The following is a 281,530-nucleotide window of genomic DNA, read 5'->3' on the forward strand; positions in this document are numbered from 1 at the left end:
GCTACAGCAATTTAAACAGGCCCTGGCAAAAAAAAAAATGTGCATGGCAAGCGTGGAGAATACCTACCGTGGTCCTTTCTCTTCCCCTCCACCTCCTTTGCTTTGCCTGCCAACGGTGCTGCTCCTTCCCATCACCTGCACCCCATCCAGCACTGTTCAGGAGTCAGATCCGCCCATACTTTTCTGCCGTTAGCGTCCTCCTGCTCCCCGCTCCGACTGGTGCCTCCTTTTATTTATTCTGAAGTTTTTCAATGTAAAACAAGAATGCCATCTTCCTCAAATTGCTCCCCTCCACTGAAGTAACATTTACAGGAAGCAATATTCTCCAAAGCTATGAAGCATGCATTGCCATAAATTACATTGCAGTGCCTGCTCAGCGCTCACACATTTTTGAATACGAAAGCTCCCAGGGATTCTCGTTTCCATACTGAGAGAGTATTTGCTGCTTGAAAACATTTTTAACCCAGACACCAAAGTGCCAGCCTTGTCGACCTCATGCTAATCCTAGGCTGGGTGGTTGTTCTTGAGGGAAAGCATGCAAAAAATTGTAACAGAGCATCAACTCTGACCCTTTTCTCTTAATACATGAGACTCCTAAATTCCAGAGGGAATGGGTGAACTCTGACCTGTTTAAAATTAGCTTTGTTTAATGCCTGGTGTGGTGACTCAACAAGACAGATTTCTTTTCTCTCTTCATTTAAAAAACAGAGAGAGACTGACTTTCTCTCCATGTTCCCCAAACTCCTCCATTTCAGAAAACAATGCAACGCAACAGCCGTAAAGAAGCAAAAAAGGACCAGGTTGGATCAGGCAAAGCTGGGTTCCGTGAAGGCTTTTCAACACCCTCAGCTTAGAATCCTCCTTTAGATCTTCGTGTTCAATCTACAGAAGAACAAGGCACTTTTCTTCTTCCTTTTTTTTTTTTTCATTTTCCCCCCACACACGACCAACTGGGCACAATCAAGGAGTGCCAGTTTTGGAAATCCCCCTACAACAGCCCCATGCTGGCTAGAAATTCTGAGAGCTGCTATCCCAACATAACCCCCATGAGTCTTTTGGGAATGTGGCAATATAGAAATGGAGTCAATCAATCAACCGATAATTCTCCAGGGTGCCAAGTTGGAGGAAACTGCTGTTAGATGCTTGCTGTTCCACAGGGACAGCCCTACCATTACCTCAGGCCGCAGAACGGGCAGGAGAGCAGACCGTAGCTATGCCTCCATCTATTGTCCTTTAGATTTACTGCCAAGTATGCCAGCCCCCCGCCCCCACCCCATGCTCTGAGAGCTTCCAGGATCAGGCAATGAGGCAGCCAACCTCTCCAAAGTACTGTGCTAACTCAATGCCACTCACAAAGAACAACCAAGTGCCAAGTTCCAAGTGACTTGTTCCCAGACAGAGATGGGCAACTTGCAGCCTCCCCAACTGTTCTTTGTTGTTCCCACAGCCCTCTCTGGCCACAGTTGCCAACAACTGTGAGTTTCAATAGAAGAGAATTATCTGTAGCTCAGGGTTGAACGATGGAGTCCTTGGTACTCTCTGAGCTTGCAGATGTTTTGTTGCCTGACTAGGCAACATCTTCAGTTTGCTAGCATTGAAGATGTTGCCTAGTCAGGCAACGAAACATCTGCAAGCCAACAACCAAGCTCAGAGGACACCAAGGACTCCACAAATGCAAATTTAGTGTCCTGAAGATCTGCAGCAAGAAACATATAAAAGCTAGAGAGAGAGAGTACTGAATGGGGCTCAACATATTTTAAAAGCAAAGTGTTCCCTCTAAAATCCAGAGAGGAAAACCAAATCATCCAGGCTCACCCAGATGCATGACATGCTCCTGCCCATTTTGCATCATCACTTCTCTCCCTGTAGCCATTGCCTTCCCCAAAATATGAAGGGCTGTTCCCTCCTATCAAAATATTGCCAGTGTTTGCTCTCATGAACTTCCAGGTGAGAACATCAAATCCCTGTGAGTTTCGACTACATCTGTTGTATTTCAGCCATTATTTTTATTTAATGTTGGGTTCTTCCAGACTCTATGTGTAGGTGTCACTGCACTATGAGTATTCTCAGAGAAAGGACTGTAGGGAAGATGATCTCACTAGCTGACCATGTTGTGGCTGCAGCCATATCACAATATCTTATTCTGAGGAATCAACCCCTCCAAGACCACCAAGGAGATGGACAACAGCAATACCAAAGGGTCACAGTGATCCCCCCATCTTAGAAGTTCCAAGGTCCTCTTGGACTGTTCCAGCTTTGGCCATAAAATGTAATTTAAAAGCTATCAGCTAGATAAGAATACGCCGAATTTTTGGCCTAGTCTTCTTATCTAAATAATGGAACTGTCCTTGCAAGGTAGCTGGAGAATCTAGATAGTTCCAGATGGAGCCCATTATGGATAATATCTAGCTACAATCCCAGAAGGGCTGACAGTAAGAAATGTCAAACCAGTCTAGAAGGGATTTAGCACAGCAATATGCTGATTACGAAATTCAGCAGTTAAGAAATGTTTGTACATCGAGATAAAAAGTTCATGATAAGCTGCATTCTTGCAGAGGAAAAAAAATGCTGTTAACCAGAAAAAGAGATCATTCTCAAACCAAGACTGGTCTCAGCATATCTATGACACTGGGAATAAATGCATACTTTAATCTATTTTAGACATGAGGATCCCAAAATGATTTACCACCGCTAAAAACACAGCCTCAGATATCTAGATCGGCACATTGCTAGAGGACACATGGCCATGTTCACAGAGCACACCAGACTAGCCTGACATTATTTGGATAGTCTGTGGTTCAGTATGTAATGGGAATCTCAGTCTTTGCATGTTGTGTGAACCAGGCCATCTTACCAAGCCAATATTCTCAGGCTTCACACCTGGGCTACATCATAGCTCTCCCGACTCTGAACCCTAAATTCACTTCTGGACTAGGCTTGGCAGAAGACTCCTAGGCATGACTCAGCTAGATCCAACATTTACCTGCTGGCAAGAATAAAACCTCAAACACCACAGTGATTGATTGATTGATTGATTATTTATTTGATTTATATGGCTGCCCATCTTAAGCAACTCCGGGTGGCTCACAGCAATAAAACCAATAACTATAAAACAATCATAAAAGAGTAAAGCAATCAAACGATCAAACAAAAACCCTGTGATGTGCTTATGAAAAGGCTCTCTCTAGCCTGGGAAGTGCTGGTTCCCATCTTGCCAACCAGCCTCAGCCTTTACAGGACTCCTTCTCCACGTTCTCCTTCTCCTTCCTCTCTGAGCCTGGATGTGTCTCTCCCTTCCCCCATTCATCTCCATTTTCTTTGATGAAGCTCACGAGATCTCCTCACTTTCAGGCCTCTCTGCCTCTCCTTCCTTTTGACTTGGGGCAGCAGGAAAAGGGGTATTTTCTATGTCTTCTTCGTCAGGAACTTCCACCCATTCCAGTACTTCCTCTATCATCTTTAGGTGGGGCAAGCACTGACTCCCTCTCATTATACAATTGCCCCCTCCCTATCAGACTTAGAACTTCAGGTGAGTTCAGAAACTTGTTTGCATGGCCAATCAGGTAGCCTGGTACAGCAAACGAAAGTGTTGAAGCTGACGTGGTACATGAATGTGATGGTCACCTCTTAAAAACCATCAGTGTCTGAGTAGTCTTTAAAATCAGTAAAATCTGCCTTTTCTACACCAAGGGTCCAAAATAGGTTCCACCTTGAATTCTTCCTCCTCTCCACCAATACTGAGGAAACATATAAGTATGCCAGGGGCAAGGGAGGAAGGGTTCTAGAACCAGGAGGGAATGGTGGAAAACTGTATGTATTTTCAGTGTGATGGAAGCTGCAAGTCAAAGGCCACAGGATTGATAGGTGCTCTCATGTCCTTCTTGACAAAAAAGGCAGAAGAACTAAGAGGGAGAAGAGGAAAATAAAACTTCTCTATAAGTTCTAACTAATTAACTCCTTCAGACAGGCTATCTTTGCACATGACATTAGATAACTGTGTTTTGCAGGAATCTAGGCATAAGATTGATTGTGCAATCACCTCAATGGAGGGCAGGGTCTGTTTCCCACTTTCCAAACACATCGGCATAGTCCACATACATGTCAGGTAAAAGGCTAAACTTAATAAGGGGTACTGAGGCCCCACAACCTTTGAGGAAACAAAGATGAAGTATTCCTGGTCCTAATGAATATGAGGATCGTGAGTTTATAGCAAGTCCATTCCGAACACTTTTGGGAAATGTACTGTACTTACGACCGGTCCTCAAAGTTCCAGCCGTCGCAGCAACCCCACGGTCACATGATCGCAATTTGGGCACTTCGCAACCAGCTCGCACTTACGATAGTTGCAGCTTCCCATGGTCACATGATCACCATTTGCAGCCTTCCCTGCTGGCTTCTGACAAGCAAAGTCAGTGGGGGATCCAGCAGGGAAGGTTGCAAGTCACTCACATAAGTCACTCCCACTCCTGCCAGGTCTTAGCAGGAGACTCATGTGCTAAGCAGGCAGGTTCTCCACAATATAGACGTAGGCCTTATGGGCCTCAGCACAACTTTTCTTGAGTATATGGCCCAGTTCTGTTAACTTCCAGCTGCACAGATTTGACTTATACAGTCTGGGATGTGGGGCAGGATGGGGTAGGATGGAAAGAAAGAGAATAATTGTGCTTTCCTTTCCAAACTGTATTCTCCCATAATTCCTTCATATTCCATCAATGTCTAAGCAGAGCTGAATTAACATTGTCAAAGTCTCTGAGGTACCTTGATGAATATTTCCCCAGATAATTCCTCTTTGGACTGGTCAGTTAGGCCTCTAAATGCTTAGCCTGTCATAGGAATAGATTTCACAGTTGGTAGTCACTTGCTTGACAAGATTCTCAAAGTTAGCTCTCGGGCATGCCACAAAATTTGCATAGTTGTCTAAATCTGGGCAGTTCTGAATCAGAAGTGGGGGGGGAATTCCCATTTTCCAGCTCCCTAAATCATCAAACCGATTATAGATCCCCTGTGGGTTGGGTTGGTGGACGTCATCTTGTATCAAGGAAATGTCTAATTCACACTGAGCAGTGAAAGCCATAAATTTGCTTGGATTCTCATCATTTTGGCCAGGCAAGGAGGCAAGTACTTGGTAGCAAAAAGCTATAGCTTATACCAATAGCTCCAGAGTCTTGGGCTAGGACTAGCATAAGCAACACCAGGTGCAGTAAGCTTGTACCATGTGCTGGGCTAACTGGTTCAACAAACTGGTCTGTCTGGGTCACCACTTGATCTAGATACTGAAATAAAGCACTGGTGACTTGATCAAAGACTAGTGGGGTTGCAAGAGAATCTCCTCCCATACTTCAATCCTAGGCAATGGTTGTTACCCCACTAGCAATGGGAGCTACAATCACACCTGAATTTGGCAGTCAATTATAGATTTCCAGACACTTACTCTCCCAGCTAAATTTGGCAGGAGACGCCAATATACCTAGGCTAGATTAAAATTTTAATCACAGACAAAAATGAAGCCTCCAGCACAAAGTTGATTGCCTACTGCAATGCAAAGAAATCAGAGACTTTGTATATCTATGCTTCTTCCTCCTGCTCTCCTGAATTAATGGATACTTGGTGGGTTGTTGATAGCCTTGGAAATTGCAGAAATATAATGGCTCCGTCTAGCCTGGGAACCACAGATTCCTGTCTCGCCATCATCCTCAGCTGTTAAAATAACAGGGATTATTATCTCATGTTAAATGGACACTGCAGTTGTGTTTCATTTAATGTCAAGCATCTCGTGCAAACTAAACCACCATGAATTTTATCATTTCCCCCAAGTGGCTCCTAAGATCATTCCTACATATTGAAATGTATTAGGACAGATAAAATAGTCTACTTTGAGTTGAGCTCCACTTCCGATGATTTCATGGAATTGCCATTAGTTTTCTTTCTTTCTTTCTTTCTTTCTTTCTTTCTTTCTTTCTTTCTTTCTTTCTTTCTTTCTTTCTTTCTCTCTCTCTCTCTCTCTCTCTCTCTCTTTCTTTCTTTCTTTCTTTCTTTCTTTTTCAAATTTCTATTACCACCCATCTCCCCCAAGAGAGGGGAACTCTGGGCGGTTTACAATAAAATCAGAGTTAAAATCATAAAATATAAATTACAATATATGAACCAATAAGTAAGAATAAAATAGATACCAAACCCAAGGGGCAAAGCTCTTACTCGGTGGGGAGAGATCTATGGTGCTACCCACCCCCAAGAAGAACTGGTGCCCCTCCCACCCCACTCTGTGAGGCAACAGAACCAGGTTTTCAACTTCTTCCAGAAGGCCGGGAGTGAAGGGGCCTGCCTCACCTCTGGGGCCACAATGTTCCAGAGGGCGGGTGCCACTGCAGAGAAGGCCCGCCTCCTGGACCCTGCCAGGTAGAATTTCCTTACCAGCAGGGTTTGCAGCATGCCCTCTCTGCATGACCGGGTGGGACTGGTAGCAATACAGAAGGAGATTGCCACAGTCTTCTTCCAGGAAGTTTCTTCAACATCCCACATCTAGATCAAAGCCCTGGTATTCCCTGAGGATCTTTCATCCAATCAGTAACAAGGCTTAGCTTCCAAGACCAGACAAGGGCATCATGGAGCAACATGGGATTCTCTGACCACCAGCAGATCCAACAGGCATTATTTCACACCTATCCATAAGTTTTAATGGCATTCAGCAGGGGAGCAGAACCTGAGTCCTTGTAGGTAGCTGCTCAAAGACTTTAGGCTACACACTTATTTTAGATCCATGGAGCAAGGAGCAAAAATTCTTGCCTCTTAGGTAGAGTTGGGTAGAAGCAGTACAGATGATCATGCATGGGAAGCAAAGTGGCAACTGATAAGATTCCTTCTCCCATGCAGACATCAGGCATCCCAGTTTTTCATTTGTGTCAACTCTATTTGTTAATGAACAGAAGAGAGAGAGAATAGAGCAGAAAACATGAATCTCAATTAACATTTTGGTTTACTCTTTATATATATTATTGGCAGAGCCAAAAGTTTCACTGCTGGAACTTTGGGTTCATGGACCTGAGGGTGAGGAAGCAGTACTAATGATGGCACTGTTTTCTATGTGCAGAACAAGGAACCTTTTTGCTTCCTAGGGAACTGGTGAATATTTGCATATTTTCCCAGAAGACTTCAAGTGCTACAACATCTCAGAACAGATGAGCAAAGTGAAAGCCTGAACTGGCCAATGGTGGTTTGCTTTTTCAAGGGTGCCCTGAAAACTAATTGTATCTCAGGAGGGTTCATGAAATGTGTCCGTGTCAGCATCTCCCATATTTTTCCCCTCAAATCTCAAATACTATTATTGAATCAGCTCTCCTTCTGTTTAGTTAAAGGAATAACATCCTGTCCTATTCATGCTAACCAAGTTCAGCACGTACTGTAAGTACTGTATTCTCTATCGGGAGAGGACCATATTAGACTTCTCTGCTATATAGCTGTTAAAAGTTGAGGTGCCACATAAAAAAAAATTGACAACTTAGTACTACAAACCTGGTTGAACGCGCAGAGATTTAAATCCAGAGTTCAAAAAGATATGTCAACATGGCATTCCTGATGGACACAGGAATCTTTCAGTTTCACTTTCTCCAAAGTCCAGTATTTCATGAAATTATTTCCTAACATTTGGATTGCTTCTTATTTTTTGGATCATTTCTGAAATCAACTACTGGTGATTTCATGGATGCATTTATATCATGATAGTGCATTTATATACTGATGATGTTACCTAGTTGGGTAATGAAACATCTGCAAGCAAACAGCCAAGCTCAGAGAGCACCAAGGACTCTGCGTTTTCATGATATCACTACCAAAGTAGTTGGCCAACTGCCTTGTTCTGGGATGATTCTGGAATCCCCAGTATAATCTACCACTTTGGGATTGCTTGATAGCCTCCCATTCAACTACTATCAAAGGCTGCCCTTCCACGCCTAGAGAAGATCCATCAGGTGCCAACATCTACTGAAAACAACCACTGGCACTCCAAAATCCAGGGCAATTGTTATGCCTTGGCTTCAGTTTCCTGTCTGTAAAATGGAAGTGGTATGTCACTAATGCTTCCATTTTACAGACGAAACATTGAGACTAGAAGTACAGAAACCTCCCTGGTTTTCTGGCTCCCATCCTTGCTGGTTTAGTTACAGAGGTCTGAAAACACACCCACAGACACATACACATACCACATTCTTTTGACCAGTGTGACTCACAAAACTCTTTTGGCTGAGTAGTCCAGACAGAGTCATTAGCTGCTCTCCATCTGGGTGCAGTAAACACCTGAGCTCCTTTTGTGAACAGCAGTGAGCCAAGATAGACAGGGAAAGGCAGCTGTCATTTTTGGCTTAATATCTGCAACAATATTTAACAACCTACTTGTTATTATTCCAGTGATAAGAGTCTTTAAATGTATAGAATTCCCAGAGTCCAGTAGTTTTTTGTTCTTGGTTTTTTTAATGTAACTAGTCCCACAAATTTAATTTTTTAAAGACAATGGTGTTGCTAAATGGAAGACTGAATTGGGTATTGATCAGCATTCTATGGCACAGTGTTTTAAAAATGTGAAAAAATGTAGTCTGAGAGCCATATAAGCTTCCTAACATTCCCAACATTATTTTTCTCTTAAATCAAATTTCTGGACCTTCTAGTTGCAGAAACTAATTCAGCTAATGCTTGCCAAAGATATCGGAAGGCAGAAGGGTAGAAGTGGATAATATTTTCAGCACTTTGTGAAGCCTAGCAGAGACCACAGCACCCAGGTTGCTAGGATTTTTCCCCGTTGACCTCATTTGCAGAAGTTGCCAATATGCAAGATGTTTGAAAAATAATGTTCATTTGATTCTTGAATTTGGCATGCAAATTTGTGCTTAATGACAACAGGCTTAGAACCGTTCCACAGATTTCTGCAGAAATTCTTTTTTACTCAACGACTACGGTAGTGAGTGTAGAAAACCCAAATCTATCTGTTTCCAAACATTTGGGGAAATGTGATCAGATTATTTGGGTCAAGCTGCTTAGCTCTGCCCAGGAATCTCATTTAACACTTTAAATGCTGGGCCATCAAAGGTATCAGCGGGAGTCCCCTGCTTTCATCACAGGCATCACAATGCAAGTTTTGCCTCTTTGGGGTGAGCATGTGACATCATGCATAGGAAAGGAGCTGAGCTTCTGCTATGACGTCACAACTTAGTTTTTATCAGTCTGACCTCCCCTTACCCTACCTTTATGGCTGCCACTGCATGTTATGATCAGAACCAGTGGCACCACATGGAAAACTCAACTGCGGTATGAAATGAGAAGTACTTAATATCACTGTTTCTTTCTCCAGGAAAAATACACACTATGAAAGAGCCACCACATCATCAAATATGGAATGATAAAGGTGTCAAAGAAATGAACTGGAGTTTTCTGTGGGAATGGATTTGGAAGAAACATACAAACACAGGAGGCATCTAAAATCCATCTTTCTCTAATGGAAATTGGTTGATTGATTGATTGATTGAGTCCCATCAAGTTTTTTTTTCACTCCTAGCAACCACATAAATAGACAGATAATCAAAAACCCAGATGAAAAATGCATACCTCCATAAACCACCCCCCAAATGTATGTTTTTTAAAATTGTACATTAAAGGAAGTAATTCTATTGAAAAAGACCCCAGGGCAGAGGAAATTTACATAACAAAAAGGACATCAAGGAAACATGCTTAAAAAAGAATCTCAGCCAAATTCACATTACAATAGGAGAAAATGTGTAGAAAAGTTCTCTGTGTCAGAGAAAGGTGCAAACAAGAATGCATGTGATTTTATATTACAGATTTTGGGGGTTACAGAAAATCTATCAAACAAAATTTATAATCCAGCATATTTTTGCACTAATGTGAACAGTAAAATTGGTTACAGTGTAACTGATGCACAGATCCCTATGAAATACGCCAGGAAAACAAATTCTAATATTTAGATTGGCTTCTAGCTGAGTCAATTCAAGACACGGTGACTATATTCGCACAATATAGTGTGAATGTTGGTTATTTTTAACCCTGGTTACTTTGTTGCGGCCCAGTGTGTTACTTGAACCCAACCAGAATTTTGCCAAAACATACAGCCTCTGTCGGGGCCCAGCTTCAGAAAGGCTGGCCAAGAAAATCTTGATAAGGATCATTGGTTATGTTCACACATCATCATGCTAGGCTAGGCTTAAATTGGAAAAAGCACAACAGATTGTGGGAAATCCAGCCATTTCACAGCCTGTGGTGCAGACCCAGCCTTCCCTTTTAAGCCCTGAACTGGATTCTTTATTTGAGCATAGCATGTGCTATGAACATAATAAAATTTGTTGCATTGACCCGGGTTCAGAGTGTTGTGTGAAAATAGCCAAGGGACTGCTATAACAGAAGGGAAAGGTCCCTTGAAATTCCTGGAGAATGGCTGACATGGACTAAAAGGGCTTCCTCTGTTCTTGTGATCTGGCCAAGTTGCAAAAATCAACAGGTGAGGCCTTTGATGCCATGGCACCAAGAAGTATCATCTGCTAATCGCTGCCAGGCACACTGCTGCCTAAGCAGAGCTGGAGAGCTGGTTGAAACTTGGCAAAGCTATTAATGGGCATCTCTTCCCCCTGAAACCAGTGTCTGGCAGCATCTGGAGGGAACCAGGTGGTCTAGCTCAGAACTAGAAGGTCTTTTTGAACAGAAAACTAACAGAGAATACAGACAGACAAGTTACAGGGGCCTTTGCCCAGCTGAATATCAACTTTTGAAATGGACTTTTAATGCAACGAGATCTACAGCTACTATGTGGTGATCTTTACAGAGAGGCTTCACCTATTGGGTGAACGCAGTAAGAGAAAAAGGACAGGAATATGTCAGGCTCTGTGTGAATCTGTTTTTCCAAACTGGCTAGGCTAATGGAGGAAGAAAATACCCTTTTAAAAGTCCAGGAAAATCCACAAAGGGACGCATACAACTCCTTCCCAACAAAACCCTGGATTCCCAGTCTCCCCGCTGCCCCGCTGCCAAACTGCAAAATTGTTCAGTACATGAGGGATAATCATAACAAGGGTCATTAATTAATGTAAATAAGGTTAAAAGTTAATAAAATCAAATTTAGGTTTCATCCTAGCTCAGGCTCCTTTTTTGAGATGTGGTCTGCGGCAGCAATGTCTGCAGGGGTGGTCAAAAAAGTCAAAATGGTGGCTACCACCATGCAATCAAAGCCTAAGCACCCCCCCCTCCTCCTCCTCCTCCTCCTCCTCCTCCTCATCTTATCTCACCTTTGTTATATATAACTGGAAGTGGCAAACATATCTAATACTCCCTTCTCCTATTTTTCCCACAACAACAACCCTGTGGGGTGGGGTGGGCTGAGAGAGAGTGACTGGCCCAAGGCCACCCAGCTGGCTTTTTATATGCATTTTTAGATGCACTGCCTCACCATCTTGACTTTTTTGACCATTCCCGCTGGATGCTTCTGGCCTGAGCTGTTCCAGAAAGGAGTTACAAAATCACCAGCGCCTTGCTGCTTATCAAATCCAGCACCAGGGATGTTTCCCAAAGTTGCCAATCTTTCGTCTAAGCAAATGTATTTCTCTGCCTGGAGAAAGACTGCTCTCTTTCTACCCTGAGCCCTGCATCTCAAAGTAAGGCTGTCTATTACCTTTCCATCAATAATTAAAAAGCAACTTTACAAAAGTAGGCCATGGAAAAGGTGTTAAGAGTCAGATTTGAATATGTACAAATATATCCAGGTAGTCCTCGACGTATGACCAAAATTGGGACTGGAACCTCCATCGCTCAGCGATGTGGTCGTTAAGTGAGTCACACCTGATTTTATGACCCTTTTTGCCATGTCCTTAAGCAAATCACCATGGTTGTTAACCAAATGATGAGGTTGTTAAGCAAATCTGGCTTCTCCTGTTGACTCTGATTGTCAGAAGCCCCCTGGGAAGGTCACAAATGGGGATCATGTGACCGCGGGATACTACAACTGTTGTAAATACATGCCGGCTGCCAAGGGCCCAAATTTTGATCATGTGACTGTGGGGACACTGTGATGCTCGTAGGTGTGAGGACTGGTCACAAGTCACTTTTTCAGCACCTTTGTAACTCTGAACAGTCGTTAAACGAATGATCGTAAGTTGAGGACTACCTGTACAGTCCTGGGGGTTGTGATGGCAAAACACTCACTCCTCCCTTTAGGACCTTGTGTGATGATCCCAGATGCGTCAGAGATGGATTCCATCTTCCCACGTTCTTACCTATCCAGAAATACCTCCAAATGCACGGATGTCTGCAGGAGGATGCTGGTGACAATGTGTGAGTCATGATGCAAATGACACAATTTGCAGACTTGGGTCAGGCGTGACTGTGTCAGTACACAATGGCGCCATTTGCAGGACAAAACCATGACACTCACATTACCCTTGGACGCCACCAATGGTTTCCTAAAGAGGCCTGCATTGAAGAGATGGGTCCTCTCACTCTCTCAAGAGATGGGCCACTGGAGCGATTTTGCCTGAAGATCGGCTTCCAAATTCAGCTCCAACTGAGCTCAAAACAGAACACAGAAGGGGGATAAAGAAAACTAGGATAGCCTTGGAAATGGAGGAGGAGGAGCCGGAGAAAAAAAAAGCTAGAGTGGCCATATTAGGGTCAACTCCAGATTGCTGTTTAGGCTGGAGGGGGCTCTTCCAAGATGCTTTTACCCACCTCTTGGCTGGAAAATGAAACTGCAGAACAGTGGCTGAGGGGGACGCAGGGGGCCTCAGGAAGCTGCGGATCAGCACCGGCAGGAGTCCAGGGCATCTCGCCCAGGCACCGTCCCTGACCATGGGGTGGTTCTTCCCCAACTCTCACCTGACCAAAGGCCCCTCAAAGGTCTGGGAACATCAACCAAGCCATTTTATGGCAGTTCTTAGCCACCATGGCTTCCTCTTCAGTTTGTATGCCAGTGTTGTATGCCAGTGTTTCTCAACCTTGGCAACATTTGGATGTGTGGACTTCAACTCCCAGAATTCCCCAGCCATTGAAGTCCCCAGCCTTGCTGGCTGGGGAATTCTGGGAGTTGAAGTCCACACATCCAAATGTTGCCAAGGTTGAGAAACACTGCTGTATGCCTTTCCCCAAGTAATTCTGCCTTTCCTCTGGGTTAGTTCTCCTGGTCAAATCTTAGAGTCATGGAGGCCTGTAACACCAGAAGACCTGTGGTACCATCAAGAGCATCTTTGCCAACATTATTAACGTCGATAAAATAAACTAAATCACCCTAACGGCATTCAGATAGTCCAAATATTACAAATGCCAAATGTCCTGCTCTCTTGGTCTTGCACAAGATTTCAGCATGTTTTCTGGAGGGCGTTGCGGTATAGAGCTTAAGTCCGGTCTAAGACACGGAAAGTCCTTGGGTGATTTTGAGCCAGTCGCTTCCTCTCTGCCCAGCCTACCTCACCAGATGGTTGTTGTGGGGGGGAAAGTAGCATGTGTGGCCTTGAGCCCCTGTACAAGAGGCAGGGTATAAATCTAGCAAATAAATAAATAAAGAGTGAAGCTGAGAAAATGTCACCATGTGGTGTGATCTCAAGCTTTGCTTTCTTTCTGCCACCTCACCAGCGCACACAACAGCTCAGCTCCAAGCATCAAAAAAAGAGTGCTCTTTTAAAAAGAGTGCTCTTTTTAGCCTCTGTGGTGAGCCTCACAAAGCACATGACCATCACCTTCTGGTTCATTAAGTGTTGCGCACACCACTAACCCACACAAGCAACAACCATGCCGTTCCCTTTGATTCCATGAACATGCCTGCAAAGCTCAACGTTTCCCTCTAATTTTGCTTTCGGTACAATGGTGCAGCGCTTTTATATTCTGCGTGCAGGTAGAGCATAGTGTGCATCTTTTCAATTATTTAAACTGTGAGAAACCTGCCCTGCTGGATTTTGAACCCCTCCTTCTCATTCTGAATGAAGACAAGGAACATCAAGGCTATGCACATTTCAAAAATTATTTGGAAGAGATTCGTGCACAAGCACATGAATACAGCATTTCTTTAAGGCAGCTGTGTCTTTTTTTCCCCAGGCTTCTGTGCAAGCTTTAAAACAATGCAGCTGCTTTAATGTGCTGCCCCTGCACAGTTCAAAGTGTTTTTTCTAAATCTTTGTTGAAACATGCACAGTTCAATTCCAAGTCCCAATAAAGTAGTCGTTTTAAAGCCTCCGCATCTCTTTTCAGGTTTGCACTGAAGCCTGACAAAAGATATTACTGCTTTAAAGAGGTGCGGCACTCACACACCTGTGCATCCTGAACCATTACTTCTGAGTCATTTTTAAAATATGCAAAAGCCAACTTCCCACTTTCCCTTTCTGCTCATATTATCACAGATCTGTACAGTTAAATGGGTGCTTTGAAAGTAATCACAAACCACCTCCCTGCCTGGTTCAAGAAATCCATCTCCAATGGTTAAGGCAGGGTTTCTCAACCAGGGTTCCATGGAACCCCTGGGTTCCAAGAGAGGTCACTAGGGGTTTCCTGGGAGTCACAACTTGTTTAAAAAATTATTTCAAATTCAGGCAACTTCACAATAAAGAGGTAAGTTTCATTTTTTATTTTTAGATTAAGAACACTGTTAATGCATATATGCAGGCCTACCCATGAAACAAATATAATAATGTTGTAACTTCTGGCCTAGATTTGAGCCTGAATGTGCAGGGGTTCCCCAAGCCCTGAAAAATATTCCAAGGGTTCCTCCAGGGTCAAAAGGTTGAGAAAGGCTGGGTTAAGGTGTTGGACAGGAAGATCCACATTCAAGTCAATCATCAGCCACGAAAACTCACTGGGTGACTTTTGGCCAATCACCCTCTCTCAGCCCAGCCTACCTCACAGGATTGTTGTGGCAAAAAATAGGAGATAGCCACCTTGGTCTCCTGAACAACAGGTGGGGCATAAATCTATGAAAGAAGCAAACGAACTGGTATTTAGAGACTAGATTACCTTGAAATACATGGTGCTACTGCCAATCTCCTCTAATTCTTTAATAATTGCTCCTAAATATTCAACTAAATTCTACTCTCCTGTAACTGAAGGAGATCCCAGGTTTGCCTCTTCTATTATCCACTTATCTGCCTATTAGCGGGATAATGACAAAGGTCATAGTTGTTAGTGTTGTTATTACTACTATTGAAATATTTTTATTTCCATTTATATCCTGCCTTTTAAGCAACTTGCCTTGGGGTCTCCCTTAATTTTACCTCCAGAACACCACCCTGGTGAGGTAGGCTGGGCTGAGAGAAAGTGACTTGCCCAAAATCACCCCTTGAGCTCTGTGGCCAGTTGGCGAATTGGATTCCTAAGTTCTAATCAGAAACCTTTACCTCTACATCAGACTGGCTGCGTAACAGAATAATATGTAACAGAGTACTATAACTACCCCCCGCCCCAAAGTAGACAGCAGGAATTTTATGGATTCTGAAACCATCCCAGAGTTTCATATTCTGGACTTCATGGTTTTAGCAAATGAAGGGGAAAGGGTGTTGTCTGGATGGCAATGTGTCTTACTCCACTTGCCCCTAAATGCCATGTCAGCACTACTGCATCCAGGTTTTTTTCTGCTCATGATGTTTGTTTTACTTAACGACTGTTTCTTTGGAAACAGAGAGGTGCTCACTTCATTTTGTCTCCACAATTGCCCAGTGAACTCTTCGGTTATCAGGGACTTGGATGATGGTCCTCCAGGTTACGCCCAGCTCTTCAATTCCTCAACTACTGAACCATGCTATAATGAGTGAAGCCATGAACTTCTGCTCTGAAGTCCATCCCTGATGGGCACTATTGTTGCAAGGTATAACTCATGCCTGTATATCAGCTGCACCAGCCATTAAAATACACTTACTTGTTTCCTTGATGGAAGAACATGATCAGATCCACAGGCCATCCTCTCCTGACTTAAAGTTGCAAAAGGCAAGTTCACAGCTCTTGATCAACACACACACACACACACACAGCACCTGATGGAGGAAGCAGGATCCTGCTCTCCTCCCATCGTCCGGCCTTTTGTGTTTTAGACTAAGCTTCAAACAAGCACTTACTGCAAGCTTTGTTAACATCTGAGCTTCCATTCATAAGGAATTTCAAATCTGCTTGCAAAATACTACTATTTCATATTGTCACCAGATAAGAATAGGATATCTAAAAATTCTGTGTTACAGCAGCCTGAGAGTCATAAACGTAGCAGCAACCTTTTCCCATTTCTTATTTACACTATATCTCTGATTATCACTGACCCAGGGGAAAGGCTAACTTAAAAAAAAAGCCTAATTCAGACTTCTTCGATTTAGCATCTTCTACACTCAATGGACTTCATTTCCCAGAATTTCCCAGCCGGCATAGCTGTAGTAGCTGAGAATCCTGGGAAAAAATGCTGAATATGTCCAGCTGCAACAAGCTGCTCTAAATGGACCAAATATCAGAACACATCAGGAACTGCAGCTCAGGATCAGAAACATTCAAGGTCCAGTCTGAACAAGAATCACCCTATGGAGATTTTCAATTTCCATAAAAAATTTAAACAGCACTGTGTGGAACACTGTGCTCCTACATGTTGTCCTTCTCACCCAGTTGGATGGATGAGATTTTGCTTTTGACATTTCTTTCAGAAGAGAGGAGAGTTTCAATGAGGGAGTGTAGTCTTCTTGTTCTTCAGCATCAAGGTGGTCGAGATATCCCACAAACATTCTTTCCGTGTACAATCACCCCTTTGTTGCCTGCAGCCTCCATGGGTTCTTACAATTCCATTAAATTCCAAAGTTAGACCTCAGGATTCCTCCCATCAGATTTGTTCAGGCTGGGAAATTAAGCAACCAGAGATGCTCCTGAGTGATGGGAAGAAGGGAACCAGAACACAACAGTTGCATCTGCCACCAACAATAAAGGAAGCTCAAAGACACCATCAAGAGGAATTGGAAAGAAATTCTCAAACACCTTCAGATTTTTTTTTTCAACAGAAGGGGAAGACTACTTTGGAGAAATGATAGGCAGATGTCAGCACAGCTTTAGCTTTGAAACATAGAGGTTGTTAAACAACAACAAAAAGCACTAGGTCTCTAACTGGATGGAGGTTCTCCAAGACCTATAGGCAGGATTGGCCCCACAGATTCCTAAGAAAAAACATCTGTGAGAGGGGCCTAACCTTGATGGTACTAATTTGAAGCTTCCACCGTCATTACCGCCTCTGAGTCACACAAAGGTGTGCAATCATTTTGGAGCCAGACATAACATTTCACCAACCTTTTGCATATGGAAGAAAGCGTCAAAGATGGAATTAGGGTCCTGCCCTAGGTCCTGCCCTATCTGGTGAGCTATAGGAACTGTAACTTGGCATCTCTTGCTGGCAGTGAAGTAGCCTCAGGTTCTGGACTAGCACTAGCCACTCACATGGACTACAACATCTGCCTGCGCCAGGACTATCAAAGGCTTCTGGTTAGAACGAAGATCTTGGTTAGGTTGCCCTGCTCCTGGCTCACATCTGGCCGCTTCCCACATCACAAACTGGAGCATTTAAGATTGACCCTATAGAGTGTCATACAAATATATTAACTGTTGTTTCCCATGTAATACATTTTAAAGAGTTCCAGAAAGTTCTGTTTGACTCTCAGTATTCTTTTTCAAATAGCTCCTGTTGTAAGGAAGATAATTTTAGAAAACACATTGCCCACTCCAGGGAAAGCTTCAGCTGGGCAGCTTGAGAAGAGCAGTATGCATGTCAAACTGTAGAGGAATAAAGAGATGGCCTTGAAGAAAATATGCAGCAATTATTACTAAAACATGAGCTTAGCCCAGGAAAACAGGACTGCATGAGAAAGAAACTCAAGGCTACCCTGCCTTGACTTTCTTTGGTATAAGAGAGATGGAAGGGGAAATATTTTCAAGATTTTGTTATTACAGCCAATATCCATAAAGTGCTCATATTACTTGTGGTGTTTGTTTCCTGAGCTGCCCTACTTTGAAGACTGAGATAAACTGTAACACAAATGTCCTAAGACAAGTTCAGAGAGGACAGAAGTCCTCCTATAGGGGAGAAGACATAATGCACCTAGAAGGTTTAGGAAAACATTTATGATCAAGGACCTAATATCCAAAAAGCTGTTATTCAGTTGCAGTTGAGTAACAATAGAAATAGGACCAACAGTGGCATGGAGAAGAAACGTGATATAGCTGCACATACACATTTTGGTAATATGGGAAGAGAATTGACTAACACTTCCTGTGCCAGTTACATCCCGTTCTGAGTACCCAGAAAGCCTTCTAGCATCAGAATAAAGGCACAACCTAGTATATCCCACAAAATTGCCACAGGAGGAGTTTGTCTGTTGACGGTTATGGTGGACGTGGTCAGACACATGGAATCTTTCCCCATAAAGAGGAGGCTGAAAACACAGACAGTTGCCTAAGAACCAGAGTTGAAGAAAAGGTGGAAATGAATTTCACTCATTGAAATAGAGCAGGTTGCTCCAAAACCCATTTTAGAGAAGGGAAATTTGAGAGACACCAAGTCATCCTCGGAAATAAATCTGACACTGGCACTTTTCAGCATTCCAGTTTGGTGTTTTTCAGGGTCCCAGTTTGCTCATTTGGGTTTATTAAAAATGAATGAGGAAAAGCAGGAAGTTTGACAGGTGCTTGTGAGTAAGCACGACGTTGGGGATCCCAACTTTATATTGTCCTGTTTTATGACCCCATACAGCACTCCTTCTCACGCCACACAACTCCTGGAATAGAACTGTGACTTATGCAAAGGCATCTGTGCAGGGCAGGGAGAGGGCTGAGGGGGGCAAATGACAAAAGCAACTTCACACTGTCATGATGCCAGTTCTGCCCCTTTTTGCACATGGATCATGGTATCACCCGTATGTACGAAACAAGCAAAGCTTGTGTTGCAACATCCCAACACCTCTTTGGTCCTTTTGACAAAAACATCGGACCCTGCAGATGCCTCTCGCCATAATAACTTCTGACACACACCTATACCAAGACACTTGCCGTGATAAATTTAAATAAATAAAATAATAATAATAATTTTAAATAGATTTAAATTTGCCCTTCTGAATTTGAAAGAACAAAGAGGGAAAAGGCGAAGCATGGGAAGAAAGCATTCAATAATAATAATAATATAATCCCAACTAGACAATAGCCCACTATCACTTAGTTGACTGATGGTTATGTGACTCATTTCAACCAGCCAGTGTGTTCTGGAGTGCTCAGATTTGATTTCTTAGCCATGCTGGGGTTTAGATTTAGGAGCAATAAGCAAAGGGAATTCTTTATTTGATACAGAGAACTAAAATGGCATTCTCACCATCTCCAGCCTCCTGCACAGATGGAAAAAAAACAGTGAGGGATTAGTAAGGAAGAAAGTAATTGTCCTTGAGTTCCTGAAAATAGCCAATATTAATGGATGCTATTGTGAATTACCTGGGCTTCCATCTACCCTTTCAGACCAATATAAAAATAGGAGAAGAGGAAAAGAGGCAAGAGAGGAAATGCTGCAGGAAATAGTAGAGAAGGACTTCTTCAGACTGTCAAACAGCAGATGTTGTCTGCAGGCTGAGAAATGAAAAAGCATGCCTGCATTTTGGAAAGCATTCAAGAAGACCACATTGGTAGGGTAGAGAGCTGATGTAGTAGATTTGGACAATGTTCTCCATCTCCAACGTTGGCAAAGCAGTCCGCATCACAGGGTCCCAAGATGATCTGTCATCACTCTAATTCAGGAATGGGCAACTTGTGTTCCACCAGATGTTGACGCATTACAACTCCCCGCATCCCACATTATTAGCCTTATTGGCTGGGACTGAAGGGGGTTGTAATGCAGCAGCATCTGGTACTCTACTAATTCTGCATTCTTGCTGTAATTCTTCTAAGTCAGCTTGTGTAATGTCCTGACATTATAATGTGCTCTTCCCCACTTCCACCAACATCCATCCCAGTTCAGTCTAATCTTGTTTCCTAAGATTAGTTTGAAATCTATCTGCCAGTGTAACAGCCAGTGAAGTGCATATCTTAAATAATTTTGAGGTGGACCTGTACAAGGGTTATACCTCCATCAAGGGGGGTTACTTCACTCATGTTATACACAATCTCTGGCCCTACCTGACACTATTCTCCTTCCACAACCCTTTTCCCCTCCCCACTACTTTTATGAGCATTGTTTTAGGCAATCACAACGTGGGTGCACTGCTGGCTACGTGGTGCTTCAAAGCTGCAGAATTATCAGTTTTACACATGGAATGCAGGTACACACAAGGACATGCTACTTCTATACGTAGGAAAGATCAAGCTGGAAAATCTTCTATAGGCATTGTGAAATAAACTAGAAGGAAGTAACTTCAGCTTGGCTGATAAGATTGGCTTGTAAATTTGAACAAATGTGGCAATACCCCAAGAGGAAGAATGGGATGTCCGTATTTCTGCATTCCCCAAGGGATTGATGATTTTTTTTTAAAAATGAGCAATGAAATAACAAATGCCACATGCATAACCCCTGTACAGAAATAGGATTCATGGTACCTGCATATCTATATCTATCTGCCTATGTAGTAAATTATCCAACCACCAAGTTCTGGTGGTGATTATGAAGGTGCCATTGAGTATCAGCAACCTATGGCATCTCAAGCAGGGTCCAGCTTCAAAAACTCTGAATCTGGGATGGTGGGGTTCATTGGTAGGAATTGTGAGAGCTAAAGGTCTAACATACGTGGAGAATATAGGGAAAGCTCTCCTAGGGTTTGACTCCAGTGAAGGGACCTGCCAGACCATTCTTGGCCAAAAGCGCCCCTGAATACTGGAACTGCGCCTCCAGTCATGCCTAGAAAAGGCTGAAGCAAAGGTGGTTGAGTTTAAAGGCTACAAAGCAGATGGACATATAACATCTATGGAGCCTATGACTCCATGGCTCTTTTCCTGCAAGCCAAATAGAGAAATGAAACTTCCACGTTTAATGGGCCATCACCTTCAAAATCTAGAAAGCATCCATTTTTATGGTGCTGCCATTCTAATATTCTAACTGGACTAAAATCTCAGCTGCTCACATATGATTAGTGGTTAAATTGGACATTATCTCACAGTGCCTTAAAATAAATAATTGTTCATAACTTTCAGGCAAAAGTCACCCTACAAGACTAAGGAAGAATATAACTTAGGCACTGGCTGGTATTGCCACTTGTCCTTGCATCTATCAGCTGCTGTTTAGGCTGCTTTGGAGCACAGGTTTAGTGGTCTTTTAGAGCAGCACCAAACCCCTGTCCAAAAGGAGCCTGATGATTTGTTGACAGCAGGCCCCCCTTTGAAAAAAATCCACCCCAAACAACTCTTGACCACATTCTTTGAGAATGCTGGGAGCTGCAATCATAATACAAGTGAAGGTATCAGCTTGGAGAAAACTGAGCTAAACCTAAATGTTGATGGAAAAGAGACAAAGTAGGGAAAGTCTTCGGAGCATGGATTGTCATTCTTTTCAACCCCTGTACCAGCAGTGTCCACATTTGTGTGCATGTGTGTACAGGGAAGCACAGGCAGGCTGTGTATGCACCTCTCTGATTCACATGACCAGGAGGGAGCCTTACTTTAGAGGACTCTGTAGTATTCTGTAATGTTGTGTGGGAATGACCATGGGAGACAGGAGGAAGAGCTGCAGCCTAGACAACCATCATGCAAAAAGTATCTCAGCCCAAAGAAGGAAAACGGGCGTGGGAAGCATCTCAGAAAGGACCCTCCCTAGTTGTCTGGAAAGTACAGGTAGTCCTCGATTTACAACCACAATTGGGACCAGAACTTCTATCACTAAGTGAGGTGGTCATTAAGTGAGTCATGCCCAATTTTATGACCCTTTTTGCCATGGTCATTAAGTGAATCACTTGGTCATTAAGCAAATCCAGCTTCTCCACTGACTTTGCTTGTTGGAAGCTGGCTGGGAAGGTTGCAAATGGCGATCATGTGACCCCAAGACACTGCAACTGCCGTAAATACATGCCGGTTGCCAAGCGCCTGAATTTTGATCATGTGACCACAGGGACACTACAATGGTCATAAGTGCAAGGACTGGTCATAAGTCACTTTTTCCAATGCCATTGTAACTTTGAACGGTCGCTAAACAAATGGTTGTAAATCGAGGCCTACCTGTAAAAGTAAAGGAGGGGAGAAATGTTTTATATTTGCAAGATCTGTTGCTGTAACATTACAGTAAAGGTGGTGTTAGTACTCAAGGTTTGTGCCTCTTCTGTGGACTACCTTGAAGGGCTGACATATTCCGAACAGAAAGATTGTGAGAAAGCTGAAAGCAGGAGGGGAAGAATGTTAAAAATAATCAACAGATAAGAGAGAAGTTTGTTAATAATTTATCTAATAAACAACAGCTCAGTCCAAGCTACAAAAAGCCCAGGAAGCAGGGATTCAAAAATTTAAAGAGACTCTGCCTTGATGACCTTACTAATAACTGAAAGCTGAAAGTTCCTACCGTCGTTTCCAAGGTTCTATATTTTCCCCCTAATCCTTGCTTGAAAAACACCTCGTTGAAGTCCATGTAACTTTTGCTTCCTTGACTGTGCACTGCTGCGAAGGGCTTGAAACCAACTAACTCCCTCTCTTATATGGATGCACTGAGGAATTTTTACCGGAATGTTTTCCATCTCAGCCTCTGGTTTGATCCAGCCCCTTTTTAACTAAAGCTTCTTTGGTTGGCTTCCCCCAGACACCAAATTGGGCCCAGTTATGTTCAATTTTTGGAGAATTATCCTGCTTGGACAGACAGAGTTCCAACCCCCATTACCTAATTTCTTTCCAACATCCCACTGGGTTGGACAGAATAAAAAGGAAATGGGAATTTCCTGCAGCCTTCTCCAACCTTCTAGCTATACTGAGCTAAACTTTCTATCACGGTGCTGCCTGGAGATGAGATGTAGCTGGGCAGATCTAAGGAGCACAGCTAGAACAGAGGTACATTATAACAGCAGAGGCCCCCGTTTTTCAAGTTTAACACAAGCACATCGCTAGGAAACCATGACCCACATCTTTCCTTGCAACACTCACCAAAGGAAGATACAATTTTATTTGAAAGCATTTGCTCACATGTTGGAACAGGTTTAAGATTACTAACGTAATTAGGTTTTTTTTTTTCAAAATGCAGATAAACTATGAACCCTTGAGAGCATTTCAACACCCATAACAACAAAAGCATCAGTGAAGCCAGCTTTTTCAAGCAGAATGCTCATTTTCCCTTTGTCACTACTCCATTACTTTTCACCAGTAGACCTTAAACTCCAGAGTGCTGCAGCCATGAAGAGTGAAAATTACAGGATGTTATGTGATGGTGTCATTCTGATTGCTCAAAATAGAGTCAGGCAGAGAAATTGCCGTGCATTTTTTTCCCTATCAATTCTCCTTTAATTGGATGAAAGAGGATTTGTTTCAGAAACTCTTTTGAAGAAGAGAGTTTCAGTGATATCCTCATGGATCTAATGTGATGTTCTTCTGTTTATTTAGGAACAAGGTGGCCAATAATGTGGGTGAACATCCAGCATCCCTCAAATGGCTGACAGACTCCCTAGATTTCCATGCTTCTGTTAAATCCCAGGAGATGCATGAGAACAAAACACCACCCATTGGCCTTTTTCAATAATGCTGCTTCTATCACCTGTTCATGAGAAATCATGGGAAAGTTACTCTTTTGTCCTGCTTTGTTTCAGAGAAACCAGCTACCCAGCTTCTCTGCCCACAAATTTGGCAGTGAATTTCAGAACTCTACTGCCCGATTCTCACTGAAATGCTGCGTTGCACGCTGGCGTGAAAAACTCAAGATTGGCTTACAGAGCTACGAGCAATGATAATTCGAAATACAATAAAACCTCAATTAAATTTTAGTGGACTTCAAGCGCAACTGACAGCATTTTTGCTTGGACATCCCCCCTGTAAGGACAGGATGAAATTTACATGATTAGGCAACTGAAATAAATCGATAAACTGACTTAAGTCCCATCATTTGTGCAAATCGTGCAAACTGAGGCATATCACGTATTTTGCTTCATTTGTGTAACGATGTCATCGCTCAGTGATGTAAATCACTGCAAAAGACAAAACCTTTTGGATTTAACAGATATCCAGAGGTAACAAAGTAACACGCCGTCCTTCCAAGTAGTTAAACTGAAGTTTTACAATACAGTTTGAAGGAAAAAGCCTTCTCCCTGATTATTGTGAGACAAAGATCAAGGGGAGCATTTATCTCTCCCCAGGGACTGTTCCCCTTAACTGCCTTTTCTATCAAGGAATAACCACAGCGCTACCTACCATGCCTTCCAATGTCTAAACCAGTGGTTCTCAAGCTTGGCCACTTTAAGATGTCTGGACTTCAGCTTGCGGAATTCCCCAGCCAGCATTGTGGGAATTCTGGGAGTTGAAGTCCAGACATCTTAAAGTGGCCAAGCTTGAGAACCACTGGTCTAACCAACAAGGCAATGACATTTGCAAGTTCTGGCTGCTTTGGTCAAAACCATTAAAGCCGTGTTGCAACATCACACCACAAGCTCTGCCCTCTTTGTACATGCATGCAACATCCCAACACACGTATGAAAAGGGCAGGGCTTACAGTTTTGGTAATTTGGACCTACCCCCATTCCCCTGCCCAACAGTACTGCCAATAATGCAAAGGTATCTGAATGAATGACAACCATTAGGCACTTCCTCCATTTACAGATATAGATTTTATTCAATGCCTTAATAATACATATCCTCCAATGCTCTTCTTTCCTTACATCCCTGTAAGCAAGCAACCACAAACTAATTCCAAATTGTTGCCATGAAATCTACATGGGAGTCATCCATGAAGTCACCCACGAAGGCTGCTGAACTTAAATAGAAATGGCCAGGAGTATTCCAACAGTACTAAGCACAGCAAAGCACAAAAGCAGAAATAAAATTAAGCCTTGATTCATTCAGGCTGCTGTTCTTGAGCCTTTGAGAAGAATTTCAGGGAGTAGGGGATTGGGCGGGGGGGGAGGTCTTCTCCTCCAACATGGGAAGAAGCCCATTGCTGCACAAAGTCTGCACTGGGTGCTCTTTTAACAGGCTATAGACACCTGAAACCCAAAGTCCGCCCAGATGTCCTTTCAGCAACGATCTAACCAGGATGGCCTTGCAACAGCAATAGTGTTTGTTGTTCTTTGCAAGCGACGGGAGGGGGGAGGCCCATCCTTCCGCCATCCTAGCCTCAGTTACAAGGTCTTGAAAAAGGCCATCCTTCTGCCTTAGTTTCTCAGTTTCCCCCTCCATATGGCTGCTTTGGAAATGTATTTATAGCTTGCTCTCTCCTACTCATAGAAGTTCGCAGGGAGGCTGATGTCAATAAAAATGCTGCACAATAATCACCCAGAACAGTTCAAACAGCAAGTAAAAAGAATCAGCTGAAAGCCAGGCACAGAACGACAGGCTCATAAGACAGCTGAATTCCTTTTTTATCAGTCTAATTATTCTGTCTGGGGAAGCAAGAGGAAAACAGTCCAATAAGCAAAGCTATTCCAAACTGCGGGGCCACCACTAAAAATGCCACAGGAGTCATGGATGGGCTTGGATGGGGATCTTCAAGGCCCTGAATGGAAACACAACATGGGAGGCCTGTTAAGGGCAACCTTGAAGCCCAGCAGACATGTATTGTGTTCTGCGCAAAACGGGCTGTGTTCACACAACATATTTAATCAATCAATTAAGATGTTGCAGCTGCCTTTATCCAACAGGCAATTCTTATGGTTTTCATATGGGTACTATGAGATAGAGCCTTGTGTGGCACAGAGTGGTAGGTGGCAGTATTGCAACCGAAACTCTCCCCACAACCCGAGTTTGATCCCAGTGGAAGCTGGATTCTCGGGTAGCCGGCTCAGGTCGACTCAGCCCTCCATCCTTCCCAGGTCGGTAAAATGAGCACCCAGCTTGCTGGGGAAGGTGACGACCGGGGAAGGCAATGGCAAACCACCCCGCTATTGTCTGCCAAGGAAACGTCACAAAAGCAGTGTCCCTCCAAAGGGTCAGACATGACTCAGTGCTTGCACAGGGGACCTTTCACCTTTCATCACTACGGGATACAGTATTGAGCAAAGCAAGCTTGTTTCGTTCGTGTTTTTATTCAAAAGAAATAGGGTTAATATAGTAACCAGGCTAAGTGTGCTGTGTGAATGCAATCTAGAATATTCCTTACCACCACCATGAGCTCGAAATGTCTTGCTTACAGAACCTGAAGTCTCCTCTACTATAAAAGTCCTTTTTTCCTACATTCTCTCAAAGGCCATAATACAGGACGTTTTGCTAAGCCCACCAGAACAGGGGTTTGCAAACTACAACCCCCCCATCCCACACCACTTGCTAAAAAATTCCCTCCAAAGTTGCTATTGAATTGTAGCTTACAATAGAACAGAAGAGGAAAATTATTACATACTTCTGGAGGAATGATGATTAATTGCAATTAATTAATTGTATTAATGTTATTAAGGAGAATTAGCTGCAGCTAATTTAAATAATTTTACCAGAAGTGCTGCAGTTAATATATTTCATTTTCAAATGGAATCAGATTGGATCTCTGTCCTGGCCCGCCTACTGTACTTCTTTCTCCAGCTTCACATAGGAACTCAAATTGGGCCTTTGCATTTCAGACATTTTGAATCCCACTGTTTACAATATTATTTTTCTTGACAGTCATGTTTATATAGATATAGATAGCCAAAATTCAGTCTGTGAACATTTATGCTATAAGAAGACTAACTACCATTAAGGTACCATATAAGTTCTGGTTCTTGCACCAGTCATAAAAAAAAATGTGAACAATTGACCAGTCAATTTATAGTCCAATATTTGTAAATTATTGCTGTTCTGAGAACAATAAAATAATTTAACATGTTCAGATCCGATATTTATGCCCGTTATAAAAATAAACCAACTAACTGCAACTGTGAAGCATTTAGAGTAAAACAAATGGAATGATCATGTTTGATGCTAGACAGGTTTTCCATAAATATGAACAAATCACAACACAGATCTTAATGGGTAAAACCACAATCAGCTTCATTAAAGTAAGTAAGTATACATGAAATCAAAGGCAAACAATCCAAGCAGCAACTCCTGCAGCCCCAAATCCATTTTAATAATATATTTCTGGCAAATGGGCAAACAGAACAATTCTTCAAGCATCTGAACTTCTTGATGTAGTTGTTCACAGTAAAGAAGCAATGCTTTAGCAAAATTTGGTTGCAATTCATAGCATCACAAGACACACAGGTACAGTTTCAAAAAATTACCAGTCTGCTGCCACAAATTAGCAACCTTCAGATGTTTAGCTTCCACCATCCAGATCCAGCTCAGACCAAGTCAGGAGAGATTATGCTGAATTGCAGTCCAATAAAATTAAGGCAGGAGGACAAAGAAGGCTGTCTTGAGAACTGAACCCAGTCTGGGAGTAAACAGATGTAAAATTTTAAAATACAGCCCCACCCACTTAAAATTATGGGATCATGCAACCAATACAATGAGAATCCAAATGAACAGCAAACAAGATCTGTGAGTGCATTAAAACAAAAGACAAACTTCACATTGGGGAGTGTGCTGGACAGAATATGGTGCAACTCAAACAATGGAGGAATGCAAAGAAGCGAGCAGTCATCCTGGAGATCAACAGACAAGACTCAATTCAGTGTCTTTCGGATTATTGGCCACTTGGGGCCAGGCCTCAGGTGCTGAAGGCAGAGGACAGACCAATCAACGTGATCCCTCACAACCACATTTAAAAGAATCCCTATTTTTCTCCTCAAACAACTGTTGGTAGGAAATGTGAACAACTACCCAAAGGGGTGACATTACAAACACGCTCTGTGGTTGAGTTCATACAATTTACCCAAGTTTAGTTAAAGACCAAGCAGCTACATTCATGCTGGCTAAGCTTGGTTCCTTTCAACCATTGCTGGGTCTTCTGATGTGATGGTATGTGGGAAAGGCCTTGGGAGACAGGGCAAAGAGACACTGCCTAGGGAATGGTCAGATAAGAGGGGGCATAGCCCACAGCTGGATAGTGGGTGGGGCAAGAGGCTCAAAAGGGACCCTCTCTAGATTCTTGGGCTGTAAAGGAGACAGCAGGAGAACTGTACCTGCAGACTTGCAAGATTCTGTTAATGTAGCCTTACAAGAAAGTAGAATTAGCTTATCTGGTGTGTTTCCTGTCTGGTCTACCTGGTAAGGCTGACAGCAGTATGCTGGAGTAGTTTAATGTCTGGTGCAAACTCAACCTTTTGAGTTCATTTATGATGAATTCAGCAATAAAGTGATGACCATTGTGGGAATCCAAATTATATATCCCCGATGCCAGACCCAAAGGCCAAGAAGAAATCAGGAGATGGATGAAAGATGGAAGAGGTTTACTTAGACTAGTATTTCTTAAACGTTTTTCTCTCATGAACCCTTCCCACTTTAAAAAATTATAGAGGACCCCAAAAGAGCTTTTGTTTCTTTGGGTTATATTTATTGATAGTTACTATATTAAAAATTAAAATTGACCCATTCTCTGCCACTACTACTTCTCATGATTGTTTGATGGGATTTTAACGTATTATTTTCCAACATAGGCTGGCAAATAATTTTGATTTCATGGACCTGAGAGGGCCTTGGGGGACCCCTGGGGTCCTTGGACCACACTTTATGAAACACTAACTTAGTCTATGGGTCTTTGCAAAAAAACAACAACAACAACATTCAATTCTGCGAAGAGATAATAAGAAATATGGCAGGGGACAACTCTCTCTTAAACCACACTAGGGGAGTTTCAAAACCACATCGCAAACCCAAGTGAGTGAATTTGAAAGTGCAGATATCACTCGTATCATAAAGGGTCAAATTTTCAACAGGTATGTGGCAGACAACAGAATTAGCCTGCCTTTTGCCCCAAAGTATAAATGAGAGTTTGCTAATGCACAACCCCCAAGGGAGCTCAGTGTACCAATTTTGTAGGATTGTAATTATCAGAAACTGGCCAATTAATGGCTTTTCTTAACAAAGAACAGGCCACTTCCTTGCAACTTTGCTGAATGCTATCCAAAATATCATTGGCATCTTTTCCCCCTTACAATGCTAACTCAACAGTAGCAAACATACTCTGCATAATTATGCAGTTTTTATTTTACTTTTTATATTAACAAATCCTGCATGGCTGTAGAAGAAAACAAGAGCTTTTATATAGAAAATCTGGAATGCAAGAATCTCAAGCATCCTTTTCTTCTTTGTTTTTTAACCAAGTGAAGATACTGGTTAAGGATGACGATTTCATGTTTTCACAGAATCTTAATTATAAAAAGACCAGAGGAAAAGGGATTTTAAATATTTTTTGGAGACTTGAGTTAGGTTTCAGAATAGGTTTCAGTCAGCTGGAAGGAGAACTATAAAACTTTTGTTCAACAGATTTATCAACACTCAGAAGAAGCCCCTGAAAGCTAAACAGTGTTTAATGTAACGTTCTTAAGAAAAGCTAGATCAATTCAGAGGTCAGTTCATTCCAAAATTGTGTCCAAAATGGTAAATATGCCTTTAAGGATGTTCACAAGGATGGCATTTACACAACAGCCCTGATCAATCATTTCACCCTAACATTCACTACTCAAAGAACATTTCATTTAACAGTTCTAGCTCATTGTTGTTGTTGTTGTTTATTCGTTTAGTCACTTCCGACCCTTCGTGACTTCAGGACCAGCCCACGCCAGAGCTTCCTGTCGGTCGTCAACACCCCCAGCTCCCCCAGGGACGAGTCCGTCACCTCTAGAATATCATCAATCCATCTTGCCCTTGGTCGGCCCCTCTTTCTTTTGCCCTCCACTCTCCCTAGCATCAGCATCTTCTCCAGGGTGTCCTGTCTTCTCATTATGTGGCCAAAGTATTAACTACTGATAATCCAGCCCTAAAAATTTTTTGGAAGAATGCTTAATATCTTTGTATTCAATATCTATATAAAACGCTTCAGATTTGGGGTTTGTTTTTGCTTCTTCGTTTTTCTGAAAAAGAACTCAGATTCTAACTTTTTAAGACCTTCAAAAACAAAACAAAAAGAGAAAAATTTCCTCTTGCAGAAGTCTCTAAAAGACGCCATTCCTAACAGCCTTTGCACCCAGAATGAGTTAAAACGTATCATAATAATTATTATGATGAAGTTGATGATGATGGTGGTGATGGTTTATTTATTTATTTATTATTTAAATTTATATCACCGCCCATCTCCCCCAACGGGGGACTCTAATTAAATTTGTATGCTGCCCGATTCCCAACAGCTCTGATAATAATATCACAACTCTGCTATGGCTGATAGAAGCTTATTCTAGGGAAGCAAAAAATAAAAATAAAAATCCTGGGAGATTCTAAGGATGGCGTATTTCTGAACAGCCAAAGAAGACGTTGCTCTCTTCAATTTCCCACACTCTAATCCCACAGACTGCAGTCGGTTCTGCCCTTGGCAGGAGCGCAGATTTGAAGCAGAAATCCCAGGGGGAATATCTGTTGACGTTCTTCTCCCGACAAACAAGCCCAGCGGTTATTCTAGGCTCCATATCCTAAGTTAGAAGAAAGTTCTTAAAAGTTCCTTTCGCAAAGGCAACTTTCACGGCCGGCTCTCTTCATTCGGGCATCGGCTTGGAGGGTTTAGACGCTCCGCGTTCAACAGCTCTTCTGCTCGGGAGATTTGGGGAAGCTTCTTAAGTTTGGGACAATTCCACCCCCCCCCGCCTTTTCCATTGAGGGGAGGAGAAGAACAGCTGCAAAAAGACTGTCTGGGAGAATCCTTCCTCGGCAAGCCAGCGCGTTTTTAAGGAGGAACGAGGGCATTACATTATCATCATCACCATCATCATCATCGCGAGCAAACTCGGAACGGAAGGTCATCCCAGGCTGGAAAAACACGTAAACAATGCTTTTTTTTTTTTTACGGCGGCTTTCCTTCGAATACATCCGCGGATCAATAAAACAGCAGTTCAGATATAGAATACTGTAAAACACTTTTTCTCCAAACCCTGAATATACTTTTCATCGGCCAAGGTGTAATGGGGTGGGGAGGAAGGGGGGTGTCGATGCAAGGAGACGTATCCGATTGTCCCCCGCGGACTCACACAAAACCGAGACAATTAAAATAAGCCAACGGAAGGGTGCAAGTTCGTGGGGGGGGGGCGGTTCACGCGCAACCGCTCCCCTTTCCAGCCCCCCGCCCCCCACAGTCCCACTTGTCCGCGATGCAGAGAAAACCACGTGTAGACAAGTCGCTGTCTGCAACAAGCCCACAATCCGGAGAAGCCACCTCCCGTTTCCACCAAATAACGTCGGGAAACGGCGTGGGAGGAGGGGAGCAAAGAGCGAGGAGGCGACGCTTCCCTGCCGCCGCCCTCGCTCTTTCGCCCCAGACACGTGCAGCGAATCTGGGTTTGTACCGAGGCGGGGAGGCGGGACGAGCGGGGAGGCGAAGTTTTTGAAGCGCCCTACCAAGGATCCCATTGGCGCGCCGGGCTCGCCTCTCGGGGCCGGGCGCACACCGCTCTCCGGGGCGGCGGGGCTGCCCGCGCTGCACCTGGCCTCGCTGTCGCTCCCCGCTCCCGCCTACCCCCTCCCGGGCAGGAACGCGCCGGGTCTCAGCATCCCCCGCCGCCAGCCTTTCCCTCGGGGACAAGCGGCCGCCTTCCAGCAGAGGCAGCGCAGCGCAGCCCGGCGAGGGGCGAGCTCGCCACAACCACCCCCCACGAGTCGGCGGGCCGAGCCCCGAAAGTTGTTTGCCCCACCGGCCGCTCCGCTTTTGCAGCGCCACCTACCCGGCTGGCGTGGTTCTCCGCGGGACCGGGGAGGGGTCGCGCCCCGCTCGCCCGCCAAGGGAGGCGCAGACGCCGCGAAAGACGCCGGTGGCCCCCGGGTGGGTTTCCCACGCGCTCACTCGCTCGCTCGCCCGCTCTCTTCCCGCGGCGCGACCGGGTGCCTTCGCTTCTCTCTCTCTCTCTCTCAAGGACGTGGTGAAATCTCTTCGCCGGTCGCGAAGCGGCTGGAGAGACAAACAAGCTCGCCAGGCGAAGGGCCAAAAGCGCCCCCGGAGGTGGGGAGACGGGACAGGAGAGAGCTCCGAGCAGGAAAAGCGGAGGATGACAATGCCAGAAGGGAGCCTGGAAGAAAGGCTCGGCGGGCAGTACGTTTAGCGAATGCGCGCGCGTTTGTGTGTGTGTGTGTGTATACACACGTAGATGACTTATAGTCTGCGCTTAATATAGGGGAGGGGGGGCTTGATAGGCTCCTAAAGATACGGGGGGGTGGGATTGAGTCGCCTTCCTTGGGCACCTCCGCTGCTTTTCCTTAAGGCATCATCTTTCGCCTCCTCGCACTCGTTCCCCCCTCCGGACAATTTCTCTCCCCCCCCCCCGGGCGAAACCCAGTCCGTGCTGAGTCCGGAGGCGGCGCCGGGCTTCGTTCCCTCCCCCCGCCCGCCTCCATCCCTCTTCCCCGCCCTGCTTTCCAACGTGCGGCGGTCGGGACTGTAAACAACGGCGCGCTGGCGATTCCCACGGCTCGAGCTGGAAAGAGCAACGTCGAAAGCCGCGAAGGACGAGCTGGTTGATCGCCGGGTCTCTTTCGGTCGCTTTCGCGCCTCTCCCCGCCCCTCCCGCCCCGTTTCTCTCGGGTCCAGCGCTGGCCGGAGAGAAACGAGCGCAAGCGTTGCGCGTCCGTGCGCCCGCTTCGAAACTGCGCGACTAGAGGGGCAGTCCCAGGGGTTCAGTTCAGGGGGGTTTCGTCCCAAATCAGCGCTCCACTGGACGCGCAACCTCACTCCCGGATCCTCCCGGATCGGGGCTGGGACTTGGAAACGCTGAGGTGTGGGTCCCGGTGAAATCGGCAGGATTTCCTTCTGAGTAAGCAGAGGACTCTTGTTTTCCCTTCAGTCGTTTGGGGGTTTCGGAGGCTTCTCGACGTTTGTTCCCCTGTGGTAAAAATTAAATGGAAAGTCCTGGGGGCAGAAGCCTGTTTTGCTCTCCTGAACACTATGAAGGTTATTATTACTAATAATATCCACTGCTCTTTCAAATTATTGATAGGTAAGCACACCACATTTCAATTCTTCTGTAGTCTCACACACTGAACCTATTTTACCATAAAGCAAGGACTTCTTCCAAGTAAAGACTAGTGGAGTACTCTCTGCTTTCTCAAAATAAATGTAAGTAAGATCCATGTGCCTTTCTCCCTGGTCACCCTTCTTCAAGTAAGGCACCAATATTCTACCCAGTTGTGAGCAAGAGCCTTTTCTCACTTGGATCTAACACAACTGTGGCCCAGACATGCCTCAGCAACCTCTTTTTCTGCTGTGTCAGTTGGAAGAGACTTCATCTCATCCCCAGTCCATGCATGAGGCAGGCTGAAGTCATCCTTGGCTGCGCCAGGCTAGAGTAGACACTGTAGGCTAGCGTGGACACACCCCTTTCCTTCTAGACCCTGGGCACTGTCTTCCACAGCATTTCTGCCTTGGGCAGCAGGACAGCCTGCTTCCCTTCAAACTGGGCTTTCCCCTTTTTCTGTAAGGTCTCCAAGCCAATTTCAGCTCACAAACCAAGATAGCCCTAAGCAGCAACTGACCCATGACAGGGCGTTAGGGTGCTGCATAATGAAATGTGAGAGAGAAGGAAATCTCTCTCCCTCTGCTCTTTCATGGCAGAACTCTTTCCACATCCGTCAGCTGTTACTTGGGCTGGATTTGAACATGGGTTTAGCACTCTTCTGGAATGGCGCTAAACCCGTGTCTAAAAGCAATTTGACCTGCTTATCTAGCCACCTATCCAAACTTCTCTTCTTCTCCAGCCCCACGTTAAGAAGAATGGCTTATGGAGGTTTCCTTGCCAGCTGGTGACACATTGGGGAGGGGGAGGAAATAAATCAAGGGAATCTACCTATCCCTATCCATAATGTGCTCTGTATGATATAAATAAGAACAACATGCTTGGGTCAAGAAAGGTATCCCTGGGTGGGGGGGGGGGACACCAGATTTTTACCAGTGTAGTTTTCTGCTTGCTTAAGGACTCAGCCACACAGAAGTCTTTCTGAAATCAATTCCTGACATGATTACTAAAAAGGCATTTGGAAAAATTGTCTTTGTGAAAACCCTGAAAACAATATAGGGAGAAATTAGAAAAATTACACATGGTTGGGTTTTGTTTTAGGGCTTTCTTCCTTTGTTGTTCTATGACTCCCTTCACTTTAATTGCAATCTTTAATTTTCTGACATGATTAAAAGTACTATTCTATTTATATATTGCTTGGAGCATGTAGCAAACTTGCTCTGGAATTCTTTCATTAAGCTTCTGTAGAAGCAAAAACGACTGGAGTGTGTAGTTGCCTCCCAAAACCTAACACCCTTTAGATCAGTGTTTCTCAACCTTAGCAACTTTAAGACGTGTGGACTTCATCTCCCAGAATTCCCCAACCAGCCATGCTTATGGAGGTTTCCTTGCCAGCTGGTCACACAAGATAATGATGAGAGTTAGTAGTCCGGTGGATCAGCGTGCTAAATTGGAGAAGGCTGTTTCAGGAAATTGCTTTACTGAACTATCTCCTATTTTCAAAACACTTTCAGACAAGTGAAAGGAATACAAGGAAGAGGGTTTCACAAATGTATGGCTTTGCTTCCTAGTAATATTTTAATCTTCCCATCCAAAGGGCAGCAATCCACATATTCCCTTCTCTTCTTTTCTGCCAAATCTGGGAGACAAAGTTATATCGTTCTGCAGGAAGTGTCCCCTTATGTTTACGGTGACTGTATTTTCCTGGAAAAAATAAAGAGCAAACCTGAAAAAGGGGCAGATCTGAAAGAGGTTCAGAAGGATTAAAAAAAAATGAATTATTTATGTTTATAACTTTGCTTTACCAAGAGAAATCCAAGAGCAAAGCCTAGAAAAACTTTACAGAAATGCATATTCTGATAAAATTATCTAAAATCGAACAGTATATTTATTGCAAATTTATTTCAAAGAGACAATTCAATTTCCAGATTTTTCCATATTTGTGAAAGACTGTGCATTAAGCGGTACCATTTGTGCGGTTAAAAAAATGACCAAAATAAAAGGATAAAAGTGCATTTTTTGAAAAATAAAACTAAAGGACAGCTTTCTGCAATAATGTCCTTTGTAATAAGGGATGTATGGTCACTGCACCAATGTTAATTCACACTGTAGAAATGAACTAACTTCAACCTGACAGGCTTGAAATACAACCCTCATTGCTCACTACAATCTCAACCTGCTTGTTTCTTCACACAGCCTTGTGCACAGGCATTGTCCACAAGCACGATGACCAGAAAATGATGGAACGTGTGTTCTGACATAAAATGATGGAACATGTGTTCTGACATCACAGTGCCAACCCCACCCTCTGCTACTGGAACCCCAATGTCAGATGCAAGTCAGTAAATGTAGGTTTCATCACTTGCCTTCCTGAAGGTGCCTATGGGTCTGTGTTTGCCCAACTTTCTGAAGGAATTCACACACATGTGTCAGTGCCACACTTCTTTTGTCTCATGCTACTCTAAAGAGACATGTATGAATTTCACCTCCCTGCTTTGCGCGGGGGGGGGGGAACTGCTGAAAGTTAGACAGGAAAGTGAGATTTGTTGGGAGTGTTTTCTGGGGGGGGCGGTTGGAAGAGGGGTGTGAAGACACTGAGCCTGACTTTCTCTCATGAGGCTCTGGGCAGCAGATTTTGGATGCCGTGAATGGTAAGTAACTTATTTATTCCTCAATTTGTTAGGGTTCTGTTGATCCTGTCAAGGAAGTGGGGGGAATGCTGGTGGAATCTCCTGTTCTGGAGCCAAAATAATTTGGCTGGTCTAGACATGATGGTCTTGGGTAGAGTTTCTCAAACTCAGCAACTTTAAGATGTGTGGACTTCAACTCCCAGAATTCCCCAGCCAGCCTTTCTTGGGAGAGGGTAATGTCACTCCTCTGCTCTGGGGAGCAAAATATCTTGGACCATACCTAGGAGAGACAGGGGCTGACAAACATCCCATTTTGGATGAGCTCAGCTTTAATCAGATGTGACATGGCATTCTGCTCCTCCTCTTCCTTATATCTCCAGATCTTTCCAGCTGGGCTGCAAAGAAAGCCCTTAAAATTTGCCCACTCTCCCTGCTGAACCCCTATAAGTTGCATTCACACAACATACTTAACCAGGCTACTGAATTGACCCATTTTCTGGGGTTGTACCATGCAACGCACCCTGAACTGCCATATCTACGCAGAATAAGAAGACCTCCCACCCCATAGCTCAAGTCTACAGGAAAAAATACATAATCACAGGTGAACTCTTAGAAAGCCCTTAGCTCCCCTGTCATTTCAACATAGAGTTGCCATCAGATCCACACAAATCACCATCACCATCACCATTGTCATCATTATCATCGTTGTCAAATTAATATCTATTGATTGAAGTTAATCGTGTATAAAATAAGGTACCTCATTTATACAATTAGTTTTACCCTGTGTGCATTCTGTCTCTCTATTCTCTCCCTCATTCAGAAATATCCAAATACATAAACACATCCCCCTCCCTCTTTCCAGTAAAAACAGGAAAAATGGAGAGGAAAAGCAGGATGGAGATGGGGAAGGGGTGAAAGGACAGGGAAAGAAGGAAGAACCCCTGCTTAGCAGGTACAGAAAGGGTTAAATTCAGCAGGCAAGCAGCCCTCCCTAACCACTCCTTACTCGTCAAAGACCTCCATAGTGTTCAGCAGCAGTTCTACAGCAACTTTCACTTCCTGTTTAGTGCTACCAGAATTAGGCTGTGAAACTGCAGATGTGGACTTTTATGAATCTTGTTGATGCCCTGTAGCAATAATCTGGAACTAATAGCTCAAGTCTTGCTTGTTGCATTATTCTTTATTATTTGTTAGATTCATATCCTGCCTTTCTTCCAGTATATGTGTAGCCCTTCCTCCTATTTCCCCCAACAACAACCTTGTGAGGTAGGATAGTCTGAGAGAGTAATTCACTCAATGGGCTTCCAAGGCTCAGGTACACTTGAACCTTAGACCTTCCAGCCCTGGTCCAACACCCTCACTGTAACACCATACTGGCTGTATCCATCCTTCTTCCTACAGATAAAATACAATAATTGGATGAGCTGACTTTTTACCTGCTAGGTGACAAAACCACTAACCAGGATCAAAACCAAGCATAGCAGGTTAACCAAGCATAGTTGGTTATACTAATATAGACACTAGAACATTACAATTGTTCTAGCTAAGCATATTGTGCAAATGTAGCCATAGAATTCCCATAATATACCAGCAGGAATTAGGAGCAACTAAGGTTGTCAGGAAATTTATAGAGAGCCAACTTGGTCTAGTGGTTAAGGTGCTGGGATAGAAACCAGGAGTCTGTGAGTTCTAGTCCCGCCTTAGACATGAAAGCCGGCTGGGTGGCCTTGGGCCAGTCCCTCTCTCAGCCCAAGAGCCAATCAGGCGTAGTAGGAGAGTTCTAGTCCCGCCTTAGACATGAAAGCTGGCTGGGTGGCCTTGGGCCAGTCCCTCTCTCAGCCCAAGAGCCAATCAGGTGTAGTAGGAGAGTTCTAGTCCCGCCTTAGACATGAAAGCCGGCTGGGTGATCTTGGGCCAGTCCCTCTCTCAGCCCAAGAGCCAATCAGGCGTAGTAGGAGAGTTCTAGTCCCGCCTTAGACATGAAAGCCGGCTGGGTGGCCTTGGGCCAGTCCCTCTCTCAGCCCAAGAGCCAATCAGGCATAGTAGGAGAGTTCTAGTCCCGTCTTAGACATGAAAGCCAGCTGGGTGGCCTTGGGCCAGTCCCTCTCTCAGCCCAAGAGCCAATCAGGTGTAGTAGGAGAGTTCTAGTCCCGCCTTAGACATGAAAGCCGGCTGGGTGGCCTTGGGCCAGTCCCTCTCTCAGCCCAAGAGCCAATCAGGCGTAGTAGGAGAGTTCTAGTCCCGCCTTAGGCCTGAAAGCCAGCTGGGTGACCTTGGGCCAGTCCCTCTCTCTCAGCCCAATTCACCCCACAGGGTTGTTGTTGTGGGGAAAACAGGAGGAGGAAGGAGTGTTAGGTCTATTGGCTGCCTCGAGTTATTTATAAAAATAATAAAGGCAGGATACAAATCAAATAAATAAATAAATAAATTTGGGGTGGATTCCTATGGGATTTGCAAATTCCATCAGCATGGACTTTATCCATGGCAATGAGAGCAGCACTGAATGAGTCCTTCTTCAATCACACAACACATATATTTATTGGGTATATTTAGGATCTGCTTTCCTTCAAGGAGCCCAAGGGGGTGTAAATAACAGTCTTTTCTACCATTTTTCCTCAGACCAACAACCCCTGTAAGGTAGGTTGGCTGAGAGAGACCAGCAGGTTCCAAGCCCTCCAAGTGAGTTTCCACCAGTGAGGGCAGGAATTGAATCTGCTTCTTTCCAGATCCTGGAAAGCCTCGGATCCTGCCCCGCTCCACCCTGCAAGCCATGGATTTGTGGGAGTGCGTTAGGCTGCACACACCTGATGATGACAGAACTCCAAAAAGCAACTTTCACATTCAAGCAAATAAAGTTTGCCTGCTGCTTTGTTTTATTTTATCTTTTGAAATTATAGTTCGTAATTACCTGTTGGTTAAGAGCTCTTTTATATGGGTATGTGTTTGTGTTTCCAATTTTTTTTTTTTTTAATATTATATGATATATAGGCTGAGGGTAGACCTAATAGGTTTTATAACCAATAAGTATTTTAGGTTAGCTAGATGTAATAGAAGGTGTAAATACATTTAGATTTGGTCTGGTATGTATGCAGATGTTGAATATTAGGAGTAATTTCAGGAGTATATTCATGGGGTTTTGTTATATAGTATCATGTAATGTAGCGTGTTAAAATTTGCATTGTAAATCTTATCCGATCTCTGTGTGTATTTGTGCTAACCAAGCACCTGAAGAAAAGTCCTTGTTTGAAAACCATTGGGCTTCACAGTAAAAAAAAAAAAAAAAGTGTACTTTTCTTGTAATATTCTATATTACTATATATATAGAAAGGCCCTATAATACCTTTCTGGGGGCTGAGTTGAAGGACATGTTCCCCCATGATTTTATGTACTAAAACTGAATTTATGTGCAAAAGTTTGAAGCTGGACTTTTATTCTATGGTGATGGAATAGCATCATCTGTTGAACCAAACAGATGTAAAAGTTGACCTGTGTGTGTACTGTAGATGTGCACATGTATGTGCAATAAATATAAATATTTATAAATACAGTAGCAGAAAAACCAGCAAGAAGCCGTCCAAAATTAGTCAGAATGACACTCTTAAAGCACATTCACATTGCAACTGTATTGTAAGGCTAGTCCAACCATTAGACAGAATATACATATTTGGAAGCAAAGAGGGAATTCAGAACTGCAGGTCCTAAGAAGCCTAGTGATATATACAGTGTGTGTGTGTTTGTGTGTGTAGCATTTTTATAGACCATTCTTAGCCCATTTAGTAGAAATTTTAACTGAAAGCACAAAAGAAATGATAATTTCAATGACATTCTCATAAGTGAAGTTTTGGATATTTGCAGTTAACAAATCGTAGAATGATAGATTGCGAGGAGTCCTAAGGACCATCTGTGGCCATCACCCCTGCTTTAGATCCCAAAGCTAGAGAACATGTCTTTGAGAATGGGAGAGGTTCCAGTTTAGGATCAGGTGACCTGAAGGATGACCTTCTCCATGTAATGCTGCCTGAGATCTTCTACAGAGGTTCTATTCTGTGTCCCTCCAGATCAGCCTTCCTCAACCTTTTGACCCTGGAGGAACCCTTGAAATACTTTTCAGGTCTCGGGGAACCTCTGCACATTCAGCTTCAAATATAGGCCAGAAGTTACAAAATTATTACATTTGTTTCATGTATATATATGCACTAACAATGTTCTTCAACTAAAAATAAAGAATGAAACTTACCTCTTTAATGTGAAGTTGCCCAAATTTGAAATAATTTTTAAAATAGATCATGATCTCCCAGGGAACCCCTAGTGACCTCTTGCGGAGCCCTAGGGATCCACAGAACCCTGGCTGAGAAACCCTGCTTCAGATATTCATAAGATGGCATGCACAAGAGGCAGGGGGGATTTTCTCCAGCTGTCCCCAAGCCCTAGAAGATACAAGCAGAGGGAGCTGGAACTTCAGTTTCAGAGCTGGGCCTAGAAAGTTTGCTACCTACAGCAAACCAAACTTGGGAGGAGGTCAAAATGTCAAGAGGGCAGCCACAACTCTGAGATTGAAGCCCTCTTCATTTTATGTGCATTGGAACAAACATAACAAAGGGAGGGGCTTTGATTTCATGCCTGTGTCCATCATCTTGACTCTTTTGACCCACTCTCTGAAGACAGTCCTGAAAAGTTGGCACCCTGCTCCTATTCCGTATATAATAGTTGAGCAGCTCTTCCTTAGCACTTCTGCCCATAATTACTTGGCCCCTGCTGTAAATCTTTCTGTTTTTTAAACAGGAGGATCTGGAATAAAACTCTTGTGTCATTCTGTTTTAGCTCTCCATGCTATTGTCTATACAGCAACATCCCCAGTCCAGAGTCATTGTTTCCTCCCTTTCAAAAGAATTTACCGTTTATCTCCTGGGATGCTCGATTCTCAGAGGAAATATCCATAATTATAAAATCACTTTCAAGCAGTGAAATATTGGCCAAGGAGGAGACAAAAAAGAACATTCTCTCTGTGTGTGCATGCATAGATTGGACAGTTTTGAATATCCACCCTCCATCAGTAGATCTCAGGATGGACTCAATTACCAAAATTACTGCAAGTATAAAAAATAGCTTGCTAAAAGTATCTAAAATCAGGGAAGGAGCACTGTAGCTTATCATGGTTTGGAAGGAGAAATATTGCTACTAAAAACACTACAGCAGTGTTTCTCAACCTTGGCAACTTTAAGATTATGGACTTCAACTCCCGGAATTCCCCAGCCCTGTGGCTGCCTGGGGAATTCTGGGAGTTGAAGTCCACACATCTTAAAAGTTGCCAAGGTTGAGAAACACTGCCCTTGACAGCTGTTCCTGGATAGTGAAACTTTGCTGGTGTGAAAGATCTGGCTTAAAATAAGCCTTTCTTTGCAAAACTCTTCTACTAATTTTCATGCATTCAGCTTCCATTGGGAATAAGTACATAAGATGAGTCAGCAATGGATGTCATCTCACCTGCAATGCCTCAAGGTAGCATCTGCCAAACCTCTCCCTCCCAAATAAAAATTATTTTAAAAATGCCAGGAATCTCAGGAGATTTTAGTGTCCTCGATGTAGAGGTACACCATGGCACCCCAGATCCCTCCAAAAATTCTGAGATCCAGATGAATAGAAAGAATGTTAAATCAGGATGCTTCAGGGTGAACTAGCACTCCAAATACATGGACTAGCTCAAAAACAATCAGTTATATATTATGAGTTGGAGTTTTGCCCAGATAGGGTTGTTTTTACCTTTGCTTAGACCCTTTGAATTCTACACTGGAATGTCCTCTTTGAGTCATTATTTCTCTTTCTTTTGTTTTTAAATCTACTCCAGGATATCCCAAGCATTTTTTTAAAAATCAGCAGTGCCTCTGCTGTGATGGCCTCGCCCTTATAGAAATCTTGCCATCTTGAGTGTTTGAGGCCCTGTGTCTGCCTTTCTTTAAGACAGTCCCAAAGATTAGTGGATAAACTCAAGACTTTCCTCTGAGCATGTCTTAATGCTCTTCTCCTAGTTGAAATAGCTGGATTGTAGTATTTAGCAAAGGGGTTTTAACTTTTTATGATATGCTCATTTGAAACTGATATTATTTTGATTATATATCTAAGCTGGCTTTAGCAGCCTCTTGACCATCAAAGTGGCCTGGAAATATTTGAAATGAAAGACCAAAAGGTAGAATAACATTGCTTTTATTGCTATGAAATAATTGAGAGTCAGAAATCTGTACCAGCTACTACAAATCATCCAAGATGAACAACAAGATCCATCTTCAGTCCATGTCTGTGTTGCCTGGCAGCCTTCAAATATTTGAGGATAGATATCATGTTTTCCCTTAATCTTATTGTTTGATAAGTCCATTGATACAGTAGATTTGGGGCACCTGTATTCAAAGAAACATTGATGCAGATAGGTTTGCTTAGAAACAGCAGAGGATCTAGCCCAACATGGTGTTAATTACATGATTAGAGTGAAATGTGTCTTGCTTTTAAATTGTAATATTTAAAATCCAGCCACTGGGGAGAGAGGGAGAATTAGAATGAGAAGTATGGTGTCTAAAGTGGAGGGATTATCTCTTTCCTGGGGCTATAGATTGGAGGGAAAAAAACCTTCTGAAGTTACTCATCACCCAGGAATATGGGTATAAGAAGGGGGGGGGGAATCCATCATAGTTTTTAATGGGAATATGCTTGTGAGACTAACCAGAATGAATTCTGCAATCCCCTTGAATGGAGTCGGTGTAATGGGCGTTGTTCTCTTCAGTTGAAAATCTGCACCCCAGATAATTTGCATGCAACAGATGGGTCTTGAAAAGATCTTGCATCTTGGATGGTTTCCTACAAATAAGTGTATAGTGGGGTGTCTGTAGTTTCTAAAAGACCTTGAAATGTGTTATCAGTGTAGGAAAGAAAAAGTCTCCCTCAAGTTGAGCTCAAATCCTGATGTGACTTTGTGGCTATATTGTTGGGAATTTGAATTCAGCAGGGGCCCTTCTCAGAGGATCTGCCCCTGAACCTAAGCAGCATGCCAAAGGACACAGCAATTAAGAAGCAGGAGGTCCCATTAAAAAGAAAAAAATATTCATTATTTAGCTCAGCAATCTGTGAATGCTCACAGACATTGTTGTATTTGAAGTGAATGGTAGTTTTATTAAGAAATACATGAACCTTCATTTCTAGCTAAAGGACAACTTGAAGAGAGAGAAGGGACAGGAAGTTGCCTTTGTCTTTTCAACCCAAAGACTTTTTTCACTAACAACAGGCCAGGTGAAATTCAGACACAGAGACAGCCTGTGAAGTCCCCTCTCATCCACCACTCCTGTTTGCTATTAGTCAAATGGGCACATGTACAAAAATCCACCTTCAAAACCTATCCATGCCAGGTCTTGTGGCAGCAACAGAGAAGTCATTTGCCACAAATATCTTCTAAGAAGTTTTTCAATTTCCCAGTCAAGCAATGGTCCTGGGATTTTCTGAGGCCTCCCATCCGAGTACTAGCCACATCCAGTCCTGCTTAGCTTTAGGAGTTCAATCAAGGATAGGGAGGTTTATTTAAAAAAACAAACCAACAAACTGACTCTCATTTGGAAAATGTTCATTCCAAGGGATTGCTCTGAGCAATCTGTTTATTAAACAGGGCTTAGGGTTTGGAGAACTTGAAGGCCCTTAACTTTGCCTGAATCAAGTCCTACTTTAATCAGTTCTGGACAGCTGCTTACATTCTGTTTTTTTTCTGGATTGGACGCACACAGCCAAGTTCTTGTTCATGGTCAATGGGATGGCAGATTAATGGCAAGCTTTTTGATTCACAAGAAAAGGATGGTTACCTTCTCCCTCAAGTGCGCCACTGCATTTCTGCATCTACAGGATTTTTTTTTTCTGGTACATTTTTACAGTACATGACTTTACTATATTAAGTTAACCATGCCACACATGAAAAAGAGATCTTTCTTTTTCCTTGAAATGATTATCTTGTTTGCTTGAGCAAGGAAGAGTTTTCCATCTCCCTCTAGTGGAGAAAGCCAAGAACTGCAATGCTCACTTCTGGCTTCAGTTGGAGGTCCCCTCCACCATCCATCCCCTGTCCCATCATCTTTAAGCAGTGGATTAATTAAACCCACTCATGCATCCATCACCTCAAGCATGTGGTATCAGTAAAAAGTGCAGGAGCACTCATAAGCCTTTCTTCCTGGATGTAGAGAAACATCTGCAGCTGAATGGAGTGAAATAAAAGAAAGTTGACATAGCACAGGCAGCTGGTCAACACATACTTAGCATGGGGAATCCCCAGGAAAGCAACATTGAAATTACTTGTGAATAATGGATATTATCCCAATGATACTGCCTTATTGTCAAGGACAGAGCAGATAATTTTCCAAACTGATAATCATATTGAATCATTTGGATGACAGCAGGGCACAGCTAGATAATAAAAGGCAGTTATGAGTAGCAACTGGAGTTCTTGTTCAGTGAAAAAAAAATGCTTTAGAAATTGTTTTGAAAGTGGCAGTTTTGACCTATTTACTTAAAAGGTGACTAAAATTACATTCATGCATGTGAATGAGACAAAGAGAGAGAGAGAGAAGGAAGGAAGGAAGGAAGGAAGGAAGGAAGGAAGGAAGGAAGGAAGGAAGGAAGGAAGGAAGGAAGGAAGGAAGAATATCTGATACTATTAGTAAATAAACATGCGAAGGAAAAGCTAATACTTGCTCCAAACTATCCTTAAATGCTATTAGAACATCAACCAGTTTGGTGCATTAAGAATACGTTCCAGGTATGTGTGAACTATGAAACAGCTAAGATCATGTTTATTCATTAATTGTACATTCTAGCCCTCCTTCAGACAGCTCAAAAGAACTCATGCTATTTCACATGCAAGCCTATGAAGTGATGGTGATGATCCAGAGTCATCTAAGGATCTTCATAGCCAAGTGAGGATTTGAACCCAGGTCATTCCTATCCAGTCAAAAATGCTCATCACTGCGTCATTATACCATCCCTTCATCTTCACAGGTTGTAGTTTGCATATATAAACCAACATTTTACCATAATCAGTTTTGGCATTTATACAGTTGGCTTGAAGACACAGATGGCTCTATCTCTCTGTTTCTAGAGCATGCTACTCTCCACCCCACTTCTACATTAACATGTGAATTTTTTAAAAAGGCCACAATAAGTTTCCATTTTAATTGGTATTTCAATAAATACTTGTGAATGTATTTTCTTCTCTCAAAGTATTTCTTTCTAATGGCATTTTCTCTTTAAAAGGCTGTTGTTGTTGTAATTATCATTATTATTATTTTACTGATTTTTAAAAACTGTCAAGAAGCATATTGCAACATGCAGGGAAGGGCAACATTTGAACAATAGCCAAATTCTATTCCATGTGTTAGCTTGCGACAGGAACCCAAAACTGTGTAAAAGTTAAAGTGTTAGGCTACTTAATCTTGTAAGCTGCCCAGAGTCACTGTGTGAGTTGGCAACCATATAAATTTGTTAAATAAATAAATAAAGAGAAGGGAGATCCAGGTTCAAATCCCCACTCAAATGGGAACTTTCTCACTAAGAAAATGTTGTCCAATCACTGTCTCTATCTCAACCTACATATATCACAGGATTGTTGCAAGGATAAAATGAGGATAAGGGAGGCTACCATGGATCTCATGTTCAGTTCAGAAGGCAGAATAAAAATGTAATCGGGGTATCTGCAGGGTATGGTCAAAAAAGTTAAGATAATGGCCACAATGACACGAATGAAGCTCTGCCTTTTACCTGTAGGCATCCCAGAGCTTCCATTGCACCTTCATAAATGCCATCTTGACTGTACCCTGCAGACACCTCTGAAGTAAACTCCTTGATCTTGCTACATCAAAAGCAACTGACTTGTCCCATTATTTTTGCATTCTCCTCTCTTTGCAACCTCCCCAATTTCACTTGCTCTTTCAAGGCCACCACTTCAAAACAAGCAGTTGTGTCCCCCCACCTCACGTTCTCAAAACGAGCTCCCATTTTTGCCATGCAAATTCATAACGTATAAGTCACAAGTCGTGTCCACCAACACCATGTAAATCTCTTAACTGGTGAAGTCCCTTGCATACAAAGATACCCAGTACCTAAAAAAGCCTCAGCAGAGATAGGGACCTGTTGATGTTCCAAGTAACTTGAGGCAAAGAAGGGGGTGCCTTTCCATTTGGGGGAGGGGGGGGAGTGAGAGAGAGAGAGAGAGAGAATGAGGCAACTTTCCCACCAATTTTTTTTCTTCCTTCTCTTTCTGTCTCCCCCCCCCCACCATTTTAGTCTTGATACTTAGTTTGCCTCAGTTAAAAAAAAAGCCATGTTAAGGAAGAAGCATCTCTGTTCTGCAGACAAATTTTGATTCCTGAAATAGAAGCTAAGACAGCTCAGATTTAAATGCTTCTCTTTTTCCTGTCTTTAATGCTAAGTAGGGCTGGTCCCAACCTGATTGCAGCTCTGAATTCCAATACAGCCTGCTTTTTCCCAGAGGCATGCTAGTTTTCACCATCATTCACCAGGGCCCTGATACGGGGAGAACAATTCCCTCCCTGGGCATGTACCGTTTTGCCCATTTGCTAACAGCAGAGAGAAAATTGAGATCAGTGCTCACAGCTTGCAATGTCTGGTGCTCTTTCCCCTCATGCGCTCTTTTCTAGAGTGAGCACACAATGCATGCTGCTGGCATTGTCTGAGGAGCCGGTGAAAGAGCTGCAAAGTGGGACAATTTGCAACAGCAGGAGGAGATTGTAACACCTCTGAGCAAAGTGGAGGAGACATTGCCTATCTCAGCAGCCTCTGCAGGCAGCCATCTCTATATATTAGGCTGTTGGGTGTTTGACACTGTGGGAACATTAGGAGCATTATCATGGCTTATTCTATGCTTGCTTGTTTCCAAACACTGCACATATTTATTAAGGCCACGCATACTTCAAAAATTATTCAGAAGAAGTGCTTCAGACCCTTTGTGAGCATTGCACCTCTCTGTTCTACAGTGGTCTGGAGAAAAGATTTTGTTAAAAGGTGTAAGCTTTAGCAAGTTGCAGCTCACTTCATCTGATCCATCTCTTCCATAACTGGCCAGAGAGTTTCACCTAGACAACAGAAACTAAGTTGATTTGGGATAACAAACTATTAGGCTGACCATATTCCCTTGAGATAAAAACGGGACATTGGGATGGCAAAACGGGGCAGGGCTGGGTGATGGGCTGGATCAGCAGGCAGAAACTTCTCCAGTTTTCTCGGGCTGGGGATCTTTGGATTCCTTCATTTGCGAGAGTCAAGGCCGGGCTGGAGAGTCTAGTGAACGGTTGTCCCCGACAAGCCGCTCCTCCTCTGGCTGTGCTTTTACGTTCTTTTCTTTCTGCTGTTTCAAGGCAGGAGCCAATCGGCTCGCCCTTTGATCACTGCCTATCAGCTGATCCTGCTTTTTTCTTTTTAGGTTTCCCACGGGTTGAGCTCTGCGGCTTTTTTCCCGCCATTTCTGCTGAGCTCCCCCTCCTTCCGCTCAAAGTCAGGCTGCATTCTGACAGGTTCACGGGAACTTTCACATTTTAAAGTAAGGTTTTTAAGAAAACGGGACAAAATGGGCATTTATATTAAAATGACGGGACAGTCTGGGAATGTTAAAAAAACGGGACTGTCCCATTCAAAACGGGACATCGTATGGTCAGCCTACAAACTATATAAACTGCTTATAGTCAACTTTTCCAAGTAAAATGCATCATGTTCCATCTAACTCCTGTTCACTTCGTTCTTCCTTGCTGTATTGAATTTGTTCTTCTTCTTGCCATCGTTTTCAACAATAAAGTAAGCTTTAAAAATTCAAGAGGATCTGCTCTCTGAGGAAGAAATCTTGCAAATATCAAGGTAGGTTTCAAACTCAGTATCATCGAAACTGATTGGTAAGATTCTGAGGTAGGACTCCTTCTCAGTCTTAACTGAAGATGTCTAGGATTGAATCTGGCAACTTTTGGGTATGGCTGGTCCTTCTCACTTCTTGCTTATCTCAGTGGGAAAGTTGATGAGCAAATGGAATCTTTGGGAACTTGTGCTCCAAGAGGCATCAGACATCAAGATATTCCATTTGTTTAGAGCAGGTTTTCTCAGCCAGGGTTCTGTGGATCCCTAGGTCTCCGCAAGAGGTCACTAGGGGTTCCCTGGGAGATCACGATCTAGTTAAAAAATTATTTCAAATTCGGGCAACTTCACATTCGAGAGGTAAGTTTCATTCTTTATTTTTAGCTTAAGAACACTGTTAATGCATAGATACAGGCCTACCCATGAAACGAATATAGTAATTTTGTAACGCCTGGCCTATCTTTGAGCCTGAATGTGCAGGGGTTCCCTGAGGCCTGAAAAACATTTTAAGGGTTCCTCCAGGGTCAAAAGGTTGAGAAAGGCTGGTTTAGAGGCTGGGTCACTGGGTCAGAGTGAAGTGAAAGTTGACATTTTGTAGGCTGGCTCACTTTGTTTTGCTCTGTCTTTAAGAGGAGGAGGAGGAGGACTTTGACTTAAACAATATCCTCTCCAGCAAAGATGGCAGCCCCTTTCCACCAAACCCTGGATTGTCTTTGAACATCTTTAATTATTCCATGATTATACACTTGAGTCTATTCTGATGTTCATCTCTCTCAAAGTACCTGGCTTCTGCATGAAATCTTGAGCCTCAACTTTGCTCAGTCCTGTGATCCATCCCAGAGCAATTACAAGCAGCTTCTTTTTTTTCTGTCTTACAACCACCTAGAGGCAAAAGATGCCATTACCCCTTGTCAAGTGCTATCCTTCAAAAAGGCAGTGACACAAATCTGTTACAACCAACTGGGGTGCTTCTGCATCTGCAAATTGAAGTTGGCTAGTTAAAAATACACATACATGGGCACCATAAGTCTCCACTTGACAAATGCTCGGGTTCAAGCAACAGCCATTGGCTGGTAAGACATGACAAGCAAGCAATAATGGAAACTATGCAGAAAAATTGCTGGTTCTGCTTTACATTTAGTTCAGGAGCAGAAAAAGTGTGACCTTCTGTAGTTTTCAGAATATCTCTCCATGAATGGAGCCAAAAATATAATACCTGACTGTTTCACTTGAGTGGACTTCAGAAGCAAAACAGGCACCTTGAAACTTGCAGATGCTCAATAGACCCGTTTCACAGCTTAAAATCTCCTAAACCGTCTCCCAAAATGCCCAGTTTTGGAATGGGGTTCTCAAAATACCTTGCAGGGAATAGTAAAGCTTTGAGTTGATGGAATTGGCACCTTGTTGGGCTAGCCAAATCTTTTGATCCACCTACCCCTTGGTTATTTGAGAGAATGCTTATTTCCACATGCTGATGGAGATCATTCATGGAGGATTAACTATAACTATAACTTCTGAGCAAGACTTGTGTTCTTCTGAAAAGTTAAGCAGAAGTCAATGTAGGGAGGCTATCAAATTGCAGATATATAATATATAAGTACCACGGCCAGCAGCCAAGTCTTCAGCACCAAGGATAGTTCCTCAAAATCATAAATCAGCTTGCTGGCCCCCAAACTCCACCCAGCTTTTATATTTCACTGCAGAACCAGTAACAGACTGAGGTCCACCCTTGAACTGAAACTGAGGAATCTAAAGGGGCAATGTGCTGTGTTGAAGCCATATGTTGCTTTTCAACAACTTCCTTAATTCAGGATTGTAGACACTGGATAACCAGTTTATGATGGACTACATCTCCTTCAAGCAAAAGCCACTTTGGCATAGTGGTTAAGGCGCCAAGCTAGAAACCAGGAGACTGTGCATTCTAGTCCCACCTTAGGCACAAAGCCAGCTGAGTGACTTTGGGTCAATCACTCTCCCTTAGCTCTAAGAAGAAGGCAATGGCAAACTATTTCCGAAATCTTGCCAATAAAACTTCAGGGACTAGTCCAGGCATAGTCAACGCAGGATTCAACAATGGCTTGAAGACACACAGACACAGACCCTCACCATTCTAGCTGGGGCTGCTGAACATGTTTGTCATTAATATTTGGAGCACCAAAGTTTCCACCCCTGGCTTAAGTAAAGATACAGGTCTTCACAGAATATCAACACACATACAGCCTATGTCAATACCAGCTGGGCATTCTGGAAGGAGGGCATTCCATAATGAAGAACTCACCAAGTTGTAATTAATGCAAAAGTCTTTTTATCCAGCTTTAGAAGGATGAGAAATATAGGAATCCTCAGAGGCTAAGGAAGGTTCCTTAGGAGTAACAGTTCTACCTGCTTCTGAATCACATCTTTGACCACACAAAGAAATGCGAAGCCAGTGCTAACCACATTTGAATCAGTCATGCTATTCTATTGTTACATCTCGTTTGCTCAGATCTTGACCTGGATTTCCACAGTATTATTTAGTAACCACAGCCTGGCATTGACCCTGTGAATGTGCTTCTTAAACACATTTACTATCTCTTGTTGCCTCTCCTTCTCTCAGTCTGCGACTGATTACTCCTTGTTTTCACTTACGTAAGCAATTCCTAGGACAAGACCAAAGCTTTCTGGGCTTCTGCTTTGCAATGGTGACAGCTATTTTCTCTTAACTGCTGGCTGCGGGGCCTTTTCTGCTGTGGTGCCCACTTTATGGAATATCCTTCCCCCTGAAGTGAGGCTGTCTTCATCCCTTTTGACTTTCTGGAAGTCCCTCAAAACCTGGTTGTGCCATCAGGCCTGGGGACCCCAGGGGACTGGTGAAATAGCGAGGTGGCTCCATTGCCACTGACATCTCCTCTTGCCCAATATTTTTTCTCTTTTAGCTTTGTCCTTTTTTATAGTTCTGAAGGATTCTTTTCAATAATAATAATAGCAATTGTTTATATAGAATTATTGTTTTTTAGCTCTGTTGTATGCTGCTCAGAGTCATTTGTTTGTGAGATGGGTGGCCATATAATGTTGACAAATAAAATAGATAAAATAAAAATAAATTATAAAGATATAGTTAGAAAATTTAAAGGAATAGAGATATTCTATTGGTTTCTCCTTGCAGGTTCTCTGGCAACTTCTCAGGCCCTTCATGCCTGGCTGTGTAGATGGGGCCATTGGTGGGGCCTTCTTCCAATGACAATCAAGCCTTCTGCTGAAGATAATGTTGGGTGGGGAGAGAACCAACAACTGAAGAACACACTAAGAAAAGAATGCCAGGCAAAAATACTTAGATTTTTATGCTTGCTGTGATACACTAGCTGTCCACCTCCTTTTCCTCTTCCCAGTAAAATTGATCACCTGGCCTTATCACACTGCCTGCTCAAGTAATCATTATAACCGTTATAAACAGGCAGAGAAGATCATCCAGCAGCACAGGCTGGTATCATCACTCTGCTGATGATATTTAGTTGTACATCTCCACTCTGATGCTGCTGGGGTTCTTTCCCAGTGTCTGGAAGCCGTATGAGTCTGGATAGGGAAGAACAGGCTGCAGTTCAGCTCTGGAAAGACTGAATGGTTATGAGTTCCAAGGCCTCCTGGAACTGGAGATTTTCCATCTTTATTTCTAAATGGGGTAGCAGCCCCCAAGACATAGTATGAAATCTGGTGTCCTCTTGGACTCATAGCTCCTGTTCAAGGACCAAGTGCCAGCTGTGGCTAGGAAGGCCTTTACACAAATTCATCATGTGCTAGGAATGGGCATGTACTAATTGTGCCCATTCCTAGATCAAAGTACCCTACTCACAGTCACTCATGCCTTAGACACCTTCTGGCTGGACTATTGCAATGTGCTGTACCTAGGGTGACCCTTGAGCATTGAGAAGCTGCAACTAGTCTAGAATGTAAGGGTGTGGGCAGTTTGGGATACTCCATAGTATTCCTATATAACACATCTACTCCAAAAACTCCACTGGTTCCTAACGGTCTCCTGGGTGCAGTTCAAGGTGCTGGTTGTCACTTATGAAACCCTACAAGAATAGGATTAGATTATTTTTGGAACTTCTATCTCCAATTGTTTCTGCTCATCCCACCAGAACTGACAGGGTGGAGATCCCTTCCTTGAAGCAGTATCTTCTAGTGGGACCCAGAGACATGGCTTCTCTGTTGCAGCACCTTCCCTATGGAACCCCATTCCCCCCAAGTTTCAGTTGCCCTGACCCTGTTGGTACTCTGAAAAAATAATTATGTCATGATACTGCAAACATGAGCTGAGAGAGAGAGAGAGAGAGAGAGAGAGAGAGAGAGCGTGCAAATGCACTGGTAATTGATGAGCATTTTTTTCTAAAAGTGCCCCACATCTGGATTTGTCTTGCCTCAGATGGATTTTATAGCTCACTGTTATGGCAGGATATTCAAGCATACCCAAAGCTCTCATATACAGATTATATTATGTCACGTGGTTCCTTATTCACCACCCATTACCCTTTAGTAAATGCTGTAGCACTGTTAGCCTCGTTCTGCTATCCAGCTGCAAATGTCAACTATTTTAACAAGACCCTTTTATTGAGCTGCACATCAAACCATGATCAGATTTTCCCTAGTGCCTGAACTGACAGTCGGAGCTATAGTTCAAGAGGAATAATGTCTGACTTGATCTGAACATCACACCTAGCAATTTAGACAGCAATTTTTGTTGGAGCCGAGGATAATTCTAGAGAGCAACATTACAATATTGTTTGCATTTGCTGCTCACCACTAGCATCGTACAGCTTGCTACAAGGTGATCGGCCATCAAGACCAACCCCCTGTTTGTGCAGAATTACAAATTAAAGCAAAGGCCGTCCACCCTCAGTCTGAACTCTTCTTGTGAGAGAGAGCCCACTCCCTGCCAAGGTAATCGGTTCTGCTATTGAACTTCTCTTACCGTTAGAATCTCTTTTCTAACAATCCCCCAGGATCTGATTTCCTGTTACTAAAATCTATTGTTCCATATCCTGGCCTCTGGAGTAATAAAGAATTGTTCTTGACCTTCTCCTCTATGCATTTCCCATTTATGTAGATTGTCTTTTTGTCACAATAAGCTTGGATTTGTGCTCGTATAGATTAGCATTATGTTTCTGCAATAATACACACGGCATATAGCATTGCCAAAGATCTGGTTTTATGGAGGCTGCCCCAACTTTGTTATTTCTCTGTGGCCAGTCAGGTTGACAGGGAAGAGATCTATTCAGCCCCATCACTTTATTTTCACTTACATCACACTTGTCTTTCTTGCCACCTCACCAAACTTGCATTTTTTCAAATATGTTGGATTTCAGGTTCCAGAATTGTGAGAGAGCATGGCTTCCCAGCTAGGAATTCTGGGAAATGAAGTCTAACAAGCAAGGGTTAAGAAAGACAGGTGTGTGGCTACACAAGTGTATTTCACAGGGATTTTTTTTTTAATCATATGGCATAGCAGTTTGGTATTCACGCTGCTTTTTTCTTGCTGGGAAATCCTTGTGAGCTCCAGCAGCCAGATGTGTAGACTATTTAGCCGTGACAAGTCACGTTGCCCGGGGTGCACCATGAGGAGGCTAGTCTAGCTTGGGCCGAGTTGGGCTGAGAGGGAGGGACTGGCCCAAAGTCGCCCAGCCGGCTTTCATGGCTAAGGCGGGACTAGAGCTCACAGGCTCCTGGTTTCTAGCCCATTGCCTTAACCACTAGACCAAACTGGCTCTCTTCACAGGGGTAATGGCTAACTACTTATTACCCCTTATTATTATTTTTCACAGGGGTAATAAGTAGTTAGCCACACAGTTCTCTCAATCAGTGTAGAAATGAGGCATGCAGAAAGTGAAGTAAACTTTTAAAGGAATCCAAATGTGATACGTGTTCAGAACATCTCAGTCAGGAGTGAAAATAGAGAGCCAGCTGGTGCAGTGGTTAAAGGCACCAGGCTAGAAATCTGGAAACTGCAAGTTCTGGTCCTCCCTCAGGCATGAAAGCTGGCTGGCCGACTTTGAGTCAGTTGCACTTTCTCAGCCCAACCCACCTCACAGGGTTGTTGTTATGGGGGAAATAGGAGGCAGGAGCATGAAGTATGCTGCCTAGAGTTGTACAAAAAAGGCAGGATATAAATCTTATAATAGATACAATAAACAAAATTGCTCAGTGGTATCCAGACCCAATGAAATGCTCTCTGTCAGTTGGAAAGCAAGATAGAAATGAAACTAGCCATGCTAGCTGGGGATGCTGCTTATCTGCTGAAACAGGCAGTCCATGTCCCTTCCGATACACCAGCCTTCCCCGATCAGCTGTTATTTAGATGTGCTGAATTGCAACTCCTATCGTCCCCAATGCTCTAACAGATCTTGTCTTCCAACAGTCTTGATCTGCTACCAGGAACTTTCCCCCAGGTTTGCCCAGATGTAAATCACAGCCTTGTGGGATAAGATAGGCCATGTTGGGAGAATCTGAAGAGGCAGGCTCACTTGGGTGAGCATCTGGAAAATAGGCATAACCTCTTGCCAGAGAAACCCACTTACATGCCAGCAAACATTTAATTTCCGAAAGCGGGGGAAACCTGTTTTGCAGCTAGAGGATGACGGCTTTTTTGTTTGAATTAGAATCACAGAAAAGGTGGCTAACTTCATGATGTCCCCAAAGGACTTTTTTTCTTTTTTTGCTTTTTGGGGATTTAGGGCTTTTTAAAAGGAAAGGATGTGTGTTAATGTTATGGGAGGATTAAGTTCCTTGTCTTGCTTTATACTTTGTTCCTTTTTAAAGCAAGGAAGGTGTCATGAGTGCCGTTGAGCTGAAGACATCAGCACAATGGCACACATGACAATAACAAGGAAACAGGGGAAGGGGCTCAAGATAAGTAGCCATCAACTTACAAAGACTGAAGGACAAGAGACAATGGCTAAACGGATCGCGAGGCACACCCAAGCTGTTAGCGCTAACGCAACGGAGATCGCCCAGCTGACAGCAATCACCGGAGGAATAGGGAAACCGATGATGGGTGATCCCGGAACGCCAGCGGGGCCTCGCAACCCCTCACCTACCGGCAGGACAGCGTGTTGGACAAAGGGGGGTGACGTAACCGCGAGTGAGGGGGCGCTGACCGGCGCGGGGTATTTAAACCCCGCACCGGTGCGCTCCTGTCACTCTCAGCTTTTTTCCTATACTGCATCTACACTGCGAATAAACCAGAGCCTGTTTCACGGAATCAGCGTCTGTGTATTACTCGGAGGTAGGCAGCGCATGACATAAAGCTGAGAGTCATAAACTCAGCCTCGCCGAGCCCCACCGGACGACAACGAGCCGCGGGAGGAGTAGACGGCGAGAAGACCAGGAAGATGAGGCCGGCGCGACGCGGACAAGGGGGGCGAGCCGCACGGCAAGAAGCAGAGGAGGACCGATCGAGGCCAGAGGCACCGCGGACTCCCGGAGCCATGGACGCCCACCCGACCCAACCCGAGCCTCAGCTCCAACCCCAAGGGGAGATGGCGATGGAGGCAACCCGACCACGGGAGGGAGCAACATACCTCCCGAGACCAGCGGAGAACCCCGCGCCCCTCATCGCACCCCAGCAACGGGCGTGGAGCGGCAGCCCAACGGCGGTAAGCACGGGGGAGGACGATGAAGCAACCCAGCAGACGGCGGAGGAAGCGGACCAACGGCCGAGAGAGACTGAACCCCACCGGCAACCCACCCCCGCCGACACACCGATGGAACCGGCCCCAGCGGCGGCGCGGATCGCGGACGAGGACGCACAAGCTAGACTCGCGGCCATGGAGACCCAACTGAAGGAACTCCGGACCATGCTTCAGTCGCTCATGCCCCCCGCGCCGCCCAACGACGTCCCCGCACAGGTCCACACCCCGAGCGAAGCGCCGAACCCCCACGGGCCAAATGAAGGTCAACAGATGGCCCAGGTGGACGACACCACAGGCCGGGAAGCGAGAGGAAGGGGCGCACAAAACGCCCGGGCCCCAAAGGACTTCCCCATCTTCTTTGATGGGAACCCCGCGAAACTGTTGTTCTTTATCACGAACGCCAGGGAGTTCATGGGGAGGCACGGACACTCCTACGACTCCGAAGCGGACAAGATCGCTGCCGTGGCGATCAAACTACAAGACCGGGCGGTGAACTGGTACGTCCAACTGTACGAGTCCAGCTCCCCCGCCCTCGCCAACTTCCCCGCCTTCATCAATGAGATGAAAAGCTACTTCGAGGACCCACTAGCCAAAGTGAGGGCGAAAAGCGCACTCCAAAGACTTAAACAGGGCACACGCACTGTCCCAGACTACGCCCTCGAGTTCAAAGCCCTCGCGGGGAAGGTCAACGACTGGTCCGAGACCACCCTGCTGGAAATGTTCAAAAGGGGGCTCAACCGCGACGTACGTCAATGGGCCCTCTACCGCGACGACCCAGAAACTCTACACGGGTGGATCCACCTTGCGGGGAAAGCAGAACACGCGCACCGCACCTTCCTCATGACAACTACGGAAGACACGAACAACACCTGCAAAAAGGTACCCGCATCACACGTGGGGACGGCTGGCCCCACATACCCAAAGAAGAAATTTAATCGGGGGCCCTGCGGGAGGTGTGGAAAACTAGGGCACAAGACAGCAGATTGCTTCGCCAACCGACCGCCGACCAGTGCACCTAAACCCACCCCGAAAACTAGCCCCAAACCACCTAACCCGCCGCCGCCCCCTCACCGCCAAATGACCGGAGCCACAGCGACACCAGAGGAAGGCTGGGACGCCTACTGGGGGGAAGAGGACGACGTAGACCCAGACCAGCCAGCAGGAAACGCTCCCCGCCTGCCCTGAAACGCGTTGCGAGGCAGGCGGTGGGAAAGCAGCGCGGACCACCTCGACGGAACGGCGAAAGCTCCGTGATAATGGCGGCAATCAAACTCTCTGCCGGCAACGGAGCCACCACGGCCGCGGCACTAGTGGACTCGGGGTGCTCAAAAAACCTCATCCACCCCGACTTAGTCGCCAAACTCGACCTCCGCTGCTTCCCCCTCCCCACGCCGTTGGCATTCCACCAGCTGGACGGCTCTACAGTGGGAGGGAAACCAGCCACGATGCAAATCGAGCTGGTCACCCTGCAAATGGGCACTCACACCGAATGCACATCGTTCATCGTCACCCACATCGGACGACCCATTGCAGTCCTGGGAATGCCATGGCTCGCGACAAACAACCCGCGCATCGACTGGGAGACCCGCACCTTCACATTTGGCGACGGCGAGTATCGGGCACCAGTTCCGGCGGGCAGAACCAACCCCACTGTGGGACGAGCAGAGGCGACTACACAGGACAACGCCGCTACCACAGCAGACCTACTGGAACAATACGCCGACTTCTCCGAGGTCTTCGGAGAGGCGGAAGCTGACCAACTACCCCCCCACCGCAAGACGGACTGCCGGATCGACCTGCTGCCCGATGTCCCCTTACCTAGACCGAAGATCTACTCGATGACCCCGAAGGAGATGGCAACCCTCCGGGAGTTCATCGATAAAAACCTAGAGAGGGGATTCATAGAGCCAGCATGCTCACCGGTCGGAGCCCCCGTCTTATTCCGGGAGAAGAAAGACGGCACCCTACGGCTCTGCACCGACTACCGGGGCCTAAACGCGGCTTCCCTGTCCAACAAATACCCCTTACCCCTGGTGAAAGACATGCTCGCCCACCTGTCCACGGGCAAAGTCTTCTCCAAACTGGACCTTCGCGAGGCGTACTACCGCATCCGAATCAGGGAGGGGGATGAATGGAAGACTCCGTTCAACTGCCCCCTAGGCGCCTTCCAGTACAAAGTGCTGCCGTTCGGACTCGCGGGGGCCCCCGGGGTGTTTATGCAGCTCATCAATGAGGTCCTGCATGAACACCTGTTCAAAGGGGTCCTTGTCTACATAGACGACGTCCTTATCTACACTAAAACGCACAAGGAACATGTGACCCTAGTCAGGCAAGTCCTCGACAAACTCAGAAGGGCGCAGCTCTATGCCAAACCCACAAAGTGCGAATTTCATAAAGCGCGCCTAGACTACCTGGGGTACCGAATCTCCGGAGACGGCATAGAAATGGACCCCGCAAAAGTCGAGGCGGTGCTGAACTGGGAATGCCCCCGCAACAGACGCCAACTCCAGAGCTTCCTCGGCTTCGCGAATTTTTACAGGTCATTCGCCCAGGGGTTTGCAGAGATAGCCCTCCCCCTAACGGACCTCCTCAAAACCAAAGGGGTGGGGGACACCCGACGCGCCAAGAACATGGGCACAGTATTGAATTGGACTCCCGCGTGCCAGACCGCATTCAACAAGCTGAAAGCGCTGTTCACCACGGAGCCAATCCTCGCGCACCCGGACCCAGAACGGCTGTTCGTGGTCCAAGCCGATGCCTCAGACTTCTCCCTGGGGGCCATCCTACTCCAAAAGGACCCCACAGGACTCCTGAAACCATGCGCCTACCTGTCGAGGAAATTTTCCGAGACAGAAAGGCGATGGCACGTCTGGGAGAAAGAAGCCTTCGCGGTAAAATTGGCGCTAGAAACATGGCGACACCTACTCGAGGGAGCCACCCAACCATTCGAGGTCTGGACCGACCACCGGAACCTCGAGGCCCTCCAAACGCCCAGACGCCTCAGCCCAAAACAGGTCCGATGGGCCCAATTCTTCAGCCGCTTCAATTTCCAGCTGAAGTTCATGCCGGGTAAAAAGAACTTCCTGGCCGACGCCCTTTCCCGACTGCCCCAAGACGAAGAGCCCGCCCCAGACACCATTGGGACGGTCCTATCCGCCTCGCAACTGGGGATGGCCGTGACCACCCGAAGCGGCGCTCGGAGGCAGCTCAACTCTACGGCGCAACCGACGGCGGGACAACCTGTGACCAGACGACGCCAACCGCAACTACCAGGGGGGATACGCACGGACCTCGCCGCCACCCTCAAAACCGACCCTGGTTCCTGGCAAACCCCGACAAGGTAATGATGGCACAGGACCTGGCATGGGGGGAAGGCAGAATCTATGTCCCGGATTCGCAACGCCAAGCGATCTTGCATAGATCACACGACGCCAAGCAAGCGGGACACTTTGGGTTCCTTAAGACCCTACACCTAACAAGGCGTCAATTCTGGTGGCCCGCGCTAAGACGAGACGTGAAAGCATACGTAGCGTCCTGCCCAACGTGCGCTAGGGCCAAACGGGCACCAGGCAAACCCGCGGGGCTTTTACAACAGGTGGCAGAACCCTCCCGCCCATGGGAGGAAATCTCCATGGATTTTATAGTGGACCTCCCACCCAGCCAGAAGAAAACGGCCATTTGGGTGGTGAAGGATTATTTCTCGAAACAGGCCCACTTCATCCCCTGCACGTCGGTCCCGTCCGCACAACAACTAGCCAAACTCTTCCTCATCCACGTGTACAGGTTACATGGATGTCCTGCACGTGTGGTGACCGACAGGGGCACACAGTTCACTTCTAAATTCTGGCGGGCCTTCCTAAAGCTGACGGGGACCCAACAGGCCCTATCCACTGCCTGGCACCCCCAGACGGACGGAGCCACAGAGGTCCTCAATGCCACCCTAGAGAAATTCATACGCTCATATACCAACTATCATCAAGACGACTGGGCCGAACTGCTCCCGTTCGCCGAAGTCGCATACAACAACGCCGTCCACACGAGCACGGGGAAAACTCCGTTCGAGGTAGTCTCGGGGCACGACTTCATCCCCATACCGGAGCTACCACAAACCCCGGAAACCCAGGTGGACGCTAGCGACTGGGGACGGAAGATTGCGGAATCGTGGCCAATAATCACGGCAGCGCTGAAGGATGCACAGGCGGTCTACAAAGAGCAGGCCGACAAGCACCGGCACCAACAACCGACGTTCCAGGCGGGGGATATGGTCTACCTATCCACCAAATTCCTAAAGTCACCCCAACCCTCGAAAAAACTGGGGCCTAAGTACATCGGGCCGTTCCGAGTCACGCAGATAGTGAACCCGGTGGCAATACGCTTGGACCTGCCACACAACCTACGGAGACTCCACCCGGTGTTCCACACCAGCCTCCTGAAACCGGCAACCACCTCTCGATGGCACCCAAGCACGCCACTGCCCTCACCGGTGATGATCGACGGGCAACATCACTTTGACGTAAGGGACATACTCGACTCTCGCAGGCAACGGGGAACTTTACACTATTTGGTCAGGTGGAAACACTTCCCCCACCCAGAATGGGTGGCGGCGCACAACGTTAACGCGCCTGACCTGACCCGGGCTTTTCACGGGGCATACCCCGACAAGCCAAAACCAAGACTAGCAAACCGTCACCTGCATAACCCCTCCCCCGCGGCCCCCCCCGCCTACCGTGCCCCAAGGGAAAGGGCCCCCCCAAGCCCGTGACTTGGGTGGACCTCCCCCCCCCGGGACTCACCCCCCCCGCCCCGGGCCCACGAGGCAGTAACAAGCGGTCGCCAGCACCCTCCCCCCACCCCGGGCCCACGGGGGAGTGGCAAGCAAGTCAACAGTGCATCCTGGGGGCAACGCCCAGGAGCACACATAACAAAGGCGACGCACTTAGAATAAAAAAGAAGGGCCCTACCTGGAGCTGATAAGCACCCGACCAGCCACGCCTCTCTCCTCGTCGAACTGAGCCAAACAAACAGGATGTGGCCGGAGCATGCGCACGCCCAGGGTGTGACCTGGGCATGCGCACTAAGAACACACCCTAGAGAGGCACGTGGTAGAGGGCGGAACAAAGGGAGGGGCGAAAAATACTCCGGCGGGAAATTCAAAAAAAACAAAAAAAAACCATTTTGACAGCTCTCCTGGTAAAAAACCAGAAAACCGGGGGGGGGCACTATTCGGACAGGGGGCAGTATGTCATGAGTGCCGTTGAGCTGAAGACATCAGCACAATGGCACACATGACAATAACAAGGAAACAGGGGAAGGGGCTCAAGATAAGTAGCCATCAACTTACAAAGACTGAAGGACAAGAGACAATGGCTAAACGGATCGCGAGGCACACCCAAGCTGTTAGCGCTAACGCAACGGAGATCGCCCAGCTGACAGCAATCACCGGAGGAATAGGGAAACCGATGATGGGTGATCCCGGAACGCCAGCGGGGCCTCGCAACCCCTCACCTACCGGCAGGACAGCGTGTTGGACAAAGGGGGGTGACGTAACCGCGAGTGAGGGGGCGCTGACCGGCACAGGGTATTTAAACCCCGCACCGGCGCGCTCCTGTCACTCTCAGCTTTTTTCCTATACTGCATCTACACTGCAAATAAACCAGAGCCTGTTTCACGGAATCAGCGTCTGTGTATTACTCGGAGGTAGGCAGCGCATGACAGAAGGCGAAACCTGCAGAGCTGGGCTTCAGAAATTCTTTCCAGTCCCTTAATAGCAGCTAAATCGATGTTTCTCAAACTTGGCAACTTTAAGATGTATGGACTTCAATGGCTGGGGGATTCTGGGAGTGGAAGTCCACACATCTCAAAGTTGCCAAGTTTGAGAACTGAGCTAAACTCTCAGTCATGTGACCAGGAAGGAGGCGGGCTTAGAATGGGGCATTGGCAGCAGCATTTTGAGCCAATATCTTAACTGCCTCTCTCTAGGCGTTCCTTGGGGAAACCTTTCTGGATTTTTTTCTCTGCAGCCCTCAGTCTGATCCAGCCCATTTTTGAACTCAGTCTTTCTTTTGCTGCTTTCTCATGCCACACACAAATTGGTCCCATTCTGTTCTGTTTTCAGAAAATTATTCTGCTGGTGAATAGACAGACAGCCAGACGGAGCCCTGAGCCTGTTTCCATAATTTCTTTCCAACATTTCATTGCATTGGAAAGCATCAAAGAGACTGTAGTGGTGTTTCCTACAAGTGGACAGACAGAATCCTGGGTCCCTCTACACAACTTCTCTCCAACATTCCCTTGGGTTGAAGAGAATTTGTTTTGTTTTGTTTATTCGTTCAGTCGCTTCCAACTCTTCGTGACTTCATGGACCAGCCCACGCCAGAGCTTCCTGTCGGTCGTCAACACCCCCAGCTCCCCCAGAGATGAGTCCGTCACCTCTAGAATATCATCCATCCATCTTGCCCTTGGTCGGCCCCTCTTCCTTTTGCCTTCCACTCTCCCTAGAATCAGCATCTTCTCCAGGGTGTCCTGTCTTCTCATGATGTGGCCAAAGTATTTCAGTTTTGCCTTTAATATCATTCCCTCAGGTGAGCAGTCAGGCTTTATTTCCTGGAGGATGGACTGGTTGGATCTTCTTGCAGTCCAAGGCACTCTCAGAATTTTCCTCCAACACCACAGTTCCAAAGCATCGATCTTCCTTCTCTCAGCCTTCCTTATGGTCCAGCTCTCACAGCCATATGTTACTACTAGGAATACCATTGCTTTAACTATGCGGACCTTTGTTGTCAGTGTGATGTCTCTGCTCTTAACTATTTTATCGAGATTTGTCATTGCTCTTCTTCCAAGGATTAAGTGTCTTCTGATTTCCTGACTGCAGTCAGCATCTGCAGTAATCTTCGCACCTAGAAATACAAAGTCTTTCACTGCTTCTACATTTTCTCCCTCTATTTGCCAGTTATCAATCAAGCTGGTTGCCATAATCTTGGTTTTTTTGAGGTTTAGCTGCAAGCCAGCTTTTGCACTTTCTTCTTTCACCTTCATCATAAGGCTCCTCAGTTCCTCTTCGCTTTCAGCCATCAAAGTGGTATCATCTGCATATCTGAGATTGTTAATGTTTCTTCCAGCGATTTTAACTCCAGCCTTGGATTCCTCAAGCCCAGCATGTTGCATGAAGTGTTCTGCATACAAGCTGAATAGGTAGGGTGAGAGTATACAGCCCTGCCATACTCCTTTCCCAATCTTAAACCAGTCCGTTGTTCCATGGTCTGTTCTTACTGTCGCTACTTGGTCGTTATACAGATTCTTCAGGAGGCATACAAGATGACTTGGTGTCCCCATACCACTAAGAACTTGCCACAATTTTGAAGAGAATAAAAAGACAAATTCTGCTACCAAGGCTAGTATTTTTTTGCCAAATTTCAACTGCATGACTTGGGAGGGCTAAAGGAATCCATTGCAATTCAAGGTGCTGGTTATCACCTATAAATCTGGACATAACACAGGACCTGGATATTTATAGGACCACCTGTCTCCAGTTATGCCCATCCTATATAATCCAACAGTTTGCTTGATAGGAGCTGATGGTTCCAGGTTCCATCAATTAAACAGTGTTAGTTGCTTTCTTTGTTACAATGCCTGCTTTATGGAACATTCTCCCTCTGAAATTTGGTTGGCTCTGATCCTGCCAGTCTTGATAAAGACCCTGAAGAACTGTTTCTTCCACCAGGCACTGGGACAGGATGTTATATGAGCCTGTTATAATTATATGAGGTCCATGTTTTGTTCCTGGTGCAGTGTGTTTTATTATTTTATTGTCTTATTTTCCTATTTTGATATTTTTAACCCTTGTTAGCTACCCACAGTCACTGGCAAGATGGCAGCAATATAAATTAATTGACTGAATAATTATATGAACTACAGCTCAGTGTTCTCCCATCCTTACCCGCCTTTGCCCTTCCCTAAAGCTTGGAAAAAGGCCAAAGAATAACTTTAGCAACCAGAACCACAAATCCCAGAATCTTCAGTACAAAACATGTTTCAAGGATTTTATTTATTTATTTATTTGTCAAATTTGTCACCATCCAGCTCCTCCCACTGGAGGGACTCGAGGATCACTTTTCAACTGAAGACTTTAAGAAACCTTTCTTCCTCCTAAATCAAACATTTGAAAATCTTCAACTTTGAGATGAGCAGGATGATGATCCCTGGGAGAAGATTAAGGAAATCAGATGGCATTCAGATGTTGTTTGCTTTCTTGCTGGAATGAAAAGAGATGAAATAATAATTTTCTACAAGAATATCAAGAGAAGCCTGGCAAGATATCATGTGAGTCCAATTCCTTTATCCACAAGGAAACTTGAAACAGTATTTTCTGCATCTGGTCACTGTTGTTCGTTTTACGATACACAAAAGTAGCTTGATAGAGAGATTGACCTTTCTTAAAAGGCAGAGAAAAATTCAATACCTGACATTCATTAACAGTAGGTGGCTGATGTTGATTCTTGAGCCAGGCAGTAACACCCACTGCAAAAGAAGGCATGATGGGGGACGGGTGGAGACACCAACCCAACAGCACCAGCATACTAGGCCATCTTGCAACAATCGAGCAGGCTCAGAAACGGTTTAACATGAGTTCATGCTGTCATACCCATCATGCTATTCCTTTTCAGGGTAAGCAACATTAGGTAGAAGACATAGTAAGCCAATGAAATTAAAGACATGAAATAAAAAAAGACAAAGGAGACATTACTAAGACTAGGACACATGACCACTATTTGGTATCCCTCTCCACATCTTTCTACCTTTGCAAACTACATTTGCTTCCATGACATCCTTATGCCTCTTCATGCATCCTCTAAACTTCTCACTTCTCTCTTTCTGAGGAACTCCTCAGCTCCATCCAGTTACAGCTTTCTTGGTTTCCCTGTTCCTTTCAATCCATTCATTCTTCCATTATACATTAGTCCTGTGATTTGGTCTCCATTTATGGCCAAACTACCTCCATGTACTTCTTTCAGACTAGTCACTCACTTTTGTATTCAGCATCCATTCATTCTTGGCCCTTTCTCTCCTTGTTTGACAATACACACATCTTAAGTACCTATTAAGGAATGCAGACCAGGTCCTGGGAAGGAGGAAGGAATGAGTGAACTGTTAAAGGGAACTTTCAGAAAAGTTCACTCAGTTCTGACAGGCCAAATATTTTTCAGGGAATGTTAGACAGATTCAATGATGCAACGATGAGTACAGCTTTGAAAATCAATGTATCTAAGATCAAGACAGTTGTGCTTGAATGAGAAAACAGAGTGAATAATTGCAAGATACAAACGAATAGTGAAAAACTACAGCAAGAAGATGAATTTGTGTTCCTTTGTAGAATGAGTACTAACAATAGGAAAAGGGATGGATTCCTCTGAAGATATGAAAAGGCTGGTGGAAAGGTAGTGGGTTCTGGGTAAAGAGTAAAATGTCAGAAACTCAAAATAACCCCGCCCTGACTTTTTTGGTATAAGATGGGGCAGAGAGAAACTCTGAAAAGCTTTTGAGATTCTGTATTCAACCCCACAACCATAAGGAACATTCTTGGAATCCCTGCTATGCCAGTTTCTTGATCTGGCCTACCTCAAAGGCTGGCAGTACCATATTCCCACTGCATTCAAGTTACTCTTATGTTCCTCCTGACACACTCAGCATTCATTTCCGTATAAAAAGTGGTAGACTTCATTATTACACCCCCTCATATGCAGACATGTTCACTTGTTTTGACATTTACTTCCTGCAACCAACTATACAGCAAAGGTCAGCAGTCCTTACAGATGCCCAGTGTGATTTGGGTTCACGTTGCAAGTGAGCCAAACTTTTAAGAACAATAATAAATAGTAGAAATCTCATGTGAGCATCAACTCTTGAGAGTTTTCAGTAGTCTCAGTGCCAGGCTGCATGAAGTCTGTGGGGGAAAACTGCCCCAGTTTTGATGCTTTAAGGCACTGTTAAATCTTAAATTTTCTTGAAACATAATACTTTGGGGAAATCTGTGGATGCTACATAGGGCCTTGCAAATGACTTGGTTTCTGCAGGACACACGTTGCTGGCCTTAATCCTAAAATATAATTTTGACCCTTATCTATAGCTCTCTTTGTAATAGATCTATGGCATACATTTTAACTTTGCTGAAGAATGCAAGATCAACTTTTAAGAGAAGGAGGAGTTTTCCCACTTTATTATTTAAAACTTTTTGCTTCAATAACTTGTTGATTACAATGCTTTTGAAACAAGTCCCTCTTTCCAGACAGCAAATCCATTTCTTTTTCCCTCCTTTCTTCTTTCAGGATAGGACAGGAACTTTGAGAATGGTCTCTGCTCATTTTACATCAGAAAAGATTCCCAATTCATATACTCGAAGCAGATTCTTTCTGAAGCTTTTCTTTCTATTTTTTTCCTAAAAGCATCTTTGAATTGATCTAATTTCTCCCTTTGTTGGAGAAGAGGCTGTCAATATCAATGTACATGATATTGTATGCCTTTTGCAGAAAGCCTATTGTTCCCTTTGATTCTTTTGGCTAATAGCCAAGATGCTTACTTAGTGTCAGTTATATTACCATTCCATTTCTGAGGTTTGTCCTTGCCCAGATTTATCAATTTGCGTGTTTCCTTAAGTAGTGAACAGCTTCATTTTGACATTGTGGAATTTTAGCCTGAAGTTATACCACAGTAACTTTTCTGATTTGTTCAGCACAAGATCACAGTACTATCCAACAGTCGCAAAGAGTCCAGAAAGACAACACTATTGGGTCAAGGTGGTCAGCTATGAACCTCCATGGACTCACTTTTCTGTATCCCAAAGCCAATCCTGCAAATAAATGTTCTATATAATGGATCCTTCACTTAAAATTGCAAGAAAAACAATTTCCTGAAGATTCTTGCAGAATAAAACATCTTACCTTGGCATGGCTTGTCTCATTTAGCAGTAGGGTGCTTCCTCTGCACCTCAGCAGGTGGAAGATCTTGTCTGAGCTTGAAAATTAAGCAGAGTTAGGTCTTACTTTGGCCACCTAATTTGAAGAGAGGACTCACTGGAGAAGACCCTGATGCTGGGAAAGACTGAAGGCAAAAGGAGAAGGGGGTGGCAGAGGATGAGATGGTTAGATAGCATCACCGATGCAATGAACATGAATCTGAGTAAACTTCGGGAGACAGTGGAGGACAGGAAGGCCTGGCGTGCTGTGGTCCATGGGGTCATGGAGGGTCGGACACGACTTGATGACTGAATAACAACAACAAAGGTCTTATTGGAGTTTGGATGAGAGACCACCAGAGAATACCGGGTCTGAAAACTAAACTGGGAAGTCAAAAAACATCCTGAAGAAGAGAGTGGTAAAGTATTTCATTATTGTTGCTAAGAAAACTACATAGATACATTTAATGGCCCTCAGGTTCATGCATGGACTTCAAGATTAACTTCTATAGTGAAGATCAGAAAATGGAGATCAGGGAAAGATTAAGTGTTTCAACCTTCTGCTTTGTCTCTGTCTTGAACAGTTTAGGCCCTACTACAGGGCACTGAATTTATGTCTCATGAAAAGGCTCATTCTGGGTTGACAGAACAGTGTTAACAGTTTCAAACTAGCTTCCCTTGGATAGTTGCAGAACCACAAGGATAGATGTTTCTCTGTTAATCAAGTCCTCCAGAATCTCCAGTGGGATGGGGGAAAGAGCTTAAAATCCAAATATTTCAACAGATCTAAATTACAGATTGGAGTTCTGGTTAGGTTACTTGTGAGGACATTTGATTATTAAGCATTTCTTTATACTTAGTAGTACATTGCTTTTGTAGGAGTTCCAATTTGATCAGCTTCTATGGGCTTTAATGAGTAATTTTTCAACTCTAAGTTAAAATTGATGGGAGAATCAATATAGGCATTTTGATAATTGAAAACAGTGGGTGATTATTCTGTACTGAAAACAAGTTCATAGAAACAGAAGAAAGATAAAACACCATCCAGAGGAAAGAAGAAAAGATTACAGAAGCAATCTCAATTAAATGTCAATGATTAGGAACACTGCATCAATACTTTTTTTTTCTCTCTTTCCAATACCATGTCTTGCTCTCCTCACTTTTCCATCAAATGTTATTTAGGATTATGGTATCTGAACTTTTTGAAAAGAGAATATTGGAGAGGAGATTGATTTGGCTAATCTGTCCTCCATCCCAGAAAAATCAGTTAATTTACATTGGTCTCCTATTGTTTCTCTGTGACCACAAGGTGGCTGTTTTGTGGGCTTGGGTGGTACCACCACAGGGACACCAATAGTGGTGCTGATTCTGCTCAGAGACTGGTCTGTTTGTTTTTTATTCGTTCAGTCGCTTCCGACTCTTTGTGACTTCATGGACCAGCCCACGCCAGAGCTTCCTGTTGGTCGTCAACACCCCCAGCTCCCCCAGGGACGAGTCCGTCACCTCTAGAATATCATCCATCCACCTTGCCCTTGGTCAGCCCCTCTTCCTTTTGCCTTCCACTCTCCCTAGCATCAGCACCTTCTCCAGGGTGTCCTGTCTTCTCATTATGTGGCCAAAGTAGTTCAGTTTTGCCTTTAATATCATTCGCTCAAGTGAACAGTCTGGCTTTATTTCCTGGAGGATGGACTGGTTTGATCTTCTTGCAGTCCAAGGCACTCTCAGAATTTTCCTCCAGCACCACAGTTCAAAAGCATCAATCTTCCTTCGCTCAGCCTTCACTCTATCAAAATGTTTGTTCTGGAGATGTCTTTCTTATTCAGCTTAACAGTAGGACTAGTCCTGCAGGTTGGCCAATTTTATATCTAACTGCATCCTAGGATTCTTATGGACACAAACCCTTGCTAATTTAGGACCCTGCACTGCACGATTTGATCCTATGTTCCATTATGTAAACTTCAAGAATCTTAAGATCTACAACCAATCTCTTCATACTGTAAGATCAGAAGGCAAGTTTTTTCTTGACCCTCGGATCCCACCCATTTTTCTGTATCTGCTACAGAACTCATTACTGGTATGGTTAGCTTGGCAGACAAAACATTCTGAAAATAGAAGTATTTTAAGTAAAATACTTAAATTAAGCCTGACTCTCAGTGACTCCATCCCTCCATCCATTTTTCCTGGAAGTGCTCTAGAAGTGATGTGCTCTTCCTGCTGAGCTTTGTGTGTGTGTGTGTGTGTGTGTGTGTGTGAGTTTACTTCCCAGTCTATCCAACAGTCCTAAAATTCCTTGGTGGGCTCTCAACCAAGAGAGGAATCCTTAAAGCTAACATTCCTTTTTGCAATTGGCAGCTTTTCCAACCAGTGCCAAAATTGTTCAAATGCCTAATTATCCTAAAAAGTGGATCCTCCTCATCCTGGCTTTTCTTTACATCCCACCGTTGACCTTGCAGTATTTATTATTTTACATGATGAATTTAAATGTAAAAGGTGATACTGTGCAGCACATTCTTGAAGCAGTCCATTTTTAAATGTGAAGCAAACAATGACCAAGGCTATTTATGGAGTTATTTCTTATTTGGCATTTTTCCCCCTCAGGCAAAAAAATGAAAATAAAAATAAACATCAGTCCAATTATAAGCAGACCAAAGTTTTTATTATGGGTTTAATTTTGAAATGCTAATGGACCATTGTGAAATTGCATGTTGAAATTATAATTTGTACTTTTTATTTGTGTCAGTGGATTAGCAAACTGTCCTGCACTGAAATTAATTATAGAGAGGGAGAGAGACATAAAAACAGCTACAAGATAACAATATGCTTGAACATGCCAAAATTACTCAGAGGGTCTTCTCTGAAAATTTCCTTTTGACCTATCCATCATAGTGGCTGTAAATAAATGCTTGCCACCTGCCCCAATCTGCAACAAATCTCTTCCATGGGACAACATAAAGAGCATTTGATGAGAGCCTTAATATTGTACCCACTGCAGAAAGAAGAGAATTAGTAGAGTTTAGAGAATGAACTGAAAAGAATTTTATGTTGACAGATCTTGCAGTTAAAACTCTTCCTGGACATGAAAAGACACAAAGCGTGGCATTCAATAGTGTATATTCAGACATTGGTTGCCCACAAGGACTATGATGATCACTCCCAAAGAACTTTTATATTCTTTATGAATCTATGCATTCTATGATTAGAATATATTTCCCTCTTAAAGGAAACTGTCAATATATGAACCTCTCTGGCACTGATCCCTTGCAATATTGAGTATATAAATGCACATATCGTTCAACTTCAAGGAATCCATCAGAATTCTTTTGGAGGGGATCTTCCATACTTCGAAGAAATTTTTCCATGAGACAAAGGTTCATGGAAGGCAATGAGTCCATTGAACAATTTATCCTCAGGAGAGCTGCTTTTCATGGCCTCAGTAAGATATTTATAAGTGAAGACATGTGAAGATGAACTGAAGTTTATTTGCACTCATAATCAACTTCAACCTCATCCACCAGGAAAACCTTTCCAGCACATTTCTGCCCACAGGTAGAAGAAACTGGGTTCAGAATAACAACCCAATGGCTGCATGTGAAGGCTACAATTTTGTTAGAGACTGTTTTATAGAATCAAGTGATCATGGCAAAGATCTGCTTTCTCCTAACCTGTTTGTTGTCACAATGGCTGGACATGTGTCATATCTCAACAATTCCCAGTCTGGAGACCACTGTGGGTATAAAAGGGACTTCTTGTCTAATCAGAAGCCTAATTAAGTAACAGTGATAATAGGTGATGATCAATAATAGCAAGACTCAAGGCAGAACTCTTAGATGTCTGTTTATACATATCTGCTCAGTATTTAAGAAGGCATTGTGGACCAAGCAACCTAAAATTATTTATTAGGAGGAAATCCAGCTAGGTCAGCTCTGCTTGGACATAAGGAATAGCACTTTCACTGAGCAACTAAGCACCAAAGGCACAGACCTCTTCATTTTCATTGGCACTTGTTGGCAAAATTGCTGAAGTTCACTTTCCCAAGTCAGGGGCAGTATGGATTTCTGGTGGTCTCTTCTGGCTGGGAATTCTGGGAACTGAAGTGTCAGCACCTGATCGTTCAAGCATTCACACATACACAGTCAAGAAGCTGGATCTCTTTGAACTGTTTTAATGAAGTGTAATGAACGGTACAGAAGGCAAGCTGTGAATAAAGATTTCCTGCTCAAACCTAATTTAAAACTACATCCCCTTAGTTAGTCCCCTTTCCCATGAAGCATGTCACTCCCTCTCCCATCCAGATGGTGTTCCTGGTGTATCTCAACCACACGTCCTTGATGTGCTCCATAGCCATAATAAACCACTTTACACTCCAACTTCACACCCCCTCCCATCTAGCAACATGAGAGAATGAAATGATGGGAGATGCCCTGATAAGGGTTTCTGTGAAACCTTTGATAGGTGGATCTGACATGAAGGATTCTTGAATTGGAGAAATCATGGGAATCCAGCAAGATGGAAGTGGGAACTGAACAAGCAACTTGGGAACAGGCAAAGAGAGAGTGGGAATGGATCAGGATGATAGCATTTCATTTGCTAGCTGAGAGCCTGTTACTCAGGGGTTGAGTGTGGAGAAATAATTGATCTGGTCAGCATTTCACATATCATCATCATCATCATCTTCATCTTCATCTTTATCATCATATTTTATTCACAAAGGGCCTGAAACTGCTAGATGATGCACAATCCATTTTTTTAAAAAAAGACCATTCTCACTGCCCACATGTGACTGACGCAACAGCTAAAATGTGGCAAAGAACAGGATCTTGTTGCCAACTTTATTGGCACAAAATTTAAAAAATGCTTTTTTGATGAAAGGAAAAGTCCTCTTCTAAATTGAGCTGCATCATTAAATTATTATGGTTGGTCACACAGTCAGCTGGATGTTTAGGCTGGATTTGGCATCTTTGTCCACCTATCTAGTCCTTCCCAAGGACCTGGAATAGGCAGATGTTGTTGCTTAATAATACTAAAGGTATTATTGCAGGATGTAAGCTGTGCCAAATAAGCTGCCTTTTGCAATTGACTGATGGTGATTTTGTCAGTGCTGATGGTGTTAAAGTGGTGCTCCAGATGTTTGGGGATTGCACCCAAGGCACCTATTACTATTGGTACTACCTTTGCTTTCTTTTGCCACAGTCATTCTACTTCTATTTTCAGATCTTTGTATTTTGTGATTTTCTCCAGTTCTTTCTCTTCTCTTCTGCTGTCTCCAGGTATTGCAGTTATTATTGTTGTTGTTATTTTTATTATTCTCCATTTCCTTTGTTCTTTCTTCAAATGTTTTCCATTCCTTTGTCTGGTTCCTTTTGCAGTTGCCCTTCAGACAAATATTCTTAAACCTACAACAGGGGTTTTGTTAGAGGGCCCACGTTAGAAACGTATTCTCCAGCGAGCATAAATAAATTCTGACAACTGATATGACTCTTCCCAATGGCAAGAGACTAACTGAACTGTTGGGATTATCTTTGCAAATGTCCACAGGAATGGGCACTAATCTGCTTCCCAGGTAAATTAGAATTGCCTTGGATTGCAATGTTAAAGACTAAATAGAAATTTCAACTTAAGAATTTAGTTTGTTTCCTCCTCCTCCTCCTCCTCCTCTTTCTCCTCCTCCTTCTCCTTCTCCTTCTCCTTCTTGGATTTGAGAGCTATGTGGCTGATAGAACTCTCACAAGATTAGTTTGAAAGAAGACAAGATTAGAATATGCTGATGCCAAACTGAGCCTTTGATCTTACACTCAGACAAAAGAAGCCCCTTCATGCATTTGCTTGAGGACAAAAAAATGGAAGGAATGAAAAATCCTGACCTTCATGGACATATTAATGGGTTTAGAGCAAGTTATTCTTGTGCTTTTGAGGAAGCCTGCATTCACTTTTTTCAAAAAATCAGATTTAAAAGAAAAAAGACACCAACCTTGTTGCACTACATACAGCATGTCATTTTTATGACTGTGGATTAATGTGATTCCAAATCTACCTTCAGAGGAGGACACAAATGTTCACCTAATGTTCACTAGCTGGGTTTGATACCTCATTACATTTGGCATTTGACAGCATTGGATGGCCGACAATGGCTGATTAGGAGATTCGACTGGGTTGGTGGCTGATTGGGTTATAGGAACTAAGTTATTTAATAATAAATAAATAATAGATTTTTGTGCGCGTGTCCTGCCTTTCCTTGTGCAATCTTCATTTCTCTGAAATAAAAACATCAGGGGGGAAGGAGTCCCATGCATTGTTCACAAAAGCAGTACTGCTGTCCCTATTAAGGGAAAGTGCTATCCTTGAGAAATCTTTTGAACACTGCTTCTTCCCTTTGGAAAGATTCTGATAAACTATCCAGCCAATATGTCTGCTCACAAATCTGTTGAAGAACTTCTAAAGGCCAGTTCATTTTTGTTGGGTTATTTACTAGATCTACATCTTAACTATCCTCAGGGAATTCAAGGTGACACGCACAGTACTCCCTCCTCCAATTTCACCCCACAACAACATCCCTATGAGATAGGTTGGTCCAAGAGACAGGTATGGCTCAAATGTACCCCATGAGCATTTGTGACCATTCTAGGTTTTTTTTTTTTTAAGAAAGTTGTTTAAAATGAAAACGCAGAAATGCAAGGCAGAAGCTGACTCAGACATTAACTTATCAAATTCCTGGATTTTTGCCAGAAACTTTCCTAATCTAATTCACTTTTATGAGTGTATTGTTATTCCTGAAGATCTAAGACCTCAATACCACTTGATAATTGAGTTAGGATGCTTCTTGAAAATAAATGTTATACTAGGAATTAAAGATCTAAAGTTCTGCAGTTTGAAGCTTGGGAAGTATACAACAGTGGTAAATATTAATCAAGAAAGATGCACATTTCCCCAACGCTGTGGTTTTTTGACTTATAGATCATCCCCGAACTTAAATTCAGTAAAATTCATACAATGTCGCCAAAGAAAACCCCTGCAAAAATGAGAGGCCAAAATAACATTTGAATTTCCAATTTGCTGGGAAATACTTATTTCTTGTTGTTGTTTATTCGTTTAGTCGCTTCCGACTCTTTGTGACTTCATGGACCAGCCCACGCCAGAGTTTTCTGTCGGTCGTCAACACCCCCAGCTCCCCCAGGGACGAGTTCGTCACCTCTAGAATAATACTTATTTCTTACTGGACTTGAAATCCTCCCTGCTCCCCTAAAGTCACAGAATTGCCCCCAAATGTTAGATCCTCTAGGACAGTGTTTCTCAACCTTGGCAACTTTAAGATGTGTGGACTTCATCACCCAGAATTCCCCAGCCAGGAAGATGAAGTGGGGGAATGCGATGCAAGTCTCGCCTGTTTCACACATGAGCGTAATCCCAATGTGTGCACAAAAGCTGTGGTACAGGTAGTCCTCGCTTCATAAGAGTCGCTTGTGAGATGGACAGTGCAGAAATGTGATAAATAAATAAATAGACAAACCACAATTGGGACCAGAATTTCAGTTGCTAAGCAAAACGGTCATTAAGCAATTCTGACCCAATTTTATGACCTTTTTTGCAGCATGGTGATTCACTTCACCATGGGCGTTAAGTGAACCATGTGGTCATTAAGCAAATCACACAGTTCTTCATCGATTTCGCTTGCCAGAAGTCAGCTGGGAAGGTCAAAAATGGCGATCACATGACTGCTGGGATGCTGCCACAGTCATAACCATGAAGAGCGGTCACAACCCGTTTTTTTTTAACACCGTCGTAAGTCCAAACCATCACTAAACAAATGGTTGTAAAGTGAGGACTACCTGTATCTCAATGCCCCTTTATCCTTGCCTTTTATATATATAATATTTATTAAATTTATTCATTCATTCATTCATTTATAAATAAATAATATTTATTGAAACCGTTTAAAAAGAGGATAAAAACTAATACAAACTAAAATAAGAAAAGAGAAAAAGCAAGCAAGCAAAGAGAAAGCAAAAAGTGCAAGAAAAGAAAAATGGAAAAGAAAAATGGAAAAGAAAGAAAAAAGATGCAAAGCAGCAACTTCCGATATTCTTCACAGCAGTTACAGTAAAAGTACAATTAGATTTTAACCTCCCTGTCTAAAATTACCCTCACCCTTGCCTTTTGACTCCCCCGTTGAGGCTGCTGTTGCTCCCTGCCCTTATTTCTCCCCACAATGCAAATTCTTCTTTGCTGGATTTATTGGTAATGATTGCATTGTTGAGGTTTTTTGTTTTCTTTTATTTTGTACTGCCCTTTAGTAAAGATGTGTAATAAATATTATCATCATCATTAATAATAATAATTATTATTATATGTGTAATAAATATTATCGTCATCATTAATAATAATAATAGTAATAATAATTTAGAGAACAGACTCAGTAAAAAAAAAAAAGGATGTTTCACACTTGATGAACCCGCAATACATTTTGTGTGTATGTGTGCCTTAAAGTCAGTACAGGTAGTCCTTGCTTATCTAACCACAATTGGGACTGGCAACTCTGTTGCTAAGCGCAGCGGTTGCTATGTGAAAAAATCATGTGACCATGCCAGACTTATGCTATTACTTCCACTTCCTTCGTTAAACAAATCACCATGGTTGTTAAGTGAGACATCACATGACCATGACTTGTGATCTCACTTCCACCTTCTCCATTAATTCTGCTAGTTGGAAGCCAGTTGTGAAGCTTATGAATAGTGATCACATGACCATGGGACACTGCGAAGGTTGTAAATGCGTGCCAGTTGCAAAGCGCCTGAATGGTGATCATGTGACCGCAGGACACTGCGACAGCTGTAAATGCGAGGACTGGATGCAAAGCTGTTTCTTTCAACTGTTGTAACTTTGAATGGTCACTAAATAAGGCAGTCAGTAAGCAACTACTTGTATTGACTCCTTGTGACTGCTTAGACTAGTCCCTACAGTTTTCTTGGGAAGATTACTGGAAGTGGTTTGCCCTTGCTTTCTTCTTCTTCCTAGGGGTGAGAGAGTGGGACTGGCCCAAGGTCACCCAGCTGGCTTTGTGCCTAAGGTGTGACTAGAATTCACCATCACCCAGTTTCTAGCCCAGTACCTTAACCACTACACCAAATTAGCTCTCTACATTTTACAGAAAAGTATTTTCTACTCGTAACTGGCCTTAAACTTTTCTATTGGGACATAAATCCCCAATATCCATTTAATTCATAACAGTAAGAATCTACCAGTCTTCATTTCCTCCTACTTTTTTTCTGTTCCCAATTTGGAGTGAGAAGATCACTGAATTAGGAAGAAAGAAAGATGGCCATTCTGTATATTACTGTTGTACAATTTGAGGCCTCCAGAACACCGGTGCTCCCCGAAAACTCTGATGTGGATCTCAGAACTTCTCCTAAAGTTGCTGATGAATTGCAGTTTTTAAGGTGACACAAAGAATGGGCAATTTTTAAGCACAGGGACACCTAGCTGACTATGTCATCCTGGTCCACACCCTACCCCCAAAAGCTGTGCAACTGGATATGTCAATAAATCTGCTGACGTAATATTATAAAATAATATTATAACCTTCATTGTAAGTTGGTATCTTGAAGTTGGAAGCCCTTTCAAAACAATATAGAATATTTAGGATGCAGTTTAGTTTCAAAATCCAGCTTGACCACCACCCTCATGTTTGCAGGAAGCAGAAAAAAGAATACGAGATGGACAGAATGAGGGTAAACTGCTAGACCAGTGTTTCTCAACATGCTGGCTGGGGAATTCTGGGAGTTGAAGTCCACACATCTTCAAGTTGCCAAGGTTGAGAAACACTGCACTGGACACATGGTAGCAACCAAATCGGGGTGGGGGGTTTTCAGGTGCAGCCTAACTATGGTATTGGAGAGGAAGATGGGGCTCCAAATGTCAGAATATTTATTATTTATTTATTTATTAATCAAATTTATCACCACCCATCTCCCTCCGAGGAGGTACTCTGGGCAGTTTACAATAAAATGCAATTAAAACAATGCAATATAAAACTGTAGAATGAATATAGTACATAATAAAATATAAATATGATGGAAACCACATAGCTAAAAATTCTCTATAAACCCGCAAATAAAACAGGGCCAATATGTTCAACCTTTACTTAAAGCTGTAATAAAAAGATGGTGCTTGATATATGGGAAGGGAAAAGGGAAACAAAAGGAAAGGATCAAATTATTTTAAAAGTGCTCATCTTCTTTAGCTTTGTATAAATTGGCCATAACTGTATATTTCCTCAATAATTTCCCCTGTGTGGTCGTGATAATAATGATATTTATTAAATAAATATTAAATATTAAAAATAATATGCTTGGGGGGAAGGGGCTTCTCCCACCCTGAGACAGTCTGTCAAATGAGCTTTGAAATCATTCTAAAGTTTAATGAATACGTGACACCTCCATTTTTCTATTAGGATTTCAAAACCCTTCTCATCGCCAAACAGAATCATTCACGCACAGACCAGACCAATGGGAAACTGCTTCACCAGGCAGGATCCCTGAAAGCTGTCAAATTTGGAGAAAATGGTACTGCTGTTAAGCTGATGCTCAGAAAGGTGTTTCACATTACAGTATTTCCATTCAATGAGTAAGACCACAATGAGAGAGGAGGGGAGGGGAGATTGCTTTTGCATAAATTCCCAACTTTCAAAAAACTTTCTGCTGTGATTCAGAAATTATCTTGCTCGGTGTAAAAACAACTCACGTGTACACTAAAACTTAGAAGTGACATCAGCGAAGCTCCCAACTTATCTATGCCAAGCTGAGATAAAAGGATTCACTCTAAAAAACTTTATATATTTATAGATACACGATTTTTCAGAACTTGAATGCTGGAAGTTGCTGGTGTCAGCAATGGATGTGTGGGTGTGATAGCGGGGAACAGGGATTATATTCACATGAGCAAGAATGAGTCCTCTGAGCTTCTTCCTGAAATAAGACAGAAGGAAGAAGCTTTAGCAGAAAGCTTAGCTTTTCACACCTCCCAAGCACAACTGGATCTCATACCAGCACAGAGTTTGGGAATGTGGACAGGGGTATCTGGTGCAGGGGGTGGAATCCAGAGAACAAGATGGGGGTCATAATCATGCAGTGGAAACTCTGCCCCTTTTTACATGTGGCCCAAAGGGGTGGGGCTTTAATCACACAGTTGCAGCCACCATCTTGACTTTTTAAACCTGTTGTGGAGACTTCTCAATGTGGAACTACAAATAATTGTGCCGTGATGTTCTTTATCCTTAATCATTGAAAGGTGAAAGGTCCCCTGTGCAAGCACCGAGTCATGTCTGACCCTTTGGGGGGACACTGCTTTCACCACGTTTTCTTGGCATACTGTAGAGCGGGGTGGTTTGCCATTGCCTTCCCCAGTCATCACCTTCCCCAGCAAGCTGGTACTCATTTTACCGACCTTGGAAGGATGGAAGGCTAAGTTGACCTGAGCTGGCTACCTGAGAATCCAGCTTCCGCTGGGATTGAACTTGGGTCGTTACTATGCTATTAGATTCAGTTAGTAATCAGTCTTACCATCTTACCATCTTATTAGACATTTCTTGATTTACTTCTAAAAGATCCTCTAGAGCAGGGTTTCTCAACCGTGGCAACTTGAAGATGCGTGGACTCAACTCCCAGCATGGTGGCTGTTGAGTTCTGGGAGATGAAGTCCACCCATCTTCAAGTTGCCACGGTTGAGAAACCCTGCTCTAGATGACCTTCTGACCACTCCTTTAGTTGCTGTTAGACATTTTCCCCCACAGCAGCTAAAAGTCTGAGTCCCTGTCTTTCAAGATGGTTGCATTGTGTTACATCAAGCTAACAAATGTGATGAAGATTAGTTTGGTCATATATATGATCTGTGGAATAAGAAATTGGAATATCCCATCCTGAAAAATTCATGGGCCCAAGTTTTAAGAAATATTAAATACCCTTCTTACGACTTGTAGATGAAAGAAATTTTTCAGAAAATGTTGTTTCACGTCTGTTGAACTCCCCAAAGAATATTTTTTAAAAGGTGGATACTGAATTTTTATATTGCCATTGCAAGAAATTTGAGGGCTCCTTGACACATGATTTGGTTTCTTTATTGTCCTTTTGGGGGGGGGGTGTCACGTGTTATTTATTTATTTATTTATCTATCTATCTATCTAATTTATATAGCTGCCCATACAAGCAACTTTTACAAGCAACTCTGGGCAGCTTACACACATTATCTTTCATGTTGACACAATTTTGGGGAAAACTGTTATACCAACTGTTATAGTTGTTACAGATGTAAATGTGATGTTGAACTATATTCCAGAAATATGGAATGTGGTACTTTATGAAGAACCCTGGCTCTCTGGAGCCTGAGGATCAGCTAAAAGAATCAACTGAGCTTGCTGAGGGAATAGAATCTGTTGAGCCCCTTTAACTCCAGATGTTTAAGAGTGTATCCATAACATGTGCTCCTTGTCAATTTTGGAAATGTTTCTATATTGTAGAAATGAGAAGATGAAGACCACATTTCTATGTGCTCTAGAGTCAATACCATATTGAACGGCTGAGTTACCTGTATATCATTATTGTATGGATGTTTCCCCTCATTTTGTTTCTTTTTATTTCTGTTGTACCGTTTCTACTCTTTTTATTTGTGTTGTTAAGTACAATAATAACATCTAACATTTAAAAAAAAATATCTACATTTGGTGTTCTGTTCCTGCATCAGATATTGCAAGATTTCAGGCAAGAAATCCAAGCACTATCTGATCCCCCTTAGCTTTTGGGAATCAGCCAAGGTCAGTTAGGCACCACCACCTCACTAAGCCCTTAAAAACCACCCCAAATTGTATAAATAGGTACACTAAAAGGGCAGCAGGCTTTGGTTGTGTTTTTTTTAATATGTTTCTTATAGTTCTGCTTTTTTTCCTTTTCCCGAAGAAAATGTTACCATTCTGAAATGCAGAAGCCATGACCAGACTTATATGCATACAGATATGCACAATTAGCATTCAGTATTCAGGGATCCCTCTGCTTCCAAACAACCCTTTCTTTAGCAAATAAAAAGGGCCTTGTTTCCAGTGAAATCAATCCCTGTCAGCACCTCTTTTGGAAACAGGCCGTTTGAGTTTCTTTTGGCATTTTGCACACTTGCAAAAGCCAGCTAGGAGGGAACACCGAACGTGGGGTGCTCCTGTGGTGCATCCACGCGTACGTGTGTATTTTTAAATGATAGTGCTGGCAGCTCACCGCTAGTTCCTCTGGCTGATAAACAGGCTATTGAAGTCTGATTGTTTATGCTTTGGTGGCCAGAAAAGTACAGCTCGAACAAATAGGGAAGTTTCTTCTGGGTGTGGGGAACAAGGCAATGGTTGTCTTAATGGAAGGCCAAGGTGACCACTGAACTTCTAAGAGGGTGCCCCTGGCAGAGCCTCAGCAGCGAAGGGATGGGCGGCCCCTTTTCAGACAATAGCATCATTGGGACCATAGAAATTCCCTGGAATGTCCTCAAGAGGGTGTGGGATAGCTCAGGGGGTTGCCATGGTGCATTAATGGCAAATGAAACCGGGAAAGCCAGAAGCCCTTCTAAGATCTTTGGTCCAGTCACCCCCATGGGACCATTGCTTTTGCGGCTGTTAAGAGAGACATGATCGAAATTTTGTAACTTTTCACCATATGGTCAGGAGCATCTGTTTCCAAAAGGGCTCTCTCATACTCCCTAAACAATCAGGCACTTCCAGAGCAAAGAAAGTTGGAGCCTTGTTTTGTGGTTTAATTCACACATCCTGCTAAATCATGGCTTGTCTCTAAATACATAAGCTTGGCTGGTTTCACGCTAGGGACATTGGGGAGTGGGGGAGTAAAAAAATAAAGATGGTGGTCGCAACACAACCAAAGGCCCACCTCTCTTTATGTGCATTTCACATGCAAAGAAGGGGCTTCTATCACACACATCCAGAGGAGATCAAACTAGTCAAGGTGTGGGATCCCACTATTCACTCCCAACTGGTGCAGGATCACAGGAGAATTCCTGTCAGTTGTACAGTCTCTCTCTGTAACTGTTCTGATTGATCTTTACTCCTTCTGGAACAGAGATTCATTCAGATAATAGGAAATGAGCATATTTACACATGTATAAAGGGTCAGGGCTTCAATCATGCATTCATGACCAGCATCATAACTTTTTTTACCTCCCTGCAGATGCCCCTCAGTAGGACAGTAGGTGATGACTTTAGGGGTGACATCTTGAACTTCTCCATATGATGGGCCACATATTCCATAATTCCTAGCTTCCATGGCCACCTCTAGAGGATGTTTGAGGGGGAAAGTAGCTCTTTGTAGCTGCCTAAATTCTTCTTAGGGTAGGTTCACTTTTCAAAAGCTATATTTGTAGGAAAGCAGGAAACAATCCCATGGATCCCCCTATCCTTTTCTTCTCCCTTCCCCTCCTTTCATACTTAACATTCTGCTTAAGTTCCTACTTATCACCAACTGTCATTTAGTGCTAAATGACCTGTGTAAACCAGCAGAAGAATCTCAAGTTCTCCTCTAACGACATCTTGGTTTGCCTCTTGGGACATTAAAACTGCAGTCCTTCACAGGACCGACTTCTGAATAGAGATACAAAAGATGCTGATACAGAAACGTTCAAACAGCTGCCAAGTGGTGGTTCCTAAGGACAAAACTTTTTGGTTGCCTACAATTTATCGTAACAGCTAAGAGGGGAAAAAGTGGGTTACCTCAATCTACTGCACAGGGTATAAATTAAATTAGGTCTATCTGATTTGAACTGTAAATATTCAGGTGTCCACCAGATGGCAGTAGAGATAAGGCTTTCTGCATCTGTTGGCTGCTGTCTGGTGATCATATGGATTTTTACAGCTCAGATACGGTGTTGTTGTTGTTGTTTTTAATCCACTCAATCGTGTCCGATTCTTGGAGACTGCCTGGACAAGTCCTTGCAATTTTCTTGGCAGGTTTTTCAGAAGTGGTTTGCCACTGCATTCTTCCTAGGGCTGAGAGAGAAGGACTGGCCCAAGGTCACCCAGCTGGCTTTGTGCCTAAGGCAGAACTAGGACTCTCCGTCTCCCGGTTTCTAGCCTGGGGCCTTCACCACTACACCAAACTAGTTCTCCAGATATGGTAGACCCACTCCGAAAGACTCCAGTAGTCAAAATGCCACCAGTTCATTTAGGAAACAACTTTATTTTTCAGTCTGCCTGCTTTCACATTCTGGTTATTCTGTGTACCTTTGAAGAGGAAAAAGCTCGCTGAACTTTTTTTTTCTTTGAAAAGTGTTTTGCGACCATGCCATTTTGGGATACAAAGGACCACAGAGCGCAGCCCGCCAGCACTCAAAGAAGCCTTTGTCTCCCCTCCTGTTTGGACGGGAAATGGTTGCTTTCAAGACCTCCAAGTGGGAATACAAAACTATTCCACCTCGTCAGACAGAATGGCAAAGGTGCTCGTTCATATGAAAAGTTTCAGAGCTCAATACACACCCAGGGGGAGGAAGGGAGTATGCCCAATTTGGAGAGCATTTTGCCTCAAAGCCATCATTCTATAGCCTCCATAAATACTGTGACCTCAGGTTTCCCAAACTTCAAACAGCTAAAGCGCCTTTCTTTCCCTCCCTCTCCTGCATTAAATTCAGAGTCATGGTTTACTCTTATGTTCAAAGGAGTTTACTTAAAGTGTGTAACACTTTATGCCTCAGTGCAATGAATGAACTCAGCCACTGTGGGTTATCAACGATGATTTGTGCCTTGTGCCAGTGTCTCCATCCTGCCCACTGAGGCCTGTTCGACAAAACCTAACTAAAACAAACCCCCATGTTTGAACCCAGGCACTGGGTTCCCCACTCTTGTGGGCTTATTTCCTATGTTGCTGCATGAATCTCTGTTCTGGAAAACAGAACAGACACTTATGGAGAGAGGCAACAGGCAAGAACTCCCCTGTGATCCTGCACTGTGTGAGTGGTAGAACCACACAGTGCAAATGAAATTTACATTAGGGTAGCTTTAAGAAGGCTAAGCAATGCAAGCATAGGAAGGGGCTGAGTAAAGAATAAAACTATGGTTAGTTAATACTGTATTAGTACTTTTACAACCTACACTAACTTGCAATATTATAGGAGAGCCATGTTAATCTTCTGCAGTGTTTCTCAACCTCAACAACTTCAAGATGGGTGGACTTCAACTCCCAGAATTCCCCAACCAGCATGCAGAATTCTGGGAGTTGAAGTCCACCTATCTTAAAGTTGCTGAGGTTGAGAAACACTGGTCTATGGTGGCAAAAAATCAGGAATCTGGTAGCACCTTTCCCAACTAAGCAATTTTATTAAAAAGCATAAGCTTTCGTCAGCTGCATGATTGAATAAAATTGCTTAGTTGGAAAAGGTGCTACCAGACTCCCGGTAAGTTGCAATTGTTTTCCTGGCCACACTCAGTGATTTTATTTACTCAAGCAAGGGGAAGCATTTGGGGAGGTGATGCCAGGAAATGTGCAAGCGAAGAAGAAGCCCTTGGCTTCACTACTGCCAGTTTGTTACCTGAAAGAAAACCAGTTCTTCAGTCAGCGGTGGAAAAAAACACCCCACCAAAATGGGACCTCTTTCCCCAGAGCACACCAAGTGTCATCTCTTCATTTTTATTAGCAAATTGAAGAAACACAGCAGAAAAAAAGCCACATATTGGCTGAGTTGACCCACCGAGCAAAGCCCACAGCTATGTCCATACCTGATGTTAATCCATGGTTTCCTTAAACATAGGTTAGTCAGTAAATCCATTTTTCTGGGGTCACATACTGGACTGAATCATGAACTAACCACACCAGCTGCATTCAGACAAACTACCTGAGCTGCAAACCAGCCAACCTCATGGGAACCCTGAATGGTTGACAAACCCAGCCAATATGGGGGTTGTTTGCTGAAAAACAGTGGTTATTTATGGGTGAGGAAGATGGGTGAAACCAGTCATGGTGGTTTGTAAACCATAATCAGGGTTTACGGTGCTGTGAGAGCTGAGCCAATTGTAACTTTTTCAATAAACTATGACTTAGCCCAAGGGCAGGCTGCTTTCATGAGCAAAAAGGCCACCATTTGAGAAGCTCCAGGCTGAGCCAGGAAGAATGGTATGGAGAAACTGTGCAGGTCAAGTAAATGGAATCAAAAACACACAACTCACCAGTCACAACAAAAACATGTTTCGAGGTCTTATAAATTGCAGCAATACAACAGACAGATTTGGCTGCTCTTTACACTTGCCCAGGTTGTTACTGCAAAAAAAAAAAAAAAAAGGAAAACTGAAAATGCATCTTCCTTTGGATGATTGGAATGGAGGAGTGGGGGAAATTGCCAAACACCGAACAACACCAGACTTCGAAGAGCCTCAAAGATGTTAAAAATATTATTCAGATTGTGTCACCTTTTGTTAGCTCTGTGTCTGCTGGGCCTTACTCATATGCAATCTCCAAACGTGCTGGAGAACAAATGAGGTGCCTGAAACCTTGACGCTGATGTTGCCTGCAGGTGTCAAGTTTGTTCTTCCAAGCACTCCTAAGCACCACTTAGACATCACGGCAACCCTCTGCTCTGCGCTAACATTAAGTTTTCTCTAATAGGTTATCTTGCCTGTACAAATGTCATTCCAGGTAGTTACGTCGAAAACGGATATTTGAAATGTTTATATTTCTCCTGAAGAGCATGTATTTCTCTCTCACTGTCTTTCTCGCCCTCTTTTTCTCTTCTCCCCATTTCTATGTTTTCCATTGCTAACACTGTTGCCCTTTAATTCTCTGGTTTAATTCTTATCTTTTTTCCCCCTTGTTTGTTGAATAAGAAAGCAAAACAGAAAAATAAAACAAAAATGCCCTTTGCCGAGATAATCTAAGGGAGAGGGAAAGAAGAAGAGATTATGCTATTCCAAAAATAAAAAGAGTTTTTGAAAAGGGCCTGCCAACAATGCCTGTGTTCTAGAAGCAACTCAGCGCAAGGCACAAGCCCTCCTAAATTGGCTTATCGGTAATTTTCTGTATATATAATGTTTATTAAAGAAGTTTTTTTCCACAGAATATAAACAATGCGAAGTTTAAGTTAAAGGTAAGAGAAACAGAGAAAAGTAAAAGAAAAGTGAAAAAGAAATGAAGAGAAAGAGATAGAAAGAAGGAAAAAGAAAAAAAGAAAGAATAAAACAGAAGTGGCTTCCAATCTTCTTAACAGCAGTTTTAAGTACATTTATATTTTACCCTCTCTCTCTAAGATTACATCAAAGTTTCCTTCTTTCCAAAATCTACCCAGCATATTCGTAATTTTCCTTCCATCTTTCAGGCACCGCAAAGGCACCATTTAAAAACGGCCTCTCTCGTTATGTGAACGAGAGGTAATCTTCATCAGGTTACCTTGAACAAGTTCACTTAGCACTTCAGAACAAAAGAAAGAGACAGAAAGAACTTCATGAGAAAAAGGTATAGACAGTCCTCGCTTAATGACCACAATTGGGACCAGAATTTTGGTTGCAAAGCAAAGCAGTCATTAAGCAAATCTGACCGTTTACAACTTTTTTTTTTTGCAACGGTCGTTAAGAGAATCGCCACAGGCATTAAGTGAGCCACATAGTCGTTAAACAAATCACATCATTTCCCGTTGATTTTGCTTGCCAGAAGCCAGCCAGAAAAGTAGAAAATGGCAATCACGTGACCACAGGAAGTTGTGATGGTCATAAATGTAAACTGGTTGCCAATTGCCCAAATTGTGATCATGTGATCTCAGGGACGCTGCAATGGTCATAAGTGTGAGAACAGGCCATAAATCAGTTTTTTCAGCACCATCCTAAGTCCAAACCATCAGTAAACAAATGGTTGTTAAGTTAGGACACACACACACACATATATATACACTTGTCCCTTAAACCTCTAGCACAATAGCTCTTCAAAAGTAGAAGTGAAAACACGCCTTCTCCTATTTGACTAGAATGGAAATAGAAGATGGATAATGGTTAGATATCTCTTTCCACTTCCTACAACAATGCTTGGCCTTGTAACTGAAGCCAGCAAATGATCCACTCTTTTATCATGTAATGTTAAGCACCACCCAGCCTTCTCACTTCCACCATGCAAAACAAGTTCCTCTAATCTCTGGCTTTGTTTTGTTTATTTGTTTGGAAAGTCATAGTCTATAAAAGGTTATACAGCCTTTCCGTGCGGGGTAGTTTCATGATTCAACAGCACTTGTTGAGATGAGCACAAACCAAGCAAACTTCAAGTGCCACCATTTGAAAACCACTTATTCATTAAACATCAGCAAAAATCAAAAGCATTTCACTGGCAAAACGGGACAAAAGGAGTGAAAAGCAGGGAGAGGAAGAGATGAAGAACAAGCAAGAGACAAAAGGGGTTGAAAACAACAATCTACATTCTCTATTTATCTATCAAAAGAGAACTTTTCTAACTACCGGAAATAATCCTAGAGGTCATTAGCATAAACCAGTGTTTCTCAGCCTTGGCAGCTTTAAGGCCTGCTGGCTGGGGAATTCTGGGAGTTGAAGTCCACACACCTTAAGGTTGAGAAACACTGGCATAGACAGTTCTGAAGGGAGGGGCTTTTGATTATTCTAGCTTTAACACTTTTATGTACATAATAGTAGCAGAATCTCTTTAGGCACATCATCAGGAAAGACTGATTGCTTGAAAAGGACATCTTGTTTGGTAAAGTCGAGGGCCAGCAGAAAAGAGGAAGACTTCCCATGCGATGGATTGATAGAATTACCGCAACAATGGATGCAAACATTGGAACAGTCAGGCATATGGCACAAGACCGTTCTGCATTTCGTTCTGTTATACATAGGGTCGCCCTGAGTCATAAACAACTCAACGGCAACTAACAACAAGAACAAGTAGCAGAATGGAGATGGCAAGTAGGACAATAGGTGATCCCTCCTCTATTCTGCACCAGGGAGGAAACAATTTGGTGGATGGGGATGATGTAGTCAACATTTCCACGCAATTTAAGAACATTCTTTCTCAATCTCTCTCAATTTCTCAAGGGGGTTCCATGTTTTCTTTTGCTTCTGCGGCTCACAGAAAAGATAAAGTGTTCTGCTGTGTTTTGTTGATTCGTGAACAGCAGAGTAAAGATCTGAAAACAGAGTATCAGATTAATCAACCCACCCCAGATGGAGGCCACTTGACAATCAGCTAGGGTTAAAAGCCCAGTGGAATAAGATTGGTAGTCCATTTCGGTGGGTTGTTTAATCATCTTATGGAACACCAAGATTGGGGGCGGGGGGGAATTGCATGGTCCTTTGGGGGAAGAGATTTCCAAACCACAGGGGGACAGCAGAAGAGGCCAACCATCTAGTCTTCATCACTCTAACTTCACGCAGATCTCAGTTAAGAGCTCCTGTTGCAAAGAAGCTGGTGCCACAAGCAAAGCTGAGAAAGTATTAGCTGAAGTCCCCTCCAAATGTTTGGTGCCAATATGAAATCACACAATCATGAACTGATGATTGTGTGATGAGGATGAGTTCACACAAGTTCACACAAGTTAAAGCATGATGGGCTAGCTTGTCATTCAGTGAGTTGCAAGAACAGAACCATCAGATGCAAATCATCTTCCTGCTTGGGAAGAAGAGACATCTTCTGATACTTCAGGAATGGTGGCATAGGAAAGAGTTGTGATATGGATCCTCAGGTCACTAGTGGGGTTTTTTGCCATATTGATGATGGATTAGAGATCACTGTTGCTTCGTGGCTCTGATTGATTGATTGGTCTGGTTGACTGGTCCAGGCCCTGAGGCCAGTTAGAAACAAGTTAATAAATAAATAACTCCACATTATTATATATGATCTATCAAACCTATCTAGAAGGTATCACACTGTGTATAACAGAACATAACATGAAAAGTGCAGAACATGGAGTAGAAACATGAAGATCTTCCCAGCATTATATAAGATTAGGGTTAGTACATAAAATATGTTCCTTTCATGGGCTAAATTTAAAGATTCATTGTTCATGCGAGTATCACATGTAACACTGGTAGAAATAGTGACTTGCTCTGTTGAATCAGTCTTTAGAGAAATGTATTTTAACTCTATAGCTTGTGTACATATATATATATATATATATATATATATATATATATATATATATATATATATAATATACAAATACATTTTAAAAATTCCCTTCTCACCCCTATGGGTGGTATCCTCAACCTCAGGTCCTCAACCAGAGGCCTGGGAGTTTGAGGGTTCTGTGCAGTATCTTAGCTGTTCCTAGCATTGCCCTCTTCTGGACAGAGAGCTCTGATGTTGTTCCTGGGATCTGTTGGAGCCACTCTCCCAGCTTAGGAGTCCCAGCCCTGAGTGCCCCTACCAACCCTGGGACCACTTTGGCCTTCACTTTCCATGTCCTCTCTAGTTCCTCCTTCAGGCCCTGGTACTTCCAGCTTCTCATACTCCTTCTTCCTGAGATTGCTGTCACTTGGCACTGCTACATCTATCACCACTGCTTTCCCCTGGTCCTTGTCTACTACCACAATGCCTGGTTGATTGGCCAGTAACCAATATATATACTGAAATGTCTCCAGAGGAAGGAGAAATGCCCTTAGAATTTCTCAAAGGTAGGAATCCATTTTGATGATAACAGTAGCTTTGCTTACTGATTAAAATCATACGACATGACTTCTCCTTGACATCTTCCCGTGGGTTGTAATGAAAGTAGCAGAAGCCAGGGAAGCCACAGGCTGCTGATGGATGATTGCATAAAAAAAGACAAGAGATCCACACACATATCTGGCTGCCTCATAAATAAATATGTGCAAGAGTGCCATTGTTCACCAATATGAATTTCTCTGAAATTATCTTCTCTGTTGAAATAATTTCTAAAGCAAATCCTCTTTCATCACATGTGCTCTGGTGGGCAATAGCAAGAGAGCTTCTCTGCCCAACAATGTTAGTAATACATGGTTACACTTTTGGGTTACTGCAAGTTCAGGGTACTGTCTGGCTAAATTTGTTCTAGATGCCACAAATCCTTTTATTACCCGGGTGGATCTCAAGTCATTTCCAAGGCTCAAACACAACTGACTTTGAAGCTGAGGTTCAAATGTGATGTTGGGAAGTCCAGTGGGAGAAGAATGTCCAAATTCCCTCTCAAAGAATCTGTGACAGAATTCTCTTTTAACTCTCTAATTCCTGGCATAACATCCTCTATGGCTGCGTAACTGTAATTTCCAATGCTTTTTGCCCCTGACCTGCCAGTTCGTAAGTAGAATGAGACTTGAGGAGCAGTTTCCTCCCCAGTAAATGCCTGGGATTTACTGGGGATGGGAAGGGAGTAGCTGAAAAGATGCCAGATTTCTCTGTGATGCCCTAAATGAGAGGAAGTTGCCAGATGCATTATAAAACCCAGCAGTATCTTGGGTGAAAAAACAGAAAATTCATAACCAACCATGACTTCTATGGTTGACAGTCCAAGAAAACTGCTCTTTTCCTGCAGAATAAGCATCTGAGGATTTAAAGAGGGACTGTTTGTTCTAAGGACTGCCTCTCTGTGCATTGCCATCATCCTCATATGTTTCAAATTTTTGAAAACACACTCTACAGCAGAAATCTGGCTCAAAGAAGGCCCTGAAATGGCCCAAGAACTCTCTTTGAACCAATGTTTCTCAACCTTGGCTACTTTAAGATGTGTGGACTTCACCTCCCAGCATGCTGGCTGGGGAATTCTGGGAGTTGAAGTCCATACATCTTAAAGTTGCTAAGGTTGAGAAACACTGCTCTGAACTGTGTGATGCGCAAACCCCCCGTCTAGGCTGTTGATGAAGCTGCCCTAATAGCTTCACTATCTACAATTGTCTGGTCTCCAGCCACATCCCTAAAGCAGATATAATTAGGGATCTTCAGAGCCAAGCTGTGCATGGTCTTAATTACAGAACCAACATGGGATACTTATGCATTCCAACCGTTTAAAAGAGGCAGAAAGAAAGGAGAGGGGGGGGAAATGGGGAGGCACATCTAATTGAACTGAAAAGTTATTTTTACCGTTGCTTTGACTCAGAGAGAGCACAGCTGGTAAGCTACTCTGAATGCAGGGTGGGTTCTGCGACTGGGCTAGACAATTGTATGGTTTGCTTTCTAAAATGAAGAGGAGTATCTGACATTGATAAACCTGAGTTAGAAGTGAGACTTGAAACAAAATGCCACTTAGAATGCTTCTGTTCTGGTGCCAACTAGCCAATGTTCCCTGCCTTCAAAATATGCCACTATAGCTCTTCTGCCTCTGATATCTGCTTCCTCCTTTGAAGTGCCAGTCAACATAATGTTGCCACTGAGATTACTCAATTTTCTGTTTTGGGGAAAAGGTATGTCCCTTTACAATTTTTTTTATATGCTGTTTTCTAGGCGTTTGGCAAATACTAGGTTTTTCTTTAGTACCGTGGTTCTTAAACAGGGGCAAATTTGGGCATATCCTGGGGGTAATGAAGCAATTTGTAATTGCTTGTTTCTGAGTCAAGGATCCAGTTTGGGACCGCAGCCAAGACTCTTGTGTAAAACCAGAGTCTGGTTTTTTATTTATTTATTTATTGTAGGGTTAATGGTATTATTCAAGACTGGGAAAAGGGGTAATTGGGTCAAACAGTTTAAGAACCACTACCTTAGCATGTGCTGCTGATTGCTCTTGTGCTGCTAAGAGGATGGGTGTGTGATTGGAGCATATCTTGCTGGTGACCTAGTTGAGGCAGCTTCAGGGGACATGTAAGGAAGCCATCTCACTAGAGAGCAAGCAAACAGGAAAAGCAAAAAGTTTTGCAAACAGGAAAGGGAAAAGGAAGAAGAGAGAGGATGAAGATGAGAGAGGAAGAGTAAACGAAGGGGAGAAATTATTGAGTGATTTCTGCTTCTGGCTGTTTCCTGAGTGCTGATGATTGCACATTGAGCTGCTGATTGCCACTGTGTTGACCAGAGCATGGTTTGCTATCGACCTAGCTGAGACAGCTTCAGGGGACATATAAGGAAGCCAGGTCCCAGAATGTGAGTTAACTGAGCAAGCCAACAGGAAGAGGAAACAGGAGTTCAATAGGGGAGGACAAAGGGGAGGCACATTATTGTTCAGAATTTTTGTTTGTCAGAAGAACTTGGAGATGGAGATGAGTTTGATTTTTTTTTCCCCTCTCTGAAGGACATGTGCTGCAGAAGTGCAGGCTGATCACACTTTTGGAAGAGAAGGTGAAGGAGCTAGGGACAAAACTGTACACCACCCAGCTTATCAGGGAAGTTAGGAAGTTCTCAGATGCTGGAAGTACCTGCAAAGGATGACCACACTGAGAAGCTTCCCAGAAGATTGAAGAGAGCCAAGCAGAGGAACCAGAGATATGGAGAAATATGATGCAAAGGTCCAAGCCTGTCAAAAAGAGCTCTTATACTCTGGAACTTCAGAATAGGCCTCACCGTTAATGATATTTTGGGACCCCTGGATGAAGACCACTGCTACAAGCCTCAGGGACTGAAGAAGAGGACTCTGCCCTTAAGAGAAGGAAGCAGTGGCTGGTGGTTATTGGAAATCCCTATCAAGAAGGACAGAAGCATCCATCTGTCTGCTGGAAAGTCCATCAAAATAAGCTGCCTTCCTGGGGCACACATTTGGGATGTGATGGAAAGACTCTCAAAATTCCTTAAGCCTACTGAGAAATAGCCCCTTCTGCTAATCAACCTGGGGACAAGAGTGATGGAACTGGGAATAGAGGTGGTGTTTGCTTCACTCCTTCCTATTGAAGGATGTGGTGCAGGGATGCAGAGAAGAATGCTGGAAGTGAACAACTGGCTACCCAAATGGTGCCAATGGAGATTCTTTGACAATGGGAGAGCTTTTCAAGATGCAGAGCCCTGGTGGAAGAAGGACCGCATCTCACTCCATCTCACTAAGACTGGAAATAATGTGTTTGGAAGATGCCTTACAAATCTGATTCAGAGGGCTTTAAATTGAAAGCCTTGTGATGCTAGGGCTGGGGGCTAGAGTGGGACTAGGACTGGGACTGTGAGGGGTATGCAGGATGTGGAGGCACCCAATAATGAGCGTATACATACAGGAAGGGACTGGCTCAGTTTGAAACTAGGAACTAGGTATGTTTAGCTTAACAAAGAGAAGACTGAGGGGAGACATGATAGCAGTCTTCCAATACTTGAAGGGCTGCCACAGGGAAGAGAGCGTTGATTTATTCTCCATGGCACCTGAGCGTAGGACAAGAAGCAATGGGTGGAAGCTCATCAGAGGGAGCTCCAACCGGGAAATAAGGAGGAATTTCCTGACAGTGAGAACTATTAAGCAGTGGAATGACTAGCCTCCCGGAGTGGTGGGCGCTCCATTGCTGGAGGTTTCCAAGAAGAGATTGGACAACCATTTGTCCGAGCTGGTATGAGGATTCCTGCCTTGGGCAGGGGGTTGGACTAGAAGACCTCCAAGTTCCCTTCCAGTCCTCTGATCCTCTGATCCTCTGATTCTATGATGCCCATGACAACATTGTGGCTTCTTACAGACATCTATGTCCCCCGAGTCTGTAAGATTGCTGATTTTTGTTCTCATGTCATGAAGCCAGTTTTTTTTTTTTTTTAAGTGCGACCCTTGGAAGAGAAAAATTACATGTCCCTCCCTTACAGGATGAGTAATCAAAGGAGAACAAAACAGTTGTTGCAGAAATCTGGCAAGAGAAAAAATGGCTGCAAAATTGGTTGCATGGGGAAAGTAGTGATGGAGATTGCACATACATTGTTAACCTCACCTATATAAAAAAATTGTTCTGATAAATGAAACACTCCTCCACATTCCTTTCACTGAAGGAAACGTGGCACTTTAGCCTTTCCATGCCATGAAACAAACTTCTTTTGAAACCATCTATTGTCATAAAGGGAAACAATATTGAATGGCCTTCCCTGGCATAACCAACCTTGAAGATATGCTGAAAGCTGCTGTTTCGATCTCTGTCCCTGGGTTCCCTTTTGAGCTATCTCTTCAGTAATTTTTGTATGCTGGCAAAATGTTTTGAACATTCTCAAGGACTACATCTAGGCATTGTTCCTTGATTCCTTGGGTGCAAAGGACCTGATGAATGTATTCAATATTTATTAGTTGGTTTATTCAGAAAGGGAAGAGGGACTGTAGGCATGTAAAGGCTTCCCCAAAGGCAGAAACACCTATTTATGGTTTTGCAGCTGGTCAAATCAACAAGACGTTCAGTTGGTCTAAAGTATCTATTATGTGAAATCCTATTTATTGGCAAGATCTTAGTTTGCATCTGGGCTGAAATGCACCCAGAGAAAGAAGCATCTGTGCATCCCTCATGTCACAGCTACGTTCTGGGAGTTCCCTTGGACCTCATCACCCCCGAAGTTAAATAGCAGCAATTACAAGGCACTTTCCAGTCTCGAAGTCCTGCACAAACAATAATTAAGCACCACAGCTACATTTTAACTAGCCTTGGATCCTTCTGTGACAGCTCACAAGCTTGGAAGTGAGAATGGTGCTGCTTCTGCTGCTGAAGAAACTATGGAATGAACCCATAACCATTGTCCTTTGGAGGATGTGGCGTGTTTTGAAACAATTTCAATTCCACAGGAGTAATAGGTCCTGGATTTTTTACACATTCTTTAAGTTAGCGGATTTTGGGTACCTTGATTCAAACATTTTTGTGGTATAGTGCACCATTTGGGCTAACTTGAGGGTACAAACAGACAAACAGATAAACACAATGACAGTTTTAGTAGTATGTAGATTAGTATTCACACTTATGAGCCCAACCCTCCTATCCTGGGGCAGAAATTAGGCTTGGAAAGAAGCTGTCATTAAAGAGTTTGGGAAGTCCAACTGCTCGGTAGGGTTGGGCAACCTTGGGCAATTTAAACAGAGACCTGACATATCCTTAGTCAATGCTGCAACTTGGGGCACATTTTGGCAGGGATGTGGAGCAGGGAAGGACCTCCTTGGCCTTTGAATCAGAGATGGAACCAGGAGAAAAATTAACTTGGATGTGGTTTAAAATTAAACTTAATTAAAATCACACTCATGTGGTTTCTTCCTTCATCACATTCAACATTACAATTCAGCAGCAAAGTATGGAAGGCCTCAAGGCTTTGGAGAGGACATGTGTCCACCCCTCATTTTCTTAAAAAAAAACTTGTCCACATTTTGTTGGCAAAACAACTTGTTGATTCTTCAGCTTTCTTGAGAAAAAAGAAAATCTCATTAAAGAAGACGAAGCTGCTACTTCAAGCCTGGATCCTTATGTACCACAGCAGGCATGATTATGAGATTCAGGAGAACCCCAAGAAAGACTGGGTATAAACTAAATTAATAATAATAATTTGTAGTGCTTGGAAAGACATTGTACAAGGAGAGCTGTGTTAGTCTATGGTGGCAAAAAATCATCTTTTCTGATTTACAAATGTTATTAAACTCATAAGCCTTCACAAACTGCAACTTACTTCATCAGATACATAGAGTGGCTCAATTGATGTAGGATTTAAACTGGGATGAGGTGGGGGGAAATGAGGGAACACCAGCTGATTTTGCAGATGCCACTTACACATGAGGGAGATTACAACTAACAATGTAATGTGTTAAAAAAAACATTGTTTGTTGAGATCTTTTTGAGATTGCCTGATATGTTTTGATTCTCTCAGTGGTGCTGTTGAAGTCTTGTTGTTCCAAAATGATATTTTTTTCCAAAATGGTCACCTCCCAGGGCACTCTGTTGCAGACCTCAAAGTGACCATTGGTTTAGCCACACGATGAATCTAATAATGTGAGTTGCTGCTCACCAAAGCTTATGCCTTTTAATAAAATTTGGAAAGTTGCTATCAGATTCCTCCTGATTTAGAGCTTGGGAAGAATCTGAAAATAAACAAGCATCCAGTAAAGAAGAGTGTGCCCGGTGACTTTGTTATGCTGGCTAATTGCTGGAAAAGAAGAAAATGGGGGCATAGAAAGAACGGAATGGAAAAGGACATGGCTGGCAGATGGTTCCAAAATACGCCACACTGCAACACTTTGCAGAAGCTCCTAGTTCTTTCTGTTTATTAGCAAAATGGGTCATGAAAAGTGGCTTCTCTTTCTCTCTTAGCAAATAAGATTTGCATGTTAAGAGGCAGAGGGATCTGGAGTCCATTCTTGCACAGAGGCCACTCAAGAGGTATTCGCCAAACCACTGAAGAACTCCTAACAGCTGCTGAATTGAACGCATGGCTACTTAACGATTCCAAGAAGGAGGTAGGAGGCTAAGCAACACCAGCTGGGTCCTTTCTCCCAGCAGGAGATAATTTCTAGAGAAATCAAATTAGGGTGGTCAATTCCATTGTCATCATGCAGGTTGATAGCATGTTTGCAAGAAGAGGGCTTGTAGGCAGACCTACACATTATTAACAGAGAGAGGCTTGAGGGATCTCCAAAAGGCACCACTGTTGACATACCTAAATAAATAAAATGGCAGTGGATGTTGAATCAGATCCTTCAGTTTATCTAGTCCAAAGTAATCTACTCTGGCAGGTGGCACATTTCCAGAGTCCGTAATTAAGATCTTTCCTAGCTCTATTTATCTGAAATCTTTTTGGCTGAAAAGAATCAATTGAGGAATCATTACTATATTGAGGTAGGCAATCCATGAGCCATACCAGGCCATTTAAAGCAATTTTGGCCCCAAAGCCCAACAAGTTCACATTTCTGACATTTAGCTTGCAAAAAGGTGATTTTAATGAAATCAGTGTTTCCTCTGACAAAGACAAACCAAGTCCTGAAACAGAAGAATTAAGTGTCTTGACACACTGATTTGGATTCATCCTTCCACCCAAGGGAAAGAGAAAGGCTGAAAATGTCAGCCCTACCTCTACTGATGATGTCACTATGTCACCACCATGCCCTCTATGCCCCTACACCTCACACCAAACTGTACATCATTGTGGATGCTTTAATTTGCAAGAAATGTGGGGAAACAAAATTAGAGTAAGTGAATCGATACAGCATTGGATTTAAGCTGACCTGAGCACATCTTTCTCAGCAGGTTCTGAAGCAATGCTTTGACCAAGGTGCCAATCTTTATATTGCCCAGTGAGACAACTGAAGGAGGAGGGAAATGGCAAGATGGCACTTAACTTTTAAGAGCTAGATTCCCATTGACACCAATGACATTTTTCATGCCTAACTTGCCCCATTGACGTCCACTGGGATGAGTTAGGCTTTGCCTGGATCCAAGGACTCTTGCCTTAAGTTCCTCCAGCTGATTGAAACCTCTTGCCCTTGCCAATTCTCACTTTTACATACAGTTTGTCCACTTCAGTTATTACTTAGTTGTCCTAGAAACCTGGATTTCAAAATGCCACTTCCCTGCTAATGCTGGAAACATGGGAGTTAGGCTCCATCTACTGTTTCATTCCTGAAACAATCTTAATGAAACTATCTGGCCTGACACAGACTGGCTTCTAAAGGAGTCAGATCGCCTTGTAAGTATGCTGAAAGGCAGAGAGACCCTGGATCAGCAGAATCAAAGGTGAGCTGATCTTGAGTTGATATTTGCATTTTTACCAATGTTTTGGAAACTGAAAGCACCTTATCTGTGGTGCAATCAAGTATGGGACATTCATCACATCCTCTAGCTCAACCGCAGCAACTTTAAGATGTGTGGACTTCAACTCCCAGAATTCCCTGAAGTCCACAGATCTTAAAGTTGCTAAGGTTGAGAAACACTGCTCTAGCCCAAACTGGGGAGAGGGGAGTTTGGGGGAAGGCTAAGGGTTGCAGCTGGCAAAGTATGGGTATGCAAAATCATCAGGGCTGTGACAGATGCCTTGGATTGCAGTAAAAATAGTTTTACTGTTTTTCATCAAACCCTGGCAAGGTCAGAAGGGGTGTAAACTATGGTTTGGGGCCACGTGCAGCCTTGATACAGCTCTTTAATCCTCCCTCCAGAGAGCAAGGTGACAATGTGCATTCAATATACAACTGACACCACACTTGTTCTTACAAATATATACATTCTTAGAATCACAGAGTTGAAAGTGAACACCGAGGTCATCTAGGCCAAGCATTGCTCAGTGGAGGATCTCTGAAAGAGGTCCTGTCTTTGGAGATTTCTACAATGGAGAACTCACCATGTCACATGGCAGCCAGTTGCACTGGCTGACAGCCGATAGTCAAGAAGATGTGTAGCCTGAACCTCCTTGTCATTTTAGTTCATTGATTCTGCTCTTGCCTCTGGGGCAATAGAGAATAAGCCAACTCCCTCCTCCATGTGAGACTAACCCATGACCTTGCGATTTGCCTCAACATTTGTGGGAGATCAGCCTCATTCTACGACCAGTTTGGATGAGGAGTGTTGTTTCCTACTTTTAGGTGGCAGGGAGGAAATTGTGACCTTACCTGGAAAGAGGGCAGGGAAGGAAACTAAAGCCCCTCCCCCAGGGTTTCTGATCAAGGGAGAGTTTTAACTAGTGCCATAAGAAAAAGTCTCCTGTGTTTTTCCTTCCAATGCTTAGTCACTTGCATGAAAACGAAGGTGATTTTGAACTTTCTTTCAAAGGAAAAGAGATGTTCTCAAGCACGGAGGGAGGTATCCTTGTATTTCTCTTCTGATAAGGCGACCAGACTACGTGTAGGAATGTCCTGTCTTTCACTGTTCAACAGAGGTTCCCATGGACTATACCCTTCCTACTTTTCTACCTTTCCATTAAATCCCAAGGGAGGACTTTGGAACGTCACTCTTCCCATGGGACTTCTTCAGATTGGCACATGTCTTCAGAAAATGTACAGCTGTGTTGTAACAAAAAGGTTGCCAGCGGCTGCAGTCTGCACCACCTTCAATAATAAAGGAGTCTCAAAAATGTCGCTAAGAGAAGTTGGAAAGGAATGGTCCAGCATCCTGAGAATGAGGTAGTAAAGCCACATATGTCTTCTGCAGGACACATGAGACTTTGGACAAATTGCAAGAGAAGGGAATTACTTTTAACTTTTCTCCCCCACCAATCCTGCTTTAGGCAAGATTACTGTTTCCCCTCTTGCTAGTAGCATTGCAACCAGAGGCCTTGAGGGAAAAGGTAAAAAAAAGGGTCGAGTTGACGGCCATAGCCACAACTACGTGATTGAAGCCCTCCCTCCTTTAATGTTGCAATGCATGTAAATAAAAGGGTTGGGCTATGATCACGCAGTAGCATCTGCCATCTTGACTTTTCTGACCCTCCCTAAAGATACCCCTGATTTCCATATTCATATTATTTCACAATGAAGGCTCAAATCCAAATAATAATTAAATGAATAAAGGAATGGAATGATGAACTTGGTGGTAGAACTTAAGGAGTGATTAATGTTAACCATTAATATTAATTCATTGATTCTGGTCCTATGAGTTATATATTACTAAGTATTAGAACTAATATTACAATATAACGGAGAGACAATGTTCAGTTTCGACTAGCGTAGCTGTGGTTTCTGCAACTAGGCGGCAGGAGAAAGGGTTGGAGATAGTTCTGGCTTTAAGTAGATGTCAAGCATGGGTTTTTAAGAGGCCCTTTACCATAAATGATGGCCAAGATGTAGAATTCACCAGTGTCTTTCCTCAAGACAGAACCTGGGTCTCCCCACTGCCAGTCCAACATTTTAACCACTACATCACCCTGGGTCTCTAAAATTCTAATTTTCCATGACAAACAAATCCACTTCAAAAATTGTGAAGCTGTTGTCAGACTGACTGGGCATCACTATCTTGAAACAACTCACTTATTTACTTATTGGATTGACATCCTGATTTTCCACAAGAGCTCAAGGGTGGTAGTATGGGGATCTCCTTTCATTTTATTTACACAAGGGCAAGCATGGCAGGTGGGTTGGATTGACAGAGGGGGACTGGCCCCAAGTCACCCATTGAGTTTCCATGGTGAAAAGTAGGCTCGGCCTCCATTTTCTCTGGTCCTAGTCCAAAGTCTTAACCTCCATACCACACAGGCGCTTGGATAAATTACCAAAGCGTAGCTAGAGTTACAATTTCATCTTTTGCAAGGGATGGTGTTGTATCACTTGAGATGGTCTAATGGCAGGGGGAGTCAACATCTGCAAGGGGGTAGGTATGATGTCATGGTCCATGCCTCACATTGGATCATAATGCCACACCTGCTATCTTGCAGAGTTTGGCTCTCCTCTTGCAGATACCCTGGTGGTGATTAAGAGTCTAAGCCATAAATTGGGAACTCACTAATTCATCCAGCCAAAAATTCAACAGGTGGCCTTAGGCAAACTAGTTTCCTCAGAGATTCAGCCTCTACCCATGCCTGAGTGCAAAGGCATAATAATATTGATTTTCCTTACATTATTGTTATAAGGATTGACACTAGATAACATATTATCACAATAACTAAAAGGGATGGACTCCCAGTTTGGATACCAGTATGGAGACAGCTGAGATGCTGTAATGATTACTGGGAATTACTACAGTTCATTGGTGAATAAACAGGACTTCACGTAGATTAGTAGAACATGGAAGTTGAAATCCAACACAGTGGGAGGTGCCGCGCGGCGGAGTGAGCTCCCGTTGCTCGTCCCAGCTCCTGCTCACCTAGCAGTTCGAAAACATGCAAATGTGAGTAGATCAATAGGTACCGCTTCGGCGGGAAGGTAACGGCGTTCTGTGAGTCATGCCGGCCACATGACCATGGGAAGTGTCTTCGGACAAACGCCGGCTCTTCGGCTTTGGAATGGAGATGAGCACCACCCCCTAGAGTCGGACACGACTGGACTTTACGTCAAGGGAAACCTTTACCTTTACCTAACAACCCTAGTGATGCTGTTACAACAGCTTTCCCCAACCTATTACCTTTAGGATCCTTGCCGTTATAAGTTTCAGCTGTCTGACTCTCCCCAAACTCAAGATGTAGCTCTCTGGAAAAGGCTCTAATGCTGGGAAAGAGAAGAAGAGGCAAACCAGGAGCAAGGTGGATGGACTCAGTTATAGTGGCAAGAGGGATGACATTGGAAGAGCTGAAAGACCATGTTAGGGAAGACCATCATGGAGAAAATCTATCTACTCTATGTGGTCGCTAAGAGTTGACACTGACTTGATGGTGCATAATCAATCAATCAATCAATCAATCAATCGATGTATTTCTATCCAGGCAAGCCATAAAATTCTGAGAGAAGTCCATAGTCCTGGGAAAAGTGGAAGGAAAAAGACTCAGTTACAGTGGTGATGAGTGCACCATTGGAAGAACCAGAGGACCAGGTTAGGAACAGAAAGTCATGGGGAAAATCTATTGATGTGGTCACTAAGAGTCAAGAATGACTTGGTGACATGTAACCATCATCATCGATTCAAAACATCTTGAGAGCACCAGGTTGCTTTCCCTGTAGTATTGCATTTTCTCACTCCCAGAGTTCACACTGGCTTGAAATTTTTGCAATAAGTCACTAGAAGTCTTTTAAAGAAATGATCCGAAAGGGAAAATTTCATAATCTATCCACCATAATCTTTGGTTGTTAGTGCTATGAATCAAAAGACTATAGGTATGCTCACACAACATGCTTCATGCTGAACTGGGTTAACAAAACTTGGTTACTGTGATCCAAAAATCTGCCATGCCCAAACAAAGCATACGATGGCTTTCAGTGACTGCCTGATTCACATCTATTAAAATAATGACACACAGAATGGAAAAACTCTCCTTCCCCAGTTTAATCTTGTGTAATGTGTTATGCAAACCCAGATATTGTGTAGGCCAACCAAGGAACCATTCTCACTTCCAACAGCGATTTGCTCACCTTTACTACTCCCCTTTTCAGACCTCCATTGTCAAGTAATCATCTAACACTTGTTGGAGTAAGTTGTCTATTTCTTGGTATCTGTCACTTGCTATTTTCAGTTTCTTATTGGGAACTTGAGATCTTCCTTTGGGCTTTTAATGGAATCGGGGGAAGCCGAGGTAGCTGCAGACACCTGGAGAGGGTACAAAGGTAGGACATCCACTTACACTTCAGGTGAAAGAGCCATTCCTTATGGGAATTAGACCAAACACTTAGTTTGCTTGCAAACCAATTTTGAAATATTCAGATCCAATGGACATTTGTACTTGCATAACTGATATTTTTTCCAGATCAGTTAAAAGATCTGGATCAAATTGACTGATCAGATTTGCAAATTCAAATAGGATCGAGGCTGACTTACACTTGGCTCACCCCTAAAGTTAAATGTGGACTTCCACAAATGTTTGGATGGCCACCAAGGCCAAACAGTTTGGCAAGCATAGAGTTACGTTAGGACTTTTCTGCAACCAGCAGAACTTTCCTATTTGTTTTAAGCTTATTTCTTTTTATAAAGGGGGGGAAAAACACTCAAAACAAGACTCTTCCACCTGCAATCTGACATGCAGACAGCCGAAGAGTGGTATCAGCATGATCCAGAGGGCTGACATTTGCTTTGCTGGCCTCATGCAAGGAGGATGGGGCAACCAGCGTAGAATTGCTCTGCAACATTGCAAATAATTGAAATGGCAGACCCCATGGTGTATTTGGGGAAATTGAAAATAAACCCATGGGGTGCACTTAGTTAAGGGCCTCCTCATCATGAAGCCAGCTTGGCTAATGCCTTCCTTTCCCTGTGCAAACTAGGCATTGGTGAGCTTTAGTTTAACGTGCTGTCCCTTCCTGCAGAAATTGTTAATATGCTGAAATAATACATCATAAATGTAAAAAAATGCATCCCACAATGTCTATGTCGTATCCAGACCACAAAACAGGTGTCCATTAAACTGTTTTATTGGAGACAAGACAACACTGCATAATTACAGATATGATTTGGAAAGTGTGAGCAACAGCCGGGGTTTCTCGTGCCAGCACCATACAATTATTACAGCTCTTTTAGACATACAAATATGAAAGGGCTCCTTTCTACGCCAGATGGTTTCTGTGCAATGACCCTGTTAGGAATAGTTAATTGTACTTCTCCAAAACTTTTAGAAAGAAGAACAAGGTAGCATTTCCCTTCCCTTTGCCCAATCACTTCTCTCTACCATCTGTTTCTGTATGATTTTTATATGTTCATCTCTTTGTTAAAAAGGAGTCTATTCGTTTCAGCACTTATAAAAGCAAGGACTTTACTAAAGAGCTGAGCTTTTCAGTTTATTTTCTTCTTTACAGGGATACCAAGAATTTCAGGAGTAACTCTGACATGTTGCAGAATCTTCCAGCCAAGTGAATTAAAATAAGACTTTTCAATATTTGGGAGTTGATAGTTGTGGTCCACCAGTGCCACAGTGAAGCCCAAGAAAGATGCACTGAATCTCTACAACAAGCTCCTCTAACTCAGTATTTTCCAGATGTGTTGGACTACAATTCCCAGAATTCACAATCAGCATGCACATTCTTAGAGTAGTAGTCCTAACTGTTCTGGAGGCCACGAAGTTGGGGAAAGTTTATACCAACAATTCCCTTGCACCAAAGTAGGCAAATCTTTGATAGCTGGGCTGGAAGAATAAACCTAGCTTTGTGTGTGTGTATATGTATGAGGATAAGGACTGCAATCAACATTGAGAAATGTGGTTGGAGGAACTTAGCTTTCTCATTATTCCAAAGGCAGAATGGTCATTTAATGCAACTTCTGGTTCTGTTTAAACAAACCAGTTTTAGAATCCTTTGTTGGCAGTCAGCTTGGTTGAAAATGAAGGGCAGAGTAGGTTAAACTACAAGCCCTTCTTAGGATGAAACTACAATTTGTGGGCTCCTTTGGTTACCAAAAACTGTTCTTTTAGAATCAGTTCATGTTATTGTTTAACCATAAAAGTCTTAAACAAGTTAAGATCTGGCTAAGGGACCCCTTGTCCTATCATGAAACAGTCTGGACGTTCAGCTCTACAAGATGCCCTTCTGAAGCTCTCATCAGGCCACAAATGCCTGCTCATCTGGGATGCAGGAAAGGGTGGGTTTTTTTCCCCTTGCTTCCAAAGTTATGATCTCCTACACTCTTGGCATTTTAATTTTTTTTTAGAAAGTACACTTCTTTATAATTGGACTTTTAGTCCAAACAAGCCAGGATCAAACCATTTTTGTGATATTGGAATATCCTGGAGATTATTATTGTAAATTATTATTAATTATGATTCAACTTGGGGGAAGGTAGACTGAGAGATGCATGAAGTGCTAAAGGAAAATAGCTGGGGTCCCATTTTTCCTTGGCTTTGGAGGGTTTCTTTCACATTTTTAAATTTGATGATGAGTATTTTAAGCTTATACTATAGATTTCATGGGTTTCTTACCTTACAATAATGGTCATAGTCAGATGAAGATCCAGGAGCCACTCCGAATTATTCTGGGGATACAGATGTGGACAGAGCAAGGAACTTCTGCCAATTTTTAAGCAGAAGTGTATGCTTTGGACCATTGCAATAGAGAAGAAATTTGTGTGTATGTATCAATAAAACAAACTGTGAGTTCCAGCTAGAATTAGGAAAACATTGTGCTTGAAATATTGGGATCATTTTAACCCAGCAGTACCAAATTAAATAGACCAATGATCTGATTCCACATAAAGCATCTTCCTTCACTATGAACTGGGTCACCAGAAAAGGTTTTCCCTGGAAAAGTGGAAGCAGAACATTTCCTACATTTCAGATTGAAGTAAAAAAGAAAGAAAAATGGCATCAGTTAAGGCAGGTAAATTGTCCCGTTCTCACCTGCTTTCCCAGGAAGGGTAAACTCTCCACTCAGCCATAAATATGTTTAGACGCAAGAAGGTGTTTAATTATAATTAGAGATGGGAATCGCTCTGGGAAACAAGGCCACAAGAATGTAACATGTAGAGAAAGTAATACATCGATAGTAACTTTTATTCGAAGAGTACAGCCTTTGTTGAACTGTTGTATATTGTAATTAGCATAAGTCTATATAACGGGGTTACATCCCTGCCCCTTATCGGTTTAGCCTCTGCTGCCTCCGGTACTATAATAGAGAATGTAACACTAAGTGAAAGACAGTGTCTGATCCCTGTTAATAAAGAACTTTTGGGAGACATTTCTCCAACACGATCCACTTGCCATTGCTAACATAATTTTTGAATCTTTGGAGCTGCACTCAAGCAGTATGTTAAGCTAGGGGTACCAACATTTGTTGGGCTGAAGACCACCACAGCCTTGAAATTGGGTATCAGGGGCCACAAGCATGGGGGGCCAAGACTTCACCCCAGGAGGGGTGAGGCCACATTGAAAAGCTTTGAAAGCAGGACAGAAATAAAGTTACTTTAATGAAATGCTACTATTTTTATATAGGATTTGCACTTGGGATGGACAGAGACCATGAGGAGGTAGCCGGTTCAGGGTAAGAGAAAGCAATTCAATTGTAGTTTGCATAAAGGGAGGGGGAGGGGGAGGGGGAGGGGGAGAGGATGATTATAAGGTAGTGGGGACAAGAGAAGTCAGCACAGAAAGTGAGCTGCCACAGAATGAAATTACAGATAGTCCTCACTTAACAACCATTGGTTTAGTGATGGTTTGGACTTACAACAGTGCTGAAAAAACGGACTTATGACTGGTTCTCACACTTACAGCCGTTGCAGTGTCCCCGCAGTCACATGATCACAATTTGGGTGCTTGGCAACCGGTTCACATTTATGACCATCACAGTGTAAGTGTGAGAGGAGCAGAAGAGCTGGTCGTGATAACAAGATGGGCTAATATCATTGAAATTTGGTAGCAGAATCAGGGGGGATCCTGTGTGGGGCAAGAGATGAATTCTCATCAGTCTGTAGATTATGTACCTCTGAATTAAGGTGTTATTTCCTATGCCTCTGCTTGAGATAACCGTCAGTGGAAGCACATTACCAGAAGGATCCAAGGGAGGGAGGAGAATTGTTCCTGTACGGGCACATTGAAATCAATTGTTATTGTTTCAAACTCCCCCACCCCACCTTGCGAATCACATATCTACACACCCACCCAAAGGCACCCAGACGTGAGAGGGGTTGAATCACATTTGATCAACCCAATTAAACATTAAATAATTGCAGCCAATTATGCAAATATCATACAACAATATTAATTTGTTGATTTCTTCTTTGAACAGCCCCAAACATTCCTAATGCTAGCCTATCTTACGTGTTAAACGACCAATTAGCACAACCATAACTAAGCGATGAAGAATGGATAATTGCCTAGTTATGATGTACCATCCCCTTGCTATGTTAATCCACCACAATTAAACAAATAGTGCACAAGGGAAGAAAAGATGCACAGATGTTCTTTTACAATCCATTATTAGCCTGGGGAATTCTGTGGTTTCTGCTGAAGCAGGGAGGGGGGAGGGGGGGACAATAGAGCCTAATATCTCAAATTGTGTTACTGTCATTTAGGGAGAACTAGATTTATTACGGGAATTAGCATTGGGAAAACCCACCCTATCAGAGACAACAGGCTGATCTTCAGCAGAAGTTTCAGCAGGCGTGGATGGACTGTAATATGATGGTGGGACAGCTGGTTCCTAAAACTGTGAAAAATCAGGTTGATTTAATTTGAATAATCCAATTGATTCTGAGAAATTGATCTGATTCAGACTTTCAAATCTGACTCTCCATTTGATTTGGGAGCAAAAGGGGGGGCTTTTGCATGATCTCAGAAGTCGATTTGATTCAGAGGTACTACAGCATTGCCATCAAATTTCTGAATTGAGTCCTTGTGCACCCTTCCTAGGTTGTAGCAAGAAATTTATTTATTCAATTTATATAGAAATGTTTGATACCTGGGTGCTCTAGATGAAGGGATATCAAGTTATTGTAAGGCTGAAATAGATCCTTGCCTAAGTCTCTGCAGAAATGCTCTCTGTCAGAAGAGACCTCTCTAACTTAGCAATAGGGCAGATTCCTTTGCTGAGGCTGTTACATTCACTGAGTTTAGCTACAGAGGATTTTTTGCTCATGGGAAAGAGGCTACCCCCTTGAGGGGCATCTTCCAAAAGTCAAAACTAGTCTGCGGAAATCTGCTTTATGGTTTCCCAAATACTTATTTCTCCTAGAAATGAGGCTCTTGTTTTCCTATGTTCATTCTAAAGGTGCTTCACTGTTGCTTTAGAATTTCTCTCGGCGATGTTTCTGAGTTGGTTTAATGGTGGCATGAGGAAGAGGAGGAGGATTCGCCCAATGAATATCACAGTTTTTAGCCTGGGAATTTTCTGAAGGTTCCTGTTCTAACCAGGAGCCCAGGGATTATGGAGATATTGTCATAGTCTGTAGGAAGTTCCAAGAAAAGGTGGGTTTTGCAAGGTCAGCGGTATCAAGCAAATTTAAGATTTAAATTTAAAAGGTACATTTAAAACTTTCAGAAATCTGGCAAATCGCTTTCATATGGCTCCAAGACCTCTGATTGCTGTTGGTATTATAGATGACTTTTTCCTCCAAAGAGACTCCATTTCAATTTGTCCATCCTAATATTTTGTTACTATTTCCATTTGCTTTCTACAGTTCAACTATCTCCTGGCATTCCTCTATCTATCAGCCACATTTTTTTTTCCAGTAATAGTAATGTCTGGTGTGTTGTATTTCAGGGATTATTATTATAACTCTGAAGACTTTCCAGCTGCCTTGATTTCCTAGTCTGGAAAGGCTCCACAGGAGGATTGTCCCATCCTGGAATGTAACTGACGTATGGGAGGCTGGGAAAACTGCTGGCCAGTGGAGCAATAAATGCATAGCGAAAGAAGACATTCACAGCCACTCACACATACCCCTTGACTACCTCATAACTACACAAGTACAGCTACTCTGTTCCACCAATGAGACCACCACCCAAATTATTTTCTCCTTGAGGAGAAAAAAAGGAATAGAAAACACTTTTTTCTTTCATCCGACTGAAGGAGAACTGGCAGAGAATGTTGAAAATTGGTCTGCCTGGCATTAGTCAACACAGTATCCGCCTATCACCCTCCATTCCCCAGATCTAATTGAGGATGGGAATGGTATATGCACAGAATTGGGAAGTTCCTGACTTGAGGTGAAGGCAGTATATGTCAGCCAAACTGGGAGACCAGTCTTGAAAGCATTTCCAATAGCAGTGATATTGGTAAATGCTTTTAAATGACATAAGCAAATTATCCTAGGGGCCAAACCAACTCCTGATGAGTTCATGGATACAGTACATCTGGTAGCTTTCTTCACGATCATGTGGAGGTGGTAAGCCATTACCTTCTTCTAAGATGTCTTTTCAACTTCACAGTCTACCCTACAGCCATAGAGTTCTCTGGAGGTTTCCCATCCACATATTAACTAGACTTGATCCTGCTCAGCTTCCAAGGCAGCCAGGTGCTGTAACCTGTTGAGAAGAATGCTTTAAAGTACAAGATCTCCTCATAACCCCTCCACTGTCCATCTCCTCAAGGAAACTCCATAAAACGTACATCCTAAATACCAACTGTGTGGGAGTACAAGTGGAAGGAAACGATCTTCTTAACTAAAACAATTAACAGAAGAAAGAAGCAGCAACCCAAGGCGAATGGAGAGGATTAGGGAGCAGATAGCACCATGAATGGGTTTTGTTCTCCAGGACCAGACTAATTATATCTGGAACTCTGGAAAGAGCTTGCAGATGCAATCTCAGAGGCCGTTTCTGTGATCTTTGAGAAACCAGGGGGGACAGGCTTGAAGGGCAAATGTTCTTGTTGAACTAGCAGCTCTCCTTTTGTACCTAATGATGCAGCCACATTACTCACTGGGGCTGGTTAAACGATAGGCTTTTTCAGTGACTATTCCCAAATTCTGAAACTCTCTCTCCAAAAAGCCATGCTAGTTCCATTTTTTGTGTCCTTTGATGACCTGTCATTCACTTTGGGGACCTATCTGATGTGCCACTCCTAGCACTCCTAAAAGGTTTTAACAGATGCATTAAAAAAAAAAGCCTTATTGTCATTCTTTGTTTTCACTGCATTTTTCCTTGTACTGAGCTTTCTTGTAAGATGGGAAATGAAGTTCATTATAATCTGATTTTCCATTTATAATTACAAAGCTCTATTTGAGGTTCTTTCTATAAAGGTATTTTATGCATGACTTATAACTTGATTGTTTAAATAAAGGAAGTGTTCATTTGTGTAATAATTTCATCATGGAATACAAACATCTCAAGCAAATAAACTCAGTAATAAAATTAGTGAATTACTCACTAATAAAATAGAGAATTACAGCAATACTTGAGGTGAGCTCTGTTGAACTCAATGTTACTTTCTTCCGATTGTATAGCAGTCACTGAAATGTAGTCTTTGACTTTTAGATTTTATTTTTTCACACACAAAAATAGCTAAAATTTAAACAGATAAAACAAAATACAAATTGCATCAAAGAAAACCATCAAGCTTTTGCTTGATTAAAAAAAAGCATGTGGTACCTTTGACTCCTATACAATAGGCCAGTGTTTCTCAACCTCAGTACCTTTGAGATGTATGGACTTCAACTGCTGGGGGATTCTGGGAGCTGAAGTCTGCACATCTTAAAGTTGCTGAGGTCGTGAAACACTGTAATAGACAACCTCTTATCTTCCTACCTACCTACCTGTTACCTCTTCACTTGCCAGGACAAGGATCTGAAAAATATTCAGCGATCCAAAAGTATCTGAGCAGAAGAGGTGCTAAATCTGGACCCTATTTGCACTGTGAAAATTTGAAGGAGTTGAAGCGCCCTTAAAAATCTTGAAACCTTTCTAAGAGATCTGCCTCTACAATTATATTCCTGGTTTTTCATGCAGATGGGTGCAATTTACTTAACTTAATGGTGCTCCTGTGAACTTTTTCTGGCTGGTGCAAACTCTTCTGCTCTTACACAAAGATTGGAAACACAGATGACAGCGAAGGTCTAATTTTTATTTTATTTTTTTCATAGGATTGTCACGCAATATCAAAATACTCTTGCTGGTCTGAGTAACTTCCTGTACATTTAAGAAAAGACCTTTTAAAAACCAGGCCCTTGAGCAATTACAGGCTGAAAGACAAACAAAACACACCTCATATAGGGTGGATCCATTTTCATAGAGGATCTCAAGGACACAACAGTGCATTCCAATTTAAGCTCTATGGCCACAGAGCAACAGAGGTAAATCATGCAGGTTTGCAACAAGAGATACACAAAATGTTTTGAAGTTGACATTATCCCCTTGCAAGCGTGCAGTGGGTTGGTTTGAACATTTTACAAGTGGTTTGGAGCTGAATGCTTTGTCGAGGAAGGAGAATCTTCCTAGGATTCTGAGCGCTTCATTTTTGCTTCCTGCAGTTTTCAATATCCCAAATCCAACACTGAGCGGCAGGGGGCATTCAAACTACACGCAAACTGGCAAGCAGGCACTCCCTTGAGGCAAGTTGTTCCAGAACACTTCATGTAGTTTTCAGGAATGGCGACTCTAGAACACCATCACACCCTACAGGTGGGGAACATTTTCTTCCAATGTCCTTGCCAAGGGAGATTCTTTAAGTATGATGAAGTTGCTAAAGAAAATTCATCTTGATGAGAGCTGGGTGCTCAGTGGCACATGCAAGGGGGACATGGGGACTCAAGCCACTACTTTAGTAAGAAAGGTAACACATTGGAGGAAAAAAAAACACAATTACAGTATTTTCCTGCCTGCTCCTTTCTTTCCGAATCCCCTTCTTTCCATCTGGTTTTCTCACTTGACTGGGAAAAAAGTAACTGGGGGAGGAAAATTGCAGGAAGGAAATAGAGGGAAGGAAAAGGTTAAATGCTGCCCTCTTGCGTATCCTTTTTTGCAGGGAAACAGAAGCAACCAGTCTTCTGAGATCCTGTCCCTGCCAAACATTTACTCTATGGTTTTGGCCTCAGCTAGTCAAGCTCTCAACACGGACACACACTGTTGCGCTCTCATCAAAAGGCACTCTTCTGTTACGATGATGGTCCTGGTCCAGTAGCAGCTTTACTCGAGATCAGAGCTGTGAGCATCCCAGTTAATATTATGGCCAACAGACAAAGGAAAGGGGAGGCGGAGCTCTGCACGCCACCAATGATAGCTAGCAATAACTGGAACAGAACTTAACAAGGATAGGAGCACAATACGAATTCAAGGGGCAAGAAGAAATACAGGGTGCTACATCTACCATCAGTGGGAAACAGTTTGTGCTTATTGTGTCTATTCCAAAGCTGCTCAACCTGGGCAACTTGAAGATGTGTGGACTTCAACTCCCAGAATTCCACAGTCAACATGCTGGCTGGGGAATTCTGGGAGATGAAGTCACACATCTTCCAGTTGCCCAGGCTGAGAAACACTGGTGTATTCTAAGACCGCTCTTACCCCATCCTGGTGGCCTTGAATTGTAGGAACTCCGACTCAGAATTCCTATTGCCTGAAAAACCTTGGAATTGGAATCTCAGGACACCTGGAGAAACCACCCTGGAGAAAACGGTTCTAAACAGAACTCTTTCTGGCATCATCAGCTTCAACTGGTCTTCAATTAAGGGATAATGTTTTTAAGATATTGAAATCTTTCTGGAAGGCCCTTGTCACTAATGTAGTGTGAAGTAATACAATATGAAGTTTTGCTTTGCACTAAGGTGGTGGTGGGAAATGCTACTGCAACACGGAGCTGGATCTGTTTTTTTATAAGTAAGATTATTGGATCAAAACCTAAAAAATCCATATAACAGATTTTGCTTAAGATCCAATTAAAATGTTCTAGAAAGAACATTTGATATGATCCTGTTGAACGTGTCTCCTCATTTCAGCATGCAGAGGGGCATGATGAGACTGAATGAATACTTTTGGGCACTAAAAAGCTCTTGCGTACGCATAAGGGAGACGACTACAACCGGCCTTCTCCTTGTGATCACAGTCAGGCAACTGTTGACAGTAAGTGGAATGCGTGCAAATTATCTGCTCATCACCATTACCTGCATCTTGAATTGGTAAAGCCTTGCCACATGCTTTCTCCTGAACATTTTAGATATCTATGAGGCCACAGGGAAAGAAACAAAAGTTGGACATAGTCTCAGCCTTCATCAATCACTAAGTAGAGGTAGGTTCTTTTTAAAAAGAAGCAGTTAGATGTTTCCCAAATCGTGCCCCTCCCTCTTTATGGGGGAGGGAGTGAATTTTATTAGTCCCTGTGAGTGTCATAGCAAAAAAAAAAGGACTATCTTGGCAATCTTGCCAGAATAATTAAACAGCTGTCCCATCAAGCGACATTAAGATTAACTCAAGAAATATTTGGTCCAAGAAATGTGAGTGTGCTGAACAGTGTTGTATGTAACCTCTTTGGCAAGAGATGTCTTAAAGCTCACACTCAAAAGGCATTGAACCAAGACCTAAAAACTGTATTTAGTAGATGACTATATTCATAGAAGGCAAAAGTTAAAATCAACTAAAGCAATATGTTTCAGTGTGGTTTCCTTACTCCAGACCATTATTTTATAACTGGCTCTAGTTTTATGGATCTTGGAAGATCTACTGAAAAAAGAGAGAGAGAGACCAGAGTAGATCTTGTAAACTTAGGGTCTGCCCACACTTGATTTAGATGCCTTCCAATATCTCAAGATACTTGAGTAACATCTTGTTTAATATATTTTGATACAGTAGGTTATTAAAGCTTTTTTAGAAAATCAGGTATCTTTTCTAACACATCTGATCTTTGTGGTGTCATGGATTTCAAGGTTGTGTGAATGACATTCAGGGGAGGATGAGATTTCAAAGCCAATGCCTCCAAGAACAAGCTGAGACAATGACAGGATTGTAGAAGCTACAAAGAACTGTCTTTTCTAAAGGATTTCAAGCATGGCCGACTGTGCCATAATCAGGTATCTGGCAACTCTCCAAAACCCGCCTTGCTCAAAATGTTGCAGATGGCTGAACCATCAACCAACAGAACCCTCATTCTGCCTTGAAACAACTCACTTCACAGAACCTTCCACAGCTTGGCAGTGGTAGAAGTCACTTAATAGTGAGAGGAAAAAATTCCTGTAGGCATCAGAGAAATCAGACCCAATCTCTCCCATTTTGGAAAATCATCATCTATGAGATGTGGTTCTAGACAGTAATCAAAACTTGGGATTCTTCAAAGTTCTGTGAATCAGGACAAATGTCCTAAAGGGGCGAAAAATCAAGAGATGGCAAAATATTTATATATCCACCTGTCTTATGAAAAATAAATCTTTAATTTTCTAAGGTTGCAGATGAGAAGGAGATAGTGAAAGGTTTACTCTCAGTCATTTGGCAAATAGTCATGTAACAATCTGGTTAAAAAGTTACATAAGACCAAGAGTATTTGGCTTGCAATGAAGAGCAGTTGAAGAACTTCTAAACACAGTTGTCCACTGTACCAAGGATATACAGGACACCAAGGGATCTGTTAGGAAAGTCTCTATTGCTGACATCTAGCACCTCCACCAGAAGATGGATTTCTATTCTAGACCAAAATCACAGAAGAGAATCAAAATGTGTTCACTAGGGTTACCTTACGTGGCCTGCAAAAATCTGCTGGACCACTACATAGCAGCAAAGAGATGCAGAAAGAAAGCTTTTTACTGCTATTTAGTGATCATCTTGATGTTTGAAGCCTAGATATGATAGCCCTAAGATTCACTTCCTGGCATGTGGACACAACTCCCCAGCTCAGGAACAAAGTGATAATACACAGACTACTCTACACAGAGCTACAGTAAACCTGGTCATCATTCAGGTGGTATTTCAGCCTGCTTTCTTGTGCCTGAAGAAGGCTGAAACATTCTTGCCCTTCACATTCATGACACCACGATTGTCCATTCGCTGTCTTCTCTTCCATACTGAAACACAAACAAAGGGCATTAGGAGAACCTGCATGGGGAACCATGGCATTTGAGGTTCAAGTCTTTATCCAACCAAGAAACTCACCAGGTACCTCTTCCTTGAAAAATATGGAGTTCTTGTAAGCCTCAACAGGTAGACCATTTTAGAGCCTCTGAAAGCTCTGAATATTGTTGTCTGTTAAAAGTGCTGATGAAGAGGATGAGACAGTGATGTACAGAAGATGTACATTCCCAAAGCCCCAGAGCTGCATTTGGCTGCCCAGAGTTTTGGATGCTCCCCCCAAGAGACTTCTAAAAGTTGTTACCACATGGGCATGTTGCATGTAACTGAAGAGTGAGAGTATTAAATACTTCCCTGGGGGACAGTTATGTTAACTATATTTAATTTGAAGCAAATGTAAATTAAACAAAAGGAAAATATTTTTGTTCTGTCACTCCTACTAATTATTGAGGGTGAGCCCAGCATGTTGCCCATGGTTGTCCCTTGGTATGGAAAAAACTGTGTAGCCCTGGGCCTCCTAGTCCTCTCCAAGCTATTTCCATCATTGTTCTTTGCTTCACTCCACCATCTACTTTGTTTGCCAAGCAACAGGTTTGAGTTTCCCCCTTACTCAGCATTCCATTTAAATCAGGTCGAGTCCTAAGCATTTTCAGAGGGGAAATATAAGCCAAGGTAAGCATTCTGGAGGGAATCTGGGACAACCCTCAATGGATCAGAAGACCTTAGAAAATTTGCATGGGAATCTAAAAGATCGATATCAATCAGAGCATGGAGAATTACCAAGTTGGGAAATGGGCTTCCTATTATGCCTATCTTGGATGTTACAGGTTTCCAGATGCAAATGATGTAGGGCAATCTTCCCAGCATGGCACCCTCCACTGTGTTGAAACTGTAGTTCCCATCATTCTTAATCAGCTTAGCTAAAAGGATGCCACAGGGCTTGGAATTTTGGCAAATGTGGTTCCAACACATCAAGAAGTGACCAGGCAGGAGAAAGCTGATATATACTATTGTGAGAGAAGAGATTTCTGCCAGAACATATTACAACATGGGCATTTGTGGGGTGGGATGAAATCACAACATGGGTAACAATGTCATCACACAAATGCAGTGACTTATGAACTTGCAACAAATGCTGGGATGCAAGTATGTCATGACATTATTTGCATGATGGCATAATTTCAGTTTGCTGCAGATACCACTGTATTCCAACACAGTATGGGCCATTGGAATATAATAAGAGCCAAAAACCTGTGGAAATCATTGCCACAAATAAGGTGTAACCAGTAACGTGGCTGGTTACAAAAGGGGATTGGATAAATTCATGGAAGCAAGGCTATCAGTCTTGAAGACTTCATATTACACCTGGGTTGGAGACAACATCCCTCCAAAAATAATATGCAGGTGAATAACGGTGGGAGAGGGACAGGTCTCCATCTCCTGCTTGGGAGCATCCCAGATGCCTCTGGTTGCCTACTGTGACAATTGAAATGCTGGGCTAAGATGGGCCTTGGCTTGACCTAGTGGAGCAAATAAACGCTACCTCGTAGACATTCTATTCCCCTGGTGGCCAACCAGATGTCTATGGATATGAGTGCAGTAACAATTTTCCAGTCTTGTTCTTCAGCATGCAGAATTCAGAGGTATAGTCCTTCTGTTGTTAGAGGTAATATACTTCCCTCATGATTAGTAGCCATTGATAGCATTGTTTTCCATGTTATAGCCTTTCATTCACAAAAAGCATGATTGAATTAACTTCACCAAGTATAGGGTATACTGCGTTTCTGTCAGGATGCTAGGAAATAATTGAGCTATTCAACATTCATACATTTCTCATAGAAAACATGTGAGATCCTTACTTGGATATCACTTAGCTGGTTCCAGAAACGGGTTGCTATTTGAGGTCCATTCTCCATGGTTGGAATGAGCAAATTCTAGAAGAAAAGAAAAGTTAAATCAAAATATAAAGGTGTCTAGAAAATTGGATGTCCTGAGGAATTACAAAAGGTTCAGAAACAGAAAAATCAATGAAAGCCCAACAGTGGGAAAAAAAAATTCACCCGTTTGGGATACAGCTAATTCATTGCAAAACGAATTCTGTAGAAGCGAAGCAAAGCAGACAAGAGATCATTATTTAATTGTCACACGAACATAAAATTCATTCCCAAGAATAAAATCAAACTGCTGTAGACATTTTATTAGACTGACACAAATTACATCACGGCATCTGCAGGGAGGGTAAGGGGAGAAATGATGCCAGGCATGACACCGTGGAGCATCCTCTCCCTGAGACTGCCCATGATTTCAGCAAGATATCTAGGTCAGCAACAAGGTGGATGGACCCAATTACAGCTGCAATGGGTGCATCATTGGAACACCTGAAGGACCAGGTTAGAGAAAGACTGTCATGGAGAAGATCTACCCATGTGGTTGCTGAGAGTCAGCAACAACTTGATGGCACATAATCAGTAATCAGCTAAATATCAAACAGCCTTTCTGTCATGAGCACTGATGGTGAGCAGGAGGGGGCCCCTATCCAGTGGGGAAAACGCATGCGTAGTACTGAGGAATTAAGCAGCCATTCAAAGAGAGACAGATCAGACCTGCCTTGACTTTGGGGTTTATCTGTCTGGGTTTTCCCACACTTCTTCAGTTTGTTAGGATTTTCGGTCTTATGTAGCAGCAATAAACACTAGAGACCTACTCCTCGTCTCAGCGTGGTTCCTGACTGTTAGGACACTTTCATTGCTATGATTGAAAAGATCAGTCTACATGATCTGAGGACACTGACTCTTTGCCCTGAGTCCTGCTGTACTGCAACTCTTATAGAAATTTTAGAAACTCTCTACTCAAGTCATTCCTTGAGCCCCTTGATAAATAAAACATCAATATCTTTTATTAGACAAAGACCCTAAAATAATACACTCTGTGGTTAAATCTAAATTATTAGCATGCAAAATTAGTAATTAGAATAATTAATGATTACTTGAGCTGTGGACTAGTTAGGGCAGTTAAATTTTACTGCCGCACCACAATTTCTCTCATTTTTTTATTATTGATGCTATTATTATACTGTTATTTCATATTTTGTTCTGGACTGTGACTAAATAAAATTTCATTTGGTGTCAGATCAGATAAAGGTCATAACCCTTCACTTGTAGCATTATTTATTATCTCCAGTTATTTAGCCTTTTGGTTGCTATTCTTATGTTTTATCACAAGCTTTTATTTTATTACCAGGTAAACTTTAATATCTTTTATTCTTCTTAACCCAACACACAGGTATTTTATATATTAACTAATATTGTACTATATTACATCACAGAAAAGTCTTAATATTAATATCATTTCTATCCTATAGTTCTTATACAGAGCATCAGTGATGCTTATCTTATAGTTTTACATTATCTTCTGCTCACCAATGATTGTAATAAAATTTCGTTATTGTTACTGGCCTTGGTTTCAAACTTAAGGGCCACATTCACATGTAACATGTGCATTGGCTGGTAGTAACAAATCTGGATCTCCAGAACACTGGCTCTTACCTCACCCAGGTACAGTACTGTTGAAACAGGACATACAACGCAAGCTGTCCCAGCCCCAAACATCTCCTTCACTTTTTTTTCCTTCAACGCAGTTGTGAGATCACTCATAGTAATGTATCGCTCTGATACTTTAAATTCTCCCTGGAAAAAAAAAAGATAGGCAAACAGCTCTAGGAACCATATTTGTCCATAGCTAAGACTCTTTTGTTGTTTAAAATGCAAAGAGTTTATGTCTATAAAAGGTAAACTTTCTTTTAAGTAAGGTCAGTTCTTGAAGACTCCAAGGAGACATCCATGTAGCTTTCAATACAGCAGTTTTCAGTACAAAAGAGGAGTTTTCAACATAGCAGTGATTTGTCACTGCCTTCTTCTGAGAGGTTTCTTCAACTTCCCAATTTAGCCCAGGCATTCCTTGGTGGTCCCCATCTGAGTACTAACCAGGTTCAACCCTGCTCAGCTTTTTGAAATATACCCATACAGATGCTGCCACCTAGCTGGGCTAAAAGGAAAGCCAATTTCAAGTTGAACTTTACTTCTAGTGACTACATAGACTAATCAGTATTGCTTTCTGGGCAAACTATAAACTGGTTTCTGCCTGTTAGGGCATACAAGTGGGGAAAAACAGGCATAATGTTTGAATCTCATGTCTGATCAACTATCATCTATCAATCATGGCTTTTTTAGTACCTCTAATAACACTGGCTTATCAAAGAGCTGTGTCTTTGTCTGCTATCCTTTGAATTCAGGTAATAATCTGAGTAAAACGTGACAACATCTTTATAAGCAATCCTTTGCACGATCAAACAGGCAGGGCAGGACTTGGTTATGTCAATATAGTTGCTATAAGATCACCCAGTAAGGGTCAGTTAAGATAGAACTGTGATTTTGTCATATTGCAGCACATGATTAACTTGCAAATATTACCAGAAGACCAGATGGTGGCCACTAACTTGGGTTATTTTAAAAGGAGAATGGACAAATTCAGGATCACAGGTTCATCAAGAGCTATTAGTTTTGAAGACTCAACGTTACTTCCAGGTGCGGGGCCACATGCCTTCAAATATCAGTTGCAAGGAAATCATGTCAGAAGAGGGACAAGTACAGCTGAGGAATCTGATTGGCCATTAGGAGAACCAATGCTACCAAGGATGGGCCTTTTCTGACCCAGCAGAACTATTTGTCTATTTTTTCCTTTGCAATTACTGAGTCAACTATTAATATATGAGTCTACATTCTCATCCAAATGCTGAATTTGGGGACACCTTCTCAACCAAAGCAAGAAGTTGCAAGCTAGTCTGGCAGCTGAATAGAAATTCCATTGCAAGCTGACTCAGGGTTTGGAAAAAGTAGGATAGCCAAATAGCGCTGCTATTGGAAAATCCCAACCTAGGTAGCACATAGAAAGATCAAAACTATCGGAGCAGATACCTACCCACTTGCGTGCCAGATCCAAAATGCTTTGCCTTGTCACACCAGGAAGAATGATGCCATCTAGAGGTGGGGTTGCCAGCTCATCTTCTGTCAATACAAAGCAGGACACTTCAGTATAAAGGATTGCACAACCATATGAAAATAATAGTTACAGCGCTATAAGAAGTGGTTCTTGAAAAAATATCCTAAGACATTGCTCTGCTATGGATGGATGTCACCTAATGGGTTTCAGTATTTACTGTTCTGAAGAATTTTCCCTCTTATTCCTTGGAGGGGAGATGAATGAGGGAAAATAAACTCTTATCTTTTAGAAGACACTATATCCAGATTTGTACAAAATGCTAGACTAGGTTAAAATAGGGTTGGGTAGTTTGTGGTTCAATATGTTTTAAGAACCCAGCCATTATCTTAGCATGTTATGTGAAGGCCTTTATATTGCATCATCCTATGGCTTATTTGGGGAGGCATACCCTCATATGTTTTGCTGACCAATACCTACAGGGTCAACCATTCATGGGTGAAAGTCAGTTGAGATAACAACTAGATGGTCTTCAAGGGCAGCCCCATGTCGAGTGCATTGCAGTAGTTAAATTGTGATTTGACCAGGACATGAATGACCATCTGAAGGGTCTCCCAGTTGAAGAAAGCATACAACTGGCACACAAGATGAACCTGTGCAAAGGCCCACTTGGCCACAGTTGCCACCTGCTCTTCAGACAGTTCAGAAGGATCCTCACATTGTTAATTGTTTACTTATTTATTTAAGCATTTCTATGGCCACCCAACTTGGACAGTTGTGGCTCTGGGCAGCGTACAACTGATAACCAAGAAAAACAGTATACAGGCATACCTCGTTTTATTGCCCTTCATTTTACTGCGCTTTGCAGATATTGCATTTTTTTTCAAATGGAAAGTTTGCGGCAACCTGCATTGAGCAAGTCTGTCAGTGCCATTTTTCCAACAGCAAAAGGCTCAGATGATGATTAGCATTTTTTAGCAATGAAGTATTTTCCAATTAAGGTATATACATTGATTTTTTAGACAAAATGCTATTGCACACTTAATAAACTACAGTATAGCATAAACATAACTTTTATATGCACTGGGAAACCAAAAGGTTCATGTGACTCGCTTTAGTGCAATATTCGCTTTATTATAGTGGTCTGGAAGAAACATTAACAATCTCAGATATGCAGATGATACCACTTTGATGGCTGAAAGTGAAGAGGAACTGAGGAGCCTTATGATGAAGGTGAAAGAAGAAAGTGCAAAAGCTGGTTTGCAGCTAAACCTCAAAAAAACCAAGATTATGGCAACCAGCTTGATTGATAACTGGCACATAGAGGGAGAAAATGTAGAAGCAGTGAAAGACTTTGTATTCCTAGGCGCAAAGATTACTGCAGATGCTGACTGCAGTCAGGAAATCAGAAGACGCTTAATCCTTGGAAGAAGCGCAATGACAAATCTCGATAAAATAGTTAAGAGCAGAGACATCACACTGACAACAAAGGCCCGCATAGTTAAAGCAATGGTGTTCCCTGTAGTAACATATGGCTGCGAGAGCTGGACCATAAGGAAGGCTGAGCGAAGGAAGATAGATGCTTTTGAACTGTGGTGTTGGAGGAAAATTCTGAGAGTGCCTTGGACTGCAAGAAGATCCAACCAGTCCATCCTCCAGGAAATAAAGCCAGACTGCTCACTTGAGGGAATGATATTAAAGGCAAAACTGAAATACTTTGGCCACATAATGAGAAGACAGGACACCCTGGAGAAGATGCTGATGCTAGGGAGAGTGGAAGGCAAAAGGAAGAGGGGCCGACCAAGGGCAAGATGGATGGATGATATTCTAGAGGGGACGGACTCGTCCCTGGGGGAGCTGGGGGTGTTGACGACCGACAGGAAGCTCTGGCGTGGGCTGGTCCATGAAGTCACGAAGAGTCGGAAGCGACTAAACGAATAAACAACAACAACAACATAGTGGTCTGGAACTGAACGCGCAATATCTCCGAGGTATGCCTGTAATTAAAAACAACGAAAAGGTTAAAGGGGATTGGAATGGGGGGAGAAGGCTCAGAGGGCACAAAAAAGGAAGCATGCAGTAGAAAGAGATTGTCACATTTCCTTATCTGCATGTAAATGTAAATGAACAAAACAGAAATAAGTGTGCTTCAACAGAAAATGGCCGGGGCAGGTGGCAGGATCTAGGTGACTTGGCTGATCTCCAAAAGCTAAACAGGGTCAAAATGGTTTACTATTTGGATGTGTAATGGTATGTGAGAAAGGCCTTAAGAGACAGGGCAAAGAGATGCTGCCTAGGGAATGGTCAGATAAGAGAGGGCTTAGCCCGCAGCTGCGTAATGGGTGGAGAAAGAGGCTCAGAAGGGACCTTCCCTTGCTTCTCTGGCTGTAAAGGAGATGGTGGGAGATCTGTACTTTCAGACTTGCCAGATTCGGTTAATGTAGCCTTACAGTAAAGTACAATTAGCTCATCTGGTCATGTTGCCTGTCTGGTCTACCTGGGAAGGCTGACAGGATGGGACATCATCAAGAAATACTTCTGTTATAGGCTAGATTGGGAAATTGCTTCTAATATCTATCCTGATTCTACTTCCCACTAAAGGTAGACCTCAGGTAACAATGGTAATTGGGACTGGAATTTCCATTGCTAAGTGACGTGGTTCTGAAGCGCGACATCACGTGACCACGTCGCTTAGCGACAACAATCCTGGCAGTCCCTTTGCCATTGTTCGCAGGTCGTTAATTCTGTTCCGTTTGGCCCACGGTTCAAGCCTTCTAGATCTTTTTGAATCTTCTCTTTCCCTTCTAAAGTGTTAGCCAGTCCTCCTAGTTCTGCATGATCTGCAAATTTCATAATCCCTGTTTCATCCAGGTTATTAGGAAAAACGATGAACAGCACAGAGTCTAGGACAAAATTCACTCCCTATTCTGATGTAGAGTCATTTAGGAGTATTCCCTGAATGTAGTTATTCAGCCAATCATGATTCTACATTTCATAATTATATGACATTCATTAAATACAGTTAAAATTATTTAATAATTTCCCCCCTGCTATAATTAATTTGTTAGCAACGGAGACTTTTTGAGGAGCACGTGGACCTGAGATGCCAGGCTCCCCATCTCCAAGACCACCAATATCTTTGCCTCGCATATGGGTGCTGCTGTTCTGCCTGCCTTAGCAATGGCAACCCATCCTGAACATCTTCGCAAGGTGGAACTGGGGGGGGGGGGAAGGGGGGGAGCCCAAGAACAGGCCATTTCTTTCCAATACAGCAGATAAGGCTGAGAGGCAAGAAGCTTCAGCAGCAGTTGAATACAGCCAAACCCCGTACCTCCATCTTCATTTCGCCAATAGAGGAAAAGATTCATCGTCCCGACTTCTGTAATTTGATGATCGTCACCATAAAGCCAGAGAACCTGCTGGCACCCCAATTCCATGGCTTCACGTTGGGCGTAAATCGAAGAACCATAATTCCTTTGGGACACAGAAAGGGCCAGTTATCTGCCTGAGAAAATTAGCTACAAGTGAATTGCTTTCTAATGTGTAACAGAGCCTTCCTAACCCAGTGCTCCCAGATACAGGCAGACTGTAACTCCAATAGTAGCTGGGAATCTTGTGAATTGTAGTCCTAACATACTGGGAAGGCACAGAGTTAGGAACGGCTGATATAATTAATTAATACCATTCTCCCACCTATAATAAAGAGGATTTTTTATATACCCAAGTACTAAACTAGATCCAACCCAGACCAGCTATGTCCTGCATATACTGTGCTCCTTCAAAAGTGATGAAATTGTGCACAGTGAGTCTTCATGTACTTTACCAGTGATCTGTGGGCCATCCTCCTCACCATCTTCAAAATGGGAGCTAGAATTTGTTTCATAAACGAGCCCCAACCGATTCCCCGTATCGGATTTATTAGCCTGGACCATCTATGAAATGGGCCCTCTGTGCTAAGAAGGACCATCCTGGCTAGAATTAAAAGCTCATTTGTTTCTGTCTGAAAAGACCAAGTATACTGTCAAAGCCAGTTTTTCTTATTGGTCCAATAAGATGTTGAGAGACATCTGGCAGGCTATGCCTCCAGGGCACTCAAGCACATTCTCCACATGGCATATTCCCCTAGCTCAGTGGTTCTCAAGCTTGGCAACTTTAAGATGTGTGGACTTCAACTCCCAGAATTCCCCAGCCAGCCATGTCCACACATCTTAAAGTTGCCAAGCTTGAGAAACACTGCCCTAGATAGTCACAGATGATTTGATCTGAGCCAAGGAAGAGGGAGTCCTTGAACCTAGTTTGTCCTCCCAACTTGAATCTGATGATACCACAGAGAGACACTGCAGGGGTGCCGTTAGCTTTCAGAGAACTAAGTAGCCAAGCCATTATACCACTGCATTATTAGAGGTCCAATCCCATGAGGAAGATGTGCAAGAGAGTAGTCAAAACTAGGTGTCAGTTTTGTTCCCAAAGTTTGTGAGTGATCAGCAGTTGGATTTTCTTCAGAACTTAGGCTTCAAGGTACACAATTGTAATAGGTTTGGGTTATGGACACCACATACAGTACAGAGTAGCACACTGAGCTTTATGGGACTGCTCATATTTAGGGCCATGGAGATCTTATTTGACCTTCCACTGTTGATACTTTTATGTGCGAATAGGTGGCCCAGATAGGGATACCTACAAAACTAAGACAGATTGGAATGGGGAAGGCTATGAAATAAGCAGAACACCCCAAATCATTCATGAACCTGGCTTGCTCAGCAAGTGAGGACCTCATGGGGCAAAAGCCATCTGCCATCCTATTTCTGTGAGGGACATCAGCCATATCCAGTGTCGGTGCACCAGTTCTCTAAAATGTCTCTGGAGACATCTCAACTTAGAAGGATCAGATAATAGCTGATATGAAAGTTATCTCCTTAGATCTCCTGAAAAGTCACTGCAACATTACATTCACACTACATACTAAACTTGGTTAACAAACTCATTTGCTGGATGCACACAATATACTGAACTAAAATCTAACCAAACCAACCAAGCATTGTACATTGGGCAAGGGTCTTTACCTGATCTGGTAAACCTTGTTGGATGAATCCAACCACACAGTAGAGCTTACCCAGATCATGGATGACAAATCAGTGGCCTGCAAGCCACATGTGCCTCATGTCCAGCCCTCTGCAAGAAACTGTTATGCTGCCAATTTCCCCCATGTGATAGTCTGCCAATCAGCTGTTTGTTGAGTTGCTAGTCACCAGGATAGTAATACTTCCCAGAAGTCAGCCCTAGCACTATGTCCCAGTGTACCAGTATCAATAAGTGAGAAAGGATGGCTCAGTCTTCACTCTCCCAGTGGTAGAAGGGACCTTGGTAGTCAACAGAATATTCAGGAGAGGGGGGATACTCCTTTTCCCCACCCAGGGCGGGACTGTAGATGTGTAGATGAAAATTTACACAAGTGTATGCATGCATACGTGTAGTCTATAACCACATATCTTCAGATCCTAAAAGGTTGTACATCATTGGGTTAAATAGATGAATGAACTGACTTTTTATAGCATCTTCCTATATTACTCTGAAGCTACATCCAAGCTGACACACAAGAACTGCTTTTTGACCTTACCAATGGCAAGGTACTTTTCTAGACACGTCCAGGTGCATTGTGAATGGATCTTGTTTGCAGTACAGCCAGCATCTCTTAAGTTGAAACCTGCCAGTCAATCCAAATGCAAACTTCTCCATTTGTTGTTGCTAAGCCAGTCCATCAACTTCCTTCCTTTCTACCCTATATATTATATGGACGTTATTACTCAAAGGGGGCATCACCTGTGTGACCTTATGTGATTTCAGAAGCTAAATAGGGTCCATTGGATGGGAGGCCATCAGGCAAGACCACACTATAAACCAGACAGGAAAGCCAGAAAAACATCCTAGAAGGCTGTTCATGCTGGATAACTCATTGGGAGTTGGCTGGCATATAAATGTTAATAACAATAACAATAATACTGCATGGATTATTGCTTATATTAATTATGCAACCCAGACACGGTCCACTAGGTTGAGCTACCTGCTGCTGAGATCATTCACATTGTGTTTAATCAACTGAATTGCACCTGAACTATTGAGATCTTGAACTGAGTCCTTCCTATGGCCCCACCCACTACTTTGTCTTAGCCCATCTACCTGGGAGCATATCTTCAGCACTTCCTGTCAAGGCCCACTCAGTTTGAAAAGGGTTATGCACTCTCAATTCATATCCTAATGTTTATGGCTGCAACAAGATTCACTTACCCCCCCAATTTGCAGTCTCCCGTCCCGCCTTTCCAGGCTCGGACATATTTTGGATCTGCCCACAAGGAGATGGGGCTGAAGGTCCCGCTTGAGAAGTAGGGCCCCACAGGGCTCAGTATCACATAGAGAATGGCCCTTGATGGTTTCTTGACTCCAAGAGAAGGCTACACAGAGGAAAGGAAGCAAATTCATTTCACTTATCAGTTCTCATCCTGTTAATTAATATTCAATGAAGCTGAAATAGAATAAAATATAAAGACAAATTTCCTAACATTTCCAGTCATCAACAGAACCAATGGCTTAAGGAAGCAAAAAAACATCCTTTGCTGGATGTATCAAAGTAGAGGCTGAAAACCAAAGTGTTAAGCATGCTTAAGAGTCCTTCAATGAGCAAGGAGTTGGATTCAGTGGTCCAAACACCTCCTTCCAACTTCATGGGTCTATAAATCTGTGATTTTGCAACCACAGGCACCGAGTTATGAGACGCCAGTACCAGCAGATACAGGTAGTTCTCACTTAACGACTGCCCTGTTTAGCAACCATTTGAAGCTACAACACTGAAAAAGTAACTTTATGACTAGTCCTCACATTTAAAACCTTCACAGCATCCCCATGGTCACGTGATTGGGATTTGGGCACTTTGCAACCAACAGGCATTTATGACCGTTGCAGCATCCTGCAGTCATGTGATTGCCATTTGCATTCTTCACTGCTGCCTTCTGACAAGTAAGGTCAATGGAGAAGCCAGCAGTGAAATTGCAAGTTGTGGTCACGTGATGTCTTGCTTAATTACCACGAGTAATTCGCTTAACAACTGTGGTGGTGGTAAAGTCTGTTGCGGTCACATAATGTCCCACTTAACAACTGCATTGCTTAGTGACAGAGTTGAGGGTCCCAGCTGTGGTCGTTAAGTGAGGATTACCTGTACAACAGTTGCTTTAGAACATTTTTCTTTTGAGGATCTCAAAATGACATGTATAGACTTTGTTCACCAAACGCAGTGCTTATGTTCAGATAATAGGCTACGACAAATAGAGAAGTCTTCTTATGATTTAATGTAATGCCCAGTTCACACACCTGCTAAATCAAGGGCTGGGGTTATCCACAGAATGCTGAACAACAAATGATTCAATCCCATTTTAGCCCCTTCAAGTGTAATGCAAAAACCTAGGCATAAAATGCTGATTGGGCTGGTGAGCCGCTGCAAAGGGTTGTGTGTCTTAAGGTGTAATGAAATAGCTGTTTCACTGGAAGGACAGCGAGCAAAAGTTTGGCCCTCACTGCCCATTTGTCCCAGTCCACTGACAAAGTGACTGCCTCATTAGGCCTAACAGTAGAACCTGCATGTTTAAGAGAAAAGAAGGCTAAAATTTCAATGTGTGTAATGAACTGGCAAAAGATTGCCACTAGATGGAACTATTGTCAACTGTAAAAGTAGTAGATCCTTGGTTTCTTCACTCTTGAAAATGCCCTACTGATGTACAAACAGGAAAAGCAAGGCAACCAGTATTTCTTTAAATTTTCTTCTCCTGTCCTTTAGGAAACAGCAGATAGATTCTCATGGAACAGGGTCTCCTAAATCCAAAGAAGGTATCATTGCCACAAGGACCTCAAAGTTCTACCCCCAGTAGAAGAGAAAAATGTTAATTCAGCTTAAAATATTCTTCATATTCAACAGCTCCCAGAAAGCAATGATGCAATGGCAAAACTTCACAGAAGAGGCCAGGTAAGACTAATATGAGATTGGATAAGGGACAAAACATGCATAATACTGCACTTATATACTTGTATCAGATATTGGGACATGAGTACCTAAAGGTGGGATGTCATGATATCACATCATTATTTTTGGGTCATTGTGGCTTGCCATTGATGTTGCTGGGAAGGAATGAAGGAAAGAAGGAACAAAAAGGTATTTTCTCCCCACCTCTGTCCCAATTAAAGTAGGGCGGATATACAAGCTAGCAGAGGTCGAATACGGTACCCACTCCTTTTCAACTTCCACTAATTTCTGGATACAAAGCAGAAGTTCTTCTTTGTCAAATCCCTGGAAGTGGAAAGAGAAGAAGGCAACACTTAGAAATAATCTTTAGGTGTAGCACCCCAGCGAGAACATTGAATTAGGATGTTCATTCAAACGCAGGGATGTTCCTGGGCAGTGTTTCTCAACCTTGACAATTTTAAGCTGTGTGGACATGGCTGGCTGGGCAATTCTGGGAGGTGAAGTCCACACCATTTAAACTTGTCAAGGTTGAGAAACACTGTTCCAGGGTGTCCAGCATACCACTATTAGTGTGCAACAAGCTACAGTGCCAAAGGGCCTTATGACTGTAACCATCCAAGAAATGAGTTGGTTTAACTGATTTCATTACAGTTATGAAACAGGTTTCAAAATAATAAGCCCAGAGGGATGTGTTGAGGAGCATTTTTCATTCTGGCAGAGGAAGGAAACAAGGGATGGAAACAGGCACTAACTGAAGCTCTTTGCAGGTGTTTTAAATATTCTTACCCCAACACAATGCGATGTGCAAAAAGAAAGATAAAAAAAAATATCTCCATTTCCCTTCTTGTATGTGGTTAAATTCCAAAGAGAATCTATGCTATCCATGAAGGTTCTCTGCGCAATGGGGAATCCAGATGTTTCAGGGTTCTGCATTTTGCATGAAACTCCTTGGATACAAGAGATTTCTCACTTCGGGCCTGGACATGAGACCTTTTCCTTCCAAATATCCTCCCATACACTAATATGAGACTGGTATCATTCCACTCTGGATGATCCAGGTCTTATGACTCTATTAAATATATTCAAAAGAGAATTCTGGAAAAATTATCCGAAGTGGAGGGTAGTATTCTTGATATTGCTTAGCTACAAGATGGCCAAGGGCTGTGTGGGAAAATCCTTTGGTTATGCAGTCCTCCAGCTTTCTGCAGCCTCCAAGAGAAGACATGAGAAGGGAATTTGTTATCCTGGAAAAATTTGGAGAAATTCTCCATCTGATTTCTCCACCCATAAATTTCATAGAAAATTTCCCAAAAGGTCTTTGCAACCAGTTCTAATATTCAGCCTGAGGAAAAAAGTATGCTTTCTGCACATGGTAATCTCTACCTGGAATTGTATTCTCCAAAGGTCCTTGAGAAAGCAATGCAGAGGGGTTATATGAAAAAATGAATATTTATTTATGCAGACCCTTTAGATCCACTCCATTCCTGATCATCTAACTGTATTTGGACAGTCAACTCAGATGTATGGAGGGTGTCCCAGCAATACAGGCAGTCCTCGACTTATGACCATAATTGGGACAAGAACTTTGGTTGCTAAGCGATGTGGTTAAGTGAGGCATCACATGACCATGCTCAATTTTACAACCTTTTTAGCCATGGTCACTAAGCAAATCACTGCAGTTGTTAAGTGAATCACACGGCCATTAAGCATGGTCGTTAAGCAAATCTGGCTTCCCCCATTGATTTTGCTTGTCAGAAGCCAGCTGGGAAGATCGCAAATGGAGATCATGTGCCCCAGGATGCTGAAACTATCATAAATATGTGCCAGTTGCCAAGCACCTGAATTTTGATCACATGACCGGAGGGAAGTGGCAACAGTTGTAAATATGAGGACTGGTCATAAGTCACTTTTTTCAGTGCCATCATAACTTTGAACGGTCACTAAACAATTGGTTGTAAGTCAAGGACTACCTGTACAATACTGTATAAATCCTATAAAGGCCACATCAGTAGTGTATTGTGACTTTTTATGTTCCGAATGTGCTTTGCATGCTAAAGAGCCCCTTGTAATTCAAGATTTTGCATTGTATTTAAACTACAGGATGTTTTGATATTAATACAATCACACAGATTCAATCTTCATGGGATCTCCTCAGCAAGAATGCTTTAGACATGGAACCAATGCGTTGTAAGCTCTGGTTACATCCTAACCACCTCTGAAAAGTTTCACTTCATTGGAATGAAAAAAAAAATACGTATTTTTTCCCCATCTAGTTCTCTTTCAATTTGATAAAGGAGAACTGACTTTTGACCAACCTTTCCAAAAGCAAATGAAGACAACTTCAATTACATTTTCACGGATGAAGTAGGGACTTACTTAAGAATGAAGTGGCCAAGGAGTAAGTGTACATGTCCTCTCTTTTCCCGCACAATCATCTTTCCAGCAGTCTGTTGTCTTCACAGCTTCCTGTGCTTCAGGTTAATTCCTAATGGCAGATGCCACTAAAGACTTCCTCCAACAGTGGTCCTTTTTTTTTTTTAAATAAAACCTATTGGAGGTAAGTGTGGATAGCTAAGCAGGCATCAGAGTGATGGAAAGAGATGGCATGGAAAACAGCAACATCAGCAGTAGCACTTTTAACAATCAAATCAGCACAAAAAAACATTATCAAGAGAAATTGGAAAGAAATTCTCAAGCACCTTGAGAATAAGGTAGAAATAGATATGCCTGGTTACAAGGAAACATCATCAATTTCATCCTGTTCCAACCTACTCTAGCCAAAGGAGAGTGAGAACGTTAACAGATGTTTGCAATACGCACTGGCAAAGTTGCTCGCACAGCTGACCGTAACATCCTGTCCATGTTGAGCCTTGGCCGGAACAAGCGTATTTTGCCATCCACACCTCGATACGCCTTCATGCCTTCAAACAGCTAAAGGAATCAGAAGAGAGCAATTGGGAATAACACCCACACCCCAAGGCATGCACCCATAATTTAAATAAGCAAGCTATTAAAATAAATGTGCATTCTTTCAAAACACTATAAAAATAAATATATCCATTTAAAAGGAGATGGTCAATAGTTTTATTCATTCCAAATGACAGCTAGCAGGTGGAAAACTCCTACATACTCCATATGCACTAAATACATTTGGAAGAGGTAATTTGGACTGCAGGGGAATATGAACTCAATTGTCTGCCACTCATTAAAGCAGCTGCATCTGTTTCTAGACATGGAAGCCTCGCGGCACCTATGCAAACTTGGTAGTAGATGTAGCTGCTTAAATGAGTTGTAGAGAGGTGCCATATTGGCTTTCTTGCATATTGCGATGCACTTCTTTCCAACAATCTGAAATACTGCAAAGCCCTCTTAAATATTAACATGCATTGTTATATATGTATTAATTGGTTATCTCCTTTTCTTATTTGCAAGACAACTATTGGTCTATGACATCGGACAAAGCAGCTTGGAGGATGTATTGAACATCTCAGCAGGTGGAGCTTCCCAACCCAAACATCCTATTTAATTTCCTATTAGGATAGTGACTGACATAGTTGTTTAGTCAAATCTGTTACTTTTAATTGTTAATGGGAAATTTAAAATCAATGGGAATGTGAAGCAATCAGTTTTGGATTTAACAGATTGGTCGAAATGTAACTAAACCATGATGTCACACTAGGCTTTGCCCTCCTTTCCCCTAATCTGCCCCAGATCAATCCGGACTTTTGACCAACGTTATTGAGGAAGTCAGACAAAGAGGTGAAGAGCTAAATGGTGCCATCTTGTGAATATGTAGACCCTTCCCCACGTGGCAACTATTTTGCAAGATCACATACCACATGCTTTCTCAACTTTACAAATATTCTCCAGGTCCAGATGGATGCCTACCCCTCACCTAACTAATATGCTTAGAACTGAAACTTCTGCTTATTAAATTAGGAGACTGCTAATCGCTTTTAAACATCATGGTGTTCAAATAACAATATAGTCTTGACTCTGGGGGAGGGAACAGGGCTATCAATTTCAAATCTATCCCTGAACTCAAGAGAACCAGAAAATTAATTTACTTGTACGTGAAAGGTGGGTTCCTCAAGGCCTGAACAAAAAGGTATGCCTAGCACCTCATACAGCTGAATTTTCACAGTGAAAAAGAGTTGATGCTAAGACTAATTTGATGTGTCTGATTTAAATGGTTTTTCTGACTGATTCTTACACAGTCCTGTTTCTGCAAGGCTCACAGTTACCGGAAGACGCAAGGGAATGCACGTCTCACTGTCACTAGCTATTGCTGTAGTGAAATCTGCTCTGAGGTCAAGAGCAACTAAACATAAAACTGTTCTTCAAGAATAAAAGCACGTGTTGCAGTCTCTCGGCCTGTTCCTGGAAGAATGGGAAATCTACTCCAAACCTGAGATGTTGGCATCTGCTTTTTAGTAGCCAAGGGGAAAGCAATGGGCAGGTCTGGCTATGCTGACTGAATTCAAGACCCCTGGGTAGCTGTATTTCCACGGCAAACAAGAACTGAGCTGCAAATGAGAAGCAGTATCGTGCAATAGTTCAGTATTGGAAATCGGAGTTTGAAAATCTCACTTCAGCCTGAGCCTTTTTCATTTGCAGCCCTGGCTGATCAATCAGAGTTGCCGTAAAGGTCTTGCCGCAACACAAACGGTACATATTTATCCTGATTGACAAGCTGCCTCCCCTGGTCCGCCCAGCTGGGCGGCAACATCGAGAGGAACTTGGCTGGTCTTAAGAAGCTAAGCAGCACCAGCCTGATTGGAATTTGGATGGTTAAGTCACGAAGAAATCCCAAGGCTTTAGACCATACTAGGAAGGCAAGCCGGTTCCATATTTTTGATGAGAAACTGCATGGGAATACCCACAAAATCACCCCAAACCAAGCTTCCCTCAAAGGAGACTTTACTTTTTATATGCCAGCCAGGGGGCAAAGGGAGATCAACCATGATGTGTCCACGGAAAAAGTTTAAATCTCACTGAATTCATTGACCAACTCCCCATTCTTTCACAATCAAAATTTGAATCCAAAAACTCACTGCACCCACACTGAATTTACTAAAAAGATCTTAGGTTTAGAAATGGGGGCAACAGAGCCCTAATAGGGATTCAGTCACAATGTCCTATCCCTCTGAAAATTGTCAACTTCCTTGAGTCAAGCTCAACTCCAGGAGACTCCTATGACGTTTTCTTGGCAACAGTACAAAAGTGGTTTGCCACTGCCTTCTTTCATCATGCTTTTTTGACTTCCCAACCTGGTGAAACCCTCAAGATTTCAGGATGGTTTCCTATCCGATAGAGGGGGTGAACAATGACTAACATTCAAATGTGTATGTTCCTGACATCCAATGCAGTGTATGGGTTAAAGAGTTGAAGACTGGAAAGACCCAGGTTCAGGTCTACTCTTAAGTGACAGCAGCTTACCACATGACTCTGGGTAAGTCTGTATCTCTCAGCTCAATAGGCAGCAAATAATATCAGCCATGGATGAACAAACTGTAGTCCACCAAAACCCTGGCAGTATCTTCCGGACTCCCTCCATAATTTGTTGCCAAACTGTAAAGTTTAAAGTGAGATTAGGGAGAAGTTTTTCACTATATGAGGAACAACTTATTCCCCCTCCCCCACCCTTTTATTTTTGGCCCAGCCCAGTTTCTGATCCAACCCACTGTCTGGACACAGTTCCTGGCATCCCATTCAAAAGCCAAGTGTGGACTCAGGTTACGCATCTGGACCAGAAGTGTCTACCAGGGTATGGTTAAAAAAGTCCCTGAATTGATAATTTATTTTTAGGTGCTAATTTAGGTGCTGATTTATTTTTAGGCTTTAGGTGCAATTGTTGAACATCTGGGAGACACAAATCCTTGCTGAATTACAGCAACTCACCAAGTGATCTAGCAGGAGGTCTTGATTTACACCCTGTCCACTCCTGCTCTAAGATCTGCATCAGAGCCACTGTTCCACATTCTCATACCTCTTGAGTTTAGATGACTGGCAGTTGGAGGTGAAACATTTTCAGCAGTGGCTCCTGGATTGTGGAACAGTCTCCCTGTGGAAATATCTAGTTTAAAACAGACAGGAGCATTGCTGGAGGAGATCAATATTACCAGTTCCTTCAAAAAGCAGAGAAAGGAGGATCCAGAGAAGTCCTGACATCTACATCTGGGAAGATTCTAGAATAGATCATCAAAATATTGATCTATAGGGGTGTCTCAACCAGGGTTCTGTGGCACCCTAGGGGTTCCCTGGGAGATCACAATTTATTTAAAAAATTATTTCAAATTTGGGCAACTTCACATTAAAGAGGTAAGTTTCATTCTTTATTTTTAGTTGAAGAACACTGTTAATGGAGTCCTTGGTGCTCTCTGAGCCTTGTTGTTTTCTTGCAGACATTTCATTGCCAGACTAGGCAACATCTTCAGTGCAAAGAGGGAGGGGGCCTTGCTCTCAGTTTATATACCATGGCTTGCCCTGCTTGTGTTGGTGGGGGTGTTGTTCTCTCCTTGGGAGTTCTTTGATTGGGCTGTTGTTTGCTGCTTGGTTGATTGCCTGAGTTAATAGTTCCTTGATTAGGGTGTATTGTGCTGTTTGATGGTTCATCTGGTGTTAATTCTAGTGTTGATTGCTGGCAAGGGAGTGTACTGGTCTTTTGGTTTTTCTATTGTCTCTTTTGAATGGTATGTAAATGTTGTTTACCTCTATGTGTCTGTTGATGACTGCTTTGTCTGAGTGCCAGGCTTCCAGGAATTCTCTGGTTTCTGGATTTGGCTTGGTTTAGGATGCTCACCATTTCCCAGTTGAACCTATGGTTGAGTCTGTCCATGTGTTGTGAGATTAAGGAGTTGTCATCGTGCCTTCTGACTGCTAGTTGGTGTTCGTGGATGCGCTCTGCTAGTCTTCTGCCTGTCTGTCCTACATAGTGGCTGTTACAGTCTTTGCATTGTATGTTGTAAATAACTCCTGTTTTTTCTTCTTGGGCTATTGGGTCTTTTGGCTTGCTTAATATGTTTTGAAGAGTTTTAGTTGGCTTATGTGCTACGGTGATGCCATGTGGTTGTAACAGTCTATTGGTGGTTTCTGATGTATGGCAGTGTTATCCTTTTCATAGTTTCCATTGGTTGGGTTGTAGTGGGTTGTGTGGTGAGGCACTTTTTGATTAAGTTGAGGGGGTATCCATTTTGTTGGAAGATGCTGTACAGATGATCTTTTTTCTTTTTCCTGGTGTTCTGGGTTGCTGCAGTGTGTAAGTGCTCGTCTGAATAGCGTTCTTACACAGCTTCTCTTGCAGGAGGTTGGATTGTTAACACTGTTGTTAATTGTTAACACAAATGTTAACACTGTTAATGCATATATACAGGCCTATGCATGGAACAAATATAATGATTTTGTAACTTCTGGCCTAGATCTGAGCCTGAATGTGCAGGGGCTCCCTGAGACCTGAAAAATATTTCAAGCATTCCTCCAGGGTCAAAAGGTTGAGAAAGGCTGATCTATAAGTTCCTTGAAAATTACATAGTGATCATGAGAACCCAGGATGGATTTGTTAAGAACAAGCATTTTGATACTTCGGAATCTTGATTTCAGCAAAGCAATTGACAAAGTATTCCTTGGCAATCTGATTAGCTTAACTGTGGGCTGGACAGGATATTGATTTAGTGGGTCCAAAGCTGGTTTGGAAACTACTCAAGAACAGCTGCTAAAAGGCTTCACATCAAACCAGAACAAGGATCCAGGTGTGTTGTCCTAGCCAATGATTTCTCCTTAGCTGAGGAACAGGAAGACATGTTCTGGTCCAGTTCTGCTAGCAGCACTGATACAGAAGGCCGAGGCCCTGCACTACTGCAAGGACACTTCAGGTAGTACCTTCCCCCAAAGCCCCAGATTTTGAACTTGATACCAGACTGCTTAACTAACTAGAGTTCCACCAGCTTTGGTAGAGAATTTGAAGACAGAATGGAGTGAATGTTTGCAAAAGCAGGCCTGCTCATGAGTAGAAGGTGGCTTTTATAGTCAAACTGCAATAAATACTGAAAGTAAAGGGCTCCCCTTGGCTAAAGATGAGTTTGTACTTAAGACTTTACTCAATTGCAGCTAAGGGTTGGAAAAAAACCTCCTTTGTTCGTGTACTTCAGACTGGGTTACGCTAGATTTCTCAGATCCTTGAACTTCTGCTCCACCTTGATTTCGTTTTTGTTTTGCTCTTTGAATCCAGTTTGCTGGAGGAACCCTACGTCCTCACTCACTGAGTAAGATTGATGGCCTGGTCTTGTGAATCAACAGAGTGCCTGGTTATTTGGTGACTTGCTGAAAGCCAGCAGACCAGCCCATAGAATGGGGAGCCAAAGGGTTCAGTTCTGGACCTATACTCCATTATTTTAATTAATTATGTGGATGGTATCGATAAGTGAAAGAAACAGACTGAAGAAAACAGAATGACACTGAATAGAGAAACACCATCTTCTTCTTCTAAGAGAAAGACATCAAATGCACCTGGGTTGGACGGGGAATACCTGTCTTGATAACAAAATATGTCCAGTGTAGCCCAGCGTACCTGCCCTGAGCAGATCCCACCTGAAATAGTCTACTTCTGGGTAAGGTAAAGGTAAAGGTTTCCCTTGACATTAAGTCCAGTCATGTCCGACTCTAGGGGGCGGTGCTCATCTCCGTTTCAAAGCCGAAGAGCCGGCGTTTGTCCATAGACACTTCCGTGGTCATGTGGCCAGCATGACTACACGGAACGCCGTTACCTGCCCGCCGAAGCGGTACCTATTAATCTACTCATGTTTAGAGAAACTGGAATTTGTGCAAAGAAAGGCAACGAGGATAATCAAGAGACTGGAAAATAAGAGTTAAAAGGAGAGACAGAGAGAACTGAGTATATTTAGACTTGAGAAAAAATGATGAAGAAGGTCTATGAAAGCACTTTTTAAATAGGGGTGATAAACAAGACTCTTTCTTGGTCATGGTAGAGTTGAATGCATGGAATAAATAGTCTTAAGTTACAAGAAGACAAATTCCGACAGTGGAACTAGTTGCTGAAGGAGGTGGGGAATTCTCCTTTAGTGGATGTGTTCAAACAGAGGCTGGATAAGCATCGATCAGAGATCTGGATTCCAGCACTGAGCAGGGAAGTGGATTCAGTTGCCTCAACTGTTCCTTCCAACTCTACTATTCTAGTTAGGATGGAAGATGATTCTATTTTTCCATGCTTTTAATGACTAACGTCAGTCCACTTTCTTACTATGTCTGGAAAATTTGTAATTTTTTTAAAAAAAATAATGCTCTTGAAATCTGATTTCTTTCCCCTACTTTGGGAAACTTTTTATTATTTTGAAAATCTTTTCATACTGAAGAAAGTGATGGTTAGCAAAACCCTGAGCATCTGAATAGCCTACCATTTTAAAAGGTGTTCTAAAAGAGTCCCCCTTTGGGAAGAGATGGGCAGTAATAGAAATTTGAAGTAAATAAATAAATGTTGTTCTGGTGCCTCAGAGATAGTTGATGGGCTAAAAAAAACTTGAGGCCATACTTGTGAACAGCCCCTGGCTTAGAGGTTTCGAAAAGACTGAACTACCATAATTTGGAGGAAACTCATAGAGGGCCCAGAACACATTCCTGGATGTTTTGCCCCTAATTTCAACCAACCCCCTTCATTCCTTCAATAGCGTTCCTCCTCAGGCTACCATTTTATACCCGCTTTTCTGAAAATGCACTCCACTGAATGCAGTGAGACCGATTTATGAGCTGCGTGTGAAATTGTCACTGCTCATTTTGTTGCCTATTTATTAGATTTATATCCCTCTCTTCATTCAGGCACTCAAGGTGGCATACGCAGTATTTCCTCCTCCTATTTTCCCCCACAACAGCAGCCCTATGAGATAGGTTGGGCTGAGAGAAAGTGACTGGCCCAGAGACACCCAGTGAGTTTCTGTAGCTAAGGGTGGGCTAGAACCTGGGTATCCCTCACTCCTAGTGCAGGACCTTCTCTACTATACTTCACTGGCTTTTGGGCTCTGAGAGAGCAACTGGCCCAAAGTCACCCAGTGAGCTTCTGTCTCTAAAGGTGGACTAGAATCTGGGTCTCCCCATATCTAGTGCAACACCTGAACCACTACACTTCAGTGGCTCTCTGTATTCCAACTTTTCACGTAATGCCCACTCAGTAGCAATCCCAAGCTACACAACTTGCTCAAGAGACTGACTTGAAGTCTGTGGACAACTGCTGCTTTATAATATCCAGCACAGGATCTCTACTTTAGTTTCAGTTTTAGGGACATTACAGTATCGTCAAATCTTATTTTGCTTTGTAACTGATGGATCCCCAGAAACAAACACTAGAACAATAATCATCTTTCTCTGTAATTTGTCTGCACAACACACGGCTAGACCAGCCTTTCCAACCTGGCCACCCTCCAGCTGGGTAGACTTCAACCACCAGAATTGGACATGCCAACTGGAAAAGTCGAGTTTCCACACATCTGGAGGGTGCCCAAGATGAGGAAGACTCAACTAGACCATCTACAAAGCTGGCAGAGGCCAGATTATCTGAGGAGTCACAGTTCACAAGGAAGGAACATTTTATCTTGTGTTATACCCACTGTGTATTCATTGAGCCATAGCATTTGGAGCAGTTTCGCCTCTGTCACTCCTCTTGGCTAGAGGAAACGTCATGCAATAAGGGTAAAAGTAAATAAAAATGAAAACAATGGGGGGACATATGCAGATGAGGAAACAAAAAGAAAGAAGAGCATATTTATTGTTAGCAGCAAGGATGTCAGACAATGGGTTTTATAGCAGCAATGCTACTCAGAGAGAGAGAGAGTCACATGCCTGAAACTTCAGCGTGGTTCCTTTGCTCCTTGTGAAAAGACCAAGCCCCAAACCCATCTAGATCTCTTCAGCCAGAAAGACTGAAAAATATCACAAGACTGGCCTTCGAAAGGCAGGATAAATATCTTAAAATAAATCAATCAAAACAGAAAGGAATGAAAAAAAAAATCCCCAGTGGAGTCTTCCCCAAAACAGAGATGTTTAGGGGGGGAAAGAAGGGTTGGGGTCCAGATTCTCTTCCCACCACCACCTTTGGAAAACAGTAGACCAGTGTTTCCCAACTTTTGCAACTTAAGATGTGTGGACTTCAACTCCCAGAATTCCCCAGCCAGCATGGCTGGCTGGGGAATTCTGGGAGTTGATGTCCACACATCTTAAAAGTGCTAAGGCTGAGAAACGCTGCACGAGAAGAACAAAAATCTGAATATGATTGTGTTTAATAATTTAATCACTGAGATTAAGTATTTTAATAGTTACAAACACGGCAACAGAGGGAGACGAAAAATAAAGGGATTTGAAAGAATTGCCCCACGTTTTCTCCTCAAGCTTTCTGGCACGCAAAATGTGCCCTTGACTAGGCTCTGACACAAATGGAATATAACTTGTGTTGGTGTTTTGGACTAAAATCTGGAAACTTTGGGCCCTAAACACCTTGATCATTAACCACGCTGGCTTCTGGCAGTTACCAGTTACAGGTGGTAACTTGCTTTCTGACATATGCAGTCTACTTGGGCAGAGAGGCCAAAAGCTCGTTCAAAATTTGTCTTTATTTTCCAGTACCCACAGCACTGAATTGTAATTTGTATGCCAATAAGCCACTATGACCAGACATGATAGATAGCATGTCTGTAGGTTGAGTCAGGCCAACTAGATTTCTTTCTTTTTGGTTGAAAAGCTTCACCGCTTGTCCAAGCAGTTTCTTCAGTCAAGCTGCTTGGACAAGCAGCAAAACATTTCAACCAAAAAGAAGGAAATCCAGTTGCCATGACTCAACCTACAGACAATTCCACCTGGATGACTGAGAATCTTCAACATATCGATATGATAGACAGCACCTCCACTACGCTGCAGACACAATGCTTTCTGCTGGAAATGACCCATTCATCTGTAAGACCTCCAGCTGATGGGTGTATAAGTGTAAATAGGCTTTGAATCACAAAGTGGAGCTGTCTTTGCACAACACGCTAAACCGAAAAGACTCATTAAGAGTAGCAGGTCTTTAATGAAAGGCCTACAGGTAATCCTCGACTTACGGCCACAATTGGGACCGGAATTTCCATTGTAATCATTGCAGTTGTAAGTCAAGACACCACGTGACCAGACCTGATTTTACAACCATTTTTACAGCAGCCGTTAAGTGAATCTAGCTTCCCCAATGGGTGATTTTTGCCGGAAAGTGGCAAAAAACATCACAAAACGCGGTCATGTGACAGCGGGACGCTGCAACCAGTTGTAAATGAGAGCCAGCTGCCAAGTGCCCAAAATGCAATCATGTGACCACAGGGTGGAGGTGTGACATTTTGCAATGCTCAGAAGTGCTTTACAGGCCATAAAACACCCATTCTGAGAGGAAGTGATAAATTCTAACAGTTGTCCCCATCTGTATCCCCAGTGTTGCACTGTCAGCCATGATAACATATTGGCAGCTACAGTATAATAATAAACCACAAGAGGCTTAAATAGCTGTCATGAATGAAGAAGCAGCACCACAAATTTGTCTTTGGCCATTTGACCAACCAGAGAATAAATGTGATTACCTTGAACATTTCTTGGCTAGTTTCACACATTGTACTAAACCATAATGAGGATTAGTTTGGAGTTAAGATGTTTTGCAAACCCAGCCACTGTGGTTTGTAAATTGTGATTGTTGTTTAACATGGTGTTGGTTCATTTAAGAAAACCATGTTTGAGCAAAGTAAGGTTTAGTATGATGCTGAAACCATCAACAATACCTACTTACTAGCATCTCAGGAGAAGACAGAAAGCTAAAGCGTGATGCTTGTGTTCTCATGACTGATGTATCCCCAACAAATGCCATCTTTAAAAAAAATTGTGATGTGACCCTGCATTACCATCTGTAAGTGGAAGCCCAGGAGAAGTGGGAAAATATCAAGCATTTCCCTCAACTACCTATTCCTGGGGAAGATGCAGATCAGCACAACTATCTTCAAAATCTGGGCCTTGTCCATCCACATTTAATTCCTCACCCTCTCTATCAATCATCACTCTTTCCCAACTTGATGTTCTCCAGATGTGTTCAACTTCCATCATTTCTAGCCAGCCATGATGGATGGAAATGATGAGAAACTCCAATGCAGCTGGAGAACATTGGGAAAGACTATCCTTTGGAACCTTTGCACTGACCTGAAACAAAAAGAAGCATGTTTTATAAAAGACAACATTTTCTTTTATTTAATGACAAAGATGAAGGATGAGTTCATCCTGTGGCTATACTCACTTCTACAGCGTAATGCAATGCTGAGATGGCTGGGTGCAGAGAGAGATTCTCCAAGGGCTTGATATGAGGAACCTCCCATCCTGAAGTTAAGGACCATTCAATGAAGAGCATGTTGTCTGTGAAAACTGTTCCAAACACCAGGCCGTTTGGGTCTGGCTTCTCCTTCAACATGGTAGATGGATTGATTACAAGATCGTCAGCCTGGAGTGAGAAAAGGAAACAAAACAAGAAAAATATATATATATATTTTCAATTTGCAGCCCTTATTTCCACCAAAAATGAACTCAAGATGTTTACTGAGAAAATAGAGATGAAAAACAGATTTCTAGAAGCAACCTCAAAGAAACCTGGAAAGTTAATCATTCCAATTCTCTTTCTTAAAACTTCCTAAAACTAAAAGCTAGACTGAAAATGTTCAACACGGGCCCTTCCGGTGACATCACTGTGCTACTGGAAGGCCTCCAGAAGCACAAAGGGCCATCACTAGCTATGATGATGAAAAAGAAATGACACAGGTGCAGTGTCACCTTGACACACCCTACCCTTTCATACTTGCATCTTGACACTGGATGCAAATTTGTCAATCATGGATTTTGCCCTTTTGCTCAAGGATGCTTAGGTCCTGAGTCAAGGGAGTAAGCAGCAGATGGCAATCCAGAGGTGCTTCATTTATTATTTTATTTTATTTTATTTTAAAGATGTATATGGCCACCCATCTTATAAAACACAACTCTGGGTGGCTCACAACAATAATAAAACCACAAACAGGTAAAATAATGAAAACAAGAAAACCAGGCTCCTAACCCATCACCTCATCACACCTGGGGAAAAAAACCAGCTCTTTATGGCTTTCTAGAAGGTTTTCTGGGCCCAGGTTACCTGAGGAACCATCTTGTCCCAATTACATTGACCCATCCCATCAGTCCAGCAGGAGAGGCATGTTACGACCCCTGTCAGCTAAAGAATTCCAACCAGCGGGGTCTAGGAGGAGAGCCTTTTCAGCTGTTGCCCCAACCCTGTGGAACATCTTGCCTCCAGAGGCGAGGTTGGCCCTCCCTCTTCAAGCCTTCCAGAAGAGTGTTAAGACCTGGCTCTGCCACCCAGCATGGGGATCCAATAGTTGTATGCAGCCCTGGGGGTGGTTGGTGGGTTGAGTATGCTCTCTCTGTTTTTTTAACTTTGCCTATTTTTGTAGATTTTTTATTCCTTTTTTATCTGTAAGCCGCCTAGAGTCACTTATACTGAGATGGGTGACATATAAATTTAATAAATAATAATAATAATTTTTAAAAGGGGAGGGCCTGCTAGACCCCAAGGGGAAGGATGTTCCACAGCGCAGGGGTTGCTATGGAAAAAGCATGTTTCCTAGGTCCCAGTAGATGGCAATGTTTAGGGAAGGGACCTAGAAGCATGCCCCTCTACCCAATCTTGTGGAATAGGCAGATACCCTCAGGGAGAGGCGGTCCTGCAAATAACCTGGACCTGTGCCATCTAGGGCTTTAAAGGTAATAACCAGCACTTTGAATTGCACCCAGAAGGAGACTGGCAGCCAGGGCAGCTGGTGCAGCAATGGTGTAACCTGGCAAAACCAAGATGTGCCCAACACTGTGTGAGCTGCCACATTCTTCACCTGTTATACCTTCTAAGTGGTCTTCAAGGGCAGCCCCATGTAGAGTGCATTGCAATAGTCCAGCTGGGAACTAATCAAGGCGTGAATGATGGTTGTCCCACCTTTGGGCTAACAGAAGGATATACAGAAGGACAAGCCACCCCAAGCAGTCAGAACAACCTCTTTGCATCAAGAGGCCAGACTGACCTGGTGTTTCTGGATTCAGCCTGAACAAGCTGGAGGACTATCCCTGATGCCTACACTCACATCCCTTCTGGAGCCCTGCTTGCTTTTTCAGGAAAGTTGTGCTCAGTTTTGGACTGGGATAGTTGCAGGGAAATGGGTGGCACTTCAAAACTGGAGCAGGATTTTTTTCCCCCAATTAATATTTATAACGTCGTCATCTAGCCAATGACTTTCTGGCAGATTATTAAAAAGGAAATAAAAAAGCTGTCCTAAGCAACAATGAATAATAGAAACAGCAGAGTTGGCAGATTAAAAGTTGAAATCAGTAGCTGGGGGAAAAAACAGATTTTAAACAATAGTAATAACATGATGTGCCAGGACACAATGCAACAGTTACCTAAATGATAAGACAGATGGTGCCAAATGATTACATCTGGTGAAAGAAATGTGTTGTGCACTAGCATAGAAAAAGTTTTCTTTCCTGGTTGCTGGCCATCAGACTTGGAAAGCAGGTCTGAGGAACTGTAATGGCCGATTAACATTGTTTTGGTAGTCCTGGCCTGTGTCATTTAGAACTTTAAAGTTATGGGCTGATCTGAAAGCCAGAAGGGAACGTGACTTCCTACCTCAACAAATGCTGGCAATTCATTTTTAAATGCCATGAAATGTTAACACCTGCTTCCCAGTTTTAAAGTATCAGAAAGATATCTGGAACTGCTATAGTGCCCTAGGAAAATGCTTCTGCCACCCCCTCCAATAATTATCATGCCATTGAACAATTGAATTTAACTATTCTCATTCAGTTTGATGAATGAGTGTGGCCACATGATCAAAATTCAGGAGCTTGGCAACCGGCACGTATTTATGACAGCTGCAGTGTCCCAGGGTCGTGTGATTGCCATTTGCGACCTTCCCAGCCAGATTTCAACTAACATAGTCAATGGGGGGAGCCAGATTCACTTAATGACCATGGCAAAAAAGGTTGTAAAATCAGGCATGACTCACTTAATGACCACCTCACTTAATGACAGAGGTTTCAGTCCCGATTGTGGTCATAAGTCGAGGACTACCTGTAATCTGTCCACTCAGCTTTTCTGTTGACTCATTCGGCTGAGAGTTTTAGAAGACGATTGATACCCACTCTACTAAAAACTGGAATGGTCTCTCTAGTGAAGTGCACTTCTCTTTTCACCACACCCCACCCTTATTTCATGAGAAGGACTTCATCCCACCGGCTTTCTTTTTCAGCCCTTGACTCTACTTGGCTTCTATCTCCTGCACAAAAATATGTACAGAGCTGAGCCAAAAATTAGCAGAAAAGAATGCAGAGTCTTTGCATTTTGACCCACAATCCCAACCTCTACTTTTATAAAAGTGCCACATCCTAGAACTGACTCCCAAAGATCGGATTTCACAGGTATTTCATAAATCTGCTTGTTGCTTCTTTATTGATGCATTGTGTGCTAACATGCAGTATTCTGTCGCCTGCTATAGTGGCGTGAAAAAGGACAGCTTCCTATGAAAGCAGCATCTGGTTGCACAAACACAGAGAGAGAGAGAGAGAGAGAGAGAAACACACATTTTTGTCCTCATTTCTATTTTACAGTTCAACTTTTCAATCCACCTTTCTGTGCCGGCCTCCCAAGGCAACTAAACCTAAAACAATGGAAGTGAAACCGTTATCAAACCACAATTAAAGATCAGGGCATAAAGAGCAAACACAGATAAAAATGGTGGGATCACATCTTTTAAAGGGGCCTCGATACCACAACAACTGCAACAGTCAGTTCTTGACAGAACACAGGTGTGGCTCCTGCAATAGAAGGGTTTCTACCTAAAGAAAAATAAATGAACAGAAAGGAAACCTCAACGGGGAGACGTAAAGCTTAGAAGTGGCCACAGAGAAGAATTGTTTCTCATGCTTTTGACAGATGTCTCAGATTACCAGCTGGACCTGGAGAAGTATGTCTGTTGACGTTCCAAAAATATCGGTGGCTAAGAGGGAGAGTTGGAAAGAATAAAACGTTACTATTAAGAAAGCCAAAACCAACACTAAGCCAATGTTCAGCAGATGGTCTTATGACAATAAAAGAACCAAGTTCCTTTAAGAAAGATGATACGGTCATCAGGATGCTATACTGAAGAACGAAAGGCAACCCAAGGTTAACGTTCCCTGAGCCAGCAAAGATTTCCTCTGGGAAGTCACTACTGTACATTTTTAATCCCTCAGTTTCCAGTTCCAGCAGCCACAGCAATTATTTTGCTCCCTTTTCACTGATTTCAAAAGAACCCTAAGCTCAGTCAAACCTCGTTCATTCAGACTGGAGATGATCAAGAAATCAAAGGGCTGCAGGTTAGACTGCAAAGTCAAGGAAAAATTCCAGAAGGGTGCAATTGGCGAACCACTTCTGTCTCATTGCGAAGAAAATTATTAATTAATCATATTTGTATACCACTGTAATGTATTAGGAGTCCTGGTGGTTAACAAGGAATACTCAGCCCAAATATCCACAGTACACAGTAAATACAATGTACGGGATAGACATAGAATGAGCTGATTAAAATAAAATAGCTAAAATAATAACCAGAGCCATTATTATGGAAATAATTTTGTGGATGTGTCTATATAGCTTGGCTTCAACAGGGTGTTTACTTTTACATAGCTTACTGCTAAGAATTGTTTACCAAGGGCCCACGCTTGCATGCTGTTACACTCAGGGTTTCTGCAAAGATCTCTGGCATCATTGGAAGCTTTTGCTGCGATTTTCTATTTTCATCAGGATTCCAAGAATCTTCTTTATGGACAGCCTTCAGAGTAGAAAATAAAAATATACAGACTACAGGAAGGAACTGCCACCTCTAATGTCAGATCAATCAGCAGTTACATGCTAAAAACATGCTGATTATACGTAGATTATTGGATATGTTGGACTAGGACCAGAATGCCTTGGGTCCAAGTCCACCCTCAGCCATGGAAACCTACTAGTTGAGTTTGGGTTAGTCACATTCCTTCTCAGCCTAGTCTACCTCACAGGGATTGCCATGGAAGCCAGCTCGAGATCCTGGATATCAGTCTAACAAATATATAAATATTCACATTATTCCTCCCTCAAAACTGTATGTCTTTGTATCATGATGACCTCAAATTTAAATAATACTTGGCTATTGCTTTGGATGGAGAACTGTATCACAACTTTCACAAGACTGTGAAAACTGAAAGAAAATGAGTTTTGGAATTCATGTTACAGACTAAGGTATGACAACACACTGGTGTCCATGAAAATACAAACTGAACAGAGTCCTCTAGAATTTTGAACAACAAACTTGTTAATTTAACATGGATAGTGGAACCTATGGGCTTCAGCATCCCCAGAATTTCTCACCACCAACCACGCTGCCTGGAGCTGCTGGAAACTGTAGCTCAGTAATAACTGAAAAGCCAGATGTTCCTCACACCTGGTTCAAAACTTGGAGAGGCTTCCAATCTCTTCTGTGAAGCATGGCCAGAGAAGGAACATGGAGGACACAAACCTGAGTAGGCTAGTTCACACAACACTGAACACAATATCCAAATTAGAGATAATACTTATACGTTATATCTGCACAACCTCAGCAGACATCCATCCAACAAACCACAGGTCGCACTTTCCTAGGAGCATATTATCTTCACTCAACATACATATATTAGGGTTATTCTTTGCCACAGATGACCACTATCTATTCATTTTTCTGATGTGTGCAATTTAGGCTGGCCTGTTTTGATTTATATAATCTATGCGGCTCTTAATATTTACTTTCCCTGAAGTAGAATTTTGACTTTTCTTTTTTAATTGTAGTATACACTCTGTCCTGAATAAGGGCAGGACAACTAAGTGTTAATATTAATTTTACATCAAATGCAAAACTATGACGGACAGGATAAGAAACCGCTGATCCATTTCCTTGCCAGAAGTCCCTATTGAGGAAATGTGAAAGCTGACGGTCAATTTTTCAACCGAGTACCAACATTTTGGGGCCCAGCCAAACTGAAGAAGTAAGTGTTCTGAACAATTTTATGAAAGAAGTAATGATAATTCAATTCAACTGCGTGGTTGTGAGGACACTATTCCCCATAGAACTTCAGCAAGATGGCCTACTCTCCTTACGTGGAAACAAATCTTCTGCAGATCATGTGAAGGCAGATCAGAAGAATGTATAAAAGAGCGCCTTCTTTTTGGTAATAAGTATTCCAACAGAAATGTGGACTGGGTTCACACAGCATACTAGAATATGCTGCAGTCACACTGAGTAATTTTCACTTCAGTCCAGCTATTATCTTAGCATGCTGTGCAATCCAGGGCATCATGTGGTGCCACTGTAGAGTTTGTATGAACGTATCAGGTGATGTGAATACAGCAGCCATATTCTGTTAACCCGAGGTCAGTGTATTGTGTGAATGCAGCCAAAATCTATTCCATTTTAAAAAACAACGGTGATCAAACTTCTGAGTATGAGAAATCCCTCCCAACTGGGCATTGGATCAGGTGCTCCAGAAGCCTGTTGGCTGTTCAGGTAGAAAGGCAGACAGTTATACCTACAAGTAAAATGCCTCTTGAGATACATTCTTATTCCAACCGGCCCAGTGTTTCAGGCTGGATGGCTGTTTTTAAAATGGGAGGAGGAGGAGGAGGAGGAGGAGGAGGATACATTTTCAGCATATTTCCATGCCCAGCATCAGAAGCAACCTTTACATCTTAGATATAAGCAAAACAATATACTGATGAAGACCAACCAGGTCTGGTAAACAGAATTACAACAAAGGGTATCGGGCCCCTCCGAGCTCACCACAAACTTGCTAAAACGCCTCTTTGTGGCTTTCGTCTTAATTTAGAGATTTAACTGTTTGTTTTTCAAGAACGCTGCTAAGTCTTGCCAAAATCTGGGTACTTTTAAAGGGAATGTACAGGGGGATTTGTATTTACAAGAAAAACAGAGGGAAACAGACTTATTCAGGAGAAAAGGCATTTATTTCTGACAGCCAGTTTGGTCTAGTGGTTAAGGTGCCGGACTAGGGAGAAACCAGGAGACAAAAAGCCAGCACAGAAGCTGGCTGGGTGACTTCAAGCCAGTCAATCTTTCTCAGGCCAAGCTACCTCACACGGTTGTTGTTGTGGAAAAAATAGGAGGGAAGAACTTTATGTAGGCCACCTTGAGTTCTACAGAATAAATCAAATCAGCCGAAGAAGTGGAGTTCTTGGTGCTCTTTGAGCTTGGTTGTTTGCTTGCAGACCTTTCATTACCCAGCACTACACACTGATGATGTTACCCAGTTGGGTACATCATGATGTCACCTAGTTGCTTGCAGATGTTTCATTACCCAACTGGGTAACACCATCATTGTGCAGTGCTGGGTAACAAATTGTCTGCAAGCAGACAACCAAGCTCAGAAAGCACCAAGAATTCCACAGTTCAAACTAGTACCAACCAGTACTAATACCCTGAGCTACAGGTATTTTCTTTTATTGGAATCACAGAAGTAAAAGTTGAAGTAGTAACTCAGGAAAGTAATTAGGAAAACAAACCGACTCAAAAAAACAAGGGGAAGGGGCTAATTTGAAAAGCTACAAGAAGAATGCAAAAGGTGCTCCCTGGGGCCATATGCAGCCCCCTCCCAGTCCCTTCTGTGGCCCATGGGCTTCCCCAAGTGGATGCAAAGTGGACAGAGAGAAAAAAAAAACTTCAGGATGCACAATTCAAGATGCACAAAGAGGACTGATAATTCCAAAGGGGAGAGAGATTGCTCCCTTTATCCCTAAACGCTCCCAGCACAGGCATCCCTCACACGTGCCTAAGCTAAGCCTGCTTTGTGAAACACAAGAGAATGCTTAACCTCAACACACCCTTCCAGGTTTGTAACATTCTTGCTCGCCCATAACTCTGCAGATTGAGACAAGGATCGTTTCCCACACTGAGCTGAGCACTCCTGCAGGCGTTTCTGTTTTGGCGAACAAACGTACCTTGAAAGATTTGGTCACAGGTTTTGCAGCTGCTGCTGTGCATCCATCCGCGCACTCATTCTGACAACCCTGTAACCGACAAAGGACAACACTTAAAAATCAATAAAATTCAATCAAAGCTCCAAAGCCAAATTCAGCACGCTCTTCCAGCACTTTGCACCTGTTCAGGGAACGCTCCGGGCATTCAAGGAGAAAAGGGGAGATCACTTAGAAGAAAGCTGGAAAACATTAATCTGAGATCTAGAGCTCATAGTCTGACAAGAAAATCTGGCGTAGTCAGCATTTGGGGCTCATGAGAGGATAAATCCTGCTTTGCCTGGTCTTGAGACTCTCAACACTGAAGAACAAGGGTGTAATTGTTTCCAAATTAAAAGCTCAACCACAAGTCAGGAATTGCTTGCGAGTCTACCACTTCATGTTGGTCCAAGCCCACTGTGAGGACCATATCCAGTTCTGGGTATCACATTTTAAAAAGGCTTCTGGCAGACTAGATCAGCTGCAAAGAACACAAATGAGGGTGATTCACGGATGAGAAGTAGGTCCTATAAGGTGAGATGGAGGACACCTTGAGAAAGATACTGTAACTGAGAGGAAGTATTGTAAAATCTCTGGCTAGGTTTCCAACAAGCTTAACTTAGTTAAGTCTCTGTTGGAAACAAAAAAAAAGCAAAAAACCCACCAAGATTAGAATAGTCCAAATTTAGCACATTGCAGCAATACAATCACTAGGTAAAGGTAAAGGTAAAGGTTTCCCTTGACATTAAGTCCAGTCGTGTCCGACTCTAGGGGGCGGTGCTCATCTCCGTTTCAAGCCGAAGAGCCGGCGTTTGTCCGTAGACACTTCCGTGGTCACGTGGCCGGCATGACTACACGGAACGCCGTTACCTGCCCGCCGAAGCGGTACCTATTAATCTACTCACATTGGCATGTTTTCGAACTGCTAGGTTGGCAGGAGCTGGGACTAGCAACGGGAGCTCACCCCGTCACGCGGATTCGAACCGCTGATCTTCTGATCGGCAAGCTCAGCAGCTCAGCGGTTTAACCCGCAGCGCCACCACGTCCCTAATACACTAGACCTTTCTTAAACCAGGGAAAGCTGTTGTTGAATGAACCCTGCCTGCAAGAACTTGAAGAACTATGGAGAAGAAAGTCAAGGTTTGATCTCTTGATACAGAGGATATAGAATTTTATGTTGCAGCAAGACCAATCTCAATGGAATGTTAAGAAAATGTTTCTAACAGTAAGGGCAGCCCTGTGTAGAGGACACTGTAGTCAGAGGTATTCATAGGGTATAGCCAACAATGCCAAGATGATAATCACACCTTCATGGCTGACATCTTGATCTTTTTTTTAACCATAAACCTGCAGATACCTGATTGTATTACCACTGCCAGCAGTGTTGATAATACTGAGGGACGTGGTATCTGGGCTGCCCCACTTATTGAGCATTGTAGTAGTCTGGTTTAAGATGGGAAAACTTTTGAAAGCTGTAATGTAAGCCCTAAAGAACAACACTTTTATAAACACCAAATAATTCACCACCTCCTCTCCCTAAACCCCAGCAAATAATGGGAAATCCTTGCTTTGCCACATGCGTGACGTAGCTCCACTCATTTTGTATCGCTACTCTCTCTGCCCTCATCTTCCAAAAATGCAGCCTTGGGACATCTTAAGGTTATCCACCCCACCACCACCCTGTAAATTTTCTGCTCATATTCCAATCAAGTACTGATGTATTAATAATATTATTTAACCATGATCTCTTAAAACAAACCAACTTCATCAAGCTGGCTTCTTTCAGGCTTGTTTCAGATCCCTCCCCAAGCTCCCAAAGGTCAACCCTGTCCACACAGCATTACAGCCTTTCCCGCAAGAACATTAAGCACAGCCCTGGCCATCCAAGGATTGCCTACCCACAATATAGCTTCTTTGGTTGGGCTTCACATGTTATGTGAATGTGGCCATTGTTGCTTATTCACCAAATTATGGTTAAAACAGACCATGGTTTAGCACAACGTGTCAGCCTCACTACAGAATTTCCATGATTGCTATAGCAGCCTCTCAGCTTCAAAAAGGAAGCTGTGATGAATTAAAAACAACAATGACACCATCTGGGTTTCGAGGTTTCACTTATATCTTCTAATAATAATAACAATTACAATAATAATCCACCACGGTTTCTCAAGCAGAGAAGTTTGCTGAACAGATGAGTCACGCAAGCCTATTTTTAACTCTGGCTGAACGGGCTTGTAACTCTTCATGACCTTTTGGAAGGGGATCTGAAGAGACTACGGAAGATTCATCCAGACTCCTTTCAAAGCTAGACCCAGACATTTTCAGTTTCCTTCAGCCCTGGCATGAATCCTGCTGAGGAGCAAAAATGGTGCAACAGACAAAAGAATAACATGAGGAGACTCTGTAAGAGTGTGCCACCATAAACACAACTGCACTGAATTGATTAAAAGCTCCTGCCAGTTCAAAGAGGAGAGTCTGAAGTGGAGGCCTTGGTGCTCTCTGACCTTGGTTGTTTTCTTGCAGACGTTTCATTACCCAACTAGGTAACATCATCAGCGCTGGTGAGTGTGGGGGATTTGCTCCCTGCTTATATACAGTCGCTTGCCCTGCCAGTGTTGGTGGGAGTGTGGTTTTCTCCTTGGTAGTTCCTTGATTAGGATATTGTTTTCTGCTTAATTGTTTGCCTGGTGTTCATCCCTGCTTATCTGGGTGCTGGTTGCTAGAGGAATTCCTGGAAAAACACTAGTGAATTCCTGGAAGCTTGGCATTCAGATAATCAGCCATCAGTAGACACATAGAGATAAACCACATTTACACACCATTCAAGAGAGACAATAAAAATAGGAGGGAAACAAAAAGAGCAGAACACATCCTCTCCAGCAGCCAACACCCAGATAAGCAGGGATGAACACCAGGCAAACAATCAAGCAGAAAACAATACTAGGTCACATCAGTGCGAGTGAGTGTGGCGTTTGCTCCCTGATACCCTAATCAAGGAACTACCAGGGAGAAAACCACATCCCCACCAACACTGGCAGGGCAAGCGACTGTATATAAACAGGGCACAAACCCCACACTCACTAGCACCAATGATGTTACGTAGTTGGGCCTTGAAATGTCTGCAAACAACCAACCAAGCTCAGAGAGCACCACGGACCCCACAGTTCAACCCTGAGCTACAGAGATTCTCTCCTGTTGGAGAGTCTAAAGTAGATTAATTTTCTGAGATTTTTTTTTTTTTTTGGAGTCGAGTGGAGGGAATGCCTTGTCCATGGCAATTTCAGGGGGCAAAGGGGAATCCCTAGAGGTGGGTTGAGGTGGGAGTTCCTGTTAATTGAAAAACTCACTCTGTAAATTGTAGAGCAAAGTCTGCAAGCAAATGCTACTCCTCCGGAGCAGAAGACAAGGCCACGGTTGATCAGCTCGGCTATTAAAGCCTCACCATGTTGTAAGGACGTGGAGGGATGGAACCACTCACAAATCAGCAGAGTCCCCAAGGATAGAAAAAGCCTTAATTTATATTGCCTGCCCCTGTTGTGATAGATGGGAGGGAGGGGGAGGGGGAGGGGGAGGACAGAATATTTGCGGGGAGGCAAACATTCCCCTGCACTACCTGCTTGAGTTATCCCTGGCACAGAGCACCATCCAAAGCAAATAAATGCATTGCTTCATTCTCCCTCCCTTTCTCTTCTACCCCGTTTTGTTAATAACGGCAAGGACGGCTTATAGAATTAGGCAAATCCCAAATCTTTCAAAGCATCTGGGTGGTTACCCAGAATAGTACAAGCACATCCAGTCCAGAAAGTAAAACCGTATGGCAAAAAATAATCAAAAAGACGATCGTTGTTTGCGGATGGAGGGTTTCAAGACTAATGCGGTGGGGGGGGGGCTATTTATTACCCTAGCAATACATTTCCTCCCCCGTAATTTAGGACTGAAAGAGCAATTATACAAGAAGGTCACATTCCCTGGTAGATGAGGCAGGAAATTCAATGTTCCAGATCACAACTAGAGAGATGCAAAATCAGATTCCAGTATGGCCATGAACTTCATTAGGTAACTTTAGGCTAAGTGCTGTTTTTATCAGAGATTCTGTGAGACTAAAAAGAATCTGGACTGTGTCTGTCATTGTTCCATGGAAAAGAAGTAGGCTTAATTGTTAGAAATATGCCACACTTTTCAACCTGACTAGATTTCAAAAAGCATCATCCCAATAATTCTCCAACGTGGTCACTTTCCAGATGGGTAGACTTCACTTTTAAGAATCCCCAGCAAGCAATGCCATGGCTAAGAAGGCCATGTGTCTAGAAGGGGCCCAGGCTGTAGAAGGCTAATCATGGACAATGAAAGGCTGGATCCATACCACATACTAAACCCCAACCAAAGAAATCCCTTGATGGCTTAGAGCAACGTATGGACTGTAATTGTTCTCTGGATAAGAGGGGAAGTCAGCATGCTGGAGAGCTGCAGGTAACCACTCAAAGATTTGCCGACCATGATGCCTTTCTCCATTCTCTTATCTGGTCCATTTTTTAAAATTCTCACATATTGGTGGTGATCACCACCTAGACTACTGAGCCAGTCTAAAATCCTACTTGAATGTCTATTCTCCTCTATCATTGTCACAGCCCCATCTTCCTTCTGTTTCTGTCTCTGGTCTGGTTCTCTCCTTAATTATTTCTTCCTTTCCTATGTATACCACTCTGTCCTGGAAAGCCATGCATGTTGGCTTTGTTGGGTCTAGATTACAATCTCCATCATTGATTTCCTCTGGGTTTATGTCAATGAGTCACCACTACAAAGCCAGGTGACCATTGTAGAAGATATTATGGACAGGTAGTCTGCAAGGAGAAGTTTACAAATCTCCAGGTAGGGCTGGAATGGACTCTGATCCAAACACTGGAGTACCGTCACCAGTCAGCGTTGAAGAAGGCAGACCAATGGGCTACCACATCTGGGCTACTAAAATCCAGGCGATCCCTAGAGGGCAGTAAAGAGATTCCAATACATAAATCTTTCCTTCTGTTTAGAAGTCAGATGGATCCCAGGCATGGTAATTCTAGACCCAGAAGTAAGTCAGCTTTCTAATCTCCCCATCTTGGGAATCATATGATCCTAGAGAGCCTATCCCTGTTCTTCCTGGTCACCTGCTGCAAAATTTCTGTAACTTCTGCTGCCTGTGATTCTAGACAATCAGTGGACAATCTCTGTGCTCATTGACCACTCATACAGGATCCCTGAAGACGTATGAGGTTGTGTTTCATTTATTTAATTCATTTATGTGTATCCCACCATGTTTGTCTGAGAATAAAAGGGAGCGCTGGGGGTGGGGGTGGGCTCAGTTAGTGACATCCAATGAGATCAATGGCAAGTGCAAACCTGCATCAGGGATTCCCTTGTCCAGTCAACTCCTGAAATACTAGACCCTACTGACATTCATTGTCAGAGTTCACACAGCATGCTCATTTGTGCTTAGCTTGATTTTACCACCTAACTTGCGAGCTATAGTTTATGCTATAGTGTGTTCTGTGTACCCAGGCAACTGTGCTTTCTTTGGTAAGCTGTGTTTAAGCCAACCATAGTTTAACATGCTTATGATTAGCTTAATTAGTGATTCATTATAACAACTCCTGCCTGTTTTTCATTAAAATTAATCCCCAGGCTGGGTGCAACCAAATACTGTAATCCAAGATCAGTTGACTTCACATATTATGCTATCTTAAGTCATGGTTAATGAGCCTCAATGGTTCAGTTTAACAAGTAAAGCCCAACCCCAACCAACCACATTATGGCTCTCAGCAATGTGGGAAGTCACCAACACCTTATACCAGAGCTCTTGTTCTATATACAGTGAAGACCATTCTTTTCTTTTTGACTGGAGCATAGAAAGGGAATGCCAATATCTGTTCAAACAACAGCTGTAATGATTGCCTAAACCCAAATACTCAGTCTCACAAGCTCGGGCTTAAAGATAACTGATTTATTAAAGGAATAGTATGCAAATACAGAGAAAGCTGAGAATGAGCAAAAGCGCGCCAAATACAAACTAAATACCCTCGCTTCAAACCCAATCCCGCCCCTCGCCCCACCATAGCAACCACCCCCTCCCAGGTGTTGGCAACCGTCACACATCGGCCTGGGAAAGTAACCTTGAAGACATGTCATAACCCAAACATACATTCCTGCAGAACAGCAAGGAGATTACAGCCTGGCACGGCTGAAATTCCCCTCCCCGCAAATGACAGACACGGAACAGGAGAGTGACATGTGAAACGTTACGATGTATTCAAACCATTGGAACGATGAACATGACATATCGCCCCCCTTAAAGAAACTAAACTAAGCAGCAAGTTCATGCGGCTAGGCAGAATAAAGACGGGCTAAGTGATTTTACAGTGTGGGACACGCATCAGCACCTATACATAGGAAGACACGCATCAAAGAATCCACATGTGAAACGCTCCCATTCATCTCTACACAAGATCTAAGCATTGGCATGAAAATTTTCACGATGCAGATATTAGCATTGAACATTGCGATCATGACAAAACGCAAGGAACAGGTTACAGTGGTTAAACAGCATATAAATGCAAAAGGCTAAACAGCATGAGAATGCTAAAGCAAACCACAGAGCCCCGCCCCTCCACTCAGTCCGGAGGGACATGCTTCCAGCAAACAAAGCCCTGAAACCCACCCCTATCTCGCCCAAAATCCAGGATTTCTCGCTGATCGCCAGCCTCGCTCGGTGGGTCCACCTCCTCCGCCCTCAGTGCGATGAATGCGTCGCCTTCTTCCTCGGGCCCCAAGGCGGGCTGTCTCACCTCGGCCTCTCCGCTGCATCCCGCCCGACCGCCGCCGCTCTCCACGCAGCCCAGGCCCCTCGAGGCCGCACCCTTCTTGGCGCTGACACAGGCAGGAACGATGGCTCTCTCCTGCCGCGCTTGCATCCCGTGGAGCAGCGCCATCTCCAGCCACAGGAAGTTCCTCATCCAGTCCCGCTGCGCCTCCGAGCGCTCGCACCGCAGCTCGGTTTCGGTCAGCAGGAACACCCACCACTCCAACGAAAATGCCGATGTGCCGCCCTCCTTCGCCGGAACCATGCAGCCACGCCGCGTCCCAGCCTGGGCCATCAAGGATGCCAGCCACTCCGGGGACCACACCGGGGCGCCGCTCTCCACCTCCAAACCCATCCCCGACTCCGGAACATCGCTACCGGCCACCGCGCTGAGGTCGCTCCCCCGCGACTCTGCCCGTTGCGGCCTGACCCGCCGATCAGCGAATTCCACCTCCGGAAACGTGGGGTATTGGGGTCTCCAGGTGGCATGAGCTAGCCCCGACCGAGCTTCCGCCACGCCGTCCCCGCTGGAGCGCTGTTGCGCCCCGATTCGTCCATCCATTGTTAAAGTCATCGCTAGCTCTCCCCTTCACCAAAGGCTTGGATGGGGGCTAGCGGAAAATTTCATTATGATTCTCAGCTTTATGTAATGATTGCCTAAACCCAAATACTCAGTCTCACAAGCTCGGGCTTAAAGATAACTGATTTATTAAAGGAATAGTATGCAAATACAGAGAAAGCTGAGAATGAGCAAAAGCGCGCCAAATACAAACTAAATACCCTCGCTTCAAACCCAATCCCGCCCCTCGCCCCACCATAGCAACCACCCCCTCCCAGGTGTTGGCAACCGTCACACATCGGCCTGGGAAAGTAACCTTGAAGACATGTCATAACCCAAACATACATTCCTGCAGAACAGCAAGGAGATTACAGCCTGGCACGGCTGAAATTCCCCTCCCCGCAAATGACAGACACGGAACAGGAGAGTGACATGTGAAACGTTACGATGTATTCAAACCATTGGAACGATGAACATGACAACAGCCATTGGCTTTTTTAAAAAAACCAAACAACCTCACTCTTTCTGGTTCTCAGAGTGATCCCACCTCCTCCTAGAGTCATTTCCTTTTTGACTGGCGGGGACTGGGGAGGCGGGAAAAAGAACTGAATGGCCAGATAAACCACTTGCCCTCTTCTGAACCAGAAAACAAAGCTGCTACTGACTCAGATGTCAGATCTGGTTTTCATTCCTTAGATTAACAATTGCATTGTTTGCCAGGGGTAACAATGTATAAATCTTGTTTCCTGTACACAGATAATTATCTCTTTGTGCATGCTTGGCAAACAAAGAATTCTATTAAATAGGGATGGAAGACATGAAACCTTCTGGAGGCTTGTGAACTACCACTCCTAGCATCCCTAACCATTGACCATGCTGGCTGGGCTGCTGGGAGCTGTAGTTGACAAACATTTGGAAGGCCACCACGAGTTGTCTCGATTTTGCTCAGAGATCAATCAACAAGGACAGTGCTAAGCTATATGTGTGCAATTCAGATTTCCAAACTTGCACACGTATTTGCTTCCTGAATAGAAGACTGACGATAGGATAGCAAGGGTGTTTAAGAAGGAACACATACTTTGCATAGGCCATTTCCACAGTAGTGATTTAATGTGTCTTCACTGCATTACTCAACAGTTGGTGGAGGTGATGCAACAGTAGTGTCCTCACTACAGGTAGTCCTTGCTTAACAGCTGTCCTGTTTAGTGACCATTAGAAGTTTTTCGGCACTGAAAAAGTAACTTTACAACTGGTCCTCGCACTTACGACCATCACAGCATCCCACAGCCACATGATTGCCATTTGCAGACTTCATGGCTGGCTTCCAATAATCAGAGTCAATGCCGGCAATGAAATCACAAGTTGTAGTCACATGATGTTGCACTTAACAATCACATCACTTAGTGATGGAGTTGCTGGTCCCAATTGTGGTCGTTAAGTGAGGACTTCCCGTACTGTTATTTTGGCACAATGATAGTTGGATGACTCTAGAAGACACTATGACTTGCTAGTGGAGAAACTACCATAGAGAAGGTCCAGATATTTCCAGGTGGAGCTGGACCTGAACATAAAAACCCTCCAGGCACGAGATATAATCAGTAATTGCTCAGGACAGCAAAACACCTTGTACCTGTGTGTGTTATTTGCAATAAATCTGTCAGAGCCAGCAAGGGCCAGATTGATGGGCATTCCAAGCTGGGCAGCTTGTGCAACCAAGCAAACTAAACACGAACTGTAAGAAGCTGGTGATGGAGAGCTGCCATTGTAAGAATCAGACATTGGGTATCAGACAGTTCAATTCATTCTCTTATAGCAACGCTTCCTAGTGATGAAGCTGACAGCTGTGAGAAGACCAGGTTTGTGCATGACTGTGGCAAGAGTGTGCACACAGATATGGGCATGCAGGGCAATCCCTCAGCCAACAGCCAGCACCTCCCGGCCAAAACGATACTTGCCTCTAGAGGCAAGTGCAGAAGGCAACTGATGCCTGCAAGGGATCTGTAAAAATGCACCGAAGAGAGTTCCATTCTGACAGCCCTGGTGAGACCAGAGGATGCGACCAACCTTACAAAGGGGACTGAGAAAACTGGCTTCCTATAGCCCTGAAAAAACAAGACTGAGAAGAAATATAATAGCATTTATCAAATACCAGAAGAGCCATTGCATAAGAAAAAAAATAAGGATTTATTCTCTGTTCCCCCAAAGTGCATAACAGAGACTACGTGTCTTAAGTTACAGGAAGAGAGACTTCGACTGGACATTGGGGGGAAAGTATCCTCATGGTAAGAGTAGATTCATCATGGAACTGTGATGGGATCCTCTTCCCTGGATGATTGAACCTAGTCAGGACAACAATATATTGGATACTCTAAATGGGATTCCTGAACTGAGTAGGAAGCTGGACTCTGGCCAAAATAGCCCCTCCAGATTGTCTGATTCTGTGAAGCATGCTGATCACAGCATACTAAGTTAGGGCAGGGAAACTGGATGGGTGGGTGGGGTGGCGGAGGGCCACACTTTTACCCAGAGCTACCTGATGTGGGCAGAGCCAACATTTTTCAACCTGGAGGAAGGAGGCTTTAGGGAAGTGTTTAAAGGCCAAAAGCGTAGTCTTAACCCTCGCAGAGACTTAAGATACCCCATTTTGGCCCACAAAGCCCCCAACAGAAAAATTAGTCTGATTTTAGGGGGAGGAGGATAGATGGATGCCATCAAAACTTCAAGTCCCTGCAGGATTTAGGTCATACATTTGGCTCTTTAGCCTCCAGGGATGTCTGCAGGGTATGGTCAGAAAAAGCAAGACGGCAGCCACAATGACGTGACTAAAGATCTACCTGATTTTTTTTTAATGTATGTAGCACATCTTAACTCTTTTGACAGTTTGCAGAATCCTCTTCCACCAAGATTAGCGTTGTCTATTCTAGGAAGGCTCTCAGAGTTTTAAGATGGGTGCCGCCTTTTAAATATATCACGTAACATAGTGTGAACCATATCTGACACTCTGACAGGAAGTTGTGAGTTCACCTTATGCTGAGCCAAAACAAAATTTATACAAGAAAAATACCATCCATCTCTATCAGCCTTCTTCCAATGAATACTTAATAAGCACTCGAAGCCCTCAAATTTTTCCCCATGTAGAAATGTAGTATAATAGTGAAGATGCTGGACTAGGAGCAAGGAAACCCAGCTTCTAGTACCTCCTCAGCCATGGGAGCAAACTAGGTTACTTTGGGCTGGTCCCTCTCTCTCAACCCAAGAGCCAATATGGGGTTGCTGAAGGTGCTGGACTTGGAGTGGGGAGAAGCAGGTTCTAGTCCCTCAATAGCCACAAAGGCTCCCTGTGGCACTCTCGGTCACTCAGTCTCTCTCTCAGACCAACCGCACAGTGATTTTGGTGTGGGGGAAAAAAATGGGAGGAGAGCATGCCATCTGGAGCTTCTAAAGGAAAGGTGGGATATAAATCTAATGTATCATTAAATAAGGCATGCAAAAGCAGGAGGATGCCATCATAAACGACTTACCACAGAATTTGAATATTTTTCAACAATGTTTCTACTGGCCTTTGCTCAACCCAGTCCTCCTCAACCTTTGTGGCAGATAGACATGGTTGATGAGCCAAATGGCTGGGTTTTCACAACATGCTAAGTCCAATCCAGACAAAGGGCTATGCAAAATGCAATTTGTCACTGATGCCTGCACAACATACTCACCTACACTGATTTGTGATCAAGTATTGTCTCAACACGTTGCATAAACCAAGCCATCATACTAAATCATAACATGGTTTATTTATTTGGACACCACATGCAACATGAATAGAACCACTGTGTTGGGTTAACCTGGCTCTGAGTTTCAATGTCTTGCACAAACCAAAGCACTATGTGCATATCTGTGCTTTTAAATGTAATCTGTGTATTCCTAACTCACACCATTGTTCCAATAAATGTCCTATTTTAAAGGCCAAATGCATCATCCAAAGGAAGAAAGAAAGGAAGGAAACATCACAACTTTACATATCAGTTTCAAGAAGAAACTGAGGTACCAGGATTGGTTTATGACACAATCAAGGGGGAAACAAGTAAATACCTTAATTGGATGGGGGAAAAATGAGTTTAGGCAGCAGGAGTGAGCGCTGATCATTTACATAAGCGAAGCTAACTTATTTCCCTGTTTGGCAGCATATGGCAATATTTACAGAAACCCTTAGGAAAATGTTAATTTAATCTCTAACATTAAAATGGTTTATTGGACGACTGCCCTTCATTCAAACCCAGTAACCTAGTTTCTTAATAGATATGTTATAAATGAAAGCAATCGATTTCAAGGCAAAAGTAAATGTAAATAAAACTCAATTTATAACAGCAAGTTGGAGGAAAGACGGGAAAGACTTTGTTCAGATAAATAAAGCAATGGCTTTTTCCACATTTGGTCTGTTTCTTATTATAGCTACTTCCTGCAGTTTGACAGCTATACTATTTTATGGGTTTTTCCAACAATCACATTCCTGTTTATCATTGGAGCAAGGGAGCCTGGGGATGTTGTGAGAGTTTGGGTCACATTTTATGATAGATGTTCCCAGCAAGAAGACCCAGTAGGACAATAGGAGTTCTCCCCAGCTACAATTATAGCAGTAGTAATAGTAGTAATAATTCTGCCAATCAAGGCTAGGGTTGAGACAAGTAGATCCTATTTCCATGGTTTCATCTGGAGGCCTTTGAAATGAAAGGAATGCTGGTAATTTTCCAAGGCTAATTCTGGGGGTGAAACTCATGGGCCTGCTCTCCCCTTGTTTTTTGCACTGTGCCTACCATCTTCAAAATCTTCAGAAGGTTTAACATCATGCTATGTTCCAAGAGACATTCCAGGAAGAAAAGTGATGGAGCCCACCAACTTAAATGAAAAATGGATGTTGGTGATTTGCCTCCATCTTTCAACATGTGGGCCTTACCCCAAACTGAGCCAAATTTTCATCCTGATTAAAGCTCGGCACAAAAGTAACCACCATGTGAAAATGACCAGCACTTCAAAACCTCCCATTTTCCACCAATTAAGCCTGGAAGCTTTTAAATGGGAACCAAGAAACAGGGCTCCAAAGCGCATTTTTAGGAAAGGGAGTGGAAAATGGTGATGCATGCATTGTGATATCATCACATCAATGACCCAACTTACAGATTTGCATGAGATGCCATGACTTCATTACACAATTGCACCATTTGCATGCCATCAGGACACATGTTCTGACGTAATCATGCTTTTGTCACAAATGCTATTGCCTCCCACAGGAGGGCGTTACAAGAATTAGAACCTGTTACTGAAGGTATCCTGCCTCTTCTACTTTTCTGTCCTAGCTTTGATAATGGTAGGACATTTTTTTCCTATTAGAAATCAAACCTTCCCCAGCATCACTTTGTTTCAAGGATCAAAAATATACAGGCACTTAGTTAAATCAGGTATGCAAGTATGTTCCCTTATTGGATAAAAATAAGAAATAATAAAAATAAACAAGATGTTGAGTGGAATGTGTTGCTCCATTTTAATGTCAGAATACAATGCATTTACATATTATTTCATTCTATCGAACTTTCTATAATTTACTTCAAAAAACAAGAAAAGGGGGGAAAGTATGTGTTGACGTGTGCAACTTTCCCTAATATCCTTTTTTTTTTTAATACAACAAATCTTCTCATGCATCATTTGCATAAATACCCCTTTTTGGATGCAATTTTCGCAAACGTAGTGTTTCATATGAGTTGTGGATCTGAGAAGGAGAGATGCAAGCATGCTCTGTGAATGGCTGTTGTCACGCGGTGGCGCTGCGGGTTAAACCGCTGAGCTGTCGATCGGAAGGTCGGCGGTTCGAAACCGCGCAGCAGGGTGAGCTCCCGTTGCTCGTCCCAGCTCCTGCCCACCGAGCAGTTCGAAAACATGCAAATGTGAGTAGATCAATAGGTACCGCTTCGGCGGGAAGGTAACGGCGTTCCGAGTCGTCATGCTGGCCACATGACCCGGAAGTGTCTATGACAACGCCGGCTCCAAGGCTTAGAAACGGAGATGAGCACCGCCCCCTAGAGTCGGACACGACTGGACTTTACGTCAAGGGAAACCTTTACCTTTACCTTAGTGTTTCATATGAGTTGTGGATCTGAGAAGGAGAGATGCAAGCATGCTCTGTGAATGGCTGTTGTCCTTGACATGACAGAACCTATATTGGCCAAGTTAAAAGAAATCCATGGTGCATTTCTTTTATAGCTCTATTTCACATCTGATGCTTTTAGCCAACATATTCCATAAATAATGAAGCCCTCTCAGTATGGCATGATCTTCTTAGTTTACAGCAAGAGACAGCACGTATAACTCTCCTCCATTCAGCACTGTTCCTAAATTAATTACTTTTATGTATCTATCCACACTTACCTTTCTCCAGCTTTATTTTTTGACATCCATTTGGACAGGATTTCATTACTTCCATATATTAATCTACCACTATCCTGTTTGTTTTGTTCCCTTATTTGGACAGAAGCTGATTATTTCCATGCCTCTATCCACCAGCATCCTGAGATTTCTCCGGCTTTGTTTTGTGCTCTGTCTCTGGACAGGAGTTAATGGCCCTACAAAAATAATCTGCCCTTTGACAAATCTCTTTTGGATACATGTGTTATTCACTTGCCTTTACTGAAGGACACCGTGCTAGAATGGCTGGGGTCACCAGTACTTGAATGCATCTGTCAAGTGATACAAGCATACAATGCCAATTTAGCATTCCTGGCTTAAATAGTAAACCCACTGATGTAGGAGAAGGGATGCAGCTCAGTGGTAGATCTGCTGCTTTACACTCGAAAGGTCTCAAATTCAATTCTCAGCATCTCCAAGCAAGGAAGAAACATTGCAGAGTTGGTAGGTATTGTTGAATTCCAACTGCATGGCCACTGGTGGGGAAAACTGGCATACTCCTGTGAATACCTTATAGAACCCAACTAAATACAGCAACGGTATAGAACATTGTCAAATATTCCCTACAAGGTTGTAATTTAGTCTAATTTAAAATGATCCAGTTGGAACAGAACTTGGGGAGTTATCCAATCCAACTCTCTGCTCAAGGTAGGATTCTTGCAACCACAGAATCTATGGGACAAGGCTGTCCAGTCTCTCTCTAAATATCTGAAAAGGCAATCTGTTCTACTGCCAAACAGCTCTTAGCTTGAGATGTTTCTCTTAAAAAAAACTGCCCTGATCCATCAGATCCAAGGTTCATCCAGGTGTTCCAACAACTTCCAAATAAACTTGGGAGCAGGAGTTGAGGAGACATTCCCTGACTCTGTCTTCAGAATTGCTTTTAATGGGGAAATCCCACTTATATCATGGTCCTCATTTATGGACAAAGTCATGGAGCACATTGATCAACTTATTCCTACAGGGATTCAAGATACAATGTTTCTTCCTCCACTTTTAAAACCACACTTGTCTTCTTGTACTCCAGCTTCCCTTAATATATATTGTTTTTCCCTCTCAAAAAAAGTTATAGATTGAATAAATAATAGGAGAGTATAGCCTTGTCTCACTCTTTTACCATCCTCAAGCCAGTCTGTTTCGCCATGTTCTGTCCATACTGTGGCTTCCTGACCTGTATACAGTATAAGTTTCTCACGAGGACAAAGAGGTGTTCTGGGAATATTGCCACGACCAATAATAATTAATGATGTCTAGCAAATTTAAGAATTGACCTTGGCAACAGCTCACTGGAGGGTAGACTCTCAATGACAGAATCTCATTGACTTTTTTTCTAACAAAATCTGCCTCTCTGTAGCTTAAACCCATTATCCTCCACTCTAGAACAACTCTAGACCTTCTGAGTGGCAACTATTGAAACATTAGCAGATGGTTCTTGTATTCCCCCCTTAGTCTTCTTTTTTCCAGCCTAAACCTACCAATCTCCTCTCATCTCCCTTCACAGGACTAGTCCACTGATCAACCTTCTCTGAACCTCTTCCAATTTCTCTAGATCCTTCTTAAAGGACCATGCATGCCCTTGACACAATACTAGAGTTAGAGGTCTCATGTGACCAAACTATCTTTTCCCAGTATAGGGAACAATTTTCTATAGTAAAACCAGCATTTGGGAAAAGGGTGGAAAAGATTCTCTTTCCCCATCATAACCAAATTAGAATTCCCACCTCAAATAACATTTTTAAAAAAGAGTATGTCCCAACAAATTAACAGAGCTACATACATACATACATACATACATACATACATGTTGTTGGTCATCATGAAAGGAAAGTCTACTTTATTAAAAGAGGATGTAACAGCAGACATACATTAAAAAGTCCAACAGTGTCATAATTCATTTGCTAAATGGCTTACTGGGGAAAGAAAAGGAGACCAGCTTGGAGGGGAAATGGAATGAAGTAATCCTGAAGGGCACACAAATGAACTCTTACCAGGAACACACAATGCAGCCGTGTTTGTCCTTAATTTTAATCTTCCCTTTAATATCATTCCGCAAAACTATCTTGCCTTTGCTACCCATGGTTTCCCATGCACTTAATTAAATTGTTCTGCTTGCCATTTCATTTCAGGCACCTGACATAAACATCATTATCAAGTAGTTAATCTTTGACTGGCTTTCTGTTTACAGCAACATGTAGTCATAACTGGTCCAGTCAATGCTGTCACCTCCAATATGTCTGCTACAAGGATAGATCTAATCAGTAATAGAGGACCGGTGACCTCCAGATGGTATTGGGATTACAGATCGTCATATCTGAGCATTGGTGATGGGAGCCAAGATTGTTTGGAGATAGAATCCATCAGCGTAAATTCCACCCTGATCTAAACAAACTTCCTCCCCAGGTTCCTATGCCGGGTTCACTTTTATCAGTGGATGCTCCAGAGGTACCATGAGTAGAAATACTTGGGAGGACACCCTCATACTTGCCTTCCTTGAACAACCTTAGTCTCACTTTACCCTCTCCTTCCCACAATAGGTTTTCCTGACTTGATTCTCTCCCAGATAAGTCAGAATGATGGATATGTTAGGACTGCATCCATTCATGGCCAGGGCAGATGTGGCCATGGTGATACATGCCTTCATTCCATCTAGACTGGATTACAGCAATGAACTCTTCTTGGGGCTACCTTTGAAGAATCTTTGGAAACTATCATCCATCCTGAATGCAACAGTGAGAAGGCTGGTGGACATCTGCAAGTACATTACACCTGCCTTGCAAGAGATCTAGGACCCACGTCCTATAACATCCTCTTCACATTCTAAAACTGGATGGGCTTTCTCTGTCCCAACAATGGAAAGTTGGGACAAGAGAAAGTACCTTTCCTAAACTATGAAAGCAGCCTTGAAAGACCAGGTAAGCAGCCTCTCTGCTGGCCTTTTGAAGTAAACCCCAACTTTGGTCCCTGGCTATCTGCACTTTTAAAAAGGCCAGATGGCAGGTGATGGAAAGCAAAGAGGCTTCTGCTGGGCATCATGGGGAAATGCATTTAACATGTCTCCTCCTGCCACCCATACATCAATCTTAGCTTCTCACACTCCACACCCACCCTGAAAAACACTCAGTTCTAATCGGCCAACAAGTTGGACAGTGCACATATCGCAGAAAGCCTATTCTATGTTTTATTTGAATTTGCTTCTGCATGATGTACAGAGCCACCCACTGTACTTCGTAACGTACAATTTAAGCAGGTTGTGGAAACCCAGCCTGTAGTGGTTATTCCACAAACAACATTTAAGCAAACCGTGTCTTAGCACCAAGACTAAAACTAACACTGAGCTGACTCATGAAGTGCTTACCACAGTTTAGAGATGTGAGACGGGAAGCTTAGGGAAAGTCCCTAAAGTGCCAAGTGTAAGGCAACAAGCTTGCGGGAAATTCCAAAAGGCTAGAAAGAGGGGGGAACCCTAAACTAGGAAAACGGACCCCAAATGGCCTGATAATAAGTAAGCATGCTGCAGACGTGGAATGCTGACTGAAGGAGGTGGGGAAAAAACTGAAAAATGGAAAGTATACAGAATGAGCATCTGTCAGCTGGAACAGAATCCCAAGCAGGGACACTCCACACTACCAGGAGTTTTCTAGCAACCTTCCCTTATTCACTTCAGTGTAGATCACACACCAGTTGGCCACCTTCCCCTATAATCTTCAGTGGCAGCCGAACAATTTAGCAGAGTTTTTTTTTCCTGGATCAGACATAAATCAGGGTTGGGGTGGGGAGAGGTTAGCCTCTTCATAAATGTCAAACAGCTGCGAGAAGCCCAAGACACACTAGGTTTGTTAACTGGCGAAGTAAGGCCAACTCAGGAGCAGCTGCAGTACCATGAGCCAAAGACATTTTTTTTAAAAAATGGTGAATTCTGTTTTGCCAGGGGTTTCAGCTGCTCCGACGCTGCTACCTTTCCCCTAGCAATCTACTGTATATTGTAATTTGGAAGTCTGCAGCTTTACACCCCATCCCTTTTGCTGAAATCTTCCTAGCAGTCCCCTACCCACAAACTTTCCTAGGTTACGGTTGATTGCCAGGGTGTACCGCCTTGCTGCTTCCCTCCCAAACATCATCACCTCGAGACGTCAACAAACATTCCAAACATGGGTCCAACTGAGCCAATGGAGGACATGTACGGAAAAAACCACACAAACATCTGGAGCGATTATTTTTCCTGCTCAAAAAAACTCTATTTCCAGAGAAAGGGAAGGCGGGAGAAAAAAATACTTGCAGGATCTCATGACAGGAGAGAGGAACTGAACTCCCATCTCCCATTCCCTCTGATTTTATCCATTGTCAGTGACTCGGTTGCTGTCTGTTGACCTGATTTGGACCTGGAAATGGATTGCAAAGCTAAATGCTATAAATAAACATCTGAACCCTTGAAATGCTGCATCCCAACGAACAAACAAAACTGCAAAACACAGAAATACATGCTCACAGACTTGCAAAAGAATAAATTACCACTGGATCATCTATCCAGAAGCAGGAACCATCCTTTATTCTTACACTGTAGCATTTTTGCTGGCTAAATTAGAGGGAAGGGGACGGCGAGAAGCCCTAAGCATACAAACATGCCTATTGAAACACACAAATATTTGTGGTATTGCCCACTATTTGGGGTAAACTCCACTTAATCCCGGGCAGCCAAATGTTTAGGAGCTTCCAAAACCCACATTTTGTTTTCCTCTATTAAACAACAAGAATGCCTCAGTCCACTAAAGGGGGAGAGAAATCAAATGACTGATAGCAACAATTTTTCTGTTCTGTTTTTATTCAGTTCCTTTTCAATCCTTGTCTGTATGGATGCTACAGGCGCGTGCAGAACATAGAAATGGTGGATCTAGGAAAGACGCATCTAAAATACAGCACGGTTCAATATTATTATTAATATTATTATTACTATTATTATTATTTGCAAGTAGAAGCTTGCTCCCCCTGCTTTGTAAATGAGGGGCAGATCGCCTGCACCCCCAGCAGCTGCGTCGGTGTCAGCATCTCTACCACCGCTTCCCCTCTTACCTTCATCTCGCTAGCAAAATCCACTCCAATTTCTCCCAGGCAGCAGGAAAAGAGAGACGGGGGAGATCTTTCTCCTTCTTGACGGATCTCTGCACGACTGCACAGCTGCAGCTGGCGGGGGCAGTCCTTCTCTCCCCCCACCGGTTCCTCAACAGCCTTGGGGACCAGAGCAAAGGCAGCCGTTGGTGAGACACGTTGCAGCCGAGAATGAAGCGTTGCTGGAGCGGCGTGCGGCGACCCAGCTCGGATTGCATCACCAGCAGGAAACGGCACCTCCTCCGAGCCCCGCTAGGGGGAGCAGACGCGGGGCGGGGAAAAAAGAACTTTCGGACGTGAAGGCGCGTTCTTATTGGTCCGCTGTTGCAAAGCCAAACTCTACGGAGGAGAGACCCGGAGAGAAATTTCGCGTGGCTGGCGGAAAGATCGGTCGTCTTTTCATTGAGAAGGCGACTCCAACTGGCCAGACGCACGCGAAAGAATAGGTTCTGGTTTAAAGTGGTTTACAAACCATGATGGCTAGCTTTACACACACACACACACACACCCCAAGCTGAAAAGAAACAGACAACGGCTTAGCTATTAAGTTATTCCATCAAGGATAGCATCAACCTCGTTTCTGATTCACATCTTATGTCAAGCTGTGGTTTGCAGAACAGACCGCATGGGCTGCATTCACCCAACAGGCTGATTTACGACCAAATCTGTCATATCCTGGCTTAAATCAGATGTATGAATCCTGTCCAAATATTTGCACTGCCAGAGTTTTGTCATAAGAACACGCTGGTCATAGCAAACACTCTTTTCCAACAACACAAGAGACGACTCTACACATGGACATCACCAGATGGTCAATACCGAAATCAGATTGATTATGTACTTCGCAGCCAAAGATGGAGAAGCTCTATACAGCCAGTAAAAACAAGACCTGGAGCTGATTGTGGCTCAGATCGTGAGCTTCTTATTGCAAAATTTAGGCTTAAATTGAAGAACGTAGGGAAAAACACTAGACCAGTCAGGTATGACCTAAATCATATCCCTTATGAATATACAGTGGAGGTGATGAATAGATTTAAGGGATTAGATCTGATAGACAGAGTGCCTGAAGAACTATGGACGGAGGTTCATAACATTGTACAGGAGGCAGCAACTAAAACCATCCCAAAGAAAAAGAAATGCAAGAAAGCAAAGTGGCTGTCTGATGAGGCTTTACAAATAGCTAAGGAAAGAAGGAAAGTGAAAAGAAAGGGAGAAGGGGAAAAATATAACCAGCTGAATGCAGATTTCCAGAGAATAGCAAGGAGAGATAAGAAGGCCTTCTTAGATGAACAATGCAAAGAATTCAAGGAAAACAATAGAATGGGGAAGACTAGAGACCTCTTCAAGAAAATTGGAGATATCAAGGGAACGTTTTGTGCAAAGATTGGCATGACAAAGGACAAAAAAGGCAGGGACCTAACAGAAGCAGAAGTGATTAAGAAGAGGTGGCAAGAATACACAGAAGAACTATGCAAGAAAGATCTTAATGTCCCTGATAACCACAATGGTGTGGTCACTGACCTTGAGCCAGACATCCTAGAGAGTGAAGTCAAGTGGGCGTTAGGAAGCATTGCTAACAACAAAGCTAGTGGAGATGACAGTATTCCAGCTGAGCTATTTAAAATCCTAAAAGATGATGCTGTTAAAGTGCTGCACTCAATATGCCAGCAAATTTGGAAAACCCAACAGTGGCCACAGGATTGGAAAAGGTCAGTTTACGTTCCAATTCCAAAGAAAGGCAATACCAAAGAATGTTCAAACTACCACAACTGTGCTCATTTCACATGCTAGCAAGGTCATGCTCAAAATCCTACAAGCTAGGCTTCAGCAGTATGTGAACCGAGAACTACCAGAAGTACAAGCTGGGTTTTGAAGAGGCAGAGGAACTAGAGACCAAATTGCCAACATTCGCTGGATCATGGAGAAAGCAAGAGAGTTCCAGAAAAACATCTACTTCTGCTTCATTGACTACGCTAAAGCCTTTGATTGTGTGGATCACAACCAACTGTGGCAAATTCTTAAGGAGATGGGAGTACCAGACCACCTTACCTGTTTCCTGTGAAACCTGTACGCAGGTCAAGAAGCAACAGTTAGAACCAGACATGGAACAACCGACAGGTTCAAAATTGGGAAAGGAGTACGACAAGGCTGTATATTGCCACCCTGCTTATTTAACTTATATGCAGAGTACATCATGAGAAATGCCGGGCTGGATGAATCATAAGCCAGAATTAAGATTGCTGGGAGAAATATCAACAACCTCTGATATGCAAGTTGGACTTTGAAGAAGCAGGGTGGAAAGAGTATTGATGTTTTTGAACATTGGTGTTGGAGAAGACTCCTGAGAGTACCATGGACAGCGAAGAAAACAAACCAATAGATCATTGAACAAAACCCACTCAAGACACAAACGACGAGGCTCAAATTATCATAGTTTGGACACATTGTGCAAAGAGCTAGCTTGCCAGAGAAGGCTGTAATGCTGGGAGTGGAAAGAGGAGAAGAGGATGGCCAGCAGCAAGGGGGATGGACCCAATTACAGTGGCAGTGGGTGCACTGTTGGAAGACCTGAGGGACCAGATTGGGGATATAACCTCCTGGAGAAAATCTGTGTGTCACTAAGAATTGTCACTGACTTGATGGTGCATTATCAATTAAAACAAAATATTCAGTGGACTAAAACTAAGTTGGTGCTCCATCTCCACCTTGCATCAGAGATGGACTTAAGACAAACCAGAGTTATTCAACTATACTCAAGACAAACTAGAATTATTTAACCATAGAATTGAAACGGGGCTATTGAGGCCAGACAGTCCAACCCCTTGCTCCTTGCAGGAATCCAAACGAAAGCATCCCAGACAGATGGCTATCTAGACTGGCTTGAACCCAACCAGTGAAGGAGAGCTTTCCACCTCTCTGGGTCATTGGTCCCACTGTTGATCATGTTAGGAAATTCCTTCTACCATTCATTCAGAAACTGCTTTCCTGTAACATAATTACATCATTCCATGCATCCAGCACTTTGAGATGATAGAAGACAGGCATTCTTCTGTGTAGCTTCTTTCCAGGTTTTTGAAGAGCCTTGTCATATTCCCCCTTAGAAATCTCTTCTCAAGGTTAAGCTCCTTCCACCCTCCTTCACAGAACTTACTTTCTAGTCCCCAGGTCATCCTTCTACCTGCAGTTTGTGTGAATCTTTCTTCAAGGGTGATACCCAGAACTGGATGGAATACTCAAAGTGGGGAGACACAGCAACACAGCAGTTAATTCCATACGATATTAAAGAATGTCTCTTAAGATTTCACAAGAGTCTTCTTCATTGTGTTCACTCTCCTGTGAGCACTCCCCTCAGCCTGGGGATCACAGTTTTGAGTAAGCTTGCACAAAAGGCTGGAATCGAAGTTTAGGCAATTTTTTAAAAAAACAATTGGCAAAAACTAAAGCTTCACCGAAGCTCTCTTTTGAAGACTGACAGATAATGCCAGGCATAAAATACGCTTCTTGGAAATTAATTACTCTGCAGTTTGGATTCTACTTTATTTCATTCCTTTTGGTGGATAGGTTTTCCCATCCTTAAAAATCTATGCTATTCTCTTCCTAGTGTTATTGCATTAATTAATTCAGAATATTTTAGGGTGCCTTTAAGGGATCTTCATCCTCTTAAGAGATAGTAGTCTGAGAAATATATCCAGGATTCATCCATTATGATGAACTCTGATTTTGCTAACTGTGGATTTAACTATTGCTAAGTCAAAACTGAAACAGAGTTCATACAATTCTCTAAGCCCAGACCAAACCATACAATGGTTTAGTTCACAATGGGACTCCTCCCAAACTCCAGTCTCTTGGAGACAAATGTGGAGCAACCATCCATTCAATTTTTGTGTCCACAAGTTTGTTACAAAATCACAAAAAACATTTATGGCCATCTCTGATCTTCTCAGCAACAACAATTGTGCCCAAGTTTTACCCTTAAATAATCATAATGCATATTATTTATAGCTGAAGATTTTTTCAATAGTCTGTTCAACTTCTGTAGTTTTTATTGCTTGAATAAAATTATGTTGTATTCTCCCATTATTTTCTATTGTTTTAATTTAGCTATTTTTAAAAAATCATTCAGTTGTTGGTTATATTTATACCCCACCTGTCTTTCAGGAGCTTAAGATGGCCTAGAGAGCATTTCCCCCTCTGATTTTATCACAGTAAAGATTGGTTGAGCCAAGAGAGCATTTGACTAGCCCAAAGTCATCAGTGGGTTTCCATGGTTGACTGTGGCCTTGAACTTGCCACAGTCTTTCTATAAATCCAAAACCACTACACCACCCTATATTCAGATGAACTACAGGATAAAAACATTTAAGATAAAATATATTAAAGCATTTGCAATCCCAGAATCTCTCCTTTGAATTGTGGAAGGTTGCAGTATTTGAAGTGGTGCAAAAATTCCATTTTAGCAAAGCAGCCATTTGAACTGATTGACGTCATCAAGCAAAACCCAGCTCTGCTGCTTCTTTTTTCTTCCATCAATGTCTTTTGATGACCATCCTCAGGTCTTAACAGAGCAGAAAGGAAGATGCAAATAAGCCTTTACAAGATCAGAAGGCAGAGAGTGAGGGTTACCATGGAAATGTTCAAATAATAAGTCAGCAGTGAATGATGATGCTCAAATCTATTTGCCAACCAGCTCTGCAGGCTCCAAAAATACCATCTAGTCATTGAACTGGCTAGACTGGTTCTGGGGTGAGCTTAGTTCACAAGATTTCCTACCACAGAGCATCATTTCAGAGGGTGGGGGTAAAAATCATTGACTAGTTACATTCAGACAACACGGTAACCCAGGGCAACAAAATGTAGGTCCTACATTCAAATCCATAAATGCCTTCATTGGTTGATGTAGTCCACATAGGAACTAGATGTTTTTATCATGCTGTAAGAATCAGGCCATCATGTTAAACCATTATCTGGTTTATTGTTAAGGTCACAACAACCTGTCTCACCTTGCTTAGGCTAGGAAGGTAAACAGGGTTGAATTTGGCTGGCAGCTGGATGGAAAACCTCCAGGGAATCTCAGGGCTAGAGACCATACTGGGAAATCAACCAAAATCCAGAAGAAGACAAGACTGGCCATTTGAGTCCAGATAGGGGGACTCTATATTTATGTGTTTATAGCAAATGGCAATGCTTAGCTGATCTTGGCTGATCTAGAATGCTAATCAGAGCTGGTTGATATTCAGAGCTGGGTGATGGACCACCACCAGGACACCTCTTAGAACTTAGAAGGGGAAGTCAAACCCAGAAAACCATGATTAGTTCACTTCATTATTGTTGTCAAGGAAATAACATGGACACTTCCACATAATGATCAGGAGTTGAACTCAACTCAGTGGAGGTTTTATCTATCAATGTCTGTCTATCTGTCAAATTTGTCACCGCCCCTCTCTTCCCACCAGAGGGACTCTGAGTGGTTTTATCTTATACCATGTCATACGAATAGTGTTTTGCTTAGGTTTCATTGTGTTTTGTGAACTCAGCTCCTGCAGCTAAGCTACTGCTGCAAATTTTGACTTGGCCAGCCATATATAACTATAGAATGAATTGGTTTTTAAGCTTTTTATTGTTTGGCAACCACCCAGGCTTCTGCTGCATAAGATGGATGGCTATATAAATCAAATAAATATTATTTACGAAGTATAGAAGATGACCTGTACATATCAGGAACGAGGCAATGAACTGGCTGGGTTTGCAATTTGTACTAAGTGAAAATTTAATCTTAGTTTAGTGACTAAAGCACTACTACCTTGGTTGACACACTATGTTAAACCATAAATCATGGTTTATAAATAAAATATCTGGTTGACATATTGGGCATGCTTTTTTTAAAATGACATCTGTAACAAAACTGGGATAATTAAAAACACATCTGGCTGGAGAAAGCCTTCAAATGTGAAGGGCTTAAGAGAAAGACCTTGATTTGTACAGCATTTTGGTTTACTGCTTGAACTTGTGACTTTTCATACATTGGTTTCCATTAGTAAGATAATAACAAGACACCAAGTCAACATCAAGCAAACCACACTATGGCATGAAGCAATGTGTAAACCAACCCACAGTAATGATTTTTTTCTTTGAACCCTTCAATCTCACAGTGAAACTTGGATATTTTCAATCAGGGTTTGAAATTACAGTGACTGCCTAGCACTAATTCAATTTCAGGCAGTAAACACTTCATAGGCCCTCACTGACCAAGTTGCACCAGCTCCAAAGTTGTTTCTTGAAATCTAATCAGTTCTCCAAAAGATGCTACTAAAGTTGCAGAATACATTATTACTAGGGGGAAAAGTGTAAAGAATAAACCAACCAAACTCGAGATTTTTATTTGAAGGGCTATTTACTGCAGATAAATCTTGTGATCATTGCTTACACCCATTGCTCCCCACTCCTATTCCGCTGCTCCAGATGGGCAATTCAAACCTCACTTCTTTTAGTGAGGGGGAAAGCCACTAAGACAAATCTTCCAGAGTTGGTCTAAGAAATCCTGGGAACATTTAATTCCACCTATACATTCCTTTTCTATCCCAGTATTTGCTCTGTCTTCGTCTACCTTTTTTCCTTTAAAAATATCTTTCTTCAGAATTTTGTAAAGAAATCCTCCAGGATTGACTCAGAATGGCACAGTGGGTCAGAAAGAGTGCCAACCAGGTTTATAGTTCTAAGAGCATGGTGATATAAGCAGAAGCACACTGTCTCTCTCTGAGTTTTTAGTACACACACCCCTTCACACTATTTTGCCTGTGGGACAATCAAGGTACAAAAGAAAAGGGGAGACACATGCAAGGGGAATTGGTTGATGGACCAGGCAAGAGATAGATCCTACAAGTCCCCCAGAAGGTTTAAAGCAGAGATGCACATCCTGAAGTCCTAGTTCTGTAGGTAGCCCCATAAAACTTTGGACTCCTTCCAAAACTGCCACATTTTTAATGGGGAAGGAGAAAATTATTAATTTATTTATTATTAAATGCATACCCTACATTTCTGCTTTTAGAACTCAAGGGAGCTTAGAGCTGTAAAAACTGAGCGCAAAATAGAAAGGCGGGCAAATCACTAACCTTGAAATTAAGATCATTCTAATCAATTGGAAAGAGATGTATTTTGGCTGTTTTTCTGACTACTGGAAGGGTGGGAATCAAACACACCTCCCAATGGAGTGTTTTCCCAGCCTGGAAGTGACAGAGATGGCTTTCCCACGTACCAGATAGCTGAGCTTCTGCAGCAGGGTGTCTTCAAAAGGGCTTCTCTAGTTGATCTAAATCATCAGGCAGTTAATACTGAAGGTTAATTAATGGGTTTTGGCTCAATGTACTCATTTGGGGCAGTGTGACAACTGGAGATCTGACAGCCTTATAAAGGAAGTAGCCCCTAATGGGCAGATATTCAAAGACCTTTGAAGGAGGTAGTCTATTGCTTTTCCTGACTGTGCCTGGATGCAGGAGTGAAGGTTGAGTTTTTATTGACAATGGTCTATGCTAATCATTGCAGTCCTGAAGATTCCAAATGCTCAGGAATTGTTCGTTATAATGGTGAGAGATCTTAATGATAGATTAGGCTTCATAAGCAAAATGAGTCAGGTAATAAATTTCACATCCAAGTAGATATGAACCCACATTTACCTGCACTGGTATTCTGAGGGTTTGCCCCACTTCATTCATGGTAAATTCTGTTGGATCAGGACTTTAACATCTGGCTGAGGAAAGGAGAACTCCACAACTCGAATTTACGACTCCCTTAATCAAGATCATTACCTTCCCCCAAAAGGAATCGGTGACACAAATCTGTATTTTGTTAACAAGGCAAAAGGTAGGTGGGCAGCCAGTATCAGGCAAATTAAAACTCCATTCTGCTCATGCTAACTTGCTGAAACTATGTGCTTCAGATCCTAGCAAGCCCTTTCTATAGTCCACACAAATGGAGAGAGATGCCCAAATCAGATTCTGCAATGAAGAAGGGTTCTAGATTAGGTTAACGTAGTCTGAAGTCACTCACTGTGCTACCCCAAAATATGATTTGATTTTGACTTGTTTTGAAGCTGTTACTGAAGTCACAAAGAGTCGGAAGCGACTGAACGAATAAACAACTGCTTCAAAATCATGATTTATGTCTTAGCTTCTTTGCAAACCCAGCCAATTCTGTCCTGCTAAAAAGCCATTGGTTTAATACACTTATGCAGTCCCATTCTACACATCTAAATAGGAATGTTTAAACCATCTTCACTGATAAATAGGGCAAGTTATGGCTTAAACATTCCTCTTTTGGGGGGCTTTCCAACCAGTCCTGACTCCTGGTGACTACAGGGCAAGTCCATGCAGCTCTCTAGGCAACATTTTTGGAAGGGGTTTGCCCTTGCCTCCTTCCTAGGGCTGAGAGAGGGGAGCTGGCCCAAGGCCCCCTAGTTGGCTCATGTGCCTGCGGCAAAACCAAACCTCAGGTTTCCCTGTTCTTGTCCATCGCCTTCCACCTAGATATAAAGAATGAAATTGGATAAAGAGCCATCTGTATCTAAATCTATATAGCTTAACAGACCTCCTTTCCTAGTTAGTAGGAAAAATACTGCATTTTAACAGGTTTTTTTTTTAAATGACACCATTAGCAGTTAGTAGAAAAAGTACCCATTTATTCAAGGTATGACAAGTATATTTACAATATATTTTCCAGAACAAGATCCTTATCCGATTCTTTAAGCAGCAATCAAGAATGACATTTAAATGGGGAGGTCTTATTTGTTACAGAAGATACTATTTCTGTAAATGATTACAACGTATCAGGCTCACTCCTGGATATGCTTACTTGGAAATGAGCCTCATGAAGTGCAGCACAAGGATTCCCAAGTAAGCAAACATAAGATAGCCTTAAGGTTAAAGAATCATTCAGTCATCTTCTATCGTAATACCAATTCTGTAAAAACTGATTTTGTATCTGCTAAGGGGTTGCATCTTAGAAGTTGCAAGTATTATAGTTTGCTTCCTGGCTGCCTGAACATAAACATATAGTATGCTTTACCTGCATAGCACAGCAAACTAGTTTGAACCAAATCAAGTTCTGTGGAGCCTTCCTTTTCGCGGAAGAGCAGTGAAGGTGAAATATGCTATCCACTCTTACAACCTTCCATTGGTTCATAAGCAGCTCTACAGGGTTTTCTAGGAGAATGTTGCAAGACCACAGAGCAGCAGTGGTACTTGATGCTTGCATTCTGCTCACTTAAAAACTCTTATCTTTGACAGTGCTTGATTTTTTTAAAAAAACCCAGAGGTGTTTTGAATTTTAATGCGAATCTCAGGAAAATTAAAGGACGCCTTCCAAACTGGACAGTGTAAGCAGCAAATTATCTCTATTTTCTAGAGCACCATGGCGCTACCATCTTTACTATTTGACAACTGTCTTACCTACATTTAAATAAACTAGACTGAGTCATCAGAATGTCACAAGGGTGTGATTAATTGAATGGTGGAGTTGGACAGTATGTCTTGATGAGACCATGTCCAGGAATGACTGGAAGCAGTGTCTTCCTCTGCTACCTTCACAACATGGAGAAAAAGCAGAGATGGAAAGTAGATTTTTATCCCTATTCAGTTGGATCCTTCTTACTTGGTAGGGTGTTGCAGAGTCAAAGATGCAAATGGGACTCCTCATTGTAAACAGGAAGATAATTTGGCAGCCTGATCCTTCTGGAAAGAATCCTAAGGTTGCAGTAACATCTGAAGAAACCCAATTTATAGCTCTAGGAACGATATGTGCATTGCTCCAAATCTTAAGCATCTCTTCCATGGTACAAACTACAACTGAAATGGTTTAAAATATGGGAGTGACTTAAAAACACTCTTCTATAGCCAAAATATCAAATGGGAACTAGAGCATATATAGCAAAGATGGTCAAGGTTTATTTCTTAAGCATGATCCATTCAACTCAACAGGATTTCCTTTTTTAATTACAGCCAGAACTTGCAACTTAAAACAACACATTTTCCCAGTGTTGTAGGGTAATAAGATTAGTTACATCTATTTTAAGATTAAAAACAACTAACTTCAGACCTGTCTGGAGAAGAAATCCTTTCTTAAAAGATATTTCTGCCAGATGAAATCAAAGAAATGGGAAAGGAGCATGTCAAATATCCTATCATGTAATATTCCAACCCTGAATGTTTTTGGAAGTGGCCTAACATCAAAGCAGGCCCATTCTGAGATCAGACTACTCCAGAACACAAGGACCATTTGTTTCAAAGTTGGAGTGGCCTATTTTGAGATCAGAATGATCCACAATAGAACATTTTTATAACTCCTCTAAAATGGGGAAGCTCGTGGAAAAGTGTCCCTTGAAGCATCAATGCAAAAATGATTTTCACAGCTTTTCAAAACTGATTTGTCTCATCAAAAAGCCCATTTAAAGAATCACTTAGAACATTTTAAAAGAAAAAAAAATAGTTCCTATCCTTGGGTATTAGTAGACTATAGTGTTTATTCACTCCCAGGTGATGATGTTTGTCTGGCTATTTGAACCATTCAGATTTAAACAAACCAATAGCTTTCCATTAACATGCTACTTGAACAAAAATAATGTTAGGATAAATTTATGATCAAGAGCCACTGCAAGAAGTGATGGGAAAGAAAGAACGTGAGTTTTCCCACTGTGTATGTCATTCACATTTCCTTTTTGCCAGTTCCGCAGAATGTCCATAAAGGTTCTGAATCTTGCGATTTGTTGTAACGATAGGAATTGTTTCTAATAGTCAAAGTAAAAACAAACTAATGTGCCACTTGATCAAGGCTACCAATATAATTTCCCAAGACTTCCCAGCAAACAACTGACTTAGCTATTTGTCTGATGGTTAGAAAAAGGTATTTACACAGTAAGTTAGCTTTGTAACATGCTCCCTCAGAATAAGAATAGGAGGCTTAAACTCAGTGCTTCAGATCTAGCTTTTGGATGTCAGACAGGTGCAATACCAGTAAATAAAACATGATGCTTCCTGCTTTAGGACTTTAAGCTGGCTACAAATGACCAAATCAGAAACAAGATTCAGGATTGAAGTGCCCTTGCACAAATTGGCTAGCTAGGCAAGTCCTGTTTCATAAATTGTGTGAACATCATGAAACAAAGCAACTCACGTCAGGAGCTAAACATTATGTGTACGCATAATGCACAGGAGAATGAGAAAAGGTTACTTCTTGTTTCCAACACTTACAAGTCATGTGGATAAAAGAGAAAGGAGTGTAAAATTGTTTTCCCCATTCCCTGCCAAACCAAACATCTATCAAACCCAGGAATGGTTTAAGCCTGAAGTTCAGTACAAAAAAGTGGTTGGTTGTTTTTTTTTTGCATATTCCAAAGATAAAGATACAGTTAATGAAAATTTACATTTGGCTTTAAACATTTTCCTACAAAGATTTATTTCAGCATCTATTTACAGAGAACTGAACTGTGTGATGAAGTCTTCTGCTATTGTTAAAAATGAGAATCCATCTTAACCACCACGTGAGTCATGCTTTCTTGCTTTCAACAGAAGAAGCATTTGGGAGATTTTTTTTTTCTTCCAAAAGAGGGAAGTAGGAAATTTGGCAGACAGGAAGAGAGAAGGGTCACGCCTTACCAACTGATCCTTGACCACTCTATTACACCTTCAGACGTAGGAGGTAAAAATTAGAGGCACTGTTAATTCCATGGGAGGTTTGCTGCAATTAGTTTGTACTCCAAAAATATTAAGAAGTCTTGAATAGTTTTAGTATTCCATGACTTTTTCTTCAGTTTAGTTCACAGCATTCCTGGTGCTCCAAGTCTTGGGGTTGCAAATTTGCTTCCTTTTTTTGTTATACTAAATATGTTTATTGTATACTATGGTATAAATTGGAAACTTACTTCAAAGACCATTACAAACGTTGCTTTTGTATACAACAAAACCGTTGTGCTGGACTGACTTATCTTCAGGAAGGCTTTATAAATAATATAAATTTTGAACCAGTCTTCAGGACCTTCGTCAATCATTATACCATGTTGTTGCATTCTCCAGCTTTATCTACAAGCTGTGGGTAAAAGAGACAGAAGAGAAGGTGGGGTGGGGGTATGGAAAATAAATTGTAACTTAATGCATTCATTAAGAACGAAACACATTGATGCTACTTCAACACTATTCAGGCACTGTTGCATTTTAGGTGAGTGACTGGGTGTAATCTTATTCAAATAGTACTGACCAAGGCCTTATATAATTTACACAGAAGTAAGACCATTTGCATTACAACTGCATTTAGGCATGGCATGTTTTTTATGTTAACACAGAGCAACATGAAGATGCAACAGAATGAAAAAAAAAAATCAGAAATAATGCAAGTATAAAAATTGTTAGCTCGATAACCCGAAGGGGGAAAAAAGAATATTGTTTTGAAAAATAATCAGCTATTCATGCATTAATAGACTGAAGATGATATTTTCAACTAACCATTACTGGGAATTGTCTCCTGAGCCTACGCAGGCTTTGAAGAAAACATCAACAATTAACTTTTCGAAAAGGGTTTAACTCCATAAAGTCCAATTTATAAATGATATTGATACAGAAGAGCAATAAGCAAGATTTCAAGCCAAATTATGAGCAGACTTATCTAAGTAGATTTAATATGAGAAGAAAGTCCAACTGTACTAACGAAGTTTTTGAACCCATCAGACATACTGCTACACTGGACACCGGAGGCATGATGTCGGGCTTAGTGACTGCTGCACCAAGATGCACCAATCTCAGCTAGGCTGAAAAAGGGCAGCATGCTTTTCCTAGCCTACACTTCTGAAAACATGGTGTGATTCTGTATCTCTAGCATTAAGAGTTCTCGATTTATAATGCACCTGAACTGCTACGAAGAAATGCTGGCCACTGCATTCCTAATATTAGTTATGTCCAGGAATGCAAAATTTAAAAGGGAGGAAGAGAACCAACACAGGCACAAAGAAATATGTCGGCATCCACAAGGATGACACCATGTTCTTTTATCTGCACAGACCATTTTAAAGATGGAGGTGGGCAATGGGCACCCTTGGATGTCCTTGGTGCAGCCTGCCAGATGCCCATATTCCCTCCTGGCAACTTCCACTGCAATTGGATTTCCCCTCACCAAAGTACTGCGACATCCACTTGCTATTATTTGACAAGCTGTCTGGAGCGCATTTTAGCTGGGAAGATTGCCCACCCTTATTATGTATCTCAAGAAACCACTATAGCCAGATTAGGGTGTGAGATGCTGCAGGAGCAAAAGCAGCAGGTGAGCTGAGGCGATAGTTGGGCCCCCTCCTTCTAATTTCCCTTGAACAATAGGACCATTATATTTGCTTGGTTTAATTTACTATTCCCCAACAGGCTTGGTGTACAAAATAGGAAAAAGAATGCTCAGAATAAAATGACGTGGATAAACTGTTGGTGCCTTTCCTGTTGCTCAGCTGTTTCCCCAGCTGCCTCAAGCAACTTTTCTACAGTTAAAGTCTTTCTGAATGAATTAAAGCCTTCTTACGTGCATGCAGGGCATTCTGAATATGGCTCTCAAGCACCCTCTTCCCCATTATCTTGGGGGAAACAATACACCTTACAAATACCACAAGTCCATGACAAGGAAGACCAACACTTAGCTGTCTTAAGAGAAAAGTCTGTCTCTTGCTGTATCCTAACTGTCCTTCTCATTCGTAGGCCCCCAATGAATTTAAAGAATGTTAAGTTGTCACATCAGGTTGGACCTGGAAAGTCATTACAGCCACTCCTCATTTAGTGATTACCCGCAAATATGACAATAATAAATGGTAATCAAAAAATCATTTTCCAACCAATGCACACATTTAGGACCAAATTTCCTGTGCCTGACAACTAAAGCCTTCAGTGTGAAACTGATTAAGGTCTAGTCAATTTCAGGCTGCAGCACAAGCCAGGGGAGGGCTCTAATCAATTAATCAAAGTCACAGAATTAACTTGTGGTTAGCGCTTTTTAGGGAAGCGCCGCGGAGAAAAGCAGCTCAGGAAGAGATAGTTTGTTTAAGCAATCTCTCCACCCTGCGAGGGGGGAAAAAGGGGGAAAAAAGGGTCAGGCATAGGACAATGTATGAGAGAACTTTATCTGAATGACACGGCATTAGCAACCATTTTGCTTAACAAACAAGTCACTGGAACAGAATGCAGTCACTAAATGAGAGGGTGCAATACCTATTACTAAATTTAGGAAAAATCGTGTTTTTTTAAAAATATATTAAGCTTCATAAACAGGTACAGTTCTGTGAAAAAATATTTGCCCCTTTCAGATTTTTATCAAGTGTTATTTGTTCACTCTGTTTATATACCAGGAAGACCCACATGAAGCACCACCAACAAGCAGCAGCGAAAATATGCAAAAATTCAGAAAATTTTAAAGGAGGTAAGTAGTTTTTCACAAAACTGTGGCTTATACTGACAAAGTGACTTGAGTAAATCTGATGGATGCTTTACATGTGGCACACCTACCTATGGATATCAACAATGTAAAATTAAAAACAAAGACTAATCCGTTTATATTGCTTTTAATCTTAAACTCGATTTGCTGGAGAAGTTGTGAGATAACTAAAAAAATGTAGGTGATTGTATGAAGACTGTCCTAATTCAAATTCAAGTAGAGGAAGAAACTCAGGGGCGCACTTATGTCTTTTTCTGACCGGAAACTTGGGGAGATGATGTCCAAAAAAAATCTGGAGAGTGGAGTCCTTGGTGCTCCCTGAGCCTTGTTGTTTCCTTGCAGACGTTTCATTGCCAGACTAGGCAACGTCTTCAGTGATGGAGAATCTCCAGAATAATCTGGAGAATATGAGGATAGGGAGGTCTGGCCTATACTGACACAGAGTAATTTTGAATCCTGTTGACATTATGTTAGATTACACTACCTGTAAGTAAATATAAGCATTTGGTGACCCATATTTTGAATGCATCTCTCTGTACATGCCATTTATTGGTCCAGATTCTTTTAATGGAATCCAAGAAACAGAAGGAAAACAAAACCTGCTGTGAATTATGTGAAATTATTTCATACTTACTGAGCTTATACCCGGTAAATTCAGCAGATACCCAAGAACTGGCACTCTTCTAATAAAACCGATCACCACAGGGAAAAAGCCCCTTTGAAGAAAAAAATATGCCAGATTAGAAGGATTTTCCAAATCGTCTCTCTTTACGCATTTCTAAGATGTAAGAAAATAAAACTGCTCATTTTTTATATAAAGAAATATATAATTCCTCATATATAGCATATATTCTCCCCTTTCAGAATGAACAATGTACCCATCTCCAAATTTTTACATATTCTAAGTAGTTAGCTATACAGGTAGCCCTCGTTTACCGACCACTCATTCAGTGACCATTCAAACTTAGGATGGCACTGAAAATAGAGATGACCGGTCCTCAACGTTGAGGCCATCACAATGTCCCCTTGATCACGTGATTGCAATTTGAGTGCTTGGCAACTGGTGTGCATTTACAATGGCTGCAACATCCTACAGTCACGTAATCACCATTTGCGACCTTCACAGCTGGCTTCTGACAATCAAAGTCAATGGGGAAGACAGCAGGAAGTTGCAAGTCATGGTCACATGGCATCGTGCTTAATGACCTGTGGTGATTTGCTTAATGACCGCAACAGGAGCTGATGTTGTGAGTCAGCGCAGCCATGTGACCAAGCCTGCTTAGTGACCAGGTTGCCAGTCCCTATTGCGGTTGGTAAGTGAGGACTACCTGTACATACTTACAAGCTTCCTAACTAGATTTCCTGCTTCTCATGAGAAAATAGAAACATTTAAGTAACATGGACAGGGCTACCACAAAATTAGATGCAGCCATAGCCTCATGTGGCGCAGAGTGGTAGGCGGCAGTATTGCTACCGAAACTCTCCCTACAACCTGAGTTCGATCCCAGCAGAAGCCGGCTCAGGTCGACTCAGCCTTCCATCCTTCCAAGGTCGGTAAAATGAGCACCCAGCTTGCTGGAGAAGGTGACGACTTGGGAAGGCAATGGCAAAACACCCTGATATAGTCTGCCAAGAAAATGTCGCGAACGCAGCATCCCCCCAAAGCGTCAGACACGACTCGGTGCTTGCGCAGGGGACCTTTCACCTTTTCACCTGCTAAGAAGCCACTGTTGACTTGCTTTTGGGAGGAGACTTCTTAAATGGTGTATTAAGACACCATAGTTGGGTGAACACTAATCATTCTGAGGATCCACGCACAATTTTTATAGATACAGATTTAGGGACATGTAACTGGGCTGGTTGACTACTAAGATGGACAGGGGACCTTGCTGAACATAACAGTCTATGATGCTTGGTCCCAAAAATTGTAAGGCAGAACCCCCTGCAATTGGAGCTCCACTGATCAAGTGCTTTCCCCTCTCCCTTGACATCACAGTGTAACACATTTAAGAGGAACTCTGATGGCAGGTAAATCTACTTCTATTAGTCCTGTTGCAGGTATCTAAATGTGAATTCTCTCCATTGGCACCTTACATGGAAAACTAGTTTTCTGCACAGAAAATTGGAAATATTTAAAGGAAGCATGTGAGGGTCGCAAAAGTAAATTATTAAAATGAGCAATTTAAAATGATTCCCAAGGGAGGAAAAAAAACCCCACAGAATCATTGCACAGACAGTGGGGAAGCGCTCCTCCTTCCCACAGCTTTGAAAATCAATATGCTGCATACTCTCTGTGTGGGTATGTGAATATGTCTGTGCACAAACGCAAAAGACAATCAGCCTGGGCACAGATGAGATGCTGCTACAAGCATGGTACCGCTTTGTGAACCTAGAGGGCTGGCTCATGGCTGTTCAACTATTAGCCAGTTCCTTCTTTACACTGAGATGATATCCCTGACTACAATTAAGGTAAATTTATTCAAAAGATGAGAGCTAGTTTGGTGAGTGGTTAAGACGTCGGGCTAGAAACTGGGAGACCGTGAGTACTGGTCCTGCCTTAGGCAAAAAGCCACTTGGGTGACCTTGGGCCAGTCCCTCTCTCTCAGCCCTGGGAAGGAAGCAATGGCAAACCACTTCTGAAAAACCTGGCCAAGAACCTAAATTTCTTGTAAAGGAAATTTTTACTATTTTGATTATTAAACTGCTTGAGTTACAATATAGAATTATAGGAATTTTTAAACCTAAGAAGCTCATTAATCATTTTATGACTTTTTAGACCTTTATGTGGTTAAAAACCATCTCTCTGGCAATTCAGATTTGTACTGTACAATTAATGAAGCTATTGTCATATGGCAAGTGACATCAATGAACCTACAAGGCCACGAATGGTAAAATTTGACAAAGTTTACAGTAACTTTAATAATACGTGCCCCAATGTGAGCCTATGCATCTGCTATTATTCATCATTACCCGACAAAGATTAAGGAATAAACAAATGCAAGTGCTTTATTCCAATCAACCTGTATTACAATGACTACGAAATTAGAAATTGATCCACACATGCTTGTTCACTTAGTATCTGCAATCATCATGTGTTAATCTGCAAGTGTAAATAAGTCATCAGTCAAACACAACCAGTGTTATCTTCAGATAACTACAATAAGGATGTGCTGTGTTTCAGATCCAAAACTGAAAACCCTACCCACAATCCATGTGAGCATGGCGTCTCCTTAATTTAAATGTGTATTCTCCTTGGATCACACAACTACCGTTAGGAGGGGTAGCACAATTACCACGAGGAGGTGCTGAGACCTGTGCTTACTCCAAAAAATTTTCAGCTTCAGAACCAAAGCAACAGCATATTCCACTTTAAACATGCTGCACGATTTAGACAGTCAAAGAAAATTTAAAGTTTATCATTAAAGTCAAAGAAACCACAGGTGAAGTATGGAGTCAGAAAAAAATGGAAGGAACAAGCAATTCTAGAGTAACAATTTGCCTGTCCATTTTCAAACTGAAACCTGGGGATTAGATAATGACTGAATTAATGCCATGTTCTTCAGTAGAGGCATCATCTTACAAATCATCTAGCAAATTCTAACCCTGGTCTCATTAAGAAAACATGACCTGAGTAACTCTCGAGTTATACAAATAGCTGACCTCAATGTTCAGATTTGCTGGTTTATAATCTGGGAATATGACACTAGGATACAGACTGAATTCAATCTGAATTCAGTCAAAAGCATCTTTTTGTTTGGAGAAAGGCCATTTATTTTACGAGGTGATGGAAATATAATTCAGTGCAAGAGACTGACCTATTTATTTACATTTGTTTTTCTGGTGCTAACCTTGCTTTCTTGGTCTTCGCCAAGATCTATCATCAGCCCAGAGAGTAGTCCACATTAACTAAGCTCCACATTAACCAGTGTTTAGTAACCAGTTTCAAACTCTGCTAAGGAAGGACTTGAACATGGCATGGGAACTTTTAGCCCCAAATAAGACAGGCATACAAAAGAAAAATGAGCACACAAACTTGCAGCTTGTCACTAATTATTAAATAATCAGAAGTATTACATTCACACTGGTTTGAAGATTTATGGCTTTCAAACTATTTGTCAACTTAGTGACTAGACAGACTTCTATAGGACCTAGTTATTTGATGGACTAACTATATCTTGTAGTTTCTGCCTGTCCCACATGGTTTGACAGAGTCAGCATGCTCCGGGTCCCAATGATTAAACAATGTCCCTTGGTGGGACCTAGGAAGTGGTCCTTCTCTGTCATGGTGCCTGTCCCTGGAATGCACTCCACCAAAGATTCTGATGGCCTCCACTCTGGCCCTGTTTAAATGAGCCCTTAAAACCTGGCTCCATCCCCACACAGTGGGTTACAATGCACAGTAGGTCCCTTACAGGATGCTTTGATTGTTTCATTAATTGCTGATTATCTCCAGGCTCTCTTTTGGACAATTCTATTCTGTATTTTTATTCTGTTTGTTACATTTTGAAAGCCGCCCAGAGTTATACAGATTGCAGCAGCCTATAAGTCTAATGAATAAAAACTTTAATGCAAACTCCCTTTTCTGTAGTCAGCTGCATTCACCTGGGAATTGTCTGCCAGGAGTCACATGCCAGCAGTGTAGAGAACTACCCCTTTTTTCCTGCATGTATAGCCAACAATCTAACAGTAGACTGCTCTTGCCATGAAATGCAACACTGCACTAGAAATGATTATTAGTAAAAAGCTTGCCCCCTCCCCAATTTCTATCTGTTTTTGCTTTTCCTTGCTCTAGAAGCTTCCTCATCGCTAGTGTCTAAATAGACTTCTCTAAATGGGATTCCAACTGCTACTCTTCACATATCTGAAATCACTAGACAGATCCTCAGGCAGAATTTGGTCATTTCTCAATGCCTGTCAACTAAAAGCATACTGGAACCAAAATGAAAAACTTGCAAGAAGACCATACCTGAATAAGAGGAAGAAGCCATAAATTTCAAAGACCATTCCTATCAGAGGCCAGCCAATAAGAACTATAAATACACCACCCAAGAAGAAACCTGTGGCTTTCATTTTGTGTTTCTGGAAGAAGAATCTGAAGGTTCTTTCTAAACCAATCACGAAAGCCAGTCCAGCCACAAATAATACCTGCAGGAGTAAACAAAAATGAAAACAAATGTATTTGAATATAGGTCCCAACCTAGTAAATATTCAGAGAAAATATTCAAATTCAGTATAAATTTTCTCATCACAACTACTATATACCACCAATCTACTGTTGGAGGAAACAGGAATGTCTTAAAGATACCTTTTATAATGTTGGCACAACCAAAAAACCACAATTATTTGTGAAGGAACACAAATAATTTACAGTATAAGCACTTAGTGGTATTACTAACATGATAGATCAGAGGGGGAAAAGGATGTCTGGATTTCAACAAGGCCTTCATCTTAGTCTAGAACATTATAATTGTAAACTGCTAAGGATTAAATATGGTAATCGGTAGGGATGAGCAAAACTTCCATTGTAAGAATAGAACCTTCCATTCCCAGAATTTTTGTATACAACTAGTAATAAGTGTATCAATTAAATAATGAGTATCTCACTGGATGACATTTCCAGCCCTGCTATATTTTAACATTCAGTTTTAACTCCTCCCCCAAACAGAAGTCTAGATTAATACAACACACTGAACCTTAAACCTAAATTGGCAAAACACAGTTCCTGTTCAACCAAAAGAATGTAACCACGCAAGCAAACCATATTAAAACTTAAGGTAATGGTCTGGCTCCTCTATGTCTGAGTTTCTACAACTTGCTTAACCACAAACTATCCAATCTCATTTTTGTCTAATCCATTGTGTGAATTTGGCCAGAGGGGAGTTACATGGACCTGCTTGCATCATCCAACTCAAGTTCATCATAGGCACCTTTAGAATCCTATTATTTTAATAGGACAATTAGAACAAATGCTTAAATTTCTTCTACTAAAATCATACGAGCTTTAACACTGCTGTTTGTGTTGTGATGAGATTTCCAGAAAGCCATTTAAAAAATAGTATTATTCATCTCTTCCATGGAGGGCTGGTTATATTGTTCTGGGTTCTGTCCACTATATTCATGCCTCTAAAGTTGAGGTCCTCATGGAAAGAGGAGCTTTGTTACTCCACACAGATACAGTGATAGCGGCTGCCAATCCTGAGCCAGACATCCCACCTAGACTTTAATTATATAGCACCAGTACAGGGTGATCCCTGCTGCAACACAAGCAATAGCAAGATTCGATCCCAAGAACTTACAATCTAAGTATAGATCAGGGATATAGACAGAGAGATGGATGGGAACAGGTCCATATGTGTGTTTACATGTGTGTGTGTATAGTTTTATGGAAGAAATAGGTTTAAAAATGACTAGGAAGAAAGAAGAAGAGCAGAGTTCTGGGAGTTAATTCCAATGCTAATAGATAATAAAGAAAAAAAATGAGAAACTCAGATTGTAGAGCTGGAGAAATAAGATCATAAATGGAGATACAGTATGTCACTAAGTTAAGGAAGAAATGGGATGGATAAGGAAGAGGAAGACCATTTAAGAACAAAAGATCTGCATTGTATTCAGAAGGTATAACAATCTGATGAGAAAAAAATGGGACAAGCTTTCAGGAAGATAATCTTAAACTACTGAGGCACAAAATATGCTGTTGTTATTTTTTTCATGCTTTGCCATGGAGAACCAAACAACCAACTGATGGCCCAGCTGTCAATAAAAACATGCAGATGTATCTAAATTCAAAGTGATCCTATGATTCTCCAGTGAGCTGTGAACTAAATGCATTTTAAAATGTAACTTCTTCCAGTTATTCACCTCCTTTTCCAACCAACAATTCTGTATATTATCTGTATAAATCAGTATGCCCAGATTTGTATTCCATGCAAATGTTACTCATGCAAAACCACTTACATTTCCAATAGCTAAAAGTGCTTTGTCAAAAAATAGGATCATTCCAAAGAAAAGGAAAAACACTCCAAAACCTGTAAGACCCATCCCAATTTCTGCAAGACAAAAAGGAGAGGAGTATTAATAACATGGAGTCTTAGCAAGAAAATAAAATAACCATAAAATCTTACATATTAAAACAGTCATAACATTGGCCAATGTCATTTTCAAACTGGCTCCAATTTAAAAAAATGACACTTGCTGTCTTTTGAGATAAAAACATGCTATTTTGAAGGTATAAGTATTATATTAGTATAGTATAATATAGTAGTATAATATAAGAATATTTTTGGTTTTGAATACTGCTCCATTTAGTTCAGGATTTTGTCTCTAGAAATAGCCAGTCTTTGATATACTGCTGAGCTACAGATTCAGCTGTCACATTTGTAGCTGCAACTGTCCTTTTCCCTTGATTTTTTTTTGGGGGGGGGGTTCCCATGACAGCCTCACCTACAAGTGTTCTAAAACATTTGGTGACTGTCTAAAGTACACAAACTCCCAACAGTTTGTGGTGCTGAGATCCATAATTCCCATTCAAAGCAGAATTTGTGAGGAAGAATTCAATTAACACAATCTCTTCTCCCTCAAGTTAACTTATTGAACATTTATCAAAAATGCTGTCCTAGCCAATTCACTTCTCTAGTGATCTCAGCAGAAGTCTCCTCTGTCCATGCACAGACTAGAGATGTATTATTGAGATCTAGAGTCAGCTGTCACTGTTCAAAGCAGTCATGCAAGCCTTACGAAGGACACGGCTGCCTTAAAGAGATGGGCTTTGTTTCGCATTAATGAATCTTTGCAAAACAGCTCTTTCAAATACTTTGCAAAGGTCCAATAAGATTGTTAGCCATAGGACAATGTCCACAAATGTACATGAAGATGCTACCATTTCTCCATTCACAATTTAGAGACATAATTATTTTAGAGTCTACTTATATTTCTTCCATGAAGACTAATTACTTATTTTTTTAAAAGGATATACCTATGATTGACTAAACATATAAAACAGAAATAGTTTTTACTGAATAAACTGAAACATCAATTTTACCCTAATATTAAATCTCTTTTAAAAAAAATGGGGGCTTGGTTTCAACACAGATTTATTCTAGAATTCCAATTATCTAAACATCTTTAATGAAAATGACCAGGGCAGGTTATTCCTACTTTATTGATTCATGAATAGTACAAAGCAAGATAAACTTTGTCTTCCTTCCTGAAATACTTATAGTTTTCTAGACAGCAACCTTAAGCAGGGTAAACTGTTATTATGATGGCATATCTTTATTTTTAAGAATTATTATGGTGACCAGGAACTGCTTAATAGTTGAGTACACACAGGCATATGAGGGAGCAGTCAGCTGGAAGACCTCTACCTCTCTTTTGCAACCAACACAGAAACTGAGCAGGCTGCTAAAGGGAAGCCCTGCTGTTGTATTTAGTAAAGAAATGCAGGTGGGCTCATTTTCTCTCCTTTGTGAATCTCATACAAACTTGATTTTGGGGTGCAGGAACTGTTAATTCTTCACGAACATGCAAGTTATATTGTTTCCGCAAAATTCATCTGAATTTAAAATATTTATATCCAGGATACTTTTGGACAACATAAAATCCTCCAGGTTAGCTATTCTGCTTAGCTGACTTCTAGCAATATATTGTTGAGAAGTATCTGGCTACTAACAGCTACATCGAAACCAGACTGTTCCATAACTGGAATAAAACATGGTATTTCTGCAAATCAACAGAAAAATAAAATATATTTATGCCTTAAGTGGTGACTTAGACCAAGCAGCACTGAGTGTCTTTGACAGAAAGAGATTCATATTGAGGGCATAAAGAGGTATCAGGTTTCTGACATTAACCCAACAGTAAAGGAGAGAAGGGAGTGAACAGCAGATACTTCAGTACCTGGAATTAATTGCTCCCTGGTAACAGTACAGAAGGATGGAGCTCCAAAGAAGAACAAGTATGGGGCAGGACATTGCAACAAAGATAATGATGCCTCGAACATAGATTAAAAAGACAGCCTAAAGGTTCCCAAGCATGTCATAGATTTCTGTATAATTTTTATGTTTGGTTTAAAAGTTGTAATAAATTTGGCAGTAGATTGAGTTTTACAGTTATGATGTCATGGGACAACTAAGTATGTTCCGTGACACTGCATAATATTCATGTTTACATTACTTGTGTAAGCATGCTAAACGTTTTCTTGTGCAACTTTTATGAGTAATAATGGGATCGTTTTATTTTACAAGACTTAACCAAGGCAGCACTAATTTATCCAACCGATGTATGAGTTATCATACATGGCACACAAAAGGCTGTTTCTATGGAATTGCTTATCATAAAAGTATTAATTCTATGAGCACTTATTCAAATATAGCTAACAGAATTCAACAGCACTTACTCCCATACCAGTGTAAACATTGATGGGAAGCTCACAAGAAAGACAGGTGTGAGATATTTCACTGCTGCTTCCCAGGAGTTATTTAAAGAATCCTATGTATCATTTAGGATGTAGTAAACAGTCATCAAAACAATTGGCCATTGATAGCTCAATTTGCCACAGGCGGGGGCTTCCCGGAGGTCTCCCATTCCAAACCTAACCCAAGTGCTGCTAAAATTAGGAATATGAACAGGTCCAGCTCCTTTAATACTACCAGTTTAGGCATTATAACATTTCTGGAAGCAGAAACCTGTTTTTTCCCTGTTGAAGTCTCCATAGCACCAAATATATAAATGTGTAATAAATGATAGCCTGTGCCTTAATGCAATTCTGTATTTAAACACTTCAGTTGGTAGCCACAGGTGAGAAGAAACTTCACACGGGCAAAATAATTGGTTGGCAGAGGTGGGAAATTGCTTCCTTACACCTAGCCAAAGAATTTAGCACTAAATCCCTCCTCTGCTAACCCCCAGAAGGCTAAATGCAAACATTTTAATGGATTTTAAAACAAGGTTGCATGAACCCACATCATGTAACCCTTAAATTATACTGAAAATGGCATGCATTTCACAAACATTGATATGCAGATTATTTTCCAACGGAAGAGAATATCTGTAGCTCAGGGTTGAACTGTGGACCCCTTGGTGCTCTCTGAGCCTGGTTATTTGCTTGCAGACATTTCATTACCCAACTAAGTAACATCATCAGTGCTAGTGAGTGTGGGGTTCACTCCCTGTTTATATACAGTAGCTTGCCCCGCCAGTGTTGGTGGGAGGGTGGTTTTCTCCTTGGTAGTTCCTTGATTAAGGTATCAGGGAGCAAGTCCCACCCTCACTAGCACTGATGGTGTTACCTAGTTGGGCAATGAAATATCCCCAAGCAAATAACCAGGCTCAGAGAGCACCAAGGACTCCAAAGATTATTTTGAACCAACATATGGCAAGAAAACACTTTTTATCTTAAAAAATAACAAAGTTCATTTTCCTGCTAGCTCAGTTTGGATGATTTGATGCTGGCCTTCTTTCTTCAATTTAATCCAGAACTTTCCAAATGAATTGGGTTTCATATTGCAAATCCACCTATTAAAATCCAACACAGCTGGAGGGTCCAGGGCAGAGAACAGTATCTTATGTACTCAGCAATTAGGGCACGTCTGATGCTTCATAGAAAAGCCACCATCTCCACTTTGTATAACAGGACAACGGTACAGTAACAGAGTAGGAATAATAATACCGCATGGGAGGTTGTGAAACAGTCACCCCTCCCAAAATAACAACGGCAGTAGTAGCACATAGAAATAATAGGTTTTTAAAAATAAACGACCCTCAAGCAGAGCTCAACTCCTGCTGATTGCACGGTCGCATGCATGCAGCTTTTTCCGCTGCCGCCTTCTAGGATTTATTTTTCAGCTTCCCGGGAGAGGAAGGGGGACCCATCCAGGCGGGGCTTCCCGGCGGTCTCCCATTCCAAGCCCAACCCAGGGGCTGCTGAAACTAGGAATACTAACAGTAATAACAATCGACACCCTGGAACAGCAATGAGGGGCTTGCGAAACAGAGCGACAAGGACAAAACTAAGGAGGAAGATGCAAATGGGGATGGTAATGCCAACAATCATTACTGCAGAAGCACCAGCAGCCGTATTGAGCCCCCGCCCTCTCTCGGAGCCCCCCTCCCCCAATTCACCCACTCTGCATATCCGTGAGGGAAATCATGATGTCGGTGGGAGCCGCGCCAGCCGGACAAAGGACCGAAGAGAAGGAGCCGGAGCCGCCTCAGGCGCAGCCGCCACGTCCTCCGGAAACACGCAGCCCCCTGACTACCCGGCTTCGGCTGCCGACCCGCCCCCACCTCCTCCTGCCGCCGCCGCCGCCACGAACCAAAACGGCATCCCATTGGGGCGAGAGCGCCGAGCCAATCAGCGCCGGCCTTATTCCGCTTCCACCCTCCAGCCGTCGAAGGGCGGAGCCTCGGCTGCGCTGAGGTGGCCTAGAGGAAGCGCGAGCCAACGAGGGGGGCGCACGCCGCGGCGAGCGGCGGATTGGCTGGGGCAGGCCGGAAAGGGCGGTGGGGAACGGAAGGGGCGGGGCCAAGATGCCGGCCGGAATTTCTTCCGCCGGGCGGAAGGGAATGCGAGGGAAAGGTTTGTCAGGGGAAGGGGGGGAAGCGTCGGGCGTCAGGTAGGTCGAGGCCCAGCGCCGCTTCGGGAGGGGCGTTACGTAGGGGGTCTGAGAGAATGGGTAGCTACAGCAACCCTGCCCTACAAGGCGCGCCTATATCCCGAGAGGAGTGGAGGAGAAGCCGATAATAGTCGTCTAGGCCAGTGGTCATTATAAGCTCTGTGGACTTCCAATTCCCAGAATTCCCCAACTAGCGTGGGGAATTGTGGCTGGGGAATTTTGGGAATTGAAGTCCACACATCTTAAAGTGGCCAAGGTTGAGAAACGCTGGTCTAGGCTAATCTAATCCTATTTCTTTTCCCCGCAAGAGGCAGATGTATGTATTTATTGGATTTATGTCCTTTTCTTTCTTCAAGGATTTCAAGTCGTTGAACATAGTGTTCCCTCCTCCCATTCATCCCACAACAACCTTGTGAGTTAGGCTGGACTGAAGGAAAGGAACTTGGCTGATGGCTCTCTTGCAATGAGGACAGGGCTGCTATCCCATGTTGCAAGGGAAAAGCAATACAGTGGGAGGGGTTTATGCCACCCTAGTGTTATTTTTTCACATTGCAAATGAGAGAGAGAAAAATGCATCCTGCAAACGCATTATTTTAGTCTAGGGGTCTTATTGAGCACCATCCAGGACAGCAAGACACCTCTTGATTCAGAAACGCTGACTGTGTTCACAAAACACATTTAACTTAAGCTAACTGTTGCTTACTCAACTTCCCCCAAATCCGTCTTCTAACCATGTTTAAGCATGATGTACAAATAAAGCTGCTAGGCTTGGAGCTGAATAAAGGGGTTGTACGAACAGGCAGAGTTCGTGCTGGGGTGGAATAAAGGGGAGGGGAGAGGAAAGTGGTGATTTGTTTTTTTCTGTTCAAGCTAAAAGTGTTTGCTAGTTGCCAAAGTTGCAAGTGCAGATTTAAATCAGAACTGAGTGTGGAGAGCCATGACTTAAGATTTGTAAGGCTTCACCTGTCCTGAAGAAAGTATTTGTATGATAAGCTGTTCTATGGACTGATCCACCAAATATACATGAAATACATTTGTTATCTATTAAATAACATATATCATGTAAATGCACAAAACTCTGTTTATTTTCCTGCATGAGGCTGATATGGCAACTCAGGCAATTAATTATAACAGAAAGGAGTGATTGTTCAAAGCAGATATATCTTATCTAGGAACTCCAGTCCTAAATATTCTCTGAAAGAGGTGGCAGTAATACTATGATGTCAGTGGAGAGGGCAGGGCTGTTTTTTTGGCAGGAGAAGGTATTAACACAGTTAAAATAATTTAAAAAGTCAGTGAAAAACTGTTTGCTTGCTACATTCAGAAGCAAACTCTTAGGTAGCTCTGGTGATGCAAAAAACGGGTTGGGGCCCCATCTAGTTAGCACATTTCTGTGTAGAAATTCCATTCTGAGGGGGAAGCAGATAGAAAATAGTAAAAATGACAATGGTAAAGACTTCTTGTAATGGTTGAAATGCCAGGTCATCTACTATGAAATGCCATGTAATAAGCAGAAATTCCACAGATGTAGTTGCTGTGAGCTTTGTAGCTCTCATTCAGATTTATTTATTTATTTTTCAATTTTTTATCACTGCCCATCTCTCCCGAAAAGAGGACAAATGCCAAATTTATACCTGAGCTGGTCAGCTACAGAGCATGGGCAGAGTGGGGAATTCACAAGTTTCAGTATTTCATATTATTTTATCTCACTTTTTTTCCTTAATATAGAAAGCTAATGTTTAGGGAAGGAGGTTCTGCATGTGAAATTATCTGGAACAAGTCTGACATATAAGATTGCACTGTTTAAGAAAGCCTTCATGTGGTGTTGAAAAAACAGTTGTAATTAGGTGAACTTTTCTTGGAAGAAAAGAAGCTTCAGGAGGCAGAGGGATTGGATGGAATTCTTCTGATGAATATGATATTAGGGCAGACTTGTGTGCAAGTCCCCTTTGCAATCTACAGTTATTTTAAGATTTAATTCTTAAGTGAAATACAGGGGTTTTGTTTTTGCAAAGTACTAATGCCTGCATCTTTATTGTTTACATCTTCACGTTGGCTTGTCTTTGTTTCGATGCTTTCTATGCTCTATAGCAAAGAGACAGTCTGGTATAGTGGTTAAAGGCATCAAGCTAGAAACCAGGAGACCGTGAGTTCCAGTCCCGCCTTAGGCACCAAGCCAGCTGGGTGACCTTGGGCCAGTCACTCTCTCTCAGCCCTAGGAAGCAGGCAGTGGCATACCACTTCTGAAATCTTGCCAAGAAAACTGCAGGAACTTGTCCATGTAGCTGCCAGGAGTCAACACTGACTCGAAGGCATGCACACACACCTGGGGAAAAAGAACTCTATAGCAGTGTTTCTCAACCTTGGCAACTTGAAAATGTGTGGAATTCAACTCCCAGAATTCATCCAGAAAGATGATCCGAACAGACTGTGTGCTGCTCTCTAGTGGCGACAGTAGGTTGCATAAAAGAAAGGAAACAGATCTAGGAACTGTTGGATTTCGTATTTTGAAAAATAAAGGCTTGCTTATCTTCTACATTGGCCTTTGTCCCAACATCACTAAAAATAATTGAAACCTGCATAGCATGGAGGTGAATTCAATCCAATCCAATCAACAATCCCTTCCAGCACTGACAACGTGCTAGCTTTTTAAACTTCTACTCCTTTGCTTTGCCTGATATTCAGGGTGGTACATATTTCTGGAGAAACTGTAACTTGTTTGCTATTTCACTTTTTAGTTGGCCCTTACCTTATAAAGCAATTACATTACTGTAGATTTGGGGTATTTTCTTACGGGCTTTGCACCGTAGTCTTTGTTTTTAGTTTAAAATCTGTGGTAAAAAAAGTTAACTGAAGCTAATTAGTTTATCAGTAGTAGTGTGATGCAATAATCCGTTAAAATGCAAAGGGCTACTTATTGACATTCTATTGTTGCTCTCCTCCATAGAGTTCAGGGCAGAATTCTTCCTCACAAGAATTTTGTCAGTTGAGGACCAGTGGCATGTTGGAGATCCTAAGCACTACATGATGTCTGTTAACCTGCTGAGTTTAGTGAGTTGTAAGTGGGAATGGGGATGCTATGCCCGCTGAACAGCATTTAAACAAAACCTCCTCAGTCCAAACCTGGCATTTCATTCATTCTCCTGTATTAGCATAAATGCAGTATAATTACTGTATGTTGGAGTAAAAATTTGGTTCTTTCCAGCACTGATAGAAATGTTTTCCCATGATGTTTTATGTAATCTGTTACATTTGGGGAAAATGTTAAAAGACAGATGATTTTATTTTATTTACTTATTTATCAGATTTGTCACCGCCCATCTCCTCCGACTGGAGGGACTCTGGGCGGTTTACAACACAGAATAAATATACAATAAAAACTCAAATAAAAACACAGTAAAATTCCAATAAAATCCCATTAAAAACCAAAACAATTTCTTAACTACCCCAGCTCATAAAATCCAGATGGCTATGATCTCTTCAACCATCATGTAGGAGGGGCACTTCAAGGCACCAGCCAACCCCAAGTATGTCGATTCTTCTCCCTGCCCCAAGCCCGGTGGCAGAGCCAGGTCTTCAACTTCCTCCGGAAGGCTAAAAGCGATGGGGCTAATCTTACCTCTGGGGGCAAGATGTTCCAAAGGGCGGGTGCTACTGCCGAGAAGGCCCACCTCCTGGACCCTGCCAGGTGGAATTCTCTTATTGACAGGGTCCGCAGCATGCCCTCTCTGCGTGAGCGGGTGGGACGGGCTGATGATACGGAGAAGAGGCGGTCCCTCAGGTAACCCAGTCCCATGCCATGTAGGGCTTTAAAGGTGATAACCAACATTTGATTTCTCTCAAACAACAATTCACTTCCCAAAAGGCTGAACATTTTGAATTCAGGCACTTGTTGATATCATGATATTGCTGACCACACTCCTGTGATCTGGTGACACCAGTTTTTAAAATGTCCTTGACCTGCAAGAAAGCTGTTCTCTCCTGATGTAGAAGGCATTCAGTCAGCCTGTTTTTGAAATACTTATTTTTTTCAGGAAGAAACTGTTGGAGGATTGCTTTGATCAATATTTGTCAGTTAAGCACTTTGGAACTTCAAAGATGTCAACAACTCTTTCAGGTAACTCATTGTTCCAAGACAGCTTATTTGGTACTATTAGCAATAGCCTACATTGTTTTTTTATTCAGAAAAGAAATGGGAATGCCATGACTGTATGCATGGATAAATTTCATGGGTCTTTGGGATTTGAGCCAAATTTCATAAATCTGAATGTGAAATAACAAGACTGAAATTAGCATTTAGTTTGGGGAGAAGAAGCCTCACTGGAAATAAGGATTAAGAGGTTTAATCATATGGAGCATTTCTTCAGAGCTAGTTTGGAGGCTTGGTTGAAGCAAGTATAAGAGAAAGAAAAAGCATGATAATTCCTTGCATTGAATCCAGGGTGGATTAATTGCCCACCCACCACAAGTGGAAAAAATGCTGCAATGTATGCTGTGACATTTTTCCCTACTTCAGTGCTGCAGGAGGAACTAGAGTCTGTTGACCATGAACTGCAGGCATTGGAAATCCAGATTCAAGACCTTCTTGAACATCAGCAACAACTTGTTCAGAAGAAGACCATCTTGAAGAAGAAAATAACACAGTTTTCTGGCATGGAAAGTGGGAGTAGCAAAGATACTGAATCAGCAGCTGAAAACTGGAACAAAGAAGGTCTGAAAGCTCAGGCTCAATTTCTGCTGAGTCTTTATGCTGTCATTTATGTCAAACAGTGACTTAATCAACATTATATTCATTATTCAAAAGAGTATCACTGCTGTTAAACACAAAGGCTGTTAATCTTATGTACATCTGTTTTTCAGTTAAATAAAGTGAAAGCACAGTTCCTCTAGTGCGCGCTGTGCATAATGATAGTTCATGCATAGTTCAGTCTCTTGTTGCTTCAGATGAATCTAAATTTGGGGCAGATTCTTTGCTGATATATTAAGCTGTCGTGACATTTTGACACACACATAACCACCAGTTTGATGTTCATTTAGATCAAAAGAACTTGGCTTTAGTTGACTGTCTCATAGTTGACATTGTTTTAAATGTTCTTTTCACAGACTTTCCATGGTCCACAAAGATTAGGGATGTGTTACAAAAGAACTTTGGCCTCCAGAAATTTAGGCCCTTGCAACTGGAGACAATTAATGCGACAGTGGCAGGAAGAGATGTATTCCTTGTCATGCCCACGGGAGGGGGAAAGAGTCTGTGTTATCAGTTGCCAGCAGAATGTTCTCAGGGTGAGTACCTGGGCTTTGTAAGTCAAGCAACTGTTACTGGTTGAAGTCCGTAACAGATAACGAATTCATTTTGGATGATGTTCTAACAGCCTTTCCAACCTAGTGCTCTTCAGATACGTTGGGGCAGACAGACAGGAAGACATTTTTCCCCCCAAATAATTATTTAAGGGAATTATCTTCCATCTGCTGATAAGATTAGAAGAAAACAAAGTAATGGGTAAGAGGAATAAATGACTGCAAGCATTCTCGTCAAAAAGTAATAGTTGCTGCCAAAAAGGAATACTTGCTTTTAAAGCTTAGCTTTAAGGTTAATGGCTGCTTTAATCTAAGCCTTTTTAAAGACCAAAATAAGACAACTCACTCTTCTTGTTGTTGCTTCAGCTTCATCCAGTTTTGTTCTCTCCATTTCCTTTCCCCAGTCACCACCTGGGTTTTTTTGTTTCTTTTGCTTTGTTTTATTTTACTGTTCCTTCTAAAAGAGGAAGAGGAAAGGGAATGGTTAGATGCCCACTTGTGTGTTTCTATACGTGGCAGTCTGTGTGTTTTAGGGAGAAATGATTGGCACATGCAAAGAGCACCTTATTCTGCAGGCAGTTAATTTTGATTGGCAGTTATTCATGTTTTTTGTCTTGTCCCAGCCTTTTGGTTGTGGCTTCAGACATGAACATACATATGCAGACATACATGCATACACAATGCGGCACAACTATCCACTTACTGAGAAGGGGATAATCTCCAGGGTGAGGCACATTCACATTATAGACATTTGTGCCCAATATCATGCACCTCAGTAGGGAAGAACTGCAGCATAAACAGAATACAGGTAGTCCTTGGTTAATGACAGCAATTGGGACTGGAATTTCCATCACTAAAGGACGCAGTTGTGGAGCACGATGTCACATAACTGTTCTGCTTAGTGACGCAGTTCCGGTTGCTGTCGTTAAATGATCCCTATTCCTTCATTAAGCGTGAGGTCGCGTGGTCACCATTTGCAGCCTGAGAGCTTCCCCATTGACTTTTTATTGTCAGAAGCCAGTAATGAAGGTTGCAAATGGCAGTCGTGGCTGCGGGGACACCACAAGGGCTGCAACTATGAAGACCTGTCGTAAGTACCGCTTGTTCAGCACCGTTGTAAGTTCAAACAGTCACTGAACAAGTGGTCATTAAGCGAGGACCACCTATATTTTGAAATGTTTGAGGTGTTTTGGTGCCATTGCCAGATTTTTAAATACTGTAAGCCACAGAACTATAGATCTGTAGCTATAATGCTTAAGAGGAGGTGAGATCTGAGCTATTCCTGTTGTGGATTAGTGTGTTGTGTGAACGTGGCCATTATTTGGTTGGAATCTTAGTCTAAGGACTGGGAAAAGTTCATGTTCAGCAATAAACATGTCCTTAATCATTCCTAGTGTATGCATCTTGTTTAACTGCATGAGCTGTGGCTCTTGACATTCCTATCTCTGAACAGGAGATACGATTCCAAAACATGAGAGTCCTTTTGAAGAAATTCTTAATAGCCTTTTTGCTACAGTATTGATTATTTGCCCTCAAATTGGTGTCATCACATAGATAGACCTTCTCTGGGTTGATCTGTCCTCAACCAGATCCTTCAGGTCTTCCAACAGGGCACCCATCACCAGTGTAATCAAGTCCATCCACCTTGCTGCTGGTCATTTTCTTCTCTTTCCTTCCACTTTTCCCAGCATTATATGCTTAATAAGAGAGCTAGGTCTTCGCCTAATATGTCCAAAATATGATAATTTGTGCCTGGTCATTTATGCCTCATGAGAGAACTGGGGATTGATTTGTTCTATAATCCGTTGTTTATTTTATTGGCTATCCATGGTATTCTCAACAAATACCAAAGTTCAACAGCATCAATACTCTTCCTATCCTGCTTCTTCAGAGTCCAACTTTTGCTTCCATAGCGTCTTGCAGGGAAAACCATTGCCTGCACAGTTCTGATGTTTGCAGATACAGACATGGCACAGCATCTGCAGTATTATATTCCTCTACTGAAATAGAATCTTAGTTATTAATCTGAGATATCAATAAGTTAAATTCAAGCTATTCCTACTGTGGTTAGTATGTTGTGTGAATGTGGCCATTACCTGACTGAACTTAATTCATGTTTCGCAATAAACATACCCTTATTCATTCCTAAGGTATGCATGTTGCGGCTCTTGATATTCCTGTCTCTGAACAAGAACAGGAGATATGATCCTAAAACATGAGCATCCTTTTGAATAAATACTGAATAACTTTCCTTCTACAGTATTACATTTTTCTATTAAACAAAGATGTGCCAACGAAGACATTACATTTTTCCAGTGACTGAGTCATATGATTTCCTTTTGTTCCAGGCTTCACACTTGTGATCTGTCCTCTCATCTCCCTTATGGAGGATCAGCTAATGATGTTGGACCAGCTGGGTATATCAGCAACTTTACTAAATGCTTCCAGCAGCAAGGTATGGCTGGGTGCTGAACAAGACAGCTAGTTACCAGGCTTGGGCACTGTTGTATGGCATCCTCAGCAGAGATGTTTGTTTTTGAAAGCAGCAGCCGTAAGTGACTGAGGTTGCTTGTGCTCATTAGAACAAGTCTTCCCACCAGAATGGTATAGAAAAAAAAAAAATTATTGAAAAAAGATCTGTATATTGATGCTACGAGAAATAGCATTGGATTTAATACTTGGTTGAAAACTGCCAGCTGGAAATTGTCTCTCTTCATTTTGGGGACAAATCAGGTTTTACTTCTCTGGCATAAGTGTCCCAGATAATAGAGAATTCAGAGATGAGGGGTGGGTCTTCTGCCTTTTGTTTTTCTTACAGTGTTCCAGTATAGTTTTGGAGCGGCTAGTGCTGAATATTTGAACTGTAAATAAACCTCAGAAAAGGAATGGTTGCCTATGGGCAGCGCAGGAGGCTCCTGAATAAAGCAGGAAAGTGGAATCCGTGGCTCTCTATTATGCATTGTAATGGATCCCCAAAGCCTCAGCCAGCATGTCCAGTGGCAAAAGGTGTCGACAGCTGTAGGAGCGAAGGGCCACTCCTCTAAAACAGAGACTTGGATTAGGCACTTGTTGAAAAAACAAAACAAAACAAAACCGAACAGTGTTTATCATACTTGGGTGAATATTTGGGCTACAGTTTAACACACTGTTTTTTCAAACCTGGCAACTTTACGATGGGTGGACTTCAACCCATGCTGGCTGAGGAACACTGGGAGTCGAAGTCCACCCATCTTAAAGTTGTCAAGCTTGAAAAACACTGGTTTAACACATTACCAATGCACAGTCAGATGCATGATGCTTCTGTGCCCAATTTTCTGCACCTCAGGAAGGACTACAGCACAAACATTAGAAAATAGTCTTTTGACATGTTTGAGGTGGTTTTGTGCCTTTGCCAAAGACTGCTTGCTGAGACAGACGGACTGACCGAAACTGACTCAAGTCTTGGCATTTTCTAACTGACTTGAATGACCGCAGTAGGAAAGACCTTTTTCTTCTTTTTCTTCGCCTGCAGGAACATGTGAAGTGGGTTCATGCTGAAATGCTGTCTCGTAACTCACAACTAAAGCTTATTTATGTGACTCCAGAGAAGATAGCGAAAAGCAAGATGTTTATGTCAAAGCTAGAAAAAGCTCACCAAGCAGGACGGCTGACCCGGATTGCCGTGGATGAAGTCCATTGCTGTAGCCAATGGGGACATGACTTCAGGCCTGGTATATCTATCCAGGAGAAACTTGATGTAAACAGGGAGAATTGCTGTTTCTCTCTGCTAGCAATCTAACTGCTGTTCTTCTCCTCCCTGCAGGTTACAGGTTGTATCTTATGTTAGTTGTAGGGGGATTTACCACTCAAAAGAACTCCAGATTCAACTCTTGTTTCAGGGTTGGCTGGGAAAGAGCCTCGTGAAAATCTGGAAAGTGAATTATTCTAGACGGTATTGAATGAAGTAGCCGAATGACCTTACTGAGTATGTTCCTACTTATTTTGAGTTTAAACATTCCTGAACCTCAGGCAGAAAGAAGTGCCTGGGAAGTCTTGTAAGTCTTCTTACAGAGTTGTCTGGTTGGACAATTGCTAATACAGTGATAGCAGACAATTTTTTTGTGGCCAAACACTTGGACGCAAGGATGCCTAACAGGGTGTGTGGCTTGTGGGTCACCCACTTCAATTGTCTGCAGTTGAAATGGAAGTGCTACTAACCATCTGTTGCAACAGCCTCGTGCTGTTGCTGAATTATGCCTTGTTGTGAGCAGCTCCTTGTACAGGTATAACATTTCTAGTCCCCTTTTCAACATGAATGTTTGGATATTGTACTAATTTCTGTGAAACACCATGATGGAAAAATATATATTTTATTGGAAGTGATCTTCCTTGTACAATCAGTCTCCCGGGTTGCTGGTGGACTTTTAATTCTTGCTGGAAAACTTGCTACAGTGAACTGGGCCTTACCAGTAATCATTCTTAAAAGATGAAAGATTTATACAGTCCAAAGAGAAACCAAATAATTGTGCATGAAGCAGTTGAAATCTTAACAATGGTACAGAAAGAAGGCATTTTAAATTCAGATGATTTCCATTAAGAAGATATCTAGCTTTATTTTCTAGTATGTCATCCTACCTGATGTGCAAATCCTTTTGATGTTTCAGGGAATTCTGAAATGCTGGTTAGGCTTATTTGGGCCTTTTCCCCACCTGTATGAATTGATTGTGAATATTATGTCACATCCAGTGCTTGCCATACTGTACAGAGTTGCAGGGCAGATTGATAGTAATAGGGAATAACAAATGTTCTGGAAAAAACTGTCTGTTATTACTTACCCTATTTAGGGGATGGGAAGGGAGACAAGATTCCCTGAAACCCAAGTTTTGGAAATGTTTCTATTGTTTGTTGTTTATTCGTTTAGTCGCTTCCGACTCTTCGTGACTTCATGGACCAGCCCACGCCAGAGCTTCCTGTCAGTCGTCAACACCCCCAGCTCCCCGAGGGACAAGTCCGTCACCTCTAGAATATCATTCATCCACCTTGCCCTTGGTCGGCCCCTCTTCCTTTTGCCCTCCACTCTCTCTAGCATCAGCATCTTCTCCATGGTGTCCTGTCTTCTCATTGTGTGGCCAAAGTATTTCAGTTTTGCCTTTAATATCATTCCCTCAAGTGAGCAGTCTGGCTTTATTTTCTGGAGGATGGACTGGTTTGATCTTCTTGCAGTCCAAGGCACTCTCAGAATTTTCCTCCAACACCACAGTTCAAAAGCATCGATCTTCCTTCTCTCAGCCTTCCTTATGGTCCAGCTCTCGCAGCCATATGTTACTATGGGGAACACCATTGCTTTGACTATGCAGACCTTTGTTGTCAGTATGATGTCTCTGCTCTTAACTATTTTATCGAGATTGGTCATTGCTCTTCTCCCAAGGATTAAGCGTCTTCTGATTTCCTGACTGCAGTCAGCATCTGCAGTAATCTTCCCACCCAGAAATACAAAGTCTTTCACTGCTTCTACATTTTCTCCCTCTATTTGCCAGTTACCAATCAAGCTGGTTGCCATAATCTTGGTGTTTTTGAGGTTTAGCTGCAAGCCAGCTTTTGCACTTTCTTCTTTCACCTTCATCATAAGGCTCCTCAGTTCCTCTTCGCTTTCAGCCATCAAAGTGGTATCATCTGCATATCTGAAATTGTTAATGTTTCTTCCAGTGATTTTAACTCCAGCCTTGGATTCCTCAAGCCCAGCTTGTCACATGATGTGTTCTGCGTACAAGTTGAATAGGTAGGGTGAGAGTATACAGCCCTGCCCTACTCCTTTCCCAATCTTAAACCAGTCTGTTGTTCCGTGGTCTGTTCTTACTGTTGCTACTTGGTTGTTATACAGATTCTTCAGGAGGCAGATGACTTGGTATCCTCATACCACTAAGAACTTGCCACAATTTGTTCTGGTCCACACAGTCAAAGGCCTCAGAATAGTCAATAAAACAGAAATAGATGTTTTTCTGAAACTCCCTGGCTTTTTCCATTATCCAGTGGATATTGGCAATTTGGTCCCTAGTTCCTCTGCCTTTTCTAAACCCAGCTTGTACATCTGGCAATTCTTGCTCCATGAATTGCTGAAGTCTACCTTGCAGGATCTTGATCATTACCTTACTGGCATGTGAAATGAGTGCCACTGTTCAATAGTTTGAACATTCTTTAGTGTTTCTCTTTTTTGGTATGGGGATATAAGTTGATTTTTTCCAGTCTGATGGCCATTCTTGTGTTTTCCAAATTTGCTGGCATATAGCATGCATTACCTTGACAGCATCATCTTGCAAGATTTTGAACAGTTCCGCTGGGATGCCATCGGCTCCTGCTGCCTTGTTATTAGCAGTGCTTCTTAAGGCCCATTCAACCTCACTCTTCAGGATGTCTGGCTCTAGCTCACTGACCACACCGTCAAAGCTATTCCTGATATCGTTATCCTTCCTATACAGGTCTTCTGTATATTCTTGCCACCTTTTCTTGATCTCTTCTTCTTCTGTTAGGTCCTTGCCATCTTTGTTTTTGATCATACCCATTTTGGCCTGGAATTTACCTCCGATGTTTCTAATTTTCTGGAAGAGGTCTCTTGTCCTTCCTATTCTATTGTCTTCTTCCACTTCTGCGCATTGCTTGTTTAAAAATAATTCCTTATCTCTTCTGGCTAACCTCTGGAATTTTGCATTTAATTGGGCATCTCTTCCCCTATCACTGTTGCCTTTTGCTTTCCTTCTTTCTTGGGCTACTTCTAGTGTCTCAGCAGACAGCCATTTTGCCTTCTTGGTTTTCTCTTTCTCTGGGATGTATTTTGTTGCTGCCTCCTGAACAGTGTTGTGAACTTCTGTCCATAGTTCTTCCGGGACCCTATCTACTAAGTCCAGTCCCTTAACTCTATTCTTCACCTCCACTGCATATTCCTTAGGGATATTAGTGAGCTCATGTCTAGCTGATCTGTGGGTCTTCCCTAATCTCTTTAGTCTGATCCTAAATTGTGCAATAAGAAGTTCATGATCGGAACTACAGTCAGCTCCAGGTCTTGTTTTTACCGACTGTATAGATGTCCGCCACCTTTGGCTGCAAAGGATGTAGTCAGTCTGATTTCGGTGTTGTCCATCTGGTGAAGTCCACGTATAAAGCTGTCTGTTAGGTTGTTGGAAGAGAGTGTTTGTTATGCAGAGTGAGTTGTCTTGGCAAAATTTTATCAGCCTATGTCCTGCTTCGTTTTGTTCTCCCAGGCCATACTTACCTGTAATTCCAGGTGTCATCAGACTACCCACCTTAGCATTCCAGTCTCCTGTGAAATGTTTCTATTACTACAAGACAATTATTGTCTCTTGAAATGAAAACTTAGTAACCTAAGTTTTTAACATTATTTTATTTTATGTATGCTTCCAGTTTTTACTCCTGGCAACTGCCTGGGCAGGTCTATGCAATTTTTTTGGCAACATTTTCAGAAGTGGTTTGCCACTGCTTTCTTCTTCCTGGGGCTGAGCGAGGGGGACTGGCCCAAAGCCACCCCGCTGGCTTTGTGCCTGGGCAGGACTTGGACTCCTGATTTCTAGCCTGGTGCCTTAAACCACTACACCAAACTTGGTCCCCATTCTATGTTTAGAGGAATATAATGGTGGTAGATATTAGGAACTCTTATCATGTAACATCTCTGCTCTTCTCTTTCACATACATCCAGATTATAAATTGCTTGGGATCTTAAAACGGCAATTTCCCAACACTCCTTTGATTGGATTGACTGCGACTGCAACAGGACATGTGCTGCGGGATGCGCAAAACATCCTGTGTGTGCAGAAGAGCATCAACTTCACAGCATCCTTCAACCGACCCAATCTCTATTATGAGGTATTTCTGTTATGTTAGTTCCCCACCCCATTTCAAATTACTAAAATCTATCCTAATTTGCCTTTATGTCTTCTGGAAGAATGTCTAGGCTGGATCTCAAATCTGGAGATCACTATATAATTTGTCCTTCATTCTGCTTTCATTGCTCTTACTTGATTTACTTAGAACAATGTTTTAGAACTTTGGCAACTTCAAGGTGTGTGGACTTCAGTTCCCAGAATTCCCCAGCCACGGCGCTGGCTGGGGAATTCTGGGAGTTGAAGTCCATGCATCTTAGTTGCCAAGGTTGAAAAACACTGACTTAGAACATTGGATAAATATGGCCTCAGCATTCCATACTGAGAGACTGTTTCTAATTTTAAATTTATGTAAAGCTTAAGTGACTTAAAAGAAGGGAGTTTTAAATGTCTTTTAAATCATTTTAGGTTCGTCAGAAGCCATCATCTGCTCAGAATTGCATCGAGGATATTGTGAAACTCATCAATGGAAGATACAAAGGCCTTTCAGGTGAACACTCTAAAGAACCCCTTCCTAGATCATGTTAGCATCTCTGAGAGATCACACCCTATTTGAGAACTAAGGACATGCACCAGATAGAAAATGCGTTTTGTTTTGAACCTAACAAAACCAACAGATTGCCTTCTGGAAGTTAAGGACCCGCTGTGGATTTTTTTTTTCTGGGTTTTGGCTGAAGCAAAACGTTCAGCAGTGGCGGAGTGGTTTTACGGGACAGGCAAGGCATAGCTGCCCCTCCCGTCTTCCTAGTGCTTCCCTTTCCTCTCTCCCATCAGCTGCCACCACCAGCGTCCCATCACAGGAAATCCCCCTGGCCTGCTTGCCTCTTCCTTCTCAGTGCTTTCATCCCTCCCTCTGCTCACTTCTCCTCATCCACTACTGCCATGGTCATAATCAAGGAAACCCCTCAGCCTTGGCTTTTTCCTGCTGTTAAGCCTTCCCTGCCTCCCCCCGGAAGTCCTCTTCCCAGGAACGGCTGAGGTTTGGTCCATATCAGGAGCAAAACAGCCTCCCGTGTGTTTCTGTTCACGCATGTCCCACCCAAAACCGACTGTTCTGTTCACCAAATATCATGCACAGAATGTTTTCTTATCCTACTGAGTACTGCTATGCTATATGGGTTAAATACCCCTGTCCTTTGCTTATATTTAGTCTTACTTATTTTGTCGATACAGGAATTATCTACTGCTTTTCCCAGAAAGATGCTGAACAAGTTACTATGAGTTTACAAAAACTGGGGATTCAAGCAGGTACTTACCATGCGAACATGGAACCCAAAGCTAAGAGCGAAGTTCACAAGCGGTGGTGTGCCAACAAAATCCAGGTGGAGTCTGTGATACAGAAGTTTTTCTATTCGACTTGGTTTACTTACGTCCTGATTTCCATTGCCTTTCTGTTTCAGGTGGTTGTGGCCACTGTGGCCTTTGGTATGGGAATCGATAAGCCGGATGTGAAGTTCGTAATACATCATTCAATGAGTAAATCCATGGAGAATTATTACCAAGAGAGTGGACGTGCAGGTATACTTAGCCGGGGACATATTCTGGGGAGAGATTTGTGTTTCCTAGCTGCGGGTGAAAATTTATTTTTTTTAAAAAAATTCATTCCAGGTCGGGACGACCAGAGAGCTGATTGCATTTTGTATTATGGCTTTGGGGACATATTCAGAATCAGCACAATGGTGGTGATGGAAAATGTGGGGCAACAGAAACTGTATGACATTGTTTCCTACTGTCACGATATGAGAAGGCAAGTAGTTTTTATGGCTGATGGACCGATGGGTACTTCGTGCGTTGAAATTACTGTCCAAATGTTGCTGGTGAAGTGTGAGTGTATAGAATTTGTTCTGTTGTTTTACTGAAAAGGTAACTGGGTTGGCTGGCTGGCAGGTAATGTGATGCTTCTAATACCATCTTCTTGCTATTGATAGAATTTTTATCTGCCCTCCAAACTGTTTTTTCTTTAAATTTATATTCCTTCAACGGTTGTAGAAATTTTTGAGGTCCCTTTTTTGGCTGAATAAAGTTTGGACTGGCTGGGTTCATTCATGCAAAACTGTGATTTTTAGTATGTGTTGAGTAAGGCACAGTTGGCTGGATTTCTACCTATCTTGGTGATAAAGCGTGGTCTACAAACCACAGTGATTGGGTTCAGAGGATGAGCTAATTGAAATCACATTATAGCTTAGCACAATGTGCGAGTTCAAATAAGTCAGTTTCAGCTTAAAAAAAAGGTTATTCTCTCTCTCGTTATTACTGAGCATTTTGTTTTCCAGATCAGTGTGATGCAGTTTGGATATGTTCCTGAACCAGGCAAATCATTATGTATAAATTGATTATATACCATCAAGTCATTTTCGACTCCTAGCAACCACACAGATAGATTTTCTCCATGACAGTCCGTCCCTAACCTGGTCTTTCAGATCTTCCGACAGTGCACTTATCGCCACTGTATCTGAGTCCACCCACCTTGCTGCTGGTCGTCCCCTTCTAGCCTTAGGAATGCATATTTATTTCCTTCCCCTCTTCTCCTTTGTCATCCTGAAACTTGATCTTGCACAGTTCTTGCAGGATTGCTAAGCATGGTTAAGGTTCAGCCAGACTCTCTGTTAGCTAAGGTTGTAAAACCTGCAGGTTAAAGGGAATTATGACTGGTGTGGTACAGATCTAGTACTTAAAGATTGGCAAGGAAGAGAGATCTGGGAATATGTGTCCAAGGATTAGGGATTTTGCTTTGCAAAATCATGTTTTGCAAAGAGCACCCCGATAAACTCCAATTGTCTTTCACGATCGTATGTAGAGCTAGTGCGGAGATCCTGCATTGTGAAATACGTTAAGGTGCTGGACTAAGACCGAAGAGATTCAGGCTGAAATGCACCCTTGACTGGGGAAACCCACTGTGTGACATTCCATTCATGATCTCTTAGCCCAGTCTGCCTCATAGGATTTATCTTATGGGGAAAAAATGGAGGAAAGTGTGCTAACTATATTGCCTGAAACTCCTGAAGAATGTAAACGTAGCTGATACGTAACCCAGTTTCAATAGGAAGGCAATTTTTCCAGTGAAGCAAACTTCTATTATGTTCACTTCCTGTTAATGCAATGGCACCTTTTGCATCTACCCATCATCTACCTTTGGGTAGTATCCAAAGGCGTATCCCTGCATTCAGTGCATGGTTTATCTGCAGTCCTTCTCTTGTTCAACATTCTTCAGTCCAGTACTTAAAGATTGGTAATCTGTGGGTGGTTGAGCGTACACACCCGTTGTTTGCTTCTGACTGTGGTATTTCTGCTGCAGGTGCCGCCGAGTCCAGATTGCTCATCACTTTGACGAGGCCTGGGATTCTGCCAATTGTAATAAAATGTGTGATAACTGCTGCCGAGAAGAGCGTAAGTGGGGGAGCAGGGAAGAGAAAACCAAATGAAGAGAACCGCTACCAAATCAGTTTTTCCAAAGTGGAGTTTTAAGAGCCTTGAAGTTGAAAGTGATAATTTGCACAGGCATGAGCTGGTTGTGAGTCATTGTTCTGGGTTCAAAAATCCCCTCGTGTATCTCGCTTTAGTTCAGTCACTAGTGTAACCACCAAAAACAATTAGAGGTTGTTAAAAATACTATCAGACTTTCCTGTTGATGAAAGTTAGCATAGCATAGCATAGCATGCACAAATCTAATGAGCAACAATATCTCTATCAGGGCTCATAAGGCATTTACGTAAGAGGTCTCTTGAATCATATGCAAATGAGAAAGGACTGGGCTGCCCATTTTGGGTAACTGAAGTGTCTGAGGCATGAGTTATCCTTTTGTATTCTTCCCAGTCTAATATTTACTTAATCGTTCTTATCTCACAATTGACAGAAATTTATAAGGTCATCTGAGATAACACCATCTTCTTTCCCAGGTTGTAAAAAAAGTGTTGTATCCAACATCTTTATTGATGTATATCTTCTTGAGATTTAATAGCTAAAATGAAACTCCTAATATCCGGAGTATCTTCTTTAACAACTTTTCTGTCACTTTGGAGGTCTGCCTATCTGAGAATCGAGCAAGGAATTTATGACTCCAATGTCCCTCATTTTTATGGTCCTTTTTGGCTCTGAGTTCCTCTGATGACAGGGTTAGAAAGTTAGAAAGCATCTCACATCCCTTACCCATTCAAATTAGCCATCAGAAGAGTCTTCCCAGAACCCTTTGTTTCATCGGCTTGGAAGCAAATGCTGTTTGTTTGGAGATTTTTTCGTATTTGAGTCACCAATATTTTTGTTCAAATTAAACTCTATAGGGGGCACTTCCTTTGTCACACGGTAAAAATATATAGGTGTTTTTGGTCTGGTTGTTTCTCAGTTGGCTTTTTTCAGATGCTTCCTACAAGGGTGACTCTTGGTGCACAATATGCACAGCCAGAATTTTTTCCAGTGACCTGAGTTTCTATCTAAAATACTCTTGGATCTGACGCAGCGATCTGAATTTTAAAAAAGCTTCATCGTTGAGATTAAGAAATGGAAGGTAGTCCAACAGCAAACTTGTGATTTCATCCATAGATCCTAATACTAAGGACAATACTATGAATCTGAAGGAATATTTAGAATCCTGGGCTTATCAGGTGATACTGGATATTTCTCTGTTTTGCATCTTGAAGCTGAGGTTAAAAGCTGAGAGATGTAAGCCTTTCAGTTATAATTTCTCTTCTTTGGAGTACAGACTAGTTTAAAGGATTTACCAGTAGTTATGTGACTGGTTTGCAGAGATGAATGTCCAGGATGATATTGACAAACTTACATAGGCTTTCCTTTGCAGGAAAGATTTGAATGAGGGATGCCTAGTCTGAAGAGCTTCTTTGAAAGTTGCTGATGCAGCTGACCACTCTATGAGAAATTTGAAGGATTTGGCCTGTTGACAAGAGAACCTGTATTTTTCAGATTTGTTTGGTTCGCTTCTCTCTTACATTGGACCACTCTGCTGGGAAGGTCCCTGACTGGTTTCTGTTTTCTTTTCATTTTTTCTGTTTTTTACATATTTAGAAACTTGGGAGCTGATTAAACAAAAGGTTCTGTGTAGAGTAAAAGCTAAATTTAATTCCTGCTTTTATCTGTTTAGCTTTTCTTGGGATTAATATTTGGTCATTTGTGTTAATTCCCTTCTCTCAGCATTTGAGAAGATGGATGTGACGGGGCATTGCAGGGAACTCATCAAGATTTTAAAGCAAGTGGACCAAATAAGGGAGAAATTCACTCCTCTGAAGTTGATTGATGCTTGGCTAGGGAAGGGTCTATCAAAACTGGGATTAGAGATTGCTGCTCCCAAACTTCCCCGTGATGTATTGGAGAGAATCATTGCCCATTTGATTCTGCAACGGTATCTGAAGTAAGTCTGGCTGCTTTTTTTAACTTGCCTGTCCATACAAATAATTTATCAGCCCGGTGTTTGTGCCTCTTTCACAAATTGCTGGTTTTAGCAAGAGGTGCCAAATCATAGTGCATGTCCTGTGAAACTTCTCTAAATCCTTCCTTTCTGTTAACAAAGGGCTTTGTCTTCCAGGGAAGACTTCAGTTTTACAGCCTTTGCTACAATATCCTATGTGAAAATAGGACCCAGAGCTGATCTTCTGAAAGATAAAGCTCATGTTATCACCATGCAGGTGATACTGAGCAAAAATAAAATTGCTAAGGTGAGACCATGTTATTTTTTTTCATTACAGTTCCACAACAGTATCTAGTAATTCTAGCTGTGGTTTATTTCAGAGTTGTTAATGTTCATGGTAGCTTACATTTCTGAGGAGTGCATTAGGATTTTACTATTCCTATCTTCACTTGATCTGTATCCAATACATCTTAGAGACAAATTAAGAATTAAAACAGTCTCTTAGCTCTGCTGCCTTTCCAGGAATATCAAGATAAAAATTTTGAATTCTGGAACAGGCAGCTGTTTCTTGTTGGAGCTGATTTCCCAAGACAGTTCCTGTTGGTCTTGAACCATCCAAGGCACAGAACTCCATCAGATTTGAATTTTGATGTGGTTGCACTTTTCCTTGTACCAGCAAACTTGCAGCAAGAACACTGCCTGTTTCAAAATTGCACCCCTGTACTCTTTTCCCCTGGATGTTTCCCCTGAATGTGTGTTTGAGTAAGGGGAGCAACCTACACAAGTAACTGCTTGGTACATGATTTACTTGGGGTAGGAGCTCTGCAGTCACATGATGTCTCAGCTCTGTGAAACTTGCAAGCATTAGATTACTGGCGTGAGTAGTTAGTTGGAGAAGTAAGTTAAAGGCTGGTTGAACTGGCTGCTGCATTAAATGCCACCATTCTAAAACATGACTTGTGCATCCGCTGAATGATTCTGTGATCAGTTCCAAAGAGCTGTGAGCATGGTAATAGGTCTACATACTTCACTTATTTGAAACACATTGGCATCCCTGGCTTGTATCGGTTTCCTGTATCTCTTGCTACTATGTAGTTCTAGGGAAGTTAATCTGTTGCCCTCCAGATGTTTTGGTCTACAGCTGCTAAAAATCTCTTGGCAATGGCCATACTGATTCGGGCTGATGGAAATATTTGGAAGGCACCAACTTGTCTGCTATTTGTCTAATTGTAGCAATGTCTTTCCTGTCCCTATAACATAACACGGGGAAGGCAGAATACTGCTTTTTTGATGGACCACCTTTGACAGAACTTGCAGGGAAGAGATTTAGACAAGAAATGCCCATGCATAGTTTATACTTGATTTAATATGTTAAAAATGGCTTGATCAACAGGTGAAATTATCCAGTCCGAGGACCCCAGGAAAGAAAATGAAGGTTACATCCCAAAAACAGGAAGGTGACCCTCCTTCAAAAGATCATGTTAAAGCAAAAAAAGTCAAACGTATGGCTAATGAAGAGGAAGATGAGCCTGTGATCATAGATTAGGAAAGTGGCTTTTTTGGACAACTTGCACATCTTTGCACTTGGGGAGGACAGGCCAGACAGTCAGAAAGATGAGTTTGGAGAAAGCAGTTAGGCCACCTAAAGTTGGCTGCTGTCAGCTGCTACTACCTGTCTACAAAGTCATTTTGGCAAAAGAGATCGCTTTTCTTAGCTTTTTTTTTTTAATGCTACAAGGTTTTTAAAATACAGATAAAAAACACAAGGTAATGGAACTGTAGGTTTTGAGGCAAGTGTCTTGGGATACAGGAAAGGAAGTATAACTTAAAAAAAGACGGCTTTCCAGAAGGAAGGTTCCTCCTTGGTTTAAAATATTCCAATTTGCTGCTGAAATAAAAATGCCTTGAAATGAACGTTTAACATTGCTGAAAATGTTCACGAGTAACTTGTCCATGACAACTCCAATGCGCCAAGTTTATTTTGACCGAGTGTCAAATGTCAAAAGTAATTCCTGGAAGCCAAGTGACCCAGTGATTGCCCATAAAAATCCACTTCTGGAATAAATACTAAACAGGGAGCTCAGTACAGGGTGCTTCTGATGGTGTGTTTACTCTACCTGCCATGGCTAAAAGACACATCTGAATGGATTTATGTAGAATGATGTTTCCGGTTTAAAACATCAAGAGAAACTGATCCAGTGTTTTTTAAATGGGGAAGAATACCTGAAAGCTTTGGGTTCTATATGAAGAGGCCCGTCCTTCATCTGTATAAAAGACTGTGAATATAAAATACAGTTCCATTAGTACTAGGTTTCCACTTTTTAAAATCATAACCAAAGGATCATGCAAATTATCCATGTTGATGTTGCCTTGAAGATGTGACTGGTACTGTGCAAGGCTTCCTGATTATATTACGAAATGATTATCTCTTGATAAGTGGGAATGAAAGCTTTGATTGAACTCCAGATAGCCCTGTACTCTTTTAAATTCAACTAGTTGTTGGGGTTTTTATATGAAGAACTGTAGGCAACAAACACACCTCCAGGATTTAGAACATCTGTAAGAAGTTTTAATTGTGGCCTAATTCTTAATATTTGTCAGTTAAAACCTTTATATAGTCTAGTGTATTTTCTTTTCAATTTAAAAAAACTACAATAGATGTCCTGTATTATCACATCAAAGGCATTGTCCCCAGAATATAGAGAAGCTGCTTTGAAATTTTGAAGATTGACCTAAATGTTTAAAAGGAAAATGTAGTTTTCCTTGGGGTTTTGCAGAAAAGAGAACGTAATGGGTACCTAGTGTAGGGCCTTGACTCATATCCATTATTTACAGAAAACTCTTTTAAGTATGTGAGGATGGATTGTAATAGTTTAGGCTGGCTATAAAAAACAGACTGGATTCCCACATTGTACTGAGCCCTACTGTAGTTAGCTTGAACATGATTTTGTATAATGTGAATGAGGTTACAGTCTTAGGCAAATATTGCTCCTCAGGCTATCATACCTGGGGGCATTAATGTGCTGCCATCATATTCTTTAGGTCAGTATTTTTCCTTGCCTTGAAAAGAATTATCTTTCAATATTTAAGAAAGTCAGGAACTAGCATGCTGAAAGTTATGCCTGCCTCAAGCATAACCTGTATTTTCAAAAGAACCTCTGAAGCCCACAGACATTTTGGATCTGTGGGGGGTTTATCACTGACCAGAGTTTTGTAGGAGGGGCAGTAACATGCTTTCCAGATTTCATACTCCCCTTGGCCAAAAGGTTTAGGGACTCCTGTTCTACAGTAGTCCCTTCATCTTCCATATTGTTTCCAGCTCAGAAGAATGGAAGCCTTTTCAGTTGATGTCCACCAGCTGGCTTTTCTCACTCATGGTCTTTTACAAATACAAATCACTGTGTTATAAATTAGGGTTCCCAGTGTCTTGGGGCCAACACACTTTCAGACACTTGAAATTCAGAGAATAAATCTGAACTTTTTTCACAGAGCACCAATTTGCCATAAAGCAAACTGCTGAATATTAAATCCCCTACTCTCAATCCCCTCTTCATTCGGAGGGGGGAGTAAGTGGACCCATTTTTAATACTGCTGTCATAATCCTCCTCCAATTTTATCTGCTAAATTGCCTGTGGGATATTCTTTATGTTTAGAAATAAACTTGATGCAACAGGTTGGCCTTTCAGAGCATCCAATCTAATTCTTTAAATAAAGTTTTAGTTAAGCATTTACATTTCATCTTTGAAGGGGGGGAGAGAGATAAGCAGAGGCCATTTCAGCATTTGAAAAGAAGACAGCCGTGACCCAGCTAGAATCAAGTTGCTATTTTATCCCAGAGTGTAAACTATTTCATATGATAAAGGGATACTTCAAATAAAAGTATCTTTGTCTTTTGTCAGATTCCACATGCCTCTGAAACTTGGATTATACCAAGTCCATCGCAGTTCAGTACGACCATTTTGTCTCTTTCAGAAAAACAGTCATAGATACTGATGTTTAGTCAAAATAATCCTCAATATCAATATTTGGATCCAAAAGGTCTTCGCCATAGCGGGAGAGATCCATCTGATTTAGAATCAAGTTTTCAAAAGTTTCTTCCAAGTCTGTTTCTCCTATCAGCACTGCTCCCAGCATTCGCCCATTTTGCATCACCACTTTGACGTACTCCTGTCCTTTGGTGCACCTCAACATCAGTTCATGGTCTAAACCCAGGCCTTGAGCATTGTATTTTCCGAGTAGCACCACCTAGACAAATACCAAGTCACAGCAAAGAAATATGATATACAACTACTGCAAAAAGGCACAGAAAGCACTTCTTAAATCCACTAAACTCATTATTGACTTCTATACTGTGCAGAATAAAGGTGGTCCGCTGCAGGGAAAATAATTTCAAATGTCAAGGTACTTACATATGTCTGATCACACAGAACTTAATACTATGCGTATTTTTAGTCACTTGGATATTTAAAGAACGTGACGACATTTTGAATTCATTTATGTTCTATGCATATCTGGGCCTTCTGCCATTAAAAATCAGATAAAAGTCTTAATAGCATTTTAGAAATCCAGTATGAAATTGCCATTATTTTAGTCACGAAGAATTTGGAGTGTCTTGTACCAGATATGTTAAAATGCCTTCTCAAGGATCAGGGTTGGTAGCAAGTTCTTATTTCTGCCCAATTCTGTATCCACATTTAGAAATTAGAAGTAGAAAGGGGCCATTTAAGGCGTCAAATCCAACTTCGGCTCGGTGCAGGGCTCCAAAGGAAGCCATCCCAGACAAATAGCTATCTAGAAGTGGTACACAAGACATTTTGGATTTGAAATCTGTGAGCAAAACATCTGTTTGGATTATTTTATAAACGTTTAAAGCTTGAAACAGCCCATTTTGCACTTGAAACCATTCTGCCCTTGGCATAGGCGTCTGGAGTTGGGAATATTTCACATAATCCTGCAGTCCAGCTTTTGTAGTAGGGGAGCCTACTGCTCCTCTGGTGATTACTTCCACTGTGCTTGGCATAAAGTTTGGCATCTCTAAGCTTGCTTAACACCTGCTTGAGGAGGCATTTGTGTTCCTCCTCAGTTTCAGTGTAAATGAGAACATCGTCTAAATAAACCAGGACCCCTTTAAACAAATGATCATGTAACACTTCATTAATCAATTGCATGAAGACCCCGGGCGCCCCTGCTAACCCGAAAGGGAGGACTTTGTACTGAAATGAACCCAATGGGCAATTAAAAGCAGTTTTCCATTCGTCTCCAGCTCATATGCGGATGTGAAAATAGGCTTCACAAAGGTCGAGCTTGGAAAAAATCTTGCCCTTGGACAAATGGGCTGAGAAGGGTTTTTAAGTGTTCCAAAGTTAGCTGGGCATTGGATTTCAGGTGTCATGAGTAAGGATGGCGAGCAGGGGGCTCCCACCCAGACTGTCAAGCGCATGCGTAGCACTGAGGAACTGTTCAGCCATTCAAAGAGACACAGATCGGGACCGCCTTAACCTTTGGGGTTTATATGGCTGGGTTTTCCCACGCTTTCTCAGTTTGTTAGGATTATTGTTAAGTACTACTAATAAATATTAGAGACCAAGTCCTCGTCTCAGTGTGTTTCCTGGTAATCAGGACACAGGTGCTCAATTAGGGCTCTGAATTTGCAACAGCCATTTATCTTCAACCCGGTGGTTAACCTATTAGACTATGTGTTGCAAATCTATAACAATGGATGCTAATTCAATACACAATAGTTCAGTAGCTCTCAACTGGCATGAAACTAGCAGGGCATCATTTCCTTTGCAACTGTTTAAATTCGTTACCTTGTAATTGAAAAACTTTGTAGTGTGAGCAAAGAGTTCAAAGCTGAAATCCATATCTATAGGTTCTCCTAAAGAGTCAGCGGCCATACATTTTGCAGCGTACCAGCCCATCTGTCGTGCCTGGGTCCAGAGCCTCATCTGAAACAGCACAGCAAAAGAGTTTCATCACAATGTACAAACCGTCGCTTTGGAATTACGAGCATGCTGGCTGGGGAATTCTGGGACTAAAGTCCACACATCTTAAAGTCGCTAAGGTTGAGAAACACTGCTCTGGAATACGCAGATATTAAAACAAAGGGAAATAAATAAAGTCTGGGGAGAAGTTATTTTGGTTGCCTTTTTCCAAAATGAAGAATTAGGAAGTTAATTCAGTTAGGGTACCATGCTCTTGAAGAGGTTTCTGAATTTCACATAAGGTCAGAAGACAAGCAAAAAGCTTGTTCATTCTCAGCTTATGCACCCCTCCTGGATTGGGAGGCCCTTCAGACAGTCATTCGTCCTGGTCACCCCACAGCTTGACTACTGCAATGTGCTCTACGTGGGGCTGTCCTTGAAGACCAGTTGGAAGCTTCAAATGGTCCAGAATGCAGCAGCATAGTCAATAATGGACATGCCTGGGTATGGCCATGTGATACTTCTTCATGAGCTAAACTGGTTGCCAGTATGCTTCCAGTACAGTTCAAGGTGCTTGTCACCACCTATAAACCTCTATATGGCAGAGGGCCTGCCTATTTGAGAGACTGCCTATCTCCCATGGTTTCTGCCCAGTTGGTACATGCTGGCAGAGTTGGCACACTCCAGGTTCCTTCAATTAAACAGTGTCATCTATCAGGACCCAAGAAGCATGCCTTCTCTGTCTAGTGCCTGCTCTCTGGAATGAGAGCTCCCCTGAAAATCCCTGTTGGCATTCTAGAAGGCCTCGAAGACTTGATTGTTCTCCCAGACCTTGGGGTGGGCTGAATGGAGCCCCTTATTAGTTGTATTTTGTGTATGTATTTTTGTATTGAGCCACTGGATCCCATCTTGTTTTTGTTTTGTATTATGTTTTGATTGTTATTACATTGTGAGATGCCCAGAGACAATTTGGAGTCAGGCAGGGCCTAAATCAAACCAAACAAATGGATCGATAAATACAATTTATTTGTGGTCAGGAATTGCAAGTAATTCCAGACACCTTTAGAAAGTCCCCTTCCAACTCCCAGTCTGATCTAGTGGTTAAGGCACCAGGCTAGAATCCAGGAGACTGTGAGGTCTAGTCCCGCCTTAGGCCTGAAAGCCAGCTGGGTGACCTTGGGCCAGTCCCTCTCTCTCAGCCCAACTCACCTCACAGGGTGGTGGTTGTGGGGAAAGGAGGAGGAGGAAGGAGTATTAGGTATGTTTCCTGCCTTGAGTTATTTATAAAAATAATAAAGGTGGGATAAAAAATTTTTTTTAAAAATGCAACTGAAGGACAAGTCATAGCATGGATTTGTGGGAAAGAGTTATGAAGGACCACAGGTGGCTATACAAATGTTTAACCTTTTAACTGTCACAGGCTGGCTCCCAAAGTTATTCCCTCTGAGAGATACACAGACATTCTTAAGTGCAGAACAAATCAGTATTTGCTTCACCTGCTGCCAAACTGGGCTGGGTTCCCATGATGTTGTACAAATGTCTCCTGCTGCATAGATGTTTGGGAGAGAAGTGCGCATATATCTGTCAACTTTTAGACCTCCATCTTCACCTAGAGCAAACTAAACATTTCAGAGAGAAATGAACATTTCTGTGAAAACAAACAAACAAAAATCCAGGAGATACCACTTCGCTGGCATTTTGTATAATACAATTTTTAAAGGCATAATGCAGAAAGTCCATGTGCAGCTGCACCTCATTTCCAATTGAATCACAACAATCGCAAGTCCCAGATCTCTATGACTTGAACAGATCTGAGTATCTTGGCAGGAACACTGCAACCAGGAATCCTTTTTTACATATTGAAGAAGCCAAGAGAGTAAGAAGCAGCCAAATATATTCCATCACAGATGCTTATTTGAGTGCGGACAGTAATACGTTGATTTAACAAACCCTGATATAGCAAACTTCAGATGCAATGGAAAAACTGGGGTGAAATAAGTCCATTATATATAAAGTAGTCTGGACAATTCATGTACATCTATAACTTCTGCATCAATTTACATCATTTGCATAATGATGGGTTTGCATAACCCCAATTTGCATAAATTTGGGTTTAGTAGACATCTCCCCTCTTCTACAAATCGTCTCTTAAATTGAGGTTTCACAGTAACTGAACCTCATGTAAGTAGTAAAAAAAAACATTGGGATTCATCAGACTTTAAAAACGTCTTCCAAACTTTCTAGATGATGAATTTAGAAAATTACCATCCATCGAAATGTAGATATCATTAAAGGCAAAGATAGCCAAATTAGAACAGGATCCATTTCTATTGCGGTATTTCTTTATTTTTAATAAACCGCTCCTACACTGGGATTTTAACATCACGTAATCCAATATCCCAAGTAGGCTATTTATCCCAAACTAACAAAATTTCAAGTTTATATTATTTTAAAAGAGTTAGAATTTGGGGAAAAACACCTGAAAAGCCAGGTGGCTTAGGTATCAAAATAATCACATCTCTTTTTGAAAAACGAGCTTTCAGTTATTTCCAGATATGAATCCTTACATTATTACCATCAAGGAATGGCTGAACATTTGGAATCACTCCAGTTGCGCTAACAATGAAGTCACAGCCATAAATCTTCCCGTTGGTGAGTTCCACATACACAGGCCAAAGCTCTGAAAGCATGAAATGTTTAGGTGTTAGATTACATACCGTTATGTAGGTGATATGAAAATCAGCCAAGAAATCAGGGAATAGGAAAGATGTTTCCCTTCAAGTGATCATCTGCGTGGTCATGTTTATGAGTTCTGGGCCTCTGCAGGAAGCTAAAACCGGTAAGAACATGGTTCTCGTTCAGTGGTGTCCATGGTGGGGGGGGAGGAGTCAAAACCAGGAAGATGACAACCCAGTGTTGCAATGCAAGCCCCACCCCTTTGGAATGTTCAGGTAAAAGGGGTGGAGCTGGCATCATGGTACTCCATCTGCTATCTCGCTGATTTTGACCACCTCCTGCAGATCCTACTGCCCTCATTCATGCTTAGGAGGGGGAGGGTGGCTCTTGCGTTCCTGTTCCCAACCACCACGGTGTACATTACAACCTGTATTTTTGAGTCTCACTTTTGGGCAATATACTTCCTACACTGGGTTGAGCCTGGCCCTGCCAAAACATGTCCATCTCCAGTTGACAGAGCTTCATCAGTTTCGATGGCTACCAAGGTTAGAGACTTGATGCTCTACACAAACCGAGCCATGTAGTCTTGTGGATCAGAGAAGCACTCTGAGTTTTTTTTAATGATTTACCTTCACCTGCTTCTTCATTCCTCTTGTCTCCTAGAGCTTTGGGGAAAGCCAGGGATACCTTCTGTGACAGCTTGAACTCTTCTTGGTGGTATATCTTCTTTATTTCACACCGGTACTCAATATGAACTTGGTGGCAAAGCTGGAAACCATCAACAATTACATTCATTCATACTTTAAGTCAGTGGTTCTTAAACTGTGGGCAGTTACCCCAAGGGTAATCAATTACCCAAGGGGAAAATTTGGGCACATCCTGGAGTAATTTGTAAATTTTGTGAATCAAGGATCCAATATGGGACTGCCACTGTCAAGATGCTTATGTAACACAACAGAATCTGGGTTTTTTCTTCTGGTGAGGGGTAATGATATTATCTGAAACCAGGAAAACGGGTTATTGGATCAAACAATTTAAGAACCACAGCTTTAAGTGCGAACAATACATACTTCAAGCTGGGTGCGCAGGCATCTACAGTTCATCTACAAAACTGCGTCACACCATAACCCTTTTAGATACGTGTGAAACATCACAAGGTATGTACCAAGGGTTGAATCACAATGGCATGAGACTATTTTTAGCAGACTGACCAGTCTGACTCCCACTTATGAGGTTGTCACTGATTGCACATGTGTTTAGTGATAAGATTCCTCCAGACATTTTGCTAAGCTCCATAAGAATGTAAGATTTGCCATGCTAGAGCCTCTCAGTTAAGAACTTCACATGTAAATTACATGGCTGCACAACCAGTCCTCACATACACCTGAAGCAGCTTGGCTCTCAGAAAGATAGCTAGCAATGATCAAACTGGCCCCCATTCAACTATTTGCTGATCAAGGAAGGCCGAGTCATTCTCCTTGGAACCTGAGGATTTAGAATGGACTAGCAGAAGGAAAACCAAGATCTTATGGTAGATCCTTCAAGCTTGATGCCTGCTCCAGTCTGATGTATGTGATGTATATCTGGCCTTATAATATTACTATCCCAGCTGCTGGTATTTGATCCACGTACACAAATGGCCCTGTAGCTAAACAAATGACATTAACAGTCCTTTCTGCTGTTGTTATTAGCTATTTCTGCAATTAATGGGTTTCAAGGATGGTGCCTTGGCCACCAGCCCTATCATCCATGTCTTGAATGGAATGTCTGACTAGGGAAGCATGAGCTTAGTAGCCACACTCGGCTAAGGGCCATACCATGCTCCCTCTCACTGGAGGTAGTTGTTTTTTTTTTAAGTTCTGTGAGCATACAAAATAAACAGTCATACCTCTTTTGTTCCCTTTAGGTGCAACTGCTCATGCCAATCTGGGCCTAATGCACTTCCTGTTTTCCCAGGATTTTCTGCAGTTTGTTCTTCTCTTTCTATTGGGAAAAATCAAAGATTTGAGAGAACGAGAGATCGACAGAGAGAGAGAAAGAGAGAGAGAGCATAGTAGTAAATAACATGATAGTATTTTGTTTTTCTGGATTTTTTTAAAGGAAGCTTAGAATTTACATCAGTTTGCACAGTTCAAAACATGGAATATGTGCGTATTGGGCAGATGGAATGGTTTTTAGACAATGACCCATGGAAGAGTTGAGGTTATTCTACCTGCTACGGTATATTTTGTTCTTTTACAAGCTGCTGGAGGCTCCATTTTTTCAGCCGTGAGCTTTGGAATCAAGAACTCAGCTGCTCCTGCATCAAAAAAAGTATTGCCAATTGCTTGGTCTTTGATGGCCCAAATTACTTCACAACCTTCAATTTTGTACCTGTGGGTAGACAGACACATTTTAAAAAAAAAAAAAATTATTATAATATTTTCATATTAGGGCTGATTAGGACATAGGTTAAAGGAGGCTGAGATTTATTGAGCATTCAGTTAGGAAATGTAAGAAAAAGGTGACAGTGGCTGTTTTAAGCAAAGGGTGGACTGAGTTTTGTTTGTTAAGCTGCTCATGCTGCATCCAATCTCCTAAAAAGGCACAGATGTTGAAGATACTACTACTACTTTATTACATTTATATGCCACCCAGCTTCCAGCAACTCTAGGTGGTTCTGGTCCCTGGGATTATTTTCAGCTAAATTTTGACAATTCAAAGTCTGCAATCGGAATGTCTGACAAGAGCTAACCACTTGGGACCTTTGTGGCCAAGACATTCCAGATACCAGGGCAGATACCTTGCTATCTTTCCTGTTGTGGAAATGGAGCTGTAGGAGATCTGTGGAAAAGCCTGCAAAGTCCCTGCAGGGCTCAGATGCTCTAGGTGCCATGACGATGCAACAGCCAAACCCTATTCTTCCCATGTTTACAATTGAGAACGGGCTAGAGAATTACAACGGTCCCCCAACAAATCTTTATTGATGGATATAAAAAAGGGATGAGGCTTCAGTTGTGGCTCCCATCTTGACTGTTTGACACACCCACGCACCCACACTCTCCTGGCTTCATATTTGGGAAGAAGCCTGGAATTCATCAGAGGGTATCAGCACATTTACTACTGTAGAAACCTATTAATCATGTTCTAATTATATGTTCAAAACAACTGGATACTACACATAATATAACAGCAAAAGGTGAATCTATTGCCAAGAATTCATTGTCTATTCCATCCTCCAGACCTACTTACACCAATTCCAGTGCAATGCCACCATTTCCTACTATGGTTATTCTTTTAGCTTTGGCTAGATGTTGCTGAAATTCCTACATTTGACAAAGAAAGAGATACTATTAGCACCATAAAAGATTCTAAGTCATCACTAAAGCAAAGCAAAAATCCACTAGTGTCAATTTAAAATGCCAAGAAGTGGAGATGGCTAGAATTCAGTTTGTGGTGGTGGTGGTGGTGGTGATGAGCTCATGCATTCTGGAAAAAAGGCTGTCTTAAGTAGGTATTTTCTTAATTTTCTATTTATTGTTCTTTATTTTTAGTTTACTTCTTTAACTAATTTTCTTTTTTTAATATATTTGGAATTTATCCAGAGACATTTGCCATTGAGTGAATGAAAAATATATTCCACCACTTTTAAAAAAGGATTCTGTTTTAATAACCCTTCTATTCCACACAGCAATTCCATGGCCCTGAAACAGTGCTGCTTCCAAGGTTCTTATCTGACTCACAACATTATTTTCTCTTGCAGTCTTCTTTTGCTTCGCATTTAAACATTTTCAATTTTTTGTCACATTAAGCTTCACTGTTGAATTCCCTGATTAGGGATGATGGCCAGAGATCTTCTCTTTTTACATCTAGCAGACTAGTTAAAGGAAAAGAAAATCCACATCTTTTGAGAGACATCTGCGGGGGAAATCCTGGGTCTCTCTCTTTGGATCACTGTGTTATCTGAAGCTTAGTTCTCACAGAGGTTCAGCATCGACATCTGGCCTCATAACTGGTGGGCCGATCTGAATTTTATATGCCTAATTCTTTTTAAAACAATATTAAGTCATCAACCATTAGTCTCACTGTGACATTCAGTTCATACTTTAATGATCTGTTGTGTGAAATAGTTAAGGTTAGTTAATCATGGATCTGCCCCTAATTAATTCCAACGCATGATCTAGCAGAGAGGGGATGAAAACATCTCCCTCTACCCTATCCACATTTTATAAATCTCTACCCTAACAGGAAGTTAAGAAAGAATGTTGGTTCTTGATAGTGGTTTAAGTTAGACTAATGAACATCAATAGCGTAAGGATTTGATGTAAGCAGCTGCATGCTTTAAGATAGCCAGATGTTGGAAAGTGGTTTCTGGGTTTCATTGTGAAGCTAAATGGAAAGAACACAGCAAGGCCCTTTAACAAAAAAATTGGCACATCAGAAATAGCTCCAGAGAGGAAGGACAAGAAGGATTTAATTAACTGATATCTGGTTCCATTTGTATCAATTGTACAAAATAAAAATGCTTGCCTGAATAAACAAAAAAGGATGCTTAATATATAGATATTATATCCTTACTTTCTTATGCACACACACACACACACCATATATGTAATTACATCCTCCCTTGGATAAGAGTCCACTGGCCTCAGTTCACATTTTGAAAAAGTATAATTCAATTTGTGGTAGAAGTTAAAGCCAATATTGGTTATTTTATCCTAAAGATCTCTACCATGCCTTAATCATCTTTTCTCCAAATACTTTTTCTAGGTCATCTTCATACAGCTTTTCTGGACTTCCATCATTTATTTTTGCCTTTGCTGCTCCTAACTGCAATTCAGTAGCCATCCCTAAATCAAATCTCTCCAGACTTGCTTTACTACAGACCCATCAAATCTTAGCTAGCACATGAACAGGTCATGCTGGGAACAAAGAAAGTTATAATCCAGCAAAACAGGCTGAGAACAGCTACCATTCCACAGTACCATTTCTGAAATGAAGTAGCTAAAATGGTACATTTGCTATGTCAGGTCACCTGTATTCTTAGCTACAAGTTTTCAATGCTGTCACAAATGCTAACGGTCCATCACAAGCATGCAAGCAAAGGGCATTACCACCACACTGTCTGTATCTCGGATTCCCAGCACATAAGGGTTTCCTTCTGTAATCAGTTTTGGTTTTGCTCCAGCACACAAACAGAGTTTTTCAAAGGTATACTCCCGACCAGCTTCAGTGATGATCTTCTGTAGCCACATTAAAAATGAAAAACCAAAAGGAAGAATTAAATCAAAGCAGGGTCTCGATTTCACATCAGGAACCAATTAGGACAAAGATAGGTAGTTTGCGCTACCATGAAACATCCAACGCATTCCAGAAAAGCAAATTAAGTGTTTGCATTTGCATAGCAATGCTGAGATTGTATATTATTGATTATGTACTTATTCAATATCCCTATACACCACTTCCTGTGTTGAAGCCTCTTGAAGTGGATTACAGTGCAGCAGTACAATACAAAATAAAACCTTACAGTAAAACAATATTCAGTAAAAAAGATTCGTTAAAAAAGTGGGGGAAAGAGGAAAAGCAATTCTTCCAACATTCCTACCAGGAAATGCTGATTAAAAGGTATGTTTTCAGTAAGGACCTAAAAGATGTAGGTACTTCCTGAATTCCAGAGGTTGAACCTGGCTCAATAGCTAACTGGCAGCCAGTGCAGTTGCTTCAATAAAGTTGGGACACCCTCTATCCTTTATTTCCCCATCCATCCATCCATCCATCCATCCATCCATCCATCCATCCATCATCTATCTACTGTATCTACTGTGTCTGTCTGTCTGTCTATCTATCTATATATATCATAAAGTTGGGACACCCCCTTTCTTTCATTTCCATACACAAACAGACAGACAGACAGACATAGTAACAAAACAGTGGAGATCTTAATATTAAGTAATTAGTTCAAGACTGAAACTATTATCATACAACTAAACTGCAGTGGGGTTTTTTTCATGTTGTACTTTGGATGAAAAGTTAAGTAATCTTATGCTTGTAATAGCGACATCTTAAATTGCAATTAATACTGATAGAATTTCTACATTTCTCTTCTTATTTTCAACACTTTAAGCTTTCTAAATAGTAGAATGTTCACAATTTTTAACCCTATGATATAAACATGGCTGCTTTGAAATCTGTATTGAGATAATATAATGCATCAAAATTTGTAACGTTACAATAAAAGGAAGAAAAGAAAGTTGGGACACCTGCACGGCCAGATGCCTCGCTCACTCAGCAACCTGCCCGCCATATTCTGTAGCTGCTTGAGCAGGGTTCCTCAACCTTGGCAACTCTAAGCTGTGCGGACTTCAACTCCCAGAATTCCCCAGCCAGCAAAGCAAAGTTGGCTGGGGAATTCTGGGAGTTGAAGTCCGCACAGCTTAGAGTTGCCAAGGTTGAGGAACCCCGAGCTTGAGCAAATGTAAAGGGAGGCCCGCAGGGATCAGAGAGTGGCATGGAGCCCATAAAATGGCAGTATGTTCCTTGAGTTACTGTGCTCTCCTGGTGATTGTACTGTATGGTTTTTAATTGTTCTAACATTTTGTATGTTTGTATGTTTGTTTTATTTTGGGTTTTTTTTTGCAATTGTTGATGTTTTAATGGGAAGTGACCCAGAGTCACAAATGTGAGGTGGGCAGCTATATATGCTATATACAGGTAGTCCTTGCTTAATTATTGCAGTTGGGCCCAGAATTTCAGCTGCTGAGCGAAGTGGTGATTAAGCGAATCCAACCCAATTTTATGACCTTTTTTGTGGCAGTTGTTAAGTGAATCACTGCGGGAGTTAAACGAACCACGCAGTCATTAAGTGAATCACGCGGTTCTCCATTGATATTTCTTGCCAGAAGCTGGCTGGGAAGGTCAAAAACGGCGATCCCGTGACCACGAGACTGTGGTGGATTTCGGTGGTGCCACTGATTCTCAGGAAGGAGGGAACACATTCCAAGGAGGTGGAGGAGGTAAGAGGAGTCCAGGAGGCAATGGCGGGAAAATGAAGAGGTTCAGGATAGCCCCGCCCTAGAGTCTCCCAGGTTATTCCCCCTTAGGTTAGGTAGCTTTAGCCTGGCAAGATTCTGTCTATACGGTGTGGGCAAATAAAGAACTGGAGTTTGAATGGACTGACTCTTCGTTGTTCTTGGGCTAAGCCTGATAGAGATGTTGTGACGGTCATAACCGGTTGCCAAGTGCCCAAATCATGATCACATGACCACGGGGACACTGCGATGGCCGTTAAGTGTGAGGACCAGTCGCAAGTTGTTTTTCCCACACCATTGTAAGTCTGAACCATCACTAAACAAGTGGTTGTTAAGTGAGGACTACCTATAAAGTGATTAAATAAATAAAAATAAATGCATTATGATAATTTAAACATGAGCTTGCCAATTCATGAAGAAATATAGCTAGGCTTCTTCTGTTCAGGAAAGGGTATAATTGGGGTATCAGCCACAGCTGGCAAAAGGTACTGCTAAGCACAGAGGAGCCTCCAGGGAGAATGATACTTCTCAGAGCACCTCTTAACTATGGAGTTGTTCTTTCTGAAGAAGTACAACTTTATTTAAAACAGATATGCTTTCCAGTTCTCTACTCTGATACCATCTTTAGCCATCATGAAAACAGTTAGTAGTTACATTGGGCAGGGTAGGCTTAACCTGGTGTTCTCACAGGGGCAGAGTAGCACCAGCAAGTTTCCAGAGCAGTGTTTCTCAACCTTGGCAACTTTAAGATGTGTGGACTTCAACTCCCAGAATTCCCCAGCCAGCCATGCTGGCTGGGGAATTCCGGGAGTTGAAGTCCACACGTCTTAAAGTTGCCAAGGTTGAGAAGCACTGTCCCAGAGAGTTGTTCAGATGGACAGCAGACATCCCTCTTTCAGGAACATTTTAATTGGGATTCCACATGAGCAAGGGGTTGGGCTTTAAGGACTGAAAGTGAACACATAACATTCCCTTATACTTCATCCAGCAGTGTATCTGTCATTCAAGCCACATTCCGGTTTATGAGCAAGACAAAGATCCCCATGAGTGAAACTGGGCTGGTGATTGCAGTCATGCAGTTGTTTTAGCAGCCACGTGGAAGTGGTTGGCCACTGCCTTCTTTGGGATGAAGTTTTTGGAACTACCCAGTCTAGCCTACAGCCCTGGGATTCCCAAGTGATGCCCTACCCAAGTCTTAACAACAGCACACTCTGCACAAATAAATTAAATTAAAGAGATAACCATCAGAACCTACGTTATCCTCTAACCTACTGGCTTTTTAACGTATCAAGGGTGTGTCTGATCTCTGAAATGGAAAGCCATATTCAATATTCTCTATGAAAATAAAAAGATGAAAATTTTAGTTACATGGTCTTTGCTTTTCAGTTGACTCACTGCAGAATGTATAACTTTAAGGTTGGAGTAGTGTTTTTCTAAGATGCTGTTGGCTTGCTCTTCAACGTCAAATTCTTCTAAAGCTCGGGAAACCTGTTGAAGAAGTAGAAATCAAGAACTTGGGGGGGGGGGTTCTTAATCTAGAACTTTCTTTTTTGTCCCTTTGGATCAATTTTGACTTCTGGCCATTTAATGGTCAAGTCTGGATAGTATTCTTGCCTCCTTCCCAGGGCTGAGAGAGAGTGACTGGCCCAAGGTCACCCAGCTGGCTTTGTACATAAAGGACTAGAACTCATGGTCTCCCGGTTTCTAACCTGGTGTCTTAACCACTGCACCAAAATGGCTTTCACTTAAGATCTTTTTTTTTAATCCATTCAATTGTGTCTGATTCTCAGCAAGTGCCTGGACAAGACCCTGCAGTTTTCTTGGCAAGGTTTCAGACGTGGTTTGCCATTGCCTCCTTCCTAGGGCTGAGAGAGAGTGACTGGCCCCAGGTCACCCAGCTGGTTTTGTGCCTAAAGTAGAATTGAATTCAGGATCTCCCGGTTTCTAGCCTGATGCCCTAACCCCTACACCAAACTGGCTCTCACTTAAAATCTACTGATATACAAATACACCAGAAAAGCCACCAAAGAAGCATAGTATTTCCCAATGCATGTAGGATGCTACTGATTAAGCAAATCATTTGGTGACACTCTACTTTTTTCTTTAGCCCTAAAAATGGAGATCAGATCGGTCTTACCTGTTTGAAGTTCACCACTGCTTTTATAACAGGAGAAGCAGTAATTAAAAAAATCTCTTCAGAGGGAAACTCTGCAGCCAGCTTGTTAAAAAAAAAAAAAAGAGGAAGATATTGAGATTATCATTCTGGGACATTTTGTCCTAACACCATGTCTGTCCAAGCTCTTCGTGTGTAACCTCAATGGTTAAACCAGTAAACTGGATACTGCTCCCTGAATATTGGCATTCAACTGCAGACTGCCTAAAATCATCATGATAATTGTCATACATGAATATGGCAATATAGGTTGCCTGTTGCATGGAGTTAATATAAGGCGACTATATTCAGTCTGCAGAAATCGATATGGCCACTAGGTGGGAGCAGAGAAATACAGAAAACTTCATCCATCTAGTGCAGTGATTTTCAAACTTGGCAACTTTAAGATGGGTCGACCTCAAATCCCAGAATTCCCCACCCAGCATGCTGGCTTGGGAATTCTAGGAATTGATGTCCATCCATCTTAAAGTTGCCAAGTTTGAAAAACACTGATCTAGTGGCTGTCAAGGATTTATAAAATGTTTAGATAAGGATGCATTTATATAAAAATACACACATTTATAAATATATACATAAATGTGTGTGCTTACAGTCTGGATTTCTCAGTTTTTGACTTCCCCACTAGGGATAGTTAACATTTTAACCTCCAAGGACAAAAAAGAATGCCCCACACAAAGATGGAAAATGGCATAATTTCAATCTAATCTTTCTGATTCTTTTTGTCTTTTTGTTTCATTCTCTTTTCATGGGATGGAAGGAAGTGTCCTCTTGCAAACTGTAAAAAAAAAAATACTGGATTTTCGATTTTGGAAGACCGGATAAAATTTATTGTCCAGTTTTTAGGAGGTATAATTTCTAAAACAGATTCAAACTTTTTCAAGCAATTTGATAATTGGGACCAACCAAGGCGCTAGAACCATTCTCTCTTCCTCTCTCTTTCTCTCTGTATTTATTAAAGATTTCCTATTCTATTCAACTTCAGCAAAGGATCGTTACCTTGTCGTGGTGCTGGAGCTTGAGCATCTCAGTGATGCTGTGAGCTAAACCGTGAAGGGCCACCCAAGACGGGAAGGTCATGACAGAGAGGTCAGACTAAATGCGATCCCTGGGGAAGGTAATGGCAACCCACCCCAGTATTCTTGCCATGAAAACTAAATGGATCAGTACAACCAGAGATATGTCGGTATACCATCGGAAGATGAGACCCCCAGGTCGGAAGATGGTCAAAATGCTACTGGAGAGGAACAGAGGATGAGCTCAACTAGCCCCAGACATGATGACGCAGCTAGCTCAAAGCCGAAAGGACGGCTAGCGGCCGACGGTGCTGGTGGTGAATGGCAAATCCAATGTTCTAAGGATCAACACACCATTGGAACCTGGAATGTAAGATCTATGAGCCAGGGCAAATTGGATGTGGTTATTGGGGAGATGTCAAGATTAAAGATAGACATGTTGGGCGTCAGTGAACTGAAATGGACTGGAATGGGCCACTTCACATCAAATGACCACCAGATCTACTACTGTGTACAAGAGGACCACAGAAGAAATGGAGTAGCCTTCATAATTAATAGTAAAGTGGCTAAAGCAGTGCTTGGATACAATCCAAAAAATGATAGAATGATCTCAGTTCGAATTCAGGGCAAGCCATCTAACATCACAGTGATCCAAATATACGCCCCAACCACAGATGCTGAACAAACTGAAGTAGAGCAGTTCTATGAGGATCTGCAGCACCTACTGGACAACACGCCTAAAAGAGATGTTATTTTCATCACGGGAGACTGGAATGCTAAGGTGGGCAGTCAAATGACACCTGTAATTACAGGTAAGCATGGCCTGGGAGAACAAAACGAAGCAGGACATAGGCTGAGAGAATTTTGCCAAAGCCAACTCACTCTGCATAACAAACACTCTCTTCCAACAACCTAAGAGACAGCTTTATACATGGACTTCACCAGATGGAGAACACCGAAATCAGATTGACTACATCCTTTGCAGCCAAAGGTGGTGGACATCTATACAGTCGGTAAAAACAAGACCTGGAGCTGACTGTAGTTCCGATCATGAACTTCTTATTGCACAATTTAGGATCAGACTAAAGAGATTAGGGAAGACCCACAGATCAGCTAGATATGAGCTCACTAATATTCCTAAGGAATATGCAGTGGAGGTGAAGAATAGAGTTAAGGGACTAGACTTAGTAGATAGGGTCCCGGAAGAACTATGGACAGAAGTTCGCAACATTGTTCAGGAGGCGGCAACAAAATACATCTCAAAGAAAGAGAAAACCAAGAAGGCAAAATGGCTGTCTGCTGAGACACTAGAAGTAGCCCAAGAAAGAAGGGAAGCAAAAGGCAACAGTGATAGGGGGAGAGATGCCCAATTAAATGCAAAATTCCAGAGGTTAGCCAGAAGAGATAAGGAATTATTTTTAAACAAGCAATGCGCAGAAGTGGAAGAAGACAATAGAATAGGAAGGACAAGAGACCTCTTCCAGAAAATTAGAAACATTGGAGGTAAATTCCAGGCAAAAATGGGTATGATCAAAAACAAAGATGGCAAGGACCTAACAGAAGAAGAAGAGATCAAGAAAAGGTGGCAAGAATATACAGAAGACCTGTATAGGAAGGATAACAATATCGGGGATAGCTTTGACGGTCTGGTCAGTGAGCTAGAGCCAGACATCCTGAAGAGTGAGGTTGAATGGGCCTTAAGAAGCACTGCTAATAACAAGGCAGCAGGAGCCGATGGCATCCCAGCTGAACTGTTCAAAATCTTGCAAGATGATGCTGTCAAGGTAATGCATGCTATATGCCAGCAAATTTGGAAAACACAAGAATGGCCATCAGACTGGAAAAAAATCAACTTATATCCCCATACCAAAAAAGGGAAACACTAAAGAATGTTCAAACTATCGAACAGTGGCACTCATTTCACATGCCAGTAAGATAATGCTCAAGATCCTGCAAGGTAGACTTCAGCAATTCATGGAGCGAGAATTGCCAGATGTACAAGCTGGGTTTAGAAAAGGCAGAGGAACTAGAGACCAAATTGCCAGTATCCACTGGACAATGGAAAAAGCCAGGGAGTTTCAGAAAAACATCTCTTTCTGTTTTATTGACTATTCTAAAGCCTTTGACTGTGTGGACCATAACAAATTGTGGCAAGTTCTTAGTGGTATGGGGATACCAAGTCATCTTGTCTGCCTCCTGAAGAATCTGTATAACAACCAAGTAGCAACAGTAAGAACAGACCACGGAACGGACTGGTTTAAGATTGGGAAAGGAGTACGGCAGGGCTGTATACTCTCACCCTACCTATTCAACTTGTATGCAGAACACATCATGCGACATGCTGGGCTTGAGGAATCCAAGGCTGGAGTTACAATCCCTGGAAGAAACATTAACAATTTCAGATATGCAGATGATACCACTTTGATGGCTGAAAGCGAAGAGGAACTGAGGAGCCTTATGATGAAGGTGAAAGAGGAAAGTGCAAAAGCTGGCTTGCAGCTGAACCTCAAAAAAACCAAGATTATGGCAACCAGCTTGACTGATAACTGGCAAATAGAGGGAGAAAATGTAGCAGTGAAAGACTTTGTATTTCTAGGTGCGAAGATTACTGCAGATGCTGACTGCAGTCAGGAAATCAGAAGACGCTTAATCCTTGGGAGAAGAGCAATGACCAATCTCGATAAAATAGTTAAGAGCAGAGACATCACGCTGACAACAAAGGTCCGCATAGTTAAAGCAATGGTGTTCCCCGTAGTAACATATGGCTGCGAGAGCTGGACCATAAGGAAGGCTGAGCGAAGGAAGATAGATGCTTTGGAACTGTGGTGCTGGAGGAAAATTCTGAGAGTGCCTTGGACTGCAAGAAGATCAAACCAGTCCATCCTCCAGGAAATAAAGCCAGACTGCTCGCTTGAGGGAATGATATTAAAGGCCAAACTGAAATACTTTGGCCACATAATGAGAAGACAGGACACCCTGGAGAAGATGCTGATGCTAGGGAGAGTGGAGGGCAAAAGGAAGAGGGGCTGACCAAGGGCAAGATGGACAGATGACATTCTAGAGGTGACGGACTTGTCCCTCGGGGAGCTGGGGGTGTTGACGAGTGACAGGAAGCTCTGACGTGGGCTGGTCCATGAAGTCACGAAGAGTCGGAAGCGACTAAACGAATAAACAACAATTCTATTCAAATTCTTAACAGATCTGAACTTTTTAAAGGAGATTACTACAATCCCTTAGAGTGAGAAATGCAGATAATCTACAATATAGCCACGAAGTTGTTGTTGCTGTCGTTGTCATCATATAAACTCTCTGCAGGATGCACAACGTATCAGTTGGCTAAGCCGTCCCAGGACTTAATACAGAACACAGCACTTGATGAGCCTTGGTCTCCACTAACTAGCATGCAAGTCGTTTCAATTATTTCTAGACCATTCAAAATCTTCATTTTCTTCTTCTTCTTTAAAGACAGTGTAAAAAACTGGAACCCCCATCTCTGCAGGCTCCCCCTGGGTGAGAGTGATTTCGTGCAGTGGAGGGCACCTGCTGCTCAATTTCTAGGGCACAAAGATCCTAGATCCCCACCTTCCCTCCCAACTTTTAAAAAGGAAAGCAACTCTGAGCTGCAAACGCAATTCGGAAGCGATCCATGCATTGACATCTTCACTTTGTAACTCTATGAACCAATCAGGAAGTTCCCGCCCCCCAGTACGAGATATTCACGGCAGGAAAATTTGCTACGAGGCGCATGCGCAGAGAGGCGCGCGCCGATAAGGGCGAAGAACGAGAGGTTACCCGCTCAGCGCACGTCACTCCGGCAATCCCGCCTCCTACAACGAGGAAGCGGCTCCCAGGGGTACCGGACGCCGGACGCGACTCGGCAGCCATCTCCGCCTCTATGGCTTCTGCTACGCTCCGGCTGGGCAGCAAGCGACTCGCTCCGTGGTCCTGGAGAGGAATTGTGACTACGGGTTGCCGTGAGGCTCATGTAGTTCCACTTGGCGTTTCCTGTGTGTGTCAGGGGGCGTGGCCTAGAGGTGAAAGAGGCGACTCTCCACTGCCACCTACCGTTCAAAAGGTATCGTGCATTTAAGGAACCGAACTTAATGGATGCTAAAGTCGGACTGGGTTAGTTCTTGGATAAGGAGACCACTGGGAAATCTCACAGCTGTAGACTAGATTGGGAAGCAGCCTTGGAAAGACTGTAGTGTCAAATCACCTCCTTAACTTTACTAAGAAAGCTGAACAGATATGCCTGTGAAGTCATTGAGTTTGATTGCAGGAAGCCTTTATTTTAGCCTTTCATTAAATATCAACAAGTGTTTCTGATCACACAGTGAAAGCCTAAATGCACTGTTTCCTAATTTAAGTGCCTCAAGATGTGTTTTACAATTCCTATCTATCCCACCCAAGTTTAGATCTTCCTCTAATTTTATCCTCACAACAGCCCTTTGAATTAGGCTAGGCTGAAACATAGTGGCATTTTTGGCAGAAGATGGTAAGTCATGGTTTGCTAATCACACAACACATCAAGCTATTACCTATAGTTTACAAACCCCACTGGCTGGCTTCATGCAAAATGCAAATAAGCAAACAAAACATGGTTTTTGCATGTCATAGACCAAGCAAGCTTTGTTGATGGAATGGGAAATATTTAATTCTGGCACTCTCTAATCTTATCAGATGTAGGCTGCTAAACACCAGGCACCCACTAGATGGTAAGAGAGAGTTAGAACTTTACTGCCATCTTGTGGTCGTCTGAATTTTTGCAGCCCAGAATTTCAAGTGTGCTTGTTATGAGAAGCTCAATAAAATGTTTACCTTCCTGGCTATTTTCTGTTAATGCTAAATGGACTCTCCGTTTTCAAAAGCCATAGATTTCTGAATCTCTCTTCTTACAGAGAGTGGCCGGGGGCGTCAAAATCTGTAAGATGGTGGGCTCAGTGTTGACCAACTATAGAGGTCTGTGCCCAAAATGTCCACCTTGTGGGCTTTTTAGAGATGTTTTTGGCAAGATGCTGAGCCTCTTCTAAAAGATACTCTGTTGTTGTTATCCTGATATGACAGGTGAGGAGTTTAATAGAGAGGAACTGATTACGATGATGCAATGTAGACTGCTTCTCCTGATATTGCAGATTTAAGATGTATAAGAAGTCACAGCTCCATCCTGTTCTGTGCTCCCCATGTTGTAGGGAGGAGTAAGATTGATTAGTCTGAACTAGCATATCTCATGCTTTCTGGCAAATGGGGAACAACTCTAAAATACAGAGATATTCCCATGTTATCTACTGTTGAGGGTGAAATTTCCTGTAGCTGCCATGATGTCTGTCTCCCTCCCTCCTATATCTACATCTCTATCCACTCTATCTATATTTATACCTATATATCATCTTCCTCTATCTCTATATCTTCTATAACTCTCTCTCTATCCCTATCTCTTTATCTCTGGCGTAACAAAGCTTAGAACACGGTGTGGATCTTGAAAAGAAAACTGCAGATTGGAGCAAACTGGAAATGGGTCGTCAAAATGATCAAAGGACTAGAAGGAAATTACACCTGGAGAGAGAAAATTGAGATAATTTTCATCCCTCGTGATAATAATACTGTTCTTCTGTGGCTTCTGACTCTTCGTGATGCAATGGGCAACGTTCCACCAGGATTGTCTATCAAGTAACTGCTGCTTTAAGTTTTTGCAAGCTCCTGCCTTGCAAAAGTGATAGTATCTAACCACTTCCTCTTCTGCTGGTCTTTCTTAATCGACTTTGCTCTTTCCAACCATCAGGGTCTTTCACCTTCACAATATGGGTCCAGAACATCTAAGCTTCATGATTCTTGCTCACTCTAGTTTTACTTCACCTAGTTCCTGAATGATTTGTTGAAAGGGCAAGTGCTCCGTATGCGTGCATGTGTGTGTGGGAAAAAAGGTAGAAGGAAGTGACAACAATGAGTGGCCTCTTAGACAAAGCACAAGGACATGCACTGTGATCACTTGCTTGCCTAATCTGGCAAGTGAGAGAGCAAAGCATGGAGCGCAGGACTCAGATCTATGGATTTAAGTTCCAGAAAGGCAGAATCTATTTGAAGGGGAGGAAATGCATCTCAACAGCAGGAGCAGTTTGATGGTGGAAGCCGTTACCTCTGACAGATGTGCGGGATTCACTTCATTGGAAGTGTTCCGGGGGAAGTTTTGCATTGCTAGGCTGAGCAGGGGGTTTGACTCGATGGCCTCAGCAGCCCCTTCTGACTCCCAAGCTTTTTATGTTGTCAAAGCATCAGTACAAACCTGCCAGGAATATCACAATGGCCCAGGTGGAACTGAGGTCTGGAACAATCATGAGGGCTAGCTGCATGGGCAGTTTCCAACTCACCAGGAGGTCTGTTGGAGAAAATAAAAACAGCTTTTCTGCACCTTAGTTATGCTCCAGAGGTCTTGAATTGCAACCCCCATAATCTCCAGGGATGGACTGTGTTGGAGTGGAATAAGAAGGGTGGTGATCCAGTTTCCCAGAAAGGCGTGTTGGTCAAAGAAATAAGGGGTAAAAGAATGCTGTGGGATAAGTTTCAGTTGTGGTTCTGATTGTTGTTCTGCCTTTTTGGTATATAGCTTGAGGTGGCAAACATACCTAATACTTCTGCCTCCTGTTTTCCCCACAACAACAACCCTAGGAGGAGGGTTGAGCAGTTGGTGCAAAATGCAGTAGCCTGGGTGCTCACAGCTGCTTGCAGGTGGACACATATCACACCTATTTTGTGAGCCCCATGTTGGCTTCCCATCAGCTTCCCAGCACAATTTAAAGGGCTGGTTTTAACCTAAAAAAGCCCTCTCTGGTTTGGCACCAGGTTACCTTCAGAATGGCATCTCTCCCGTACAATATTTCTCAACCTTGGCAACTTTAAGATGGGTGGACTTCAACTCCCAGAATTCCCCAGCCAGCTCTGGAATTGGCCAGACTCCGATCATGCTGGAGGAAGCAGTTGGTTGTCCCCCATTCTGGGGAGTTTGTGGGGCTGAGGCCCAGAGGTGTTTTTCTGTGATCTGGAATGGCGTCCTGCGAGAAGGGCATTCAGCTCTAAATCTTGTCACCTTCTGGAAGTTTCTTAAAATGGAGATTTTCCAGAGGGTGTTTGGGGGATGACCCCAGATGCCCATTGGAGTTCAGGTTCGTTGATATTGACTGTGGATTTTATTTTATAACCTTCTCATTGTCATTGTTTCCCTTTATGTTATCAGCCACTGCAAATCTGCGTATGATTATGGCAGGGTATACATGTGGTATTCTGAAATTTAAATAAGTTGTAGAATGTGTTAGAACACAAAATAGTTAGCAGAGAGCAAGGGATCACTGTGAAATGCATTTTAAGCCTTAACATTTGTCCCCCTTGAAAGTCTTAAGTTTGAGAAACATCCAGACCTTCTCTGTGGTATTGTTTCAAATGTTTCACCCCCAAAGTTGTCTTTTCTCAAAGGTAAATTTACCCACCTCCTTTGGTCTCTTCACAGAAATTACTTTCTAGTCCCCTGATCATCTTCTTCCTAGGGCACCGTTTCCGTTCTTGTGTATAAATCAGTTCTCCTTTCTTCATGATGTCTTTTACTCTTTTTGCAGGAGGCACTTGGAAGCAGCAAACATCGTTTATCATGCCGCCCTGAGCCAATTTGCACACTTCTCTTTGCAACTCACGATCAAATAACTCCAGGGTTGCCTGGCCCCACTTCTGTGCATCTCCGGAAGCCCAAATTACTTCTCTGAGCAGAATTTGCAAGAGGTGGTCTTGAAAATGTCCTTCGCCAGCTGCTCATTTCTGATTCCTGCGCAGGTGGCGTAGGCTGCCTGAGATGCAGCTTGTCAAAAGGAAAGGCCAACAGATAAATGAACCAGGTTGTAATTTCAGCCCTGAAAGGTGAATCGAGTTAAAAACACACACCACAAAGCACCCCACATGAAATGGTATGTGGGAATGACCTTGGGAGACAGGAGGAAGAGCCACAGGCTAGACAATGTTCAGACAAGTGGCAGGTGAGTACACCAGAGAAATGGGTGTGTGGCAAATGTCTCAGAAGGGACCCTCCCTAGTTTCTTGGACTGTTAGAGCAAAGCAGGGAGAGATAAACCTTCAGACTTGCAAAATTCTGTTAATGTAGCCTTACAATAAAGACAGAGTTAGTACTTCTGGGTGTGCTTCTTGTCTGGACTACCTTGCAAGGCTGACGTCAATCTTGCAAGTCTGAAAGTTCATCTCTCCTCCCTTGCCGTTACTTGCCAAGAAACTAGGGAGGGTTCCTTCTGAGGTGTTTGCCATGACCCCCTTCCTTTGGTGGACTCACCTGCCGCTTGCCTGACCATTGTCTAGTCTGCGGTTCTTCCACTTGTCTCTCAAGGTCATTCCCATGTACCATCACACCACACTGTAATAATACTATTACTGAAAATACCATGGAACTTACCCTGTTTGTAAGCAGGAGTGCCTCTCTTAAGATAGTGCCTATCATGCAAGATATTTGTAAGGAATTGATTCAATATTAAGCTAGCCAGCTTCCCCAGTGCATCTAGTTGGCCATGTGTGATCCAGAAGACTGTCCTAGATGGGCCCTTGGCCTGATCCAACAAGCCTAGATAAGTGTTTCTCAAGCCTAGATAAGTGTTTCTCAACCTCAGCAGCTTTAAGCTGTGTGGACTTCAACTCCCAGAATTTCCCAGCCAGCCCATTCTGGGTGTTGAAGTCCACACAGCTTAAAGCTGCTGAGGTTGAGAAACACTGGCCTAGATAGTGAGCACTATTCTATTAGCTTGGTTGTTTGCTTTCGCTGAACCACTTCCATTGGTGGCCACTCCAACTTGCTACAGAAGAGGTATATAGCAGGGATCTGCCCTTCGCCATATTGTCACTGTGGGGCCTCTCCTTTCACAGAAAGTGCATTGGCTTTCTGCTCCAGCCTAAGTCTTTCTGCCATGGAATCTGGGTTATCATGGAAACCAACACAAAAGCTTCTTCAGCCCATGAAGATCTTCTCAACTCAGACGTTTAGGTTCCATGTGCAGACTCCCATTCTGATGGGATATCTGGAGCAAGATTGCTCACTGCCACTTATGGGGTGAATATCTATAGCTGTAACACTGGAATAGAGCATCTATCTATCTATCTATCTATCTATCTATCTATCTATCTATCTATCTATCAATCATCCATCCATCCATCCATCCATCCATCCATCTACCTAATGGGATGAATATCTATAGCTGTAACACTGGAATAGAGCATCTATCTATCTATCTATCATCCATCCATCCATCCATCCATCTACCTAATGAGATGAATATCTATAGCTGTAACACTGGAATAGAGCATCTATCTGTCTATCTATCTATCTATCTATCATCCATCCATCCATCCATCCATCCATCCATCTACCTAATGGGATGAATATCTATAGCTGTAACACTGGAATAGAGCATCTATCTATCTATCTATCTATCTATCTATCTATCTATCTATCTATCTATCTATCTATCTATCATCCATCCATCCATCCATCCATCCATCCATCCATCCATCCATCTACCTAATGAGATGAATATCTATAGCTGTAACACTGGAATAGGGCGTGTATGTATGTATGTATGTGACATTCTGGGAAAGAAAATGGAAGTGACCAAATCACTTTGCTAATAGAGGATAGGACAGCTTGAGGCTCCCAAAAAAAATTAGCCTTCCATTTTGAGAGCTGTGCAACTTCATCTTCACTTAAGTATTGCATCTCCAAATCCATTTCTTCTGGCCCTACCCAAACTCTTCCAGATCAGCTTGTCCTTCCGAGAGTAGGAAACCAACGCCAATTAATCTTTTTCATTTCCCTTATGGTTCAGTATGTTCTCTATTAAAACATGCCATGAATACTAAAGTTCAAAGATCTTGTAGCTCGATAATTGTAGTTGGGTTTTTTTTAAAAGAAATGCTGTAGTAATCTGATTTCATATTATTAGATTATGAGGTGGCAATTTTCTCATGAATTATAGGTCACAGTGACCACAGTCCATTATTTTCTGTTATTTTAAGATCCAGTAGGTGCATTAAAGAAACTCCGCATCCAATCCACAAAGTAGTATAAGTCGCAGGCCTTCCAGAAATGTGTGAAGTTTCAACTCATTGAAAAGATCACAAGCTGCATTAAGTCTTCCAAACCAAGACCTTGAGAAAAAGCCTCATTAATGAGTAATGGGTTATGAGATGCAACAAGGAGATAAGGCATGGAAAAAACCCAATTAGTTTAATTCAGTGGTATAAACCAGATTCAGATCACTGCCTTTAAACTAATTTCAGGTTCAGTCAGAACTGTATTGATCACTAGCTATCGGTACTATTGATCAGTTTTAACTGGCCTTTGTGAAAGAGCAGATGCAGAGTGGGTTTGTAATGGTGTAAGTCTTCACAGAGACACCTGCGTGATTGTGTGAGTGTTAAAAAGTCAAGATGGTGGTCACAAGTGCACAGACTGTATAGTATAAAGTCACTGTGCTTAATGTGGGTTGGGGACAGCTAAGTTATATTCTCACTCATTACTAGGTTATTTTTGGTCAATCAGTTACCTGGTTTGCAATCAGTTATTTGATTTATTAAGCCATAATATGGTTTGCCAGTGTTTGGTTTAGAGTACTGTAATGTGTAGGACTCATTGCTCTAAACCAGAGTTTTTCAAACTTGGCCACTTTAAGATGGGTGGACTTCAACTCCCAGAAGTCCACCCATCTTAAAGTGGCCAAGTTTGAAAAACACTGCTCTAAGCCATGGATTATGGCTTGGCATTGTGTGTGGACGAGAATATTGCGTTAGCGCATTGTATGAACTGAGCCGTTTTCTTTTTGTAGCAGTGTCTGAATTTCTGCATTGTGGTGCATGTGACATTGTAATGCATATAGAAGAGGCCGGAGGCTTGCGCCACAATTCTGCTTTCGTCAGTCTGAACCTCCCCGCCCCCCACCCCGACTCGCTCCCCTGCAGATGGCACTGTCTGCCTTACATAGTTCACAAGGTTGTAATAGTCTGTCCTGGAAGCTGGAAATCCTAATTTCAGGGTTTTTAGGTAAAGGTAAAGTTTTCCCTTGACATTAAGTCCAGTCGTGTCCGACTCTAGGGGGCGGTGCTCATCTCCGTTTCAAAGCCGAAGAGCCAGCGTTTATCAGAAGACACTTCTGTGGTCATGTGGCCGGCGTGACTAAATGGAACGTCGTTACCTGCCCGCCGAAGCGGTACCTATTTGTCATGACTACTGATGGTGAGCAGGAGGGGGCCCCTATCCAGGGGGGAAAACGCATGCGTAGTACTGAGGAGTTAAGCAGCCATTCAAAGAGACACAGATCAGACCCACCTTAGCTTTTGGGGTTTATCTGTCTGGGTTTTTCCCACGCTTCTTCAGTTTGTTAGGATTTTCTGTCTAATGTAGCAGTAATAAAATACTAGAGACCTATTCCTTGTCTCAGCGTGGTTCCTGGCTGTTAGGACATCAATCCTAACAAACTCACTACTCCCATTGAAAGAGGAAGGAACAAAAAAAAAAGACATTTGGGAAAATGTCTTCGGAAAACCAGGAAATTCGGCAAGCCATCCAACAACTGGCAGCAACATTGCAACAACATCAACAACAAGTAGATCTCCAGGTCAACACATTACAAGCAGCCATGCTACAGCAGTTACCACAACCAGCTCCAATTAACCCACAACCGGTGCCAGCAGCAGCAGCTCCGCCAGTAGTCTTGAGATCCCAGGGCAGTCTACCAGAGAAGTTTGGAGGAGAAGCAGGACAGTTGAGAACCTTTCTCACACAGTGCACAATGTTTTTTGACAGCAGACCGGCAGAGTTTCCCACAGACAGAACCAGAGTCACCTTCATTTTAAGTCTGCTAAAGGGCCCAGAAGCCAAATGGGCTATTCCCATGGTGGAGAACAATGACCCAATTCTCAACGACTACCAGAATTTTCTGGCAGCATTCCGAGCACACTTTGACAACCCGGTCAGAGAGGTCACTGCCAGCCGGGAAATTCGGAAGCTCAAGCAAGGCAACAAGAGAGTGGGAATTTACATTGCTGATTTCAAGCTGTTAGCAGGAGATCTGGACTGGAATGAGAGTGCCTTGAAAGGCCAATTCAAACAGGGGCTGGATGAAGAAATTAAAAATGAATTAGTGCGCCAGGGAACACCAGCTACCCTAGAAGGTTTATATCAACTGTCTGTGGTCATAGACGCCAGGCTAGAAGAGCTCAGACAGATGCAGCCGGGGAGAAACGGGAGCCTCAGAGCACTTCCAGGATTTTCAGCTCTCTCCGCAGCATCTCTGTCCTAACAGTCAGAAATCACGCTGAGACGAGGAGTAGGTCTCTAGTGTTTATTACTGCTACATAAGACAGAATCCTAACAAACTGAAGAAGCGTGGGAAAAACCCAGACAGATAAACCCCAAAAGTTAAGGCGGGTCTGATCTGTGTCTCTTTGAATGGCTGCTTAATTCCTCAGTACTATGCATGCATTTTCCCCCCTGGATAGAGGCCCCTTCCTGCTCGCCATCAGTACTCATGACAATCTCCTTACTCAGGACCAGAGGAGCTGATGCAGATCGGGGCGAGCAGGAGGCTTATTTCCAAGGCTGAGAGACAGAGAAGGAGAGAGAGAGCCCTCTGTTTCTACTGCAGAGTCCAGGGGCACACGGTGAGAGCTTGCCCAGCGAGAAGCCAAGCAAATTCCGTAAGAGCCCCAGGGCAAGCAGCAGAACCAAGAGCCACCTCCACCTCGACTTCCAACCAGGGAAACTCAGTCGGTCTCCCTCCACAGAGCTCAGCAGGGAGACCATCAATCAATTAAGAAGGGCTCATTCCAAGGATTCCAGGCAATCCTTTTACTACTTACCAGTCATAATGCACATAAACCCAGAGCACCAGGTCAAGCTAGAGGCCCTCGTGGATTCCGGAGATTCCACCAATTTTATTGATGTACAGACTGTACAAGACCTCAACATCCCGACCATAGAATTGCCATGTCCCATAGACGTTGAGACCATTGACGGCCAGCCCCTCAAGGCAGGACCAATTAGAAGTTTCACAGAACCTTTGCAACTAACAATGGGAGACCACACTGAGTGGATCCAACTTTATGTTACTGCATCACTTAATGTGCCTATAGTCCTGGGCACACCTTGGCTGAAGATCCACAACCCATTGTTGAACTGGATTACCGGAGCAATCTCCTTCCCAGCTAAGGAATGCCAGCACCACAAGATTCAAGCCGCTCTTCTCTCTCCAGCAACCAACACAGTCACGGAAGCAGGGGGAGTCCAGTTGGCAGCCAAGTATGCAGATTTCACAGATGTTTTCAGCGTACAAGAGGCCACAGCACTACCCCCCATAGGACTGTGATTGCACCATTGAGTTGATACCGGAGCCAAGATTCCAGCAAGGAAACAATATCCCATGACTCCCAAGGAACTAGCAACCTTAAAGGATTACTTGGATTCTAATCTCCAAAAGGGTTTCATCTGACCATCTACTTCCCCAGCGTCTGCTCCTACCTTCTTTGTACCAAAGAAGCCTGACCCATTGGCACCGGCAACCCAGGAGGCACCCATGAGAGTGGTGCATGATTTCAGTTCCCTCAATAAAGTCACGGTCAAGGAAAATTACCCACTCTCCCTAATATCTGATCTGCTGGATCGCTTACAGAAAGCATGTATTTTTACTAGGTTGGACCTCAGGAATGTGTACAATCTGATCCGGATGAAAGAGGGGCATGAATATCTGACTGTCTTTGATATGAGGTTTGGTAAATTTGAGTACCTTGTTTTGCCCTTTGGCTTGTTTCATGCAGGAGCCATATTTTCCCTATTTATGAATCAAATTTTCTCTGATTTACTAGATAAGTATCTGGTCATTTATCTAGATGACATATTAATATTCTTTGAGGATGCTACAACTCATGTAACCCATGTACGTAATGTCTTACAAAGACTGAGAGAGATCAAGCTGTTTGCCAAGCTAGAGAAGTGTGCCTTTAATTTAACTGAATTACATTTCCTGGGCTATAGAATATCAACAGAAGGCATATCCATGGATCCTTCAAAGGTCCAGGCAATTCTCTCTTGGCAACCCCCCCGAAATGTGAAAGATGTACAAAGATTCCTAGGATTTTCCAATTTCTACAGGAGATTCATAAATTTAGTGACAGGGCTAAACCCCTCACACAGCTTTTGAAGAAAGGATCAAAATTCATTTGGGGGGAGAGGGAGCAAGCAGCCTTCCAAGAATTTAAGCAGCTCTTTGCATCCCAACCGCTTTTAAAGCACCCTGATCCCACGAAGCAATTCATAATGCATTCAGATGCTTCAGTTTTTGCTATCACAGCTGTTTTATTGCAATATAATGACAAAGAAGGAAAGACACTGCTCCCTTGTGCATTTTTCTCCCGCACGCTCTCACCAGCAGAGAGAAACTATGATGTTTTTAACAAGGAGTTGCTGGCAATTAAAGCAGCATTTCAAGAGTGGAGGCACTGGCTAGAAGGTGCAACCTTTCCTGTGAAAGTTTGCACCGATCACAAGAATTTACAGCTTCTGCAAAACACTAGATCCCTCACCCCACTCCAAATCAGATGGAGCCAGTTTTTCTCCCATTTCAATTTTGTTATTTCTTATGTTCCCAGGGCGCAGAACTGTTTGGCGGATGCCCTGTCTCTATCCATTCAGGCAACCACCACTACTCACCAGGAGGTACAGGCTACCATATTACAACCTCACAACTTTCAGCAGTCTATGAGGGGGAACCAGACAGAGATTTTAGCAGCAGGCAGACCTATTTACAAGAGTCAGCGCTCAGCAGCAACAGGACCCGTATGCCAGGGCCAGGATGGATGACCTCCAGAGGGGCCTGCAAGACACTGCCTCCCCATTTAATGTGGAGGCAGGAATCCTCTGGCATAGCGGGCGATTATACATTCCCCCCTCATTGAGGGAAGAAGTACTGAGACTTTGCCATGACCATCAAACGGCAGGCCACGGAGGTGTTTTCAAAACTCTCCATAGAGCTCTGAGAGACTACTGGTGGCCTAAGATGACTGCAGACATAAAGGGTTACATTGCTTCTTGTCACACCTGCAGATGAGCCAAGCCTCCCACAGGACTCTTGCAACCCCTACCCACCCCCAGTAGGCCTTGGGATACAATCTCCATGGATTTCATCACTGATTTACCCCCGGTCCAGGGGCTGACTTCCATACTAGTGGTGGTGGACCTTTTCACAAAAATGGCGCATTTTATTCCTTGCAAGGGCCTCCCATCTGCACAAGCCACAGCGCAGTTGTTCATGGACCATGTTTTTAGGTATAGAGGCATGGTGAATCACTTGGTGAGTGACAGAGGCCCACAGTTCACTTCCAGGTTCTGGAGGGCCCTTTTCCAGTCATTAGGGGTCCAGATCCACCTGTCATCAGCACATCATCCTGCTAGTAACGGGCAAGCTGAGAAAATTAACCAATGGTTACAGCAGTATCTCAGGTGTTACACCACTTATCAGCAAGACAATTGGCCAGCCCTGCTCCCCATGGCAGAATTTACTTATAACAACTCTGTGCAATCCTCTACCAAGATGTCTCCTTTCCAAGCACTCTACGGGGTTAACTCTCGGGTGTTGCCCACCTCCTCCTAGCAGGGAACTGTTCCAGCTGCGGCTGATTTTCTTAAAGAGCAACAAGCCGCACATGAGTTGTTAAAGGAGCAGTTGAACAGGGCAAAGAGTGCTTAAAAGAGAGCTGCAGATGCTCACAGACAAGAGGGGCCAGCGATTGCAGTAGGAGACAAAGTGTGGCTCTCTACCAAGTTTTTGACCTCTACCAGGCCCTCCAAGAAGTTGGACTTTAAGTTTGTGGGCCCTCTCACTGTGGTACAGCAGATAAATCCAGTGGCTTATCGCTTAAAGCTGCCAGCATCCATGAAAATCCATCCAGTCTTTCACAGAGCCTTGCTAGCCAAAGACCCTCCCCCAAGTACCTTACAATCGCAAATCCCCCCCCCCCACCTCCAGTAATTGTGGAGGGGGAGGAGGAATACGAAGTTGAGGAAATTCTGGGCTCTAGGAGGAGGGGAAGGGGCATCCAATATTTAATACACTTCAAAGGGTACCCTGAGGAAGAGCGCACGTGGGAAAATGCCAGAGATGTGCATGCACCAGTGCTGGTTCAACGATTCCATCAGCTTTTCCCTCACAAACCCAAGCCTTGCACTCCATCAGAGATTCCTCACTTGACTGAGCAAGCAGAGGAATCCCAAGCAGAGGAGTTTGTAAGTTGGCAACCTCCACCCCCGGCAGAGGCTCTGAGGCCAGAGAGAGAGAGGAGGAGGGGGAGCCACAGCCCTCCACCTCCAGCTTGCATTTCCCAAGGGGGAGGGGGGAAGAATCTTCTAATTATCTAGCTATTTTCCAGCAGCAGCCACCTGGGCCAGAAGTGCTATCAGACCTGGAGAGCAGCACTGATTCGTCCTTGGAGGAGTTTTCCTTTGAAGAATTTCCATCGTTGCCCAGTTCCCATGGGAGCTTGGAGGGGGAGATGGACTCTCATGAGACTCTGGAGGGAGGAAGGAACTCTGGAAGGGAGGGGGCTGAAATGGAATGAGAATCTGGAGGGGAGGGTGATGTCATGAGTACTGATGGTGAGCAGGAGGGGGCCCCTATCCAGGGGGGAAAACGCATGCGTAGTACTGAGGAATTAAGCAGCCATTCAAAGAGACACAGATCAGACCCGCCTTGACTTTGGGGTTTATCTGTCTGGGTTTTTCCCACACTTCTTCAGTTTGTTAGGATTTTCTGTCTAATATAGCAGTAATAAAACACTGGAGACCTATTCCTTGTCTCAACGTGGTTCCTGACTGTTAGGACACTATTAATCTTCTCACATTTGCATGTTTTCGAACTGCTAGGTTGGCAGGAGTTGGGACTAGCAACAGGAGCTCACCCCGTCACGTGGATTCGAACCGCCGACCTTCCGATCGGCAAGCAATGAAGAAAAGTTGCTCAAAATCTTTTATAAAGACATTAGAGTTAGATTTTTATTCTACATATTCCTGAAAATAATTTTAGCAAGGGTCAGAGTCCATGATGAGGAAACGAGTAGCGTTTGAAAAATTCTTCTTGGAGGTGTAGCCTTCGTAGTCCCAGGTTGAACTGTCATCCAATTCTGAAAACTGAAGATTAGATCTATATTTTCAAAAGCATGTAGAAACAAAGGAAGATTCATATGGTTACTTGATGTGAGCCATAGAACAGAAAGGGGCAACTGGCAGGCCACATGTTAAAACCAAAGTGGTGGTGTTCCCCCATCCCCAGATCACAGAGCCAAAATACACCATACAAATTGCCATCTTTGTGGTCTACATTTTTATTTCCTTTCTTTTACTGTTTTTAAAAGGTTTTTGGTAAGTCCACATCTTTTTACATGTCCCCAAAATTTTAGGCCTGCCCACTTTGGTGGCATCACCACCATGACCACTGGAGTCTAAGAGGTACCCAACTGCACCCTAGAAGATACTATGGATAGAACCAATATAAAAATTGCTGTAAACTGTATCTGGAATAGTTTTCCAGTCTTTTCACTTTGAGAAAGATTTGCCAAACTCTGATATCTCCCTTTCATGAATAAAGGCTGGATCTTCTGTGGTTTGCTTGTAAAAGGGGGTAACTAAAGTAACTGGATAGGAGAGAAAAATTACAGCTCTCCCCATCTTTTCAGGAGCAAGTAAGATTAAATGCTAAGTTTAGCTAGAGATGATGTAAAAGGTTATGGCAGCTCATGATGAAGATGCTAAAAACTCATCCTGTTCTTCTTGGATGTCAGATCATACCAAACAACAACTTTTTGGAGTAATGACAGGGTGGGGGAGAAAGTGTCTTTGTGATATATATCTGTATATCCATCTTTCCACCTGAAAAATGTAATTCTGATGATGGAAATGCAGGGGTTGGCAAAGAAGGCCAAGGTGCATATGAGTGCTTTAGTCTGACAGAAAACTGATTTCATCTCTTAGTAATTCACAAACACAGCATTTGTTAGAACTACCCAATCTTGCTGCCTGCAAGGCAAGGAAGCTACCACAGAAATAAATCTTAATGCCCAGAATTGACAGAACATTTATGGGCCTTTTTTAATCCAACTGGAATCACCTTGGTGACGTTTAGTAGAATCAAACCAGCACAGCTTAATTGGGTATTGGAAAATAGAAAACTTGAGTTTTTTCTAATTGAATGTGGAGCTAAAGGCTTCAGGAGGTGGAAAAGGGAGGGGGGCAGGGAACACTTGAATAAAGTTCTCTAATTCCCCCTTTTCTTCCCCGGAAGTCTTCTACTCATCCCAGTGACCTCATATAGCTCTTTCTGCAGACTTCAGCAAGAGGGTTTCTGCTAGCCTTCTTTAGGGTTTTTTTTTTTGGGGGGGGAGCTAAAATTGTTTATTACAGTGATGCATACTGTGGTCCTTTAAGAGAGTTTGAATTTTCAAAGGGACATCTCAGTGCCTTGCCTTTATTACCAGAAATAATGCCCACAATAGAATAACCCAAAGGAATACTAGCCATTGATTTCTGACTTTAAAATAATAGGAATTTTCAGCAAATTGGCTGGAAAGAGGCCAAGTGCCAAGACTTGAGATCAGATATTGTGTTCAGATTCTCTTGGAACAAGCCATGCTTGTTGAATTTTAAACAAACAATTATGCTTATTAGCAAAATATGTAGGTTGTGATGTTCACACAACATCCCAGTCTGGGCTAAAATACAGTTAGGTAGTTTGTGATTCAGCATGGGAATCAAATAATTGTCTTAACATGTTGTGTGAGCTAGATCATTGTGTTAAGCAATAATATGGCTCATTGGACCGGGCATCACAGGCTCTGTGAGCACAGTGATTGTGTTTTGTTAATCCAGATTCAGAGTTTTCCATATTCTGTAAACCCAGCCAATCAGCTGAAATAAAAAAAGGAAGAAATGTATAAAAAGTTTGAACTTACTCTAATTACTAACACATGCAGGTAGCTTCTCTTATACACTGCAGAGGACACTTGTTGGCAGCAAAAGTTGAATGTTGTGTGTGCTGTTTCTTGGCAGATGAATAAATGGACTTCATGAAGATTTACCAGCTAGCTCTAATTGAAGATCTTGTGCATAAGATATTTATACAGCTGCCTAGAGGATCGGTACAACGGCCTGACCTGGTTCCAGATGTTGGTAGATGCCAATCACAGAATGTTTATAATAGCCTACTATGAACAGAAGGAAGACAAGGAGGAACACTGAAATCTGCCTGTAGCCTTTTCATGTCCAGTTCTGAGCTTGGAAGAGTCCATAAAATCACAAGGCAGGCCTATGCTTTCAGCACCATGGAGAACAGCAGCAATAGCTCCTTCTCAACTACACCCTTTTCATGAAAGTTGAAAAGCCAGAAGAGCAAATTTCCAGAATAGAGCTTGGCTCACCATGTCTTCAAGAACTCATGCCTCCTAGGTTAATGTAACATCTCCACAGATTGTTTTGATTCTATGGATTCCAGAACTCATGAGACAGGGTGTGAGCTGGCTCTTGACTGAGCTACAGGATATGGCACCACAAGACATTGTGAATATATGTAGGGAGTGAGGAAGAGCTCTCCAGATTCTGTGGCTGCTCTCAAACCTCTCTCTGTTCTCCTTGTGAGATGAAGAACCCTGATTTTTCTCAAGGTTCTAAATCTCCTGGAGTCTCCACAGAACAGTTGTTGGGAGTCAGGTGGCATACAAGTTTAATATATTATTATTATTATTGTTGTTGTTGTTGTTGTTGTTGTTAGTAGTATCCACCTTCTGTCAGCCTTCCCAGGTGGACCAGACAGGAAACATGACCAGATGAGCTACAGCAGTTCTACTTTACTGTAAGGCTACATTAACAGAATCTTGCAAGTGTGAAAGTACAAATCTTCCGCCGTCTACTTTACAGCCTGAGAAGCTACGGAGGGTCCCTTCTCAGCCTCTTTCTCCACCCATTATGCAGCTGTGGGCTATGCCCCCTCTTGTCTGACCATTCCCTAGGCAGCATCTCTTCGCCTTGTCTCTCAAGGTCTTTCTCACATACCATTGCACCTTCCATTGGTTAGTAGCTATAATAATGCTAACTGAGGAGAGTGGAGATAAGGCATTAATTCTCTCTCTTACTCTTTGCATCCATCAGTAATGCCCAAACAGAAGTTGTTATGAATTAACAACAGATACGTGAAATAATATGAAATGCTTGACCATGAATCCTTCATAAACTCACTGTTTGCTACAGTTGTTTTCAAACATGGTAGTTCTCTAAACCATCCACAACAATCAAATCAGATTTATAGCTGGATAATATGAATCTCACACTGACAGGTAACTGCTCTTAGATCAATCTGCCCTAAGCTTTAGGTAGCCCTATACCTCTCAAGCAGAAATGATGAGGCTAGGGGGAATATCTGGATAGATTCTTATTTACTGTGATTGTGATACTGGAACTGGCTTCCCACTAAAGGTATCCCAGGGATGGGAGGTGGGAATGGTAAAAAAAGTAAAGATGGTGGTACAGCCATGTGATTGAAACCATGCCTCTTTTAAATATGCATCACAATGGGTGGGGCAGGGCTTGGATTCTGTGGCCACCATCTTTTTTAATCTCCCCTGTGGAGCCCTCTCCTTTACACACAGAATTAGCCCCTCTGTATTGGCTTTTCAAAGGACATTTTATTGTTGTTATTGTTAAAGGTTGGCTTTGAATCCTAGGATGCTTTCATTCTGCTGATCATTTTTAGAACCCTCAGTATTTTATCTTAGTTTGGTCGTATGTTTTATAAAACACTGTTTTTGTGTTTTATGTGTTTGAATATGCAGCCTCACCCTCTTGATATGGATACCCTTGAAAGGTGGCCTATAATTACTGAATTAAAGGGCAGGATATAGAACAGTGAATTTAAGTTGAAGGAAGACAGATTTCAATTGAATATCAGGAAAAAACTTCCTAACAATGTGAGTAACTAAGACGGCAGACCAATGTCCCAGAGAGATACGGAAACCACTTTTACTGGACGAGTTCAAGCATAGCCTTATACTCCTAAACTGAGCAGGGAGCATTACCTCAATAGCCTGAATGACTTTCCAGCTCTCTGATTCAATCAATCATATGTTTCTCTGATTTCAAAGAAAATACAGTAAAAATGCATCCATAGTTCCTTGGCAGTTGATTCCTGAAAGTTATCCCTTTAGTGATCTGTGTGAATTCACTCTCTTTTGAGAATGTACCCAGGACTGTTAATAGCAACAAGTTGTAATCACATTCCTGTTCCTAAGTCCATTTCCTAAGTCCCAAGTCCATGGACTCGTTCCTAAGTCCATTTCCCTCAAAAGGAACATAATGACTATGCTGGAATTCTAGAAGAAGAAATTGGATCTCACTGAAGATCACATAAGCAAGCTTGTACTAGGAGACCACGTCATTCACTTGTTCTGTACTTCCCAGCATTTCCTGCTATACGCCTCCCACCTCCCAAAGCACATTCTGGAGGCACATAAAGTTATCAAGAAAAGAGGATGGAATTCTGGCAGATAAGCACCCCAGCTATAGATCACCCAGGGGGGTTTGTTTCTTTTTTTAAACACCCATTAACATATAATTAGGGACCCTCAAAAGGGGAAAAAATGAAATTCTTATCTATAATTCGCGAATTTAAGCAGGATCCAAGAACGCCAAAGAGTTCAGCGTTATCCCACGATTGTGACACAAGCCAGCACACCTGAGCAGAATAATTTCAGTCTGTGCTATTGTTAGAGAATCCTCTGGCATTTAAGAAAGAGAATAAAAGTTGCACATCAATTAGCATTTAAAATGATTTATCTCACCCTGAGATTTGAGTTATCCTTTGTTGGCTTTTCAGATTAACGTGGTATGTAATGACTTTCAAGAAGCAGATTGTTCAGATGTGAGTGGTGCATGAAATATAATAACGGGAGTTTTCAGGCCTCGAAGATCGGTTTGCCTTTCTGTCTGTGCTGAAAGAAATCCATTTGGCTTAGATAGGTATGACGGAGTCTACTATTGTTACTGGAAATCTATACTAATGGTCTAAGTGGGTTTTGACTAGCGTCTCTAAGGCAGTGTTTCTCAGCCGTGCAACTTGAAGATGTGTGGGCTTCAACTCCCAGAATTCCCCAGCCAGCCATGCTGGCTGGGAAATTCTGAGAGTTGAAATCCACACATCTTCAAGTTGCCATGGTTGAGAAATACTGCCCTAAGGTGTATTATTCCCAATCTGATTGCCAGCCTTCTCCAAGGATTCAGACGTTCAAGAACTACACTGTCTTTGACCAGAATCCCAAGATTCTCCAATCAGAGAAATATACAAAACAGGGAAATGGGCTAAGAATGAAAAAAGTACAAAAGCTTTTCCCATGCGTTCATTTTGGAGAAACGGAGTGTACGTGAATGGGGGAGATGGGAAATATTTTTCTTTGCGTTCTTCTCAGGCAGTGAGGGAACATAACCCTTGCTAGTCTGATGCAGATCACTTTGTGTATATCCCACTGTCCTAGACGAGCTAGTTCACCCATTTGTAGCCAAGTGGACCTAATTCTCCGCAATCTCACTCTCTAGGTTTCACATATCTGTGGTGGATTAATATTAACCAGAGCTCATTACCTTGGCATGCAGTTCTGATCAGGCTGCCATTTTGTACGGGTGCAAAAGGATACACCTGCCACCAAAGTTTGTTTTGAATTAAAATACAGTATTCACGATGTTCAGAAATGTTCTTTACTTCTTCATTCTTTGCTCTTTCTTTGGAATAAAATGGAATGGCAGAGTGGAAAATCTGCCGTGGCCATGGTACAAAATCCTTATTTTTCCTTTTCTTTTCGGTTACATGCTTAGAACCTGGCCCCCGTCTCTTCCGCCCCCAAATCGCATAGACTCAGAGTTTGGCTCTCCACACTTCCATTATTTTCAGTTGAATTACAAAGCCCACTTGTATTTTTTGTTAATGCATTGATGTGGTTGCAGAAATATTTTTCTGCATTCCACTTTTCATTCCATTTGACGAACAAGAATTTGGTTTGGATACATCTTTCCAAGGAGAAGAAGACATTGATGAAATTCTCATGCAGGAGATGTAATGGTGTCCTTTAATGAATGAGGCAAGTATACATGTGAATGTCCTATCTTTCCTATCTCTCCAACAATCTACGGCAATGTTTCTCAACCTTGGCAGCTTTAAGATGGGTGGAGTACAATGGAATTCAGTTGAAGTCCATCCATCTTAAAGTTGCCAAGGTTGAGAAACACTTTCCTGGCTTTTCACACTCCCATGGGAAGATCTAAAGAGAAAAAAAGTCCTTGTCAGTGGCTTTTTCAGACTGAAAAGTATAGGCAGGCAGAGAGTCTTCAGAGTAACAGAAAAACGTGGAATGGAAAACATCTTCGATTGCTACCTCCATCGGTAAATTAAGCTTCAAACCACCTGCAGGAGAAATTTGAAAGAAATTCTCAGGCATCCTGACCTCAGTGTAGAAAAACAAGCCTCTTCCGCTGAGAAGGAAAACGTGAGAAATTGGAAGATGGATTATGGCCAAGCATTATTTTAAAGAATAGATACAGTTTGACATTATCACTTATTCAATATTCTGGAATCAAATACAAAGTAGTACAAAAACTTAGACGTTACTTTCTGTAAAGGAAAAAAAAATGCTTGTGGGGTGAATATTGGCAATGCATTCATTTTTATTGTTGAATTGAACAGCTTTTCTTGTCAGGAACTTCAGATTATTATTGTTGTTGTTATTATTTAAGAAAATTGTTAAAAATCAAAGCGATAATTAAACAGTCTTTCAGTGTAGACCTATTCAGCTCTCTGAATTTATCCAAGCTCTTGATCTGTCACAAAGCTGGTATTTTAATTCTGAGCTGCTTTTCTCTTATTGTTTGTGTAGTTCTTTATTTATTTGATAACGTGCATGCAGGGTTTGGAAAAAGCTCCTGATTCCCACCCAAGAGCAGAAAAGAAATTTTTACTTCCTTTGCTCCTCAAGCAAAGAGTTTTCCTTTCCAAAAACTTTATTTTCCTTTTGCATGTATTGCCTTGCTTCCTGAATATTGCACCTACTTTCTCATTTTAATTTGAGTCATTTTAAAGAGAAGTCATTTTTGCAGGATGGTATTCACTGCAAACATGCATAAATTCTACCTTTTATGAATATGTCACTGTTCAGGGTTATAAATTGGGCTTTGGAATCTTTGGCTATATTAAATGGATTCTCTCCTTCTCCCTCTTTCTCATTTCATGAATTTCTAAATTGATTGTGCTCTCCAGTTATCCTACACATACTGTGTCCTGCCTGCTTTATGGCAAGGTGGAATATAATTGATGATTAAGACATTATGACATATTTGTATTTCTTAAGTGGGGGAAAAATGAATTCTTCTCTTTGCCTGCTTTCAGTTTTTTTCCTGTTTTTTTTCCAATCAGATATGCCATGGTTCTTGTTTTGGAAAGAGCCATAGCTCACTTAAAGCTGTTTAAAAAGCCATTTCATACAATATGTCAAACAAGGCAGTAGAATTCTGGATTCTGCTGCTTACAACAGCTGCCACGGCCCGTTTCCAACATGAAAAGCTTCCTGCATGCAAAAAACAATTACCTCAATGGAAGGTTGCACTAAATCTTTATGATATGCTAACTTACACTACAGAGGAAACTAGTTTAATGGGAAGGCAGGGAAAGCTCAGAACAGTAAATTATTGTTAAGGGACAAAGCAAGGGAAGGCAACCTAAGTGAACTACAATTCCCAGCATGCATGCTCGCTTGCTTGCTTGCTTGCTTTATTTAGTCCCATTGGTGTAGCTGCCCATCTCACATAGTGACTCTGCCTTACCAATAGCCTTAATGATGATTTCAACTGGGAGTTGGAGTTCAGCTGGGAAGCATTGATTAAGCTCCATCATATAAATAGGACTTGTATCCAACAGAGAAAAAACTCAGAAAGCCATTCCTGGTGGGTGGTAAATCTGAGTTTGTGTCCCCTAATACATAGAAAGCTTCCTTATCTCTAGTAGCTAATTCTGATTCCTGGAAGTTTCCTGTTTGTGAACTTGGAAATTAAAGGATTTCCTTTGTCCTACATCTCAATAATGAGTTAATTTGTCTAATTGCCTACTGCAAGACCTGTCCATTAGCTTAGATTGCTTCAAGGAACTCAGTAGAGGTCACTGAATGGCCAGCTTTCATTGAGGCCTGGTGAGTTCTTGGCCTTAGATTGTGGATTAGGAGGGTTATGGCTCCAGCTGTTTCATTTAATTTAAAATGAAAATCGGATCACCATAATACCAAGTTGATTCATCACAGTGTATTGTTAAGGATAATCTCTTCCTTAACACAACTCTACCTCCCTTCCGTATAGCTTTTCCCCAAACTGGTGCCTTCTTGAAGCTTGGACTACAGGTCCCATGGTCCTTAGTGGTGTGCAGTGCTCTTATGTAACATGTCCAAGATATTACATTTTGCTCCTTCCTCTGCCCTTCTTAATTACCTACTTAATTACCTCTCCCAACCCAGTCAGTTGGCATTTTGCTGGTGCTGATCATGTTGGATCCATTGAGCTGGGGGTCATCCCTTACTCCTTAAAGGGTTTTTAAAAAAAAAAAAAAAAGAAACCATCAGCATTTAGTTAACCAAGGCTTTTTTTTTTAATGGTGGTATGGATTATACTATTTTGGTTACAAAGCCCAGTGTTTTCCAACCTGATCAATTTTCTGATGTGTGGACTTCAACTCTGGGAGTTGAAGTCCACACATCTTCAAGATGCCATGGTTGAGGAACACTGCCCTAAGGTGTATTATTCCCAATCTCATTGCCAGCCTTCTCCAAGGATTCAGACTTTCAAGAACTACACAGTCTTTGACCAGAATCCCAAGATTCTCCAGTCAGAGAAATATACAAAACAAGGAAGTGGGCTAAGAATGATTTAGCTTCATGTTCAATCCATATATCTGGAAATTGCCAGGGTTAGGAAACACTGACATGGTCAACTTTGGAGAACAAGTTCTCTAGTGTGTGGAGTAGTGGTTGAGATTTTGGACTAGGATCAGGGAGACCCAGGTTCTAGTCCATTCTGAGCCCCAGAGCCAGTGTGGGGTATTGGTGAAGGTTCTGGAAGTAGGTGATCCAGATTCTGGTCTTTCCTCAGCCATGGGGGACTCTGGGTCAGTCATGCTTTCTCAGCCAATAAGCCAGTGTGGTGTAGTGGTGTACTGCTAGATTAGGAATGGGGACCCATGTTCAAGTCCACTCTGAGCCACCAAAACTCACTGGGTGACTTTGGGGTAGTCATTTGCTCCCAGCTCTCAGCCCAATGTACCACACAAAGTTTGTAGTTGTAAGCAAACCTGGAGAAAGGAGTACTATATACTGTATTATCACCTTGAGCTCCTGAAGGAAAAGCAAGATGTAGATCTATCAATAAATACATAATTATTTTGATATCAGCTGGCATGAGTCAGCTCGACCCCTCCCAATCAGATAATCCCAAGACATACATCTCTCACACTTCGTCTTTTAAACATTTTAATTAAAAAGAAAGAAAAAGAAATACCAAATACTTGCAGCCCATTCACATGTTCAGATTTCGTGTGGCATGGGTTTTATGAGATTTATTCATTTTTTTTCCCCCGTTATTTTTTGAACAGAGGGATTTCACAAGTAGGTTGACAACAGACACAGCAGCACCCACAAGGACCCCCTTTGCAAGTCATCTTCCAGCAAAGCAGTGTGACAAATCCATGGGAATCACATCCATTGAATACACACAGGGAAAACAAGGCATCGTGAAAAATAAACAGGGAGCCACTGATCAAAGCAATGGCCCAGGCAACCCAATCTTCAGGCTTCTGGCCAAAAGGGCTGCCTTGCTGAAACAAGATGAGCTGGTATGGAGAACTGAGAGGACCAGGACTTTGTACATGAGAACCAGAGGCAGGAAGAGGAATTTCTAGCGAGGGCTGCAACCATTGCCATCTTGCCTTCTCAAAGCTGTAGATAGTAGGGAGGTTCTCTGCCTCTTTTGCCATATGTGTTGGATCCTACATTGGTGGGTGAATAGATGGCACCGATGGTGTTGCTGGACCGGACCAGGAAGTCTGCCAAGCGTTGTGTCACACATGTGGCGGTGTTGCACTTCCGTTTGTCCAGATGGTGGCTAGAGGGAGTTAAAAGCAAACAGACACAGCAAGTTGACCACCTTTCCACAGCCATTTCACAAGACGCGACAGGCTGTTTTCAGTGTGTGCTTTGAATAAATGCTTTTTATTTATTCCTGCACATATTTTCAAGATTTTTGCAGGCAACAAGGGTCTAAACCCCATGGATGAAATTCTGGATAGAAAGCACATTTCTTAGATTGTTCATTTTCCAGAATGCTATAGATTTAGGGTTTATTCTCATCCTTGTTCTAAGGGGGACTGTGTATGCAAATTGAGATACTAAATTCAGTGTGGCTGTATAACAATTTGGATGCACGTGTGCGTGTATGTCTGTGTAGAATATACAGTAAATATTTAGAGATATATAGAGATTAGGGTTTAAATTGTGTGTGTCAACCTTGGAAAAGGGTAATCCTTAAAACATATTAGAAAAGGATCTGAAAACCAGAACACTGTGTCATTAGGTCTATCTGAATCCATGGTGTGAATTTTAAAAATGCGTGTACAGCCTTCCATCCTAATTTGGTGTGCTCCATATGTATTGACATTACACCTGTAATTCTAGCACATTTGGCTCGTGCCGCATAGAGAAAGATTAAGTTAGAACTTTAATTGCATAAGGAATTGCTAAGGTGTGTTTGAGGAAACTAAGACATCATATTCTGTCTCGTGAGAAAATATATCCATCTAGTTCAGTGTTGACTACTTTGACTGGCAGCATCATTCCATAATCCCAGAGGCATTTATGGTCCTTCTAAGTGGAGAATCCCGGGGCTTCCTCCTTCCAAATGCATGTACTCTAACACAGAACTGCAGTTCCCATTTGCAATCTACCATCTGGAATGCCAAGGAAGCCTCCCATTCCAAGGCTAAGAAGCCTTAACCTGCTTAATTTCCAAGTGTGTTTGGAATGGTAGAAGTAGAACTGATATCCAGTTAAAGAAAACACAGGCTCCAAGTTATATTGTGGAGTCCTTGGTGCTCCCTGAGCTTGGTTGTTTGCTTGCAGACGTTTCAGTACCCAACTAGATAACATCATCAATGCTAGTGAGTGTGAGGTTTGCTCCCTGTTTATATACAGTGAGCAACCCAATATTAGGTTGAGTTTCAGTATTTTGTAGGCACCCAAAATCTCAAACCTTCCTTCCAGATCTGGTTGATAAGGAAGACCTCATGGAAAATCTGGATTTGGGAGCTATCTGGAGGGTTTTTCAATTTATTCTATGTTACTCACATGTACAGACAGATCTCTTTAATGTGGATTCTTTCTTCACTATTTCTTCCTTGATCACCAGAACGTGACATCTATATAGGTCTGTATCTAGGGGTGTCCATGGGGAGGTGTGTGTCAAATAGTCAAGAAGGTGACCCTCACCACCCAATCAAAAAAGGGTGGGGCTTCAATCACATGATGATCTCCCCCTGAAGACACTGATCATTACTTGTTATTTTAAAAGCATGATGGAATATAACCTGAAGTATATAACCTTAATTTTCTAAGTGGTATAATTAAGTGCAATACATCTTAGCAAGATTCTTAGCGCTTGCCCAGTTTTTGGGGGGTTGAAAGGTACACTAGGCCTTCAGTTGGCATGTTGGGGGCTACAATCCAAAACAAATATGTAGGGCAGGACAAATTCATTCTATTTAATTGCTATTTTATTTTAATACAATTCTAATTTATATTAGAGGAAACATAAAATTTTATATCTTTAAAATAATTAATCTAAAGTCATATTAAATAATGAGATGTAATTGATGTATTTAATGACATAATTAAATTATTGTAATGAATCAAACGTAATTCATGCAATTTCACCCCATCATTTGAATAACCATGATCCCATTCAAAATTAATATTTGGTGGCAATTTTGTAAGAGCTCTTGGGGGACATTCTTACATTCTGGGGAGCCCATGAAACTCTGAGACTCAGGTTGCTCACCTCTGTGTTAATGCTTGGACAATTGTCGGACAATTTGAGGAGCGATGCCTGTTTGGGGTACAGTTCTTACAAATGGACACTCTGTCTTTCAAGAGATCATGGCAGATCTAAACAGTTTATCTGACATAGCCAGGGCAAATCTATGGGACTCTGTAAAGTACATTGAGTCATATTCTTTCTTTTATTTCAGACACTCTACGGCAGTGTTTCTCAACGTTGGCAACTTGAAGATGTGTGGACTTCAACTCTCAGAATGCTGGCTGGGGAATTCAGGGCCTTGAAGTCCACACATCTTCAAGTTGCCAACATTAAGAAACACTGCTCTAAAGGCTGTTGGAACCAAAGAAACCATAGAAGAATAGCTAACTTTTATCAAAAAGAACTTGCCATCAAAGTAGATGTGAAGTCATTAAATCACAGTATCAGGTTAATAAATGGCACACTGATCTGTACAGGGTGAGAGTTTGGAGAATCTTGAAATAATTAATTGTATCAGCTGGGAAAAAAAACCCTACACAAAAGGTGTAAAATGTTATCAATTAGAGCTCATAAGGCGAATATATCTGTATTGTGAAAATCTGTATGCAGAATATATCTGTATTGTGAAAATCTAGTATGATTTTTCTTCAGGTGTAAATTGGTCTGATATTCAACACCGACGGACATGAATTAGAGAGTTCCCCATTTCACCAACGTATAAGATTGCCTTGTTTTTCCGCTAAGATACTTGATAGACCAATCATCTCTTGAAAATTATCCATGAGGGAACAGTCTTCAAAAGGATCCTATAACTGTAGAGGCAGCACAATGGCAAAAGGTGTGCAAGGGCCTCAGGCTCCTGAAGGAATTTTATCAAGATGATAGAAGCCTTTAGAACACCTTGTTGTTTTTCTTTGTGAAAGTGAAGAGGTGAGCAAATTACGAAACTCAATTTGTGAAACCAGTATCACTGTTGTGTTGAAGCCAAATAAAGTTGCCTATCTTGTTCCAGACACAGGCCAATCTTATTCATATTTGTGGATGATGAGTTTTTATTTACAGGGTGGATACATGTGAAAATTCTTTAAATCAGGAGAAGTAAGTTTCATCTCAGACAGACATTGCCTAGATTAAATAAAGCATTTGATTGACAGAGTTTTGATAGAAGACCACTTGAAAGATGTACGTGCATTTAGTAGTCTTGATTAATGCAGAAAATACCTTTTATAAACTACTTGATACTTCCTTCTCGGTACGTGAGGAAAGAAGTACTTCTCTTGCAGATTTTATTAACTTGATTACAAGTTTGCAGTTTTATGTCAGTACCTAAAAACATCCTTAACCTGAGGAGTTCTGGAAATGTTGAGATTTCAATTTTCAGGATTCCCAGTCAGCATAAGGCTTATAAAACACACAAATATAGATTGCACTACCATACTTGATTTGCCAATCGATCCCCACCCCACCCCTCTGGCTATCAGCAGAATGAGTGGAGTCAAAAAATTAGCATCACTGAGAACAGAAATCATTTTTGTTTCATGCTTGGCTGCTGTTCTAATTTTTATTCCCTTTCAGAATCTTTAAAATTTCCCATTTGATGCCATTTTAGAATGCTTTCTGCATGTTTAATTAAATGGAAGAAGGCACTGGTTCTTTTGGACAAAGGTTAAAACAGTTGGTCCAAGTATCTGCTAAATGGCAATTTAAAAAGTCGACTCCCTGGGTTTCTTTTAAAAAGACCGTGGTTTTGTTCACAGACAAACTGGCAACTGCATTTTAGCTTAGTGTGTTGTGGTTAGTGATACAGCCTAGTTAGTGGTTCAAACCTGGGTAATTGGTCTCATGGAGTATACCATGGCTCACTTGACAGAAGTAACTGTTCATTTGAACAAAGCTGGTGTCATTTAAGAGAGATATTACTTGAGGATGCACATAAAAAACGGGGAGCTTTGATCACATCATTGTGGCCACCATCTTGAAATTTTCGGTGACACCCCGCAGACGCCCCTGCATAGCATAACTCAAATCTAGATCTTTACATTGCTAAGTTAACAGTGAATTGGGGGGAATGAAATCTGCCAGAAGGAGTTATTTATATCTGGAGAAGGTTGCCACTTCCTATTGCCAATTGAATCCAGCCATTATTTATAGTCTAAACTGAAAATCAGTCCTGATTAAGAAAGAACAAGGGAGAGAGGGAGAGAGGTGTAAGCTGTGCAGGAAGATATTAAAAAGGGTACAGAGGAGGGAGTTGGATACTCCGAGGCAAAGGCACCTGTTCCCAACCACAGTGAGTCCACCATATGAGAACCAAGTGAGCTCTGCCCTTTTGCACTTGCACCACAATGTCACATGCAAGTGTGTAAGGTTTGGGATTGTCCTCATGAAGGCCCAAGTCACATTTTATCATTTTCTCCCCTTCCTGCGGATGTCCATGTTCAGTAACTGGGTTCACACAACAATCTAGACTAGGCTAAAATGAAGCTGTCTTAGCTGACGGGTCTATTAATTGGGGCAGAGGGTGCTATTCCACAAAACAGTTGTGCTATGCTCACTCAGAATTAGGATTTCACAGGTTGTGCCAGCTCAGTCAATAAGCTGAGACAAGAGAAAGAAGCGCATTTCTTTAGAACAGTGCTTCCCAACCTCGGCAACTGGAAAATGTGTGGACTTCAACTCCCTGAATTCCACAGCCAGCATGGCATCCCAGCATTCTGGGAGTTGAAGTCCACGCATCTTCTGGTTGCCAAGGTTGGGAAGCACTGCTTTAGAATGTGCAGAATTTCATCACAGAGACCTGTACATGTCTCTGCAATGAAGGATTTCAGAGCTGACATTTTAAAAAAGCTAACTGGAAGTAAAGTAGTTCTGTTTGCAGGGCTCAAAACTTTTTGATCCATCAGAGCACCAGACACCAGAAGGTGTTGCATGAACAGGTGTATTCTCTGAACTGGTGTATTCCAATTGTTCTGGGAGTGTGACTTTTTGAATTCCCAGTTGGAATGAAGGCCACACTGACGAAGATTCATGGGTGTTCTAGACCCAACCAGTGCAGAGGCCCACAAGCGTGTGGAAGGTTGCTATAAAAGGATCTGTGTTAATCATGCAAGCAGGTGAACGTACAAAAGAACTTAGATTTGATTTCTCAAAGCAGCACCTGCGGGATACAAAAGGGGGAATTATGCTATCGTTAAGTCACTAAGTGGCAACAGTGACTCAATGTTTAGCTTCAGTTGAGCTTTTACAGGCTATTTAGAGAACTTGCTGATAGCATGAGAAGTATTAGAATGACAGCCGCTTGCTATTGTCTATTTTCCTGTAGCTGTTAGAAATCTATCTACAGATTTCTCAGACGCTGTTCAAACTCTTCCTTGCCCACATGCAGCTGCTGAGAGCTGTCCCAATGAACAAGCATGGGAATGGCCAGTCAAGCCACGACTTTGATAAATCAAAGCCGTCCTGGGCCACACAGATGAAGGACCTGTCTTGAGCATCACACAAGGTTCACACAAGCTATTGGGCTATTAATAGAAAGCATCCTCTACAACTGGGTGACAGAATGATTTAACTGGTTGCGTCACTTTAGTAATTTGTGAAATGATTACAGTAATGGTACATATTGCTGGATTCTAGTTGGGATCAAGGTGATATAAATATCACTTCTGCATGCCAGAAGTTCACAATGAATGCATTATTCTTTGTGCATGAAACTGCAGGTGGAGGTGTGATATAAAATATATTCCAATTGGCCCTACACATTTTGAGGCCTCTTAATTCCTAAGAATATCAGAGTCTTGCTGGAACAATCTAATCCATCAGCATTCTGCTTTCCATGATGATCCACCATTAAATGTTACTCAGAAGCCTTCACGCAGGACAAGTAAGAACACAGATCTCCCTGTTGTCCCTGAGCAATTGATAATTGGAGACATGGTGCCTTTGATTTAGGGAATGGCACATTGCCATCATAGAATTACAGAATCAGAGCTGGACGTGACCTAGGAGGTCATCAGTGCCAACGCCCTGCACACTGCGGGATTCACTGAACCATCTCTGATAGATGACTATCCAGCTTCCATTTGAAAGGGGAAGAAACCACTTCCTATGCAGTGATTGATAGCTCTTACTGTCAAGAAGTTCTTCCTAATATCTAATCTGTAACTTCATCCTTGAATTTTCATCCCATTAGTTCTGGTCTTACCCTGTGGAGAAAGTGAGAATAAGTCTGAACCCTCTACAGTGTATCAGCTGTTCGATATCTGAAGATAGGTATCATGTCCCTCTCAACCTTCTCTTCTGCAAGCTGAACATGCCTAGGTCTTTTAACCATTCCTCGTAGGACTTGGTTTCCAGTCCTTTCACCATCTTTGTAGACATTCTCTGGACTTGCTACAGTTTATCAATGCCTTTTTAAAGTGGGGTGTACAGAACTGAACCCTAACCTATCTGGAGGGTTACCAACCAGGACAGGCTAAAATCTTAAAGCCTAGCAAGTCAGCTAAACCAATGGCCAACACCACCTCCCATGGTATGAAATGCCCTAGTCTAAAAATCTGCCTTGTTTAAAGAAATGCCTTCCTGGGTTCCTAGCCAGCATAATTTGTAACATCATCAAGTTGGAAGAGACCATTTAGTAAAAGAATCCACCATCTCATAAAAAAAAAAAACACAGCTCTTACTGTTAGGAAGATTTTCCTGGCGTCCAACTGAAATCTATTCCCTTGTAGTTTAAACCTATTGTTTCTTGTCTTGGATAACTAAGCACTTCTGCTTTGTTATCTACACAATAGTCCTTCAGATACTTGAAAACAGCTCTCATGACTCCCTGCTGTCTTCTGTTCTCCAAGCTAAACATGCCTAATGCCTCCAACTGTTCCTTCTATGTTTTGTTCCAGGCCCTTGATCATCTTAGTTTCTCTTCTCTGGACACCCTCCAATTTGTCGATATCCTTCCTAAAATGTGCCCAGAACCAAACACAATATGCTAGGTGTGATTTGACCATTGCAGAATTGAGAGAAACAAGGACATATTTTGTCATGACACTCCCATTTTTGCTGATGCAGTCTAAGATTGCATTTGCTTTTTTAGCTACTGCATTACACTGTTGGCTTATTTTCTGCTTGGAATCCACCAAGGCACCCAGATCTTTTTTGCCTGTATTGTTGGAAAATATGGCTGCCTCCCACCCCATACTACACTCAGAATAATCTCTTTGTTCTGATGTCTCATTCCTTTCCATTATTTCATTTTCAGAACTTTGAGTCTCAGAAGGTGCCAGTGCAGATGATCTATCAAAGCTTCAGTTCTACATTTGTGGCAGAGGAATAATTACACTGATCTATATTTCAGGTTTATTGTAAACATTATTGAGATTTTGCAGACACATCTACACCCACATAGAGGTAGTTGTGTGTATATATATAAATACTAAATATTTTATTTGTATTATTTTAGTCTTAATAAATTATTATCACTGGTGGTTTTGTAGTTAAAAGATCATGTTACATTATTTAAATTCACTATCAGAGCTACTCTATCCACAGTATTGGAATCTATCCAGATAACAAGAACTTTGTGCATGGGGAATGGTCAATAAAAGTATTAAACAACCCTAGAAGGACAAATCTATGTCTAACTGGTAGCAGTAGAGGGCTGTGTTCATTAATATTTGAATTAGAATTCAATTCTATTTATTAGAATCCTTTTTTCTTCTCCAGCAAAAGGGAGGGAGGATGTCCAAACACTCTGGCAAATTAGAAGGAGGTTTACTTATGAAATATTTCTCCAGTCTATTTTTTAAAAAATGGTATCATGTTGTTAACATTGTAAACGTATATTTTCGTTTCTTAATTATTAATTCTTCTTAATTAATTGCTAATGCAGGAATAGTAATAGCAACAACAATGAATTTATATATTAATATAATGTAAATGAGAGCGTCTTAGGAAAACAGCAGAATTACATGGGCCCCATTCACACAACACAGTTACAGTCACAAACCTATCCGCGGCATCCACACAATATTCTAAGCTTGGTTAGGTTTAGTGGTGGTGGATGGGGTGGTGGGTGTGCGTGCGTGTGCATGTGCAAATGAGACCAGCACATTTTCAAGGTTCAAGGGGTTGCCCGAACAAGGAAATGGATTGATTCAATCTTCAGGTTAAGCCTGTTGTGTAAATGCAACCAGAGTGCTTCTTCTGTCTGTATCTTTAGTCCTGTCTCTGGATCATCTATCTCAGTGTTTCTCAGCCTTGGCAGCCTGAAGAAGTGTGGTCTTCAACTCCCAGAATTCCCCAGCCAGCAAGCTGGCTGGGGAATTCTGGAAGTTGAAGACCACACATCTTCAGGCTGCCAAGGCTGAGAAACGCTGATCTGTCTAAAGCAAACAGTGCTGCTCCATGTAGAAAATTAACAGGGAGAAGTATTCTGGCCTCACCAGAAACAGAGAAACATTTTTTGGAATACAGGACCGTGGAAGTGTGAACCCAGCACCTGGAGTGAGCAAGCATTTTTTCTTCCTGGGATCTAGAGTTTTGGTGCTACCTGGGGAGGAGGGTTCAAACAGCCCCACCCTCTCCTTCATTGGAGAGCTTGTTTTCTAAAAAGAGAACTGAAAACAAGCATGTGGGTGTGCGTGTGTGGAGAAAAAGAGTCAAGCCCAGAAGACAGCAGAGAGTATTTCTCAACCTTGGCAACTTTAAGCTGTGTGGACTTCAATCCCCAGAATTCCCCAGCTAGCATGACCATTGGTGAAAATTCTGGGAATCAGAGTTCACTTCTCTAGAAGGCACCCCGGTTCAAGAACCTTGCAGAGATGGTAGCACATTCCAAAAATACATTCATTTCATTTAAGTGCTGAGCGGGAGGGAAGAGCTGTGATCTGAAAGACTGTCAGTTTCCATTCTCCAGATATAACAAGGTGAAGGGTAGGAGAAAATACCTCTTGGGCTATGCCAATAGCACCTGTAGCAAACCACAGTGACTATTGTGTAGATAACACAATAATTTAAAATCGAATTTAAATTGCTGAAAATGGCAGTTTAAAAAGACATTTGCAATGATCAATAGGAATATAATACAGCTAGTCCTTAAAGAAGTTTGATCTCTACCAATTGATCTCTACAGTGATACTGAAGTGTTGATGTATGTGACATCATCATGTAAGTGCCACAGTTATGTTCTTGCATTCTGATGTCTGACATCAAGACAGAGGTCACAGCATATATCCTTATTTAAGATCAGCAGAAGGTATCTTCCTTCTGTTTAAGTATTTCTGGAGCCACCCTGACTTGAACATCATGAGAAAGAAAGGCAGGGTATAAGTCACATAATTAATACAAGAAAGCTAATAAATCAAAAGGTGGGTTTGAATATACTTTGAGTAGGTAGCTTATTTATACTTGATTTATACAAAATAAGCCCACACGGAGTTTTGAAAACCTAGGAATCTGTTATGGAATCCATCTAGCTATGTAATAGTTAAATCAGGATAGGAAACCTGGGACTTGTAAGATCAAATTCAACTCCCACCACACTCACCCAGGATTATGGGATCTGTAATGATTAAACGCAGATTCCCTGCCCTGGGTTGTACTTGCTGATGTTTTTTTTCCATGATTCATAATTTTTTTTTTCAGCCTTGAGATAGTTTTCCAAAATCCAAAGAGGATCACTATGAAAAATTTGCATCCATTTATGTTTTTTTAAACATTTTATTTCATGCTACCATTTTCTGATGCAGTCAGAATCTACGTTTTATCCCCTATGGTTAAGTAAATTTAACTAAAATCATTCAAATTAGTAGAGATCAAACTTCTTTAAGGACTAGCTCTATTATATACCTATTGATCATTCCAAATGTCTTTTTAAACTGCCATTTTCAGCAATTTAAATTCCATTTTAAAAAGAGGGAGGGAATTCTTATTCTTCGAATGCCAAAGGACTGAGAACCATATGCAAGAATCAGCAAATTACATAGGTGGCATTTATACTGACTTTTTAGGAGAATGTATGATTCTTACATGAGAATATAGGTGGGATTATTTGGAAATTTCCAAACTTTTCAGCCCTTTTACTGAGAATAAGAACTGTGGATGGGAGATGTTTTAGCATAAAGGGAAAGAAGCAACTTATTTAATGCTTTGTTTTAACCTTCTTGAGATAATGGAGACTTTCTACTCAAAATGAACCTTCTACCAATCAAATGCACTGTGTCAAAAATCTGAAGCCAGTACTGATGACTTTTCTGATATTTTAGCTGCCTACAAATAGGATTCCATCTCTAACAACTTTCCCATTTTTATTTGTTTAAAATGGCCGTGGGAACAGTTAGACTCTAATTCAGATGAATATGGAGTGTAAAGGAGAAATGAGACATTGTGTGCTCAAGTTTTTATGAGTCTAAAGACACTAATTCTTCTTATTAAACACAATAGCTTTTTTATAGAGCAGGCAGCAGTGAAGACAGAAATACTGCTAACTGTTCAAAATGTAAAGTTGAAGGAAGTAATACTGTGGCCGATGGAGACTTCCAGAAATATACGTTGCCATTCTTTGTAATACAGAACAATCTTTATGATATATTTAAACTAGAATCAACATAAAAGGTAACTCAGTTTTGAAAACTGACCCAGCATCCATTTGCTCCTAAATTTTGTTTTAAAGTTTACTTTAACAAACCCTATAAATAAATTAGAAAAGGGTTAACATCTTAGAAAATGGGGTGGGTTTTGTTAGCTGCATATCTATAATCCAGAAAGAAGGACCTATCCATTAAAGATATTATGGGACAAGTGTGTTAGTCTAGAGTGGCAAAAAATCAGGACTTTGGGGGCATCTTTTCTGTTATTAAAAGGCATAAGTTCTCATGAGCTGCAGCTCACCATCAAAGCTACTTGGGCGTCCCATACGATAAAGCCAAAGAAAGTAATCTTTAAATAAGAACAAACAGCAAATTTCCCTTTCCATTAATTCTTCTGACCTCCCTTTCCTTCTTCATCCCAACCTAACTGCCTTGCCAGTGCCTTTGGCAACACAGTAGTAAACTGATTCGTGCAACCATGCAACGCAAAACGTTTGGTTTCTTAGGGGAAGGAGGAAGAGGAGGAAGGAGGAAGAGGAGGAGGGATACGCTTAAAGGTTACTGACCTCTCAACCGGTGTCGCTTCCAGGGAATTTAAAGTAAGAGACAAAATGATGAAAAGAAAAGGTCCCTTGAGGCTGCACATTTCTCTTTTGGCTGCTTTCAAAAGAAGGACAAGGGGAAGAAGAAGAAAAAGACCCCGTTAACAAATTATGAACACAAACACATGCACCCCAGTGTAAATTTTCTATTACTCTTTTCGCACCAGATGATGAGTGTTGCTAGCTAAAAAGCCATGCTGAGCATTCAGTCGGAAGGCTAACCTGAGCCCAGTCCAACCCTGACTTTAACCCTTTCGGTTTTCCTTTCTGATTTTATGAAATTGCTCCAAATTTAAACAGGAGGGCAACTGTGCTCTGATCTGGCTGGAGAGATGTTGCTTTGCTCCTCACATCCAGCCCCACTCCTCTCCTGTTTATCTATGTATTATCTTTCTGAAGAGCCACTAGGAAGACAGGCACCCTCTTGCCCATGCATTAACCTGAAGCTGATTTACCTGGAGGGATGAGCGAAGGTCCCTGCAGCAGAAGAAAGAGGGCAGGACGAATTCCACTCTTCCAATCCAAGGGCTACCTTTCTGGCTGGCAGGCAATGCTGCTCTTATATACCCCTCTACTTTGTTCAGCTCTGACATCAGGCAGCAAAGAGAGAGTGAGCGTGTGTCTATGTGCGTGAGAGAGAGAGAGAGAGAAAATGACTCTATCATTAACTCCTGTCCCGATAGATAGAAATGCCCTAGTAAAAAGCAAAAGCTGGAGGATGGCAGCATGGCAGCATGGCACTGCCTTTGCTCATCACTAAACTTCAGTCGAGCCCATTGCAGGGGCCCTTATGCGGTGATGCACCGATCAATGATGCCTGAACAAAAAAACTGTTTTGAATCAGATCCTGAGTGGAGTGTGCCTGCTGGTGTTAACGGTGGGCTAAGTGAAAGAACAAAACAGGATTGTTAGGAATTGCCAAGGAAGAGGAAGGAATGGGAGATTCAGAGTTGCTGAAAAGTGAATAAAGGAACATTGGGGAAGATCGCAAAATGGTCAGATAAGCCGCCAAGAAAGCTAAAGTTATTCCCAAGGAGGTGCAACTCCTTCATAGAAAGGACATTCAGCTGCTGAGGGCCGAGGAGCTAGAAAGCCAAAATGGAGATGGGGAAATAAGGAGGAGGCAATCGAAGGGAAATGCAACATTTGCAAAACTATGACAAATCTTGGAGGGAGGGAAATCAGGGGGTGAATTCTGTAGCCTCTAAGCTTGCTAAGAAACCATAGAATACTTAGCAGCTGTTGGGGAGTAAAAACAATACCCATAGAACCCAAAATCCAAAAGAGGAATGGGATGGTGTTAGCCCTTCAAGGGAGTCCAGCCAGGAAGCACACCCAGGAGTACTAACTCTATCCTTATTGTAAGGATACCTTAACAGAATCTTGTAAGACTGGAAGTATTTCTCCCCTCCTTTCCTGTTACTTTCTGGAAAACTAGGGAGGGTCCCTTCTGAAATGCTTCCCATCCTCCTCTCCTTCTGTGAGATATCTTTTACATGCCAGTTCCTCCTGTCTTCCTCCTGTCACCCCAGGTCATTCCCACAGACCATTACAGATGGAATAGCATATCCTAGAAGAGGGCATGACTGGCATCATCCTGTGGCAACCGTCATTGCAGGAAACTTGCTGTGTTTCAGTTTCTAAAATTACAGAAAGTTTTAGAGAACGCTGAGATACTAAATTAGAATCATAAAGTAATAAGGCAGTAACAACTTATTCATGCTTGTATCTTCCAGGCAGCCTGCTTATCACCATACTATGGATGGGAAAGGCACATAGATAGAAGGTGCAGAAATAAAGGCTGGAATTTTGCAGGGAACATGGTGAGTGGGTTGGCTCACATGGGCATCTATTGGGTACAGTCTGTGATGCCAGTGAGCTCAGCTGGATCTCCAGTGGACGAGTCTTTTGAGTTCTTTTCAGAGTGAATTTTACATTAGAACATAATGTAAAATTACACATTCACCACTTTACTCCATGGGGTGGGGGAATTCTTTTAGAGAGGTGTTTTTCAAACTTGGCATCTGAAAAACAAGAAGCAAAAGCTGAACCATCTTTGGAATCTAATCCTTCTTTTCTTATTGCAGCCTCTTCACAAAGAGCACTGCTTTGCTTTTCGAAAAACCCATGTCTGGGAATGTGTATGCATCTTGTCATTTTCCCCTAAGATCTACAAAGGTTTTGGCCAAGGGATCTCTCTTTCAACAGTCTGAATTCATTCCCCAGCGACTGCCCTTCTCCACCCCCATACAATTCTAAAAACTGCAAAGAATAAGGAAGATGGGATGACTGCTGTGTACACTGCTTTGGGGGAGTTGGGGATGAGGTTTTTTGACAATCCTGCTAATAACTGTGATGTTTTCTCGTAACACAGGGAAAAACAAAACAGTAAGGCTGAGCCTAACAGGAATCAAGAGATAATTATGACAGATTTCGGCCAGCAGCAAAGATGAGCAAGCAGAATGAATGAATGAATGAATGAATGAAAGAAAGAAAGAAAGAAAGAAAGAAAGAAAGAAAGAAAGAAAGAAAGAAAGAAAGTAGCTGCTCACTTGGATGGATTTATAATGGCAGGGAAGACCATGTTTACAGTATTTGTTTAGCACCCACCCTTCCCCAAATCAAGCTACATTTTTTTCAGCTGATATACAGAAGGATAATCTTCCAAAATGCAGTAAGTAAGTAAGTAAGTAAACAGATAAATAAATGGGGGACAGCTATTTCATGACGACTAAAACAACGTGTAATATTTTAATGCTGGCTATACTGGGATCAACTTATTTGCATCTATGCTTATTTATTTCCCCTCTACTCAACCATTAATTTGTGTGTGTGTGTGTGTGTTTATTTACATGTGTATTTCCTCTACAAACCATTTTTGCAACAACCATCACCCATCTCTAGGGCATTTGAAAAGGACATGCAAGAATATTTACTTTCTAAATAAAGCCAGGTGGTGCAGTAGTTAAAGGCAACAGGCTAGAATCCAGGAGACTGGGAGTTCTAGTTCTCCCTTGGGCACAAAACCAGCTGGAAGACTTTGGGCCAGTCACTCTCTCTCAGCCTAACCCATCTCACAGGGTGGTTGTGAGAAAAATAGGAGGTGGGAGCATGATGTAAATTGAGTTGTACAAATAAAGGTGCGATATACATCTGTTAATCACTAACTTTCCATCTGCTCAACAGATAAGATTTAGAAAGGAATTTAATAAATACACAAACAGAGAGATCTGTGGTGCCCCACCTACCTACTTTTCTCTTTTCAGCTGGCTCAATGGCTCCTTGCAAATAATGAGTTTGTTGCAAGAGTCATCATCCAGCGGGTTTCAAGTGTTCTGTTCCAAATGCTCAAAAAGGGAAATGCTCTTGAACATCTAAGAACATCTTCATCTGGCAGGGGTGTGGGGAGGATTTTGGAAGGCTGCAGGGTTCATGCCACCAGAAAGAGCATGGTTCCCCCCCAAAAAAATGTTTAGCCCTTCCATCTTTATTGCTATTTTTCGGAGTCTGTGTTTTTCCCCACTGAACACAATTGTGCTATTAGTAAAACAGCAGTTCCCCACTGAAAATGACCATTTGCTTGTGCAAAACTGGCCCTGGGGAGCATTGGGGATCCCCATGTGGCCTGATTTTAAAAGAATGACGCCCTTCCTGCTCAACCTCAGGAAAATTTAGTTTGAGAATGATGGCTGGACAGCAGATGGAAGATGACCCTTTCAAGGATGGGAAAGGCTGAAAGGACTTTCATTCTTTCTTCTCTGAAAAACATTGCTGGATAATGACCTCGACATTCCTAATGACCTTGAGTTTCATCCCTACCCAGCATGACTAATGACTGGACAACAAGAGGAATAATCCAACTAATTTGGAAGGCACCATGTTGGAGAAGACTAGTTTAAACAAAGTGCTGGAGAAAGAAGAGGTCCAGTATGCTGTTCTTGTTGTCAGAGGAAGATTCTACTACCCATTACTGGCATTACTGGCATCCAGGTGAGTTTTTGTCTATTTGGGGGAAGAACTTAGCAGTGGCTAAGGATGAAGTATGTCTAAATTCTCATAAGACATCCAGTAAGAGCAAAAGGCCTCCTGTCTGTGCCTTAGGTCTAACCAGATGCAATTGATGATTTCTGCCCATAGAGAGCACTGTTGCCCCACTTCAAGCAACATGGGACCCAAAGGATAGCAATTATATAAAGCACTGATTGATGAATAATGGCATTTTCAGAAAGAGGAAAAGAAATGCACTGATGGCTCTGAACTGTCAATCAACTGTTATTCATATAACCTTAAAACACACAGAAACACACACACACAGCCCCTCAGAATACAACTTACACCCTAAATAACATAAATACATAACACATGCAGAGAAAGTTGCCTTCAAATTTAATAAACTAAAAGACATTCTGCTAAAAATGGTCGCACACCTGCTTTCAATGGGTGCAAAGCCAACGAATCAAGAGAATTGCTTGGACCACAGGAATGCTTGGTCCGTTGTGACGGTCAATAACGGACATGTTCATAGAGGGACGTTGCAATACAATTACCTCCAGATGGATAAATTTTGGTTTCTGTGGCGTAGTAGTTATTTTTTTGAATGAAGAAATATAAAGGCTGATGTGAAAAGCATTCTCAAGGCACCAGAGAGCAAGTCCACTTGGTTATGTGGGTGTTTTAAAATTTATTTAACATATTCTTAACCAAAACGAATCCAACCAAATTAAAACTTTGTCTGATGTGTGAACTCAGCCCCTGGATTCAACCCAATGAAAATAATTGGCTATGATGTTGGTTGTTGTTGATGTTATGTACCATATTTTGGCTGCAATCCTAATTTTTTGTTCCCTTTGCAAACCAGGACAAAGTTAATCATTTCAAGCAAAGTGTCTGGGTTCACACGAAAGTTGGACCCATTAAACCCAAGTTAACACTTAATTGCGCTGTTTACATAACATGCTGTAAAAGGTAAAGGTTTCCCTTGACGTAAAGTCCAGTCGAATCCGACTCTAGGGGGCGGTGCTCATCTCCGTTTCTAAGCCTTGGAGCTGGCGTTGTCATAGACACTTCCGGGTCATGTGGCCAGCATGACGACACGGAACGCCGTTACCTTCCCGCTGAAGCGGTACCTATTGATCTACTCACATTTGCATGTTTTCGAACTGCTAGGTGAGCAGGAGCTGGGATTAACAACATGCTGTAATCCACTATATTATGGCTCAATGTGACAGTCAGCTTCACACATCATGTTAAGAAATGACTAGGTGGCAACAACATGCTAACCATCTTTTAACTGAGTTTTGCATGCTGGGCAAAAGTAAGCTGGACAGTAGACTTTGTACAAGATTGTTAATAAGCTTGTCTTTGGTTCCGCTAGCTAACAGCCAGTATGATGTAATTGTGAATGTTTTGAACTAGAAACAGAGAGACCCAGGTTTTAGCCTCCTTCATCCACAGATGACTTTGGGCCAATCACTCTCTTTCAACCCAACCTACACCACAGGGTTGTTGTTGTGGGACAAATAAGGATTAAACAAGACTATGTGATCTGCCTTAGGCTTCTGGATGAAGGATAGGATTCAAAGCAAATCAAATGAATAAATGAATTATGGGAGTTGCGTTCAAAGGTTGGGGAAGTTTAACACAAATGCTTGTTCAAGCACACTTTTAACAGATTTAATCAATCATTTGCAGATGGAAGCCTCATTCTGACATTCTGGGTTGGAGCAATGGGAATTAAAATGCAAGACTGCAGATATTTGACAGAAGCATGGAAGCTGCAAAGCGATTAATTTTCAACCCTTCAGGAAATAAAAGTTCAAAGGCAAATTAAGGAGGTACTATTCCGCATATTCGTAAACATCACCACCATCTCAGTAAGTAAAGTACAACAGCGACTTTTGAGATGCTTTGCTATTTGAATTTTTTTAATGTTTTGCTTGTTTATTTTATTTTACAAAACAAAAAGACAAAAAAAAATCCAAAATGCTAAGTATAGTTATTTAAAATGTAGTTATTTCTCCTGATGCACAACTGGACAATATAATCTAGGTTTAATTTGTTGTTCAAAAATTGAATAACTATGAAATTGAAGAAAGTTATGTAATTTCAATATCCTTCCTTCCTTTCTTTTTTAAAGTTTAGCATTAGATATAATTTAGGGGTTTCTTTACGTTTTTTTTAAAGTTACTTAGTCATTAAGTTGTGATTTGTTTTTTATTTATTTTCTTTTGTTCTTAAGAGTTTTTAAACTTTTTTCTCCCACTTGGTCCTTTTTCTGCTTAGGGAGTTTAATGGGGGGACTTTTTTTCCTTTTACCATAATAGGCTAGGTTTTTTCTTTAATCTATGGAGCCCTTGGTGCTCTCTGAGCCTTGTTTTCTTGCAGACGTTTCATTGCCAGACTAGGCAACATCTTCAGTGCAAAGAGGGAGGGGGCCTTGCTCTCAGTTTATATACCATGGTTTCTCCTGCTTGTGTTGGTGGGGGAGTTGTTGTCTCCTTGGGAGTTCCCTGATTGGGCTGTTGTTTGCTGCTTGGTTGATTGCCTGAGTTGATAGTTCCTTGATTAGGGTGTATTGTGCTGTTTGTTGGTTCATCTGGTGTTAATCCTGGTGTTAATCTTTGCATATCTGGGTGCTGATTGCTGGCGAGGGGGTGTTCTGGTCTTTTGGCTTTTCTATTGTCTCTTTTGAATGGTCTGTAAATGTTGTTTACCTCTATGTGTCTGCTGATGGCTGCTTTCTCTGAGTGCCAGGCTTCCAAGAATTCTCTGGCATTTTTGGATTTGGCTCGGTTTAGGATTCTCACGGTTTCCCAGTTGAAACTGTGGTTGAGTCTGTCCATGTGTTGTGAGATCAAGGAGTTCTCACCACGTCTTCTGACTGCTAGTTGGTGTTCGTGGATGCGCTCTGCTAGTCTTCTGCTTGTCTGTCCTACATAGTGGCTGTTGCAGTCCTTGCACTGTATGTTGTAGATAACTCCTGTTTTTTATTCTTGGGCTACTCGGTCTTTTGGGTTGCTTAAGATGTTTTGAAGGGTTTGGGTTGGTTTGTGTGCTACGGTGATGCCATGTGGTTGTAACAGTCTGTTGGTAGTTTCTGAGATGTTTCTGATGTATGGCAGTGTCATCCTTTTCATAGTTTCCATTGGTTGGGTTGTAGTGGGTTGGGTGGTGAGGCACTTTTTGATAAAGTTGAGAGGGTATCCATTTTGCTGGAAGATGCTCTATAGGTGATCTGTTTCCTTTTTCTGGTGTTCTGGGTTGCTGCAGTGTGTAAGTGCTTGTCTGAATAATGTTCTTACACAGCTTCTCTTGTGGAAGGTTGGGTTGTTGCTTTGGTAATGGAGCACTTGGTTGGTGTGGGTAGCTTTCCTGTAGATTTGTGTTTCTAACTTGCCATCATTTCATCTAGTGATGAGGATGTCCAAGAAGGGTAGTGTGTTGTTGTTTTCTTCTTCCCTTGTGAATTTTATTCGGCTGAAGATGTTGCTGATGGTTTCATGTGTTTCCTCCAGTTCCTTTTTTATTATGACGATAGATAGATAGATAGATAGATAGATAGATAGATAGATAGATAGATAGATAAAAATAAAATCTACAGGTATATATTGACTTTTATACAGCTATAATATAGGTATATAGTTACGTACTTTTTATATAACGCTACAAATTCATCAGCAATGTCTTTCCAAAAATACGTTCAACAAATAGTTTTTAAAAGCTAGCTTCAAAATAAGGGATAATATAGGACTGTATCCATTACTTTAAACTAATGCCTGTAATCTGCCTTTCAGCTTCTCAAAAGTTCTCTTCCGCTGCAAAAAAAGATTTCTGGTTTTCTACCTTAGGCTCGATGGGCTTGAGAATTTCTTTCAAATTTCTCTTGATGATGTTTTTGAGCTTCATTTATTGGTGGGGGTGCAGCTTCTGCTATTCTTTTTCATGACACATCTTTCCCTTACTTTGAAGCCTCTCTAGGCTGCCCCAAGTTTTCGGGGAAGCCTCACAGGAAGATTTCTCTCCTGATCTCTGCTTTTGGGGTGGGGGAGACATGGAAGGCTACAGGGAAGGTTATGCATTGAAAGATCGCTTAATGAAAAAAACAGGGCTGTAGAAACCTTGAAGAGGGCCTTGCTCCAAGGAACGTTTGTGCTGTTCAATCTGCTTTGCGATGCAAAATATTTCCCTACTTCTGGAAATGAAACAAAATGCCCATAATGCTTTGCTTTGAAGCCTCCTCTGTAAATCTAGTACAGGTAGTCCTTGGTGCTCTCTGAGCTCGATTGTTTGCTTGCAGACATTTCATAACCCGACTAAGTAACATCATTAGTGCATCAGTCCACGGATCAGATGACTTCATTCCCCCAACCAACTGATGTCATTGACTGGATGGGTCTGAAGATGCTTCTAAGCTAATATAAAGCCTGAGTGCCTTATAGTTCCAGAACCCACTAAATGAAAGGCAGAATTGATGGAAATGTAATACATAAGTAACTGTTTCAATGCCTGTTGGATACTGTGGCTGGATACTATAATCAACACATCTATAATCAACACATCTGAAAGGTGCTGGGTTAATCTACTCAAGATGCTTGTTTTTCACCCAGCAAAACAATTAGTACCAGCATTTGTGGAGACAGGCTGATCACTCCCTCTTTGATCAAAATAGGCAGCAGATTTCAATTCTTGCTAGGACAAACTCAAATATTTTAACTGGGTGGATTTTCTTTCCCCCTGGATCTTGAGCACTTGGCCTTTGGAATCACCCCTTGATGTCTCTAGGATTTTACTACCCTTGTAGATAGGTCACTGGGGCTCTTTCTTCCAAAGGAAAAATAACCCCAAATTATTACTCTCTGGTGCTTCTTATGACTTTGGAATCAACGGGAAGCACTATTTAGCGCCAAAAGGAAGATAAGAGCCAATGTTTTATTGTAAATTGCCCAGAGTCCCTTTTGGGAGATGGGTGGTGATAAATCTGGTTAATAAAATAAAAATAAATAAATAAATAATATTGGCAATTGTTCTGGGCTTTAATGAATCTAACTGCAATTTCTATATCTGACAGATTAAAAACAGAGCAGTGCAGCCAATTCTAGTAACAAATAACTCTAACAAAGCCACCAAGAAGCTCATTCCAAAGAGCTGTCATGCCCTCTTTTTCAATGTTCTATTGTATTTTTATGTTGCTCCCATTTTATTCTAAATGAAATCCTATCAATGATTAGCTTACAAAGGTACATAGATGTGTACTAAATACACAAATAAAGAGTGCAATCTTGTATCTGTAGCACCTAGCTGACCAGAGCTCATCTTGGAAGCTAAGCAGTGTTGGACTGGGACAGGAGACCATCTGTGGTTGTAGGCTAGACTGGGAAGTTGGAGAAATGTTTCAGAAGGCAGAAAATTGGCAAACCATTTCCATATTGTTGCCAAGAAAACTACCTGGATGTGTATATGAAAGCACCAGGAACTGAGTTCAACTCAGTGGAGAACTTTACTTTTAATGTAGTTAGGGATGCATCCTAAAAGACAGCATGCAATGGAGGTCCATAGCTCAGAAGCCCCTGTGAGCAACTCATATTTTGCAGGGCCATTTCTTTTGCCCTTAATGAACAGGAGAATATCCCTTCAAGGGTTAATGGTAATGAACTTGCCAGACGTGAAGGTAATAAAAGACCTGGGTGGATTAAAATTGTTTGGGGATTAGAGACACAGTGTTTTGGTGCAGAAGGAGAAGGAGAAGGAGAAGGAGAAGGAGAAGAAGGCATACACATAACATATCATCTACATATCATCTAATCCTGGTCTGAAATGGAAACTGACATCAAGATGAATGAGACCATCTCGGTGGGTGATAATCCAGCTAATTGATTATGCCCAGTTTGTTGTGTGGATGTGTCAAAAGGACATACCAACATAAATGTACTGTATGTCCATGTCTTAGATCCATTTGTTTTCTGGGTTATTCTTCTGGCTCAGGCCAAAGATCTTCTATTGAGCAAAACAGAGGTTTCACAGGCTTCTTTAAAAAAAAGTACTTTCAAGGCTGTTCTTTTTGCTCTAGTTTTCTGTCCTGCTGAAAAGTCTTCTTTTTCCAACACTCCAGTCCTGCTTTAACTCCAGAGGAAATTCCAAGGTGTATTAAATTTGGGAGAGAGACCCACTGATTTCCCATGAATAGGATCACTAGGGTATGGATGACAGGAGAGGTAAGTAGATATTCAAGGGAGGAAGATGGGAGGAAGGTCTTTATTATTTTATGGGGAGAAAATCCACAGGGTAGAAATATTAAAAATGAAGACTGAGTCAGGAATTTTGGAGGATGAAGTTGATCAACCATAAAGCCTAGAAACAGAAATTTGTTTAATTAGAAAAAGAAGCAGAAAGTTAATATTCTTGATCTTAGAGCAGCTTGCAGGCAGTGAAATACAGCTGTCAAATCCCAGATTAGCATAGTTGGTCTTTTGTGGGCTTTCTTTAAAAGAATGGGTCAAGTATTTAAAACAATAATACGATGCAAAGGCTCCCAGGGAGCAGCCTTCATTTGAACAGCCTGTTTCATTAGCAGAAGTTTAGGGGGAAAAAACTGATACTTTTTATAGACATGTTTTGATGCAGTTTTCAAATTGCTTAGTATATAAGGAAGGTTTATGTATGAGGGGGTCTGGAACCCCCTCACCCAAAGGTGGGCCCGGTTCCCTTGCTTCTGACATTTCACAGATACCGATGACATACTGTATAATCTAATCCTGGTCTGAAATGGAAACTGACATCAAGATGAAGGGTAGCATCACGGTGGGTGCTGATCCATCCAATTGATGCTGTCCAGTTTGAAAAGAATTCTATAAAAGTTCCTTTGTATGTTTTTGCAAGGGTTATTTTATTCAGTGGTGGTGGGGATTAACTGCATGGCTTGGATCTTGCCTTTTTTTACACTGCCCTGAGCCTGCTGATAGCGGCAGAGTAAATAAATCCTGTAAATAAATAAATGCATAGGTTGATTCACTGATTTGATTCACTGATTTGTGCATTAGGCGTTGTACCCTGTCTTTAATTCAAGACAGCATACATAGAAATCTATTATTCCTAATTTTTCCCTATTTATTTATTTATTATTTTATTTATTTATTCATTCGTTCACTTATTAACTTATTCATTTATTTTATTTTCTATTTTTCCCCACAACAGCCCACCTGCAAGGTAGACTGGGCTGAGAAAACACAGCAAGCCCAAAGGTAGTTCTGTGACTTGGGTGGACTTGAACCCAGGTTCAAGCAGTGGTGGAGTGGGAGAAGGAGGGAGACAGAGTGTGTACTACTGCAAAATTTCACTGACAAACAGAATTGGAGGATAGATTTATTTTCCCAGTGCTAACTGTTATGGTGCAGGTGCAGCATGTGAGTTTTTCTCTGTAGGAGTAAATAGTTACTGCTTGTACACTAGAAAGAAATAAGAAGCTGCTATTCCATCTGAGAACATTCACCTACTCTTTTGCCAATAAATTCACTCGTTCAATCCAGCTTGCTTCTTTGCTCAATTGCTCCTTTAGAGCTTCTGAACCTGCCCAAGCGTGATCAAGTATTTGGCTTGAGATCTGCAACATTTTGCAGTGCAGGATATGCCTGCTCAGACTTGCAGTTGGTCATGCTGCCATCTTCCAAGATATTCCAGGCTGCCTTACCCTCACTGTTTTCTGTTATTCTGCTCCTTAAGAGTTCTCCAGGATTTTGCCCCTTACTGTGATGATTATACTGTTTGGGATCTCTCCCACTCCCAACAATTGGAGAGTTTTTTCTAGGATGTATTTTTCACTTCACAGTCTAGCCTACAGATGTGGGATTCCCACATATTCTCCCATCCACATATTAACCAGGCCTAACCTTGCTTAACTTCCAAGCATGGCCACTGTTGCCACTGGCTGATGCTCTTCTTCTATAGATACAAGAAACTGGAGAAGAACGATGGAAATATATGCTAATCCTCAAAAAGTTGAGCTTCCTGACTCCATACTGCCTCTCTTCCTTTATACTAGAGCAAGATTAGAAAATACTTCCCTTCCTCAAGGTTGGTCTGGATTTTAGGACACATAGCAATGCTGGGTAATGTGTGGTGTGGAACCTCCTTGGTTGCTGATCTCTTGGTCAAAGCCTTGTGACTCTTCTCTGCACTTGAGTTGTTTTCTTTGTACAGAAGAAATTGAGAGTAATTGTTTTGTGCCTCTCTCTGAGGCCCTTTCATTATCCAGAGAGGTAGTGATCACTTTTTACCTCTTTCTATATGGAACAAATTGATTCTATGTGCCACCACCTGTCTGTCAGTTTGTCGTACTGTGGTGGCTTGCATGTTGCTATGATGCTGGAAGCTATGCCACCAGTAATTCTACTACCGAAAAGGTTACCCATGGTGGACAGGTTTCAGCAGAGCTTCTAGACAAAGAACAGCCTAGGGAGGAAGGCCTGGCAATCTACTCCCAAAAATGTGCCAATGAAAACCCTATGGATTACAACAGAACATTTTGCAATATAGTTCTGGAAGATGAGCCCCTCAGGTCGGAAGGTACTCAATATGCTACTGGGGAAGAGCTGCCTCCTCAAAGTAGAGCCAACTTTAAGGACGCGGATGGAGTAAAGCCTCTGGGACCTTCATTTGCTGATGTGGCACGACTCAAAATGAGAAGTAACAGCTACAAACATCCAATTAATAATTGGGACATGGAATGTATGAAGTATGAATCAAGGAAAATTGGAAGTTGTCAAGAATGAAATGAAACACCTAAAGATCAACATCTTAGGCATTAGTGAGCTGATATGGACTGGCATTGGTCACTTTGAATCTGACAATCATATGGTATACTATGCTGGGAATGAAAAATCGAAGAGGAATGGTGGGGCATTCATCATTAAGAAGAATTTTCAAGATCAATTCTAAAGTACAACGCTGCCAGTGATACACTAAAATCTATATGCCGACAAGGAAGACCAGTTAATACTACTATTCAAATTTATGCACCAACCACGAATGCTGAAGATGAAGCAAGTTAAAACCCTTGTGAAATGCTGCAATCTGAAATTGATCGAACATGCAATCAAGATGCTCTGTTAATTATTGGCGACTGGAACGCAAAGGTTGGAAACAAGAAGGATCAGTAGTTGGAAAATATGGCCTTGGTGACAGAAATGGCACTGGAAATCGCATGATAGAATTCTGTAAGACCAACTATTTATTTCTTTGCAATACTTTGTTCCAACAACACAGTCAATGACTATATACATGGACCTTGCCAGATGGATTACGCAGAAATCAAATTGATTACGTTTATGGAAGGAGAAGATGGAGAAGCTCAATACTATCAGTTAAGACAAAGCCAGGAGCTGACTGCGGGACAGATCATCAGTTGCTCATCTGCAAGTTCAAGCTGAAGCTGAAGAAAATTGAAGCAAGTCCAAGAGTGCCAAAGTATGATCTAGAAAACATCCCACCTGAATTTAGAGAGCACCTCAAAAATAGCTTCGATGCACTAAACACTCATGACCGAAGACCAGAAGAGTTGTGGGAAGACATTAGGAACATAATATGCGAAGAAAGTGAAAGATCATTAAAAAGGCAGGAAAGAAGGAAAAGATCCAAATGGATGTCAGATGAGACTCTGGAACTTGCTGTTAAATGCCGAGTAGCTAAAGCTAATGGAAGAAAGAATGAAGTAAGAGAGCTAAATAGAAAATTTCAAAGGGCAGCTCGAAAAGATAAGGAAAAATATTATGATGAACTGTGCGAAGACCTAGAGCTAGAAAATCAGAGAGGAAGGACACGATCAGCATTTCTCACGCTGAAAGACCTGAAGAGAAAATTCATGCCATGAGTTGCTATCCTTAAAGATTCTATGGGCAGTACATTAAATGACCCAGGTAGTATTAAGAGAAAATGGAAGGAATATACGGAATCACTGTATAAAAAAGAATTAGTCGATGTTCAGCTATTTCAGGAGGTAGAATATGATCAAGAACCATCGGTACTGAAGGAAGAAGTTCAAGCTGCACTGAAGGAATTGGTGACAAACAAGGCTCCAGGAATTGATGGATTACCAGTTGAGATATTTCAACAATCAGACACAGCAGTGGAAGCACTTACTGTTCTATGTCAAGAAGTTTGGAAGACAACAACCTGGCCAATTGAAGTTGTCAACGATTTCATTCTACTCGGATCAACGATCAATGCCAAGGGAAGTAGTAACCAAGAATCAAACGACGTATCATGCTAGGAAAATCTGCCATCAAAAACCTATCTAAAGTTTTCAGAAGTAAAGACGTCAGTTTAAAAACAAAGGTGCATCTCACTCACACCATGGTCTTCTCAATTGTTACATATGCCTGTGAAAGTTGGACATTAAAAAAGGAAGATAGAAGAAGAATTGATGCATTCAAATTGTGGTGCTGGCGAAGATTATTGAAAATACCATGGACCACCAGAAGAACAAACAAAACAGTTTTAGATGAAATACAACCAGAATGTTCCCTAGAGGCGAAGATAACTAGGCTTAGACTCTCATACTTTGGGCAATCGTCAGGAAAGACCGATCGCTTGAAAAGGATGTCATGTTTGGTAAAGTTGAGGGCCAGCAGAAAAGAGGAAGACCTTCAATGCAATGGATTGATACTACAACAATGGATGCAAACATTGGAAGAGTCAGACATATGGTGCAAGACTGAACAGG

General features: G+C 42.2%; 5 protein-coding genes across 6 annotated transcripts; 1 reads left to right on the forward strand and 4 right to left on the reverse strand.

Moving 5' to 3' along the window:
• Positions 1 to 111,411: 111,411 nt before the first annotated feature.
• On the reverse strand, positions 111,412 to 165,254 carry BCAT1 (branched chain amino acid transaminase 1). The gene is made up of 11 exons (XM_063308481.1): positions 165,047 to 165,254; positions 146,121 to 146,189; positions 138,330 to 138,530; positions 127,847 to 127,957; positions 125,231 to 125,350; positions 123,304 to 123,467; positions 120,350 to 120,492; positions 117,001 to 117,086; positions 115,569 to 115,709; positions 113,883 to 113,957; positions 111,412 to 112,019 (listed from the first exon to the last, which is right to left on the reverse strand). The coding sequence occupies exons 1-11, from the start codon at positions 165,050 to 165,052 to the stop codon at positions 111,978 to 111,980; spliced, it is 1,158 nt and encodes a 385-aa protein (XP_063164551.1). The 5' UTR covers positions 165,053 to 165,254; the 3' UTR covers positions 111,412 to 111,977.
• Positions 165,255 to 173,736: 8,482 nt separating this feature from the next.
• GOLT1B (golgi transport 1B) lies at positions 173,737 to 190,826 on the reverse strand. Its single transcript, XM_063308244.1, has 5 exons — positions 190,650 to 190,826; positions 186,482 to 186,573; positions 184,494 to 184,672; positions 180,162 to 180,243; positions 173,737 to 177,154 (listed from the first exon to the last, which is right to left on the reverse strand). Exons 1-5 carry the CDS (start codon positions 190,672 to 190,674, stop codon positions 177,116 to 177,118), a joined length of 417 nt encoding a protein of 138 aa, XP_063164314.1. The 5' UTR covers positions 190,675 to 190,826; the 3' UTR covers positions 173,737 to 177,115.
• Positions 190,827 to 191,034: 208 nt separating this feature from the next.
• On the forward strand, positions 191,035 to 213,349 carry RECQL (RecQ like helicase). 2 transcript variants are annotated; one of them, XM_063309013.1, is made up of 16 exons: positions 191,035 to 191,102; positions 194,087 to 194,197; positions 195,174 to 195,256; positions 195,656 to 195,850; positions 196,243 to 196,422; positions 198,786 to 198,892; positions 199,949 to 200,147; positions 204,125 to 204,291; positions 204,717 to 204,798; positions 205,482 to 205,630; positions 205,709 to 205,826; positions 205,917 to 206,055; positions 207,604 to 207,695; positions 209,451 to 209,667; positions 209,842 to 209,971; positions 211,058 to 213,349. In XM_063309013.1, the coding sequence occupies exons 3-16, from the start codon at positions 195,238 to 195,240 to the stop codon at positions 211,208 to 211,210; spliced, it is 1,947 nt and encodes a 648-aa protein (XP_063165083.1). In that variant the 5' UTR covers positions 191,035 to 191,102; positions 194,087 to 194,197; positions 195,174 to 195,237; the 3' UTR covers positions 211,211 to 213,349. The 2 variants fall into 2 exon arrangements, with proteins under 2 accessions (XP_063165083.1, XP_063165082.1); XM_063309012.1 differs by lacking the exons at positions 191,035 to 191,102; positions 211,058 to 213,349 and adding an exon at positions 191,121 to 191,199 and having other exon boundaries at positions 209,842 to 210,170.
• Positions 213,350 to 213,391: 42 nt separating this feature from the next.
• PYROXD1 (pyridine nucleotide-disulphide oxidoreductase domain 1) lies at positions 213,392 to 232,409 on the reverse strand. The gene is made up of 12 exons (XM_063309014.1): positions 232,250 to 232,409; positions 227,409 to 227,489; positions 226,640 to 226,759; positions 223,358 to 223,486; positions 221,496 to 221,569; positions 220,477 to 220,637; positions 220,153 to 220,247; positions 218,894 to 219,032; positions 218,156 to 218,268; positions 217,085 to 217,207; positions 215,475 to 215,612; positions 213,392 to 213,909 (listed from the first exon to the last, which is right to left on the reverse strand). Exons 1-12 carry the CDS (start codon positions 232,340 to 232,342, stop codon positions 213,661 to 213,663), a joined length of 1,515 nt encoding a protein of 504 aa, XP_063165084.1. The 5' UTR covers positions 232,343 to 232,409; the 3' UTR covers positions 213,392 to 213,660.
• Positions 232,410 to 255,441: 23,032 nt separating this feature from the next.
• On the reverse strand, positions 255,442 to 266,861 carry IAPP (islet amyloid polypeptide). Its single transcript, XM_063308821.1, has 3 exons — positions 266,782 to 266,861; positions 266,529 to 266,564; positions 255,442 to 255,707 (listed from the first exon to the last, which is right to left on the reverse strand). The coding sequence occupies exons 1-3, from the start codon at positions 266,859 to 266,861 to the stop codon at positions 255,536 to 255,538; spliced, it is 288 nt and encodes a 95-aa protein (XP_063164891.1). The 3' UTR covers positions 255,442 to 255,535.
• Positions 266,862 to 281,530: the final 14,669 nt, after the last annotated feature.

This window comes from Candoia aspera, chromosome 7 (genome assembly GCF_035149785.1).
Source record: "Candoia aspera isolate rCanAsp1 chromosome 7, rCanAsp1.hap2, whole genome shotgun sequence".
Classification (NCBI taxonomy): Eukaryota; Metazoa; Chordata; class Lepidosauria; order Squamata; family Boidae; genus Candoia; species Candoia aspera.

Coding starts and splice junctions, on each gene's coding strand:
- GOLT1B (XM_063308244.1), bottom strand. CDS start 190,674: ATGATTTCCCTCACGGATATGCAGA. Junction 184,673..186,481: donor CACTTTTAGCTATTGGAAAT/GTAAGTGGTTTT, acceptor TTACTCCTGCAG/GTATTATTTGTGGCTGGACT. Junction 177,155..180,161: donor ATTTACCGGGTATAAGCTCA/GTAAGTATGAAA, acceptor TTTTACCCACAG/CTTGTAGATAAAGCTGGAGA.
- BCAT1 (XM_063308481.1), bottom strand. Junction 127,958..138,329: donor CATTGCATTACGCTGTAGAA/GTGAGTATAGCC, acceptor TGATTCCTTTAG/CTGTTTGAAGGCATGAAGGC. Junction 113,958..115,568: donor CAGTACTGTACCTGGGTGAG/GTAAGAGCCAGT, acceptor CTTTTCTTCTAG/AATTTGCTCATTCCAACCAT.
- PYROXD1 (XM_063309014.1), bottom strand. CDS start 232,342: ATGGCTGCCGAGTCGCGTCCGGCGTCCGGTACCCCTGGGAGCCGCTTC. Junction 227,490..232,249: donor GAGTGACGTGCGCTGAGCGG/GTAACCTCTCGT, acceptor TTTTTTAACAAG/CTGGCTGCAGAGTTTCCCTC. Junction 220,248..220,476: donor AACAAAATATACCGTAGCAG/GTAGAATAACCT, acceptor TTTTCCCAATAG/AAAGAGAAGAACAAACTGCA.
- RECQL (XM_063309013.1), top strand. Junction 196,423..198,785: donor GCCAGCAGAATGTTCTCAGG/GTGAGTACCTGG, acceptor CTTTTGTTCCAG/GCTTCACACTTGTGATCTGT. Junction 205,631..205,708: donor GGTGTGCCAACAAAATCCAG/GTGGAGTCTGTG, acceptor TTTCTGTTTCAG/GTGGTTGTGGCCACTGTGGC.
- IAPP (XM_063308821.1), bottom strand. CDS start 266,861: ATGTGCAGCCTCAAGGGACCTTTTCTTTTCATCATTTTGTCTCTTACT. Junction 266,565..266,781: donor GAAGCGACACCGGTTGAGAG/GTCAGTAACCTT, acceptor TCTTATTTAAAG/ATTACTTTCTTTGGCTTTAT. Junction 255,708..266,528: donor TTATCGTATGGGACGCCCAA/GTAGCTTTGATG, acceptor AACTCCCTCTAG/CCACCATCTGGACAAACGGA.